The sequence below is a fragment of the Eschrichtius robustus genome, chromosome 17, assembly GCF_028021215.1.
Source record: "Eschrichtius robustus isolate mEscRob2 chromosome 17, mEscRob2.pri, whole genome shotgun sequence".
NCBI classification, from domain to species: domain Eukaryota; kingdom Metazoa; phylum Chordata; class Mammalia; order Artiodactyla; family Eschrichtiidae; genus Eschrichtius; species Eschrichtius robustus.
Genome location: NC_090840.1, coordinates 50,020,533 through 50,240,491, shown reverse-complemented (window position 1 = coordinate 50,240,491; position 219,959 = coordinate 50,020,533). Strand labels below are relative to the sequence as shown.

General features: G+C 37.6%; 2 protein-coding genes and 1 pseudogene across 2 annotated transcripts; all 3 read left to right on the top strand.

The window, feature by feature from the left end:
- Positions 1 to 6,961: 6,961 nt before the first annotated feature.
- Positions 6,962 to 15,454, top strand: FBXO43 (F-box protein 43). Its single transcript, XM_068526233.1, has 4 exons — positions 6,962 to 8,448; positions 10,685 to 10,787; positions 14,811 to 15,014; positions 15,120 to 15,454. Exons 1-4 carry the CDS (start codon positions 6,977 to 6,979, stop codon positions 15,366 to 15,368), a joined length of 2,028 nt encoding a protein of 675 aa, XP_068382334.1. The 5' UTR covers positions 6,962 to 6,976; the 3' UTR covers positions 15,369 to 15,454.
- Positions 15,455 to 38,244: 22,790 nt separating this feature from the next.
- On the top strand, positions 38,245 to 206,513 carry RGS22 (regulator of G protein signaling 22). Its single transcript, XM_068525488.1, has 27 exons — positions 38,245 to 38,269; positions 38,769 to 38,797; positions 52,690 to 52,752; positions 61,449 to 61,670; positions 93,675 to 93,760; positions 94,402 to 94,570; positions 97,771 to 97,900; positions 99,706 to 100,306; positions 101,703 to 101,864; positions 109,720 to 109,894; positions 113,512 to 113,645; positions 116,146 to 116,260; positions 117,712 to 117,834; positions 118,658 to 118,759; positions 144,976 to 145,170; positions 147,481 to 147,573; positions 149,374 to 149,546; positions 150,488 to 150,650; positions 153,674 to 153,832; positions 155,859 to 155,927; positions 158,348 to 158,509; positions 166,345 to 166,524; positions 170,670 to 170,828; positions 182,796 to 182,894; positions 205,013 to 205,106; positions 205,224 to 205,304; positions 206,459 to 206,513. Exons 1-27 carry the CDS (start codon positions 38,245 to 38,247, stop codon positions 206,467 to 206,469), a joined length of 3,774 nt encoding a protein of 1,257 aa, XP_068381589.1. The 3' UTR covers positions 206,470 to 206,513.
- LOC137751334 (growth hormone-inducible transmembrane protein pseudogene) lies at positions 66,544 to 67,593 on the top strand (annotated as a pseudogene).
- Positions 206,514 to 219,959: the final 13,446 nt, after the last annotated feature.

Sequence of the window (219,959 nt, the reverse complement as noted above, 5' to 3'; positions counted from 1 at the left end):
AACGTATTAGAATCGGCTCCACTGCTCATTTCCACGTAGAAAAGCACTTTTCAGATTATGCATTTCAAGTCGTTTGATACCTGTGCTGGGGCAGTGGAGCAGCCGCCCCTATCCTTCGCATAATTTCGTTTTTGCTTTTTGCCTCTTTCTCTTCTAGGCTCCCGTCATCCCTGTAACCCCCTCCTTTTACTCGTTTTAAAGCACAGGTGGGCTTGCGGGCAGCTACGTCAATTACTCCCACTTAAAGCTAAGGGATTTAGGTAGTGGTAGCTGTCCATCGACCCTCCTTTCATCCCATGTATTCATTCCTCCCCAGAAGAACAAAACGACTTGCCCAGTGGAGGCGTGTTCTTTCAAAGATCAAACTTTTAGTGAGACTAGTAACTGTTGGGTTCACAACACTTGCATTCGTTTGCTTCTTTCACAGCAGGTATTTTACTTATATCAAGAGGGAGAAGAAAATGAAGTCATTAAAATTTAGAGAATAACCAGTTGTTAATAACTATTTTAGTTAATCTGAGAAGCAGGTTTCTTTCTCCCCAACATGCACTACTTTGGTTTTTATTAAGCAGGCTATACTGCTTTTCGGTCTTCCATCCAGCCACTTGAGAACCTTGAGCCTCACCTTTCCCTTCCAGGAGGAATTCCAACTGGTTGCACCTCTACAGACCAGCCTGAGAGATTTAACTCGATTTTCTCAGTCTTCCTAGCTGCCGATTTTTAAATTTCCAGGAAACACAGTGGACCGTCCTGCTTCTTTCTCCACAGATAGGCTAAGATAGAACATAAATATTTTGATCATCAGCTCTCTTACGAAATGCCCCTCCTCTTAGCCAAAGGGAAGAGGTAATCCAATAGAACAGTCAAAATTAGCTTCACTCAAGAAATATTAGGTAAAACCATTGTCATGACAAGAGAAAGATTATGGAGTGATCCAGAAAGTGTAACTTTAATCATTGCAAACTGACCTGGGTTCTGACTGTGCAGCTTGAGGTTATCAAGATGATGCTGGCACATAACACAGTTTGTGGAGATCAGAATGGATCAACACATGTAGAATACAAATGGGTCCTGGGGCCCTACAGAGGGTTAGGGTAAAGACAAGTTATAGCAAGGAGATCCAGAATTTCAACAAGAGTTCATGTCAAGGCTAGTTCCCAATGCAACATTATCTTTCCTGTCAGCAGGAACCAGTAATTTTAGGATCATTTTGGAGCATGGTCTGTGGAAGCTGTTATCAATGGTGACAGCTAACTTCTCTTGAGCATTTGCTATGTGCCAGACATCATCGCATTGCCCTCTCTTAATGAGGACATTTGTTTTGCCAACTTGGATGCTAGTGTTTTTAAATGCTTACATTGCAATAATATGGTTATGGAGATGCAAGTTGCTATTTTTTCCCCTGAATATGTGTTTTCCTTTAGCTTGATCATACTCATTTAAGTATACCTGCATAGCTTGAATATCATGGTGATGGAAAACCCTTTCATTATGTGTTCCTGGATGGTCTCCAAAAGAAGCGTTAGGCCTGTGGAAAACATATGGGTTTTAGAATTCTGAGGTCAGTAATGAGATTACACCCAATCCAGAAAGGGAAGGGAAAAGGCCAAAGACTGTGATGTGTAAAGAATAGGAAAATATAGCTCAGTGGCTTAAACTTGCGGTATCTGAGTAAAGCTAGGGCAAGCTACATGTAACTAGGTGTCTTTTTGCCATTTTTTGGGTGGGGAGGGGTGTAAAATTATTCTTTGAGTGAATAGAAGAGAGTTATGATACATTCTTTTACTCTTCAGTTGTAACAAAATATCTAAAGAATTACTAGAGAAAGAGAAAAGGGCAATGTTTAATGGTGTTTTGGGGTCGTGTGGCTTTTATTTAACCATAGGCAAAATCCCCTGCCCTGTTTACATTACAGTGGAGTGGGGAGCAGACCTTACACAAAGTAAGTAAATAGTACGGTATTTTATAAGGTGATAAATTATATGGAGAAAATTCAGGAGAGGAGGATTGCAAGTGCTGGGCAGGGAGTGGCAAAATAGAGGCTTGATTGTAATAGAGACTGGTTTGAGGACCTAGAAAGGACACTACTCACTCTATCCAAACGTGTGAGGGAGGCTTCAGGGAGGTGCCATCTTGAAGAATGTGTAGTTCACCAATTCCTTACCTTAAGTCCTACGGGTACCACAAACGTAACAACCTCGCACTAAATTCATCTTATTTTCTCCCAAACCTGTACTCTTTGCTCCTCACCCACTGCTGCACGCAGTTGAATCTGCCAACTGAAGCAGGTGTAGGTTCTTCTCCACCCCCATTATCTTCCAGAGCAATGCAGTAGCTTCCTAAGCCACCCTCACCTCTCTTCCTTCTGTCTTCCATTCTGCCACCAGAGTGGTCCTTCTAAAATGTCCTACATTGCCTGGGACTTCCCTGGGGGCACAGCGGTTAAGAATCCGCTTGCCAATGGGGGACAGGGGTTCGAGCCCTGGTCCGGGGAGATCCCACATGTTGCAGAGCAGCTAAGCCCGTGTGCCACAACTACTGAGTCTGCGCTCTAGAGCCCACGAGCCACAACTACTGAGCACGCGTGCCACAACTACTGAAGCCCGCGTGTCTAGAGCCTGTGCTCTGCAACAAGAGAAGCCACCACAATGAGAAGCCTGTGCACTGCAACGAAAAGTAGCCCCCGCTCACTGCAACTAGAGAAAGCTCGTGCGTAGGATAAACTTCAGACTCTTAACATGCATCCAAAACTCTCCACGGCTTGGCTTCTTCCCCTTGTCAAGAATTTTCTTTGCCCTTTCCTCAAACCAGTCTTAGTTTCCAGCTGTAACAAATTATTTGTAGTTTCTCTAATGTGCCCAACTGTTTCAATTTTCCTGCTGGTACATTTTGTTTCAAGTTTAGAATCACCTGTTATCTGTCTTTAAAGATGCTACCCTTCCTTCAAAATCCACCTCATATCACAGTCTATATAAAGGTAGCTCTGCCCACTCTTCCGCTGTAGATTTAGTTGATCCCTTTTCTTTTGTGTTACTACCATTCCTCTACTATAGCACTTACACCAGTGAGCCCTTCAGGGCAGTAACTGCACCATTCCATCTTTGAATTCGCAGTACCTAGCCCAATAATTGGCACATAGTCAGAACTTAATCATTGTTAGTGAGTTTGATTTTGGATATATGGCATTTAGGATAACTGTGGGGCATCTGGATGGAGAAATGTTCTGTCGGAGGAGAGTGGTAGCAGTGGCTGTTACTGGCTTTAAAGTAATGCTTTTAACTCTGAATGAGAATTATGTAAGCACAGAATGGTAAAGTAAGAAAAATGTTGGGTAGGACGCCCATTTAGACAGTAAGCAGAGGAAAATAAGCCGGAAAAAAGAGATTAGGAAGAAGTTGCCAAGAGCACAAGGATGGAGCCTGGCACATAAAACATCCCTTTTTAGATGCCTAAATAAACAAGCATAATGATGTCTAGAGATGCTGTAACCAAGTTAGTCAAACCTTTCAGACCTTATCCTGTGTATAGCTGTACTTCTAACCTAAAATGAGTCATTCGGTTGGTAACCTGCTTTTCACGCTTGATTTCATCTCCGGAAACATTTGCAAGTGAAAGTTTTCCTACATTATTTTTAATAGCATCCCACCGTAGGACCTATTAACCTTTCTATACAGTGTTCCCCAAAGTTAAAATGGGGAGGGGAAGAGCCTATCAAATTAGGAAGCCCTCACGGAGCCTCGGAGGGGTGTGGGCATGGAGGGATGGGAAAGCGCGTACAGACTTCCTCGGGAGGAGGCTGGGCCGGGGGCCTGCGGGTCGCGGGGCCGCCGGCGGGGGCGCCGCGGAGCGAGAGGAAGGGGCGGCGCGGGGCGGCGCGCAGCGGTTACTCGGGGCGGGCCGTTCAAACCGAAGGAGGGAAACGCGGCGGCCCCACGCGAACCTGGCGTGGGGGTTGCCATAGCTTGGCGTGGCTGGAGGCGAGGCCGCGGCTCCTCCCCTGTGCTCCAGCGGCAGCCGCCTCGGTCCTCGCCCGCCCGTCGACCCCGGGGGGGGCGGCCGCCCCGGGTCTCCAGGTGGGCAGGAGCGGGGGACGCCAGGTGTGTGCGGGCTGGCCGGCCTCCGGGCGTCCCCGGCCCCGCGCCCGCTCTCGCTCTGCTCCCCGGGTTCCGGGACTAGAGAGGCGCCCTGACGCCGTTCACTTTCCCCTCGCTCTGCTCCAGGGGACGCCCACCCACCCTCAGCCCGTCGGTGGCTTCCTGGGCCCTGTGGCCAGGCCGGGCCTCCCTCCGACAGCCTGGCCTGGGGAGGGTCCGCGGAGGGACGAGAGGCCCAGTTGACGCCTTGCGGAGACCGTTAACCACCCACCCGCCGACTGCTCCTGGGGGAGGAGATGACCGCGCTGCAGCTTACACTGCATCTCAGAAATCCCAATTTAGGAAGTTTCCTCCGTTCCAAGGCTAGCTGGAGAAAACAAAGATATTAAAATTACTGTTGTCCGGAAAGCTGGAGGAAATTCAAAATGATTTAGGCCTTTTCAAGTGTTAGAACTAATCCCTGTAGCATGTACTTCACGTATCCAAATTTTAGCCGGTATCGTGCTACTGCAGGTTTCAATGAATTGTTCAAATTAAAATTTTCTCTTTAAGTGGTATTACTTTGGTACGAATTTTAAAGGCAAAGTGAGAAATTTCCTTTTTTGGAAGCCTACATAACGTTGACGTCTAAGAACTCAAGCTTTACTGATGGTAAGATTTTACACTTTAACAAATGAAGGAAATTTGGTTCTAATTTGTTATCATATTGTAAGTACTTCATTGAGTTAATCAGTGCTTTTTTTTTTTTTTTTTTTAAGAGCGCTATAGAGATAAGTGTTCTCAATCCTCATCAGGAGTCTGGTTTTAAAAAACGAATATTGAAGAGGCTTGTTTGATTCATCAGTGAACTGCTGAATCAGTAAAATTGAACAAGTCAACAGGCATTCCACGATTTTGCATAAATAATTTTAAATTTAAAGTTTGAATAACCACATCTTGTTTGAGACCAATGTCTTGGGTTGAAAATGATGAAAGATGAAAAAAAATGATGACATCAGAGAAAGCACGGTGGAAGCAACTTCAAATGTGTAGATGAACAGAAAAAATTAGGAAGTTTTTTGTATATTTAAAGCAACCAGTTTATGGTTTTTAGCAGGGAGAGGATGATCTCTGCACCCCTACTTTTGTTTCTAACAATTTGCCTCTCAGATTCCCAAATTCTAGCATGGTGAGACACCTAGTGGTGAAGTAGCAGAGTAGTTACATTTGTTGTAACTTTAAAAAAAGGCTCGGACCTAACTTTACCAAATGATATGAGTGAAAACTGTTACTTAATAGAGTGATTCTCAGAGAGGGGGAAATATTCGTGGATGGAAGTGTAATTTGAAAACACACTCTATCTTATTAACTTAATATTTTGAAAACAAAATTGTTTTAAAATATAATATGAATTATAGAAAGCAAAGTTTGATCAGTTTGGCTGGTAAGCATGTACAGAAGAGAGCAGTGATTGTCACAATCTGAGGGAATCTAAATCAGAAGAGAACATGTGTGAGATTTACCAAAACGGAATATAGGTTTTAAAGACTGAAAAACACCTAGATACTTTGCCCAGTAACAATGATCTCCTAATGATCATTACACCGTAAAGAAACTATTTAGTTTTGTGGTTATTGTAGCAATTTTTTTAAGCTCATTCATTTACATATTTAACTGATGTAACTTAAGCATAAATAAATTACTTTCCCATTATACTCAACTAAAATATATCTTCCCGAGATCTTTTTAATAGAAAAGAATCGTGTACTTGGTCTGGAGAAAACTTTGAACGAATGACAACTTTCTTAGTGTCCCTTGAATAGTCTGAAGAAATACATGCTATGATAACTTTCTTATCTTTTCTTCTTATACTTTGAGCTAAGATGTAATTCAAGTTTCCATAAAGAAGGAATGCAATGATAGCGTTGAAAAGGTGAAAGAGTAAAGTGTTTCCTTAAAAAAAAAAAAGAGTAAAGTATTTCCTAGTGTCATTCCTTACAAATATAATTACTGAATCACATTTCTTCTTTAATGAATGTACTTGAATTCTTTATTTGCAATTTCAAGAATATTATAAAGGGTGGGTGTCCCCCAGATAGAAAATATTTAGAAGATGAAGCCTGAATGAGTATAACTTGCCAGGTTTGAGATGGCCATGTATCTGTGGGGCAGGGGTTCATTTTCGCTAACTCAAGAATGTGTTAGTAATTTATTAGTGAGCCAAAGAGTCTTTGCAAAGGTGAAAGTCTGGGAATTTAGACCTTGTGAATGATGAGGAGGACTGAGTTTCTGAGACAGGCCCGTGTTACAAGTATAAATGACATTATCCTAGAGTTGTTTAGCCATATTGCAGTTTAGTCTAGTGGCAGCACTTACTTGACACATTTCCCAAAGACATGTTTAAAAATCAGCATATAGTTTTTTTTTTTAAGTAGCTTTATTTACATCGCAAAACCTCAGAAGGAAATATCCAACTGACTAAATATAGGTCAGCACAAATAAGCTAGAATATTAAAACTACAATAATGTACTTTAGCGCTGTAAAAGTCATAAAGTAATAAAATCATCTAAAAATGATGCCATGAGATTTTTTTTTTTCTCAAGTGTAGTTCAAGAAAATATTTGTGCATGGTGCCTAGACTATGCTTAGTCAGGTAATCTGTGAATATTTACTTCCTGGAAATTTTGGTCTTCATGATGTTAAAACATTGTTTTAAATAAGATACACATGAGTATAGTGTAGAGTAGATTTGTTTTTTAAAGTAACTTTTTTATTGCCATACAATTTTCCATTATTATTTGTGCTCATAACAAGTAATGTATTTTGGTGTAAGCTGCCAGACTGTTCATTTCAAAGGAAGAATAAAATTTGTTTTCACTTTGTAGAAACAGAGATTTTGAAGATGTCAGAAAGGCATTCAGGTCAAGCTGGCACTGGAGCAGGAAATGAGGTGGACTCTCCTATTGTCAATGTCAAGTCGTCCAGCTTTGGAGACTTTTGTTCCACGTCTTCATTTCAAGATAGTGGCTACAGTGAGCTGTTAAAATCGTGCAGCTTTGATAATACAGATAAAGAATCATTTGGAAAGAAAGAAAGAGGCTCAACATTAATCCATGAACATCCTGAAACTTCAAGTCTGGCCTTAACACATAGTTTAGAGTCTCCCACTCAAAGAAAGAGATTTGTCTTCCCCAGGAAGGAAAAGGATAAAACCCCAGACCTTTGTGAAACTCCTAAAGTCAGTGGAAAAAAATTTTTACTGCGTAGAAGATTGGACGTATCTTTCTCTCTTCTAAAGGGGGACTTTGAATCACAAAATAGTTCTCTTGAAAGTAGTACAAGCCAAGTTCCCAATTTAGAAAAAAATATTCCAAGCAGTGCTTTAGGTTTCCCAAGGCAAAATAATTTTAGTTCTTTAGTTACTAGCACTTTGAAAACAGAAGAAGCGACTTCCAGCAGTCAAAAATTGAGACTTAATTTTTCTCAACAGAAGACGTCCACAGTTGATGATTCCAAAGATAACTGTAGCCTATTTGAAGTTGAATGTATATCTCCAATTCAAGGCAGTAGTTTTAAAGACTCTATCACACATGACTTTAGCGACAGCAGTCTATGTATTAATGATGAGAATACATATCCTGAACTTCTGGGCTCTTCGGTCAGTGGAACAACTTGTGGAACAGATGAGGACATATTTGTGACTCCAATAAGTAATCTTGTAGCAAATGTTAAATTTAATGCAAGTCAAAGGCTTTCTCCTTTAGGTGAAGTGAGACGCAATATTTCAACACCTGAAGACAGTGGTTTTAACTCACTTTGCTTGGATAAATCAGAAGATTCCCTCGCTGACCAAGAGGGCTCTTTCCAAGAACTGCTTCAGAAACATAAGGGAACTCTCAAAGTCAGGGACACGGTAAAAAGATCAAGGCGTCTTGGAAGATTAAGAAGATTGTCCACCCTTAGGGAGCAAGGCTCACAATCCGAGACAGAAGAAGAAAAGCAGCCCAACCTCTCTGGCTCTGAATCAACACCAGTGGCCACTTCAGACATCTCAGAGAGTCAGCCAAGCAGTGACAATAAGAGTGGGGATTTGAGTTTAAGCTTTAAGAATTTATCAAAGACCCCAGCCTTGCAGTTAGTGCATGAGCTCTTTATGAAAAGCAAAAGGAAAAGATTCCAGCAAAGCGGTGCACGTGAATTGTTAGAAGAAAGGGACGGGGGGAAAATAGCTGTACTACAGCGTGTACTTGCCGGACTGATTGGCAAGAAAATGGGTATAGAAAAACTGGACATCTTAACAGAATTAAAATACAGAAATTTAAAGCATGTTCTTGCTATGGTTTTAGATTCCTTGGCTGCAGAAAGCCTATGCAGGTAAGAAATTTTTTTTTTTTCTGAAATAAAACTGCCTTTTATCACTTTTTTTTAAGTTGGAAAGCTTTTCTGTTAGTTGAGTACTTTTTAAAAATTTTGTTTTATCATCTCTATCTTGATTACTTTATATTTTATCAAAGGTGGTTTAGTGAAATTCTTCGGTGTCTCAGAAATTTCACAGAAATTTCAGTATATTGAATGTTGCTTCATAAGTAAAGAGAAACTAAGTCACATATATAGGAGTACTGAGGGTAGGAACTAGAGTTACAAGACTAAAGAGAGACTGTGTTTATACTGGCAATTTTGCAAAGTGCAGGACTATCAGAAGACAAGCCCCTTGGGAATGCCGTGACCAGGAAGTAGGGAAGCCATGTGGAACAGGATTTTTGCAAGATCATGGTTGGGGGAGGACATGCAAGAGAGTTAGTGAGCCTCTTTTTCCATAGGTATATGTGAAGAGTTGGGTTCATAGAATCCTTACTCTTTTATGGCCCCTGCTTCTATTAAAACCCTTCTTCACCTTTTCGCCATAAATTAAGTGTAGGCTATTGTAGAGAATTGTAGAATCTCATAGCTGGAAGTCTTCTGAAATGTCTAGTCCTATCATGTGTTTTGCAGATGAGAAAACTGAGCTCCAGAGAAGTGACCTGCCAATGGTCACTCAAGGAGACAGAAACAGATCCAGGTCTACAGCTGAGCCCTCTGATTTCTAAGCCCATATTTCCCCAAAACTCTTATTAAGGTTTAAGTCCTTTCAGAATAACCTTGATCAGGAATGTCTTTGGTGTAACCCAAATAGGATGATAAGCAGATTAATGACCTACATACATGTGTCTTTTAAAAATGTTCAAATGAGATAAATTATTTGTTTAAAAAAATAAGGAGATGGCTGCGATATAGGAATTTTATTTTTATATGCTGGAGTATTTGGATACAGACCAGTTAAAATTAAAACTTGGGTGACTCTTTTGGGTGCTCGCTTGTAGGAACAAATGATATTCAGTCATATTTCAATAATTGCCTTTGCTGCCATCCCTCTAGATTTATGGTATTTGTATTGCAGAGTGCATGTATAATCTTGGCAGTGCTTATTCTTGGTAATATGAGAAATTATGGTCAGTTGAAATAGCTGAGGCAAATACCCAAATGTGTATTTCATTTCTTCCCTGTTAATGAGTGACTTTCCGCCTATATCTCTCCATCTGTCTGATATAAGACACATGTATCGGCTTAAGGAGAGGCAATGGCAATCGAAGTGGCCACGGTAACTGGAAGAATAGTAGTGTTGACAACTCAACTATAACCTGGGGCCCTCCATAACCTTCTCCTGACCTCATTCACTTTGAGTGATTTGTTAAGTTAAAGTAATAAAAAAGACCATATTAACAGCTGCAGGATTAGCTTTTCTTTAATAATTAATATAGTCAAAGTTATTGATAAATAAGCAATCACTAGACATAAATTGTGTTTTTCTTTAGCTGCTTTAGTCTCATAAACTTTGGTTTATAAAATAGGAACTTTGTAGTGCTACCCATAATAATGTTTATTACAGCTGACCCTTGAACAGCCAGAGATTAGGGGCGCTGACCCTCCGCCATGCAGTCTAAAATCTTTATATAATTTATAGTCAGCTCTCCATATCCGAGTTTCCTCCGTATCCGCCGTTCGGCATCCCTGGATTCAACCAACCAGAGTCTGTGTAGTATTTACTATTGAAAAAATCCACCTGTAAGTGGATCCACAGAATTCAAACCCATGTTGTTCAGGGATCAACTGTATTTGGCACTTAGTACTTCCAATAAAGGATTGATTGCTTTTGTGTTTATTTAATCAAAGTGACAGAAATTTGTTAAATACAATAATAGGAGAAATTTATAGAATCTCTTGCACTACAGTTGATAATCATTTGCTGCATGTCATGTTCCAAATTTTTAATCTTAGTGTCATGTTTAAGTTAAATCCTCTTAATTAGTCTCGCAGTGGACTCATTTGGGTTTATATGAAACTTTGTTTTTTCCTTAACCATTTATGAGATAGTAATCTGTCAATATGATGCTGGCATATTTTAATAGGTATTCTTTCACAACTATGCAGATCAAGTCATATTTTTAATGTAAAATTTTAGCTTTAAATAAACTATCCAAAATCTTTAAAATGAATTTTTCTTATTGTCATGTGTGAAAAATATTAATTCTGTGGAATATATACAATATAAGGACTGATCTTTCTGTTACAGTGTTTGGAAAGTGAGCAGAAATTGGCGTGAAATTATTATTCAAGATAAAAAAGCAAATCAGAGGAGGAAATTTCATATCACACAATTGAAAACAGATTCTGAGGTAATGTATATAATACTGTTCTAAAATGGATTTGTATAAATATCTAATAATCCCATATGGCTGGACAACCTCATTTGGTTTTCCTGCTATCTTGCTATCTTTTAACCTTTCCATTTACCAACATTGACTCATAAACTCTTTTTTTTGTTGTTTTTGGCCATGCCGTGTGGCTTGTGGAATCTCAGGGATTGAGCCTGGGCCATGGCAGTGAAAGCCTGGAATCCTAACCACTAGGCCACCAGGGAACTCATGCACTCATAAACTCTTTATTTTTCCCAAACTCCGTCTCTACCCAGTGCATCAGTGGAGTAGACTAACTGACATCAAGAACACCTTACTGGGTTTTGTTGTTAAGTGTGTATGCTGTTAGCAGTATTTGAATACCATTTGAATAGGATATGCTGGACCCTATTCGTAGCTAGACATCCTTATAGCATTTTCCCATCCAGTCTTTTGAGTAGATACTACATGCAGTTGCTCAGATTACAATGGTGAACATTTGTGACATGATCCCTTGCTTTCTTGGCGCTCATACCCTGTGGGTGATACTGGTATAAACAGGTGATTACAGTACAGGTGTGTTAGAGGAAGCCCAGAGTTCTCTCTATTGAACACTTAAAAGGAGTGGGGATCAAGAGGAGGAAAAAATGCATCTCAGCTGAGAGCTGAATAATGAGTTAGACAGGGAAGGTGTTTCAGCAGAGGGAATAGCATATATGAAGGCCTGGAGGTGAGTGAGCATGGCAGATTAGTACGTGTAAAACATCATAAACTTGTGCTCTCTTGAAGATTTGAGGTCCAGCTTTGAAGTTACAAGAAAAGTTATACAGAAGCTGATTAATTCTTCCTGGGGATACTACTTTGTATAACAGCCATCTGATGACTCTGGCACCCATATTTACTGTATATTCAACTTTTAGACCTTTCTTAGGCATCAATACCAGAAGAAACTCTGAGAATTAACTTTCTTATTCTTATTCTAATAAAAAGTGTTTAATAACATAAGTAAATTTATAATTTGGCTAAATATAATAACTGATATGAAGCATGGCATAAACTAATATGAACACCTAGATACAGATTGGGGGGTTTCTCATTCCAAGGAAATATTAGGGACTGCTATTAACTAAAGTATTGACTTTCTATTTTATTTGAAGAAACGTTTTACCTTCTCACCTATGATAATCCTTCACGACTGACTCACAGCTCTTGGCTACTCCTGCAGCTGCTGGCTCTGGGAGCTTATAATACTGAAGATATAAATTTCCTTCTTAACATATCGTTTTAGAGTGGCTCCCTACATGCTAAGGACAGACCAAAAACACATTTTTAAGCAAGTACCCATTAATATTAAACTTACAGCTCCATGTACTCTTTACATCCTATGTGGAAGAAACATGTTGTTGTATTGGTAAGCCTTCGGGTAATTCTAGATAAAGCATTCTACCCTCATATCCTAGCCACCATTTTTTTTTTTTAACTTGGTTTCTTAAAGGACTATACTTTTTTCCTTACTTGAGTTTTTTCCTTTATTCTGATTTGCTTTAATTTTTTTTTCAGTAGACACAGGTATATGGTTTAAAACATCAAATTGCACTTTAAGGCTTATAAAAAAGCACATATTCTCCTGCCCTTCCTACTCTTGATTCTTGATCCCTTCCTACTCTTGATTCTTGCCCCATCGAGGCAATCACTTTTTAGTTGTTCCTTTTGATATTTACCTCCATATTTCTGAATGGCATGCCTTTACTGCTATTTCTTCTTTTGTTTTTTTCTATAGAGGGACTAGGTTAGTTCTCTAACCTCTCACCACTACCTATCTACCCACCTCTCCTTCTGAAGTCCTTTCTCTTGTCTTATGAATGTAACTACACCATCGTTTGGGAGCGAATTAGAATTAGGTGCTGACATTATTAAGACTGCGTTGAGATTCTTATGACTTTTTGACAGCTGTAACATGTAGTACAGTATGATTATACCTGTTATACCTTTTTTCTTATAACTTTTTTCCTCAGAGTTAATAATTGCCCAGTTTCTTTCTTTCTTTCTTTCTTTTCTTCTTTTTTTTTTGCTTAGTGTTTCTCTATACAGATCCCTGACTCATCTCCTGTTATCCACCAGAACTGGAAATCTCCTCTAACTCTGAATATATCAGGTATTCTACCTGTTCTCTCTTCTCCTCAGAGACGTCCTTCCAGAGATGCCTTTTGCCCTCCTATTCTGAAATGGACTGGTTGCTTTCTACCTGAACTATCCTAATGTATATCATTAACCAAAACAGAAAAATTATAAAACAAAGTTGTTTGGTGGTTTTCCTCATACTTGTATAGTGTCACTGAGAGCCCTTTATATGTAAAAATTAAAAGGCACACACCAGCTACGTGTGATAGGATCTCTATTTAATCTGTTTGCTTTGCAGCAGTGAGAATGACCATTAAAATCAGAATATCACACTCTTTCCATTGAATTTCTTAATTTACTGTAGTCTTCACTGTTCTCTTATGATCATGGAAATGAACATCAGTAAGATGACTCCCCTGTCACATTTAAATATTTTCTGGTAACGTGATGGTGACTATATTTTGAAAAATGTTGGTGCTCACGAATGCATGCCTTTGTTGACTACTTGACCTTATACTGTTCAGAGATAGTAGCACACATTTTAAGCTCCAAGAGGGCAGAGATTAGACTGTTTTATTCACTTGGCACCTAGTAGATGTTTTATGAATATTTGTTAAGTGAATGAATGACTTCTGTGGATGAAATTTGCTTCAACAACAAATCTCTATTCATTTTTTGGTGCATGCAGCATCACTGTGTTTGCCAACTGCATCGAAATCCAATGGGTGTCTTCTTTTAGTATGCTCTTGTGTCATACGCTTCTAGCTTAGGCTGCAAATCATTTATAAAGTGTAACATAAAGAGATGTATTGAGTCCTTGAATAAGTTCAATTGTACTCATTCTAATTTCTGAAAACCAATATTCATCCATTACACTTATGCATATGTTGTTAAACTGTTAATGGCATAAGTTTTCATGGCCAGCTAACTTCATTCCTATACTTATCCTACTGTCATTTCTCATGTTTTTAACTCTCCCCATTTAGGAGCCAACTCTGGCAAAAGGAGACTATCAAGGGAGAGGAAACACAATTATAGTTGGACACTTGAGGAAATTCACCTGTAGTACATTTTATTTTGATAATTGGTTATGAATGCCAATTTGTTAAAAAAAAAACTTACTATTTTTTCTCGTTCCCAACCTTAACAAAATAGAAGGCTATAAGGATTATTCATTGAAAATATTTCTTGGCTAAATATTTGAGTAATGTGGAAATCCAGTTCAAATAAGAGACATTTTTTTCTCCTTTTAAAATATCAAAGCTGTTTAAAACTCAAGTGTAAAAATTAATCAAGTATTGCAAGTATCTGGTATTTGTAAAAACCAGCCAAACAAATTGGGTTTCATGGTCTAACCAGGCCCATTATTTTTCTGACATGTGGCTAAGGTAAGAAACCTTCAAAGGATTCCATGATGTCCCGCTTTGATTCATCTCCTCTTACACCTTGGCCTAAAAGGGGACTTGGTAAACTCTGATCTGTGGGCCAAATCCTGTCCATCACCTGTGTTTTTAAAGTAAGTTTTATTGGAACACAGCCCTGCTTTTTCGTTTACATATCTCCATAGCTGTGTTCGCTAAAACAACAATTAAGTAGCTTGCAACTGTCTGGTCCTTTTCAGGAAACGTTTGCAAACCCATGCTCTAAACAGAAAAATAACCAAGCATGCAAACTTAAAGCTAGCATTTATGGTCTTAATTTTTTCTTTTTCTTTTTCTTTGACTTTTAAATGCTAGATGAGAGGGTTTTTTTTTTTTTTTCCTTTTTTCTAAAAAGGAAACGTTTAGGGAGAAAATTCCAGTAGTGTACAACCACTTCCAAACATTGAAATACATGTGCGTCAGAAAGCTGTCCTGGAACTTTTGACATTACAGTGTTGACCCCTCTTGTCTTTTACCACAGGGGGCTGTATTAAATGTTGATGATGCTGCCACTCGGCTCCATCTTTTAAATCGATCAGCTTTAAGATCTGTGCAAGCACAGGCTAGGACACCAGGTTTTCAGAAAGAACAAGTTTCAACATTTTCTCCTTGGGGAGAAGTTGTGACACCTATAGCGAGTTCTTCTGTTACTCACTTAAGTAGTAAACAGGAAGAATATGTTAAGGTGAGTATTGATCATAAGTTATTAGAAGTAAATATTTACAGAGTTTGAAATAAAGCAATTCTCTACGCGAAAATGGAAGATTTAGTTTGTGTGCTTTTACTGCAGGTTGCCAAAACACTTTTTATTGATGAAGCGTTAAAACCTTGCCCAAGGTGCCAATCCCCTGCTAAGTACCAGCCTTATAAGAAAAGGGGACTATGTAGCAGCACAGCCTGTGGTTTTGACTTTTGTGTGTTATGTTTGTGTGATTATCATGGGTCTGAAGAATGTAGCAGAGGAGCAGCAAAGCCAAGGAATAGAAAAGATGCTCTTCCAGGAAGTGCCCAGAGTAAGCGGAATTTAAAACGCCTCTAAAGAGACTTCACATATAAGAGAAGCATTCCCTCTAAGCAACATTTTGTTTGACTTAAAATTATGAATATTTTGAAAGCATGCAAGTCTTCCCATCAATGACAGATGATGATTTATTTCCTACTTTGTATATATTGTGATCCATGTCATTGTATGTTTTCTTTAAAGTAGTGAGCTTTGAAAAAATCTTATTTTACGATGTCATTTTTACTCATTTTAATAATTTAGTGTTTTTAAATAAAGAATTTTCAGTGTTATATATATGTATTTAACTGTTTCATGTAACATTTAAAAATTGTGCATTTCATCACTATGTGTTGAAATGTTCTTTGATTACTTTTCAAAAATAGTTTTCCAAATAGTATTAAAAATTCTGAACTTGAGATAGATGCCCTTCTAGATTTCAAAATCTTTGAATATTTGACTGAAATGAAATATAAATAAAATGTTTTCAGAAGTTCTGTTGAATTTACTCTATAATCTCAATCTTTCGCTTAATTTAGTGAGTGTCATATTTGGGCAGACTTCTGGTTAAATAAAATTTACTTAATATTGATAGCTAAGAAGATGTAAAAAGTAAATTATTAGATATATGTGGTTATTCACCATGAGAGTCTTAGGTAATAAACACCCATAAGTCACACGTAAGTTTCTTTTTTTTTTTTTTTTTTTTTTTTTTTAAGAAATTCACGTTCTTTTATTTATTTATTTATGACTGTGTTGAGTCTTCGTTTCTGTGCGAGGGCTTTCTCTAGTTGCGGCAAGTGGGGACCACTCTTCATCGCGGTGCGCGGGCCTCTCACCATCGCGGCCTCTCTTGTTGCGGAGCACAGGCTCCAGACGCGCAGGCTCAGTAATTGTGGCTCACGGGCCCAGTTGCTCCGTGGCATGTGGGATCTTCCCAGACCAGGGCTCGAACCCGTGTCCCCTGCATTGGCAGGCAGATTCTCAACCACTGCGCCACCAGGGAAGCCCCCACACGTAAGTTTCTTTTACCCTTGTTACACATGAAATTGTCAGTAGTGCAATGTAGAAATCTGGAATCCTATCTCTGGTCTATGAGGAGGCACTTTGTTATTGTTTTATGTATTGCAATCACATTGCCCTCTCAGTGTGTCACATTTGTCATCTTATGGTTACTCAGTCCATTAAGAATGTAGTATTTTATTTCACTCTGGTGGTGAAAAAAGAAGATTTTACCACATTTAGTTTTAGAAATCAGTAATCTACATGTGTTCCTCTCTACTGAAGGAACTGTTAAACGATGGAAGTTCAATTAAAAAAAAAAAATTTCTGGCTTTAAATCGGGATGAGTATTGTAATAAAGTCAATACGAGTGAAATAGTGTAAGGACTTAATACCACATATTTAAATGAGTTTATAATAAAAATAAAACTTTCTGAAGACAAAAGATCAGAGTAGAAATTCAAAAGGTAATGAATGAAGCTAAGTCCAAGCTTCTTATTGGTAGGTTTTACATTTGCGATGAGGTCAAGAGGTAGGTAGATTAACTGGAAGAAAATCATATGGAAAATCATAGGTCTACCTATGGAAAATCATAGGTCTGTGTAATCTAAAGATACAAGGCATGAAGACAAGAATAACTATTAACACATTCCATCCATATTCATGAATAACTTTATGAAAGTCTCCAGCTATTCAGAAAATAATCATCATTATCCTAATTGCTGTAAATTATTATGTATTATAGTAACTGGCTGGTGCAGCTACCCTAGCCATATGTTCCAATAGCGTCCTGTGTTTCCTCTGTCGTGGCACTTAGTTCACTTTGTTTAACTTGTTTCTTTAATTTTCTTTCCCCATGAGACTGTAAGCTCTGTGAAGGCCTGTCATATTTGATTTAAATACCATTGTATCCCTAACACCTAGCCTGGTACCAGGCAAGTAGCAGGTGCTCAGTAAATATTTATTGAATGAATGGATTTTCTTTAGTGCTACCAGTGTTAACTTTTTATCCAGGTAAACCATTATAACGCTATCCTAATAATTTGTTAATTTTTAATGCTTGATTTCATTGATTAATGCTTGATTACCAAAAAAAGTAGAATCTAAATGATTTCTTAAATTGATTTTAAACATATAATCTAATCAATAGATTTGTTTGGTCTACTCATTCTTTTAGCTGATTTTTCTATGATTAGTTAGGGTGTAATGCAAGGAATACTAGGCCAGGAATCAAAAAGCCTGGGTTGGTATCCTGAACTACTTACTAGCTGTGCCCTTATGCAAGTCACTTATTGATTCTGAGTATACTTCTTTAACTATAAATAAGGGAAGTTAAAAGAAATGATGTATTGTGAAATTACCCTGTTAACACCAATCAGTGTTACTACACGTTTGGCTGTATGTGCATACAATAAAGTGAAATAACATTTGTGGGGATAGAGCATATGATCTTGATATCATTAACACTATGCTGAATGAAACTGTAAAGTCAACCTCTAACCTGCTGTGAAAAATGTCTGGTTTGAAAAAAAATTCAACAAACCATTAATTGAGCATTTGCTATGTCCAGGCAATGTTTTAAGTCCTTTACATGAGTTAACTCATTTATTCCTCAAAGCGACTCTATAATGCAGTTACTATCATTCCTTTTTTATATCAGGAAACCAAGAATCAGGTTAAATAATCTAAAGTCACACAGATAGCAAGTGTGGGGAGCCAGGATTCTAGCAGAGGTAGTCTGCCACTTGTATGTGACAAAACTCTTTGCAGAACCCTTGTTGATAAATTCAAGATGCATATAATTACCATGTCTTTAATGGAAGACTGTTTTGCCACTTAAGAAAAATCTTTTGGTATACCAGGAAAAAAGATTCTAAGTTAGAACAATTCTGCCTGAATAGAGTAGTTCCTTAGCTCATGTGGCTTAAACAACTATCTCATTTGATAAACTAAATGAATTGCATGAATACAATTATCTTGAGAGCTCAGTTCCAGAAGAAGGCCACTGCTTCCATCCCAAGGTCTGTGTAATCTAAAGATACAAGGCATGAAGACAAGAATAAGTATTACCACATTCCAGTAATGACTACATTCTTATAGGTTCTGATTATTGGGTGAGAGTAAGTAATAAGAAGAAGCTCACTGATCATTTCTTGATGGGACTACTCAGTTCCCAAGAAGATTCCAAAACAAGACGGATGATTAAATTTGGCACTTTATTCTTCTGTTTCACTTCTTAATGAAGACATTAGGAAAAGAACTAGTATTAATTCTGGGGAAAACCAATAAATTCTTTACGTTCTACTGATTTAGGATAACAGTCTCTCTGTTGTTTCCCCCTATTGTGTGCCTCCCTTGCAGCCTTGCTAGCAAGTGGGCAAGAATATTCTTTCTATTTGACTTCTACTTGATTCCAGGAATGATGGATATTTTTTTATTTTGACCCCCTAGTTTGGAAAAAAATGGTGATAAACTTGTGATAAGTCATATAAAGTGAAACAACACTTTAAGAGCTATCTGATCATTTTATTATAACATTTCTATGGGCGAAAATAATAGATTTTAAAATCTATTCCAGCTATTTAAAAGGCTTAATAAGGTCTTATGGAATTCTTATCAATAATTTAATGGTAAAAGTACTACTGAGAAAACATTTTTGATACTTATGTAGCACTGCGTAAAGCTAAGTTTTTTGATTACCTTTCCTTAATTTATGACACAAAGCAAAACCGTCAAAAATTTATGACTCGGAAACTTACTGAACATTTCTACATTTGATCTCTTATGTTCCTGGTTTGCATTAAGTTACTTATATGGATTTATTTTAAATTGTGTCTCTTAAAAATAGTATAATATATTAAAAGAAGGAAATACCCATTATTGTTTCTGTGTGGAGGAGGGTAAATATTTCAAAGCTCACACTAAACATTCCACAAGGGGGCACCAAAGACTCATTTATGGTGATTTTGGCTACCCTTCAAAAAAAGTAAATTTCGCTTTTATATATTTGACATTGATGTGGTGTGACATTGCCAGATAGGGGAAATGTTCCTTGACTTAATTTTTAAAGGGTATATAGAATAAATTTTGGTAATAGTTATTACTAAGAGTTGGTAATTAAAATACTTGAGCTGACTTGCAAGAGTGTACTGTTTTCCGGGATGACTTTAGCAGAACACCTTGTTGGCGGCTGGGTCTGTAACATGGCCATCTGTGTTCCCTGGCCCAATGGCTCTGCCATGCTGGCTCCTTCATCACAGACTGTGGAGCCAGAGGAGTGGAAGGAGCAGTAGAAACATGGAGGTGAGTGCTGATCATGACTGGTGATGGCATGCTACCAATTTTTTCCCTCTGGAATTCTCATTTCTGCAGAAAGATGGTGCTGGTTCAGGTCCCAATCACATCCTGCCTAGATTCTGCTCAGTGCCTCCTAACAGGTCTCTTTGCTTCTACTTTCTCCCCATCTGACTCTGTCCTAAGTGTCCATTGCCAGGTTATTTGTACTAAAACATGGCTCCAATTACGTTGCTTCCTATTAAAGATGTGGCAGGATTTAGGATCTCCTAATGGTCCTAACCTTCTAGCAATCTCTCCCACTATTCCACTGTACATTTTGTTCCAGCCAAACCAGACTCCTTACTGTTTTCTAAACTCCCCCTGTGCTTTCTCCTGCTTCCTCTCTCTCTTGCCACTGTAAATCCCATCAAATCCAGGTAATCCTTAGTTTCTTTCCATGAATCATTTTCTTTTTTTTTTTTTTAACATCTTGTATAATTGGTTTATAGTGGTGTGTTAGTTTCTGCTTTCTAACAAAGTGAATCAGCTATACATATACATATATCCCCATATCTCTTAAACCAAACAAATAAGAAACCCACTCATTGTGGGTGGTGACATTGGTCTGCACCTTACTTTTTCCTTATCTCTTTTCCTTATCTATCACTGATACAGAGCTGCCTCATTCTTTTCACTAGCTGCCTGTGGTTGTACCATAATAGAACCCAAACCCCTCCTGATGGACAAATAGGTTGTTACTGAGCTTTTAGTCTTTGTTTTCTTTTTTTTTTTAATATTTAAATTTAATTTAATTTAATTTTTTATACAGCAGGTTCTTATTAGTCATCCATTTTATACACATCAATCCCAATCGCCCAATTCAGCACACCACCACCCCCACCCCCCACCACTTTCCCCCCTTGGTGTCCATACGTTTGTTTGTTCTCTACATCTGTGTCTCAATTTCTGCCCTGCAAACCGGTTCATCTGTACCATTTCTCTAGGTTCCACATACATGCGTTAATATATGATATTTGTTTTTCTCTTCTGACTTACTTCACTCTGTATGACAGTCTCTAGGTCCATCCACGTCTCAACAAATGACCCAGTTTCATTCCTTTTTATGGCTGAGTAATATTCCATTGTATATATGTACCACATCTTCTTTATCCAGTTGTCTGTCGATGGGCATTTAGGTTGCTTCCATGACCTGGCTATTGTAAATAGTGCTGCAATGAACATTGGGGTGCATGTGTCTTTTTGAATTATGGTTTTCTCTGGGTGTATGCCCAGTAGTGGGATTGCTGGATCATATGGTAATTCTATTTTTAGTTTTTTTGTTTATTTTTAAAATTAATTAATTAATTTATTTATTTTTGGCTGTGTTGGGTCTTCGTTTCTGTGCGAGGGCTTTCTCTAGTTGTGGCAAGCGGGGGCCAGTCTTCATCACGGTGCGCGGGCCTCTCACTATCACGGACCTCTCATTGTGGAGCACAGGCTCCAGACACGCAGGCTCATTAGTCGTGGCTCACGGGCCTAGTTGTGGTGGCCCCCAAGCTGTAAGCTTATTCAGCTTTCTGGAGAACTGCTTGTCTCTTTCTTGGTATGCACTCCTGACGCTGCGGTATTGAGCGTAAAGAAGGAAAATGGCTTGCGGCCAGTTTCGTTCCAGGTGCCTGCTCTGGATCTACGAGCCCCTGGTTGTTCCCCAGAAGAAGGACGTGCTGCCCTGAGGGGGAAGTCTGTATCTCCAAAGAATGGCCCGTAAAGCATGCTGACGCATAGATAGTGGCGACAGAATTATGTGGAAAAACAAGGTTTACTGATTTATTGTCTGCTATTCGTTCCGTACTAAACCTATATATATATTCATGCTCTTTGAATAAACTTGCCTTGCAACCATCAGTTGTCTTGGCCCTTCTGATCCCATACTGGTGCTTTTCAGTTCGTTACCCCTCACCGCCAGGAACTTCTAGCTTTCTGCAGCCGGTCTGCGGCACCTAGTTGCTCCACGGCATGTGGGATCTTCCCAGACCAGGGCTCGAACCCGTGTCCCCTGCACTGGCAGGCAGATTCTCAACCACTGCGCCACCAGGGGAGCCCCCTAGTTTTTTAAGGAGCCTCCATACTGTTCTCCATAGTGGCTGTATCAATTTACATTCCCACCAGCACTGCAAGAGGGTTCCCTTTTCTCCACACCCTCTCCAGCATTTGTTGTTTGTAGATTTTCTGATGATGCCCATTCTAACTGGTGTGAGGTGATACCTCATTGCAGTTTTGATTTGCATTTCTCTAATAATTAGTGATCTTGAGCAGCTTTTCATGTGCTTCTTGGCCATCTGTATGTCTTCTTTGGAGAAATGTCTATTTAGGTCTTCTGCCCATTTTTGGATTGGGTGGTTTTTTTAATATTGAGCTGCATGAGCTGTTTATATATTTTGGAGATTAATCCTTTGTCTGTTGATTCGTTTGCAAATATTTTCTCCCATTCTGAGGGTTGTCTTTTCGTCTTGTTTATGGTTTCCTTTGCTGTGCAAAATCTTTGAAGTTTCATTAGGTCCCATTTGTTTATCTTTGTTTTTATTTCCATTACTCTAGGAGGTGGATCAAAAAAGATCTTGCTGTGATTTATGTTAAAGAGTGTTCTTCCTACGTTTTCCTCTAAGAGTTTTATAGTGCCCGGTCTTAAATTTAGGTCTTTAATCCATTTTGAGTTTATTTTTGTGTATGGTGTTAGGGAGTGTTCTAATTTCATTCTTTTACATGTAGCTGTCCAGTTTTCCCAGCACCACTTATTGAAGAGACTGTCTTTACTCCATTGTATATCCTTGCCTCCTTTGTGATAGATTAGTTGACCATAGGTGCATGGGTTTACCTCTGGGCTTTCTATCTTGTTCCATTGATCTATGTTTCTGTTTTTGTGCCAGTACCATATTGTCTTGATTACTGTAGCTTTATAGTGTACGCTGAAGTCAGGGAGTCTGATTCCTCCAGCTCCGTTTTTTTCCCTCAAGACTGCTTTGGCTATTCGGGGTCGTTTGGGTCTCCATACAAATTTTAAGATTTTTTGTTCTAGTTCTGTAAGAAATGCCATTGGTAACTTGATAGGGATTGCACTGAATTTGTAGATTACTTTGGGGAGTATAGTCATTTTCACAATATTGATTCTTCCAGTCAATATTGGAAGAACATGGTATATCTCTCAATCTGTTGTATCATCTTTAATTTCTTTCATCAGTGTCTTATAGTTTTCTGCATACACATCTTTGGTCTCCCTAGGTAGGTTTATTCCTAGGTATTTTATTCTTTTTGTTGCAATGGTAAATTGGAGTGTTACCTTAACTTCTCTTTCGGATTTTGCATCATTAGTGTGTAGGAATGCAAGAGATTTCTGTGCATTAATTTTGTCTCCTGCAACTTTACCAAGTTCATTGATTAGTTCCAGTAGTTTTCTGGTGGCATCTTTAGGATTCTCTATGTATAGTGTCACGTCATCTGCAAACAGTGACAGTTTTACTTCTTCTTTTCCAATTTGTATTCCTTTTATTTCTTTTTCTTCTCTGATTGCCGTGGCTAGGACTTCCAAAACTATATCGAATAATAGTGGTGAGAGTGGACATCCTTGTTTTGTTCCTGATCTTAGAGGAAATGCTTTCAGTTTTCACCATTGAGAATGATGTTTGCTGTGGGTTTGTCGTATATGGCCTTTATTATGTTGAGGTAGGTTCCCTCTATGCCCACTTTCTGGAGAGTTTTTATCATAAATGGGTGTTGAATTTTGTCAAAAGCTTTTTCTGCATCTATTGAGATGATCATATGGTTTTTCTTCTTCAATTTGTTAATATGGTGTGTCACATTGATTGATTTGCATATATTGAAGAATCCTTGCATCCCTAGGATAAATCCCACTTGATCGTGGTGTATGATCCTTTTAATGTGTTGTTGGATTCTGTTTGCTAGTATTTTGTTGAGGATTTTTGCATCTATATTCATCAGTGATACTGGTCTGTAATTTTCTTTTTTTGTAGCATCTTTGTCTGGTTTTGGTATCAGGGTGATGGTGGCCTCATAGAATGAGTTTGGGAGTGTTCCTTCCTCTGCAATTTTTTGGAAGAGTTTGAGAAGGATGGGTGTTAGCTGTTCTCTAAATGTTTGATAGAATTCACCTATGAAGCCATCTGGTCCTGGACTTTTGTTTGTTGGAAGATTTTTAATCACAGTTTCAACTTCATTACTTGTGATTGGTCTGTTCATATTTTCTATTTCTTCCTGATTCAGTCTTGGAAGGTTATACCTTTCTAAGAATCTGTCCATTTCTTCCAGGTTGTCCATTTTATTGGCATAGAGTTGCTTGTCTCTTAGGATGCTTTGTATTTCTGAAGTGTCTGTTGTAACTTCTCCTTTTTCACTTCTAATTTTATTGATTTGAGTCCTCTCCCTCTTTTTCTTGATGAGTCTGGCTAATGGTTTATCAATTTTCTTTATCTTCTTAAAGAACCAGCTTTTAGTTTTATTGATCTTTGCTCTTGTTCTCTTTGTTTCTATTTCTTTTATTTCTGCTCTGATCTTTATGATTTCTTTCCTTCTGCTAACTTTGGGTTTTGTTTGTTCTTCTTTCTCTAGTTCCTTTAGGTGTAAAGTTTGATTGTTTATCTGAGATTTTTCTTGTTTCTAGAGGTAGGCTTGTATAGCTATAAACTTCTCTCTTAGAACTGCTTTTGCTGCCTCCCATAGGTTTTGGATCGTCGTGTTTTCATTGTCATTTGTCTCTAGGTATTTTTTGATTTTCTCTTTGATTTCTTCATTGATCTCTTGGTTATTTAATAATGTATTATTTAGCCTGCATGTATTTGTGTTTTTTACGTTTTTTCCCTGTAATTGATTTCTAATCTCATAGCGTTGTGGTCAGAAAAGATGCTTGATATGATTTCAATTTTCTTAAATTTACTGAGGCTTGATTTGTGACCCAAGACGTGATCTATCCTGGAGAATGTTCCGTGCGCACTTGAGAAGAAAGTGTAATCTGCTGTTTTTGGATGGAATGTCCTATAAATATCAATTAAATCTATCTGGTCTATTGTGTCATTTAAAGCTTCTGTTTCCTTATTTATTTTCATTTTGGATGATCTGTCCATTGGTGTAACTGAGGTGTAAAGGCCCTCACTATTATTGTGTTACTGTCAATTTCCTCTTTTATAGCTGTTAGCAGTTGCCTTATGTATTGAGGTGCTCCTATGTTGGGTGCATATATATTTATAGTTGTTATATCTTCTTCTTGGATTGATCCCTTGACCATTATGTAGTGTCCTTCCTTGTCTCTTGTAACATTCTTTATTTTAAAGTCTATTTTATCTGATATGAGTATTGCTACTCCAGCTTTCTTTTGATTTCCATTTGCATGGAATATCTTTTTCCGTCCCCTCACTTTCAGTCTGTATGTGTCCCTAGGTCTGAAGTGGGTCTCTTGTAGACAGCATATATATGGGTCTTGTTTTTGTATCCATTCAGCAAGCCTGTGTCTTTTGGTTGGAGCATTTAATCCATTCACGTTTAAGGTAATTATCGATATGTATGTTCCTATGACCATTTTCTTAATTGTTTTGGGTTTGTTTTTGTAGGTCCTTTGCTTCTCTTGTGTTTCCCACTTAGAGAAGTTCCTTTAGCATTTTTTGTAGTGCTGGTTTCATGGTGCTGAATTCTCTTAGCTTTTGCTTGTCTGTAAAGCTTTTGATTTCTCCATCGAATCTGAATGGGATCCTTGCCGGGTAGAGTAATCTTGGTTGTAGGTTCTTCCCTTTCATCACTTTAAGTATATCATGCCACTCCCTTCTGGCATGTAGAGTTTCTGCTGAGAAATCAGCTGTTAACCTTATGGGAGTTCCCTTGTACATTATTTGTCGTTTTTCCCTCGCTGCTTTCAATAATTTTTCTTTGTCTTTAATTTTTTCCAATTTGATTACTATGTGTCTCGGCGTGTTTCTCCTTGGGTTTATCCTGTATGGGACTCGCTGCGCTTCCTGGACTTGGGTGGCTATTTCCTTTCCCATGTTAGGGAAGTTTTCGACTATAATCTCTTCAAATATTTTCTCGGGTCCTTTCTCTCTCTCTTCTGCTTCTGGGACCCCTGTAATGCGAATGTTGTTGTGTTTAATATTGTCCCAGAGGTCTCTTAGGCTGTCTTCATTTCTTTTCATTCTTTTTTCTTTATTCTGTTCTGCAGCAGTGAATTCCACCGTTCTCTCTTCCAGGTCACTTATCCTTTCTTCTGCCTCAGTTATTCTGCTATTGATTCCTTCTAGTGTAGTTTTCATTTCAGTTATTGTATTGTTCATCTCTGTTTGTTCTTTAATTCTTCTAGGTCTTTGTTAAATATTTCTTGCATCTTCTCGATCTTTGCCTCCATTCTTATTCCGAGGTCCTGGATCATCTTCACTATCATTATTCTGAATTCTTTTTCTGGAAGGTTGCCTATCTCCACTTCATTTAGTTGTTTTTCTGGGGTTTTATCTTGTTCCTTCATCTGGTACATAGCCCTCTGCCTTTTCATCCTTTCTATCTTTCTGTGAATGTGGTTTTTGTTCCCCAGGCTGCAGGATTGTAGTTCTTGCTTCTGCTGTCTGCCCTCTGGTGGATGAGGCTATGTAAGAGGCTTGTGCAAGTTTCCTGATGGGAGGGACTGGTGGTGGGTAGAGCTGACTGTTGCTCTGGTGGGCAGAGCTCAGTAAAACTTTAACCCACTTGACTGGTGATGGGTAGGGCTGGGTTCCCTGCCTGTTGGTTGTTTGGCCTGAGGCAACCCAACACTGGAACCCACCTGGGCTCTTTGGTGGGGCTAATGGCAGACTCTGGGAGGGCTTACACCAAGGAGTACTTCCCAGAACTTCTGCTGCCAGTGTCCTTGTCCCCACGGTGAGCCACAGCCACCCCCCGCCTCTGCAGGAGACCCTCCAACACTAGTAGGTCGGTCTGGTTCAGTCTCCCCTGGGGTCACTGCTCCTTCCCCTGAGTCCCGGTGCACACACTACTTTGTGTGTGCCCTCCAAGAGTGGAGTCTTTGTTTCCCCCAGTCCTGTCGAAGTCTTGCAATCAAATCCCACTAGCCTTCAAAGTCTGATTCTCTAGGAATTCCTCCTCCCGTTGCCAGACCCCCAGGTTGGGAAGCCTGACGTGGGCCTCAGAACCTTCACTCCAGTGGGTGGACTTCTGTGGTATAAGTGTTCTCCAGTCTGTGAGTCACCCACCCAGCAGCTATGGGATTTGATTTTACTGTGATTGCCCCCCTCCTTCCATCTCATTGTGGCTCTCCTTTGTTTTTGGATGTGGGGTATCTTTTTTGGTGAGTTCCAGTGTCTTCCTGTCAATGATTGTCCAGCAGCTAGTTGTGATTCTGGTGTTCTTGCAAGAGGGAGTGAGAGCACGTACTTCTACTCCGCCATCTTGGTTCAGGGCTCCCATGAAGCATTTTCTGATCTCTCCAACAAGACAAAATTCTTACCTTCTTTGAATCTAGTGTTTATTCATACCTTTCTTATGGTATTTATGGCATGTTTTATTTGTATTAAATTCTTGTTTTCCACCATTAGCAAGTTCCTTAAGAGCAGAATTGTTTTATTCACCTCTCTGCCTCTTTTAGCAGAATGTCTTGTGCATGATAGATGTTGCAAGTATTAATTGAATTGCTGAATTAATAATGATTATCACATGATATATAATATAATAGTTATGATGAATGAGAATTAAGATATGCACGCATGGATGTGTATATACATACACATATGTTAGGTGTTTAAGGGCAGAGGATTTTGGCCTTTAGAGTTGAAATATGCATCACTTTATGATTAAGTGGTATATTACTACATGCAGAAAGTAAACAATATATTCCAATTTTTATGTGCTAGGGTGGCAAAGATATTTAATTTTTTTGTGTGTTGGTATTCAAGAGAGGGAAATATATGTTCAAAATATAGTACTTTAAAAAAAATTATTTATTTATTTTTGGCTGCATCGGGTCTTCGTTGCTGCACGCAGGCTTTCTTTACTTTTTATTTTTTATTATTTTTTTTCAGGCTTTCTTTAGTTGCAACGAGTGGGGGCTACTCTTCGTTGTGGTGCGTGGGCTTCTCATTGCAGTGGCTTCTCTTGTTGCGGAGCATGGGCTCTAGGCGCGCGGGCTTCAGTAGTTGTGGCACGTGGGCTCAGTAGTTGTGGCTCATGGGCCCTAGAGTGCAGCCTCAGTAGTTGTGGCACATGGGCTTAGTTGCTCCGTGGCATGTGGGATCTTCCCAGACCAGGGCTCAAACCTGTGTCCCCTGCATTGTCAGGTGGGTTCTTTTTTTTTTTTAAAGTAACACTTTTTTTTTTTTTTAAATTAATAAATTTATTTATCTATGGCTGTGTTGGGTCTTCGTTTCTGTGCGAGGGCTTTCTCTAGTTGTGGCAAGCGGGGGCCACTCTTCATCGCCGTGCGTGGGCCTCTCACTATCGCGGCCTCTCTTGTTGCGGAGCACAGGCTCCAGACGCGCAGGCTCAGTAATCGTGGCTCACGGGCCCAGCTGCTCCGCGGCATGTGGGATCTTCCCAGACCAGGGCTGGAACCCGTGTCCCCTGCATTGGCAGGCAGATTCTCAACCACTGCGCCACCAGGGAAGCCCATCAGGTGGGTTCTTAACCACTGCGCCACCAGGGAAGCCCTATAGTACTTATTTTAAAGGAAAAAAATATTTTATTTCTTTTTTTTCTCCAGCTTTATTGGGATACAATTGACATATAACATCATGTAAGTTTAAGTTGTACATGTTATTTTGATACACTTATATATTGCAAAATGATTACCACCGTACTCTTAGCTAACATCTCCATCCCATCACATAATTACTATTTCTTTTTTTGTTGGTGAGAACATTTAAGATTTACTCTCTTAGCAACTTTCTTTTTTTTTTAAATTAATTAATTTATGTTTTATTTTTGGCTGTGTTGGGTCTTCGTTGCTGCACACAGGCTTTCTCTAGTTGCGGCGAGCGGGGGCTACTCTTTGTTGCCATGCGTGGGCTTCTCATTGCGGTGCCTTCTCTTGTTGTGGAGCACGGGCTCTCGGCGCATGGGCTTCAGTAGTTGTGGCATGCAGGCTCGGTAGTTGTGGCTCATGAGATCTAGAGTGCAGGCTCAGTAGTTGTGGCACACGGACTTAGTTGCTCCGCGGCATGTGGGATCTTCCCGGACCAGGGCTCGAACCCATGTCCCCTGCATTGGCAGGTGGATTTTTAACCACTGAGCCACCAGGGAAGTCCCTCTTAGCAACTTTCAAGTGTATAATACAGTATTATTAGCTATAATCACCATGCTGTACATTAGATCCCCAGAACTTGTTAATCTTAGATTAACTGAATGTAATTTTATTTCTTGAATGTTTTCATGTGTTTTTGTAAATATTAATGACTTGAAGCTTATTTGGGTGTCACCTGAGAAGAGCTGAATGATCTTAAATGTTTAAAATAAATATTTTAATAATAATAATGTCATGGGTTAAGAATAAAACAATTATGATCTGGGTGATCTTATTGAAGTACACATCTTGAGTGTGTCTCTCATTTGTTTAAAATCTTAATTGAATTGATGAATTAATAATAATTGGTTACCATATAAGATAAATTTTATCCAAATCTGTTTTCTTTTTCAGCTGATATCAAATAAATTTATCGAAATCTCAGTTTACTCTTTAAGCTGATATGCTAGAGTACTTCGAATATAGTTGTTTGCTTTTGAGAGGGTTAAAACTGAGCCACTGCCCCTTTCATACTCTCTTTGCTCCAGCCCTCTAACCAGTATCCCTCTCCCATGGCAATGCTGCTTTCTCCTTCGGATTGTCATTCTCTCTCTTCCCCTCTGCCTCACTCCTGTTTGCCTTTTAAAACTCTGCTCAGTGGACACCAGGGCTGATCACCTTCCCCCCACTCCCTGGCTGGTTATGTCACTCTCTGGAGACCCTTTGTATCTGTGTTCTCACAGCATTTATCAGAACTTTTATGCTTTCTTTGTTAGCCAGTGAAGTCCTCTGACCTGTGTCTGAGTCCCCAGTACTTAGTCTAGTCCCTTAGCACCGAATAGAATTTCACTGCTTGCCAAAAGTCTTCCCCGCCACCTCCCCTATGCCTAGCCTGGGTTAGGTATACATGGGGTGCCCTGGGTGCCCTGGGGCGCAGAGAGCGGGAGCTCTGTGTCATTGTTGAAAACGAGGGGTTGTCAAGACTGCTGTCATGAAAGGCCTCTTTTTCCCTTATTCTCTGCTGCCAGGGAAATGTACACTGCTGCCTCTCTCCTTTTGTACTGATACAGAGGATAATCTGCACTCATTTTCAAGTTACTTTGTAAGTACTTTTGAATTGTTTCATGAGGAGTGTAAATGTGCCAAGGGCAGGGGCTGTTCTTTCTTACCACTCTCTAGTGCTCTAGAGTCTACTAGTATAATCAGAGACACAGTAAATGTTGACTAAATGGGCTGTGGAATCCTGAGACAGTGATCTCAGTTTAAAATATTTATAGATCTTTATTGTTGGTGGCTAATTTTTAATTTGGCCAGGAAGTGAATGATGTATATTACAGACACTATCTCATTATATTAAGAGCAATGCTATGAGAGTGGTACCATTATTTGCTTTTTTTTCCCTTTCAGATAAGGCTTAGAAGAGTTTAAAATTGTGTTCATCCCCACTAGTGAATTTAGGGCTGAGGTTAAAATGATGGCTGTTTGACTCCAGATATTTAGACTTGGCTTTCTGCCTGCTCATACAAACCTGAGTAGTATCCCTCTCCTATGGCAGCAAAACTTTGGTTCTCCTGCTCCCTGATTATTAGAGAATCACTTGCTGTTGGCTTGGCTTCAGGTAAGGAGATAGGAAATTCAAGCTAATGGACATTTTATTTTTCCTGATCACTGATGCCTGACTGGCAGATCAAAAATTAAGATCTTCCAGCAATCCCACTCCTGGGCATATATCCAGAAAAGATGAAAGCTCTAGTTTGAAAAGATAATGCACCCCAATGTTCATAGTGGCACTATTTACAATAGCCAAAACATGGAAGCAACCTAAGTATTCATCAACAGATGAATGTATAAAGAATATGTGGTATACACACACACACACACACACACACACACACACACACACACACACACTGGAATATTACTCAGCCATAAAAAAGAATGAAATAATGCCATTTGCAGCAACATGGATGGACCTAGAGATGATCATACTAAGTGAAGCAAGTCAGACAAAGACAAGTATTATATGATATGTGGAATCTAAAAAATAGTACAAATGAACTTATTTACAAAACAGAAACAGACTCACAGACATAGAAAACAAACTTTTGGTTACCAAAGGGGAAGGGGGGGAGGGATAAATTGGGAGTATGGGATGCACACTACCATATATAAGATAGATAAACAACAAGGATTTACTGTATAGCACAGGGAGCTATATTCAGTGTCTTGTAATAAACTATAATGGAAAAGAATAAAAAGTATATATATACACATAAATGTATAACTGAATCACTTTGCTGTACACCTGAAACTAATACAATACTGTAAATTAACTATACTTCAATTTTTAAAAATTAAGAGATCTTTTATTTTGACCAATCTTCTAATGTTCTTTATAACTTTTTTAAAAAGACTTTTTTAGAGCAGTTTTAGGTTCGCAGCAAAATTAAGAGGAAGTTACAGAGATTTCCCATAGACTCCCTGTCCCCACACTTGCATAGCCACCCCATTATCAACATCCCCACCAGAGCGGTACATTTGCCGTAACTGATGAATCTACATATACCATTATAATCACCCAAAGTCCATAGTTTACCTTAGGTAGGGTTCACTCTTGGTGGTGTACATTCTATGGGTTTGGACAAATGTATAATGACTTGTATCCACCATTATAATATCATACAGAGTAGTGCCACTGCCCTAAAAATCCTCCGTGCTCTGCCCATTCACCTCTCTCTCCACTAACCTCTGGCAACCACCGATCTTTTTACTGTCTCCATAGTTTTCCCTTTTCCAGAATGTCATGTAGTTGGAATCATACAGTATGTAACCTTTTTCAGGTTGGCTTTTTACTTAGTAATATGCATTTAAGGTACTTCCATGTTTTTTTGTGGCTTGATAGCTCATTTCTTTTTAGCACTGAGTAATAGTCCATTGTCTGCATGTACCAGAGTTTATCTATCTACCGAAGGGCATCTTAGTTGCTTCCAAGTTTTGCCAATTATGAATAAAGCTGCTATAAACATCCATGTGAAGGTTCTTGTGTGGACATAAGTTTTCAACTCCTTTGGGTAAATACCAAGGAGCACAACTGTTGGATTATATGGTAAGAGTATGTTTCGTTTTATAAGAAACCACCAAACTGTCTTCCAAAGTGGCTGTAACATTCTGCCATCTCACCAGCAATGTTGTGGTTAGTTCCTGTTGGTCCACATCCCCACCAGCGTTTGGTGTCGTCAGTGTTTGGATTTTGACCTTTTGAAAAGGTTTGTAGTGGTATCTTATTGTTGTTTTATTTTATAACTTCCAATAATAAAATCTTTATTTCTTCATTAAATATAATTCACTAATTTAACACACATTTATTGAGCATTTACTATATCATGGCAGGTTTTGTTCTAGGTGCTGGGCCTGCAGGAGAGACCCACACAGGTCAAAAAATCCCTTAGGGCTCAAATTCATTTTTTTAAAAAAAAAGTAGAGATGGGGCTTTCCTGGTGGCACAGTGGTTGAAAATCTGCCTGCCAATGCAGGGGACACGGGTTCGAGCCCTGGTCTGGGAAGATCCCACATGCCGCGGAGCAACTAGGCCCATGAGCCACAATTACTGAGCCTGCGCGTCTGGAGCCTGTGCTCCGCAACAAGAGAGGCCGCGATAGTGAGAGGCCCGCGCACGGCGATGAAGAGTGGCCCCCGCTTGCCACAACTAGAGAAAGCCCTCGCACAGAAACGAAGACCCAACACAGCCATAAATAAATAAATAAATAAATAAATAAATAAATAAATTAATTAATTAATTTAAAAAAAAAGTAGAGGAGGGGAGAAAAAAAAGGAGGAGAAAAAGAAAAAATAATGTATTCTCTATTTGTAAAAATTACAAAACCCTAGAGCAATATTAGAGTTTTAAAACTTTAGGGAAGCGTTAAAAAATTGAATTATCTCATCAGTTTGTGAAAGAAACAAAGTAATTGAATGGAATATATTGACAATTAGAATAAATCTAAACCAGCAGGTCCAGAGGGTAGTTATCTTGAATAAGTTAAGAAATTGCCTAATGAATGTATTAAACTAATTATGTTCCTTCTTCAAAAAATTATGAACTGTTAAGTGAAAAAATTAAAAAAAGAATGCCGTTTTCTAGTTAAGTGTGATACGGAGTGTATGTAGTTGTTATCCAGTATTGATACGTAATTTCACAAAAAGGAAAGAATCAGTGATTATCAAAAAGAAAATGTAAAGAAACAATATATAAATGTTATAACTGCCACAACTGCAGTTATTTTAGGGATTGGAATGGGGGATGGTATTGTATATCATCAGATGTTGAGTTGCCATCCAGCTCCTAGGAAAAACATTCTACTGCATTATCCTGTCATTTTGATTCATTTATTCATGAATAAAAATGATTCATGTAAAAATTAAGGATATAGTTTAGCTATGTGGAAATAAGTGAAAACAACCCAAATGAGAACAAGCAAAGGCTATTTATTCAGAGCTTGTTTTAGCAAAGGAGTCAGCCACCATCATTTGCATGTGGCAGTGGCTCAAAGGCAGGCAAGAGAGTGGGAAAGCTGTATAGTGAAAAAAGGGGAGAACTTCAGGTGTGCTCTGATTGGAGTTTGTTAGCAGGGGAAGCTGGAAGTGGGCTATCTAGAATCCTTTGTTACTAGTTGGGGAAGCATATTTGGTTTTCTCTGGTTGGTCCTGAGTTGGAAGTGAGGGCAAAAATGAGAGAATCTGGCAGTTATTGATGAAGTCCTGACCATTTGGGGCTTATTGCTGCAGAAGTTGTGGCTTGGCTTCCCAGGCTGGTTGCTACAGAGGTTATTAAAGTTCTCTTGTCATATATGGTCTGGCCATTGTCCATTTGTACAGTCAGACTTTCTATTAAATATCCCATTACTATCAAAAATTAAAATCACAATGGTAATATGAATTTCATCCCGTTGATGCTATTCCTGTTCACATTTAGAAAGGTTTGGAACTAGGCTTAAGTTTGACCCTACCACACCAAACCCAAGGAACGACCAATAAGTTTAAATCACTAAACAGGTAGGATGCCTGAAAAATCTGCTCTTGACTGTCAAGGAGATATATACACATACACTCCAGTCTCTCCAGCAGTACCTGTGAGAATTGTTGGATAAATCCCTGTAGCTTCTCACCCTGAGCAGGCTACAAAGAGTAGCCCTAATGCAAATTAATCCTTGCAATTCAGATCAGCCCTTGTGACTTTTGGTTTAGGATTCATATTTGGAGACCTGATCATTTTTCTTTGTCTACAGCACCTTTACATGATATCACTTCTGTCCTGTTCCGCAGTTTCATCACAGTTTTAGCTATTTTGCAGGGAGACTGTCTGAGATGCTCTCCAAGATTCCCCCCAATTGACTTTAGGTGTACTACAAAGTCTATGTTTTAGTAAGTCTATCCCAAATACATCCTTCAAATTCTCTAATAATATGTCCGGAATCAGAAGAGAATAAACAAAAACTTAATTCAATTTATGTAGATATAGGTCTTATTACAAACTTGTGGTTTTGAACTGCCTAGGTTTTCAACAATGGTATAGACTAGTAGTAAAAAAAAAAAAAAAAAGGCCTTTTTGGGAATACTAGCTAGTTTGGGGGGCAGAAACATAATAAAATGTGTTAAAAGTAAGTAAAATACAGTCATCAGGGAAATACAAATCAAAACCACAAAGAGATACCACTTCACACCCAGTAGGATGGCTAGAATCAAAAAGACAGATGGTAACAAGTGTGAGTGAAGCTGTGGTAAAATCAGAACCCTCATCCACTGCTGGTGGCAATATAAGATGGTACAGCCAATTTGGAAAATAGTCTTGTAGTTCCTTAAAAATTAAACAGGGCTGCCAAACAAACATAGAATTACCACATTACCTAGCAATTCCACTCCTAGGTATATATCCAAGAGAAATGAAAACATGTCCACACAAAAACCTGTACACAAATGCTCATAGCAGCATTATTCATAATAGCTAAAAAGTAGAAACAATCCAAATGACTATCAACTGATGAATGGACAAATTGTGGCATAGCCATACAATTGAATATTATTCAGCAACAAAAAGGAATGAAGAACTGATTCATGCCACAACATGGATGAATCTTAAAAACATTATGCTAAGTGAAAGAAACCAGTCACAAAAGACCAACATGTGGTGTGATTCCAGAATAGGCAAATATATAGAGACAGAAGGTAGGTTAGTGGGTGCATAGGGTTTGGGTGGGGACGGGATAATAGGGGTGACAGCTAAGAGTATGAGGTTTCTTTGAGGTGATGAAAATGTTCTAAAACTGATTGTGGTGATGGTTGCACAACTCTGAATATACTAAAACCCACTGAATCATACAGTTTAAATAGGTGAATTTTATGACATGTGAATTCCATCTCAATAAAACTGTTACCAAAAAAAATCATCAAAACATTAGAATAGCTTCTTATCTAAGCATTTGGGTTCAAGTAACTGCCTTTATGATTCTTATGCTGTTTTTTAAAATCTCTAAATGAGATTATTTTTAGCGAGAAAAGCTGCCTAGCCTGGTTGTTAGAGAAAAGGCTTTGGATGAGACAGGCCTGGATGAGTTGGTGGTTTCAACACTTTCAGGCTTTGCTTGTCTTTGAGCAAATTTTATAAGTCCAAGTCTCAGTTTCTTAAATTGTTGAGGATAATATCAATCTCCCATGGTTATGGTTATTGTTAGAGGCCCACAGCATGTGCAGTAAGTGTTAGCCACACTTAATGTGAAAACAAATTATTGTCTTCTCATCAGTATGGCTACCTAAAACAGGAATTAACGTATCTTGTCTGTGAGCAGGGCAGAATGACTGCAATGGAGAGAAGATGTTTCAACAAATATGTACTGAGCAGTGGCACTCAGTCCTGGGTGCTGGGTGGGGGGTTGTTAAAAGAACATGAATCTCCTTCACCCCCAGGAGTTTACTGTCTGGTGAGTGGCACTGAGAGTAGAGGGTATCCCTTTAAGACATGAGTTTGTACTAACTACATAGGAGCAAGAGGAGAGGTCAATGAAAGGAGCTCACATGAAGGTATTCTGGAGATGACACCCAAGCTGAGTATTGAAGAATGAGAAAATTTAGCCTGATAAAGAAAGGCCAGAAGGGCTTCCCTGGTGACAGAAAAACGGTGCAAGCAAATGCCTGAAAAGCCCGTTTGTCGACTCTCAAATTTATATCTCCCAAATTCCAGGCTTCTATATCAACTGCAAACTCAAAATCTTTGCTTTGCATGGCTAATAGGCTTCTTAACCTCTCTCCTACCTGTGTTCCTCTCACAGCTTTCTCCATCTCCAATGATTGCAACTCCATCCTCCTGGCTGCTCATGGCAAAAACCTTGGAATTATTCTCAACTACTTTCATTCCAACATCCACTTTGTCAGGGAATCATCTTGGCCCTACCTTTAAATATATGCGGGATTTGAGTCCATCTCAAACCTGTTACTCAAACCTGCTACTCCCCTGCTCTGAGCCACCCGCTCTTGCCTGCTACTACCTGGCCCATCTGCATTCGCTATACAGCACCCAGAGCGATCATTTTCAAATAAAAGTAAAATCGTGGTACTTCTTTGTTCAAACTCCTGTAGTTCGTGTTTCACTCAGAATGAAAGCCAGAGTCCGTATGAGGGCCGACAAAGCCATTGTTGATTTGTTCCCTCACCCATCCCCTTCCTGTTCTCCTCACTAGTCTCCCTTGACTTCATTTGGCCCGCTGATTCTGTTTGGCCAAGGTAGTGGTTTATTGCTTTATTTTTTTGTCTTTGCCTACGTACTGCTGAAGAGGAAATAAATATAACTAAGCAGGTGTTAGGGTTTCTTGCAGTACCAGCACCCCTTGTCTTACTCCTTGTTTGCTTAAGCACTCACACACCTGCAGGCCCTAGGAGGCAAATGTGGAGCCACTGAGGGTTTCAAGTAGGTCACATTTACATTTGGATAAGTTTGCTTTCAGCATGGAGAATGGACTTAAGGGGAACTCTACTGGAAGCAACGACCGAGGGACAAGTTAGGAAGTTTTTTACAACAGTCCAAATGGCAGCCTGTGCTAGGACTCTGGTTGTTAGTGGGAAAGGAGAGAAGGTTCCAGAAATACTTCAAGGTAGAATTGGCAGGACCTAGTGCTTGAGTGAATATGGTGTTTCTGGCTTGAGTCACTTGGTGGAAGAAGGTATCGCTTACTGAATATGGGATTTACGTAAGAAGATGAAATTTGAAAATAAGAAATGGGAAAAATTGTGAATTTCCCTTTGGACATTTTGATTTGAAAGCATCCAGGAAGAGCTACCACGGGTAGAAATTGGATTTAGGGTTCTCAGGTTCAGGGGGAGAGGTCTGGGCTGGAACTTTGAGTTAGCCACGACGTTGCTAGAAACGCTCACTTTTTCCTAATTAGAGGTATTGTTTTTCTTTTTTCAAATTTCACTCTTCACTTAAACTCCTCTATCATAACTTTTCCGGGAACATACACTATGGGCAACCTCAGTATATTGTCCCCTCTTCATGATTCCTTAGGTAATTTTAAAATCTTAGCTATCTTGAGAATTTGGCTGCCCTAACCGATTGGAGGAAAGGTGTGAGGACGATCTGGTTCCTAAAGCACGTGAATATTTAACTTTTTATACAGGCATTCATATAACTGAACGCGCTCAAGAGCTGTGTGTGGCGAGTACTCGCCCTCCTTCGGTACCTAGAAAACTCTTCCCTTCCTTCCTCGTCTTCTCAAGACGAGCCAGAGAGGCCTCCATCCCCGCACCCGCTCGGAGCCGGTCTTTTCTTACTGTGGACGGTGTGGGCGGAGCTTGTGCGGGAGCTTGTGCGGGGAGAACAGGCCTGAGCCGCAGTCACCGCAGTAACGAGACCCCAGCTAGTTCGGGCTCTAAGGGCGATGCGTCTCCAGGGCCCTAGCGGTGGCAGCGCCGGGGTCTGGGCGCGCGTCGTCCCACGGCCGTTGGCGGCGGGGCCGGCCCCTGACCCGAAGGGGGACGGGCTGGGACGGACGGCGTACCTTCCTCGGCCCGTGGGGGGCCCGAAAGGCGCGTGACTGCCCACTGCTCGGCGCGCGCCGTCCCGCAGCCGTTGGCGGCGGGGCCGCCCCCTGGCCCGAAGGAGGACGGGCTGGGGCGGACGGCGTACCTTCCTCGGCCCGGGGAGCCCGAAAGGCGCGTGACTGCCCGCTGCTCGGCGCCCGCATTGTCTCAGTTCCATAGCAACTCGGGCCGGGCGGGGCCGCAGCGGCCGGCGCAGTCCGGGGCCGCGCGCCGCTCCGCGTCGGCATCCGTTCCCGGGGCCTGACGGCCCGCACGGGTGCCGCGGGCGCGGGCAGCGGCGGCGGCATGCCCGAGAGGCGGCTCACCGCCGGTAGGTGGGGCGGCCGGGGTCGGTGTCGGGGCCGGGGCGCGCGGGCCGCTGCTCTCGCCCGCGGGGCGGCCCCACTGCGCACCGCCTCTGGGTTCCCGCGCGTCCCGTAGCACTGGCTCCAGAGTTCTCTCACCGCATTTTGTAAGGAATTTAACCCCTCACCCCTTTCCCAGTGCTTCGTTGGCCCCGTCCTATTTTATCTTGCTTAGTTCTCCGTTTTGCAGCGGGAGTAATGGAGGCCTCCGTCTATTAAGGTTAACTCCGGGGTCACAGTCAATAAGTGACCAAGCTGAATTCCAGAGGCCTTTCCTCCCCACTTCCACCTTGAATTCCAACTTAAAATTCAGTCCATGTGCAGAGAATGAACAGAGGGCCAAGAGTTTTACTGAGCTTGCCCACGTATAAAGCAGCAGGGCTAAGTGCGGTCTCAAATTATTTCATTTACTTTAAAAGGAAATCAGATTTGAGTGAGATAATGTAATATTTTATCTTGTTTCAGAGCCACCAACTATTACAGAAGAAGGATTTGTAAGTACAATTTAGAGGGCTACTTTTTTTTTTCTTGGCTTTTTTTTAAAATAGCAAATCATAGATCGTTAAAAAAAAAAGCTGTTTCTTTTCTTCTTTTTGCCAAATGAGTATAATAGAGGCTTCCGTTTCATAACGAGGGTGCTGAGTACAAGAATTGCTTATTTTTTAACGGGTACATTTTTAAGAAGGGGCCAACTGATTTTTATGGTGGATGCTATTCATTTTTAAAGTTCTTTTACATAAATGGCCTCATTTAATTTTGCTGAACTTGTTAATGACTCCATGAGTGGTAGACTTCATCTCCATGGTTTTGTTGTGATGGGGCTGTGCAGTTCCTGGTTACAGTAAACATTGGTAGGTGGCATTGATTGATAATAAGTGGTCTATTTACGGTTATAATTCCTTTAAAAATGCGCTAAATATGTTCTCAGGTCAGACTTCTGGAGAGTTGAGTAATAATAAGTACTTGGCCAAGTACATTGTAATTGTTGTCATTTAGGTGAGTGCTATATCTAGGGTGGTGGGCTCTGCTGTGGTTCCCACAGTGTATTTAAGGAACTTGCCCAAGGTTATACATTAGCTAGGAGGCCGTAGAGCCTCATTCCTACTACGGTTTGATTCCAGCAGTTCTAACCACTTCTCTAGATTATTTGCTTATGTCCTACAGCACTTATTTCTCTTATTGGTCAATTATCTTATTTGCTTTTGACGTTTTATTCAACAAATGTGAGCGCCTCTACATTCACAGTGCAGTGCTAGATGCTGAGGATAAGTCTCCAAAAGTTCACAGTCTAGTAGGGGCTATGAGAATGGAGGCTCTCTGCTAGCTTCATTTGCTAGTACTTTCCACTTTCACCCTTCCAGACCTTTGGTCCACCACTGAGAGAGGGAGACCAAACTAGAGGCACAAAGAGTGTGTCAGAAACTCCAACCATCTTCCTGTTGCCTTGGCATCTCTCTGTGTAGTGGCAAATTTCTTTAATCTGCTTCCTGAACTGTTCTTCACATCAGCAGGAGGTAGGTAAGCATTTCTGGAGATAACCCTTTCCCATACAACTCCAGCACAAACTCTGACAAGCACCCAGCGACATTACCCTTTGAGCTGTCTGCTAACCTCTCCAGGTCTTTTCCCAACTTATGGGAACTCATAACATCTTCAAGATTCTACTAGCCACTACACTTTCTCTTGGTTTCTTTGTACCACTGTCTCCCAGTTATCCCATCTCTCGTTTTTATGTCCCCCTTTCTGGCTTCTCTTTTTTCCTTACCCATGAAAGTGTTGACCTTCTTCAGGATTCTCTGGGAGGACTCCTCTTCTCCTCCTATGGCTTCAGCTACTCTTATTTCACAGGACTCCCAAATCTACACATCTCCAGCCCACACACCTCTTATGATGCTAGAACTCTGTATCTATTGGGTTATTGGACACTTACATCATCTGGATGTCCCTGCATCACTTCAATAGTCTAAACTGAATTAATCACCCCACCCCATTCTATCTTTCTTCCTCTTTTTCTTATTTTGGTTAATGGTGCCACTGGCCATTCAGTCACCCACATCAGAACCTTTCTTCCCTTTTCTTCACCTCCCACCTGCGGTCATTTAGCAGGTTCCTTTCATAGCCAGATCTTTTTCTCCATCCTCAGTGCTCTCTTATTCAGGCCCTCATCCCTGAGCATGGACTTTGGCAGTAGTCCTCCCTGATATCACTGCCTCCAATATTCCCTCTGCCAACTTCAATTTTCCTTTGCCTAAGGCTTAAAGAGCAGACTCCTGTGCGTCCGCTCTGCTGGATTACTTGCTATGGCTTTGCTCTGCCTTTATATTTTTCCTTCTCCCATCAGTCCTACCTTGGCTATCAGATTGCTGTTAACTCTTTAAAAAATTACCATGTTACTCAATTACTCAGAGCTTTATTAATCCTACTATTTACTGAATGCTGGCTGCATGTTAATATTTAACCTCAAAACAACTCTATTAGGTGGTTATTAACACCCACATTTCACAGATGGGGAAGTCAGTGTTCACAGAGGCTAACTAACTTGGCTTGGGGCCACACATCTAGTAACTGGCAGAGCCACAATGTCAAAAGCCTCCCTTTAGCATTCAAAATCTTTTCTACAACGTTTCAGCCTTCTTTAAACCTTACCTTCCAATACTTTCTATGTGATAAAGACAATGTTCATACCATTTTAGGTTTATAAAGTACTTCCACATGCCCTCTGCTCCAGCCAAACTGCCCTGCTTGCTTCCTTGCCTTTGCTGTTGAGTTTTGTCTCAGCTGCCCTTCCCCATCCATTTCACAGTCTTGCACATGCTTCAAGGTTCAGCTCATCTCCTCCGTGAAACCTTTCCAACCTAAAATCATCCAGATTGCCTTTGAGCCCTGTGCAGCTTTCAGCTGTGACCAGTTTGTGACCAGATCCTCAAATTCATGTGCTCACCAAGCATTATCTATAGGTTAATTAATTCATATGTCTTGCACATAATATTTATCTCTGTTTTTCAAAAGTATAAAAGTATTTTTTTCTCAATATTTTTAGAAGAAATTGTGTGACAGAGATCTCTGGTTTCCCAAAATCCATTCTACCATTTTCCATAATACATGCCAGACATATTACTCTCCAAAATAATTACAACATTTTCTAGCCTCCCTTGCAGCTAAATGTAACCAAATTCTGCTTACAATGGAATGTAAGCAGAAGTGTTGTGTCATACTTCTGAAAAGCTGATGTTTACAGAGATTAAATAACTCACCCCTGGGTCACACAGCTAGTAACTGGTCAGGCCACAATTAGAACCTGTGTCATTCTGACTGTAATACTCAGATAAATGTAAAGGGAGAGAACATGCCCTTCGTCTTGTTTCCTGCTGGCTGAAATGAGGATGTGATCCTGGAGCTGAAGCAGCCATCTTGGATTCTGAGATAGAAGTGGCATCTTGAGGATGGCGGAGTCACAAGATCAAAGGAGCCTGGGTTCCTGATATGTTGGGAAGCCAGTATGCCAGTTCTGAACTGCTTATAATTACATGAGAGAAATAAACTTTTGTGTTATTTAAATAGTGTTATCTTGGTTTTCCATTACTGGCAGCAGAGTCCTGTTCTAATATAAAGTGCTTCCATAGTCATAGGAACTTTTTGCTTATTTCATTTTCTCAACCAGTGATCTAAAAACTACAGTGCTATTAAGTATGTCTGCAAAATATTTTAACCCTACGTCTTCAAATGAGAGAATAACATTTAGAATAAATCATTTGTTGTCAGGGACACATTGCCTTGTATATATTTTAACTTTTTGTTTGTAAATTTTGCAATTTCTTAACAAAATTGTGAACTCCTGGAGGGTTAGTGTTGTGACTCAGTACACCTTAATATTCCCTATAGTTAATAGCACAATTCCCAGAATATGTTATTAGATGATTAATAAATTAGTGTAATTGCTTCACTTACAATTTTTTGCAAAGCTTCATTTGATATATATTCTATATTTTCTATTTTAGCATTTTTAAGTAGCATTTTTTCTACTTTAGTGTCTTTATTAACTTTGGTCATTGATAATTTTCTCAGGGAAAATATATACAAAAAACTTACATATCCAGTTTTCTCATTAGTTCCTTTAGGGGTATATTTTTAATTATATAAGCAATGTATAAATACATTCCTGTAAATAATTCAAATAATGAAAGTGATAAAGTGAATGCTTCTCTTCATTACTTCCCTCAATCCCATACTCTTTTTCATATTCCATAAAAATTGAAGTATAAATCTGTCATAGCAAGAATAGTAGAGTTCAGACCGCTTTATGATACATTGAGATTTGATTATGTGTTAGGTATACATTGAGAAAAGTTTAAATTTTAGAGTGACCCCTAAAATTGTTTTTGACTTTAAAATAGAAAATAAATTAGTATTAAAGACTTAAGTACTTGACTCTTTAAATTCAAAATAATATTTTTTTATTGTGCCTTAAAAATTGAAACTATGCAGATAGATATGTCATGCTTCAAAAATAGTCTTTGTAGAGTAAAAATTTTGTAGTATAATGATCTATTTTGTTGAAGGATTTCTGATATATAAAACTCAGTTTCAACTTTAAAAGCAGATGCCATTTAAAAAAGAAAAGTTTTTTTAAAAAAGCAGATGCTCTTTATTTATACCATAAAATTGAGACTGTAGTTTCAAGCAGTATTTTCTGTATTTTACTTGTTAAAAATGGTATTTATTTTTAGTTAATCTTTAGTCTGTTTAAATTCATATTCTGTTATTTGTATAGGGTGAATGAATTTATTATAAACACAGAGCATTTCCCAAGCATGAGGATATTCTCATTATTCTAATGTAATATGCAAAAAAATCCATATGTTCCAGTCCTCATGAACAAGACCGTCTAATTATATGAACATTAATGACCAACTGGTATTTGTCTTTTCAGATTGTAAATATGGCTGACTGCACATCAGTTGGTTGAATGAACCGTGAGAGCACACTCAGTTGACACGCTAGGTGGCGTTATGTGGAAGTGGTGGAGGGCAGGGGCAGGTGGATGGAGGTACCATCCTGCTTCCCTGCTCACTTTCTTTTAAGAGGGTGCAGAGCGAGGTGCGAGAAGTGTTTCCAACAAGTCATTTGGAAACTGAGACTGGTCCTAGAGGTCCTTTGGAAAGTGTAGGCTGTTTGGAATCCTTCCATCTCTGTGGAGTCCAGTTCTCTGGTTGGAATCAAATTCTCTAATGCTTTTTGGAACTGCAGAAAGTGCGTTAGAAGTTCCATCAATATGATAGTCAACAAGTATATTATTAAGCAACAACTTGCACTTCTCATTGTATTAGGCACTACTGGGGACACACACTGTCCGTCGCTATTCCCAAAAGTTGTATACCTTCTGATTGGCGAGGTGGCCTTTAATATGAAACAATGAGGACACACAGTTTATATTTAAGTGTGAATTTTGAGGTTTAAACCAAAAGCACATTTAGAGAAGCTTTCTATCCGTAGGTAAGGTGTGGCATGGGAGAAAAGGTGATAAAGAGTGTGAGATACTCTCTTTTAAATTAGGATATCAGATTGTAAGAACTTTTGTACAGGGAGAAAGCCTTAGGGTATTTCACCAAATGAATTGACTGAAGCCAAGTAGGTATAATTAGACAGTGTGATTGGATAAAAAGGGAATTGAGAGCTTCCTTTACCTTCTCCAGGCCTTTGAGAATTTCCTCCAGGAGAGAGCGTGAGAACAGAAACCAAATGGAAAAGTACCGCGGGGTAGATGCTGATTGTAATATGTGATGATAACCCTTGGTATCAAAGGAGATCCATACTTTTGTTCTTCATTGCTTGAGCCACTCTTATTTTCTCCTTCCTTCATAAACTATATTCATAATACAATATACAATTTTGCGATCCCGTGAGGATCTGATAAATGGGCTTTTGGCTCTTAAGTTTCCAAAGTGCCTTGGATCTATGCAAGATATACTTTCAACAAGCCACTTTGTGAAGTTTGTTTCCCCTTGTGTTCTCTTTTTGTTTTTCTTTTTTGGCAACATCTCTGCTTTTTATTTTATTGATGTTGCTTTATTAGAGTCTTTCTTAGGTTATCAGTCTCTTCTCTTTAGGTTTCATGTCCTCAGTATAATCATTCAAGCATTCACTCAACAAAAGTGTAAGCATCTATTATCTGAAGCATTGGGATTTTTTTTTTATTGAAGTATAGTTTATTTATAATGATATGTCAGTTTCAGGAGTACAGCAAAGTGATTCAGTTATACATATATATTCTTTTTCAGATTCTTTTAGCATTGGGAATTTTCAAAGTGAGTAAGAAACAGTCTTTTTCCTCCAGAAATTCACAGTCCAGAGAGTGAGATATCTAAACAGACAATTACAGTCTGAAGTATTAAAAGTTATGATAGGGTAAACATATCATAGGGGAAACATCACATTTCTTCTCTTCTTTTGGAGAAGAAAAAAGGATAGATGGGTAAATAAGAGGAGAAAAGATTTTCCAAGTAGAATAATCAGCATGCGCCAAGGTGCAGAACTATTAAAAAAATTGCTATGACTGCAGCATGGTAGTATGAGATGAGGCTAGACAGCTGGGCAGGAACTAAATTGCATTCATCGTAAGCCATTTGTTGTGTGTTAGAAAAGGATGGGGGATTGGGAGACAGGTGGAACTCTTGTATTGATTGTGGTGTTGTTAGGAAGATTGATCTATACTGTAATGGTGATACGGAGAGGTAGGAAGATGAGGTTTGGCATGTTATGGGCAGAAGGGTGAAGCAGAGGTCCCAGGGGTCTGACCATTAGTGCATGGGATCGCAGGGTAGTGGTCAGAAGATTGTCAGATAACCAGGGACTGATTCTAGATGTGATGATAATGATTTGGGATCTGTCATTTAGTACACAGGAGGCTAAGAAGGCTGTCCATAGGTGCAGAGAAACATGATACTGTTTCCTTGTACATAAGTCCCCCCATCCCAACATTTTTTTAATGAAAAAATTTAAACATATAAGAGAGTTAAAAGAACTGTATGGTGAATACCTATATACCCATCACCAAGGTTTCACAGTTATTAGCATTTTGCTACATTTGCTTTTTCATGTTTCTGTCCTTCTGTCCATCACACCATTTGTCCATCAATCCATTTTATTTTTTTATGCATTTCAGAGTATAAGCTGCAGACATTGATATGATACAGATCACCCTAAACATTTCAGCATTTTATATCATAAACTAGTGTTCAATATTAGTTTATGGTTCTTATGTTGAGGTAAAATTTATGCACAGTGAAATGCAAAACTTTTGAGTCCCATTTGACAAATTTTGACAAATGTATACACCGGTGTAATCCAAACCTCCATCAAATATAGAACATTTCCATAATCTTAGAAAGTCCTTTCACGCCTCCTTCCAGTTGATTCTTCCTCCATTCCCCAAAGACCACTGTCCTATTTTTTCACCATTGGATTATAGATTCAAATTCATATAAATGGAATCGTACAGTTAGTTTTCTTTTGCATAAAATTACTCTTGCTCAGCATAATGTTTTTGAGATTCTCCATGTTGTTGCATGATTCTGGCGTGTACATAATTTTTTATTGTGGTAAAACATACATAAAATTAAACTTAACATTTTAACCATTTTTAAGTGTATGATTTCAATGGCATTAAGCACATTCACATTGTGCAACCATCACCACTATCCATCTCTAGAACTTTTTCATCATCCCAAACTGAAACTCTGTACCCTTTAAACAATAACTTCCCATTACCCCTCCTCTAGCCTCCAGTTACCATTATTCTACTTTCTGTCTTTATGGATTTACCTAGTCTAGGTAACTCATATAAGTGGAATAATATAATATTTGTCCTTCTGTGTACGGCTTACGTCATTTAGCCTGACATTTTCAAGGATCATCCATGTCATTGCATGTATCAGAATTTCATTCCTTTTTAAGGCTGAGTAATATTCCATTATATATACATACCATATTTTGTTTATCCTTTCACACATCAGTGGGCATTTGGGTTATTTCCACCTTTTGGCTGTTGTGAATAATGGTGCTAGGAACACAGGTGTACAGATATCTGTATGAGACCCTGCTTTCAGTTCTTATACCCAGAAGTAGATTGCTGGATTAAATGGTAATTATATGTTTAACTTTTTGAGGAATGATGGCTGTACCATTTCACATTTCCTGTCAGCAATGCACAAGAGTTCCAATTTCTCCACATTCTCACCAGCACTTGTTATTTTCATTTTTAAAAAAAAATCGTCACCATCCTAGTAGATGTGAAGTGATATCTTGTTGTGGTTTTGATTTGCATTCTCTTGTTGCTATTGTTGTTGAGTATCTTTTCATGTGCTTATTGACCATTTGTATATCTTCTTTGGAGAAATGTCTATTCAAGTCCTTTTCCCGTTAAAAAATTTGGGGTTTTTTATCTTTTTCTAGTTTAGTTCTTTATATATTCTGGATATTAAACCCTTATCAGCTATATGATTTGCAAACATTTTCTCACATTCTGTAGTTTGTCTTTTTACTTTCCTAGTAGAGTCCTTTGATTCAAAAGTTTTAAATTTTCATGAAGTCCCATTTATTTATTTATTTTTTGCTCATGCTTTAGATGTCATATTTAAGAATCCATTGCCAAATCCAAGGTCATGAAGGTTTATCCTTATGTTTTCTTCTAAGTATTTGATAGTTTTAGCCCTTATTTTTAGGTTTTTGATCCATTTTGAGTTAATTTTTGTATATGGTATAAGGGAAAGGTCCAACTTCATTCTTTGGCTTGTGGCTATCCAGTTTTCCTAGCACCATTTGTTGAAAAGAATGTCCTTTCTCCACTGAATTGTCACGGCACCCTTGTTGAAAATTATTTGACCGTATATGAGAGGATTTATTTCTGGACTCTTTTCTATTCCAGTGGTCTGTATGTCTGTCTTTATGCCAGTACCACTTTATTTTGATAACTGTAGTTTTGTAGTAAGTATTGAAATCAGGATATATGAATCCTTCAGTTTTTGTTCTTTTTCAATATTATTTTGGATGTTTGCAGTCCCTTGAAATTCATTGTGAATTTTAGGATGGGTTTTTCATTTCTGCAAAAAAAAAAAAAAAAAGGCATTGGGATTTTGATGGACAGTGCATTAAATCTGTAGATTGCTTTGGGTAGTATTGTCAACTTAGCAATATGGTCTTTCAGTGCATGAACATGGCATGTCTTTCCATTTATTTATATCTTCTCTAATTTCTTTCAGCAATTTTTTAGTTCAGTGTACAAGTCTTTGCCTCCTTGGTTGTTATTCTTTTCTCTGCTACTGAAATGAATTATTTTCTTAATTTCCTTTTTTGATGCACATAACTTTTTTTTAAAACATGTATTTATTTATTTTTGGCTACATCAGGTCTTAGTTGCGGCACGTGGGATCATTTCGTTTTGGCACGTGGGCTCTTCGTTGTGGCGCACAGGCTCTTCGTTGTGGTGCACAGGGTCTTCGTTGCAGCGCACAGGCCTCTCTCTAGTTGTGGTGCATGGGCTTCTCTCTAGTTGTGGCACGTGGGCTCCAGACTGCTTGGGCTCTGTCGTTGTGGCACGTGGGGCTCTCTAGTTGTGGCACACGGGCTTAGTTGCCCCTCAGCATGTGGGATCTTAATTCCCTGACCAGGGCTCGAACCCACGTCCCCTGCATTGGAAGGCAGATTCTTAACCACTGGACCACCAGGGCAGTCCCCTGAGGTGCATAACTTTTTAATATTAGGTTTTATGCTTGAGATGACTGTATGTAATTTCTAATCAAGACTTTCAGTGTTGATCTTTTAATATTCTTGTATAGTCTCTCTTGGTGAGAAACTGTATCTCCTAATAGGTATTAACATTTTTTAGACTTTTTTACAACCATTCAAATCTGCAGGAGTTGAAATTAAATTTTAAATTTAACAGTACTCCCTCTTTTCATGACAAATATAATGTTAAAAATTCTTAGGAAATAGAAGTCAATAAAATGTTTCAGTTATTTCAAAATAATGATGAAACTCTATACTGCAGTATATGCATATATTTTTCAAGTGATTGCCTTGTATCTAGCTGGTATACTACTACAAGGATCCATCAGTTGCCAGCAGACAGAAATATCTGTTGTATGTGAAGGCCAGATTTGGGGCCATCATCCTTCCAGGGTCTCCCCTCCCCCTTTCCTTCAAGCTGTTAGCACCTTTTGGCTGTGAACTGTCTTCTTGGACATCTCAAACAGAAACTCCTCCAGCAGCTTCGTAGCACAGTGGTATGCTTTGCAGCTAGCTAATAAATCCATGTCCAGGGGCTTGAGCAGCTCTTTGGCTATGCTCAGTGTCTGTGTGTGGGATGTGGCTGATAAATCGCTGACTCCAGGGAAAGGAGTTGGATCTGAGGAGTCCCAAACAAGTTTGCTCACAACCAGAGGTCACCATCCTGGGAGCACCAGCCATCCCTGACTGTGCCTGGTAGCCTTGAGGTCTGAAGAGGTCCACTTTCACTTGACCCATTGAATTCCATTGTCTGCACACCACCACGTGTCATGGCCATACCGGGTGGGAGGCTCTGGTCTAGTGACTGGCCTGTTTAGAAAGGAGAAAAGAAAGAATTTATATGTACTTTAGGAAGAAGAAGTAAAAATAGGTCCATCCTGGTAGGCTTAGACCTTATTTCCAAAATTATACCTATCTCCTGGTCGATGATAGCATTCCCAGTCTAAAGTGTGTCAGTTTAGGATTCTGCATTGGAAATTAGATGAATGGCTTTGGCTAATGTGTGAATGGCTTAAAAGGAAGTTGGAAACTTGGATTATTTTTCTAGTTGTGCCATTAGCTAACTGATTACCTTTACTATGTTTTGCTTTCCAACCTCTCTTTCCTCATGCATTTCTCTCTTTACTCTGCATTATTGCCTCTCGTGTATACTTCTAAATATAGAATTTGAAGTTATTTGAAATATAATTCAAATGCCATTTTCCCCACTTGATTCTTTTCTGATTCCCCCTACCAAATAATATCTTTCCCTCCTTTGGGAGGAAACGTTTTATGTTGTAATTTTCTTATGGCATGTATTGTATTCTTTCTTGGACTATGGTTTTTGTCTGTATTTATCTCATTTCCTCTTCCTTGTTTAGAAGGTCTCTGTATATCTTGCATCTTTTAGAGTTGTGAAGAAGTTGTAGTTTATCTCATTTGAGAGTCCAGCAAAATGATTTTTTAAGCAATAAAATTTTTTACCTATTAGAATTAGCAAGCACATATAAACTATTTTGTTTAACCCTCTGTCAGGAAGAAATTTGAGAAGTTTGGACTAAAAATGGAAAAGCTGACTTCACTTCCACAGATGGCACACCTGTAATACATGAAAAAACAGGTTTCAAGAGTGCATTCAATTCTGAAAAAATGTTCCTGCCTTCCATTGCATCATTCTGCAGAGAATCTGTGTTGCAAATTTTGCAGCCAGGTTCATGGAATGATGTAATGGAGGAATTGATTGTAACTCAGTTTTCTTCTTGATTGTACCACTAACCATCACCAGTTTATTGGTTATTTGGAAGCTATTAAACCTGAATATGGAGACTTAGTTCATTGTGACTGGATTGTGGAAATTTATTGAGAGTAACTGAGCTGCTTCTCCAGATCAAGGCCTTAAAAAATTTTTTTTTTAAACTAAAGGGTTTGGAGAATAAAGGGTTTATCAGATTCTCATAGGTTCACAAGACTTTGTTACTGATGTGACAAGATATCAGAACACAGTGAACTAGAAACTGCAGTGGGAAAATATGCTCAGTTATTTAGAGAGGTGCAGGACTTCCCATTAACGTGTGACAAGAGGATTGAGCAGATGGCACTTGAAGGCTACACTTATTTGCATTGGGGAACTAACTGCCCTGATATCAGCAGAAACTCTTATGGTTAATATTGGTAGAAATTAAGATACAGTTTCAGAAAAGAAATACAGATTTTGATGTATTTGAATAATAACGTCCATGGTTGTAAGTGCAAACTGAGGATGTGACTGAACACCCAGGGAATGCCCTCTTGTGTGGTGCCTCAGGGGGACCTGAGGGAGCTGAGAGCACATTGCTTACCAAGGGTCAGGGCAGTGCTGCTGGAGTCAGGTGTGTGGGCTGGTACCGCCTGAGAACTCCTGTCCATCTATCCGGAGATGAGTTCACAAATTGAGAGTAAATGTTTAGAAACCTTACAGTAATTTGTCTGACAGAGTATGGAATTTAATAATAAAAATGTTGGGCTTGTATTATGTATATTTTTATTTCACTTTCTAATAATTCATTCTTATTGTATTTTACAAGAGTTATCTGTCTGAAATCGATTAGGGAGAAAACAAAACAAAACAGGTACTTCATCACAGGTGGCTTGGAAAGCATTGATTAGAGTCTCTTAGAAGTGTGAGGCATCTGTAAATGAATATATGAATCTGAGGATTCTGTAGAAATTTCTGGCAATGTGACTGACCAAATTCTAGGTGACATTTAGGTCTATGAGGATTTATGAAATACGCATTTTGTTTTATTGCTAAAAATTAAAAACGAAATGGCTCTTTTAGAAAAACTAACAGGGACTGTACTCCATTACAGTTACTAATTTAAAATACTCAACTTTCCCATCTGTGGATTTTTGATCATGAGCCCAGTAGTGTAAAATTTGGCCACCCTTATTGTAGTACAATGCCTTTACCTAGGAAATTTACCCAGGAAATCCTAAAAATATTTATTGAATTATTTATTAGTTTGCTAAATGAAAATTAAAGTAACTCTGAAAGGTGAAATTCAAAAGATGATTAGACTTTTAGCCTCCACCAAATGTTATCTGCCTTGTTCTGCTGTATTTGACCTGTGCCAATCAGAGTTTTTTTGAGCATGTATTACTAAAGCACCACTATGAGGGTAGTATGTTTGTGAGATCCTGAGATTGATATTGTTGTTTTAATCAGCTGAGATTTTTAGTAAACTAAATCCTTAGTTGTTCTAACCAGTTCATATTTTTACTAAGTTCTTTGATATAAATCCTATAAGTGATTGTTCATAACTCTATTCTGATACTGCAATTACTTAAAGAAATTACCCTGAAAATCTGTTTTCCAAAGTAGGTGTTAATATACTATAATATCTTCCTTATACTTTCACACTATACTTCAACAAATTTTTAAAACTTGGCCCGTATAAGAAGAAAATAATCAGCCATATGGAAATAATAGCATTGTGTCGTATTGTCAACTTTCATGTTAGATTTGTGAAACTGAAATATAATTATGAATAACAAAATAAACACACGTACTATACAACAGGGTATGTGATGATGTGCTTTTGACACAATGGAAACAATTACTAATAAAATAAGGTGTTTTATTTGGAAGAGAGACTTTGTTATTGGCAGTGGCTTTCCAATTTGCCAACTTTGAAAGTGACTATGTTGGTGGATGAGATAGTTATGGAAAAAAAATGTATACAATCCTTATTCTTAGAACACATGCATTGTCAAAGTTTCTTCATGCAAAAGTTACGCAGGACCCAGATTACTAAAACTGTCTCATTCTAAGGGGGAGGAAGTGGAATATTTTCTTCACTTAGTTTATCACTTCTTTTAGGCAATTCATGAAATTCTTCATTCTGAATTTCATCTTAACCCCAAACACTGGTTCTGTCTTTATCGACTCTGCCTTTATTCTTATGAAATAAGTATATTTAATAAGTCCATGGGAAATTTACTGTGTGTAGTATTTTGTACTTGTTGACGTTTCTTAGAGCATCGTGCTATATTTCTCATGTGCTCTGTTTTCCAGCTAAGTACAGTGGCAAGGCCTTTTTTTTTTTTTTTTTTTTAAGGCACAGGCTTTTTATTTTTTTTTTAAGATTTATTGATTGATTGATTACTATGTTGGGTCTTCGTTTCTGTGCCAGGACTCTCTCCAGTTGCGGCAAGCGGGGGCCACTCTTCATCGCGGTGCGCGGGCCTCTCACTATCGCGGCCTCTCTTGTTGCGGAGCACAGGCTCCAGACGCGCAGCCTCAGTAGTTGTGGCTCACGGGCCTAGTCGCTCCGCGGCATGTGGGATCCTCCCAGACCAGGGCTCGAACCCGTGTCCCCTGCATTGGCAGGCAGACTCTCAACCACTGCGCCACCAGGGAAGCCCTGGCAAGGCCTTTTAAGAGGACGCTCCATTCTATTTTCTTATTTCTTCCTTCCAGAGATTGTAACACTGTGTTCTATTTATAGTGAGGGTTCACTCTTGACTGACTGAAAATAATTTGAAGATCTACATTATAATCTGTTGGTATCAGAATTAGAGAATAATATTGGCATGTTTTAAGACATTTTAGTGTAAGCATAATATTGTTTCTGTATTTTTGCAGGAAGATTCTTTGGCAACAGATGATTTCCTTGTGGACTACTTTAATGAATTCCTAAGCCTTCCAGTGAGTGTATTATTATGTTCTGTGGAATACATTATCAAAGCAAAATATTGTAAACACTGGATTATCTTGTGAGACAAATTTATCAGGGGTAATATTTTTTTAAATACTAATTAAAGCATTTAGATAAAGTTTTGCCTTTTTATGGAGTTAATCATTTGGGTTTGAATCATATTTAGGAATTATTCTTATTGAAGAAGCTGGGTCAGTTATACTACAATAAAAGTAAATAAATAAAGAAAAGAAAAAAAGAAACCTGGGATTTTTCGAACAATCAAAAGCATTCTGTACAGAATTGGATACAGTTGTATTTGGGTATCATTTTACACTTTAAACTGAGGTGATGAGGAGAGAATATAAAAAAATTTAAGAAACTAAATTTCTTGCCTCTAGGCAATTATTGTCATCCTCTTGGACAGATATTAAAGTGGAATTTGTGTTTAAGGAAACTAGCGTTTTATGTCGATAGTAAATAAGACTCGAGACACTGTTGTTGGTGTAGCATAGGTAGATGCCAAATAAGAGATTTTTGGTCTTAGACAACAGTGACTGGTAGAGTAAGTATTGAGGGATTTAGGAAAAGTGAAATGGGGATGCATTAAAAACACTTATACTGTTGTATAGAAATAAAGTTCATCAGGAATGTCAGATGAAAGAAAGTTAGATAAGAAATGGTTTTTATTGTTGTTATGGAAACTTTTTTCATTCAAATACTTACTAGGCAAAATTTGAAATATAAAAAGTCACAAATAATTTTAAAGCGACTGGACCCTAAAATGAGTAATCTCTTAAATCCCAACCACTGAAAATGATTTTTGAAGGGAACGTATTAGATGTATTTTTTTGCCTAGATTAGCTTTTGTGTATATGTATGTATCTATGCATGCAAGTTTGTTTTGTTTCCTTTTTTCCAAAAAGAATTTGCGATTTCTCCTCCACCTGGCATGCTAGGTGTTTGGAACCATTATGGGGGTCAGGTTGAGACACCAAGCCACGCTCTCGCCTTCCAGCATCAGGCTTGAGCCACATTACAGGACACCCCTGGAGATTCTTTTGTGGTCTGACTCTTCAACTTTCTTTGTCTAATTGTATATTATAAAAAACCCAGCAGAGTCACAAAGTTGTCGGAATTTTGCTCTTCTGGATTATGTAGTCTTTCCTCTAGGCTCTGCATTCTCCATTCTTCCTCCAAAAAAAGTACATTTTTGTGAAGTTTTAAAAAGAAGAATCTTTATATTGGGTCTAATTTCAGTTTCTCAAGATTTACATTTCATTGTCTCAAGATTTATGATTATCTTGACTTTTACTTGCTTTAGAAAATAAATCCCCCTGCCTAACTTTCTTTTTAAAAATATTTTTTAATTCTAGAAGAAATATAACAATAGTATAGAAAATTAACTTCAAACGTAAGAAAAACTCGGCTGAAGTCCTGCCATCCAGTTAGAATAGATGTGACCTTTTTTTGTACATTTGCTTCAAGGCTTTAGTTGAATTGACTGAGTGTGGTTTCTGTTGAACTCTGTCTCTGCAATAATGTTTTTCATCCCTCCCCAGCAGTTTCGCCCTTTCATATGTCCCATGCAGCCCACCTGGGCCACTTCTCTCTCTTTTCTGTCTCTCCAAATTCTTCTGCTTTTACATTATCTGTCTCTCTGTCTCTCTCTCTTTCTGTCTCTCTCTGTCTCTGTTTCTCTTCCTCTCATTCCTTTGCATTTACATTTGGTACCACAAAATCTAATTATTAACTACCCATGCTTCATGCCATAAGATGGGAGGAGGGGAAATGTCACAGGTTTTCAAAAAGAATTTGGGGGCAGGGAGGAGAAGGAATAATGGATTCTCAAACCAAGTTCCTAGCAAGATTCTAGAACAGATTAGTAATGTTTGGTTTATGAGCACTTAGCTAAGAATTAGAAGCCAGCATGGGTTTACTGAGAATTAGTGAGCCAAACTAGTCTCTCTCTCGTTTTTTTGGATAGTTATGAACTGGCACTTTAGGGAACAATAAATTTAATGTATTAGGATTTCAGTAAATAATAATAATGATAATAAATTGAACCATGTTACTTCCTACTCAGAACTTTGTCTAGTGGCTTCTCATTACACTAAGAATAAAACCGAAAATTCTCTATGACCTGGCTCTTGCCATCTCTTGGTCTTTATTTCCTAAGCCTCTTCCCCTTGTTAATTCTTTTCCAGCCTAACTGGAAAACTTGGCCTTCTTTATGTTTCTCAAACATGAATATGCCAAAGGTACTCAGGGCCTTTCAGCCTGGAGGGCTCTTCCCTGAGATATCTGTATCACTTTCTCTCTGATTTATATCATTTCTGTTCAGGAAGCCTTCCCTCCCAACCTTGTCTAAAACAATACACGAAACACATGCTCCACTTCTGCTGCTGTATTTGTCTGCAAAGCCCTATCATGATCTGTGAAATTCGTTCTCAAATATTTGAAAGAGTTCACTAATCACAGCTAGAAGGGGTTGACTCTTAACAGACGACAGATTGAAATCCAGATTCCTTAATATGGACTCTTTGCAACATGGCCTCGGTAGAGCCTTTCTAGCTTTGTCTCTAGCTTCGTACTTCTTATGTCACCCTGTGCGCTCTTTCCTGCTTCCCGCAATCACCCTCCCTCACCTTAACCACACGTGCTCTTCCCGTGCTCATCTCCCAGTGCAGTGGCTAGGAAGGGGGGGCGGGCAGAACTGTTTGCGCTCAGCCCCTCCACTCATTACTCATGTGATCTTAGACACGTTCCTTAATTACCTAATTCTTCGATTCCTTTCCCTACCAAAACAATACAACTATCTTACAAGACTGTGATGAAACGAGGTAACGTGCATTAAGTGCCTGGCACAGAGTTAGTGCTTCTCTTTCCTTTCCCTTCACTAACTAGCCCATCTTGTCATCCATTCCTGAAACATGAGGAGTGGTCACTCTTTACTTGGATTGATGGATCATTGTCATTCTAGAGAATAGTCTGTCCCGTGCAAATCTGTCATTGGCTTTGACGTTTAAAAATTATTTTTTATCGGAGACTTGGATGAAACATTGCAAGAGAACCAGTGTTTTTCCAGCTTAAGGTCACTCAGCTAGTAAGTGACAGGGTCCACTCAGGTCCACATGGCTCAAGAACTTGTCTTACTGCACTGTAGTGACTATAGACATGTCAGCAGAGGGATAAACTAATAGTTTGGATAACAGAATCTGGTCTCATTTTTGTCATGGTAGTCTGAAAGGGGCTAAAACAAACAAAGCTAATGTGTTTTTAGGGTGCATTAATAGAAATGTAGTTAAGATCAAGAGAAATATTAGTCTGAAGCATAGCAGGCGCTCAGTAAATGGTTTTTTGAATCGGATTGAATTGTCAGACCGCATTTGGAATACTGTGTTGCATTCTTGGTGCTGTATGTTAAGAGTTGCTCTGCCAAACCAGACTCAGGAAGACTCAGTTAATGGATGCTCTGGAAACCATGTCTGATGAGTGAGGGTTGAAAGACGAGTCGGTGTTGAACCTGGCTTGGGAATGGGTAGAAGTGTTGTAATGAAGAGCTCTTTCCAAGTATTTGAAGATCTGATTGAGGAAGAAGGGTTAACATATTCTGTGAAGCTAGAGGGCAGAACCAGGGCCAGCATTTATGAGGAAATTGATTTTCACTCACTAGAAGAAAAATGTTTAAAGATTGTTTTCTAACAATAGAATGGCTGGCTTGTGCAGAACTAAACTCCCTGTGATTGAAGATATTCAGGTATAGGTAATCATTTGGGGCAATATTTTATAGGGGATATATGTACTGGGTGGGAGATAAGACTTTTTCAGCCAAAGAAAATTTGATTAATTTCTTCTCCTCTAACCGTGTATTTCTTAATCTCAGGAGTTACACCGTAAATTTCCTGGGGCCAGGATAGGTCCCTTTCTTCTGTGTCTCCCTAAACTTCTTGAGGACGATTTTCTTTTTATTTTTACGTCTTCCACGTAAGATCCTTGAAATAAATAAGTAAACCTTCTAATCTGCCTCCGCTTCTCTACCACCTGCACCCTCCAAAAAAAAAAGGCCCAACAACCTAAGCCCAAGAGTGTAGATACATGTTATAACATTCTCTCTCTAAAAGAGCTCTTAAGTCGTCTAGATTTCTGAGATTTCCTTCACATATGTAGTGCAATGCCCAAGGTCCCATAACTGGATTGTGGCACAAATGGGCCTAGGAATCAGGCTTTCTGTCTCCTACATCATTTCTTTCCATTACACCATTACACCCTTGGGACACATTGTAAGATCCAGAAATTGATGGCTGGTAGCCTGCCTCCATGTTATTTTTTGATGAGGGGAATCCAGGACAGTTGCTGCTATTATAAATGATTATGGCACTTTCCAAATCCTAGCTTTCATAACTTCATTCCGTTTGTTCTGGTGCCAGGTTCACTTTTAGATATTGTTTTCATTTGGTGTCTGGGAGGGTTTTTTTTTGCTGTCAACTCTTTATGGACAAGTGTTTGCTTATTAAATTTTCTTCTGTGCTATAGTGTGAAAACACTTTTTTTCCCTTTTGGTTTTGCTTTGTGTGTATTATGCTCAGTGACTATTGTGGGATTGAGTAGATGAGCCCACATACAGATTTAGGTTGGTCCTCTGTGGGTGGTTTAGAATGTTTGTGACATTTATGGTTTGCAGAAGCTGAAGGGGTGGCCTATTCTCTACCCTCCTTGCAAGGATAGGTATGTCATGTGTTTGCCAGACCATGCTTAGCTATGTGCCTTTGGAATTTTACCATAACTTCTCTTTTTGGAATGATTCTCCACACTTTTTAAAAATCTGTAAACTATTATAATTTCTTGCAGCTTTATGAAGGAGGTACATGTTAGATTGTTGGGTAAGGGGAGAGCGAGAGAGAAGGAGAGAGAGTATGGATTTGGGGAATGGGTGGGATGAAGTGGGGATGAAGGACTTGGGTCTTCCCCTGCCAAGATTTAAATACTCAGAGACTGATTTTTAAAGGTGTTGTTGGAGCCCTAGGTAGTACTGCTTAGTTCAGCATTTGTTCCTATGGGTGTTTTGATAAGCCTTGTAGCTCAAACATAAAGCACTCAAATTACCTAATGTAACTCATTTTATTAACTAATGATATTTTCTCTGCATTTTATGTGGCACATTATTCCTTCCATCCCACTGGTGAATATGTCCAGTAAATAGTTTATGGTTAAGCATCTAAAATGACAATAAAGCTTAGATTAAAAGAAGTTGTTATTGGTAACTGACTTGTTATATTCAAGTTGTCAGATGTTTCTCATTCGCTGACTAAGATGCATGTTTAAAATATAGCTTTGGAACTCAATTAGTAGAGACACAGTTGGAGCAGAGATGAACGTGTATTAAATTAACCTAGTCATTAGTTTTTAATTTAAATACTGTTCAGCTAAATAATTTGGCACCCGGTAAGTTTCAGTGGTGCTGGGCTGGCAGTTAAAGCACATCACTAATTATTCACAGGTTTTTTTTTCCTCCTCTTTTCAAAGAAATGTGGAACCAGCAATTTATTGTGGTAAAAATATTTTCATGCACTTGCTTTTTCTGTGAAAATATTTTTCGCACATGGATGACTGGTACTACAAAGTTAGCTTTCACCACCTTCAGGTCAATTCGTTTTAGAACATTTGGAAAATGATACCCTTGAAATAAGAAAATTAAGTAAGGGAAAGAGCAGTCTGTAACAGCTTGCAGAGGATTGGGTTTGAGGCTCACACTGAAGATTTTTCCTATCATATGATTAAAAGCTGAGTGTTCTCTAAATCAGCCTACTCAGCTTTCTGCGGGAAAGTCTTCCTCCATCGTTCATTTCTGTCTCCCCCACTTTACGTGTCTTTTATTGTCACGTACTAAACTAATTTGAGGAATTTTGTAGATGAGCTTAGAAACGGTAAAAACAAGAGGACATGACGTGTGAGAGAGATTCTTCTTAAGCAGACAACAGGACTTGGGAGAATAAAGCCCAGGGTTCTTTCTCCTATAGACCATAGATGGTATAGACCATAGATGGCCAGCCCCTCCATGTATGTGAACACGCATGAAAGTCAGCATGAAGTAGGAAACAGAATGTGGGCTTTGAAGTTTGCTTAACCTGGATTCTGTCTCCCCCCAGCTAAAAACTCTGCAGTGGCTCCCTGTCATTCTAAAGCAATGATTCTCAAACTTGAGCATGCATCAGAATCACCTGAGGGCTTGTTAAACACAGACTACTGGGACCCACCCTCAGAGTTTCTGATTATGGGGTGAGGCCCAAGAATCTGCATTTCTAACAGGTTCCTAGGTGATGCTGATGCAGCTGGTCCAGGGACACCCTCTGAGAGTCACTGATTTGAGAGAGTAAGTTGAGAGTTATGGCATCAATAGCAAGTCCTTGGTGAACTTGTCCTCTGCCTTTCTCTCCAGGCTTCCATCTCGTTATTCTCCCCTCGAATATTAAGCTTCAGCACCGTCAAACTGCTTCCAGGTCCTCAAAAGCGCCCTGCTGTCTGGTGCTCCTTGTCTATTGTCGGTGCATGTATCTCGATACACTTGCTATTTCTTTTGCTGAATTCCCTTCTCTCCCTCATCTGGCTGTTGAGACTGCCCGTTTATTCTTCCAGACTCAGCTTTCTCTATACAACTTCCTGAATTTCCTAAAGATAGTTAACAAATCCTTCTGTGCCATCACTCTAGTTTGTATATACTTCTATTGTAGTTACTGTGGGTTAAAGTGGACTTGCCTTATACACGGGTTGTTACTCAAAATGAATTATTCGTGCTCTGCAGAGTGAGCGAGGGTGATTTAAAGAGTGAGGGTGACTGTTTACCAGTCCACAAACACACATAGACCAGTCTGTGAACATCCTAGAGAGCGTGTGAGATGGAAGATGAGAATCTGCCACTCCCTCAGTGGCTCTTCTCCCTCTTGCCTCTTAGTGTAGTCATCTTCTCATGCTGAGGGTGATTCTCGTGGTAAACATACATATTTTTGTATAACATGAGCTTTAAACACAAGCCCACCACTTTATCTGGTCCCTAAATAAAGTAGTGACACATTTCAATGTCAGAGGAAAAATTGACTGTGATAAACTTCTTGAAAGATAGAACAACACGATACTAAGTGTTTTCAAGGATTTCAAGGGATAGTTTTGACTAAATATGATTTCACCTTATGTGCTGACTGTAGGACCCCTTTCCCTTGTCTCACATCTCAGTTCATGTCTTGGGATGTGAGCCCTGTTGATTTTCAAAATCAGGGGCTCGCCTCTCACGCGCAGGTCTTTAAAGTTGGGATGCCTGATGTGGGGTTCGAACCCTTTGCTACTCATGGAGAAGCTCTGGGTTTCGAGTTGCCTCGCAGGGTCACTGCACCAGGGGTGGGGTTTATGACGAGGTTGTATCCCAGCTTCTCCTACCTGTTTGATGTGGTTTGCATCTTGTTTGCCCAGTGTGTAGTCATCACTCAGCCAGCCTTTTGGCTTCTTTATGAGGAAATTGTTCCATATGTAGCTGTGGACTCAGTGTGTCCGTTGGAGGAGGCATATTCAGGATCTTCCTAAGACGCCATCTTACTGTAGGATGAGTCTTTATTAAAAAATATATGTGTGTGTATATATATATATACACACCCACATATACACACACAAACACATAATAGGTATTTATACATATACACATATATTTCTAACTCCAATTTTGTAACATCCTGCCATTTATTAAATTTTAACTATAGTACATCTAGCATATCTAGCAATCTGTTAGTAAAACTTGGAAGAATTGATGCTCTCCCTAGTACCCTTACTGATCCAAGGGGAAGGGCTTAATGTCTTCTACTACCTGGCTAAATATATATAAATTAATCCACATGAGTATGCAGTTTGCTGAAGGAATCCTAAAATAAATTAATATTCTGGAAAAGGGACCTGATTCTGAATTTGGAGGGCAAAATGAGAAAAGACACAGCCAATCTACCGTATACTTGCTATGGAGATAGAGGCCCCAAACATGTTAGTGATTTACCCAAAGTCACAGAGCTACTTACTGGCAAGCTGGTATTCAAACTCAAGACTCCTGACTGTTGTATATTAACTGACTGACTTTAAATAAAAGTTGGCAGCATTTAGTAATTACTGAGAAAAGCTCAGAAATACTGTCTTTCACTCTCTCTCCTTTTTTTGGTCACAGTGAATGGAACGGTGTTGAAATAGGCTTAAATGAAGAACACATTGTACTTAATTTTCTCCTTTTGGGCAAGGGAGACTTAGCTTTCATGGCTCCTGGGGATGAAAGAGACAACAGGAGTGTTATTTCTTCTTACTTTACTCATTCTTCCCTAGTAATCCACCCCCTTCTAAGAGAATAACATTGCTTCATAGAGACCAGGTGTGTATTTCTTTCCAGTTCCAAAGAAGCACAGAGATAAGAGGTTTATGCAAAAGGACTTTCTGCCATAATATACCTGACACTTATCTCATGGCTTAAGTACATTTGGAAAAGAAGGATTCAGTGGGTTCCCTTACCTGTAGTCAAGAGATTTCTAAGCTTCTAAAAGGAAAGAGGTAATGATTAAGAATACAAAACTTTGTGTAAGTATATATATATATGCATACATTAAGTATCAAGTCTTCTTGGAGACAGTGAGTTTCTGGTTTTTAAAATTGTAAGACGTATTTCCACAAATTTATTTTGCAGACCTTTTCAGAGGCAATTAGATTTAATGTGGACTATGGAGTTTTTGAAGTAGTTAACAATGCTCCACAACTTCTGGAAAAGCAACTGAAAAAAATTCTCTTAAACCAGCAACCTCGAAATCCCATCTATGATGTTGTAAGAAAAGGAAAGAGTGATGTTAAACCTGTTCAAGTGAATGCCCCTTATGAAGATGAGACCATTAATGTCAACTACAATATCATGGTAAGAAAGTATATTTGAGTTTATATCTTGCTAGATAGATAAAGCATTAAGTGAGATTAACATCAGGTTCCTTGGGCTTCCCTTTCTGAAGTGTAACTGTATCTATTAAATTTTATTGTACTTGCACAAAGTATTTGTTAGTTACTATATCATCTTATTCATATCAAATGGCCAGTTTAGTCTAGCAGTTTGTTGATATTTGATTATCAATATGAGAAGGTTCATGTAATTTACTTTGAATATTTAGAAAATAAGTTTAATTTGGGGCAGTATAAATGTATGTATGCTTTACAGTTTGGATGCATTCTAGAAAGTGTGGGTATACAGGCATACCTTGGAGATATTGCACGTTTGGCTCCAGACCACCACAACAAAGTGAATATCATGATAAAGCAAGTCATACAATTATTTTGGTTTCCCAGTGCATATAAAAATTATGTTTACACGACTTTGTAGTCTATTAAGTGTACCATAGCATTGTGTCTTAAAAAAACAATGTACATACCTTAATTTAAAAAATACTTTCTCGGTAAAAAACACTAACCATCATCTGAGCCTTCAGCAAGTCATAGTAGTAACATCAAAGATAACTGATCACAGATCACCATAACAAATGTAATAATAATGAAAATGTTTGAAATATTGCAAGAATTACCAAAATGTGACACAGAGACCTGAAGTGAGCAAATACTGTGGGAAGAATGGTGCTGATAGACTCGCCTGCCACAGGGATGCCACTAACCTTCAGTTTGTAAAAAACACAGTATCCGTGAGGCACAATAAAGCAAAGCACAATAAAACAAGTTATGCCTGTGCAGTGAATTTATTTCATTTGAGTTCTATCCTATCAAGCATTTGGGAATTGAGATTTCTGTCTTTTAATTATTATATTAGTTTCAGGTGTACAACACAGTGATTTGATATTTTTATACATTGTGAAATGAAAACCACAATAAGTCTAGTTACCATCTGTCACTATACAAAGTTATTACAATATTATTAAGTGTGTTCCCTATGCTATACTTTGCATCCCTGAGACTTATAATTGGAAGTTTGTATCGCTTAATTCCCTTTACCTATTTTGCCCATTCCCCCGCCCCTAGAGGTGGAACTGCTGGATCATATGGTAGTTCTAGTTTTAATCCTTTGAGGAAACTCCATCCTGTTTTCCATAGTGGTTGTACCAATTTACAGTGCACGAGAGTTCCTTTTTCTCCACATCCTCGCCAACACTTTATTTGTTGTCTTTTTTGATAATAGCTGTTCTGACAGGTGTGAGGTGATATCTCATTGTGGTTTTGATTTGCATTTCCCATCCAGTTAGTGATCTTGAGCATCTTTTCATGTGCCTGTTGGACATCTGTATGTCTTCTCTGGAAAAATGTCTATTAAGGTCCTTAGCCAATTTTTTCAATTGGATTTTTTTGTTGTTGAGTTTTATGAGTTCTTCATATAATTTGGATATTAATCCATTATCAGATGTATCATTTGCAGATATCTTCTCTCATTCAGTAAGTTGACTTTTTGCTTTGTTGATGGTTTCTTTTGCTGTGCAAAACTTTTCAGTTTGATGTAGTCCCATTTGTTTACTTTTGCTTTTGCTGCCCTTGCCTGAGGTGACAGATCCAAAAAAAATATATATTGCTAAGACCAGTTTCAGAGAGCATATTGCCTATGTTTTCTTTTATGAGTTTTATGCTTTTGGGTCTTACATTTAAGTCCTTAATCCATTTTGAGTTTATTTTTGTATATGGTGTAAGAAAGTGGTCTAGTTTCATTCTTTTGCATATAGTTGTCCAGTTTTCTCAACACCATTTATTGAAGGGACTGTCTTTTCCCCATGGTATAGTCTTGCCTCCTTTGTCATAGATTAATTGACCACATAAGTATGGGTTTATTTCTGGGCTCCCTATTCTGTTCCATTGATCTATATGTTTGTTTTTGTGACAATACCATCCTGTTTGGATTACTGTAGCTTTGTAGTATAGTTTGAAATCAGGGAACGTAATACCTCCTGCTTTGTTATTCTTTTTTTTTAAAATTTATTTATTTTATTATTTTATTTATTTATTTATTTTTTCTGGTTGCATTGGGTCTTCGTTGCTGCGTGCGGGTTTTTCTCTGGTTGTGTCGAGTGGGGGCTACTCTTTGTTGTGGTTTGCGGGCTTTTCATTCTGGTGGCTTCTCTTGTTGCGGAGCATGAGCTCTAGGCACGCGGCCTTCAGTAGTTGTGGCACGTGGGCTCAGTAGTTGTGGCTCGCGGGCTCTAGAGCGCAGGCTCAGTAGTTGTGGCACACAGGCTTAGTTGCTCCGCGGCATGCGGGATCTTCCTGGACCAGGGATCAAACCCATGTCCCCTGCACTGACAGGCGGATTCTCAACCACTGCACCACCAGGGAAGCCCTGTTCTTCTTTCTTAAGATTGCTTTCGATGTTTGGGGTCTTTTGTGGTTTCATACAAATTATAGGATTATTCTAGTTCTGGGGAAAGTGCCATGGGTGTTTTGCTAGGGATTACTTTGAATCTATAGAATGCTTTGGGTAGTATGTACATGTTAACAATATTAATTCTTCCCATCCACAAGCATGGTATATCTTTCCATTTATTTGTTCATCTTTAATTTCTTTCATCAATATCTTATAGTTTTCAGAGTACAGGTCTTTCACCTCCTTAGTTAAATTTATTCCTATGTATTTTATTCTTTTTGATGCAGTTATAAATGTGATTGTTTACTTAATTTTTCTTTCTGGTAGTTCATTATTAGAGTATAGAAATGCAACATATTTCTGTATATTAATTTTGTACCCTGCAACTTTACTGAATTTATTTGTTCTAATAATTTTTGGCAGAGTCTTTAGGGTCTTCTATATATAGTATCATGTCATCTGCAAATAGTGACCATTTTACTTCTTTTTTTCCAGTTTGGATGTCTTTTATTTCTTTTGCTTGTCTGGTTGCTGTGGCTAGGAGTTCCAATATTATGTTGAATAAAAGTGGCAAGAGTGGGTATCCTTGTCTTGTTCCTGATCTTAGAGGAAAAATTTCACCATTGAGTATGATGTTAGCTGTGGGTTTGTCATATGGCCTTTATTATGTTAAGGTATGTTCCCTCTGTGCCCACTTTGTTGAGAGTTTCCTTTTTTTTATCATAAATGGATGTTGAATTTTGTCAAATGCTTTTTCTGCATCTATTGAGATGATCATATGATTTTTATTCATTTGTTAATATGGTATATCACATTTATTTGTCGATATTGAACCATCCTTGCATCCCTGGGATAAATCCCACTTCATCTGATTTATGATTCTTTTAATGTGTTATTGAATTTACCCTCTATGTTTTATTGGGGATTTTTGCATCTTTGTTCATCAGCTATATTGGCCTGTAATTTTCTTTTCCTTTTTTTGTAGTGTCTTTGATTTTGGTATCAGGGTAATGCTGGCCTTGTTGGATGAGTTTGGAAGTGTTCCTTCCTCTTCAATTTTTTGTAATAGTTTGAGAAGGATAGGTGTTAACTCTTTTTAAAATGTTTGGTAGAATTCCCCTGTGAAGCCTTCTGGTGTTGGACTTTTGTTTGTTGGGAGGTGTTTTTTTTTTTATTACTAATTCAATTTCATTATTGGTAATTTGTCTGTTAAGATTTTCTATTTCTTCATGATGGAGTCTTAGAAGATTGTATGTTTTTAGGAATTTATCCATCTCTTCTAGGTTGTCCAGTTTACTGACAAATAATTGTTTGTACTAGTCTCTTATGATTCTTTGTATTTCTGTGATATTTGTTGTAACTTCTCTTTCATTTCTGATTTTATTTATTTGGGATCTCTCTTATTTCGTGATGAGTCTGGGTAAAGGTTTATCAATTTTGTTTATCTTTTCAAAGAACTAGCTCTTCATTGATCTTTTCTTTCTTTTAAGTCTCTATTTCATGTATTCCTGCTCTGATATTTATTATTTTCTTCCTTGTACTAACTTTGGGCATCATTTTTCTTCTTTATCTAGTTCCTTTAGCTGTAAAGATACATTGCTTATTTGAGATTTTTCTTATTTCTTGAGGAAGGCCTGTATCACCATGAACTTCCCTCTTAGAACTGCTTTTACTATGTCCCATAGACTTTGGAAAGCTGTGTTTTCATTTTCATTTGTTTCAGGGTATTTTTTATTTCCTCTTTGATTTCTTCACTGATCCATTGGTGGTTTAGTAGCATGTTATTTGGTCTCTCCATGTTTGTGTCTTTTCCAGTTTTCTTCTTGTACTTGATGTCTAGTTTCATACCATTGTGGTCAGAAAAGATGATTGATATGATTTCAGTCTTCTTAAATTTATTGAGACTTGTTTTGTGGCTTAACATGTGAGCTATCCTGAGTAATGTTCCATGTGTACTTGAAAAAAAATGTGTATTATGAAATTTTTGGGTGGAATGTTCTGTATCTGTCTATTAGGTGTATCAGGTCTACTGTGTCATTTAAAGCCAATGTTTTCTTACTGATTTTCTGTCTGCATGATCTGTCTGTTGATGTATGTTGGTCACAAAAGTCCCCTACTATTATTGTGTTACTGTCTATTTCTCCCTTTGTGTGTGTTAATATTTGCTTTATATACTTAGATGCTCCTATGTTGGTGCTTAAATATTTATGAATGTTATATCCTTTTCTTGGATTGACCTTTTTATCATTATGTAATGCCTTCCTTTGTCTTTTGTTACATTGTTTGTTTTAAAGTCTATTTTAGGCATGCGCAGTCAGTAAGAGGTGGGCGGAGGACGCGGGAGATGTGCGTGGCTGTGTTTCGCCGGCCCAGTAGGGGAACTGCATGCTTGAGGTGACAAGGGACTGAGCATTTCAGATCTGCTTGGTAAACCTGGTGCACCACCATGCTGGCCACAAGACTTCTGTGTCTCCAGAAACTACCTTCCAGGGTTTTCCACCAAGGTTTCACCAAGGCCTCCCCTACTGTGAAGAATTCCATCACAAAGAATCAGTGGCTCTTAACACCCAGCAGGGAATACGCCACCAAGACAAGAATTGGAATTCGGCATGGGAAAACTAGCCAAGAACTCAAGGAGACAGCTTTGGAACAATCATTGGAAAAAATATTTTATATTGATCAGATGGAAAGATGGTTTATTGCTGCAGTTGGTCTTGGAGCTTTGTGCTCCTATGGCTTGGGAATGCCATTGTCTAATGAGATTGGAGCTATTGAAAAAGCTGTAATTTGGCCTCAGTATGTGCAGGATAGAATTCATTCCACCTATATGTACTTAGCAGGAAGTATTGGCATAACAGCTTTGTCTGCCCTGGCAGTGAGCAGAACTCCTGCTCTCATGAACTTCATGATGAGAGGCTGTTGGGTGACAACTGTTGCAACCTTTGCACGCATGATTGAAGCTGGAATGCTGGTACGGAGCCCAGGCCCAAAGCATCTTGCTTGGTTACTACATTCTGGTGTGATGGGTGCAGTGGTGGCTCTTCTGATGATATTAGGGGGGCCTCTTGTCAGAGCTGTATGGTACACAGCTGGCATTGTGGGAGGCCTCTCCACCATGGCTATGTGTGTGCCCAATGAGAAGTTTTTGAACATGGCAGCACCCCTGGGTGTGGGCCTGGGTGTCGTCTTTGTGTCCTCACTAGGATCTATGTTTCTTCCACCTACCACTGTGGCTGGTGCCACTCTGTACTCAGTGGCAATTTATGGTGGATTAGTTATTTTCAGCACGTTTCTCCTGTATGATACACAGAAAGTAATCAAGCATGCAGAAGTAGTACCAGTGTATGGAGTTAAAAAATATGATCCCATCGATTCGATGCTGGGAATCTACATGGACATTTTAAACATATTTATGCAAGTTGCCAGTATTCTAGCAACTGGAGGCAACAGAAAGAAGTGAAGTGACTCAGCTTCTGACTTCCTTAATACATCAGATATCTGGCTTGTCTAATAGGGGCAGATATTCTTTAAATAGTTTGTGCAAGCAGCTTTCATGGAAATTTAGAAGATAAGAACTTGTCAGCATGTTTCAAGTGTTCCAGTAACGTGATGCTTCAGGTCTGCTTTTTCCTTTGGAGAATAAATTCAGTAGTTCTCTTCCAAATAGCACACACATTTTCAATTCTCATGTTTGAGTAATTCTAAAATGTTCTAATGAATGTGAAAACCAAGTTTTGTGTTGCAGGAATTTAAGTATTTTATCTATTATTAAATTTATTTGGTTAAGTGAAATTTAGCAAACTTGTGTACCTGCATTTTTCATTTGGAATGTGGAATATTAACAAGTAATGTCATAAGCGATGTAGGGGTTTGGTAAAGGGACCAGAGAGAAGTAAAGGGACACCTGCAGTCTTTCTTTGAATACTTAGAACTTAACAGTCGTGTAATTGCGGTGAGCCAGTGAAGGGGTCTGGATGTTTGGAAACAAGTCATGGCTGTACATCTGCTGAACTTGTCAGAAGTGTTGAGCAGAAAACAAAGACATAGGTGATTCTCCAGGCTCTCCTTATAGTATAGATGTGGTCATATTTGGCTTTTCATTGTTTGACACTGTTAGGAGAGTCCACAGTGCTAATCATATGGAGAATTCCTGTTATATATATTATGTGTGTGTGTGTAAGCCTTACTTTTGAATCGTCTAGAACAAAATATCCTTAAAACACTCAGGAAAAAATATTCAAAGCATGAAAATTGTTGCATTTTTAAGTGTACAAACAACATGTGCCTAGTTGCTGAATGTTTTTACAAATTTATTGAAATGCTTAAAAGAATACATGCTTGCCTTTCTCATCTCTTCAGGCTTTCAAGCTTTTATCAGAGAAGCCTGTTTGTGGTTTACACTTGAGATTATGAAAACAGTTTTTCCCCTCAGATTTGGTTTCTTGCATTCCCTCTCAGAGGGATCACTAAAAAAAGGAAGGCAAAGTGAGGCTTCTTTCATGAACTATATCAATCAAAAATGTAATGGAGAAAATGCTTCATTAGAGTTTCCCCTAGCAGAATTTTTCTTCTCTCCTCCACAGACCATTATTTAACTCTCTTGTGACATTTGTAAATTTTTTGATACGGAAGAGTTATTTTTGGAAGTTCTTATGAATGAAATAAGTGTATGATTATTGAGATAGTTGGTGTTTTGACAAATATTTATTACAGTAATCCATAAATAACTATTCTAACCACTTCAAGTTACATAGGATGCTTATTTCTGAAATAATAAAGGTTCTGGCCAGATTAAAAAAAATAAAGTCTATTTTATCTGATATGAGTATTGTTATCCCAGCTTTCTTTTGGTTTCCATTTGTATGGAATATCTTTTCCATCATTTTAACTTTCGGTCTGTGTGTGTCTTTAGATCTGAAGTGAATCTCTTGTAGGCAGCACATAGATGGGTCTTGTTTTTTTATCCATTCAGCCACCCCATGTCTTTTGATTGGAGCATGTAGTTTGTTTACATTTAAAGTCATTATTGATAGGTATGTACTTATTAATTTTTTTCTGGTTCTTTTTGTAGTTCTTCTTTGTTCCTTTCTTCTCTCTTGCTCTCTTCCTTTGTGACTTGATGGCTTTCTTTGGTGTTATGCTTGGGTTGTTTTATCTTTATTTTTTGTGTATTTATCATAGGTTTTTGTTTGTGATTCCCATGAGGTTCATGAATATAACCTATCTATACATGGCAGTTTATTTTAAGTTGATAGTTGCTTAAGTTCAAATGCATTCTAAAAGCATCACATTGTTCCTACTCCCCCATGTTTTATGTTTTTGACATCATATTTTACACCTTTTTATTTTATTGTAGTTATAGTTGATTTTACTACTTTTATCTTTTAGGCATCATACTAGCTTTTTAAGTAGCTGATATTGCCTTTACTATATATAATTTTTGCCTTTACCAGTGTAATTTTTTTCTTTCAAGTATTTTCTTATTTCTATTTATGGCCTTTTCTTTTCCACTTAAAGAAGATCCTTTAACATTTCTCGTAAGGGTGGTTTAGAAATGATGAACTCCTTTATCTTTTGCTTCTCTTAGAAACTTTATCTCTCCTTTAATTCTGAACGATAATCTTGCCAAGTAGAACATTTGTGTTTGTAAGTTTTTATTTTTTCAGCCTTTTAATATATTATGCCACTCTCTTCTGTCCTGAAAAGGTACTGCTGAAAAATAAGCTTGTAGTCTTATGGAAGTTCCCTTGTATGTGACTAGTTATTTTTCTCTTGCTGCCTTTAAAATTCTTCCTTTATCTTTAATATTGCCATTTTAATTATGATATGTTTTGCTGTGAATCTCTTTGGGTTCTTCTTCTTTGGGACTCTCTGTGCTTCCTGGTTCTGGATATCTATGTCCTTCTCCAGGTTAGGGAAGATTTCAGCCATTATTTCTTCAAATAAGTTTTTGCCCCTTTCTCTCTCTCTCTTCCTTCTGAGACATCTACAAATTTTAGTATGCCTGATGTTGTCTCAGAGGTCCCATAAACTATCCTCATTTAAAAAAAAAAAACACTTTTTTTCTCTTCTGATTGGGTGATATCCACCATTCTGTCTTCCAGATCGCTGATCTCTTCTTCCATATCATCTATTTTGCTATCAATCCCCTCTAGTGTATTTCTCATTTCAGTTATTGTATACTTCAGCTCTGATTGGTTCTTTCTTATATTTTCTAACTCTGTTAAAGTTCTCACTGTATTTCTCCATTCTTCTTCCAAGTTTAGCGAGCACCTTTATTATTATTACTTTGAACTATTTATCAGGTACCTTTCTTATCTCCATTTCATTAAGCTTTTTTTTTTTTTCCTGGAGTTTTAGCTTGTTCCCTTTTTTGGAACATATTCCTCTCTCGCCTCTGTTTGACTTTATGTTTTTTTTTTTTTTTTGAATTTTATTTAAGTTATTTTTTTATACAGCAGTTTCTTATTAGTCATCAGTTTTATACACATCAGTGTATACGTGTCAATCCCAATCGCCCAATTCGTCACACCACCACCACCACCCCGCCGCTTTCCCCCCTTGGTTTCCATACGTTTGTTCTCTACATCTGTGTCTCAGTTTCTGCCCTGCAACTGGTCCATCTGTACCATTTTTCTAGGTTCCACATATATGTGTTAATATACAATATATCGTTTTCTCTTTCTGACTTACTTCACTCTGTATGACAGTCTCTAGATCCATCCACGTCTCAACACATGACCCAATTTCGTTCCTTTTTATGGCTGAGTAATATTCCATTGTATATATAAACCACACCTTCTTTATCCATTCGTCTGTCGATGGGCATTTAGGTTGCTTCCATGACCTGCCTATTGTAAATAGCGCTGCAGTGAACATTGGGGTACATGTGTATTTTTCAATTATGGTTTTCTCTGAGTATATGCCCAGTAGTGGGATTGCTGGATCATATGGTGATTCTATTTTTAAGGAACCTCCATACTGTTCTCCATAGTGGCTGTATCAATTTACATTCCCACCAACAGTGCAAGAGGGTTCCCTTTTCTCCACACCCTCTCCAGCATTTATTGTTTGTAGATTTTCTGATGATGCCCATTCTAACTGGTGTGGGGTGATACCACATTGTAGTTTTGATTTGCATTTCTCTAATAATCAGTGATGTTGAGCAGCTTTTCATGTGCTTCTTGGACATCTGTATGTCTTCTTTGGAGAAATGTCTATTTAGGTCTTCTGCCCATTTTTGGATTGGGTTGTTTGTTTTTTTAATATTGAGCTGCATGAGCTGTTTATATATTTTGGAGATTAACCCTTTGTCCGTTGATTCATTTGCAAATATTTTCTCCCATTCTGAGGGTTGTCTTTTCGTCTTGTTAATGGTTTCCTTTGCTGTGCAAAAGCTTTCAAGTTTCATTAGGTCCCATTTGTTTATTTTTGTTTTTATTTCCATTACTCTAGGAGGTGGATCAAAAAAGATCTTGCTGTGATTTATGGCATAGAATGTTCTGCCTATGTTTTCCTCTAAGAGTTTTATAGTGTCCGATCTTACATTTAGGTCTTGAATCCATTTTGAGTTTACTTTTGTGTATGGTGTTAGGGAGTGTTCTAATTTCATTCTTTTACATGTAGCTGTCCAGTTTTCCTGGCACCACTTACTGAAGAGACTGTCTTTTCTCCATTGTATATCCTTGCCACCTTTGTCATAGATTAGTTGACCATAGGTGCGTGGGTTTATCCCTGGGCTTTCTATCTTGTTGCATTGATCTATGTCTCTGTTTTGGGGCCAGTACCATATTGTCTTGATGACTGTAGCTTTGTATTATACTCTGAAGTCAGGGAGTCTGATTCCTCCAGCTCCGTTTTTTTCCATCAAGACTGCTTTGGCTATTTGGGGTCTTTTGTGTCTCCATGCAAATTTTAAGACTGTTTGTTCTAGTTCTGTAAAAAATGCCATTGGTAATTTGATAGGGATTGCATTGAATCTGTAGATTGCTTTGGGTAGTATAGTCATTTTCAAAATATTGATTCTTCCAATCCAAGAACATGGTATATATCTCCATCTGTTGGTATCATCTTTAATTTCTTTCATCAGTGTCTTATACTTTTCTACATACAGGTCTTTTGTCTCCCTAGGTAGGTTTATCCCTAGGTATTTTATACGTTTTGTTGTAATGGTAAATGGGAGTGTTTCCTTAATTTCTCTTTCAGATTTTTCATCATTAGTGTATAGGAATGCAAGAGATTTCTGTGCATTAATTTTGTATCCTGCAACTTTACCAAATTCATTGATTAGCTCCAGTAGTTTTCTGGTGCCATCTTTAGGATTCTCTATGTATAGTATCATATCATCTGGAAACAGTGACAGTTTTACTAGTTCTTTTCCAATTTGTATTCCTTTTTATTTCTTTTTCTTCTCTGATTGCTGTGGCTAGGACTTCCAAAACTATGTAGAATAATAGTGGTGAGAGTGGACATCCTTGTCTCGTTCCTGATCTTAGAGGAAATGCTTTCAGTTTTTCACCATTGAGAACGATGTTTGCTGTGGGTTTGTCGTATATGGCCTTTATTATGTTGAGGTAGGTTCCCTCTATGCCCACTTTCTGGAGAGTTTTTGTCATAAATGGGTGTTGAATTTTGTCAAAAGCTTTTTCTGCATCTATTGAGATGATCGTATGGTTTTTATTCTTCAGTTTGTTAATATGGTGTATCACATTGATTGATTTGCATATATTGAAGAATCCTTGCATCCCTGGGATAAATCCCACTTGATCGTGGTGTATGATCCTTTTAATGTGTTGTTGGATTCTGTTTGCTAGTATTTTGTTGAGGATTTTTGCATCTACATTCATCAGTGATATTGGTCTGTAATTTTCTTTTTTTGTAGTATCTTTGTATGGTTTTGGTATCAGGGTGATGGCGGCCTCATAAAATGAGTTTGGGAGTGTTCCTTCCTCTGCAATTTTTTGTGGGAGTTTGAGAAGGATGGGTGTTAGCTCTTCTCTAAATGTTTGATAGAATTCATCTGTGAAGCCATCTGGTCCTGGACTTTTGTTTGTTGGAAGATTTTTAATCACAGTTTCAAATTCATTACTTGTGTTTGGTCTGTCCATATTTTCTATTTCTTCCTGCTTCAGTCTTGGAAGCTTATACCTTTCTAACAATTTGTCCACTTCTTCCAGGTTGTCCATTTTATTGGCATAGAGTTGCTTGTAGTAGTCTCTTAGGATGCTTTGTATTTCTGCAGTGTCTGTTGTAACTTCTCCTTTTCCATTTCTAATTTTATTGATTTGAGTCCTCTCCCTCTTTTTCTTGATGAGTCTGGCTAATGGTTTATCAATTTTGTTTATCTTCTCAAAGAACCAGCTTTTAGTTTTATTAATCTTTGCTATATTGTTTTCTTTGTTTCTATTTCATTTATTTCTGCTCTGATCTTTTTGATTTCTTTCCTTCTGCTAACTTTGGATTTTGTTGTTCTTCCTTCTCTAGTTCCTTTAAGTGTAAGGTTAGATTGTTTATTTGAGATTTTTCTTCTTTCTTCAGGTAGGCTTGTATAGCTATAAACTTCCCTCTTAGAACTGCCTTTGCTGCATCCCATAGGTTTTGGATTGTTGTGTTTTCATTGTCATTTGTCTCTAGGTATTTTTTGATTTCCTCTTTGATTTCTTCAGTGATCTCTTGGTTATTTAGTAACGTATTGTTTAGCCTCCATGTGTTTTTGTTTTTTACATTTTTTTCCCTGTAATTCATTTCTAATCTCATAGTGTTGTTTGTGGTCAGAAAAGATGCTTGGTGTGATTTCAATTTTCTTAAATTTACTGAGGCTTGATTTGTGACCCAAGATATGATCTATCCTGGAGAATGTTCCATGCGCACTTGAGAAGAAAGTGTAATCTCTTTTTGGATGGAATGTCCTATAAATATCAATTAAGTCTATCTGGTCTCTTGTGTCATTTAAAGCTTCTGTTTCGTTATTTATTTTCATTTTGGATGCTCTGTCCATTGGTGTCAGTGAGGTGTTAAAGTCCCCCACTATTACTGTGTTACTGTCGATTTCCTCTTTTATAGCTGTTAACAGTTGCCTTATGTATTGAGGTGCTCCTATGTTGGATGCATATGTATTTATAGTTGTTATATCTTCTTCTTGGATTGATCCCTTGATCATTATGTAGTGTCCTTCCTTGTCTCTTGTAACATTCTTTATTTTAAAGTCTATTTTATCTGATATGAGAATTGCTACTCCAGCTTTCTTTTGATTTCCATTTGCATGGAATATTTTTTTCCATCCCCTCACTTTCAGTCTGTATGTGTCCCTAGGTCTGAAGTGGGTCTCTTGTAGACAGCATATATATGGGTCTTGTTTTTGTATCCATTCAGCAAGCCTGTGTCTTTTGGTTGGAGCACTTAATCCATTCATGTTTAAGGTAATTATCGATATGTATGTTCCTATGACCATTTTCTTAATTTTTTGGGGTTTGTATTTGTAGGTCCTTTTCTTCTCTTGTGTTTCCCACTTAGAGAAGTTCCTTTAGCATTTGTTGTAGAGCTGATTTGATGGTGCTGAATTCTGTTAGCTTTTGCTTGTCTGTAAAGCTTTTGATTTCTCCATCTGATCTGAATGACATCCTTGCCGGGTAGAATAATCTTGGTTGTAGGTTCTTCCCTTTCATCACTTTAAGTATATCATGCCACTCCCTCTTGGCTTGTAGAGTTTCTGCTGAGAAATCAGCTGTTTACCTTATGGGAGTTCCCTTGTATGTTATTTGTCGTTTTTCCCTCGCTGCTTTCAATAATTTTTCTTTGTTTTTAATTTTTGCCATTTTGATTACTATGTGTCTTGGCGTGTTTCTCCTTGGGTTTATCCTGTATGGGACTCGCTGTGCTTCCTGGACTTGGGTGGCTGTTTCCTTTCCCATGTTAGTGAAGTTTTCGACTATAATCTCTTCAAATATTTTCTCTGGTCCTTTCTCTCTCTCTTCTCCTTCTGGGACCCCTATAATGTGAATGTTGTTGCATTTAATGTCCCAGAGGTCTCTTAGGCTGTCTTCATTTCTTTTCATTCTTTTTTCTTTATTCTGTTCCGCAGCAGTGAACTCCACCATTCTGTCTTCCAGGTCACTTATCCGTTCTTCTGCCTCAGTTATTCTGCTATTGATTCCTTCTAGTGTAGTTTTCATTTCAGTTGTTGTACTGTTCATCTCTGTTTGTTTGTTCTTTAATTCTTCTAGGTCTTTGTTAAACATTTTTTGCATCTTCTCGATCTTTGCCTCCATTCTTATTCCGAGGTCCTGGATCATCTTCATTATCATTATTCTGAATTCTTTTTCTGGAAGGTTGCCTATCTCCACTTCATTCAGTTGTTTTTCTGGAGTTTTATCTTGTTCCTTCATCTGGTACATAGCCCTCTGCCTTTTCATCCTTCTATGTTTCTGTGAATGTGGTTTATGTTCCACAGGCTGCAGGATTGTAGTTCTTCTTGCTTCTGCTGTCTGCCGTCTGGTGGATGAGGCTATGTAAGAGGCTTGTGCAAGTTTCCTGATGGGAGGGACTGGTAGTGGGTAGAGCTGACTGTTGCTCTGGTGGCAGAGCTCAGTAAAACTTTAATCTGCTTGACTGCTGATGGGTGGGGCTGCATTCCCTGCCTGTTGGTTGTTTGGCCTGAGGCAACCCAACACTGGAACCTACCTGGGCTCTTTGGTGGGGCTAATGGCAGACTCTGGGAGAGCTCACGCCAGGGAGTACTTCCCAGAACTTCTGCTGCCAGTTTCCTTTTCCTCACGGTGAGCCACAGCCACCCCCCGCCTCTGCAGGAAACACTCCAACACTAGTAGGTCGGTCTGGTTCAGTCTCCCCTGGGGTCACTGCTCCTTCCCCTGGGTCCTGATGCGCACACTACTTTGTGTGTGCCCTCCAAGAGTGGAGTCCCTGTTTCTCCTGGTCCTGTCGAAGTCCTGTAATCACACCCCGCTAGCCTTCAAAGTCTGATTCTCTAGGAATTCCTCCTCCTGTTGCCGTACCCCCAGGTTGGGAAGCCTGACGTGGGGCTCAGAACCTTCACTCCAGTGGGTGGACTTCTGTGGGCTTAGTGTTCTCCAGTCTGTGTGTCACCCACCCAGCAGTTATGAGATTTGATTTTACTGTGATTGCTCCCTTCCTACCGTCTCGTTGTGGCTTCTCCTTTGTCTTTAGATGGGGGGGTATCTTTTTTGGTGAGTTCCAGTGTCTTCCTGTCGATGACTGTTCAGCAGCTAGTTGTGATTCTGTGTTCTCGCAAGAGGGAGTGAGTGCACGTCCTTCTACTCCGCCATCTTGGTTCAGTGACTTTTTGTATTTGATTCTGTGAATTAGGCAAAACAGCTACCTCTCCTGATTTTGAAGATGTGGCCTTGTGTAGGAGTATTCCTTGTGTAAAGTGCTTGTGTCAGGCAGCTTTGGAATGCCAGCTGGAGCTGGAGAGGATGTGGACTGGGATGGGGGGGTCCCCAGGGCATACAGCATTGGGGCTGCCTTGGTAGGATGGTTGGAGTTGGAGTAGACCCATTCCAGGGTTTCCCCAGGCATGCCTCGCCAGGGCTGCTCTGGCAAGATAACTGTAGCTGGAGTGGGTGCAGGTTGAGTATTCCCAGGTTGCACTGCACGGGGTTGAGATTTCTGATCTTGAAATTACATTGTGTGGCTCTGACTCCCTGGCGTTAAATTCTCTCAGCTTCTGAATTTTGTCTCCCTAGCATGATGTAAAAAGACTTGGGTTCTAATATTGGCTCTTCACCTTCCTAGCACTGTGCTTTTATACAAGTCATTTTGATGAGCCTCATTTTCCTCATCTGTCAAATGATGCCTTCAATACCTACTACTTAGGTTTGTTGTGTGAATCAAATAAAAATAATAATGTTTAACAATACTGTTTTCTCTTGATTTAAAATGTCTGATGTACATTTTAAGCTAACATATATCTAATACTTAAAACATAGCTCTTCTCCGGCCTGGAAGGTCTTCAATTCTTCTTTTACTGAATTCAGATATATTTCTGTCTTTCTTGTTTACTTTCATCAAATTAAATGTATTAATAATAATAACAGTATTTATAAATAATGTTTATAAATACAAAAGTAAAAATAGTAATAACAACTATGTTACAACAATATTTTGAATTTAAAACAAGGAATCTATTATGGACAGTATAGCACTGTATAAACACTTAGTTAAAAACTTTTTTCCCTAGTTGGGACAGTGATATTTATTGGTTTATTCACTTTCTTCAGTGAACAGAAATTTTTTATTTCATGGAAGTCTTTATAACCTACTTCTTTATTGTTAAAAACTGTTTATTAGGAGCTTCTTATTTTTTTTATTGAGGTACAATTGACATATAACATTATATTAGTTTCAGGTGTACAACATAATGATTCGATATCTGTGTACAAAGAGCTTCTTAACTTGAGTTATGTATTTTGACACAGTCTGTCAAAAAGATCTAAAAGGTGATCTTATTCAATATATTTGAGATAGACTGTGATTCATTAAATATACATATTGTAAACAATAGGACAACAATTTTAAAATATTTTAAAGAGGTATAAATCATATAATAATAGTGGAGACCAAAAAGAATAAGAAAGTACTCAAACCAAAAATAGGCAGAGGGGCTTCCCCGGTGGCACAGTGGTTGAGAGTCTGCCTGCCAATGAAGGGGACACGGGTTCGAGCCCTGGTCTGGGAGGATCCCACATGCCACGGAGCAACTAAGCCCGTGTGCCACAACTACTGAGCCTGCGCGTCTGGAGCCTGTGCTCCGCAACAAGAGAGTCCGCGATAGTGAGAGGCCCGCGCACCGCGATGAAGAGTGGCCCCCGCTTGCCGCAACTAGGGAAAGCCCTCGCACAGAAACGAAGACCCAACACAGCCATAAATAAATAAATAAATAAATAAATAAATAAATAAATTTTAAGAAATAGGCAGAAAATGAGGAAAAAAGAAATAAAGGATATACGGAACAAGCAGAAAACAAGATGGTAGATTTTGAGCAAACCACATCAGTAATTAGCAGCAGCTTAATAATATACATGAATAATTACATTAAATTTAAATGACTTACACACCCCAGTTAAGAGTCAGAGTCAGATGGGTTAAAAAAAAGACCCACCACTATTTTCTGTCTTTAAGAGCATCACCTTAAATATAATACAAAATTTTGTTGAAAGTAAAAGAATGGAAAAAACTATACCATACAATTACTAATTTAAAGAAAGCTGGAGTTTCTGTATTAATATCAAAGTAGACTTCAGAACAAGGCATCTTGCTATGGATATAAAGAGACATCACGTAGTGATAAAGGAATCAATTCACCAAGAAAGCAGAACAACCCATAATTGTGCACCTTACAAAAGAGCTTCAGAATACATGAAATAAAAGCTGATAGCACTGAAAAGAGAAATAGACAATCCATAGTTATAGTTAAAGACTTAAACATTGTTCTCCCAGTAATCCAATAAAAAAAAGACAGAAGATCAGTAAGGATATAGGAAATCTGAACAACACTAGGAATCCAGTCAATCTAATTGATATTTCTAGAATAATTCACCTCACAACTGCAGAGTACACAGTCTTTTTCAAGTACACTTGGAATATTTACCAAAATAGACCAATTCTGGGCTGTAATACAAATTTCAACAAATTTGAAAGATTTGAAACCATGCAAAATTAGTTCTCTTACCATAACAAAATTAAACTATAAGTCATTAACAGAAAGACACCTGGAAAATCCCCAAATATGTAATTAAACAACAGACTTTTAAATAGCCCATAGCTCAAAGTAAGTCCCAAGGGAATTTAGAAATTATGGGGAATTGAATAAAGATTAAAATGCAACATAAAATTTGTGGGATGCAACTAAATAATTCTTTAGAGATAAATTTGTAGCATTAAGTGCTTATGTTAGAAAAGACTAAAGATCACAAATCAATGATCTAAGCTTCTACCTTAGGAAACAAGAAATAGAAAATTAAGCCCAAATTAAATAAGTAAATGACATAATCAGTTAAATGGAAAACAGAAAGACAAGAGAGGAAATCAATGAAAATAAAGGCTAGTTCTTTGAAAAAAAATCAATGAAATTGATAAACTTTTAGCCAGAATGATGAGGAAAAAATATGAGAAGAAATAACTGATCAGTATCACAAATGAAAGAGGGGACAGCAGTATGGATACTACAGACATTCAAAGGAAGATAAGGGAATACAAACAGCTTTATGTCCATAAACTCAGTAATTAAATGCAATAGACATATTCCTTGAAAGATACAAATTACCAGCGCTAACTCAAAAGGATATATGTAATCTGAATAGTTCTAAATCTATTAAAGAAATTGGATTCATAGTTTAAAATCTTCCTACATCATACTTAATGGTGAGACACTCAAGTTTTCTCACTAAGATCAGGCACAAGGCAAGGATGTCTCCTCCCACCAATCCTTTCCAACATTGTAATGGAAGTCCTTGCTAATACAGTAAGGCAAGAAAAGGAAATACAAGCTATACAGATTGAGAAGAAAGACATAAAAGTGTCTTTGTTCACAGATGACATGATCATCTATATAGAAAATCTGAAAGAATAAACAAAAAAAACTCCTGGAACTAATAAGCAGTTATAGCAACATTGCAGGATACAAGGTTAACATACAAATGACAATTGCTTTCCTATATACTAACAATGAACAAGTGGAATTTTAAAATAAAGCCACAATACCATTTATCATAATAATACCGTTTACCATAATAATAAACATAATACCACTAGCATCCCCCAAAATGAAATACTTAGGTATAAATCTAACAAAATATGTACAAGATCTATATGAGGAAAACTATAAAACTCTGATGAATGAAATTAAGGAACCAAATAGAGATATTCCATGTTCATGGATTGAAAGACTTGATACTGTCAAGATATCAGTTTTTCCCAACTTGATTTATAGATTCAATGCAATCTCAATTAAAATCCCAGCAAATTTTTTAATGGATATTAACAAACTGATTCTAAATTTTTTAGAGGGAGCCAAAAGAGTTGGAGGACTGATGCTAACCCTACTTCAAGACTTACTGTAAAGTTACACTAACCTATACAGTGTGATATCAGTGAAAGAAAACACAAATAGATCAATGGAACAGAATAGAGAGCCCCAAAATAGACTCCCGTAAATATAGTCAACTGATCTTTGACAAAGGAGCAAAGTTAATACAGTGGAGCAGAACAGTCTTTTTATTTTTAAGTGAAAGCAGGTTTATTTCAAAAAGCACTCCTTTCAACAAATGGTGCAGCAACAACTGGACATCCAATGCAAAAGAAATGCATCAAGACACAGACTTGACACCCTTCACAGAAATTAACTCAAAGTAGATCATAGTCCTAAATGCAAAACACAAAACTATAAAACTGCCAGATGATAATACAGCAGAAAACCTAGATAACCTTTGGTAAGGTGACTTTTTAGATACAATATCACAGACATGATCCATGAAAGAAATCATTGTTAAGCTGAATTGCATTAAATTTAAAAGTTTCTGCTCTGCATAAGACATTATCAAGAAAATTAAAAGACTAGCCAAAGACTTGAAGAAAATATTAGCAAAAGACACATCTGATAGAGGACTGTTATCCAAACTAACAATAAGAAAACAAACAACCTGATTTTATAATGGGCTAAAGAAGATATAGAAATGGCAAGTAAGTATATAAAAGATGGTCCACATTCTATGTCATCAGGAAAATGCAAATTAAAACAACAGTAAGATACTAGTACACACCTATTAGAATGGCGAAAATCCAGAACACTGACAACACCAAATGTTAATGAAGATGTGGAGCAGCAGGAAATCACATACGTTGCTGGTGGAAATGCAAAAGTGGTACAGCCACTTTGGAGGACATTTTGATGGTTTCTTACAAAACTAACATACTCTTAGCATACATTTCAGCAATCATACTCCCTGGTTATTTACCCAAAAGAGTTGAAAATATATGCCCACACAGAAACCTGCATATGGATGTTTATAGTAGCTTTATTCATAATTGTCAAAACTTGTAAGCAACTAAGATGCCCTTCATTAGGTGAGTGGATAACTAAACTGTGTACATCCAGACAATGGGATATTATAGAGTGGTAAGAAGAAATGAGCTTTCAATCCACAAAAAATACATGGAGGGACCTTAAATACATATTTCTAAGTGAAAGAAGTCAATCTGAAAAAGGCTACATACTGTATGATTCCAACTATATAATATTCTGGAAAAGGCACATCTATGTAGACAATGAAAAGATTAGAGGTTTTGTATAAAATGGATAACTAATAAGAACCTGGTGTATAAAAAAATAAATAAAATAAAATTCAAAAAAAATACAGAATAAAAACTAAAAATAGAACTACCATACGACCCAGCAACCCCACTACTGGGCATATACCCTGAGAAAACCATAATTCAAAAAGAGTCATGTACCAAAATGTTCATTGCAGCTCTATTTACAATAGCCAGGACATGGAAGCAACCTAAGTGTCCATCATCGGATGAATGGATAAAGAAGATGTGGCACATATATACAATGGAATATTACTCAGCCATGAAAAGAAATGAAATGGAGGTGTTTGTAATGAGGTGGATGGAGTTAGAGTCTGTCATACAGAGTGAAGTAAGTCAGAAAGAGAAAAACAAATACAGTATGCTAACACATATATATGGAATCTAAGGGAAAAAAAAAAAGGTCATGAAGAACCTAGTGGCAAGACGGGAATAAAGACACAGACCTACTAGAGAATGGACTTGAGGATATGGGGAGGGGGAGGGGTGAGATGTGACAGGGTGAGAGAGTGTCATGGACATATATACACTACCAAATGTAAAATAAATAGCTAGTGGGAAGCAGCCGCATAGCACAGGGAGATCAGCTCGGTGCTTTGTGACCACCTAGAGGGGAGGGATAGGGAGGGTGGGAGGGAGGGAGATGCAAGAGGGAAGAGATATGGGAACATATGTATATGTATAACTGATTCACTTTGTTATAAAGCAGAAACTAACACCATTGTAAAGCAATTATACTTCAATAAAGATGTTTAAAAAAATACAGAATAAAATCAAGCACGTCAAAATATTTAAAAAAAAAAATGATTAGTGATTACTAGGGGTTCCAGGGGCCAGAGATGAATAGGCAGAGCATAGAGGATTTTTAGGGTAGTGAAAATACTCTGTATGATATTACACTGATGGATATATGTCATTATACATGTGTCCAAACCCATAGAATGTACAACACCAAGAGTGAACCCTAAGGTAAACAATGGATTTTGGGTGATTATGATGTGTCAATGTAGGTTCATTCTTGGTAAAAAATGTACCATTCTGTGAGTGATGTTCATAAAGGGGGAGGCTATGCATGTGTGGATGCAGGAGATATGTAGGAAATCTTTATCTTCTCAATTTTGTTGTAAACCTAAAACTGCTCCAAAAAAATAAGTCTTGGGGGAAGAAGATTCCCACGAAGAAAACTCTAGGTCCAGATGACTTCACTGGTGAATTCTGTCAAACCTTTAGAGATGAAGTAATACTAAATTTATGAAAACTCTTCCAAAAAAAACAAAAGAAGAGGGATCAATTTCCAACTCATTTTATGATGCCAGCATTATCCTTATACCAACACTAGATAAAGAAATTTCAAAGAAAAGAAGAGCTTACAAACTAATATCCCTCATGAACATAGACACAAAAAAGTTCAAAAAAAGCAAACTGAATCTAGCAATGCAAAAAATACTAATAATGAAGCATATTTTAGAAGAAAACACAAATGTAAATCTTCATGATTACATGTGTCTTCATGATCAATAGGCATTGATATTTTAGATATCACACCAAAAGCATAAACAATAAAAGAAAAAAATAGATAAATAAAAATTTAAAACTTTTATGGTCTAAAGAAAGTGAAAAGACAACCCACGGAATGGGAGAAAATATTTGCCAGTCATATATCTGATAAGGACTGTGTATCTAGACTGTGTAAAGAGCTCTTACAACTCAACAATAAAGAGACAACCCAATTTAAAAATGGACAAAGGATCTGAATAGATATTTCTCCAAAGAAGATGTAAAAATGACCAATACACATATGAAAAGATGCTCAACATCTTTAGTCATAAGAGAAGTGCATTCAACATTGGGAGGTGAGGTGGAGGAGTTGGAATGAATGGAGAGTGATTGCTAACGGGTATGGGTTTTTTGGAGAGGGTGATGAAAATGTTCTAAATTTGTGGTGATGGTTTCTGAATATACTAAAATCATTGGCTTATACTTTAAATGGATGAGTTGTGTGAAACGTAAGCTATATCTCAAAGCTGTTATTAAAAACAAGTGTTCACACATACACACATCACAATGAACTATTTCTACACACCTATTATGATGTACAAAATAAACAACAAATATTGACAATACAAAATGCTAGCCAGGATGCAGAGCATCTAGAATTCTTACATTGTTGATGCAAATTGCATTTTGGAAAACAGTTTGGCAGTTCTTCCTAAGTTAAACATATACCATACTACCTATCTATCTTATTCCTATATATTAACCCAAGAGAAATAGACAGTTATGTTCACATAAAAACCTGTATGTGAATGTCTCTAGTTGTTTTATTATAATCACCAAAAGCTAGAAACAACCCAAATTTCCTTACTGGGAATGGATAAATAAAATGTGGTTCATCAGTACAGTGGAGTACTACTCAGCAATGAAGAGGAATGGACTAGTGATCCATGGAAGAACATAGATCAATCTCAAATGCATTATGCTAAATGAAAGAAGCCAGAGTCAAAGGCTACATACTATATTGATTCCATTTATATGACATTCTGGGAAAGGCAAAACTATATAGAGAACCTGTCAGTGGTTGCCAGGGCCTGGGGTTAGAGGGAGTCATTGACTGCAAAGTGTCATGAGGAAGTTTGGAGCTGTTGGAACTATTCTACATCTTGACTGTAGTCATGGTTACATGACTGTATGTAATTGTCAAAACTTGTAGCACTGTGTACTAAAAAGGATGGATTTTACTCTATGTAATTTATACCTCAATAAATGACTAGACAGAAAATCTAGTCCATTGGCAGATAGCCATGCTTTTATTTAGTTGTTTGTACATCTAAATATAATTTTTATTAATCTAATCCTGGTGACAGTTTAAAGAGCTTGTGTATGGCTAATTGGAAGTAGTTCTAGAATGATTTACCGACAGCCACTTTCCCCTAACCTTTTGGTTATCTGTTTTTCTTTCTTAACATTTTTTTTAGTTTTAAGGATTAAATAATTTTATTTTAGGTAAATTATTTTTGTGTTTCTTATAGTATTTATTAATTTATCCTTCTATGGTTGGCAGGGTTGTTTTGTATCTCTTTGGTCATTATATTTTAGTTACTTAAAAACACCTTGAAAGGATTTTTTAGCAGTTTGACTAAAGACTTTTCTTCAATTTTGATTTTATTGTTTTATACTTTTCACTTAATTTTTAGATCAAATAGATGCAAAACATACAAAAGGGAAAGAGTTATAGGTGAACTGTTCATTAGGTAAATATTATGCAAACTGATTTTGTATGAACTGACTAGTTCCACAGCCTTGTAGAATTCCTCAAGTGTTTATGTCGATTTTTATGTGCGGTCTGGTATCTTTCTGTGATACATTGAATGCATTGCTCATGAGAATTCAAGACTCCTGTGTGGTTGGTTGTCAGTGTGTAGCATATGTGGAATCCTTCTTACTCAAGATCCAAATGTCCTTCAGATCTCACTGATAAGCAGTGAGACAGTCAACAAGATGCTACTGTTCAGGTGCTGGCTGTTTCCAAAGTTTCTTCTATTCTTTCAGTACCCAGAAGATAGTCTTTGGTGAAGGCAAGTGGGTGTTTTTGGCTAAACAGGAGGAAACCATTGTTTGCTCAGTTTTCCAGTCCTGGGGAGCCTAATGACTTGGTGCCACATGTCAGCATTGCTGAGCACAGGTGCACCCTCAAGAACATTAGCTTCTCAGATGGTGGCAGCACTGCTTTGTGAGCCTGCGATTTCCTCAAAGGAGATAGCAGTGCTCTGCGTTGACTCTGACGTTAATATCACAGCAAAATTTTTGCTTTAGCAGACAGTCAATGGAAGCCACATAGTGCAGACACATTTGCCTCACTGAAATGCGTACTTTATTGGTTGTTTTACTTATTATTAGCATTTGTTTAGTGTCCGAGGTACTGGCATTGATTAGAATTCTGGGAAAAGTGAATATAAGACAAGATAGAAACAATAGTGTATAAATGTCTTAGGATGAATAGCAACTTAGTAACTCTTCCGTAAATTCATATGGCCCTCACAACCTCAAGGTAAAATCTAAACTCCATAATGTTATTTAAAAGACTACTCATAATCAGGGCCCTGCCTACTTCTCCAGCCTTCCTCCCTCCATCTCTCAAATCTTACCCTGTGATTTATTAAACTAAACTTATCTTTATTTCTTTCCTGCTTCCCTCTTCAACCTAGCTAATCATGCTTCCAGTCAACTATAGTTTTTAAAAATTTTTATTGGAGTATAGTTGATTAACAATGTTGTGTTAGTTTCAGGTGTACAGCAAAGTAATTCAGTTATACATATACAAGTATTCTTTTTCAAATTCTTTTCCCATATAGGTCATTACAGAGTATTGAGTAGAGTTCCCTGTGCTATGCAGTAGGTCCTTATTAGTTATCTATTTTATATATAATAGTAGTGTGTATATGTCAATCCCAATCTCTCAGTTTATCCTTTCCCCCTTCCCCCCATAACCCTAAGACTGTTTCTACGTCTATGACTCTATTTCGGTTTTGTAAATAAGTTCATTTGTACCATTTTTTTAGATTCCACATATAAGTGATATCATATGATGTTTGTCCTTCTCTGTCTGACTTACTTCACTCAGTATGACAATCTCTAGGTCCATACATGTGGCTGCAAATGGCATTGTTTCATTCTTTTTTAATGGCTGAGTAATATTCCATTGCATATATGTACCACATCTTCTTTATCTCTTCTTCAGTCAATGGGCATTTAGGTTGCTTCCAGTCCTAGATATTGTAAATAATGCTGCAGTGAACATTGGGATGCATGTATCTTTTTGAATTATGGTCTTCTCAGGGTTTATGCCCAGGAGTGGGATTGCTGGATAGTATGGTAGCTCTAATTTTAGTTTGTTAAGGAAACTCCATACTGTTCTCCATAGTGGCTGTACCAATTTTCATTCCCACCAACAGTGTAGAAGGGTTCCCTTTTCTCCACACCCTCCCCAGCATTTACTGTTTGTAGATGTTTTGTTGATGGCTATTCTGACCAGTGTGAGGTGATACCTCACTGTAGTTTTGATTTGCATTTCTCTGATAATTAGTGATGTTCAGCATCTTTTCATGTGCTTTTTTGGCCATCTGTATGTCTTCTTTGGAGAAATTTCTATTTAGATGTCCTCCCCATTTTTTGACTGGGATGTTTGTTTTTTGTTATTGAGCTGCGTGAGCTGTTTGTATATTCTGGAGGTTAATGCCGTGTCGGTCACTTAGGTTTGCAAATATTTTCTCCCACTCTGTTGGTTGTCTTTTCGTCTCATTTATGGTTTTCTTTGCTGTGCAAACGCTTTTAAGTTTAATTACGTTCATTTGTTTATTTTTGTTTTTATTTTCATTACTCTCGGAGGTGGATCCAAAAAGATATTTCTTCAATTTATGTCAGAGAGTGTTCTATGTTTTCCTCTAAGAGTTTTATAGTATCCAGCCTTACATTTAGGTCTTTAATCCATTTTGAGTTTATTTTTGTGTATGGTGTTAGGGAGTGTTCTAATTTCATTCTTTTACATGTGGCTGTCCACTTTTCCCAGCATCACTTATTGAAGAGACTGTCTTTTCTCCCTTGTGTATTCTTGCCTACTTTGTCATAGATTAGTTGACCATAGGTGTGTGGGTTTATCTCTGGACTTTCTATCCTGTTCCATTGATCTATATTTCAGTTTTTGTGCCAGTACCATACTGTTTTGATTACTGTAGCTTTATAGTATAGTCTCAAGTCAGGGAACTTGAGTTCTCCGGCTCCTTTTTTCTTTTTCAAGATTGCTTTGGCTCTCTGGGGTCTTTTGTGTTTCCATACAAATTTAAAAATTTTTTGTTCTAGTTCTGTGAAAAATGCCATTGGTAGTTTGATAGCGATTGCATTGAATCTGTAGATTGCTTTGGGTAGTATAGTCATTTTGATAATATTGATTCTTCCACTCCAAGAACATGGTATATCTCTCCATCTGTTTGTGTCATCTTTGATTTCTTTCATCAGTGTCTTATAGTCTTCTGAGTCTTTTACCTCCTTACGTAGGTTTATTCCTAGGTATTTTATTCTTTTTGTTGCAGTGGTGAATGGGATTGTTTGCTTAATTTCTCTTTCTGATCTTTCGTTGTTAGTGTACAGGAATGCAAGCGGTTTCTGCACATTAATTTTGTATCCTGAAACTTTACCAAATTCATTGATGAGCTCTAGCTGTTGTCTGGTAGCATCTTTAGGATTTTCTATGTATAGCATCATGTCATCTGCAAACAGTGACAGTTTTACTTCTTTTCGAATTTGGATTCCTTTAATTTCTTTTTCTTCCCTGATTGCCATGGCCAGGACTTCCAAAACTATGTTGAATAAAAGTGGTGAGAGTGGACATCCTTGTCTTGTTCCTGGTCTTAGAGGAGATGCTTTCAGTTTTTCACCATTGAGAATGGTGTTTGCTGTGGGTTTGTTGTATATGGCCCTTATTATGTTGAGGTAGGTTCTTTCTATGCCCATTTTCTGGAGAGTTTTTGTCATAAATGGGTGTTGAATTTTGTCGAAAGCTTTTTCTGAATCTATTGAGATGCTCGTATGGTTTTTATTCTTCAGTTTGTTAATGTGGTATATCACATTGATTGATTTGCATATATTGAAGAATCCTTGCATCCCTGGGATAAATTCCACTTGATCATGGTGTATGATCCTTTTACTGTGTTGTTGGATTTGGTTTGCTAGTATTTTGTTGAGGACTTTTGTGTCAATGTTCATCAGTGATATTGGCCTGTAATCTTCTCTTATTGTTGTATCTTTGTCTGGTTTTGGTATCAGGGTGATGGTGGCCTCATAGATGACCTTGGGAGTGTTCCTTCCTCTGCAATTTTTTGGAAGAGTTTCAGAAGGATAGGTGTTAGCTCTTCTCTAAATGTTTGATAGAATTCCCCTGTGAAGACATCCAGTCCTGGACCTCTGTGTGTTGGAAGTTTTTAAATTACCAGTTCAATTTCAGTACTTGCAATTGGTCTGTTCATATTTTCTATTTCCTCCTGGTTCAGTCTTGGAGGGTTGTACCTTTCTAAGAATTTGTCCATTTCTTCTAGGCTGTCCATTTTATTGGCATATAGTTGCTTGTAGTAGACTCTTATGATCCTTTGTATTTCTGTGATGTCAGTTATAGCTTCTCCTTGTTCATTTCTAATTTTATTGATTTGAGCCATCTTCCTTTTTTTTCTTGATGAGTTTGGCTAAAGGTTTATCAATTTGTTTATCTTTTCAAAGAACCAGCTTGTAGTTTCATTGATCTTATCTATTGTTTTCTTTGTCTCTATTTCATTTATTTCTGCTCTTATCTTTATGATTTCTTTCCTTCTGCTAACTTTGGGTTTTATTTGTTCTCTTTCTCTAGTTGCTTTAGGTGTAAGGTTAGGCTTTTTTTTTTTTAGGTTTTTCTTGTTTCTTGAGGTAGGCTTGTATAGCTATACACTTCCCTCTTAGAACTGCTTTTGCTGCATCCCATAGGTTTTGGATCATTGTGTTTTCATTGTCATTTGTCTCTAGGTATTTTTTATTTCTTTGGTGATCCATTGGTTGTTTAGTAACATATTATTTAGTCTCTACATGTTTGTGTTTATTACAGTTTTTTTTTTCCTGTAATTGATTTCTAATCCCATAGTGTTCAGTTTCCATTTGCATGGGATACCTTTTTCTATCCCCTCACTTTCCGTCTGTTTGTGTCCCTAGATCTGAAATGGGTTTCTTGTAGACAGCATATATATGGGTCTTGTTTTTGTATCCATTCAGCCAGTCTGTATCTTTTGTTTGGAGCATTTAATCCATTTACATTTAAGATAATTATTGATATGTATGTTCCTGTTGACATTTTCTTAATTGTTTTGGATTTTTTCTTGTAGGTCTTTTTTCTTCCCTTCCTCTTTTGTTCTCTTCTCTTGTGATTTGATGACTATCTTTGGTATTGTGTTTGGGTTGCCTTTTCTTTTTTGTTTGTGTATCTATTGCAGTTTTGGGGTTTGCTGTTCCCATGAGGTTTTGATACAGCAGTCTATATAGGTACAAGGTTGTTTTAAGTTGCTGGTCTCTTTCCCACGTAGAGAAGTTCCTTTAGCATTTGTTGTAAAGCTTGTTTGGTGGTGCTGAATTCTCTTAGCTTTTGCTTGTCTGTAAAGCTTTTGTTTTTTTTTTTTGTTGTTGAATCTGAAAGAGAAGCTTGCTGGGTAGAGTATTCTTTGTTGTAGGTTTTTCCCTTTCATCACTTGAAATATATTGTGCCACTCCCTTCTGGCCTGCAGAGTTTCTGGCTTAAAAATCAGCTGATAACCTCATGGAGATTCCCTTGTATGTTACTTGTTGCTTTTTCCTTGTTGCTCTTTATATTTTTTCTTTGTCTTTAATTTTTGTCAGTTTCATTAATATGTGTCTCGGCATTTTCCTCCTTGGGTTCATCCTGTATGGGACTCTCTGCACTTTCTGGACTTGAGTGTTTCCTTTCTCATGTTAGGGAAACTTTTGGCTATAATATCTTCAAAAATTTCCTCAGGTCCTTTTTCTTTCTCTTCTCCTTCTGGTACCATATAAAGTGAATGTTGGTGCATTTAATGTTGTCCCAGAGGTCTCTGAGACTGTCCTCATTTCTTTTCATTCTTTTTTCTTTATTCTGTTCTGTGGCAGTGATTTCCACCACTCTGTGTTCCAGCTCACTTATTCGTTCATTTGCCTCAGTTACTCTGCTACTGATTCCTTCTAGTGTGCTTTGTCATTTTAGTTATTGTATTGTTCATCTGTTTGTTTGTTCTTTATATCTTCTAGCTCCTTGTTAAACATTTCTTGTGTCTTCTAGATCTGTGCTTCCATTCTTTTTCTGAGATCTTGGATCATCTTTACTATCATTACTGTGAATTCTTTTTCAGGTAGATTGCCTACCTCCTCTTCATTTAGTTGTTCTTGTGGGGTTTTATCTTGTTCCTTTTTTTGCAACATATTTCTCTGTCATCTCATTTTGTTGAACTTTCTGTGTTTGTGGTCTCCTTTCCACAGGCTGCAGGACCATAGTTCTTATTGCTTCTGATGTCTGCCCCCTGGTGGGTGAGGTTGGTCCAGGGGCTTATGCAGGCTTCCTGGTGGGAGGGACTGGTGCTTGCCCTCTGGTGAGCAGAGCTGGGCCTTGTCCATCTGATGGGCAGGGTTGTGACAAGGAGTGTGTTTTAGGTAGCTATGAGCTCAGTATGACTTTAGGCAGCCTGTCTGCTGATGGGTGGGGCTGTGTTCCTGTCCTGCTGGTTGTTTGGTCTGAAGCATTCCAGCTCTGCAGCCTGTAGGCTGTTGGGTGTGGCCAGGTCTTAGTGCAAAATAGGGACCTCCAGGAGAGCTCACACTGATCAGTATTCTCTGGGGTCCAGTATTCTCTGGTGCCCACAAAGCCCCACCTCCGCCACCAGTGCCCCTGCCCCGACAGTGAGTTACAGCCAATCCCCGCCTCCCCAGGAAACCCTCTCAGACCCTAGTCAGGTCTAGCTGTGATTCCTATGGAGGTATTGCTTTGTGCTCTGTCCCAGCGCACACGAGGTCTTGTGTGCACCCTCCAAGAGTAGAGTGTCTGTTTCTTCCAGCCCTGTGGAGCTCCTGCACTCAGGGCTTCTTCCTCCTAATGCCTAACCGTGAGACTGTCTTGAAAGTCTATTTTTATGTGGGAATGTCCCTATGTAGTCTCTGTGTGTTTAATATTTTTTGGTGCAAGGGCTGTTTTTAGTATGGATGTCTGCTACCTCTTTCCTCAGTGTATGCTGGCCGTTATCCCTTGATAGGAGGTGTGACTGATGTTGTGGTGACCTAAGCCTGCACTGGATATTGAGCGTAGCCTCCTCTTTGCTCTGTGGTTGTTAATTCCCTGTCAGGGGCAGGGTCTGCTCCCTACTTGTTGTAGTAGAGACCCTCAGATCTGTTTCTGAGCTGTGTTTCTAATCTGCAGTAGGTGAGATTGGAGCACTCCCACTGGGAGAGAAGCCACTGAGTTTTCCTTCTCTGGAGCTGTTCACCTGTGAGTGAACTCTACTGTGTCACTTTTCACCCATTGTGTTGGCTCACAAATTACACTGTTGTTGGAACTGCTCTCAGCGCCCCCTTAACCGTGGGTATGCCGGCAATTGGCCCCGGCGTCTCTCAGGCGTTGTTTTCACCAGGCCACCAGTGCAGATCCACCGAAGTCATATCCCAGGACTGCAGTAGTCGTGTACCTGGACCCACTGTGGTAGCTGTGGAGGCAGCTCAGATTCTGGCCTGGTCCAATCCCCGTGTGTACGTGCCCACAAAGCCCACAGCTGCTAAAGCTAGACCCGTCTCAGCTACGGGAGCCCTCGTCCATTTGGACGTTCCTCAGTTGCTGAGTTTACAATGCCGACAGCGGGGGTGTAAATCCGTGGTTCCTGCAGCCTCGAGGAGAGATTTCAGCTCTTCTTCCTTAGTTGCATTGCCCTTGGGGCTCAGCTGTGGTTTCAGCCCCACCTCTGTATGTGTTCCTCCCACTGGCATCTGCTCTTCAGGCTGTCCCAGAGCACATGCAGCCACCCAGGTGGGCTGGTGTGGAGGCGGCGACGGGTGGGGCATGCGAGCCTGCTCAGGCAGGTGACCATACTAGTGCCCCCCGAGGCAGGGGCCAGTGCATGGGGAAGGGGGCTGCAATGGTGGCCTCACCCCTTGCGTGCCACTCAACAATGGCACTCCGCTTCTATGGCGGCCTGGGCTTCTTCCACGAACATTCCCAATCGTGAAGCTCCTTACTCCCGTCCCTTCAGGCTGTCCCTTCACAGCCAACAGCTGTCCCCTTCCTGAGTCCACTCTCCAGACCCCATGTTCCAGCTTGCAGCCCCGCTCCGTCCCAGCAGACACAGGACTCGGTCTGGGGAGCTCAGGGCTGCGGCACGGACCATCTGGACCATCCGTGGAGGTCTTACTCTGTCCTGTCTGCCACAGACTGGTTGCTGCCCTCTCCTCCGAGCCCCTGAAGCTCCCTCTCTGTCCCAGCTGGTCTCCCCACCGGTGAGAGGGCTTCCCTGAGTGTGGGAACCTCTCCTCTCCTTCAGCTCCCCTGCAGGGGTGCAGGTCCCGTCCTGTTTCCTCTTCTTTTTTTCTTTCTTAAGTCCTACCCGGTTGCGTGAGGATTTTTCTTGCCCTTTTAGGTGTCCAAGGTCCTCTGCTAGTGTTCAGCAGGTGCTCTGTGAGAATTGTTCCATTTGTAGATGTATTCTTTTTTTTTTTTTTTTTTAAAGATTTATTGATTGATTGCTATGTTGGGTCTTCGTTTCTGTGCTAGGGCTTCCTGTAGTTGCGGCAAGCGGGGGCTACTCTTCATCGCGGTGCGCGGGCCTCTCACTATTGTGGCCTCTCTTGTTGCGGAGCACAGGCTCCAGACGCGCAGGCTCAGTAGTTGTGGCTCACGGGCCTAGTTGCTCCACGGCATGTGGGATCTTCCCAGACCAGGGCGCGAACCCGTGTCCCCTGCATTAGCAGGCAGATTCTCAACCACTGCGCCACCAGGGAAGCCCAGTAGATGTATTCTTGATGTACTTGTGGGGAGAGGCGAACTCCACATCCTCCTATTCCTCCATGTTGACTCTGTGCCCCCGCCCCCCTAGTCATGTTCTGTGGGAAACCTTTGCTGGTTTTCGTGCCCATGTGGCCTCCCACAGAATCCTGAACTTCTGGTGCTTACAGCACTCTGTTATTATTGCTTATTGAATTATCTGCAAACTCCTTAAAGGAAGGGCCTTCTCTTTCTTGTTAACCTTGGTATCCTCGATGATCATGCCTGGTGATGTTAAATATTTAACATAATTTCCTAAAATTGGAAGGACAAAGGGCTTGCAGTTACTCTAGCAGTCTTACCAAGTTTTCTGGTTAGTTCTTTTTCTGTTTGTGATTATTTTTAACCCATTTTATGACTGTGAAAATACTGAGACTGAATTTTTTGTCACTCTTTCAGTAAGTTACTTAAGTTTTCTGGATTCAGCTTGTTAATCCGTAAAACGTAGATAATAGTTGATATAGGGTTGTTGAGAGAATTGAAGAAGTACTTGTGACTCAGGGTTCTTACTCTCTCCTGTCCAAATAGAAGGTACAGGCAGGCCTCCCTGTAAGAGCTAGAGGTAATATTGCTCTAGTGATTAAGCCATCATTATCCTGAATGGTGAATTTCTTTGACACACTTTTTCTTTTTCACTTGTCCTCTAATAGTGTCTCAATCGTGAACAAGGTATTCACTGGGTCAAAAAAGAAAGACTTCCAGCATTTCTGGAAAGTGATTGCTACTTTGAATACAGGTATTGTAATCCCATCAATATACATATTTTTAAATGATTTTTTTCACCAAAAATAATTTTTCTGTACTTTCTTAATAAAATTGTATACCTTTAAACTCATTTGAGTTTATATTCCACTTGCTATATAGTATAAGATAGAACATTGGTAAAAATCACTTAACTTTTGCAAAGAGATTTTGTAGAAACAGTACCTAATAAATGTATTTCAATTCTGCTTCTTTGATCATTATATTTAAAATTTTTTTCTACTTCTGTAAAGGTATTTATGTTCAGGGTGTTAAAAAATGAATATGAGTGTCATAAAAAAGACAGAATGTTGTAGTGCAGGGCCATGTTTTTCTTTTGTGCTCCCTGACTTCTAAAGTTTAAGTACCTAAACATTCTGAAGTTTTACTAAAATTTGACTTTTGCTTAGAACAACGTTTTTTTTAAATAAAAATAAAATAAATTAAAACAGAATAATTATTAATTAGTAATTCTATGAATAAGCCATTAATTTTAGCAAATCCTAAGAGAATCATCCTGCAGAGTTAGGACGGGAGATTGATTTGAATACATAAAACAAAATTTTAGGTTTTTTTTTTCCTGAATTCTACCATATTTGAAACTTATTTCTAGTTTGTATGATTTCTGAAATGCAGGTTAGCCAGATTGGTTTCACAAGTAAGATGGAGTGAATCAGGCATGAATATCACATTAGGTGCAGATTTTTCTCCCTGGGTCCTGAAAAAACCAACCACTCCACCACCTCCTCCTGTTGAAGAAGATGATGCTATAATTATGAAAAAGTTCTACATTTCTCTTGGCGAGGTAAAAGTGTGAGTGTTTCTTTGTGTCTTGCCGCTTCAGTGAAACTTCTCATTTTAGGGATATGAATTTCATTTGTACCACTTGAATAGGAAAATGATTTCAAATACTTCTAAAGTAGATTTAGCAAATATTCTTTTGGATTTATGCTGACTTATTTGCCCTACACTCTTTCATCTGAAATGTAATTAGAATTATTATCCTCATGTGTACAAAGGAAAAATGCAAAATTGAAGAACATCCCCAATGTCACCTGGGAAGCAAGGGTTTCATTGTTCATTCCAAATTTTTTATTATTTGGAATCTGTAATTTTTGTACAAAACAACAATAAATTGGGCCTTCTCTTCCCTATTGTCAAGATTATTCTTCAGTAATAAAATGCATAACTGTTTAGCTGTTATCAGATAAATTTGCCCTTCACAGTTGGAGAATGTTGGGTGGTATGGGTACATTTGAAGAGATCTAACCTAGAATCAGATGTCCTTTTGGGGAATCACAGTTTAGTGAAAACTGTTGTTTGATCTTTGCCTTTGCCAGGGCGGAAAAATTTTCCTTCTACCCTTCTAAGTTCTTTGCCTGGTCTATTAAAAAAAAAAAATGACATAAGACAGGGTAACAGGAAAAAAACAAATTAATTTAGTATGTACGGGACCCCTATAAGAATATAAGACCCAAGAGCAAGTTGGGCAGTTGAGGCATATATGCCATCCTGAGCTAAGGAATGTGGTAGGGGCCTGGGGCTTCAAAGTGGAGGAGGGTAATTCACAGGACTATAAGAAGACCAGATGTTTGGTAATTAGATGTTTACCTGCCATATACATAGGTCGGTCATTCAGATAAAAGTTATCTCTGGTACTGGCTGTCTCTCAGCCAGGTCCCCTATGTAAATTCTTTTAGGTAGTTAAAGGAGAGGTAAGTGTTTTTCTTGAGTCTTCTGGGTCATGATCTCCTTCAGCTCACAATAATCCACAGTGCCATGGCATATTTTGGGGTCACGTATTCTGCTTCTCTTTAGCCTCTATTTATCATATCTTCTCTCTGGGAACACATTTCTAATACACAGTTCTTGACAAAACCAGGAATTGCAAATATGTTACCCACGTGTTGCTATTCTCCTAGTTTGCATTCATGATGGAGATTGCTAATCAATTATGGCAATTTTCCTGCTGAGCTAGGACTTGGCTCCAAATTCTTTTTCAACACAGCATTCTAGGCAGGCACTTCCAAGTGATCAAAGATGTCATACAAGAGGAAAACTATTTGCCATCTCTGTTGGAATGGATATCCTTATCCTATCTTATGTGAACATTTTTTTCATGTGTAAGCTCCTATTTAATTTCATAGTTTGACAGTTCTATCAGCAATATTTGGCAAAAATGTTAAAAAATTATGCCAGTCCCATTATTCCCTCTGAATAATGCTCAGGGATTTACTGAAGGCACATTTTTCTTTTCTCTTATATTTATTTTTAGGTATTTATTTTTTATGTTAACCCATATGTTATAATAATGTTAGGGATGTCAAAAAATATACCGATAGTAGGGGTCAATAAACATACAAAGGAAAGAATCAATCTAGGGGAATAAGTTCTGATTCCTTACAGGTAAATTTAATCAAATATAAGAGAATAAAAATCCAAGCTAGTTTACTTTTACTATTTTCTGTGATGGAAAAAGCTCATTTCTGTCAACTTGAATAATACTTGAACTATATATTTTTTTAATAGCCTTTAAACTTTGAGGATTCAGTTTTCTTTGGGCCCTTAAATCACTAAACCATGACTATAGATAGGGATTAATCCATATAATTGGTAATATTTCTTTGAGTCTTCAGTTATACCATCTAAACACAAACAATTAACCCATCTTTTAAGAGTGTAAAGTAGGATAGTTAACTGCTTTTATGTCTGGCTAACTATTTCTTTCTCCCCTATCTTCTACTCTCTCTTCTTTTTTGTGCAGTTGAAATAGCAAGGACTCTTGTATGTTGGTCTCTCTCTATTCCTTGAAAGTTCCTTAATTATTTTGGTCTCTTCTCAGTGCTTAGGATACTACTTGTAATAGAGTAGTCATTCAATAACTATGTTGAATGAACATATAATTAGTAATAAATGACTTGGTTTTAGAGGAAGGAAAAGAGGAAACAAAAGGCAATTAGATTCAAAGCTTTTATCTACCAAGGAAACCTTACTTCTAAGAGGGGCAGTGAGTACACCGATGGCACCTGATATTTCTTTCTCTTGCTTTTGGTCTTATTGTGTGGCCTGACTTACCCTGCTAATTCTGCATAATAGTCAGGGAACAATTCTATTCCATTTGAGCCTTGCCTCCTCTGTGAGTGTTCCTTAGGCTAAGGGCCAACCAGGTTGGAGAAAGGAGAGGAGATGAGAGTAATGCTGGACACTCCCTTTTCTGCTTCTGTTGAACAAGCTGGATTATCCTAGAAGAGTAGGTGAGGACATGACTAAGAGAAGCAGGAAGAAGAATCTTCCCAGGAAATCTGAGATGGAGTTTCTTAGGACTGGGGTTCTAGAAGCCGTGTGTCAGGTTGAGAATTGGGTCAGCTGGCTCAGGAGTACATAAAAGAAAGGAAACATTGAAGGCTCCATCCAGGGGCAGGTGAGTCAGGAATCAGCCTTCAGGAAGCATCCAATCCAAGCAAAGTTATGAAAACTGAATCTAAGGTAAAGGGGAAGTTGAGCATGGAGAGGTTTCCAGTGCTACTGAGAGTTAAGTTTTTGTCATATTAGGGAGGAGTTGTTAAAAACACTGAGCCAGGCCAGACAGAATTGGGGGCATGAAATAATTGGGAAAGTTGTGAATGGGAGTAGCTGGCAAAAGATGCATCCAAAGACTGATGAGCCGCTGGTGACTGCCAAGTTAAAGTTAGATGGTGTGAATTTGTAGTGAATCCACGAAGTAGGATTGCATGCTTCTGGTGGAAGAGTGAAGAATTTGATGGGTAGTGAGCTCATTTCTTTCCTTTGATCATCTAATATGAAAATAATCTGAATTGAAATTTCCTTACCATTATTCTCAGTTAATGAGTTTTTCTGTGTACAACATTCTTTTCTTTCACGGCATAATTTTTCCTTTACATATTGCACTATGCAAATGAATATTATCATAATGACTTGTCCAGATCCATGACTGGAAGAATACTGCTAATCTTATGTTAAACAAATGTGCTCCTTTCTTCCTAGGCCTCCTATACTCAAACAAAAGATTGGTTTGCATTAGCAAAACAAAGTCAGCAAACAGTATCAACCTTTTCATTACCTTCTTGTGTATTCCACAACAAAATTGGATCACCAGTTATTTCATCTGTTTCTGGTAAGCAGAAAAGGACAAGAATGACCTCAGAACTCCTTTTTACATCTTCTGTTGTTATTCTAAACTTACAGTACAACACTTAGTGGGTGGGGAGAAAAAATTATCTCCCCTGCAACACCACTTTCTACTGTTTTTCAAGAGACAACCTGATATAGTGAAAAGAGGATGGGTTTAGAACCCAACTCTGATACTTATTAGTTTGTGACTTCTGCAAATAATTCCACTTCTGGGAGCTTTGCTTTTGTCATCTGTAAGATTAGACTAATGATACATACATACTGAATTTATAGAAAATGCTTAGTGCTTCGTACCTAATGGACAGTCAATAAATATTTGTCTTGTCATTATTTCCTGTCACAGTTTACAAATTCTTATTATTAAGCCTTTGAAATGAAGTGGGTGCAACCTTTCTCTTCTCCCCAAAGTAAATAGTGATTTATGGAACTTGAGTTTTCCTTCTGTTTTTAAGTTCAGACTGTTTCTCACCTTGAAAAGCAGATAAATTTCTACTGTGGGGAACTTTTGTGGGTGATACAAACTTTTCATAAATAAAGGGAACCTTCCAGAAATGGGAGTAATTAAATATGATGTTGCTAGAGGGAAAAAAAATCTTGCAATGTGATTCAGGAGGGGAACTCAGCAATTCACTAACAATTCTTACATAATTCCTTTGAAAAGTATAAGCAACCTCTGGAGGTGATAAGTCTGGATTCTCTAGGATTGAACCCAAATCTAGGTAAAGGGGGAAATCATCTTCCTAATTGGAAATTGCTGAATTTATAGATTTCTTGCTATTTTCCCCAAATAGTAAAGTAGAAAATTGGAGAGTGACGTTAGTAAGCAGGAAGAGAAAGGATAGCAGGAAGGCAGTAAGCAGAAGTGCCAGGCTTGCACTTTACCTCCAAGTCTGTGGGGTTGAGTGTATACCCAGTATCCTTTCACAGGTTTACAAAAGTCTAATCTCAATTTTGGGGAAGTTTAGTATATTTATTTTCAATTAAAATTGTAATGAAACATTTCCAGTTCATTGAGACTTGAAATCTTTTACTGAGAAAACTGAGAGTGGGACACATGGATCAGGGTTTTCCTGATCCACGGCTTTGCAAGGGGTAGATTTGCCATGTGAAATAAAGCACTGATATCAGATATTTCACTGATCTCTGAAAGACAGAAGAATAGGGGCTAGACTATATCTTTAGAAAAAGTGTAAAAGCAATCCATTTGTATTTGTAAGTCTTCACAAGGGCCTTATGCAATTTTGTAATTTTAATGATAGGTTGTAAGTATAGTAGTAATTGAATCTTTCTGATAAAATAGTGAATTTTTTAAATTGCTAGTATGACTCCAGTTCTGGTCTGTTCATCTATCATCTCATCACCTATGGCAGCTAATTTTATTTTACCATACAACATGAAATATTAAAGTACATACAGTTGTTTGATGTACACATTCTAATTCTTTAATAGATTTGGCCTTTGTATGTTGACATTTTCAGCCTGGAATATTACATTTTAAAAGTGTATAATGTCTTTTTGAAGATCCTCTTTATTAAGGATATCAAAGATTTAATTCATCTGCCACCAATATCCCCTTTCATGTCCAGGGAAGACATGGCTAATCCTTGTTGGCAGTTTTTTTCTCTACTGATCCCAAATGTAGCCTTAGACTCCTCATGACACAGGTCCCTGCAGTCACTACCGATGATAAACCCATTTGCCATCCTAGCTCTATAACATCTAGTTAATAATTAAAAGAAAACTTTTACATTCATATCTGATCTAATAGCCTTTTATGATTTAATGCAGAGAGTTTTATCTTTGATGATGGAGTTCACCCCAGGACGGAAAAGGGCCCATCTACAACCACTAGGTTAATTTCCAAATTTGAAGAAGATGGGCCTGTATCTCTACAAGACACTCCTTCTCAAGCTCTTCTGAGGACATACCTTGAAAAGCAACAGGATGTTGATGAAAGCCTGACATTGCATTTCTCAACATGTGAAGAGTTTTTAAGATCTTATATAAACTTTATTTTGAGAGTGGCAATTCATCAAATACTTGGAGCACCACTTAGAGAAAGCCCAGATTATATAAATTTCAGAAATGTAACAGAAGTGGTATTAGATGAGTGTTTGGGGACTACCTCTGGCAAGAATGTTTTGCTGAGTGAAACGCTAAAGGAAAAGTCAGAAGACATGTTAGCACAAGCAGTTTCAAAAACTGAGAGCGTTGGACTAGAAAGCAGGGCTAATTGGTGTATTTCTCACAAAACTTATGACATTGGCAATAGAAAGGAGTTTGAAAGATTTAAGAAATTTATAAAAGGTACATTAGGGGAGAGATATTGGTGGCTCTGGATGGATATTGAGAGGTTAAAAGTTCTTAAGGATCGTGGAAGACATCAAAGGTATTTCTACTTTTTTATTTTTCAAAACAGTTTTAAAACCAAATTATAGAATATTAGTTTGGGTCATCTAAGCACCGGCAGAAAGCCTGAAATAAATATTTAAATGTAATTTATACTTTTAGAGGAATGAATAATAATAAGATTTATTTTATTATAATAATATTGATTTACGTAAAAGATACCTTATGCCAGCGTAAGGGGCTGGCTGTTCCTAGCAGCCTGCTCAGTTAACAAATTCTATGGTCTTTAGTCAGGTGCCACTTAGACATTCATATCTGAATGTGATAGCGGCTAGATATGATGCGGGCTATCCTCTAGAGAGCCTCTTAAAAGTCTGATGGGGCACAGGTCTTTGGCCGCTCCATATGTTTTAGGTCACTATAAGTCTTAAGAACCTTAAGAGGACCCTGCTTTAGGAAAGTCCTTATCTTGTGTTTTCCTGATCTGCTCTGAACTCTGAAGCAGATCAACTATAGCAGACCGCAGTTCCCATTAAAGGTTTGACTGAGTAAGTACTAGTGACTGGATTATTCCAGTTATCTCAGTGGCATTCAGATCATAATGCCACTGTTGTTGATCATAATGATCATAACGTCATTGTTGTACACAGTTATAAGAGCAGGGATTACCAAATGGTTAATTATGAAGCATGACCTGATTGATCCCAGGGTAGAAGGACACTACCACTTGCCAAGACATGTTAGGGAAGGGATATGCAAGCAACCTACATAGATTCTTCAGAATTAATACTGTATTAGTTCCTATTGTTGCTATAATAAATTACCACAAACTAAGTGGCTTAAATCAACACGAATTAATTCTCTTACAGTTAAAAGGTTAGAAATCTAAAATGGGTATGCAGGGCTGCATTCCTTCTGAGCACTCTAGGGGAAAATCCATTTCCTTGCCTTTTCCAGCTTCTGAGGCCACCTACTTTCCTGGGCTTATGCCCCCTTCCTCCATCTCCAAAGCCGGCAGCATGACATCTTTTCTCCTCTCTGACCGCTGCTTCTATCCTCACTTCTTTTCTCTATGACTATTACCCTCCTGCCTCCATCTTAGAAGGACTGTTAAGATTACATTAGCACCAACTAGATAAGCCAGGATGATCTCCTCAAAATCCTAATCACATCTTCAGAGTGCCTTCTGTCATGTAAGGTAACATTCTTAGGTTCTGGAGATTAGGATATGGACATCTTTGTAAGGCCATTGTTTGGCCTACCAAAAATACCCTTCCCATTCCCATATCTGTGAGAAATATTTTTATCTCCCTGTAACTCACTTTTGGTTTTAAGATAGTTCATTACTTGCCTGCAACATTTTGGAAGTGAAAATATTTGGCTAGTTGAATATTGTGTCAGTGTGTGTGTATGTTTGTGTATGTGTTTTATTTCAGACATATTGAGAAGATGAAAAAATGCTATCTAGTGAGCAGTGGAGACTGCTACCTTTCTGCAGAAATCTTATCAAAATTTAAACTGCTAGATGGATCTCAGTGGAATGAAGAACACTTAAAAAATATTCAGACTGAGGTTGTAAAACCCTTACTTCTTTATTGGTAAGAAAAAATAATATGAATCAAAGTTATTTGCTTTCACTTTTCTTAAGCTAGTTGCAAGTTATACTTTTTTGTCTTAAGGCTGTAACATTTATGGAAATTTTAAATGGCAAGATTATTATATCTTTGGCCTTCTCTAAAGTACCTATCCTTTAGATAATTTTGATATTTGAGGGACTTTAAATCCATACTAGATTAAGTACTAGACAGTACTTAAGCTCCGTTTGAACTTTGTGAGCATATCCTTCTACCCCTGACCTTTTTACGCTCAGGACCTCATGAAATTGATGTGTGTGTGTGTGTGTGTGTGTGCATGTGTGCGCATGTGTACATGCAGCTTGAGTTAGATTTGTCTCAATAAACATTCCATGAGCACTTTCTATGGGCCAAGTGTTGTGCTAAGGATACAAGGGTAAAACACAGTCAAGTCTAGTGATCCTAGTCTAGTGGGAGGAACATACATATAAAATGAGTGTAATAAAAGAAAGTGTGGTGAATGCACAGGATACAGAGAAGAGGTAATATTTCACCCGCGACTCGAGGGACTCTAAACAAGAGAAAGAGAATGGACCTAGTGGAGAAAATGTGTGCCTTCTGAGGATCAGTGAGCTGTCCAGTGTGGCTGTGATGGATCTGATCATGTTACTTCTCTGCTTTAAGTCTTTAACTAGTTACCCCAAGGCTTTCAGTGTAAGGTTCAAATTCCTTAAGTTAACAAATAAGATTATCATGATTTTTTTTCAATGATATGTGTTTATTTCATTAGCTCAATCACATCCCCCCTTTTTTTTCTTAACATCTTTATTGGAGTATAATTGCTTTACAATGGTATGTTAGTTTCTGCTTTATAACAAAGTGAATCAGTTATACATATACTTATATCCCCATATCTCTTCCCTCTTGCGTCTCCCTCCCTCCCACCCTCCCTATCCCACCCCTCCAGGTGGTCACAAAGCACCGAGCTGATCTCTCTGTGCTATGCAGCTGCTTCCCACTAGCTATCGGTTTTACATTTGGTAGTGTATATATGTCCATGCCACTCTCTCACTTTGTCCCAGCTTACCCTTCCCCCTCCTTGTGTCCTCAAGTCCATTCTCTAGTGATCTGTGTCTTTATTCCCGTCTTGCCCTTAGGTTCTTCATGACCTTTTTTTTTTTTTTTTTTAGATTCCATATGTCTGTGTTAGCATACAGTATTTGTTTTTGTCTTTCTGACTTACTTCACTCTGTATGGCAGACTCTAGGTCCATCCACCTCGCTACAAATAACTCAATTTCGTTTCTTTTTATGGCTGAGTAATATTCCATTGTATATCTGTGCCACATCTTCTTTATCCATTCATCTGTTGATGGACACTTAGGTTGCTTCCAAGTCCTGGCTATTGTAAATAGAGCTGCAATGAACATTGTGGTACATGACTCTCTTTGAAGGAATAAACCTACCTAAGGAGACAAAAGACCTGTATGCACAAAATTATAAGACACTGATGAAAGAAATTAAAGATGATACAAATAGATGGAGAGATATACCATGTTCTTGGATTGGAAGAATCAACATTGTGAAAATGACTATACTACCCAAAGCAATCTACAGATTCAGTGCAATCCCTATCAAACTACCAATGGCATTTTTCACAGAACTGGAACAAAAATTTTCACAATTTGTATGGAAACACAAAAGACCCCGAATAGCCATAGCAATCTTGAGAAAGAAAAACGGAACTGGAGGAATCAGGCTCCCTGACTTTAGACTATACTACAAAGCTACAGTAATCAAGACAGTATGGTACTGGCACAAAAACAGAAATATAGATCAATGGAACAGGATAGAAAGCCCAGAGATAAATCCACGCACATATGGTCACCTTATTTTTGATAAAGGAGGCAAGAATATACAATGGAGAAAAGACAGCCTCTTCAATAAGTGGTGCTGGGAAAACTGGACAGCTACATGTAAAAGAATAAAATTAGAACACTCCCTAACACCATACACAAAAATAAACTCAAAATGGATTAAAGACCTAAATGTAAGGCCAGACACTATCAAACTCTTAGATGAAAACATAAGCAGAACACTCTATGACATAAATCACAGCAAGATCCTTTTTGACCCAGCTCCTAGAGAAATAGAAATAAAAACAAAAATAAACAAATAGGACCTAATGAAACTTAAAAGCTTTTGCACAACAAAGGAAACCATAAACAAGATGAAAAGGCAACCCTCAGAATGGGAGAAAGTATTTGCAAATGAAGCAACTGATAAAGAATTAGTCTCCAAAATTTACAAGCAGCTCATGCAGCTCAATATAAAAAAAACAAACAATCCAATCCAAAAATGGGCAGAAGACCTAAATAGACATTTCTCCAAAGAAGATGTACAGATTGCCAACAAACACATGAAAGAATGCTCAACATCACTAATCATTAGAGAAATGCAAAGCAAAACTACAATGAGGTATCATCTCACACCAGTCAGAATGGCCATCATCAAAAAATCTACAAACAATAAATGCTGGAGAGGGTTTGGAGAAAAGAGAACCCTCTTGCACTGTTGGTGGGAATGTAAATTGATACAGCCACTATGGAGAACAGTATGAGGTTCCTTAAAAAACTACAAATAGAACTACCATACGACCCAGCAGTCCCACTACTGGGCATATACCCTGAGATTGTCATGATTTGTCCCTGCCTATGTCTCTGGCATTATCTCCCATCTAGGTATTCCAGATTACTTGTAAACTTTTTATTTTTCCATATATAGAGAGAATGTTGTTTTTCTCTTTCTCTATAAACTTCTATTCTTAAATATTTAAGAAATGCAGAAAGGTGTAAATTATACTATAATAGGCACCTGTGTACACACCACCCAACTTAAAAAATCATTACTAATACAGTAGAAGCTTTCCTTTTTTAAATTTAACTTTTTGTTTTGAGAGAACTGTAGATTCATATGCAGCTGTAAGAAATAATACAGAGATTCTGTATACCTCACCCAATTTCTTTCAATGGTAACATCTTGCATAACTGCAGTGCAATATTGCAATGAGGAAATTTACATTGATGTAACTCTCCAATCTTTTTTCATATTTTGCCAGCTTTACAAGCATTTATTTCTCTGTGTATAGTTAGTTCTATATAGTTTTATCAGATGCATTTGCTGTTACAGTCAAGATACAGAGCAGTTACATTACCACATGCCTCCCTTTGTACTGCTCTCTCTTACAACCATACCTACCTCTTTCCTTCCCTCTTTCTCATAATTCCTAGAAACTACTAATCTATTATATAAATGAAATAATACAATATGTAATCTTCGGGGATTGGTTTTTTCATTCAGCATAATTCCTTTGCTATCCATCCAAGTTGTTTTGTTCTTTTTCATTGCTGAGTAGTATTCTGTTGTACGGATGTTATACATTCATTCACTAATTGAAGGACATTAGGGTTGTTTCCAGTCTTTCGATATTACTAATAAAGCTGCTATGAACATTGATGTACAGGTTTCTGCATGAACGTAAGTCTTCCTTTCTCTGGGATAAATGTCCTAGAGTGAGATTAGTGGGTCATATAGTCTGTTTTTAGTTTCAGTAGAAACTGCCAAACTATTTTCCAGGGTTGATGTACCCTTTTACATTCCCACCAGCAGTGTATGAATGATCCAGTTTTTCTGCATCCTTGCAATTGTTTGATGTTGCCACAGTTTTCTATTTTAGCCAGTAAATACTTATCTACTTATTTTTATAAGTGTGTAGTGATATCTCATTGTAGTTTTACTTTGAAACTCTCCCGTTGTTAATGATGCTGAATGTCTTTTATATGCTTATTTGTCATTTGCATATACACTTCATTGACATATCTGTGTGTTTTGTACATTTTCTGATTGTGTTCTTTCTTATTATTGAGTTTTAGAGTTATTTTTATATTCTAGATAGTAGCCATTAGTCAGATATATAGTTTGCAAATATTTTCTTCCAGTCTTTAGCTTGTCTTCTTAAAGACAAGCTTTCTGAAGTCTTCTTAAAAAGGTCTTTCATACCTTCTGGATGGGTGAACATGTAGAGGTGCACCCACATCCCTTGCCCTATGCTTCTCTTCCATCTGGCTATTTCTGAGTTATATCCTTTTATAGTAAGCCAGTCATCTAGATTAAGCAAACAAGTAAAAATATTGTGGATAATGGGAACCAGAATTCTCATCAATGTGGAAGAGAGTTACAAATATAGAAGAGAACAGAGTGAATCCTGTGGTGATGAACTGGAATTAGAGGTGCAAATGGAAAATGCAGCTTTCACAAACTCATGTTACCATACTAATTATGAAGACTTATTCACTGAAAAAAACAGGACAAATCAAACAACAGAAGACCATGCAGACAAGAAAGAAAACAACTTGCAAGGGAAAATCTGAAATTAAACATGTGTGGGATTTTCCCTGGGAGGGGGAGGGGAATATATTGGAGGACTCTCTAAATGAAGGGTTCCACTTAATTGTTACTACAAATGTTTCATTAGAGTAGAGGCAGTTATCCTCTTGAGCCAAGTTTATTCAACTAATGCAAACTTTCCTATGTCAAATACACCTACTATTAAGAATAAATGTAACCGTATCTGAAAAACCAAAAAAAATGAGTCTTTTATAGAGCAAAATTTTTGAATGCTGATGAGGCCTTCCTTTTATGGATTATACCTGTGGTGTCAAACCTGAGAACTCTTTGCCTAGTGCTATATTCTGAAGATTTTCTCCTATGTTTTTCCTAAAAACCTTATAATTTTATGTTTTACATTTAAGTCCATGGCCCATTTTGAGTTATTTTTTACATGTAGTGTGAGGTTTAGGTCAAGGTTCAATTTTGGTTTGTTTTTTTTCTTGCTTATGGATATCCAGTTGCTCATCTTCATTTATTGAAAAGGCTGTTTTTCCTCTTTCCTTCTTTTCTATGTTTTCCATTAATATACAGTGAAAGCAAACTGTATAGATTCACATAGCCACCATGACAATCAGTGTACAAACAATTCTATCATCTTAAGAAACTCTCACACCACCCTTTTGTCATTAGACTCTTCCTCCACTCCCAACCCCTGGCAGCCACTGATCTGTTCTTTGTCACTATAGTTTTGTCTTTTTAGAATGTCATATAATTATACAGTATTAACTTCTGTTGGTCAGCATAATGCCACTGAAGCATAATGCATCCCAATTGTTGCATGTACCGTAGTTCATACATTTTGTTATTTGGGCTTTCCAGTTGTTATTTGTTGGTAAGTAGAAATGTGATTGAATTTGTGTGTACTCACTCAGTGTTGGAGAGGGCAAAAGCCCTTCCAGGCTCAGTTGCTAACCTCAAACAGGCCTGCTGTGCTTTTCTGGCTCTTTTGGTGCTCTTCCGTTCTCAGATCCATCAGGCACTTCCTTCTTCTTCTCACCGACACACCAATGTCTTGCAGGTCTTATGGCTGATCTTTTGTACCCACCTGCCTGTATATTGGGGTTTGTGGGGATACCGTGTCACATTAACATTTTGTTCTAAATGTCGTCTGTGAGTTTTTGGTTTTGCCATCTAGCTGTTCTGTCTGTTTTTATGAAGGGATTCTGAGAGGTAGAAAAACAGTATTGCTGACTTTGCCATTTTCCCAGAATTCTTTCTTAACCTTTTTTCTTGATCTAGCTAAATCCTGTATATTCTTTAAAATTCAAACCTAAACACAGACAAACATTCATGTCACCACCATGTTGCTTGGGAAATAAAGCATTACCGAGACCCCTGAAGTTGCCTTCCTGATCATGCCATCCTTACTCCCACTTGGGGGTAACCAGTATCTTGACTTTTGTGATTATCGCCTTGCTTTTCTTTGTAGTTTTACCAACCATGTATGCAAATAAATCCCTAAGCATGTATTTTTATCTGCCTGTTCTACAACTTTATAAAAATGGAATCATGTTGTATGCCTTCTTTGCGTCTTCTATCAACAATATATTTGTAAGATTTGACTATAACTGTATTTAAGAGTTTTATTAATTTTCACTGTTGTATATGGTATTCCAGTGCATGAATATACCATAATTTATTTATTGTTTTAAAAAATTTGTGTCATTTTCTGTTTTCACAATTACAAGCAATGCTGTACACATATCCATTTTTCCAAAGTAGTTGTACCAATTTGCATTCCCACCAACCAGAATATGAGAGTATCCATTGCTACAAATCCATGGTAACATTTAATATTGTCAGATTCTTAAATTTTTGCCTATGTATTTGGTATGTCATTGGTGTTTTGTGCTTTTTCACTTACATTTCCCTGATTATTGGTGAGGTTGATAACCTTTTCAATATTGAGTGGTCATTTGGATTTCAACTTTCATGAATTGCCTGTTTATCTTCCTTGCCCATTTTTCTATTGCGAGATACATAGATAGATGGATAGATAAATAGATATAGATGGATATACATACATTCACATACACACACATGTATGTACCTATATATACGTGTTTACACACACATATATTGGATGCAGTTCCTTTGGTGGACTGCGTGGCAAATACCTTCTCCCGCTCTCTAGAGCTTCAGATTGAGGTGTACAATCAATGTACATGAGAACCTGTATGATGGAAGCGTGAAAAAGAATACAATACCTGTTTAGGATTGACTGTGAAATGTAGTCCACAATATTTGATGAATTCACGTAGTGGCTAATAAAAACTTAATGCAATGAATTAAATAAGAATGCAAGATTAAAATGGGGTCATGTGAATATACTGTAATGATGGGAATTAGAAAATTGATATACCCGGATTTCCTGTCCAGCACATGTATGATTTATTTGATAAGGGTCTTGTAAATATGCCCACTTACTAATTGGCATGAAAATAAGAGGTAATTTTAGATATTTCCAAGTCTGCAAGTAAAGGTTTTGAAATATGGTGTAAAATGACCACCCAGATCTTTACAGGGTGCTTTCTGATCCTAAACTAATTATGGACTTTGGGTTCTCTTCCACTCCTAACCTGTGTTTACATCAGGAAAGTATCTACCATCTTCCTGTTTTTAAAGGGAGGCAATTTTCTACCAGGACCTGAAATATGAAGTGGGAATTAGTCTTTGGGCCGTGGCACCAGGGGGAAAACCTAGTCCAAGAAGTAATTAACAACAGGCCCTGACTGCTGGAGTTAACCCCATAGGCAATATAGAGTTAGCCCACAGACTGAGTATGGGAATATCCATCCAGTTAAGTGGGGCCTTGATATTGTGCCAAACATTCTTTTTCCTAAATTTCTGGCAGTAGTGTAGGTCTTTCATTTATTATCTAAATTGTTATAAAATTAATTCTTACCTTTAAATTTAAGGCTTGAAAATAGATCATATGATTCATAATCCACTTTAGTAGTATACTTCAGCATTATAAAAATGTTTATATATTTTTAAATGTTAATTTCATCCACTAGTTTTTATTTGGTATTATAGATAAATTGTAAACTGCTTTAAAACAGATCACAGGTACATTTTATTTTTGTTTTACTAGAAACTGTAAATTATTTTTTAAAATTCCTTCATCGAATAGATATATAGGTTTCTTTTTCTTATCAAGCAGATAATAATTTGAATGCAATTTTATTAATTATTTTTTCTTCGTGTATATTGCCTCTTTATATTGTATAAGTGAATGTGATTTCAGGCAGTTGATATATCATAGAATAACATTGGAGGGAGGAGCTAGGCAGCAGAAAAAGAAGAAATTATTAGAAAAGGGATGTGGCAAGACTGATAATTGTGAGCACAGATATTATACATTTGGTAGCCTCTTGATTTTTGAGGCTTATTGTCTAGTTTAATCTTAAATTTGTTTTTCCTCCAACTAGGGCACCAAGATTCTGTGTTACTCATTCACCCTCAACAAAACATGCTAGTGCTGAACTGAAATTCTGGCACCTTCGTCAAGAGAAACCAAGGAAGGATGTCGACCCTTTTCCACAAATGGCAACCCTCTTGCCATTAAGACCTAAATCTTGCATTCCACAGATACCTGAGATGCAGGTAGGATGTACATCGATACTTTGATCTCTTAAGTTTGTAATAAAATATCCATGCTTGGGTTTTGTACACTAGTACTTAAGTTTCATCATAAACCTTTTGTTGTTGTTGTTAATGTACATGCTGCAACAATTAGGAAATAAGAAAACCTGTGGTTTGTTCTCCACCAATCAGCCAATGTGATCTTCTAAAGATGCGTGATCATGTACTCACTTGCTCAAAACTCTCTAGTGGCCTCCTCTCTCACTCAGAATACAAGCCAAAGTCTTTACACAGCTGTTCACACCCCTGCTAACTTCCTGACCTTATTTCCTAGCATTCTTCTCTAGCTTACACCACTCCACACTGGCCTCTTTGCTGTTCTTGGAACACACCAAGCAAAAACCTGGGAGGGTTGAACTTGCTGTTCCCTTCACTTGCAGCACCCTTCCTCCGGATATGTTGCCCCTCACTCACTTTGGTGTCTGCTCAGATATCCCTTAATCAGAGAGGCTATCCTTGACTCTTCCATGTAAGCACACTTGTGCGGGACAGCACAGATACCCTACCTCACTATCGGAGCCCTCTGCTCTGCTTTATTTTGCTTTATTGTACTTAAGACCACGTGATTTATGTTTATTGTCTTTCCGCTCCTACTAGAATATAAGGGATTTTTCTTTGTTAACTGCTTTTCCTCAGTGCCTAGAACAGTGCCTGGCGCTTAATAAATATAAACTGAACAAATGAGTGAAAAGTAGCAACAGCAAAATTAGAAATAGTGAGCATTTTTTCACAATGGGGAAGAATAAGATAGTACAAAAGATAGGGGGGAAAAGTCCACAAAGAGAAGAAAAGTTAACCAACTTTACAGAGAAGAAGTAAATAATCCTATATGCTTTGGCATAGAGATATAATAAATGTAGCTAACACCTGCATTTCAGAAGTAAGGAGCCTTATTAATCTTTCTAGCTTTAAAGGTGTCACAGAATGTTAAGTGTTATTGGCCATAGTCACACACAAGCCCTTCAAAAAAAAGATTACTTTATGATCAGGATATCTTATTTTTAAAAGTCAGGAAGATGTATAATTACAGTTTTTAAAATTCTGCTTCTACAAGTAGTGCTTTAGAGCTGGAAATACCTTACAGTTTTTCTGTTAGTGGTTTCTTAATCCTATATACATACTAGAATCACATAGAGAGCTTTTAAACATACTGGTGCCTGGGTCCCACCTTCAGAGAGTCTGATTTAATTGATATAGACTGGGTGAGAGTCACTGTAAAATCAGGAGGTTGGCTTAGAATTGAAGTTCTCATCCTGCCTGAACATTAGAATCACATTTTAGAACCTACATTTTAATAAGATTCCTAGGTGATGCGTAGGCAAAGCATTGCTACAGGCTGGTGGTTCTCAAGCTTCAGCATGCGTGAGTCACCTGAGTCAGAATAGAGACTTCAGGGCTGCACCTAAAGATCAATATTCAGTTGGTCTGGGATGGGGCCCAAGGATTTGCATATCTAACAGGCTCCCTCCCACGTGATGTTTTTGCTGCTGGTCTGGGGACCACACTTTGAGTTAGTGTCACTGTAGTGAACTAATGGTTTCTTATCCATTGTTTAGACATTTTTCTGACCTCCTTTGCACTTGTGGCCTTTTTGTATGCCACTCTACTGATAAATCTGAGCTTCCTTGTTAGCTCATGTGACTTTGTGACCCAGTCACCAAGTTAATACAAATCTTAGAGGTGTGGTGTAGGGAGCACATCATCTGATAACATTTGGCTTTCTGAGTACCATCACCATATGTGGTCATCGGTGTTTTCTAGTTGGATAACTAATTCTGATCTCATTCTGTTTCCCCCGCAGAAAACAGTGTAAGGAATGGAACTCGATTCTATTTTCTTTATTTTTCCTGTTTTAAAAGTTGAGATATCATTTATGTAGAGTAAAATTCACCCTTTTTAGTGTACTGTTCTGTAATTTTTGACAAATATATACATTGTGTAGCTACCATCACAATCATGATATAGAGCAGCTCCTTAACCCACCCCCCAATTCTACTGTGCCCTTTTGTCAGTTTTTTCTCTATCAGTTTCTTTCTGGCTACTTTTCTTGCTTTCTCCCAAGCCAGAAAGCTCAAAAATTCTAATTTAGGCCATCCTCTCATTTTAAGTATAATACACTTAAAAAATTTTTTTATAGTAAGAAAACTTTTTTATTGTGGTAAAAAGCACATAACAAAATTTACCGTCTTAACCATTTTCAAGTGTACACTGAGGTAGTAAGTATATTTGCATTGCTGTGAAACAGATCTTCAGAACTATTTTACCTTGCAAATTTGAAACTATATACCCATTAACCAACCCCTCCTGCATCCCCTGGTAACCACCATTCTACTTTGTGTCTATGAATTTGCCACTTCTGTATGATACACTTTTCATAAGCCCAGTCCCCTGTGGTCCCACTCATTTAGTGAGTATTGGTTAATGTCATGCTTTGTTCCAAATTACTAAAACAGATGTGAGCCCTGATACCTAGAATGTTATAAGTAAAACATACTTAAGTAATTAATTTTGTTTAGAGAATTCTTAAAAAAATATTAGTAGCTGTTAGGCACCTAGAGTGTATATAAGATTTTATTGTTTGTTCTGGATAATAAAGCATCACAAATAAATTTCTTGCTCTCCAGCAGCACATATTACATTCTAATTGAAGTTGACATATAAGAAAAGTTTGTTTCTTTTTCAAATTATAAAAATAATAAAACTACTGTAAATTTGGAAACTGAAGAGACAAATCACTCTGATCTCACCAACTTGTAGACAACTATTAACCTATTTTCTCTTAGGCTTTTTGTGAATTTTTAATTGTAATATACTTATATTTTTCGATTCTGATAATTTCTTTTAACATCTTCATCAGTATTTTTCCATAATTTTCATAATCCTTACTTTTAAGTATTATATAATGTTACATTTATATATAATATATATATATATAAATACATGTATAAGTATATATAATTGCTTCTTTCTCCTCTCTTTGGACATTTAGGTGTTTGTATTTTTTTGATTCATGTATGTAGCATCTCATGTTCTAGATTTAAATAATTAACTTTTACCGTAAAGAACATTTAAGAATGAGAAGAATACCCATGAAAATAAAATGTCCAAAAATGGAAGGAAATAGTTCTGTTAAGATATAAGTCTCTTATGGACCAGTGGTGTCCACACATCTTTTCCCGCCCTGCTACCTGCATTCCCTACCCCACCACACACACATACACATACACACACAGAGCACTAAAACTTATTCAGTTACAGAATAAAGTTTTTACAAAGTTCTTCCTCCAGGAAAGAGTCTTTTTTCATAATAATGTAAAGCCTTTGGCCTTGTTTTTTTAATACTCTAAATAGGTATAGGGATTTCAGCCTGCTGGTTGCATGAAAGTCGGAGTTTGAGAAGGAGAATAAAAAATATCCTCCTTCTCAAACATAGCATAGTAAGTGGTAGAGTGAGGAAAGAAATCCTCTAATGATCAAAACAATTTTGAGGTATTTTTGGAGAGCTATGCTTTATTCTCTGTCCTTTTTTCCCCATTTTGCCCATTTTTCACTTTGTTCATTATCTTACTGCTTTTTAGAAAGAAGAATCCAGATTATCACAACTTTCTAAATCTCCCAAGAAACCACCTAGAGTAAAAACAGCAATTCAAAAACCTTGGAAGAGTGAGTCTTTGAATCCAGTTTCTTCTAAGGATGATGTGATTAAGAAAGGGTAGGTGCAGCTTTTTGTGTCCCAAGTGCTTTTCTGCAATGGTAAGATTTTTTTTTTTTTTTAACTTTTTTATTTTTGGCTGCGTTGGGTCTTTGTTGCTGCACGCGGGCTTTCCTCTAGTTGGGACGAGCAGGGGCTACTCTTCATTGCAGTGCGCGGGCTTCTCACTGCGGTGGCTTCTCTTGTTGCGGAGCACGGGCTCTAGGCGCGCAGGCTTCAGTAGTTGTGGTGCGCGGGCTCAGTAGTTGTGGCTCCCGGGCTCCAGAGCTCAGGCTCAGTAGTTGTGGTGCACGGGCTTAGTTGCTCCGCGGCATGTGGGATCTTCCCGGATCAGGGCTGGAACTGCAATGGTAAGATTTTTGAAGAATTTAAAAATTAAATAGAAATTGAAAACTAATACTTTTATTTTTTTACATGAGTTCTTATATTTCAGGGATAGATATTAGAGGGTTGTATTTCCCATGCATACTCTAATTAATTGTAGAACGCCTAAGATTGGTAATTTTAAAGATGTGGTAGTTATGATCTCTAGCTTCTCATGAGCTGTACAATCAAAAGACGTCTCTGAGATTGCCCTTCAATTCTTTTCCCTGCTCAGTAATATTTCTCAAGCTTGAGAACTCAAAATACCCTCAATAATATTGTACTTATTTAATACAGTATATTTTAAAAATTCGTTTAGATTTGCCCACCTATTTACCCTTTTCATTGTTCTTTATTTCAAATGGAGTTATTTTCCTTCAGCCTGAAGAAATACCCTTTGGTGTTAACTTTGGTGTGGAGTCTGCTGGTGGATAATTATTTGTTTAAGGATTTATTACTTCACTTTTATTCTTCTTTATTGAGATAAAATTTACCTATCATAAAATTCACTATTTTAATCATGTTCAGGTATACGATTCAGTGACTTTTAGTATATTCACAAAGTTGTAAAACCATCACCGCTATATAATTCCAAAACAACTCATCACCCAAAAAAGAAGCTCCATCTCATTAACAATCACTCCTCACTCTTCCCTCCCCCAACCCCCGGTAACCACCCATCTACTCTCTGTACCTTTCCCTTCAAAGGAGAAGAGAGGGAAGGGTTCAGTAACCAAGGCAATGAGGCTACCTTGGACAGGAAATAGGACACTTCTTCCTGAGACAGGATGGAAGGACGTAAGGATGGGTGTAGGTGAATATATTTGTTGATAGATAAATTTGAAATGCTTTCAGCTGCAAATAACAGAAAAGTTGACTAACAATGGCCTAGACAAATGGAATTATTTTTTTCACAGAACAAGAAATCTGAGTGTAGGCAACTGCCAGTATTGGTTCACCAGATCAGGAGTATTGTGGCCTAAGTCTTTGTAATGCTCTCGGCCATTCCTTTATAGTCAGTGGTGTTACAGCGCCTGACATCAGGCTTTCAAATCATAAAGAAGGAGGAGGGGCAATATCCATTAATTCTCTCCCTGTAGTCAGGAAAGCAGGCTTTCATAGAAGCTCCCCAGCAGACTTCATTTTATATCTCAATCATAACTGTGTTACATGACAACCCCTGCCTACCTGGAGTCTTGATAAGTGAATAGTCAGCTTTTTTAGTATTTTAGTGATGCTGGTGATAGAATCATGTTGTCAGAAATGGGTGTTGAGTTAGCCAGTCAATTAATAGTGTCTGCTACATGGCGCAGGGGAAACTGAAACATGTTGTACCTACATTTTGTCTGAGAAGAACCTGCAGAGTAATCTGCTGGTGGATTGGAGTGGAGGAAGGCTGGTGAGTTGGAACAGGCGTGTGTTATGGAGCTGGAAAATGAAGTTTGGAATAATTGCAGTGGTCTGTGGGAGAGGGAGCTGGATGAGAAAATATAGAAAGATAATGTCGAAAGCTATTAGTCTAACTCCAGAGTCTTCCATCATCTCATCTCAAACTACCACATATAAACCCCTGTGAATCCCACCTGTTGTGAGGATTAAATATGATCATATGAATTATATTTGGCACAATGTTTGGTATGTAGTTTAGCTGTTAGTGTTCTCTTGACCTAAGAAAATTGGTTAACTTGCTGCATTTTAAACAAGACTTTGCCTACTTACCTTCATACATTGTTCACTCTTCTCCCCATCTGAAGAACCCCTCTAAACACACCCCCCCCCACACACACAGAATTTATCTTCCACCCATTATTCAGGAAAAAGCTCATTTCTTTAATTACTAATATAGCTCCAAGGGACTTCTCATTCTTACACGCCCGTAGTTTTATTATCCGTCCCAGACATTTGGCATCTGTGGTATGTTCACGAATTCATTCAACCAGCAGTTATTTTATTGAGTTGTCTTTATGTATGACTGTACCTCATTTTCTCAACTGCCTCTTGAGGGCTGGACTTGATGCTGATACTTTTTTTTCTAATTCTCTCACAATGCTTAGGAGCACGCCTAAGATTCGGTGAATGTATACCAAAGGTGCTCAAAATATTTGTTGATCAATTAGTTCTCATCCCTATAATTTAGGTCAAGGCACATGTCAGAAAGCAGCAAAGTTATTCGTTTAACATCTTTTACTGACATTTCTGAATGTCTGAAGCCCCAGCTGGGTAGAAGATATACTTATACAGAAGAACCTGTGGTAAGTATTTTGAGAACTGAGTAATTTGATTCCTCATTTAACCTATTCAATGTCCCCTGAATTTAGAGAATTTTTATTGATTTACCATAATGACTTTTTTCTTTACTGAACAAAAAATTTATTTTTTCCTTGCAAAAGGATTTTTATGCAAAAACTTTCTATTTCCTTTTGTAGTACCATGTTGCTGTATACTCTGTTGATTACTGTTTTCAAAAACAGCTATGTTCTTGTTTTGGTATGATCACACCTCAGACACAAAATAAAACCCTCTAGGATTTTTATTAAATTTTTAACATTTTATAAAACATAATATTCGATGTTATGTTTTGGAAATATGTTTAGAACTTTTATAAAGCAGAGTATTTCCAGTGTGTGGTTACCTTGATAATGTGGATTTAATACACCAGTTCTAAATGAAAATTTCACATTCTTTAGCAATTATACTTTAGGTAGAAACCTTCGTAGTCCTAGTATGGGCTGAACATTTACATATAATTTTGGACTATTTATTTTATTCTAAGCAAACAGTTCTCCTTTTCTTCTATTTAGTATTATTTCCTACCCAAATAATGATTTTTTAGCTTTGGAATGCTAATGGTTAAACATCATAAAAACATTAAATTTTTACCTCATAATTTGTTTAGTAGGGGGATAAAGGGAGAGGCAGAGAGACACTATAACAGAGATAGCAAGAACCTGACTTAAACCCTAAATCGTCCATTCCACAGTTATCTTAAGATTACAGAGAAGAAGTCTGAATTCCACACAACAAATAGCAAAGAACTCATGTGAATAGTGGACGCCCTTTCTTATTCTAGAGTTACCCTTGTGCTTGGAGAAATAGCCAGCTCTCTGTGTTTCAGAAACGGTGTTAGGCTTGCCAGCACTGTTGGCAGAGAAGCCCATAAATAGCAAAGTTTTATGAGAACTTATACTGCAATTTACACTCTGAAGGCCATGACCTGTATGGAGTGAGACTGTCCAAAGAGGGACCCCGTAAGGACAGTTAATGAGCATGACTGAGAGGCCTTGAAGATATTTCTTTCTATAACTCTTGTAGCTGTTATAGCAGCAGTTCAAGGCTAAAATAACAGTAAATACGTAGGAAAGAGGCCACCAACAGAGATTTGGAAGACTCCTAAAATGGTGTCACGGTGCCTGAAATGTGAAAATAGTTGAGGTTGGGAAGTCAGTTTAATATTAAGTTTGAAATCAGATTGGTTTATAATAGAATGAACTCTGCTGCTATAGTTGGCTCCATAAATGAATCTTGTGCGACAGGCAGATGCAAACATACTGCATTAATTACATATATGGTACAAAAATAAAATAAAATAGTCCAGTGGGGAAATGACAGCTTGGTAGAATTTATGAAACCCTGTTGTTGTACAATGCCATAAAAAAATAACAATGTTTCTGGGTGGATAATGTACTTCTGTTTTGTTATCTAGATTAAAACCATGGCAGATGGTGCCTTGGGAGGATTTCACATGGAAAATTTGTTGCAATCTTTGTATGTAGAAAATAGAGCTGGATTCTTCTTTACTAAATTCTGTGAGAACTCAGGGAACAAGGTAGAAGATAATTATTTTAAATCTAATTTTATACTTTTATTTCATTTAAAATGAGAGATTGAAATAATTTAATGCTCAAGTAGTCATATTTGATGTTAAAATTCCCATCTCCTCTGGTAAGAAATCTCATGCTAAGTATTTAGTAACATTTTAAATATCTTAATTATAATTCTCTTTGGTTCATTTTCCTACTAAAATTACAAAGAAAAGTAAAATACAGATAGACAAGAATTGACTTGCATTATTAACAATAGATTATTTTCATATAACTTTGTTTCAGTGTAATGTATATTAACTTCAGTGCTGATTTCTATCAATCCTTTACTTTTTATTTTTAATAAGTCTAACAATGACAGTTGCAATGAATAGTGACAAACTTATTTCTAGGTTTTTTGTTTGCTTGTTTTTTAGTTGTCACAAACAGTCTTTATTTTGCTCAAATGAAAAGTATTTCACTAGCTCAATTATTAGAGTAGTGTTTGCTTCTGGTATAACACACATTTGCCCATATATATCCAAATACCTTCAGATTTTGGTTTCATGCCAGAGATAGCGTGATTACTTTTTAATTATTAACTAGAACACTTACTATTTTGATGACCAATTATGTGAGAAACATATATGCAAAAATATAACGATCCAGTGACAATACCAATAAATAATTTGTATGTTGCCAGTTTGTGATACAAGATAAAACCACCTTAAATTGAACCTGATTTATAGTAACACCGAGGAGCTAAACAATTATTTTTATTTGAAATTAGAGCTTTGTAGAGCTTTAATAATTGGGTGGTAGTAATTTATGTACTTTTTCCGTCTGCAGTTGTGGAAGAACAGTGTGTACTTTTGGTTTGACCTACAAGCTTATCATCAGCTTTTCTACCAAGAAACAATTCACCCTTTTAAAGTATGCAAGCAAGCTCAAGTAAGTAGTAAATAATGTTGGTTCAATGTGAAGCACTAAGTACACAGAAATGAAAAGTTGTGTCCAGCCTCAAACAAGAGAAATCTGGGAGTGTGGGCAAAAAGGCAGCAGGTAAATTGTTGCCATTGAATTACTTTATTTAAATGTCAGCAGAATATTGTTTTATAATCTGATTTGTGGGTTCTCAGTTTTATCTATTTTATTTGGTATGCCTTATTTTCTCTTTGCTGCCGATTAATTGTTTTCCAACAAAGGACATCTTATCTTTTTTTCTAATTTATGCCTTTTTAGTTTGGTTGTGAGTAATTTAAAAGAGAACCCTGAGAGAGGACTTGTAATGAATCATTGAAGTGATTGGGAGCAGGGGCATTGACCAAAGATGTTCTCTGAGCTTCCTGCAGCAATCAGCTGTTGGAGATACTTAGGCTGTTGGCCTGTCTAAAGATGGGGAAAGAATGTTGACTGATTCCGTGTGGCATAGGCCTTGTGTCATCACCTGACCTTCTGTGCTACATGCTATGCAAGACAGATACTCAGAGTTGGAGGAAAGAACATCTTAAGACCTCTCCAAAGCAAAATAGAGGACGAAGAACAGAGGATTCTCTGCAAAGAGAAAGAGAGAGTAGCCATTTTTTGAGGGGAGAAGGAAAGGGAATAGAATTATGACTCAAGCTAACTTACCTTTTCAGTTTTTATTCTTAGGCTCTCCTAATCTTTTATGGAGAGAGGTCATCAAGCCTAGGAAACTGCTAATCACTTCTATATCTGTTGACCACTTAAGTGGTTCTTATAATCTGAAATAACCCCATTCCAGGGGACCTTTCCTCGAGCAATGCTGAGGAGATTAGCTTCGTCATATTGTTTATTATCTTATTCAGGACATCAGAGAGTACTGCCGGGTGTTTGCTGTTACCTCCACCACCCTGACTTTGGCATTAATAACTATGTTTTATAAATCAGCTGACAGAGCTTTGTACTTTTTACCATGAGAATTAGGGCTTCGGTTCCTACAGAACCCAGATCTGGCTCCATGAAATCATGAAACTGTATCTCTAATTTGCCAGTACCATTTTCTGAGACCACACAGTTGGCTCTTCTGCTTGTTAATCCTTTACCTGTAATTCTCTACTTATCCTTCTTTCCCTAACCTATTGTCTCTGACTGCTAAAGTGCCACCATTATTTTTATTATGTTTTCACCACTGCAAGGCTTACTCCTCTAAAAATCTTCAGCAGCTCACTCAGTTAAGTAGGTTTTTTTGTTGCTGTTGTAATCACAATACTTCCATACACTTGTAAAAGTGGAAATTCTGTTTGAGCTTGGCAGATGTTAATTCTTTGTAATGGTATTCAACTAGCTATAAATGATCGTGAAACAGGATACACTCACGTTTTGGTTATTCTGAGATATTCTGTTTTGGGGTTATCGAGGCCTATAAGCTTTTTATCCTTCCCTAGCTTCTCTTTTGAAGAGTCAAAACAGTCTGGGGGGAGGGGAGTGATGGAGACATTGGTTTTAGTTTAACTGGGGGAAATAAAAAGAGCAAATCATGTAATCTTTTTGACTTGCTTGCTTTTTGCATCCGTGGTTATTTTATTTTTTGGTTAGTGGAGCAATTGTCTAAATTGGTTTAGGTTTTAATTATCCAAGATTTCTGCCTCCAGATATAAGAATTGCTTCTAATACCATGATCCTATAGATTTGTTTCACAATATGAAATACCATTGGTTTCTTTATAACAGAAATGCTGTATAACTTCCTTCAAGGGTACATGTACAATACAGATCTTTGGACTGATCAAGCCAATGGCAGAATATAATCAGCTGGCACTGTGTTAAAGTTGCCATTAACTTGATTTTTATTTTGTTTTTATACATCTGATGAGCTGCGTGGTAGGAGACCAAGAGTTGATTACAAAAGACTTACATGCTTTTCTGTATGCTGATCGACACATTACATACCTTGAAGTTTTACTACTTCAAGAAGTATTGCAGAAATATCTGTAGGCAGAGTAGATGGGAGGTCAGTGATAGTGATTTAGCATGACTAACTGTGGTCCAAGAGTTTGAACGACAGTCTTGGGCACATCCTGAAGGTTTCATTGCACAGCTTCCAGATAGAATCGTTCAGTTAGAAACCAAATGAAATGGTCTTGGCAAGGAGGAAGAGAAACACCACCAGAGTGCAGAGATACAGTCTTTGATCCTCGCAACAACTTGCCAGTGGACCATCTATCACTGCCAAGATTTGGAACTAGGATTTCTGCCGATAGTCCTACTGTTTTTTTAACATTACATACTTGCTTCAGTGATAGACCATTACAGTAGAATGAAGTGGATCTGGGTACCACAGTCTTTTGTAAGTTCTTCCATCTTTGTAGAAATCTTTCAAACTGTATCCCAACAAAAACTACACATTTAGAATTTACCACTCTCCAAAGCATATACATTGGGATTTTTAAAAAATTAGTAAATGTATTATACATGCATAAGTATTATACATGTTTACACATATGTATACACAAACATGTTCAAAATAAAAAATCAGTGGGAAGGAGGAAGAGAGAAAAGAAGAGTATAAATTAGAGCCTAGGAGAAAAATTATGTGGAGAATGTAGGAATTAATGAGTAGAGAGGGTAGATAAGAATGAAATGGAAGTGAGGAATAAGAGGATTACTAGGTAAATCCACAGCACTTTTACCACAGAGTGCTATTTAATATAAAGATATTCTTGCAGCAGTGTGAGATTTTTGCCTTATTGAATTGAACATCAGGGTAACACATTTTTTAATTGAAGTATAGTTTATTTACAATGTTTCGGGTGTACAGCAAAGTGATTCAGAATATATATATATTAATTTTGTTTTATACCCAGTAAGTAGTCTTAACTCTTTTTTTTATTACCATCAATGCTGTGTAGATTTATTTATTTATTTATTTATTTAACATCTTTATTGGAGTATAACTGCTTTACAGTGGTGTGTTAGTTTTTGCTTTATAACAAAGTGAATCAGCTATACATATCACGCACAAATTTCTTGCTTACCATTGGTTTTTGCATCACATTCCTTCCTTTGGGTTTGATTTCTGAAGAATAGCTTTTAGTAGGTTTTTCATTAGGATTTACTAGTGGTAAAAATCAGATTTTTTTTGTCTGAAAATGTGTATTTTATTCTCTCATTGATCATTCAGTTGAATATAGAATTCTAGGTGGACAATTTTCTCTCAGCACTTTGCAGATATTATTCTACTGTCTTCTGGTTTCCATTGCTATTGTTGAAGAGTCTGCTGTTGCTCCCTTGAGGGAGGATGTTTTTTCTCATTCCTTTTACAATCTTCCCTTTGACTTTGGGGTTCTGTATGTCACCTCAATGTGTTTACTACAATTATCTTTCTTGGGTCTAAGTTGCTTCTAGAATCTGAGGAGTCATGTCTTTCATCAATTCTGGAAAATTCTCAGCCATTAGTTCTTTCAGTCTTTCTACTTCTCTTTTCTGGATTCTCTGGTCAGTGTTGGTGCTTTTCAGTCTATCCCATATCTCTCTTAATCTCTCAAGTTTCTCCATCTTGTAATATCTGTGTTATATGTTTTAAAACTGAACAAGATCAGTTTGTTTGATCTGTTTTCCAGTTCATATTTTGTTTCTTCAGCAGATTTCAATCTGCTGTTTAACACATCCATTGAGTTAAATCATTTAAGGAATTACTTTTTTTTATCATTAGACATTCTACTTGTGTTTTTTAAATCTTCTTGGTGATTTATCTTTTTGTCTTATTTTTCTTCATGTTTTTAGTTCTCCTTTTATGTCTCTAAGCATTTTAAACATATTTTATAGTCTGTAGCTGTGTTAAGTATCTATTCCTACACAAGGGTATTATCATAACTTTGTAGCTTAAACAACACACCTTTATTACCTCACAGTTTATACGGATAAGGAGTCTGGGCACAGCTTTGCTGGGTCCTCCACAAGGCTGTAAATCAGGATATTGACCAGGGCTGGTTTCTCATCTGGGTCTCACCTGGAAAACAGTCTGCTTCAGTGCTCACCTGGTTGTTAGCAGCATTCAGTTCCTTGCAGGCCACCAGAATAAGAACTCATTTTTTGTTAGCTGTCAGCTAGCAGCCACTTCGGCTCTCTGCCATGTGGCCCTCTCCACATGGTAGCTCACAACATGGCAGCTTGCTTCTCCAAAACCAGCAAGGGAGGGAGTTTCTTAGTAAGACTGGCATTACCATCTTATGTAACATAATCATGTACACGTAGTCACATAAATCTCATCACTGTTGCTGTATTCTGTTGGTTAGAAGCAAGCCATACGTTATGCCCACGCTTAGAGGGAGAAGGTTATGAAAGGGAATGAACACTAGGAGACACTGTTCATGGGTGCCACCCTAGAGTCTGGCTGCTACAATATCCAATAATTCCATGATTTGTAGTTCTTGGGAGAACTAATTCTGCTATTTATTATTTCTGCTGACATGGTGGATTCTTTCCTTGTGTGCTTTGTAATTTTGAATTATGAGCTCTTATAGTGAAGTTTTTATCTGTGGTGCTTCTGTTAGGCACATTTTTAATGCTAATTTGTCATCTTGGGGTTTCCTCATTTGCCAAGTGTAATCTTGAAAAACACACCCAAATGATGGTAAACTCATGATAGTGCATCCTCAGGAGATATTTTTCTTTTACATAGAGTATAAGCCAAGACAAGCAAGCTTCTTTTTTGTTTCCTAGGTTTGGTAGGTGTATATATGTACATTTTTTCCCACTCTATGTTTCACTTTGTGTGTACCCCTTCAAGGACCATGGTGTACGTATGGGTCTCAGTGTTACATTTTCACTTTGTGAGGGTCCAAGGCCTTATCTCCTGTACCCTGTGGCTCTTATAACCCACATCCTTGATTCACCCCATGGTAGTGTCATCATCAGCTCATGCTTAGCACCCTGGTTTTCAGTACACTCCTTAATTTTTACCCATGGTAATTTTCCTTACTACCACAGCTATGCATTTAAAAGGATATTAGTTATACTTTATCCAGTACTTCTAGGCAGTTTATAGAGAAAAAGGTTCAAGTAATCTAGCCTGCCAACATACCAAAAAAGGGTGTCTCTGCAAGAAGCAGTCATATATTTTCTAATTTAATACCCATAGTAAGAATGGGAGGTATTTTTATCCTATGTTTTATAGATAAAAAAGAATCTAGATCTCTGAAATGTTAACTTTGCCAAGGTTTCGTAGCTGAGAACAAACTTAAGCTCAAACTTGAGGTGCAAAACCTACTTCAGTGCTGTACTTTGCCTTCTCTGCTCTACGTATAAAAGTTCATCACGTCTACCTCAGAGGACTTTGTAAAGTCTGCATAAGATAATGTAGGTGGAAATATTTTGTAGTTTAATGTAGGGCACTCTATGAAATAAGTAGGTATTATTATTATTAGAGTCAATACTTAAGGTTCTATCAATTGCCTGGTTAATGGAGAAAGAAGATAGGAATTTGAAGAAAATAGGATAGAAGAACAGCAACTCCTAAACCAACAGCTATTCATTCAACCAATACTATAACTTATTCTGAGATTAAAAATACCACTTAAATCAAAATATGCTTCATATAATTACAACCTTTTAAGCTATATTTTATAATATTTTGTTACTCACTTCTTAATTAACATTCACAGAGAGCCTGGTATGTGCCAAGTAATGTTCTGTGAATGCAAAGATAATTAGGAGAAAGTTCTTGGCTTAAAGAGCTCACTTTCTAGTGGGGGAGAGAGAGAATTATGGAGGTACTTCAGTCACATTTAAAATAAAACCAGATAATAGCATCTTAACTGGAAATTAAATAAGTTCTTCCTTTACTGGCAGATAAAAGTTGGTTATCGTTTTTTTTTTTTTAATCAACTTCTTTTCAAATACCTGTAGAAGGGAGAAATCTATTTCCTTTTTTTTTTTTTTTTTTTTTTTCCATTTTTTGAGCCAAAAACTTTTCTCCTTTGGTCTTATTCCTGCTCTGTGAAGCAATACAAAATAAATCTCTGTCTTCTGGGTGACAACTCTTCAAACAAAAATATTATACCGTCCAGTTTTATTCATCTCAACAACTTTAGACTAAATCTCAAATCTTTTACATTTGAGATTTAGGTCTTTAATCTTAGCTAGATGAAATCTTGACATTTGGAAGTCCCATTCCTGACATCTCCACCCAGTAATTTGACAGCTTGTAAATATTCTGACCTAATGCTCTAGTGAGCGACTCCTGTGCATCTATATCCCTACAAAGAAATCAGTTGATGGGTCCCATGGCAAACAAGTCAGTGTAAGTGATTACCCCTATTTGCCCAGGATCTCTAAGGGTTTACTCTATTTTTTTTTTGGAATTTTATTTTATTTTATTTTATTTATACAGCAGGTTCTTATTACTTATCTATTTTATACATATTAGTGTATATACGTCAATCCCAATCTCCCAATTCATCCCACCACCAACTGCCCCCCCCCGCCCCGCTTTCCCCGCTTGGTGTCCATACGTTTGTTCTCTACATCAGTGTCTCTATTTCTGCCTTGCAAACGGGTTCATCTGTACCGTTTTTCTAGATTCCACATATATGTGTTAATATACGATATCTGTTTTTCTCTTTCGGATTTACTTCACTCTGTATGACAGTCTATGTCCATCCATGTCTCTACAAATGACCCAATTTCATTCCTTTTTATGGCTGAGTGATGTTCCATTGTATATGTATATACCACATCTTCTTTATCCATTCGTCTGTCAATGGGCATTTAGGTTGCTTCCATGACCTGGCTATTGTAAATAGTGCTGCAATGAACATTGTGGTACATGTCTCTTTTTGAATTACAGTTTTCTCAGGGTATATGCCCAGTAGTGGGATTGCTGGGTCATATGGTAGTTCTATTTTTAGTTTTTTTTTAATTTAAATAGCGGTATGTGTATGTGTATTTAGCATTGTCAGCTATTCTCTTCTAGAATTTCACTTATTTATTTATTTATTTATTTATTTATTTATTTTTGGCTGCGCTGGGTCTTCGTTTCTGTGCGAGGGCTTTCTCCAGCTGCAGCAAACGGGGGCCACTCCTCATCGCGGTGCGCAGGCCGCAGCCTCTCTTGTTACGGAGCACAGACTCCAGACGCGCAGGCTCAGTAGCTGTGGCACACGGACTTAGCCGCTCCGCGGCATGTGGGATCTTCCCAGACCAGGGCTCGAACCCGTGTCCCCTGCACTGGCAGGCAGACTCTCAACCACTGCGCCACCAGAGAAGCCCTATTTTTAGTTTTTTAAGGAACCTCCATACTGTTCTCCATAGTGGCTGTATCAATTTACATTCCCACCAACAATCTAGTAGGGTTCCCTTTTCTCCACACCCTCTCCAGCATTTGTTGTTTGTAGATTTTCTGATGATGCCCATTCTAACTGGTGTGAGGTGATACCTCATTGTAGTTTTGATTTACTTTTCTCTAATAATTAGTGATGTTGACCAGCTTTTCATGTGCCTCATGGTCATCTGTATGTCTTCTTTGGAGAGATGACTGTTTAGGTCTTCTGCCCATTTTTTGACTGTGTTGTTTGCTTTTTAATATTGAGCTGCATGAGCTGTTTATGTATATCAGGCATTAATCCTTTGTCTATTGATTCGTTTGGAAATATTTTCTCCCATTCTGAGGGTTGTCTTTTTGTCTTGTTTAGAGTTTCCTTTGCTGTGCAAAAGCTTTTAAGTTTCATTATGTCCCATTTGTTTATTTTTGTTTTTATTTCCATTACTCTGGGAGGTGGGTCAAAAAAGATCTTGCTGTGATTTACGTCAAAGAGTGTTTTCCTGTAAGAGTTTTATAGTGTCTGGCCTTACATTTAGGTCTTTAATCCACTTTGAGTTTATTTTTGTGTATGGTGTTGGGGAGTGTTCTAATTTCATTCTTTTACATGTAGCTGTCCAGTTTTCCCAGCACCACTTATTGAAGAGACTGTCTTTTCTCCCTTGTATATTCTTGCCTCCTTTGTCATAGATTAGTTGACCATAGGTGCGTGAGTTTATCTCTGGGCTTTCTATCCTGTTCCATTGATTTATATTTCTGTTTTTGTGCCAGTACCATATTGTCTTGATTACTGTAGCTTTGTAGTATAGTCTGAAGTCAGGGAGTCTGACTCCTCCAGCTCCGTTTTTCTCCCTCAAGATTGCTTTGGCTCTTCGGGGTCATTTGTGTCTCCATACAAATTTTAAGATTTTTTGTTCTAGTTCTATAAAACATGCCATTGGTAATTTCATAGGAATTGCATTGAATCTGTAGATTGCTTTGGGTAGTATAGTCATTTTCACAATATTGATTCTTCCAATCCAAAAACATGGTATATCTCTCCATCTGTTTGTGTCATCTTTGATTTCTTTCATCAGTATCTTATAGTCTTCTGAGTCTTTCACCTCCTTAGTTAGGCTTATTCCTAGGTATTTTATTCTTTCTGTTGCAATGGTGGATGGGATTGTTTCCTTAATTTCTCTTTCTGTTAGTGTATAGGAATGCAAGAGATTTCTGTGCATTAATTTTGTATCCTGCAACTTTACCAAATTCATCGATTAGCTCTAGTAGTTTTCTGGTGGCATCTTTAGGATTCTCTATGTGTAGTACCATGTCATCTGCAAACAGTGACAGTTTTACTTCTTTTCCAATTTGTATTCCTTTTATTTCTTTTTCCTCTCTGATTGCTGTGCCTAGGACTTCCACATCCTTGTCTTGTTCCTGATCTTAGAGGAAATGCTTTCAGTTTTTCACCACTGAGAATGGTGTTTGCTGTGGGTTTGTTGTATATGGCCTTTATCATGTTGAGGTAGGTTCCCTCTATGCCCACTTTCTGGAGAGTTTTTATCTTAAATCGGTGTTGAATTTTGTCAAAAGCTTTTTCTGCTTCTATTGAGATGATCATATGGTTTTTATTCTTCAATTTGTTAATATGAGGTATCACATGGATTGCTTTGCATATATTGAAGAATCCTTGAATTCCTGGGATAAACCCCACTTGATCATGGTGTATGATCCTTTTAATGTGTTGTTGGATTCTGTTTGCTAGTATTTTGTTGAGGATTTTTACATCTATATTCATCAGTGATATTGGTCTGTAATTTTCTTTCTTTGTATTATCTTTGTCTGGTTTTGGTATCAGGGTGATGGTGGACTCATAGAATGAGTTTGGGAGTGTTCCTTCCTCTGCAATTTTTTGGAAGAGTTTGAGAAGGATGGGTGTTAGCTGTTCTCTAAATGTTTGATAGAATTCACCTGTGAAGCCATCTGGTCCTGGACTTTTGTTTGTTGGAAGATTTTTAGTCACAATTTCAACTTCATTACTTGTGATTGGTCTGTTCGTATTTTCTATTTCTTCCTGGTTCAGTCTTGGAAGGTTATACCTTTCTAAGAATCTGTCCATTTCTTCCAGGTTGTCCATTTTATTGGCATAGAGTTGCTTGTAGTAGTCTCTTAGGATGCTTTGTATTTCTGCAGTGTCTGTTGTAACTTCTCCTTTTTCATTTCTAATTTTATTGATTTGAGTCCTCTCCCTCTTTTTCTTGATGAGTCTGGCTAATGGTTTATCAATTTTGTTTATCTTCTCAAAGAACCAGCTTTTAGTTTTATTGATCTTTGCTATTGTTTTCTTTGTTTCTATTTCACTTATGTCTGCTCTGATCTTTATGATTTCTTTCCTTCTGCTAACTTTGGGTTTTGTTTGTTCTTCTTTCTCTAGTTCCTTTAGGTGTAAGGTTAGATTGTTTACTTGAGATTTTTCTTGTTTCTTGAGGTAGGCTTGTATAGCTATAAACTTCCCTCTTAGAACTGCTTTTGCTGCATCCCATAGGTTTTGGATCGTCGTGTTTTATTGTCATTTGTCTCTAGGTATTTCTTGATTTCCTCTTTGATTTCTTCAGTGATCTCTTGGTTATTTAGTAACGTATTGTTTAGGCTCCATGTGTTTGTGTTTTTCATGTTTTTTTCCCTGTAATTTATTTCTAATCTCATAGCGTTATGTTCGGAATAGATGCTTGATATGATTTCAGTTTTCTTAAATTTAGTGAGGCTTGATAGGATTTACTCTTACGTCTGCAAAATTTCACAAGGGAGAAAGGAAACTAAAAAACCAAGTCAATTAATGTCATCAGGCCTATACCATCTCTTGGTGTTTTTAGGAAGTTGTAAGTTGTGATATAATAATAATGTAGAATTCATTTATGTATTCATTCAACAATGTTTTATTGCTGTCCTTCTCAACCTCTCTGGCCCCAAATCATTTAAATTTTCCATTAGGTGATCTTAGGCACAGTGTGGATCCAAATGAAGTTCATTCCAAGTTGTGCCCTACCTCAGGCTTCTACAGTAATGTCGATGTATTTGGCCCCTTTGCTCCTGCTCCATTTTCTATTACTGTAGAAACAGGAAATAAACATAACCTGGGTAGCACTTAGACCAGCAGTTACAAGCACATTTGCCCTTGCCTAAAAATGTTGCAGATATTTCCACAAACATTTATCAAACATCTAGTACATGAGGCTCTGATCCATGCTGGAAGCACTTTGAGGAACAAAGCACATACAGGTGCTACCACCTAAATACTATCAAAGTTCAAGAATATGCTCTTGGGCTTCTCTGGTGGCGCAGTGGTTGAGAATCTGCCTGCCAATGCAGGGGACACGGGTTCGAGCCCTGGTCTGGGAAGATCCCACATGCCGTGGAGCGACTAGGCCCGTGAGCCACAATTGCTGAGCCTGCGCATCTGGAGCCTGTGCTCCGCAACAAGAGAGGCCGCGATAGTGAAATGCCCACGCATCGCGATGAAGAGTGGCCCCCACTTGCCGCAACTAGAGAAAGCCCTCGCACAGAAACGAAGACCCAACACAGCCATAAATAAATAAATTAATTAAATTAAATAAAAAAAAGAATATGCTCTTTTTTTTGCCTCCTTTTCCAGAGAGTCCTAGAAAGATTGAGAAAGAAGAGACCGTGTAGCTCTTTCTCTATGAAATTTGCATTGTCCTGACAATGTTTTCCAATGAAGTCTGAGCTAATTTTAGGTAACCAAAACGTTGGGTGTTAACCACAAATTCCTTTGAAAAAATTTTATGGCATAAGAGGGGCAGTGTTGAAGATTTTTTTGATAATCAGCTTAGCTTTTTCTTTGCTTGCTGTCATCCATTACGTTAATTGTTTAGCTCCTCTCTTTACTTGGCATTTACAGGACTTAAATACTTCAGGGTGGTCCTGACATTTTCATTAAAGTGGTATGAGCTAAATGCTCCTTCTCTAGGCTGATGGTGTATTTTCAGGTGCACTAACAAAGATCATTATTTCTTCATACAGCAGTAGTATTAAGAATCAAGCTGTGTTTCCTAAAAGATGAATGGGCATGGGTGAGGGGTCAGGTTGGGGTGATGATTAAATGTGGAAAATCATGTACCTCTTTATAGCTTAATGGTAAATTTCAGAATCTTCATAATTAGGTTGTTTCTGAGTATCAGGCCTGTTATTATTCAGGCTTTGTTACATTATTTGTTTTTGTTACCAGAGAGATGGTGTCTCAAGTACCAGTCGGGCTTGGACTGTCGAACACTATGAATCACTGAGCACGGAATCCACAGGGTTCTTGTCCTGCATCCCATTTTGTGGCACTTGCTGGTGAACTGGACTAAGGAAGAACACATGTAGCAGCCAGCTCTCTGGCTTACAGTTATTCATTCGTTTTCCCTGTTCCTGATGTTCATACCAGCTACCCATGTTCAATCCTAAGATTTTGAATATTATAGGATTCTGGACCAAAAGAGATCCTTTTTTAATCCTTTTGTTTCCAGAAAAATCAACATCTGAACTTCTCTAAACCATAATTATCATTATACCTGACCTTTATTTAATGTTTACTATCTGTCAGGTTCTGTGGAAATCACTTTACATGGATAATTTTATTTAATTCTTGACAATTCTAAGAGGTAGATATTGGTGTCCTCTCCATTTTACAGATTAGGAAACTGAGACTTAGAGAAGTTGAGTAATTACCTAAGGCAATACTTTCCATTTAGCAATTAGCGAGCTTGGAATTAGAACCAAGTATTCTGACTGCAGACTCTGTAGTCTTAACTTCTAAGTCATTGCTTTCTGATTAATTGTCTCTAGAAAAAAAGGAGTATCTGTTTATCACCTTGTTTAATTTTTCACTTTGGTATCTTAAAATATCTTTATGAACATTGAATATCAAATTTCACCCTTAATAGTTTCCCCCACTGGACTATAAGTTCCAAGAAGACAGTCTGCTTTGTTTACCTCATATATTCAGAACTGGAGCTGGCATATAAAAAGTGTTGTAATATTTTTTGAATGACTGAATGAACTCATTGGCATGCTTATATTCTTAGCAACATATTGTAAGCCTAATTATAGATAATAATTGATTATTTATAAATGACTGCCAGCTGGGTGCTTTTAATTGTTAAAAAAATTTTAAATAAAATAGCTTCATGAGCCCCCATATACCGTCACCCAGCTTCAACAATGATCAAAATTCTGTCTTTACAGACATACTGTGTTTGTAGTCCAAGATTGCTCTTAGTAAGGAGCCCTTTACAAGCTTCACTGGAGCAACAGTGAAATCTCCCTGTCTCCTCCCACCTCACTCAAGGAACTTAAAAGTAAGGTTGTTTTCTGAAACTTAAACTATGAAATCAGTGTGTAATAATTCAGAATGGATATGAGCAGTTGTCTAGAGACAGAATGGCTTCACAGGCCTCAAGACTTCTAATGAACATGCCAGTACATCTAAAAAAAAGAGTGTTCCGGGCAAGAAGAGGCATTGATCAGCAGCAGCATCCAGAAAGAGAGGTGTTACAGAGGCAGTCCTTGACCATGCCCTTGAAGCGCTATCCTCAGCCAGCTGCTCCTGTGAGCAGCTGGGCAGCCTGATAGATCCGGAAGGAAAGAACATTCATAGGATCATAGTTAACTTCCCTTATTTTGACTCCAAGCAACCTGCTACATTTGAGCTTGCTTTCCAAGGTGCATGCTGGTGAAATGTAAATATCCCATCTGTTTGGTGGTTGATTTTCTCATTGTAAAGTAATTCTTCAACGCCCTGGTTTTAGTATCAATTTCTTGTGCTTTGTTGGCCTGGGTTAGCTTCTCTGTGAGGCAGGTTTTTTAGGCCCAAAATGTTAATATAGTCATGCTTTTCTTACTGAATTATTCTTTGTTCACTGATTTTCAAGGAATTATTTTTATTAGAGGTTAAATAATTCCATTAGTTTAAATATATATTTTGCTTTTGTCTGTTAAAATGTTTTTTAAATTGAATCCAAAAATTATAAAAATAAAATCCTTGTTTTTTGCTTAGGTTGCCTAAACTGCTTAATAATAACTCTTTTTTTAAAAAATTTTATTCTATCATATACTGAGTTGATTTTGCTTAAAATACCTTAAGCAATGGCCCGAGTCAGTCTTAAGCCTAGTCTGTTTTGTCCCTTCAGTTTGTGGTTTGTTTTTGGCTTTACTTAACATGTTGTTTTCCCTTTTGATTTTTCATTCTGTCCAAAATGATTCAAGTTTGTTTTACTCTTTTATCCTATTGGCATTTTCTTAGGTTCTCTTTTGCACTGAATTCTGCTTAGTAGAGTCTGAGTAATGGCCAGAAATTCTGTTTGATTGTCATCACATTATCTTTTTTGTGCAACTCCATCTTGTGTTGATCTCTGCAGTAGTTTGCCTCTCAGTATCAGGATGTTGCAATCTCTAGATCCCATCTTTAAGATTCCTACTTGAAAAACCCCAAGGTCCTTCACATGAAAATCCATTTGTGGAAAGCTCCATCTGTAATTTATTCCCTCTCGGCATAGCTCCTCAGTAAAGTTTTTGAGTTCCTTGTGGGGTATGAGAGGTCGTTAAAAATCATCATTTTTTCCTCCTTTTGCAGAAAAAAACAACAACATTGGATTGCTTGAACTTGCTCATTATTTTTCTTCTTCCTCATATGAACTCAGATAATGATGTTCTATGTCTGCTAGAGCTGTGAAGTTATGAAAACAGACTTCTCTTTTTGCTGAAGTAAATATTTTGTGATTTCTGAAAGTATCCCATATCACGGCATTTACATTCCTTTTGTAAACTCCTCTAGGGACTCTTTGCCTTAGCTTTTTGGAGCACAGTTTCATTTCATTTTTTTATATGAACTCCAAGGATGGAATTATTGAGCTCAGTTGAGAAGATCCCACGTTACTTGCTATTTGCCTTCAAGTACAGTAATATGTTTTTGTTGTTGTTGTTACAGCGTAGTGGACATCTGCTCTGCTGTGTTCAAGATTATCAGTGAAGTGATTTTGGTCTCTTTGGGGTCCAGACACTGCGTCAAGATCCATTAGTACCAGTTAGTTTTATTTCTCATGATGCTTTAATGTTTCTCCTTCGTAGCTTCTCCTTATACTTTCTCATGAGAACAAGTTAACAAGCTTTTCCCAACTAAACTCTTACTTCTTCTGGTTTCCTAATCCGACTGAAGTTAAATTTAACATTTGAAGTTTAACTTTGCCCTTTTCCAAATAAAGACTATTCAGGATGTAAACAAACAATTTTAAAGAAAAACTTACTTGCCCTGCTCCTGTAGTTTGACTTTAACTATTAAAAAGAACTTTACTGTAGCCGTATTTTTAAAAATGGATGCCAGTTAAACAGTATTGAAGTAAACTGTGTTATAAACTGGCATATTCTGGCCCGAATTAGTTTATTCTGGTATGTGGCTTTGCCTCCAGTGAGTATATGAATTAGTTGGTGTCATTTGCTTTTTTCCTACTTTATTTCTCTTTCTTTGGTAATCATGATAGGAAAAGAGAATTATCTTTGCCTTATGCTCAGTGGTATGGTGATAAATGTTTAATAACCACCTCTCTGGGCGGTGGATAAACAGCCCTGATTTGTAGCTTTTGCTGATCTCTGGTTGTAAATACTCTCACCGTGGACGATTACAAGCTGCCAACATGGCGTTACTGAGCACAGAGTTGAGAGGAGAGGCGCAGCAGCCCACCATTATACAGTATTTCCACCAGACAGATAGAATAGAGGTAAATAACCTCAAGAGCATGGACAGTCGTAAAACAGTAAAATCATTAGGATGTAATCGGTTTTGAGTATTCATCATCTTTGTTTTTGATATAATTTGCTTAATTGTAAGTTTATATAATTTTTGATAGTGACTGAATTTAACAACCCACTCACCAAGTTCCTGAAAATTCGTGAATTAGCTCTTGTAAGCTGGCTTCAGTTTACAGTGGAGGAAGAGATAATGACAAGGGTAAAGGATCAGTCTGATCCTCTCAATCTTATATTTCTCTAATGTTATCGCTGGAGATCCTGACCCTCCACCTTCAAATTTTTCCTCTACCCTTTAGAGACTGCCAATGAACTCCTCGCTTGTACCTACCAAAGAAAGCATATTATCTTTGCTCCAGAATCTCCAGAGCCTGCACAGTTTGTTTAGTATAAACTGAAAATAAAAGGAGTTTAAGAAAAATCTTTGTATATTTCAGTAGCCAAAGTTGTTTTCGTCTTTTATCTTTCGAGTGTATGAAATAGTGTCATGGGTTTTATGGGATATTTCTTCTTCTCAGGGGCCAGCGAGGTCTTTGTTGATACTACCCTGTCAGTCCATCTGGCAGGACCCTAATGCTACCTCCCAATAAGTAGAAGGAAATAGCAACAGCAGACAGCTTTATATTTCCTCTACGCTCTTGGTGGGCATGTTGGACAGTTACTAGAAGATGGTGAAAGATACATATCTTTGTGTAGCCTTACATGATTAGAGTTACTTCTTTTACTGTTGCAGTGGAGTAATGGGTCTAAGAAAAAAGGATTTGCTAAAGACACCAAATGCTGAAGCATGAATGTTTTCTCCTAATCTCTGGAATACTTTAATAAGTTATTTTGAAAATCTTCTTTTTAAATGTCCCCAGTTTTATTAACCTGGTGATATGCTCTGCTACTTGTCCTGTAATCCGGTATTAAGATCTCACAGCATATAGGTTTTTACACATCTCGTACCTAGTTTACTGAGGGACTCATTTTACGTCATACAGTTCTGCAGTTGGCCTGGAGGTGACAGCAGAACATCATGCAATCAGTGTTACCAGGCAATCATAGAAAGATACATACACATGATCATTAAAATAAATACATCAAGACAAATTATGTGAAACTGTTCCATTAACATAACTAACAGCTGAAATGTAACATAGCAGATCAACACATGTGCTACAGCATTTGGTGTTATTCTTGACTTTGCCTTTTAAGGCTACACAGAAATTGTTCTTATTTTCGTTGGAACACAGATGAGTATCAAGCTGCAGCTCATCAAATGGCCCCTACTTATGGAAAAGATGCTTTCCCAAAGACTGTGCTCACCTTTGGCACAGCGAAAGTACTTCGTTGGGTGCTTCTACAGCATGATAATTGGAATCTAACCCCATAGCTGGCATCATTTAGTCCTTGCTACAAAGAGAAACCCAAATAGCACAGAAAGTTTTGGAGGCTATTTCACTATTTTTTTGCTTTTTACACTGTTAAAAACAAGAATAAACTCAATAAACCCCAAATTCTCCTTCCTCAGGTATGTTCATAAAGACTTTATGATGCAGTAAGAAAACATCAATACATTTCAGGGTCTATGAAAATCAATAAAATGTCGGAAAACCAAGCCTGGAATGCATTATGATATATTTGAAAGGAGATTGGTATCCACTTTCTTCCAAGAATATGCTCATCACATACACTTTCAAAGTGAATTTGAAAGCTATTAAGTGGCAATGCTGAAACCTTGCATGGAAAGTATCTTAGCATTGGAAAAAATATAAATTGCAATGGGAAGTATCATATTTTAATTTGAGCCGTCTCCTATGTAGTGCAATACAGTTGTTGTGTTCAGGATATTAGCTCTAAGTAATGAAGCATCTGAGATTTCCTTGAAAGGCAAGCAGACACATTTTTGTATTTTTCCCTATAATTCCAACAAGGTCATGTGTATTAAAAATAATTTAAATTAAATATTGTTTGTCATCTTACTGTCCTTTAGAAGGCAAATGTTTATCAAAATCTCTCTCTCTCTCTCTGTCTTCATTTCTCCCAGTTTGTTTCTCCATTCCACTTTCCAGTTCCATTCTTCCTCCTGTCTCCAAGGTATCTATCCTACACCTTTTTTTCTTCATAGTCTTGAGAGTTTAGCTAAACAAGAAAATTAACTCCCAGCATTTCAAGACTGTAAGAGATGTTTCAGGGGGAGGCATGGCTTTTTATTTGCATATCTGATACAGATGCCAAGAAAGTGAGTCACAGGCACAGGTATAGAGCAGGGCCGGGCAAGCCGCCCATCGTGCATTTCCTGCTTACATAACCTTTGAGTGTCTCCAGGAGAGATGGGGTTTAGAGAGAGCCATGCTGAGTGCAGTGCCAGGCAGTCTGATCACAGACAGGCTTGTATCCCTTCTCAGAAACTTCCCTGCTGGGTTGTTAAAGAATCATAGGTTAATGTTTAAACTGGAATCATGTCGGCCACAGCTGTTTGTGAGTGAATCTCCACTTTAATGTGAATCTGAGTAGCTGACTAGGATACGAAGGGAGCATTGTCCCCTCCAACATTAGCTACATTGTTATGTAGTCAGTGGCTGAAAAGGAAGAACTGGGTGGCCAATAAGAAAGCAAATGATGCAGGATACTTAAATGATGTTTCTAACCTGTGATTAGACTATATTACTTAGCTATAATAAAGCATGATCTTTATGTTTCATTATAAAGTCAATTTACATCAACGTACAAATGATTTTCACCATCTTTATATAGATCTTAAATGTGTTGTTTAGCTTTTTAATTTTGTTTCATATATATGATTACATCCCTTATGTTTGTTATATATAGTCAGTTGGTCAGTTATCCACTTAAAGATGATCTCTGGATTATTAGAATCACATATTAGAAAGACATTCTCAGATGTAATGGCAAAATTAAGTTGAATATACTATAATTTTACTGTGTGGCCTAATTAAGGATTGATAAATCAGTTTTCTCCTCCTTACCCCTGTAACCACCTTTGTCCCCACCCTCCTGGAGAGGGGAGGAAGAGGGAGAGACCAGAGACCAAGCCTCAAAGGAAGCCAATAAATGCGCACAACGTGGGCTTTCAAGACCCTTTCTAATGCTTCCAGTTCTGTGATTTTATAATAAAACTGGTAAAGAGTCAAGAAGGCGAGGGGAGTATATTACTCTTAAGGATTATGCTAGTTATCATAGCGGGGGTTGATATTTGAACAAAGAGAAGTTACTTAGGTGATAACGAACAATGTTCTGATAAACTGGCTTCGAGAAAGCAAAAAAAAAAAAAAAAAGTCGGAGGGCGAACAAATACCTACATTTAGGTACAATCAGAGAGAGGAAATATTTTAAAATTTCTTTTAAGATTTTGATTTAGAACATTTATTCTTAACAGGGAAGTCTGTGAAACTTCAATCCAAGTTCTAAATAAAATATTCCTGCTTTGGGATTTTTGGCTTTTGATATCAGGTATTCAATTCATATGATTTCAAATTAGACAAATGTGTGTTCCTTAGAAAGGAGTTCCTCTGCCTTTCTTTCCTTTATTTTTAGCTTTAAATATGTGTCGAGCACTTCCAGGTGTCTTGTTTTAGAGAAACTTTCATTTTGTCTAACTGGTGGCAGTTAAATATAGAGAGACCATATAATTTATCATCTAAACCAGGATTCTTTCAAAAATAAAGGGGGAAATATTAATAATTATGCCAGGATGGTAGGCTTAAAGCAGAATGAAGTCACATGGCTACCCTAATTGTAGCTCCTTGAGGTTATGGGATATGCAGTTAAATCATTTGTGGAAAAAAAACAGACTCAGAGAAAAAGAGATCAGATTTGTGGTTACCAGAGGTGGGCGGTGTGGGGAGGGAAAATTGGATGAAGGTGGTCAAAAAGTACAAACTTCCAGTTAACGAGATAAATAAGTACGAGGGATGTAATGTACAACATGATGACTATAGTTAGCATTGCTATATGGTATATATGAAAGTTGAGAGTAGATCCTAATAGCTCTCATCACAAGGAAAAAATTCTTTGTCTTTTCTTTTTGTTTCTATATGAGATGACGGATGTTAACTTATTGTGGTAATTATTTCATGATGTATGTAAGTCAAATCATTATGCTGTACACCTTAAACTTTTACAGTGCTATATGTCAATTATATCTCAATAAAACTGGAACAAAAAAAAAAACTGGAACAAAATAGTCGAACAACAACAAAAAGTGTACATGGAGCCCTGTGACTTTATAGAGCACAGTAAGAGTGTGAGGTCAGGAAGTAGGGAGTAGCCTGGAAAGGGTCTGATCTAGCTTGGAGAGAAAACTGTGTTTTATTATGGTTTTTGTTGGGATGGAACTGCTGCCCCTTATTTCCTCCTCATATTTTTATATTTGTCAGTTTTTTCTTGTTTTATTGTAGAGAGTTAAATTCACAGGACTTGCATTTGAGGAAGAAGGAAAGTGAGGAAGAGTCAAAGACTGTGCTGTGAATCGTATGAAAACTGGAAAAGGAAAAGATAATGTGTTATATTACTGAGTCATTGAGTTGGAGGGTCCATAGGCTATCCATGTAGCTATAATAAGTAGGCAGCTAGAAGCAAAGATTTTCAGTTCAGGAAGGAAATCAGGTCTAAAGCTGTGTATATTTGTGTTTCTTCCACATATAGTTGATTGTTAAGTCTCTGAGAATGGATGAAGTCTTTAATTCATTCATTCACCCATTCATTCATTCTAAATGTATCATTATGCTAGATGCTAGGGATACAGTAATAAACAAAGTAGACCAAATCTGTCTTCATAGAGCTTATAGTCCAGTGGGAGAAACATACAAATACAGGGTCCTATGGGCACACATAAGAAAGACACCTAAGCCAGACTTCAGGAGTCAAGGAAGACTCAGTCCTTTAGGATGAATAGAAGCCCAGCAAAGGGGAAAAGAGGAGGAGGGTGGAGTATAGAGAGGGCATAGAGCACATACTGTGAAAGTCTTGTGAGAGAGTGCCTGGCATGTGTGTGAAACTGAAAGAGTATGAATTAAGAAGAAAATATAGTTGAACATAGAACTTTAATGAATGCCTTCCTTTAAGGGGAGGATATGGAGGAAGAGGAATCAACAAAGGAGCCTAAGAATGGAAATAGGCAGCGAATCAGGAGAAAGTGTTGAAGGCAGAAGAGAGAGTCAACAGTGTTAAAGCTGCATAAGGGGACTTCCCTGGTGGTGCAGTGGTTAAGAATCCGCCTGCCAATGTAGGGGACATGGGTTCGAGCCCTGGTCCGGGAAGATCCCATATGCTGTGGAGCAACTAAGCCCATGCGCCACAACTACTGAGCCTGCGCTCTAGAGCCCGCGAGCCACAACTACTGAGCCCACGTGCCACAACTACTGAAACCCACACGCTCTAGGGCCTGTGTACCACAACTACTGAGCCCATGTACTGCAACTGCTGAAGCCCCATGCCTAGAGCCCGTGCTCCACAACAAGAGAAGCCACTGCAATGAGAAGCCCGTGCACCTCAACAAAGAGTAGCCCCTGCTCACCACAACTAGAGAAGGCCTGCACGCAGCAACGAAGACCCAACGCAGCCAAGAATTAAAAGCAAAACAAAACAAAAAAGGCTGCGTAAGGAATCAAGTAGGAAGAAGATTAAGGAGAGAAACCATTGAATTGGCAATTACGTGGTTCTTAGTAATCTGCGACATCAGCTTCTTTGGCATGAGAACCAGATTGCAATAGATTGAGGAATGATAGAAAAGTGAGTATGAAGATTTGTTGGGAAGGGAAAGAGAGAAAGGGTGATAGTTTGTGGACAAAATGGTGACAATTAGAATAGGAGAGATGCTTTGTTAGAACACCTTTGAAGCATTAGAAAGGAGATGAAATCAAAGGAAAGGTGGATTAAGGGTGTAATTGGTGTTGCACGTTTCTGGGGAAATGGAGTCAACAGCATGCATGAATCATTTAGCCTTGGGAAGGAAAATTTTGAAACATCAGAGAAAGAGAAAGATTTAGAAGAAAGCTCTTGAGGGGACAGTTGAGGGCATCCATACCAGTGGTTTCTCCCAGTTGAGTGGAAGATAAAGTCCACTGAATGTGGAGAAGCATAAGGGTACAGTTGGGAGCTCTAAGGAGCATGGCAAAGTTTAGAAATAAGCAAAATCTTGCCAAGTTTTGTGATCACAGCTGAGGTGGGGGTTTTTTTTTGTTTTTTTGTCGTTGTTTGTATTTTAAAGAGTATTTATAATTGAACCAACTATCATAGCTTTTATTGGGAGCTTGAGTATAGAATTGGAAAAATGAACGAATGATTAAGGTGACCCAGAATTTGGCCTCAACAAGGTAGCAGATTGAGGTGGGAGGAATTAAGGATGTTTTAAGAGTGTAGTTGAAATGATGGGCAGTTTTCAGTCCAAATTGTGTGAGAAAGTAAGACAAAGTAGGTGGTGCATGATTTATTTAGAGGACAGGAAGAAACCGCAGATTGTGCTGAAAGTAAAGCAAAGCTTGGTGAGAGGTACAAAAAGATGAAGAGTAATGGTCAGAGCGAGAAAGCTGTGCTATTAATATAGTAAATGGTAAAGTGAAGTGAAGGTCATTCTGAAGAAAATCATAAAGCAAAATTCCAGAAGGTATGATGGAGTATATAAATGGCATCTAGGGTCTCATAAGACTGTGGGTAGCAGTAGATTTTAAAAGACATGAGGGAGTGAAGGCAAGACTGGGAGTCGAAAGGAAAGGAATAGATTTGGGTGTCCACCAGAAGCTGACAGTCACTTCTATCACTGTTATTCTAGTCACCATTTCAGCTTCTTTTGTACTTTACCCTCTTCACTGTTATGCTTTTAAATCAAAGGAATCACCTTGATGTCTATACAAAGAGTTTGGTATGTGGCACACCAAGTCTCCTTAAACTACAGTTTTGAATGTAGCTGACTCAGTGATAAAACAGTTGCTTTATTTTGCCATTAGAGGATATTCCTGCCCCAATAAAACCTGAATACTGATTTTTTTTTCTTTTCTTTTCTTTTTTGCTAAATAGGAACTGATTTTAAGTGATTTGGGGGGTCAAATTTACTTTCCTTTGGGGTAAATTTGAAATTACTGAAACAAATTCTAGAGACATTTTTTAATGTTGTTAATTTGATGATGTTAGTTTTTAGTTTCTTAATTTACCTTAGTATAGACACTATTTTAATTAGTGCACTTTTTAAAACTTGCAGTTTAGAAAATGTTTAAGAGTAGATTTTAATCTGATACAATCTTAGCTTGTTAAACAGGTTAGATTTAGGTCATTCTTCTAAATAACTCCCAAGGTTAGGAAAAATTGCCATGTGTGTCTGAAGCAAATTTCGTTTAAAATATTTTAGAATCATTTGGTAAGAGTATGGTTCACTTTGGGCTATTAAATCCAGCAGGCTATGTACCTATATTTTAGGGAAGGGACTTTCCAGACTTGCAGATTATCTAATTAAATAGAACATCTAGAATGGCTTTTAAATACGCCCCTTCTCCCGTATTTCACAACCCTTAGGAAGAAAGAGATGTTCTTTGCTGCTGTTCAGGACTCATCTTTTAATAGCTTCAGAAATGCTGGAGTCTGCTCCATCTGCTCCTTTCCCCCCTCCTTAACCTCACTAATGTTATCTAAAGACCTTTTCAGTTCTCTTTTATCTTCCTAGAAAATTTCAATACATGACTCATGAAATTTCTCCCTACTTTTTCTTTTTTATCACCTTGAAGCTTTTTCAATACCCAAACTAATAATCCTTATAACATATGTGCTAGAGTGTTTCTTAATTTACCCAATTCCAATGTCTTTCATCTCCATTTCTCCTAAGTTAGCTATAGGGATGGCCATATATCAGAATTCATCATAATTTGGAACTACTCCAGCGTAAAATTTTTGAACTCTGAAATTTCCCTTTCAGATCGTAATTTCAGATTAGGCCACTAATCTTCCATTCATTGATTTAGCAAATATTTATTGAGTGCCTATTATACACTGAACTTTATAGTCCTTCCTTTTAACTATGCTACATGGGCTTCTCCTTTATCTTCACTTCTACTTCTTTGATACTCTGCCCTGCTTGTTATTGTATTACTACCCTGACTGTAACCTCATGTGCTTTTCTACCTATAATGGGCCTCATGGTTGGTCATTTCAACTGCACTTTAAATCTGAACCTTCAATTCTGACTTCTTTTTCTTAGGCTCTTTTACGATTTCCTCTGACCTTATTCATTATTATTATATTTTACAATCAATATGTATTGATATTTCCCTACATATTTATGCTTTATATTGTTCTATATTCCATCCTGCTTTTGTCTAGGGCTTCCCTTTAATTAATTAATTAATTTAGTGTAGGTCTGCTGGTGATGAATTCTGGTTTTGTTTATTGACTTATGACATCTTTATTTCCTTTTTATTTTAGAAGAGTATTTTTTTTACCAGGTATAGAATTATAGGTTAGCAGTTATTTTCTTTTGGCCCTTTAAAGACTCAAGGCAAGAGTCTGTATCAGGTCCACCCCTGCTCTTAGAGTGTTTTGAGAGCCTGGGGTTTATAGGGGCTTCCCTGCTGACAGGTCCTGAACTATAATCCTTGTCCTCTCAGTGCTGAGAAACGTCCAAATACTCCAATTACAGGTAATTATAAGGACTTTGGCTATTATTCTGTGTGAGATGGGAAGTCACTGGAGAGTTTGAATGGAGGAGTAATACACAAAAGAATTTCTCTGTTTGCTGTGGTTTAAAAAAAAAAAGACCATGAAGAAGCAAAGAAGAACCTGAGAAGACCAGTTAGGAGGCTATTGCAGAAAAGCAAACAAGAGATGAGGGTGGCCTGTAATTTTTTGTCTGGCTATTAAAATAACTTCCAAACTGCCTCAAATCTTGATCTGCTCAAACCGTTTCTTCCATATGATGCCACAGTGATTTATTTCTAAAATTCATATCTAAAGATGTCACTCCTCAGAGATTCCCCATTTTATATCTTTAGGTAAAAATTCAAATTCCTTACCAAAGGAAAACAGATCATATCCATGCTCTGGAGCCTTCCTCCCTTTATATCCTCCTTTCTTATTCTACCTCTTTCCTTTAGCCAGTGTTTATCTACTTGGAGCCTAGACTCTCTCTATAGGTTATAAAACCCCCTTAGGCCTCCATGCCTTGGGCCATGTTTTCCTTCTTCTTGGACTATCCTTCTCATCAACTCCCCTCTCTTGTCTGACTTACTCCAACTCATCTTTAAAGATTCAGATTAAAGACTAAGGAAGAAGCTTATCTTTCTCTTGGAAGAGTTTCTGAACCTTTTCCTTCCCCATTCCAAGACAAAAATGAGTCTTTTCTGTGGATTCAGTACAAATCAATAAACATTTATAACATCTACTCTCTACCAAAACAGTTTTTAGGAGTTGGAGAATCAGAGAGGACTAAGCTGCATTATTTGCCCTCAAGATCCTTGTTCTAGAAGAGAAGACACATAAATACATGATTGCATTATAGTGTGATAAGTGTAGTAGTAAAAAGCATGATCTTGGGAGGAGGGTATGAGTGAAGGGCTCCGAGAAGAGGAGAAATCCATATCGGTTTTTAAGAATAAATCAGAGTTTATCAGGCAGACAAGGTGCATGGGGTAGGGCATATATACAAGATTGAAGGAACAATATGTGCAATGGTATAGAATGGCAAAACATCAAGGTTTAGGGAATTACAGAAAAATGCGTATCTGAGTGTAAAGTTTAAAAGGTGATTAATGGAGGTGAGCTTAAAAAGAAAGACAATTATTGAAGATCTTATTTTCAATACATACCTTTATTGTAATACTTAGCATACTGTGTTGTAACCACTGGATTTCATCTCTATATCACACCAAATGGCTCCTTCAGGGCAGGCATTCATTAATCTTTACATACGTAGCACCTATCCAAGTGTCTAAGATGTAGTGGATACACAGTAAATGCTTATGTTGTTAATGTGAACCCTTTAAAACTTTTAAAAGATTATTTTACATAGGACTATTATTCGGTATTTGGTACAAATATCTATCTATCCGTCTACCTATCTATCTTATCGCCTGGGTCGAATCTAGGCATTATCAGTTCCAAAGTCTAAGTATAAAAGTAAAATTGAAATAAAATGCAATTAATTAGAGATTCTTTTTTTTTAGATAACTATTTATTTTGATATAGTGATGTAAATAGAACAGAATGAAGAAAAAATTATGACAGAAATCAGATAATCTTTAAAACGGAGGAGTGTGTCGCTTTTGGGAGAAATCACCAATAGTCTTTCTTTTTTTAATTTTTATTTTTAACAGCTTTATTGAGGTTTAATTTACATGCCATAAAATTCATTAATTTTAAGTATGAAGCAATAAGAAAAACTTCAGTTAAATGTGATGTGCAAGGCATGACATATCCAGTATGTAACATTTTAAAAATTAAATGTTATTAAATTGCTTCTCAGATTTAAATAGCTGTTATTGAGAGACAAGACAAATGAGTAGAACGGAAGAGACATTTATGCAGCTTTGTCTAGGAAGCTAGAAGTTCCATGTACATCTTTCCATCCACTCTTATTTCCTTCTTGTATCTCTTCCACTGCATTGGACACCAGATGGAGACAATTAAGAACTCTGGAACTCAGTTGGGTAGGGGAGGTAGTCTGTTGGGTCTCTAGATTGATAGTCAGTTTTCAGCCCTGGTGAATTCTTGCCTCTTTTTCCCAAAAGGGCATTTCAAACCACTTTGGAAAGTAACACAAATATGTTAGAAATGTCATGAACATAAGGAAAAGAGACGTATAACCTGGAATCAATCATAATAATACATAGTAGTAATCTGAGAAAAAATGGAATACCCAAATCACGTACACTTATACAAGATCCAGTGACTAGTTGACTAATAACCAACAGAGAAATAGGAAAAGAAAATGAAAAGCAAAGGTTTTGAATAAACACATTGCTTTGTCTTAAGTAGTTTTACACATCTTTTCAAGAAAAAAAATCACTTGAGCTTGTTTGCCTTCTCTTAACTTTTTAAAAATGGCTTTGCTGAGGAATCTACTAACCATTATGGTTTCTTCCAATATCCTCTCCTTTCTCCCCCTTCTCCCTTAGCATCTTTTTGCCACATACATTGCTCCTTCAGCCACTCTTGACATTGGACTCCAACAGGAAAAGAAGAAAGAAATTTATATGAAAATACAGCCGCCATTTGAAGACCTTTTCGACACAGCAGAAGAATATATCCTTCTCCTCCTTCTTGAGCCTTGGACAAAGATGGCAAAATCAGACCAAGTTGCTTACAGAAAGGTATTGTGGCACTGATGAATTGTGTGTGAACAATTCAGGTTTACTCCAAAACTGATGATGGCCAACATTGTTAACTCACAAGAGAGAAAAGCTGGAAAAGATTTCATGTGGGCCAGGGACTCAGAGTTAAGATTTGGGCAGACACAAAATTGGGGCAGGGAAAGTATTTATTAACTTAGTTTTTGCCAGTTTCCCTGTTGTGTCCTAACAAAAGGCTAAAATTGATGTCATTTTTAAGTCTGTCTACAAATATGTCAGCAGAGAAAAATCTGAGTTTTGGTTTCCTGTGAACCAATAAAATATGCCATGATAATATACTGGCTTTGTCACTTCTTGCCATTTCTCAGCAGTGACTTTAATTTTGATTAATGGAAGGAGGCTGTTTATTTTTATTCTGGATGAATTACAGTAAATATTACACCCATGGAAAATATAAACGTTTCATATATACTGTGGAAAGCACATTCTCTGACTTAAAGCACCCTCAGATGTTCATCAGGTCAGACTGCTTGATTTGATAAAAGTATCAACACATCTTTTTTCATTCCAAAAGAGGTCATTTTAAGTCTCAGTGCTTGAATATTTTCACTATTCTTATTGATGGGTGGAGGAAATTTCTTTAAATGTTTATTTTGAATCACAAATTAAAACCATTTGTGGGTATTTTTAATATTAAGTTAATGCATGTACCCTGTACATGAGGTCATTTCAGATGGATCCCTGCTGTCTCTGTATTGCTCTTCTTCATTCAGATCTCCTGAACAACTTCTTGGTCATGTCTTCTCCCAGAAAGGATGGGTGAGGTAATTAAGATGAAATTAATACCAAGCACCTCGGATAGAGTCACCTTATTGGATAGTGACCAACACAACTCTACGGCTCACTAAATTCATTGACCAAACTAATGAATTTTTCAGTCCTGATTTCGTTTTGTCCTGAAAAATTAGCATTTGTATCCTTTCTACTACAAAAATACTTATTTTACACTAGGAAAATTGGGATATTATATGAAATTTTTAAAAAATTCTCTCCAGGGACTTCCCTGGTGGTCCAGTGGTTAAGACACTGTGCTCCCAATGCAGGGGGCCCAGGTTCCATCCCGTCAGGGAACTAGATCCCGCATGCCACAATGAAGATCCTACATGTGGCAGCAGATATCCTGCGTGCTGCAACTAAGACCTGATGCAGCCAAATAAATAAATAATTTTTTTTTTTAAGAAAAGAAAAATTCTCTCCAGTCATGATTTTATTATTTTTTAAACTAATTAAATTTTTTTTGGCCACGCCTCGCAGCTTGCGGGATCTTAGTTACCCAACCAGGGATCGAACCCATGCCCCCGCAGTGAAAGCGCAGAGTACTAAGCACTGGACAGCCAGGGAAGTCCCCAGTCATGATTTTAAATACAGTATATGGTACAGAGGAAAATGGATATAAGATATGGTCCTAGGATGACAAAACAGATTCAGAATTATAACTGACTTCCCTAAACCAAGAAGTTTTAGCATTAGCAGTGATTCTTATGAAATGCCTGGGACAAATTATACACTCTTTTTAATAAGAGGAAAAATAAATTTCTCTTAATTCTATAAACTTCTTAAGTTCAGCCCAGAGGACTCCTCTAAAAGTCCAGCTGACTGGATTATGTAGACTCTTTCCCAAAAGGGATAAACAAGAAGATTTAACCAAAATGAATTATTAAATACAGGAGTTCTCAGTCGGACAAACTGATTTTTCTCAATAGAGAAATGGAAAATGATCTTGTTCTCCTGACTGTATGAAGCAGTGCAATACGCACTCTGAAGGCTAAGTCCTACTGTGAGGTTTACTTTGATGATTGACTCTCCCGTCTCTTGCTATAGCAGTAAAACCTTTGCTCACAGACTGATAACAATAGAGTCCAGTCATTTTTTTGTTCTACTGTGGATTATTTGGTCCCTAAAGCTAACAGTGCCTATCTTCATGACTCTTATCCTGTTATAAAGAATAGAAGATGGAAAAGTGATCCACCCAACATGTTTGCATTGTCTGCTGGTTCACATGGGGTGTCCAGAAAGGAGGAATGATCTTTGGTGGCATTATATCATTACATAGAAATGTATACATTTTTTATCATTTGAAGCCTGACTTTGCTGTAGCTAATGTTTTTCACTATGTGGGTCTTCCTGCTTCTGCCTCCAAACTAACTTACTCTATTGTCAAGTGTATTTATTTTTTAGCCCACTGTTATTGGCAAATGGTGCATTCCTTCCCCACTTTTTCATAATGCACATTGTTTTGATGTTACAAACTTTATTATTGTGTTATTATAGGTGGAGCTGGTGGAGGAAACTCGACAGCTAGATTCCACGTACTTCAGAAAGCTACAGGCTTTGCATAAAGAGACAGTTTCCAAGAAAGCTGAGGTAAGAAACTCTCTACTTAGAAAAACACAGATTTTAACCTAGGCAGGATTATCACTGCATATATTGGGGGGGAGCGGGGGAGGGAGTAGGGATCCTATATTGAGGAAATCATGTATTGATAAAGTAGGGGACAGGCAGTTTCAATTTCTGCTGCTTCTTTGCCCAACATGCTGCATTTGACAGGTGTCACATTTTATTGACACATTTAACAACAAAGCCAGAAAAATAAAGCAGATGAAGTAGCATAGGGAGCCAAGATACACGTTTGCCTTAGCTAAGAGCCTTCAAGCCACATTATATTCCTTTGAATGTTACTGGTTATTTTCTGTATGGCAGCAGCGCTATTTGTTGTCAAGTCACAAAAGAATTAAATTGAGTTTTCCAAACAGAAAAGGAAGTGTTGTGTGACAGCAATAAGCAAAATAATAAAGAAAAAATATGGAAAGGCTTTAACAGAGTCAATAAAAAGATCATAGGATTGACTAGGATATTAAAGTGTTAATTTTGATTTATAAATTTGCAAATTTGTGATTGGCTAAGTAAACCATGATAGATCCATAAGGCCATAAGATTAAATGTGCGTATCTACATAAAAATGACAGTTTAGATTCATACTTATTGACATGGAAAATGCCCCCGACATATTATTATATAAAAATGTGGGGAACAAAAACACTGGTATCGTGTAATCCTATTCACCTAAAATTATACATGCATTCCTAGGTGTATACATATATGCAAAGAGGGCTATCTGGAAAAATGTTCATCCAAATATTAAAAAGTTAGCTCTGAGTGGTAAGGTTTCAGGTGATTTTTTAATTTTCTACTTTGTACCTATCTGAAATCTTTATTCTTTTGCAATAAAGTTTTACACAAACAGTAAAGCTATTTTTTAAATGTAACCTTCATGTTACTGCCTTATAAACACAGAAATTCTTTATTTGAAATTCTATTAATATCTGGAAAGGATACATAAAAATTCATAAAGTTGTATCTTTAAAATTTTTTTTAATTTATAATACTATTCATAATACTTATACCTATCAAAAATTGATTTTTTTAAATATAGGTAGTTTATCTCATGGTCTGATGCTTTTCAAAAACAAATAGGGAGGTGAATTAATTATATAGGGAGTTACATAGGAAGGATTTCTGAAGAATAAGCCTCTCTAGCTCTTTGCCCGGAAGGACTTGTAAACTGTTCGCAAAACATCAGAGGTGTTAAAAATACCTGACAATTAACTGTTATATGAAGGAGGTTACATCTAAAGTATCTTGTACTACTCTATAACATAAAAAACTTTTATACACAAACTAATGTTTTATGTTCATGATATATCGTTAAGAAAAAGAACCAAGTTACAAAACCATACATAGTTGTATAGTCCTATTTCCATTTGTAATAAACCACATGTGTGTACAAAAAAGACTAAAAGGATACACATAAAAATGTTTGTGGTGGTTATCTCTGAATGGTAGTACAATGTATGCTTTTTGTTTTCTTTTTATTACAAAAGACATATTACTTCTGTACCAACAAAAATAATAAAATTAATATTTTATGAGCAAGTGTATAGTAAATATTTACTAATGTTCCTGAAAAGAAGGGAATGGAATGGAAAGGAACAGAACAGAATTTGATGTGAGTTAGAACCAGATTCTAGATTCTTTACCCAGTTCTACCATTGGGCTGATAAATGCCATTGGCCTAATAGTTAATTTTTATTTCAGTTTCTCTTTAAATTTGGAAAATAATTTGTTATATTTAAGAGATTTTTATGAAAAGTATTATTTCATTAGGACACTACTTGTGAAATTGGATCTGGTATTTCAGTACTTCCTCATGTCTCTAAACAAACAGAATACTGGAATAATGTTCCTGCAGAATATAGGCATTTTAATTTTAATGATCTGCTTAACAACAAACTGGAGTTTGAACATTTCCATCAGTTTCTTGAGGCTCATTCTTCAAGGTAAGGAACATAACCATTTTAAAATTTATTTCTCTCTTAAAATATTTTTCTAAACTGCTATTTCTTTAAGATACTTGTTTTGATTCAACATATGATAAAAATGGTTTGGTGCTAGATTTTACCCATTTCAGTAAAAATTAATGAAACCTGTATGGATAACTTTTTGTTGCGAATTGCATTTTGATAATAGCAGCCTCCAAAATGTTATTTTAAGTGGTCAAACAATATCTGTTGATACTTTTACCATTGGCTAAATTAAAACACCAGTACGTTTTATTTTTGCCTATTCTGATGTTTCTTTCTTTTGCATTTTTCTAAACAGGTACTCTAATGACTCTTTCTGAGAATGTCTCTTTTATATTTCACTAAGCTATTGAAATTACTGTACTATTTTGTGATTTTCATTAGTTAATACATAAATGAAACATTATAGTTTTGCATAGAATCTTGGTACCTTATGACACATTTATCTAATATAAACTGAAGTATTAATCATATTTTTTCCAATAATTTTCTCCCAAGTTAACAAAAACTGGTTAGACCTGGGAGCCAAGTTTCACATATATAGTTTCCCTTCTTTGTGATGATAATTATTCTAAATTTAGCAGGTTGCCAAATAGACATGCAATAGGTGGAAATTTTTCCATATTTGAAATTGATAATACTAGTTCATCATTAATGGAAGAACTCTGAGACCCTACCAGTATGGTGGTAGAGTCTTCTCTGATCCCAGCACTCCTTGTATTCATTCATATATTTAGCCAGGATAAGACAATATTAATAATAATATTAATAATATTGTACTCATTAGTTCCGTGGTCTAATCGGTTGTGCTAACTACTCAATACAGCACTTTCTAAATTCTGTCAAAACAGCAACTTGTTTGGTGTTTAATAGAATTGAAAGAAATAAATAAGAAGGGCTGTACTTTTTCATTTTAGCATGGACCTTATGTGCTGGACAGACATTGAACAGTTCCGAAGAATAACTTACGGAGATCGAAAGCAAAGGGAGGCAAAATCTATGTACATTAAAAACAAGTACTTTAATAAAAAATATTTCTTTGGACCCAACAGTCCAGCTTCTCTATATCAACAGGACCAGGTATCAACATGGAGACATATTTTCTACATTTAAGTATGAAAACTAGTAATTTATTTCTTTTTGCCAACAATCTGAACGTCTTCTTTTTTTCTTTTGCTTTTATGACTTATATGTTAGACACTTCTGATATCTTTTTTTTAGGTATTCATAATTATCTACAAATGTCTTTTTTTTAAATAAAGGCTACCTTCCTTTGTTTACTTATTTTTTTCCATAATTTAAATTATTTATTTATTTATTTATTTGGCTGCACCGAGTCTCAGTTGCGGCATGTGGGGTCTTTAGTTGCGGCATGTGGGATCTTTAGTTGAGCCATGCAAACTCCTAGTTGCAGCATGTGGGCTGTAGTTCCCTGACCAGGGGTCGAACCCTGGCCCCCTGCATTGGGAGCGTGGAGTTTTAACCACTGGACCACCAGGGAAGTCCCTCTACAGATGCCTTAAAATTCACTCAAGTATTATATATTATTAAAACTGTGTTATTTTTAAAGTAATTTATGGAATAAAAATAACTTTCATTCATCCACTCACCCATTCATTCAGCAAATATGGGTGCCTGTGATATGCCAGACGCTGTTCTAGGTGCTCAGGATAAGTGGTAAACAAGGAGGACAAAGTCCTTGCACCTTTCAAAAGCAGAAAACAGCCATTATCAGCCATTAAGCCCCATCTCTACCCCTTTTCTGTTCTTCTCTTACTTGAAATTACTCCAAACATAACTGATCTTTGAAAAATCCTGTTTGCCATTGTACTGTCTCCCAAAACAATTTTTATTGACCAGGAACAAAGATTTTCCATTTTGTTGAGCCAAGATCATATGGCTTTAATCACAACTTATTAATAACTAGATGGTGTCATTACTTACAGCAAAAATGTCAGACTGGGATTCAGCAGTGGTTTTGAGTGTTCATGTAACTGATCACATGAGATATGGCTCAATTTTAATGCCTTTGAAATATAAAATTAAGTGTTATAATTTATTTAACCTGAAGTTTGCTAATACTAGAAGTTTGCTAGATCAAATGTGTAGCATTTGATTTCTTTATTTTCGTAGTTTAAAAGGATGTGTACCCTAATGGCATACATTTGTAAAATACAAATCTCAGATTAATTCAGTAAATGAAAGAAAAATTCAGAGCTATTCACAAGTAGGGCATACCAAATTAAAAATCTAGATCTTTGGGGGGAAAATAAACAAAAGTCCTTGGGAGTAAGAGGGAGAAGAAATTCTAGAATTAAGCAACCTTAACAAAAATGTCTTGCCATTAGTTCCCTGAGATACAAATCTGGGATGTATTAGCAAAAGTGGCTGGGAGTATCTCAATAAGCATAAATATGAAATAAACACATGGAAAGCATTTGTTTTCTGTTTGGCTTGTGCTACATTGTGTGAGGTTTCATGGTATCTGATGCTACTGTGTGAACCTTCCATAGTAAAACTTGCTGAGAATTAAAAATTCAGTGGAAAAAGTCACCCATTGCTGTCATAGCAAATGATTGTACTTACTACAGAGGAGTTTTCCAAATGACCCTTCTTCCTCATCTTTGTCTTTACTTTTATTTATTTTTTATTTTTTTAATTAATTTATTAATTTTTTTATTTTTTGGCTGTGTTGGGTCTTCATTTCTGTGGGAGGGCTTTCTCTAGTTGCGGCGAGCGGGGGCCCCTCTTCATCGCGGTGCGCGGGCCTCTCACTGTCGCGGCCTCTCTTGTTGCGGAGCACAGGCTCCAGACGCGCAGGCTCAGTAGTTGTGGCTCACGGGCCTAGTTGCTCTGCGGCATGTGGGATCTTCCCAGACCAGGGCTCGAACCCGTGTCCCCTGCATTGGCAAGCAGATTCCCAACCACTGCACCACCAGGGAAGCCCCCTTTTACTTTTATTTACATATTTTATACTTAAGGATTTCTGCATCACCTTATGTTTTATATAGACCATGCTAGTTCTAATCCTAGTTGTGTGGCCAATTTGCAGTTTGATTAGCAAAGTAGTCTTTTCTCTTATTCTCTTTTCTTCTTATTTTTATATAGAAACCATATTATTGTTAATATTATTTGATTAATATTATTAAAGGATGGCTAAGAGAGTCCCTTTTTTATATAAAACAATATTATTATTAGGATTAAGTTAATCTTATTAATCAAAGGAGAGCTAAGACTCCAACGAGGAGCCCAGTTTTTTTCTGTGTACAAAAAACTCACCAATTTTGAGTGGTATATACACAGAAACAGGATGATTTATAGTAGGAATTGGCCATTAGTATTGTTTTTTAATTAATTAATTTTTATGGCCATTAGTATCGTGGAAGCCAGTAATTATATAGAAGGAAGATTTTGGCCACAGAGAAATTGTCTTATAAAAGGGCTACTTGTGCAAGTCAGAGACTATTGTCTGTATAACCTGGCCTTTTTCTACTTCCTGCTATCTGTTTTCTTCTTTGAAGTTGTTGGAACAGCCCTACATTGCTACCACCACCATCATTCCACCATCTCCAACCCAATGTTTATTGGTAATATGCATATTTATAATGTCTGAGTCAAGGTTGTTTCTTAACTAATTAATGCCTTATTTTTCTCAGACACAAAAGAAAATGCCTTCTCAAACAAGTCCATTTGAGTAGAATCAGAGATTCCTAGAATATTAGACCTAGAAGAGAACTTAGAAAACTAAAAGTCTAATGCCCTTATTTTACAGTCGAAGAAACTGTAGCCATGGAGAAAAAAATGGCATTGCAGTTGTCACACAGGATAGAAATCCCTGTGTTCTTTGAAATATATTATCATAAGCAAAATCATACATCTAAAACAACCATCACATAAACCACAATTCTCTGTTTGATGTTAGGGGAGTTATCTGTCTTTACTATACACAGTAAAGCCAGGAGCTATTTTACAGAAAATGAAAATTCTGGCACCCATCAGGTGCTCAGCAAATAGTCTTGGGGTGAATGAATAAATGAATGACGATTAGCATTTCTTTACCTAAACAGAAGTTTGTTGTTTCTGTTTCATTTTTATTTTCTTAGATAATGCATTTAAGTGGTGGCTGGGGAAAGATTCTCCATGAGCAGCTTGATGCAGCTGTTCTAATTGAAATTCAGAAGCATGTCCTAAATAGGCTAGAAAATGTGTGGTTGCCATTGTTTCTTGCAAGTGAACAGTTTGCAGCACGTCAAAAGATAAAGGTATGTAAATTAGTATAATCTTGGGATAGCAACGGACAGCACCTCTCAAAGCCTCAAATGTGAAAGCCTGTTGACTCAGCCATTGTATTTCTATGGCATAGTGGTTAAGAGCAGGAAGTCAGACTTCCCAAGTTTTAATCTCAACACTGCCACATATTAATTTTACAACACCAAGTTTTATAACCTTAGTTTTCTCATTTGGAAAAGAAATAGAGTTAATAAGAGTAATAGCTTCATAAGATTGTTATGAAGAGGAAATGAAATGATATATGTGTAGTTTCTTAGCGTGGTGCCTGGTACACAGCAAACACTCACATACTGTCTATTAATATAGTTATTATTTTTTACATTATTATTATTGAGTCTTCATATAAATGGGCAAGGATGTACAAAGGGGAATAGTTAAATGAATAAGAATTCCATACTATGGAAAACTATGCAGTTTTCCATATAAAATGAGATTATAAAAATGAGATTTCCACATATACTGATAATGAAAGATGTTAGTTATTGAGTGAAACAAGCAGGATGCAGAACAATACATAGAAGATAATCCTGTTATATGTACTTATATCTCTATGTCTGTCTATTTATGCATTTCTCTTTCTCCTCTCTGTCTATCTATATTTATGTTTATGAACAAAGATCAAAGAAAAGATCTGCCTCCTGGGAATGGGTATGGGGAGTGTGAAGGAATTTTACTTTGTAAAGTAGGGTTTTTGTTGTTGTTGTTTTGCTTTGTTTAGTTTTTATTTTATAAGAAGCATGTATTGCTTCAATAATTTTAAAGTCATTATCACACCTAGAAACAGGCAAACCTGATCTTTACAAAAAGAACACAAGGAGTAGAGAGCATGTAATTTTGGACTTTAGTGTGCAGAGCACATGCCATTAGTATTGATCAGGAAGAATGTAGAAAAGCTGCCCTCCATATTTAATTTATCAAACACTTTGAGTCTTACTTATCTGGAAATATCCTTAGTCTTCTTAGCACCTTAAGTTATGGAAAACACAGTACAGCTGGGAACATAGAACTTATAGTATGGGGAAGAAGACCTGACTTGTTTTAGGCAAAAAGTTCCTGGAAGTAAGCTTTGGGACAACTCAGATTTCCTCATTTCCTTTCTTCAGGCTAACTCTAATTGTCTATCCAAAGCCAAGTAAAAAGATATTTGGCTCATTAATATGGTTTACCGTGTTTTCTCACTATGTTTACCACAATAATTTTATTGTAATTTACAGCTCCCTCCTAACTTAGCAATTCTTTGGGTGGCCAACAACATTCACTGATTCTGGCAACCTTAAGCCAAAGACAAAAGGGAAGGAAGATCAAGAATTTTTAATAAAATGATGCTGGAGCATCTCACGCATTTAGGGGAAGAGTTGACACCCAAGCTTTACAAAGGCCAGGGGCCAGGACAGCCCTGGGAACCCAGCAAGAAGAATTCTCAGATCTTTTGTCCAGGCTGTGGCTACCAAAAGACTCAGCAGCAGTGATTCTAGTCCCTGTCTGTCTGGGTCAGCTCCTGGATCTACCTGCTATAGACAGGGAGGTAGAGTCACATAGCACAGACTTGGCAGGAGTGGTTCCCAAAAAAGGGAAAATATTTTGAATAGGCAATAACCTCAAGAAGTATCTACTGTATTACCTCCTTGTGTTGAGTAACTTTTGTACTCTTCTCAAATTAGTTGTGGCTAGAGAATACACAAAAATGTGGGGAGTCCTAATTATCCTTCCAGCTTCAGTTTCTATGGGGCCCAAGTGAAACTGTTGTCTACCTTTGGGGCAATACACTCAGGTACTATTATCTGCATTTTGCAGATGAGGAGACTGCTAAGAGAATTTGAGTGACTTGCCCGGGGAACTGGACAGGGCTTCCGTTTCTAAGTCTTATCCTCTTCCTCCTGTTCTTTCTCTTATTCACACTGACCTTCACCTCATTTTTTAAAGCTGTTAAATCAGTAAATGATTTCAATACTGTAGACATTCTGAATAACTCGGATAAAATCATTGGTTTGCTTCTAGGTACAGATGAAAGACATAGCTGAAGAGCTTTTACTACAGAAGCGTGAAAGGAAAATTGGAGTCTGGAAGGCAAGTAATATTTGTTATGTTCTTCCTCTTGTAAGTTCCACTGTCAGAGTATTGTTTTTCTTCCTCTTCTTGTACAGAGACCCTCATTGTAGATAATGCTTTCTAAGCCACCAGATGCTGACACTGTTCTTAATTGGCTGGTGGAATCGGCAGGAAAGTGTGATTCTACTAGAGCCCTCTTCTTAAAGAGTTCCTTGACCTGCTCAACCCTAGAAGTGTGCGATTGGACTTTAAATGTGTATTTTTAGTTGTTTTGCTTGTGATGAATTTATTGAGACAGGCTGATCATTCCAGCATATGGTAGTTTATTTATTACTGGGAGTGGATTACACAAAAAGAATGAGGAGTATGCAGCAAAATCAGCAACTTAAATTATCTTATATTATCCTCTTTATTTAGAATTACATTTTAACTTTAAAAGAATTAAGATAGCTATCATTTTGGTGATTATTTAAACCACTACAATATGATACCTTCCTAGAAATTGCCTATTTTGCTTCTTAACAAGCATGATAAACACAGTCTTCTTTTTGAGCCTACAAATGTATGTGTATTCGTCCTTCTATAGGTCTTGATAAAATGTCAAACTAGACCCAGGTGACCCCCTACAACCTAACAAAGATAAAAATCTATTTGACTGTTAGAGGAGCGTATGTATCTGTTAGGATGCTTTTTTCCTGTATTTTCCTCTTGAAAGGAAACAAACTGTTCTTATATTTGTCCTTTGCTATGTATTTTTTAAAAATACTAAATAGAATGGGCTTATATGTCATATTATCGTACGTTATATATTATGTTATTTTCTGTTTAGTTAAATTAAGGGTTTTAGTTAAATTACTAAGTTTTAGTATCTTAAGAAGCAGGTCTTAAAACATTATTTGTTGAGTGGGTTTTAAATAAACATCCCAGTCTAATACATAGTTGTTCCTATTTATAGGGCTATAATTTTAATATGGACCATCTGGTGATGGTCTTAACTTTTTGTCCTTGGAACACCACATGTGCCTCACTAAAATAGTGATAGACATCTATTCACTTTATCTGGGGTAAAGGCACCACCATTCGTCTAGACTGCCTGGAGTTGCCTTCGCTTTTCCGTTTCCAACTCAGATGTCATCCTCAAAGCCCTTCTCTGTAAAGCTCTTACTCCTCCAGGCAGAATTAGTTACTCCTTCCTTTGCATTCCCATAGACTTTTTTACATAACTCTCTTAAAACACTTTTATTGTTGGTCACATATGATTTGTTTCAAGAAACTTATTTTATGCATTGTCAGTAATGGATATTTATCATGTGCAATGGATATTTGTCATTGATTGTTACTATAATTCCTAAGTTCATCTAAAATATTGCCTTTAAAGTGATGCTTCCTTGCATGGTTGTAGGCTAAACTCAGATTTGGGGCACTTCAATAAATTTACCAAATGAAACAAAATCTATTCAGTAAATTCTATAAAATCTATTATTTTTTTAAATCCGAGAGTCTAAAGGAGGATGAATATGTGATCTAAAATGGTCAAGGTAAAAAAAGTAGACATCATATACTTCAGAATTGTGAAGATAAAATAAGTAATACCTTTAAGCATTAGTAAAACAACATGGCTTTTTTGTTGCATAAAGTAAATCCTGGGTCAGAGAAAGTTTATTATTAAAAATATACACTGATAATTATTTCCTCTGGTTATGAATTATTAATAGTAATTTATTATTAAAATAATATAAAGATGTCTCGCCTAAAAACATGATCTTTCGGGAATTCCGTGGCGGTCCAGTGGTTAGGACTCAGCACTTTCACTGCTGTGGCCCAGGTTCGATCCCTGGTTAGGAAACTAAAACCCCACAAGCGGCACAGTGTGGCCAAAAAAAAAAAAAAAAAACATGATCTTTCTAGGATAGAATTATAGTGAAGCTCCACAGTAAATTTCCTATTTAAATTAATAAGATTAATTGGTAATTTTTTCTAAAATTTTTGAAAAATATCTTAAATGTTCAACTGTTTTTACTTTTTAAAAGGCAGGAAAGTTATATATTAATATATAACATATAATATATATAATTATAACATTATGATTACTTTGTTGTGTTTAAGCACAGAACTCATACTGTACATACACCAAAGTGTAGTTTTTCACCATAGTCCCAAACTGTAATGATTGTTAACATTCTTAATGTAGTCATATGTTCTAAGTCATCCAATCATTTCTTTTTCTCTCCACCTCTTAAGAAACTGATGCCATAAAAATACAAAAGAGACAAAAGGGAGAACAGAGGGGGAAAGCTGCCAAATTCTATTTATCCATGCCATAAATTTCAACAGACAAAAATAAAGGAGATAGAAGTTGGTAATTTTTAGCCTAATAAATGACTTTATTATTAACTTCTGGAACACAGCTAATTTTCTGTATTCTCTGATTTGGACAGCCTGTGGAGAATAAGTGGATATCGTCATCTTGTGAAATCATTGCTTTCCGTAAAGCATTATTGAATCCAATTACCGCAAGGCAGTTTCAACGGTTTGTGGCTCTAAAAGGAGATTTATTGGAAAATGGGGTGCTCTTTTGGCAAGAAGTACAAAAATATAAGGTATTGTATTAGAAGCTGGAGAAAAGCACCTCTTTTTAAGGAGGAGATGCATTAACATATCAGTTTCCTAACTTTCTGGGCAAGATTTATATAAGATATCCCAACTTCGATGTTTTCATACCAATGTGTAAATATTGAGGTATCTATTGTTCTGTGTTAGATACATTTATTATTATACAGTGAAAAGTAAGAGTTAACCCTGAAATGATAGTATTAGGTTTTTCAAGGTTTCACGTATATTATGATCTAACAAGAATCTTCCTGAAAAGTTTTAACTATATTTTTGCATATTGCTTATCTATAAATGTACTATACACATTTTTGCTGAAGATATTCATATTCAGTACTTTAACCAAGACCTGTTTACAAGAATTCCTCCTAACCATATCTGCAGCAATAGTAATAAGAGATAGTGGATTACAGATAAATAAACCAACAGAGATGAGAGAGGCTTTACTATTAGAATGGCCAAATTCTTAACAAAATAAATAAGTGAAAGAACAAGTTATTAGGTGCAAAAGCAGTTTATTGTCAGGTTTAAGTGTTTGATGGAATCATATAGAATCTCTGCACTGAAGAGGAGGAAAGGACTTCCTAGGTTGTGTAATCTAGACTTGAATACAGGAATGTTGTCTAGAAATACCTAAGAGTAGGCATCCCTGCTCCCAGGGTTAGCAGGCTCATTTCCTTGCAAGCAGCCTATTTAATCCCATTATAAAAATAGGGAGTAAAAATAAAGCTGGAATTTAAGAGGATAATGCTTTCAATTGGCCTACAATCTACGTATGTATAATATTATGCAGTACTAATACTCTGCAGCATATTTATTCTATATAGTTAGTAGTTGCTCAATACAATCTTATTTCCAGACTTTCTCCAGCATTCCATGAAACTGTTTTCTACCCTTTTCTGTTATCACCAGTTTTTGTACCTTTGTTAACATAGAAATTTCCTCAGGAAAAAAAAAAAAAGGATTTTGAGATAAGTTTTTTAAAAATCTATCACAAGATAAGTAATATTAAGATAATTTTTTTGAAAATTAAAAAGGAGGTAGAGTCTGTTTTCCATAACAGGAAATTATTATGAGTGAGCAGAACAGTCTTTAAGCTAAAATGAACATGAGTAAGTCCAGCCCTGCTAGGATAAGAGGTAAGGAGATAAACTGTGCAAAATAAGCATTTAAGAAAACATAGACTCATACATAGTCAACCCTTAACTTTGTGACTGTTTCTCCTTCAAGACTTCCCTTGGTCTTCATTTAAGTATCTTTTCTGTGGTATAGAACAGAGGACATATAATACTAGGTAGTTATTAAAAATCATGCTTTAAGGGTGAATTTGTTTATTCAGTAAGCATTTACTAAATCACTAATGTGCCAACTATTATGCTAGATTGTAGGAATAAAAAAAATGGATAAACTACACTGCCCTCCTTCAAGGAGGGACTCATCCATGAAAACAAAATATCATGAAGTAACATTGATTATGATCCCTGTTCTAACTAGTTATAATTTGGGCACAGAGGGGAAAATGATTCAGGGAGGGTGGTAGCTCAGGGAGATCTCAACAGAAGTGACGATACTTATAGGGAACTCTACTCAATACTCTGTAATGACCTATATGGGAAAAGAATCTGAAAAAGAGTGGTTATGTGTATATGCATAACTGATTCACTTCGCTGTACAGCAGAAACTAACACAACATTGTAAATCAACTATACTCCAACAAAAATTTAATGAAAAAGAAGTGGGACTTCCCTGGTGGCGCAGTGGTTAAGAATCCGCCTGCCAGTACAGGGGAAACGGGCCTGAGCCCTGGTCCGGGAAGATCCCACATGCCGCGGAGCAGCTAAGCCCGTGCACCACAACTACTGAGCCTGCACTCTAGAGCCCGTGAGCCACAACTACTGAGCCCATGTGCCACAACTCCTAAAGCCCACGTGCCTAGAGCCCGTGCTCCGCAACAAAGAGAAGCCCCTGCTCGCTGCAACTAGAGAAAGCCCACGCGCAGCAACGAAGACCCAAACAGCCAAAAATAAATAAATAAATTAATTAATTAATTAAAAATAAATAAATAAAAAAGAAGTGATGATACTTGAATTGGGTCTTGAAGAAGTTTGCCAGGGGGAAAGCATTCCACCTAGCAAGTCTTACTGTGCTCACTTCTCTATGGCTTACTCATATTAAGTGTTTACATCTGTCAGATATTTCCTTAATGCTTTTCATGTAATAACGACTTTATTCTTTATAAGAATCCTAGGTCAAAGCTGTTAATTCTCACCATTTTACAGATGAAGAAGCTAAGGCACAGAAAAGTTAAGAAACTTCTGACATCCTTCAGCTAATTAAGTAGTAGAGCTGGAATTTGAACCAAGACATTCTATTGCTAAAATTTGTGCCCTTAATCACTAAGTTATGCTCCCTCCCAGTGATGACTGTAGTAATATTTAAAAGATGGCTACACTGATCTTAGTCAAACATTATTCTGAATTGTGAAAAATTGGAAAGAACCCTGATGTACAACAACAGGACATGGGTTATTTTAATTATGATACATCTATACAGTAGAATACTCTGCAGCCATTAAAAATTATGCTCTAGGAGATTAATCAATGAGAAAAGATAATCATCTTACTGATTTTTTTAAAACCTAGCTACTAGAAAGCAGTATGATTTAATATAAAGTGTGTGTGTGTGTGTGTGTGTGTGTGTGTGTGTGTCCATCCCCACAGAGAAAAAACCTGAAGGAAATATACATCCAAGAAATACTTTTTCAGCACCTATCAAGGGCCAGGCTAAATCCTGAGGATACAACTGTGATCAAAACAGTCTTTCCTGTCAGGGCTTACAGTGTTAGGGGAGGGACAGACAAGTGATAGATAAGATGATTATAAGAGTGTGATTAGTGTAGTGGTGGGAGAAGCACGGGGTAAAATGGAAGTACCTAGGATGTCCATCTCCTGGACTGGGGGAGACACAGAAAGTTTACTAGAGGACAGTACAGTTGACCCTTGAACAACACAGGTTTGAACTGCAAGGTCCGCTTATACCTGAATTTTTTTCAGTAAATTCAGACTACAGTACTTCACAATCCACTGTTGGTTGAATCCAAGGATGTGGAACTACAGATACAGACGGCCAACTGTAAAGTTATACGTGGATTTCCAAGTGCGAGGCAGGGTTGGTGCCCCTAACCCCCACGTTGTTCAAGGGTCAACTATGTGCTTAACACATAGGCCTTAACGATAGGTAAAAGTGAACTCTGCTACAGGTATAATAGGGCAGAACAACTAGAAAAAATACCAATCCTGATTCTATCTAAATTCTATCTCTATACTCTCAAAGTTAAAACCATATAATTTCACAAATTTGTTTTTATTTCATAATCCTTATATTCCATAATAATAAGCCAGGCTTACCAAATATATGATCATTTCCCTAGTAATGGCAAAAAATTTAGTTTTTGGTAACATACCAAACATATGTGTTATAAATAGGCATTTTCAGAGGGAATACTAAATTGAGTAAAAAATGCTGTTATCTCAGTGTAACATTTATATCAAGATTTTTCACATATAACAATGCCAAATTTATATATGTAAAGTTTTATATGGCAAGCACTAGAAATTTTCTTTCTTTAATACTGTCTGTAAGATAGTTATTACAATGCCTGTCATATAGTAACTACTTAATAAATGTTGGCTTATTTCTGGCCTAGAATTACAAGTTTCCAAATCTGTGTGCTTTCTAGGGATTTAGAGAACAATGTCTTTGATAAAAAATGTCATAATTCAAGCTAAGCTACCTCTTTATTTTAAAAAGTGATAGCCTTACATCTGTGACAAAAAACTGGGTCTTTTTAATGTACAATTACTGTTTTTAAATTCTTTAGCTATAAAGATGATAATGTAATAGGTTATCTGAAAAAATATAGCTCCTAAGAGATGCATAATAATACACCTGTAACCACCAGCATTCCCGCTTGTGTTGCTAGCCTTTTTGAGCCTAAATCACCTTGCTGTAGAAACAGTTATGTAGAAAAAGCTTTTGCATCCACCTGTAAGTTGAGTAAGGTGCCTATTCTCAGTGCTCTCCTAGGGCCCTGTTTATACCTTTATCATGCCACTTATTAACTATCTCAGATTGGAAAAACGTTTTTCATGCTTCACTTGCAGTAGATATTTTTCTGAACATCTTTATTGGAGTATAATTGCTTTACAATGGTATGTTAGTTTCTGCTGTATAACAAAGTGAATCAGCTATATGTATACATATATCCCCATATGCCCTCCCTCTTGAGTCTCCCTCCTACCCTCCCTATCCCACACCTCTAGGTGGTCACAAAACACCGAGCTGATCTCCCTGTGCTATGTGGCTGCTTCCCACTAGCTATCGGTTTTACACTTGGTAGTGTATATATGTCCATGCCACTCTCTCACTTCATCCCAGCTTACCAATCCCCCTCCCCATGTCCTCAAGTCCATTCTCTACGTCTGCGTCTTTATTCCTGTCCTGCCCCTAGGTTTGTCAGAACCACTTTTTTTTTACATTCCATATATATGTGTTAGCATACGGTATTTGTTTTTCTCTTTCTGACTTACTTCACTCTGTATGACAGACTCTAGGTCCATCCACCTCACTACATGTAACTCAATTTCGTTTCTTTTTATGGCTGAGTAATATTCCATTGTATATATGTGTCACATCTTCTTTAACCATTCATCTGTCGATGGACACTTAGGTTGCTTCCATGTCCTGGCTGTTGTAAATAGAGCTGCAGTGAACATTGTGGTACATGACTCTTTTTGAATTATGGTTTTCTCAGGGTATATGCCCAGTAGTGGGATTGCTGCGTCGTGTGGTAGTTCTATTTGTAGTTTTTTAAGGAACCTCCATACTGTTCTTCATAGTGGCTGTATCAATTTACATTCCCACCAACAGTGCAAGAGGGTTCCCTTTTCTCCACACCCTCTCCAGCTTTTATTGTTTGTAGACTTTTTGACGATGGCCATTCTGACTGGTGTGAGGTGATACCTCACTGTAGTTTTGATTTGCATTTCTCTAATGATTAGTGATGTTGAACATCCTTTCATGTGTTTGTTGGCAATTTGTATATCTTCTTTGGAGAAATGTTTATTTAGGTCTTCTGCCCATTTTTGGATTGGGTTGTTTGTTTTTTTGATATTGAACTGCATGAGCTGTTTATATATTTTGGAGACTAATCCTTTGTCGGTTGCTTCATTTGCAAATATTTTCTCCCATTTTGAGGGTTGTCTTTTCATCTTGTTCATGGTTTCCTTTGCTGTGCAAAAGCTTTTAAGTTTCATTAGGTCCCATTTGTTTATTTTTGGTTTTATTTCCATTTCTCTAGGAGGTGGGTCAAAAAGGATCTTGCTGTGATTTATGTCATAGAGTGTTCTGCCTATGTTTTCCTCTAAGAGTTTTATAGTGTCTAGCCTTACATTTAGGTCTTCAATCCATTTTGAGTTTATTTTTGTGTATGGTGTTAGGGAGTGCTCTAATATTCTTTTACACTCAGCTGTCCAGTTTTCCCAGTACCACTTACTGAAGAAGCTGTCTTTTCTCCATTGTATATTCTTGCTTCCTTCATCAAAGATAAGGTGACCATATGTGCTTGGGTTTATCCCTGGGCTTTCCATCCTGTTCCATTGATCTATATTTCTGTTTTTGTGCCAGTACCATAGTGTCTTGATTACTGTAGCTTTGTAGTAAAGTCTGAAGTCAAGGAGCCTGATTCCTCCAGCTCCGTTTTTCGTTCTCAAGATTGCTTTGGCTATTCGGGGTCTTTTGTGTTTCCATACAAATTGTGAAATTTTTTGTTCTAGTTCTTTGAAAAATGCCATTGGTAGTTTGATAGGGATTTTTTGGAATCTGTAGATTGCTTTGGGTCATTTTCACAATGTTGGTTCTTCCAATCCGAGAACATGGTATATCTCTCCATCTGTTTCTATTGTCTTTAATTTCTTTCATCAGTGTCTTGTAGTTTTGTGCATGCAGGTCTTTTGTCTCCTTAGGTAGGTTTATTCCAGCTATTTTATTCTTTTTGTTGTAATGATAATTGGGAGTGTTTCCTTAATTTCTCTTTCAGATTTTTCATCATTAGTGTATAGGAATGCAAGAGATTTCTGTGCATTAATTTTGTATCCTGCTACTTTACCAAATTCATTGAGTAGCTCTAGTAGCTTTCTGGTAGCATCTTTAGGATTCTCTATATATAGTATGTCATCTGCAAACAGTGACAGCTTTACTTCTTCTTTTCTGATTTGGATTCCTTTTATTTCTTTTTCTTCTCTGATTGCTGTGGCTAAAACTTCCAAAACTGTGTTGAATAATAGTGGTGAGAGTGGGCAACCTTGTCTTGTTCCTGATCTTAGAGGAAATGGTTTCAGTTTTTCACCATTGAGAACAATGTTGGCTGTGGGTTTGTCATATATGGCCTTTATTATGTTGAGGTGGGTTCCCTCTATGCCTACTTTCTGGAGGGTTTTTATCATAAATGGGTGTTGAATTTTGTCAAAAGCTTTTTCTGCATCTATTGAGATTGTCATATGGTTTTTATCCTTCAATTTGTTGATACGGTATATCACATTGATTGATTTGTGTATATTGAAGGATCCTTGCATTCCTGGGATAAACCCCACTTGATCATAGTGTATGATCCTTTTAATGTGCTGTTGGGTTCTGTTTGCTGGTATTTTGTTGAGGATTTTTGCATCTATGTTCATCAGTGATATTGGCCTGTAGTTTTCTTTTTTTGTGACATCTTTTGTCTAGTTTTGGTATCAGGGTGATAGGGGCCTCATAGAATGAGTTTGGGAGTGTTCCTCCCTCTGCTATATTTTGGAAGAGTTTGAGAAGGATAGGTGTTAGCTTTTCTCTAAATGTGTGATAGAATTCGCCTGTGAAGCCATCTGGTCTTGGGCTTTTGTTTGTTGGAAGATTTTTAATCACAGTTTCAATTTCAGTGCTTGTGATTGGTCTGTTCATATTTTCTATTTCTTCCTGGTTCAGTCTCGGAAGGTTGTGCTTTTCTAAGAATTTGTCCATTTCTTCCAGGTTGTCCATTTTATTGGCATATAGTTGCTTGTAGTAATCTCTCATGATCCTTTGTATTTCTGCAGTGTCAGTGGTTACTTCTCCTTTTTCATTTCTAATTCTATTGATTTGAGTCTTCTCCCTTTTTTCTTAATGAGTCTGGCTAATGGTTTATCAATTTTGTTTATCTTCTCAAAGAACCAGCTTTTAGTTTTATTGATCTTTGCTATTGTTCCCTTCATTTCTTTTTCATTAATTTCTGATCTGATATTTATGATGCCAGTAGATATTGAGGCTTTAAAGGACAGGTGCTGTGTCTTGGGGCTCAGCTCAGTGTCTGGCATGTAGCAGGAACTTAATATGAATTTGTTAAATGAGTCAAAGTAGACACTAAAGCTGCTCCTTTGCCAGGAGAAGAAAGAATCAGGATTAAATGAAACCCGTATTTACGTAAAGTATGTGCATCAAAGTCTTAGGTTCCTTTAAAAGGCAGAGATTGACAGAATGGGTGGGAAAAACATGGAACTAGATGCTATCCATGAGACACACATAGATATGAAGACACAGGCTAGGAGCAAAAAAGAAAAAAATTTCTTATGTTCTTCAAACCCAAGAGAAATAAAAGCTATGATTTTTTAAGATAGTCTTGAACATGTCCCAGTAACCTCTTGATCTGAAATTAAAATATATATATATTAACTGACAGACATATTGACACATTCTATAAAGTATTCTATTAATGTATTAATCATATATTGTTCTATCTTTCCTCCTTGTTTAGGACTTGTGCCATTCTCATTGTGATGAGTCCCTCATCCACAAGAAGATCATGACTATTATCAACTGCTTTATTAATTCCAGTATTCCACCAGCTTTACAAATTGACATTCCATTAGAGCAAGCCCAGAAGATTATTGAACACAGAAAGGAGTTGGGACCATATGTATTTAGAGAGGCACAGGTAAGAAATCAGGGCATGTAGTAAGCATACTTTAAAATAGATTAACAATCTAGATATTCTTTAAAAGTTTTTGCATTATTCGTATTTGGCAAAGCTCTAATCCTCCTAATCCTGGGATTTATTCTGTTTAATTTAAAAGATGTTGCGTATGCCACAGAACATAGAAACTAGTAACTTACTATTTTGTTGATGATAATATACAGCAAATACAATTATTTAAATTCTGTACTTTGACTTTGCATGGTTATCATTTTATTTCTAACTTATAAAACTCCAGCTAATTCCTCCTTCCTTTCCCACCATTCATATTTCCTTTTAAAATATCTGCTACCACAAAAATGTGTAAAGTATGTGTGTCCCAAGATTTGTGTATTTTTAAAGGTTGGAATATTCACATAGCTCATAAAATAAGTGAGAGGAGATTTAAGTACCCAACCAACATAAAGTACACAAGCTCATGAAAGGAAAATCATGGCTGTTAACCTGCTCAAGTTACTTCTTTTTAAGACAAATAATAGAAAACAGTGAGTTGCTGAACATACTTTATTTGCATTTTGAAAAGCCTTTTAGTGATGTTCCTGAAAAATGATTAAGAAAAATAAATTATAATAGGGGTAATAGGGAAGGCCATGTCACTATTTAAGTGATATGAAACAGAGATTTAGGGTATGATTGCCCTTGAGCATGGAAAACGACCATTATTCCTTAATATTCATTTGCAAGCCAGCTGTGTTCTAAGTCCTAAAAGGAACTGAAAGTGGACTCACCATCCAATTATGCATTGAAATAGGTAAAAATAAAGAAGAATGATTGAGGATGTGCTAGAGAGAAATAGAAAAAACATGGTGTCAGAATTGTAGCATCTGTTAATGAAAAGATCACTTAGCCTAGCCTAGGTCTCCTGATAGCCAGGAGACCATCTAGCCTCAAGTCTGATGGTGAATGTCTGGAGCTGCTTACGTAGGTTGGTTCCACCGCACTGTCCAGGGATTACAGCCAGTGAACTTTATTGGAGTCCTCTAGTTTATGCCTCCTACCTGATTTCCCAAATCAAAGTCCCAAACATATCTTAAATATGGACTTTGGAGTATCAGAACACAAGAGAATATTTAGGGGCCTCACCTCACCAAATCTATTGTTTCTGTTTTCTGTAAGGAAGCTCAGAGAATGGCATATCTCCTACCCAGGTATACAAGCCAGAGATCTGGTTGCCATCTTCATGTCTTCCCTATCCTTCATTCCTTACCTTTGGGGATCTTCAGTCACTTATATGTATCCATTTGTCTCCTTCTTATCTGTTATTCTATCTACTTTTCTCCAACTCCGTGCCGCTACCTCAGTTCACATCTGCAATGTCTCACATTGATTACCAGAATTCCCTGCCTCTAGGCTCTCTCAAAACCATTTAACTCACTGCAGACAGATCCATCTTTTCAAAATGTATATTTGATCATGTCATTTCTCTGCTTTCAATTTCAATTACTCCCCATTGTCTTCAGACTGAAGACCAAGCTCCTTACTACATATTTCTCTAACCACATGTCTTCCCACTCCCTGCCATCTGTCTCCCAGTCTTACTGAAATATTTGTACTTCCATAAAGAGGGCTTACTTTCTTGCTTCCAGAGCTTTTTACAGTATCATCTTCTCTCTCTTATGCTTCTATGATATCTTGTATTTGTCCCTGTCAGAACACTTATCACACAGAACTGAAAATGGCTATTCTCATGCCTCACTTTCCCATCGGACTGTAAGGTCTTTGGGCGTAGGGAATGTTTCTTATTTGCCTTTGCGGCCTGAGTGCCTGGCATAGAATAGACACTCAGTAACATTTTTGAACATATGAATGAATGATGTGAGAATAGATGGATCATGACAGGAATAGATCAAACTGGACATGAGAGCAAAGTTGAGCAAAAGGGCTGAATAGTAAATATAAAAATTGCCTCTTTTAGTATTTATTTCACTATAGCAGTGGTCCCCAACCTTTTTGGCACCAGGGACCGGTTTCGTGGAAGACAGTTTTTCCACGGACTGGGGGCGGGAGTGTGGGTGGATGGTTTTGGGATGATTCAAGCACATTACATTTATTGTGCAATTTATTTCTATTATTATTACATTGTAATATATAATGAAATAATTATACAGCTCACTATAGTGCAGAATCAGTGGGAGCCCTGAGCTTGTTTTCACTTGCCACTCACTGATAGGGTTTCGATATGAATCTGCAAGCAGTTGATTTATTATGGTCTCTGTGCAGTCTAACCTCTCTGCTAATGATAATCTGTATTTGCAGCCGCTCCCCAGTGCTAGCATCACCGCCTAAGCTTCACCTCAGATCATCAGGCATTAGATTCTCATAAAGAGCACGCAACCTAGATCCCTCACATGTGCAGTTCACAGTAAGGTTCACGCTCCTTTGAGAATCTAATGACGCAGCTGATCTGACAGTAGGCGGAGCTCAAGCAGTACTGTGAATGATGGGGAACAGCTGTAAATACAGATGAAGCTTTGCTGGCTCACCCACCGCTCACCTCCTGCTGTGCAGTCCTGTCCGTGGCCCGGGGATTGGGGACCCCTGCACTATAGCGTCTGCCTGTCCCCCACCTGCATTCCTAATAGCTTGAAAGTTTTCATCACCCAGCCATATTTTCACTGGCCCTTCTCACTCATACTAGAGCATTGCCCATCTGCTGGCAGTGAGCAAAGTAGCTCTGTATTTATTAAAACATACCCACAGTTTGGTTATCTTTTAAGGTTTTGGAGGTATAGGACAATTTTCATGAATAACATGTATGTTATTAACCTTAATTGCAACTTCTAGAAATAGAGCAATTTTATGTCTACCTTGAAAAATTGTGTCCTAATAGGGTGACTTTTACTGGAAAGCCTTCTAGATGAAAATAAATATATTTGAGAGCTGGGAATGACTTAGGTTTTGGAGGGGTAACTGAGAAGTAGGGTCAATAGTTGGTAAATAGAGGTGGAGGAGGAGTATTTAAGTTTAAAAAGTGCATATAAAAACTACCATGATCGTTTAACTTTGGAGAAGGGGATTACTTAATCAAATGCATGACAGATAAATGTAAATGAAAATTTTTTAAAAGCCTGCACTTCATCAAATAAAGTATGTTTAGCTTTTGTGTTCACAATCCCAAGAGGCTATAGCATTCAATGACAAGATAGTATTGTAAAGGGAGTAAATAGTTTTACTAATGATACTCATGTACAGAAACGAGGAGTCATGAAATATATCAATTCAGGACGCTGTTGATCACTGCAGCATTTACTTTGTAAAAATTCCACTTTCCCCCTGAAGAGTTGGCTTAGAGCCTAATGGGATAGTTCATTTTTCTCCAGGGCATTAGGTATAGGCCATTCCCAGCAACAAAACGTTGGACTTGATCTGATGTGGCAAGTCCTACCTTCTTGGAAGTAATGTATGCCTCTGGAACTAATGGAAAAACTTGGCATGGGAATTTGAGCAACAATTCTTATCTCTATAAATATCACAATTAATCACTTAATGTAGAGTGTCCTAAGAAAGCATTTGTGCAGGATACCACTCTGCTTTTTAAATGTTACTTTTCTTGCTCTCACATAAAAGAGAGATTATATCATTTAAAAGTTACTCAAGATTTATTCTTAGATCTGCAGCTTTGTTTAAGAGCTTTTCCAGAGGCAAAATGGTATTTCCTTTCTCTAAAAGAAAGGAAAGGGGACCGGAGAGGAGTTCCCCTTGATGAACTGAATATTTGGAATACTTGCATAAAACAGCAGAGTGTATGGCAGATCAACTGGTATATGTTTTCAAAGAAAACATAAATTTCTTATTTTAAAAGACCTAATGGATTCTTTATTAATACAATCAACTGGATAGGGAAACATAAAGCATAAAGTGACTTTTAACTGTATTTAAGAGTATGTTTTTTTTAAAAGAAAGACTTCTCCTTGGTAGTAAAAAAACATTGATGATAAGCATGTGCTGAACTAAACTATACCAAGATGTCTGGAGACAATAAGTTGGAGGAAACATGCTGTATATTAAAGAATAGAATAGTTAATCCATTATTATTGTGAATTAGAGTTTAAATTGGTACATTTGTATAAAACTGTAACCTGAGACATACTTTGTTTTATATACAGATGACAATTTTTGGAGTTCTGTTTAAATTTTGGCCTCAGTTTTGTGAGTTTAGGAAGAACTTAACTGATGAAAAAATTATGAGTGTTTTGGAGAGAAGACAAGAATATAGTAAGCAGAAAAAAAAATTGGTAGTCACAGAAGACGAAAAATTTGCAAAGGTGAGACAAGAATCATTTTGGGTTTAATCAAACTTTTAAAAGTTATGTGATACATGTAGAAGAATTTGGGCTGAGCAAAAATACAGAGAAGTTATAGAATACAGATTTTAGTGATTTTTAAAGCCTTCATTCAGAGGTTTCAGACTTGTTTTTGAATTTTAAAAAATTTATCTCAAATGTCATCTCTTCTATGTACCTCTCTTGGAGAACACTTTATATTGTCTTGTGAATAAGTTTTTGTATCTGTCTTTCTCACTGGACTGAGATCCTCAATTATACCATCTGTCTTATTAAAAACACTTCTACCACTATCCAGCACATGCTCAATTATAAATTATTGTTTACCAAATAAATATGGGAATGAATGAATGAATGAAAAAATATTATGTACTGGGAGCAGCATTTTCAATATTAAAATTAGAGAATGATATATTGACTGTGAAATTTACAAATATAAGTCATAAATTGTCCAGCCTGCCTATTTGTCTTTTAGTCTGTCCATTCATTTATCAATTCCTCTATCTTTATATTTACCTATTTTCCTTGACTTGAAAAGGGATAACAAGTAATGTATTTCATCTTATTTGTAAGTTTATCCCTATTCTGTTTTTTAAAAGAAATTTAAAAGATAATCTAAAGATATAAAAGTAATATAATTATAACACCCATATTTGCACAGGTCAAAATAAACAGTTAACATTTTCCTCATTTGCTTTTCATTTTTCCTTAAGAAGTGAAATACTGCAGAACAGTAAACTCTCTTAACTCCAGCCTTGAGTTCTATTACCCTCCCCATCTCCAAGAGCAACCATTAAGTTTGGGGTATGTTCTCCCAGCTCCTTTTTAAGATAGTGTTTTATATGGGTATATGGATTCATAAAAAATCCAGAGGACTATTTTGTATGTATTTTAACTTACGTAATGGTACCATATTTTATTAGTCTTCTCAGGCTACCATAGCAAAATATCAGAGACTGGATGGCTTAAACAACAGAAATTAATTTCCTCATAGTTCTGGAGACTAGAAGTCCCAGATCAAGGTGCCAGCTAATACGATTCTTGGTGAGACCTCTCCTCCTGGCTTGAAAATGGCCACCTTCTTGTTGTGTCCTCACAAGTTGGGGAGAAAAAGAGTTCTCTCTCTCTTCCTCTTCTTATAAAGCCACAATTTCTTTGGATTAGGACCCTACCCTTATGACCTCATTTAACCTTAAGTACCTCTTAAAGACCCTATCTCATGATACAGACACAGTGGAAGTTAGAACATCAACATATGAATTTGGGGAGACACAATTCGTTCCATAGCACATATTGTGCTTTCTACATCTTGCATTTTAAATTCAGTTTTGTCTTTTAATTCTACCCACACTGCTCTACTTAGATCTCATTTAATCAGTTTAATTGCTGCATTTCCATCATATGAATAAATATACTATTTTTATTTAACTATTTCTTTTTTTTTTTTTTTTAAGTTTTGGCTGCGTTGGGTCTTCATTGCTGCATACGGCCTTCCTCTAGTTGTGGTGAGTGGGGGCTGCTCTTCCTTGCTGTGCGTGGGCTTCTCATTGCGGTGGCTTCTCTTGTTGCCGAGCACGGGCTCTAGGTGCGAGGACTTCAGTAGTTGTGGCTCGCGGGCTCTAGAGCGCAGGCTCAGTAGTTGTGGCACACAGACTTAGTTGCTCCGCGGCATGTGGGATCTTACTGGACCAGGGATCGAACCTGTGTCCCCAGCATTGGCAGGAGGATTCTTAACCACTGCACCACCAGGGAAGTTCCTAACTATTTCTTTATTGTTGGATTTTTTTCAATTTTTACCATTACAAACAGCACTGCAGACAACATTCCTGTAAACGTCTTCACATTCACATGTATAAAAATGTTTTTGGAATGGCTGAGTAAGAGAGTATGAGCGTGTGTCAATCTATATATTCCTACTTCTCCCCATTTGGTTTGTTCAGACTTTGAAATTTTTGTCAGTCTGTTGATGACAAGTGGTATGTCATCATGCTGATGCATTTATTTACGTTCACCTAATTATTAGTAAGGTGGAACAACTTTTCACATGTTAACTATTCGGATATTTTGATCAGGATTGTAATGAACCTATAGGTCAGTTTGAGAATTGATGTCATAACAATACTGTGTCTTCTACTCCATGAACACAGTTTATCTCTGTTTAGTTATTCTTTCATTTCTCTCATCGATGATTTGTCATTTTCAGTGACAGGTCTTGAGTATATTTTGTGAAATTTATTCCAAAGTATTTCATATTCAAAATAATGCTATTGCTATTATATTTTTAAATTTCAAATTCCAAATTATTTTTTAGAAAAATTTTTATTTTGAAATAATTAACATTCACAGGAAGTTGCAAAGATAGTAGAGAAGTCCCATGTACCCATCACCCAGTTTTCCCCAGTGGCTACACCTTACATTAACTATATACAATAGTAAAATCAGGAAATTGATATTGATACAAGGTGTGTGTATAGTTCTATGCCATTTTGTCACATGTGTAGATTCAAGTAACCAACACTATATTCAAGATGCACCACAAAGATGTCCCTCATGACTATAAGTCATATCCATCCAATTACCCATTATAATGTCTGTTAGCCATGAATCTGTTCCCCATTTAGAAAATTTTGTCGTTTTGAGAATGTTATATAAATAGAATCATACAATATGTGACTCTTTGAGACTGGCAGTTTTCACTCTACATAAATACCCTTGAGATCCATCCACGTTGTTGTGTATATCCATAGTTCATCCTCTTTAATTGCCGGGTAGTGCTCTGTGGTACATTGTACCACATTTTAACCATTCACTCATTAGAGGACATTTGAGTTTGTTCCTGTTTTGGGCTATTACAATAAAATGCTAATGTAGTCACTCTTGCCTTCTTCTTCTCCTCCTTCTCCTCCTTCTTCTTATTCTTTTATTTGAGTGCTTTTATTTAATAATAGCTTTATTGAAATTTAATTCACATACCATAAAATTCACACTGTTAAAGTGTACAATTTTGTGGTTTTAGTATATTTACAGAGTTGTGCAACCATCACTACTACTTAATTTTAGAACATTTTCATCACCTCAAAAAGAAACTCTGTACCCATTAGCAGTCACTCCCCTTTACTCCTTCCCTCTCAGCCTCTGGAAGCCACTAATCTACTTTCTATATCTGGACATTTCATGTAAATTAAATCATATAGCATGTGGTCTTTTATGGCTGGCTTCTTTCACTTAGCATGATATTTTCAAGGTTCATCCATTTTGTAGCATGTTTCACTACTTTATTCTTCTTATGGCCGACTAATATTACACTATATGGCTGTACTACAGCTTGCTTATCCATTCATCAGTTAATGTACTTTTTGGCTATTATTAATAATGCTGCTATGAACATTCTGTACAACCTTAAGTATAGACATGTTTTAATTTTTCTTGGGACCTAGAAATTGAATTGATGGCTCCTTTTGAGGAACTGCCAAACTTCTCCCAAGCTACAGAACCATCTTGCTCTCTTGATTTTCACATAGTATATTTTTCCATTCCTTTACTTTACTGCCTACATCATTATATTTTAATTAAGTTTCCTGTAAACAGCATATAGTTGGGTCGTGGTGGTGTTTGATTTTTGTTTTTAGTCTACTCTACGAATCTCTGTTTATTAATTGGTGTATTTAGTCTGTGTATCTTTAATGTAATTATTGATACGTTAGTTCTTAAATCTGCCATTTTATTTTTTGTTTTATTTGTTCCCTGTTTCTTTTTTTCTGTTTCCTTTGTCTCGCATTCCTGTGGATTTACTTGAACATTTCTTAGAATATCATTTTGCTGTATCTCTGTTTGGATGTTTCAGTGGTTGCTTTAGATATCACATTATACATGCATAACTTATCGCAGTCTATTGGTGTTGACATTTTACCAGTTTGAGTCTAGAAACTACCTCCCTTTAAGTCTCTTTCCCCTCACCTGTTTATAATTATCCTAAATATTTCTCAACATATATTGAGAACCACATCAGACAATTGTATAATTTTTGCTTCAACCATCAAACATTAACCAGGAAGCTCAAGGTGAAAAGTCTACTGTATTTACCCTTGCTTTTGCTCTTGCTATTTTTCTTCCTTTTTGATGTTCCAAGATTATTATTTTCTTCTTTCTTTTTTCCCTGTAAGTAAGGTATTGTTTCTCACTTACTGCTTTCAAGATTCTTTTCTTTGTCTTTAGTTTTCAGAATTTTGATTATGATGTGTCTTGTGCAGATTTCTTGGGGTTGATTCTGTTTGAGCGTTACTCAAGTTCTTGAGTCTGTATGTTTATATCTTTTGCCAACTTTGGAAGAGGTGAATTTATATTCATATTATATATATGTGTGTATATATGTATATATACACTTTCTTTATGATCGATATTCGTGAACCCTTGGGTACCTTACAGCTTCATTTCTGAGAGATTTTTATTTTTTACAGTCTTTTTTTAAGCTCAGTAAACTGTCAATTTACACTGCCTTTTAAAATGTCTTTATGTTTCTGTTCTGAGTTCCTTTTTTTTTAACATCTTTATTGGAGTATAATTGCTTTACAATGGTGTGTTAATTTCTGCTTTATAACAAAGCGAATCAGCTATACATAAACATATATCCCCATACCGCCTCCCTCTTGTGTCTCCCTTCCACCCTCCCTATCCCACCCCTCTAGGTGGTCACAAAACACCGAGCTGATCTCCCTTGCTATGTGGCTGCTTCCCACTAGCTATCTATTTTACATTTGGTAGTGTATATATGTCAATGCCACTCTCTTACTTCATCCCAGCTTACCCTTTCCCCTCCCAGTGTCCTCAAGTCCATTCTCTACTTCTGCATCTTTATTCCTGTCCTGCCCCTAGGTCCTTCAGAATCCTTTTTTTTTTCTCTAATTAGATTCCATATATATGTTTAGCATATGGTATTTGTTTTTCTCTTTCTGACTTACTTCACTCTGTATGACAGACTCTAGGTCCATCCACCTAACTACAAGTAACTCAATTTCGTTTCTTTTTATGGCTGAGTAATATTCCATTGTATGTATGTGCCACATCTTCTTTATCCATTCATCTGTCGATGGACACTTAGGTTGCTTCCATGTCCTGGCTATTGTAAATAGAGCTGCAATGAACACTGTGGTACATGACTCTTTGAATTGTGGTTTTCTCAGGGTATATGCCCAGTAGTGGGATTGCTGCGTCGTATGGTAGTTCTATTTTTAGTTTTCTAAGGAACCTCCATACTGTTCTCCATAGTGGCTGTGTCAATTTACATTCCCACCAACAGTGCAAGAGGGTTCCCTTTTCTCCACACCCTCTCCAGCATTTATTGTTTGTAGATTTTTTGATGATGGCCATTCTGACCGGTGTGAGGTGATACCTCATTGTAGTTTTGATTTGCATTTCTCTAATGATTAGTGATGTTGAACATCCTTTCATGTGTTTGTTGGCAATCTGTATTATCTTCTTTGGAGAAATGTCTATTTAGGTCTTCTGCCCATTTTTGGATTGGGTTGTTTGGTTTTTTTGATATTGAGCTGCATAAGCTGCTTGTAAATTTTGGAGACTAATCCTTTGTCAGTTGCTTCATTTGCACATATTTTCTCCCATTCTGAGGGTTGTCTTTTCATCCTGTTTATGGTTTCCTTTGCTGTGCAAAAGCTTTTAAGTTTCATTAGGTCCCATTTGTTTATTTTTGGTTTTATTTCCATTTCTCTAGGAGGTGGGTCAAAAAGGATCTTGCTCTGATTTATGTCATAGAATGTTCTGCCTATGTTTTCCTCTAAGAGTTTTATAGTGTCTGGCCTTACATTTAGGTCTTCAATCCATTTTGAGTTTATTTTTGTGTGTGGTGTTAGAGAGTGTTCTGATTTCATTCTTTCACATGAAACTGTCCAGTTTTCCCAGCACCACTTATTGAAGAGGCTGTCTTTTCTCCATTGTATATTCTTGCCTCCTTTATCAAAGATAAGGTGACCATATGTGCATGGGTTTATCTCTGGGCTTTCTATCCTGTTCTTTTGATCTGTATTTCTGTTTTTGTGCCAGTACCATACTGTCTTGATTACTGTGGCTTTGTAGTATAGCCTGAAGTTAGGGAGCCTGATTCCTCCAGCTCCATTTTTCTTTCTCAAGATTGCTTTGGGGGCTTCCCTGCTGGCGCGGTGGTTAAGAATCCGCCTGCCAATGCAGGGTACACGGGTTTGAGCTCTGGTCCGGGAAGATCCCACATGCTGCGGAGCAGCTAAGCCTGTGTGCCACAACTACTGAGCCTGCACTCTAGAGCCCACGAGCCACAACTACTGAAGCCCACGAGCCACAACTACTGAAAGCCCACATGCCTAGAGCCCGTGCTCTGCAACAGGAGAAGCCACTGCAATGAGAAGCCCATGCACTGCAATGAAGAGTAGCCACCACTCGCTGCAAGTAGAGAAAGCCTGCGCACAGCAATGAAGACCCAACTCAGCCAAAAATAATAAATATATTAAAAATAAATAAAGTACAAAAAAAAGATTGCTTTGGCGATTCGGTGTTCTGAGTTTCTGCATTTATGATTTGGAGTATTTCATATATGAAAATGTTTGTGTAGGGATATTTTATCCACTTTGGGCTCCTATGTTAGAGTTTTCCTCTGATTCATGATTAGATTTCTTGGAGAGTAGTGTCATCAGCTAAAATATTGGAGTTCTCATTTTCTGTTTTATTCTTGTAATGGTTTTATATGCATATAACCTGCCACTTTCTGCTCATTTTGAGATGTCTTATATTTTCATCAACCACCAATAATAGGGAGCAGTCAGAACTCTTATACACTGTGGATGGGAGTGTACACTGATAGTCACTTTAGAAAACAATTTGACTTTATCCAGTAAATTAAAAGATGCACTTAGCCTTCAACTTATCAAATCTACTTGAATAATTCATGGACACAAATATCAGGAGATATATCCTAGAATAATTCATGGACACAAATATCAGGAGACATGCACATGGTTTATAGCACCCATGCTTTCTATAGCAAAAAATCAGAAGCTGTTCAAATGTCTATTAACAGGGGATTGGAAAAACAAATTCATGTAGTAGAACACTGTGCTGTGATGGAAAACAAATTAACTATAACCACAATAATAAACATAGATATATAGCGGGAGTATAATGTTGAGTGAAAAAGTTGCAAATGAATAGAACCAGTCAATTCTGCTTATATAAAGTTAAAATTCATATAAAACTAATCAATACAAATGTGGGAAACTATAAATAAGAAAAAGGGGGCTTCCCTGGTGACGCAGTGGTTGAGAATCTGCCTGCCAATGCAGGGGACACGGGTTCGAGCCCTGGTCTGGGAAGATCCCACATGCCGTGGAGCAACTGGACCCGTGAGGCACAGTTGCTGAGCCTGCGCGTCTGGAGCCTGTGCTCCGCAGCAAGAGAGGCCGCGATAATGAGAGGCCCATGCATCACGATGAAGAGTGGCCCCCACTTGCCGCAACTAGAGAAAGCCCTCGCACAGAAAAGAAGACCCAACACAGCCATAGATAGATAAATAGATAAATAAATAAATAAATAAATAAATAAATAAACCCAAAGTTAAAAAAAAAAAAGGAATGATAAACATACAAAATTCAGTATAGCGGTTACCTTCATGGGTTGGGTGGAGATAGATGATGGGATTGGAGAGTGACACAAAGGGGAACAGAGGTACTGGTGATAACTGCATTTCTTAAGCTTTGGTGGTATTGTTGTTATTCATATCTTATGTGAGTGTTATAAATGTTTTTATAAGTATTTAATATATAATAACATTTTCATATGAATGATGCTACAAAAAATTATCACATTTTCAGAAGCTTATCTTTGGTTGATGTATTCTATCATCTGGAGGTTGAGGGTATTTCCAGTACCCTCAGGGAATGAGAATCAGGGAAGACATAAGAGCGAGAAAATAGGAAGAGGTGTCTGCAAAATCTTGCTTCTACTGAATCAGTTCTTCACAATGTGGCTTCACATATTTTTGTTGATGTATTGTGAGTTATTTAACCATGGAGCCAATATATACACATATATATCCCATGTATGGAAATGAAATGTTATTAAACTTAAATATAATTATTGTTGGATTATTTATTTTAACAATTTCTGCAATTATTTCCCTTCCAGTGGTTTAGGTGATAAATGATAGATCAAATAATACAAAAGCTGATTTCCCCCTCAAACCAACTATGCATCTGGCCCAATCTATGTAATCTGACTAAAAACAGAGTTCACTAAATAAAAATCCTCTCATTTACCTTCTCCAGTCCCTTGAGGCAAGTCCATGTCTGACTGAGCTGCATGAATGTGATGCTAAGTTGGTAGGCTCAGGAAGGAAATATATTTGAAGGGTTGATGTAGGGAGAAAAAATAGAATGTTGTCTAACATGTATGCTTGGAGCTCTTTCCTGATTCCACCTGTGGCACATGAATAACTTCACCAATCAGATGAGTCTCACGTGAGTCTGCTGCATTTTCTACTAATGTGGCCTAAATAGTCTCTCAAAAGAGCCTCCCCTCCTCATCCTTTTCTTCCTTCTTTCACCAGACTTTTCCTGATCATCTACTACATAGAGTTTTATTGATCATCTATTCATATTGATCCCTACTACATATGCTAGGGATATGAATATAATTTACATATAGTGTAAGGATAGATAGATACACACATACACTTAACTGAAAAGAATATAAACAAAAACTGAAATCCCAGAAAATGAGGAATTAATTATTTGTGGGGGAAAGGTAAAGGATCTCAAAGAAAAGGTAAATTTGAGTTAGTCTTAAATAGTAGGATTTTAACAAATGGTTCTAAATATATACTTATTGAATAAAGAATATAGAAGTAAGGAGGATATAAAGATCTCTTACTGTATCCTAAACACTTATGAAGAACTTCACAGTTCTCTCAGTGTCATCCCAGGTATTTTCAGTTTGCTTAGATATATGGTAAACATATTGTCTGAAACAAAAGTTGAAACATACAGTGTGATGAGGGTAGAGAAAATCTGCAATTGCTGCTTCTCCAGAAAATCCAGAATGTATGTTTATATCGTCCATATTATACTTCAGTTATGGAAATGCAAATGTCCTTAAGTGATCTTCTGATCTGTCCATATCTGTCAACTGGTAACTGCTAACAGGGTTAGGTACAAATATTGACGTTCATTTTGTAGGGTGAATAATCCTAAAGAAAACATAGGAATTCTACTTTTGAATATTCTTATTTTACACAATAAACATATTGCCATCATTTATTAGTAACTACAAATTTCGCACATGCACTTATTTTAACACGGAAAGTGTAAGCTAAGGAAGACCAGTAGAGTCGACATTTGTTCCAGGATTTCATTGTCAATGAAGACGTATGAGGAAATGTTGGAAAAAGTGAATATGGGAAACTCATAAATTTTTTTTGTAATGTAAAAATGTATCCTCTGGGCTTCCTTGGTGGCGCAGTGGTTGAGAATCTGCCTGCCAATGCAGGGGACACGGGTTCGAGCCTTGGCCTGGGCAGATCCCACATGCCGCGGAGCAACTAAATCCCGTGAGCCACAACTACTGAGCCTGCGCATTTGGAGCCTGTGCTCTGCAACGGGAGAGGCCGCGACAGTGAGAGGCCCACGCACCGCGATGAAGAGTGACCCCCGCTTGCCGCAACTAGAGAAAGCCCTCGCACAGAATCGAAGACCCAACACAGCCCAAAAAATAAATTAATTAATTAATTTTTAAAAAAATGTATCCTCTGAAAAAAACCACTCACTATGAAAAACATTGGATTTCCCTAGGTAACCATGGGCATGACTCGTAACCCTCTTAACCTCAAATTCATCTATCAACTAATGGTGATAATATTAATCTCATATGATTTGAAAGGGATTCATTGAAATGATATGAATAAAAGAACATGTAAGGTATTTCACTATACAATTGTAAGGTATCATTTGATCTGAGACAATATAGTATAGTGATTAGGAGTGCAGTTTCTAGAGTCAGACTGCCTGGTTTTGAATCCTAGCCTTATCATTGATCAGTTCTAATATCTCAGGGAAACCACTTCACTTCCCAAAACCTCATTTTTTTTTTTCAGGAAAATGGAAATAGTAATAGAACTCACATCACAGGGTAGAATTAAATATAGTATGTGGAGAATAATACATGTCATACAGTAAATGTTAGTTATTATCTTTTTAATATTGTAGCAGTAATTGGCCTTCTTTATAATAAAAATACTAATATCAATTATATCCTTCATTTCTCATTCTTATAAAGGAATCAAATGAAACTAGGTAATCTGAAGAAAGTTATGACAGGAGAAACAATCTCATGGAAAACTTTCATGTAGTTTAATATCAAGTACTTAAAATGAACAGTGGCAAATTCATTAACAAAGGATCAATAAAAATTTTTACATTTTAAATGGCAAAAAACAAGGTTAAAAGACAAATTGGGAAAACATAAAGTGTATGATATGTTATAAAAATAAATCATAAATACTCAACAAAAAAATAGGGCAAAGGGCATCAACAGGCAATTCTCAAAAGAAATACAAATGATTAAAAGCATTAAAAGGTGTTCAACCTCACTAGTAACCAAAGACATGCAGACTGGCAAAGAAGAAAATATCCAGTGTTGGTTGAGGGTATGAGGAAGAGGCCTGCAAATTCATGCGTTATTGGAGAAAGTGTAAAATGGTGCTTTGTTTCTGAAGGGCAGTTTGACAACTTTTATTGTTTAAAATGTTCATTCTTTTTAATCCGGCAGATAGACTTCTAAACATTTATTCTAAAGGAGAGAATTTTTAAAAAGCAGAAAGATGTTTGTATACAGCATTGTTTATAATAGTAAAAATTTTAAATGACTTAAATTTCAGGTATTGGTTAAATCATCTATGGTACATTCCTTTACTAGAATATTATTCACCTGCTGAACTGATAATGTAGTTTATTCTTTAATCATTCAACAAATATTTGAGTGTATAAGACCATTCAGGGCTTCTCTGGTGGCACAGTGCTTAAGAATCCACCTGCCAATGCAAGGGACACTGGTTCAAGCCCTGGTCTGGGAAGATCCCACATGCTGTGGAGCAACTAAGCCCGTGTGCCACAACTACTGAGCCCACGTGCCACAACTACTGAAGCTCGCGTGCCTAGAGCCCATGCTCCGCAACAAGAGAAGCCACCGCAATGAAAAGCCCGTGCACAGCAAGGAAGAGTAGCCCCCGCTCGCTGCAACTGGAGAAAGCCCATGCGCAGCAATGAAGACCCAACACAGCCAAAAATAAAATTAAATAAATAAAATTTTTTAAAAAGACCATTCATCCAGTGAAAATGATGATGTAATTTATGCATTCCATCATCCAACAAATATTTAAGTATATACTCTGTGTTCTGCAGTAGGCATACTTGGTGAATGATACAAAGACCCTGCCCTTATATTCCTGTTCTTTCTTTATTCACAGAGAAATGTTTTCATGATATTTTTCATGAAAAAGCAGATTTTAAAAGAGCTTGTATAGGGTGATTCCATTTATATGAAATTTAGGTAATAAAATATCAATATTCAAGTTATAGATTATATCTAAGCATTTGTCTACTGAGAAGTTTGGATGGATGTTCATGAAAATGTTTGTAGTGGTTTTTCTTGGAAGCCAGAATTTGGGGGTGATGATTACATTCTACTTTGTAATTTCTCTCATTTATTTTTTAATATTTTTATATTAGTATGAAAGAAATTAAAGATCATAACAATAGAATATGTCATATTCATGACATTGACTTGATGAAACCTTGTGGTGTGGTGCTTACCACAAAATATTTTTTCATATAATGTTATGACTTCTGAACTGTAAGATTATGTTAATATAGTGTTACCCCTTTTTTGGAATAATTTAATTTAATATAATTACAGGATGGAATCAAACAATATCCAAGTACTTCAGGATCTGCTATCAAAACAGCCACTTTAATCAGTGACCCAGGTTTAGGCCTGCAAGCATACGGCCGACAGGTAAGCAGGAAAGATATCACTTCTTCTGTAGAGCATTGGATAGCAGAATGCAATAACTGAGTCATTTTATAGTAGTAAAGTTGTGTTTGTTTGAAAATGAGGCTAAAATTATATCACCAAGAGAGATTGGAAGAGAATTTTCTTAGCCTTCAGAGAACATTAAAATTTCAGCTGATCCTGGACAACATAATCAGGGGAAATGATTTCTTGATACATATGAAGAATATTTTAGTGGCAGAAGTTGAAATAACTATCTTATTGGAAAAGAGATAATGATATAGAATAAGAGAATATATATAGGTTGATATCTTCTTGGGTCAAGAAAAGAAAGCATGTCACATTCTAGTTTCAGTTTTTTAAATCTTTAAAGTGGTCATAAAATTGACTAATACATCATCATCAACTAATACATGTAGAGTTTTTTTTTTTTTTTATGGCTGTGTTGGGTCTTCGTTTCTGTGCGAGGGCTTTCTCTAGTTGTGGCAAGCGGGGGCCACTCCTCATCGCGGTGCGCGGGCCCCTCACTATCGTGGCCTCTCGTTGCGGAGCACAGGCTCCAGACGCGCAGGCTCAGTAATTGTGGCTCACGGGCCCAGTTGCTCCGCGGCATGTGGGATCTTCCCAGACCAGGGCTCGAACCCGTGTCCCCTGCATTGGCAGGCAGATTCTCAACCACTGCGCCACCAGGGAAGCGCACATGTAGAGTTTTTATGTTTATACTTACATGTATAACATACATTAATATTATGTCCCAGTAATTTCATAAGTTTATGTCCATTTTTAAAGACTGGTATTGAAATTGTTTGTATCATAGGATAATACTAGCTTAAGAAACAATCTTTTTGATACTTGAGAATGTCAAATGTGTTCGGCTACCCAGCTAAGATAACCAATAGACTACAAAGCTATTATTAAGAGAAATGTCCAATTTTGTGGAACCGTATATTGAAAAAGACATGTCTAAAAGTGTGTGATACCTAATAATGCCATTTGGAAGTACATTTATTAGCAAACAACTAGCATTAAGTTTCAGAAACACTGTGTAAAAATAAAGGGAGGAGATGTGGAATTAGAGATACTAGGCTTCTAATTTTTACTCTGTCACTCACAAGTCAGTATTACTTTGAAGCCTAAAAAAAAAATCACTTCTCCTTTGAGCCTGTTTCCTTATCTGTTAAAGAGAAAGAGAGAGAAAGGAATGATGATGATGATGATGATGATGATGATTATGATGGTGATATCCTGTCATATATCTCAAGACTTTTGTAAGAAACTAAAAAGCTTTTGGAAACCAAAAGCATTTTATAAATATAAATTATTATTATTATTATTGCTATTAAGGTACACATGTTGAATTACTCTAGTAATTGGTAAAATAATAATACACTATGATTTTGCAAGTGTGGCTGCTCTGTATATGCATCTGTTTCAGGTAGATTTTGCACACTGAAGAATGGTAATTGATCCAAAAGCATAACTACCCCCCCAAAAAAAACTTGGATCTTTCCTAAGCACCTAAATTCATAGTCAAATTGACTGTATAAATGTGACTGAATAGCTGTCAAGAAAGCTATAAAACTTTTTCAACATTGATTCACTGAGAAATAGTACACGAAAACACTCACATCCCTGCCCCACCAACCTAGGGCCAGGGAGTTTAAAAATTTACATCAAGGGCCTAGACAGCCCCAAGACCACAGCAGCCCCACAGCCAGCTGTAAGACCTAACCCACCAACTGGTAGACCAGCACCATCCTGGGATGCCCTGGGTCATAGCCCCACCAATCAGCAAGCCTACATTAGCTCCAAAACCAGTCTCATGACCCAGTCCTGCCAACCGGTGGACCAAGACCAGGACTTCCCTGACCTTGCAGCCAGCTGTGCCAGGACCTAGCCCCCCTACCAGTGGCTGACAGCCCCTACACAAGGCAGGTCCTGGCAACCAACCAGACGGGGCCAGCCACACCTACCAGCACACCTGTAGCAGTCAGCCTGTCACAACAGAAGGACCCAGGCAGTCCACAGAGAGAGCATCCCTAAATCATATAGGTCTGGTGACCAGACAGGAGTGCACTTCTGACCCCATAGTATGTTTCCTACATAAGACCACTTCTCTAATATCAGGAAACATAACCAACCTACAAAATGCATAGAAATAAAACTGAATAGGCAAAATGAGGTGACAAAGAAATATGTTCCAAACAGAGGAATAAGATAAAACTCCAGAAGAAGAACTAGTGGAGATAAGCAATCTACTCAATAAAGAGTTTAAGATAATGATCATGAAGATGCTCAAAGAACTTGGGAGAAGAATGGATGAACAGAGTTAGAAGTTTTTAACAGAGTTAGAAAATATAAAGATGAACCAAACAGAGCTGAAGAATGCAATAACTGAAATTAAAAATACTCTAGAAGAAATCAACAAAATGATACAGAGGAACAGATCAGTGAACTGAAAGACAGAATAGTGGAAATCACTGAAGTGGAAAAGAAAAAAGAAAAAAAATGTGTTAATGAGGACAGTTTAAGAAACTTCTGGGACAACATCAACCACACTAACATTCACATTATAGGGGTCCCAGAAGGAGAAGAAAGAGAGAGAAAGGGGTGGAGAACTTATTTGAACACATAATAGCTGAAAATTTCCCAACCTGGGAAAGGAAACAGACATCCAGGTCTGGGAAGCACAGAGAGTCCCAAACAGGATCAAATCAAAGAGGACTGTAACAAGACACATTCTATTTAAAATGGCAAAAATTAGGCCTTTCCCACCTTCTGAGATGGCTTGCGCTCTGTCTGTGGAATGTGTTTCTCCCAAGGCCACTCTCACCTTCTGAGATGGCCCACATTCTGTCTGTGGAGTGTGTTTCTCTCTAAATAAACCCACTTCTTACCTAAAATAAAATAAAATAAAATGGCAAAAATTAAACATAAAAAGAGACTATTAAAAGCATCAAGGAAAAAGCAACAAGTTATGTACAAGTGAACTCGCATTAGGCTATCAGCTGACTTTTCAGCAGCAACTCTACAGGCCAGATGGGAATGGCATGATATATTTAAAGTGATGAAAGGGAAAACCTACAACCTACCCAACAAGGCTTTCATTCAGATTTGAAGGAGATATCAAAAGTTTTACAGAAAAGCAAAAGTTAAAAGAGTTTAGCACCACGAAACCAACCTTACGAGAAATGTTAAAGGGACTCCTCTACATGGAAAAGAAAAGGCCACAGCTAGAAATGTGAAAATTACAAAAGGAAAAATACCATTGTTAAAGGCAAATATATAGTAAAGGTAGTGTATTAACCACTTATAAAGCTAGTAGGAAAGTTAAAAAATAAAAGTCATAAAATCATCTATAGCCATAATATGTAGTTAAGGGATACAAAAAACAAAATGATGTAAAATATGGAGTCATAACTAGTAAATTTGGAGGGAGCAGTAAAAAAATGAAGGGTCATTAAAATGCATTTGATCTTAAGAGATCAGCAACATAAGATAAACATATATAGAGAGAGATTGCTATATATAAACTTCATGGTAACCACAAACCAAAAATCTATAACAGGTACACACTCAAAGAGAAAAAGAAATACAAACATAACATTAAGGTAGTCATAAAATAAAAAGGGAAGAGAACAAAAGAAGAAGAAAGGAAAGAAAATGAACTACAAAACAACCCCAAAACAAATAATAAAATGGCAATAAAAACATACCAATCAAAAATTACTTTTGATTGGGAGATCAAGATGGCAGAGTAGGAGGATGCTGAACTCAGGTCCTCCACGAACACATCAAAAATACATCTACTTGTGAGAACAAACTAGATTTGCAGAAAGACAGTTCTACAACCAAGGCTGTAAGAAAAGATCTACAGAGTCAGGTAGGAAGTGAGGGGAAGCTATCAGGTCAGGACCTGCACCCCTAGAAGGAGACACAGAAGAGGAGGGGGATATCATGGGCTCAGAGATCCTCCCTGGGGAGTAAGGGGTTCAACTTACATATTGGGAACCCCAGCTCTGAGACCCAACATCAGGAAGACAAGTCCCCTTAGCTGGTTTGAAAACCAGCAGGACTTACTGGAGGGCTGTAAGAAACCTAGACTCCACTCATGCTTGCTTACTCACAAAACAAGGTGGAGGAAGCAGATTGAAACTACCCAGGGCTCTGGCCAGTTTCCCATGGCCATCCCAGCACATGCCCCAGCCTGCACTAGGAACCTGCTCTGGCCCCTCTTTGTTTGGTGCTCTTTCCCTCTAAGGTGAAGGTGCCATTGTCAGGAGGGAGGAGACTGCACACTTAGAGGGAAAGGAACCAGCTCAGACCTGATCCTCAGTGCTTCTGCTCCAGCAACTTTGGACCCACCCCCACCCCTGACAGGGTGGTGATGGACACTGAGCATAGGAGAGGCCCTTGCTTATACCTGGTGCTGGCTGCAGTCCACAAAGGTGATAGCTGCCACAGCAACCTGGGGGAAGACGTGACCTGTGCTCACTTCATATCCAGCTCTCCCACCAAACCACTGGGCACATGATGACTGCATAGGGACACTCCCGTAAAAGGACACACCTTCAAGACCAGGATAGGTAAACTGTTTCACCTAATTTCATAGAGATATAAAAAGTTAAAATGAGAAGACAGAGGAATTTGTCTCAAATGAAAGAACAAGAAAAAACTCTGAAAAAAAAATGAAACAGATAAATAATTTACCACATAGAGAGTTTATAGCATTAGTAATAAGAATGTTCACTGAACTTGTGAAAATAATGGAAAACACAGTGAACATTTTAACAAGGGACTAGAAAATGTAAAAAAGGACCAGTCAGAGCTGAAGAATACAGTGCCTAAAATGAAAAACACACTAGAAGTGATTAACAGGAGACTATGTGATACAAAAGAATGCATAAGTGACCTGGAAGAGAGAAAAATGAAAATCACCCAATAAGAACAAGAAAAAGAAAACCACAATTTTTAAATGAGGACAGTTTAAGGGACCTCTAAGACAACATCAAGTGTACTAACATTCACATTATATGGGTCCCAAAACGAGAAGAGAGAAAGGGATTGAAAATGTGTATCATGAAATTATGGCTCAAAATTTCCCAAACCTGAAGAATGAAATAGATATACAGATATAGGAAACACAGAGGGTCCCAAACAAGATGAACCCCAAGAGACCCACACCAAGACATCATAATTAAATTGGCAAAAGTTAACAATAAGGAGAAAATTTTAAAGGCAGCAAGAGAAAAAAACGTCACATACAACCCCATAAGGCAATCAACTAATTTTTCTGCAGGAAGTTTGCTGGCCAAAAGGGAAATACATGATATATTTAAAGTGCTGAAAGGGAAACACCTACAACCTGGGATAATCTGCCCAGAAAGTTTATCATTCAGAACTGAAGGAGAGATAAAGAACTTATCAAACAAACAAAAACTGAAAGAGTTTCTCAATACGAAACTGGCCCTAAAAGGAGTGTTTAAGGGTCTTCTCTAAGAGGAAATAAAAGGCTACAACAAGAAGAGTTTATAGAAAAGGAAAAATCCCACTAATAAAGTCAAATATATAGTAATGGCTGTGGATCAACCACCTAAATAAGCTAGTATGAAGATTAAAAGACAAAACTTGTAAAATCAACTATAACTAAATAAACGGGATAATCATGAAGATGTTAACTATGAAATCAAAAACACAAAACGTGGGGGAGGGGAGTAAAAAATGTAGAGCTTTTAGAATATGTTTGAACTTAAATGACTATCAGTTTAAGACAAATAGATATAGTTTTACATCAACATATATGAACCCCATTAAAACCACAAATCAAAAACCCACAATTGATACACAGAAATTGGAGAGAAAGGAACACAAGCATACCACTAAAGAAAATCATCAAACCACAAGAGAATAAACTAAAAGAAGAAGAAATGAAAAGATAAGAACTACAGAAACAATCAGAAAACAAGTAACAAAATAAGTACATACTTATCAATAATCACTTTAAATGTCAATGGACTAGATACTCCAATGAAAAGTCATAGGGTGGCTGATTGGATTAAAAAAAAATCCAGCTACATGTTGCTTACAAGAGATTCATATCAGAGCTCAAGACACACAGATTGAAAGTGAGGGTATGGAAAAAGAAATTTCATGCAAATGGAAATGACAAATTTCCAGTAACAATACTCAGACAAAATAAACTTTAAAATAAAGACTATAACAAAAGAAAGAGCATTATATAATGATAAAAGAATCAATACAAGAAGAGAACAGTATACGCGTTAACATATATGCACCCAATACAGGAGCACCTAAATATATAAAGCAAATATTAACAGACCTAAAGGGAGAAATTGACAATAATATAATAATAGTAGGAGTAGTCCACTTACATCAATGGACGGATCATCCAGAAAGAAAATCAGTATGGCATAAGTGGTCTTAAATAACACAATAGACCAGTTGGACTTAATAGATATCTACAGGACATTACATCCTAAAACAGTAGAATACACATTCTTTTTGAGCGCACATGGAACATTCTCAAGGATAGATCACATGTTAGGCCACAAAACAAGTCTCAACAAATTTAAGAGGATAGAAATTATATCAAGCATTTTCTCCAACAAATGTTATGAAACGAGACTAAACAACAATCTACTAAACAACAATCTACTAAAAAACCAATGGGTCAATGAAGAAATCAAAGAAGAAACTAGAAAATACCTCCAGATAAATGAAAATGGAAATGCAACACTCAAAACTGTATGGGATGCAAAGACACATTAATCAAAACAGCGTGGTATTGGCACAAAAACAGACATATGGATGGATGGAACAGAATAGAGAGCTCAGAAATAAACCCACACACCTATGGTCAATTAATCTTTGACAAAGGAGGCAAGGATATACAATGGGAAAAAGACAGTCTCTTCAGCAGGTGCTGTTGGGAAAGTTGGACAGTCACATGTGAACCAATGAAGTTAGAACACACCCTCACACCGTACACAAAAATAAACTCAAAATGGCTTAAAGACTTAAACATAAGACACCATAAAACTCCTAGAAGAGATCATAGGCAAAACATTCTCTGACATAAATCATAGCAATGTTTTCTTAGGTCAGTCTCCCAAGACAATAGAAATAAAAGCAAAAATAAACAAATTGGAGTGAATCAAACTGACAAGCTTTTGTATGGCAAAGGAAACCACAAACAAAAGGAAAAGACAACCTATGGAATGGGAGAAAATATTTGCAAATGATGCAACCAACAAAGGCTTAACTTCTAAAATATACAAACAGCTCATACAACTCAACAACAAAAAAACAAACAACCCAATTGAAAAATGGGCAGAAAACCTAAACAGACATTTCTCCAAAGAAGACATACAGATGACCAACAGGCACATGAAAAGATGCTCAACATCTCTAATTATTAGAGAAATGCAAATCAAAACGGCAATGAGGTACCACCTCGCACGAGTCAGAATGGCCATCATTTTAAAAAATCTACAAATAACAAATGCTGGAGAGGGTGTGGAGAAAAGGGAACCCTCCTACACTGTTGGGGGGAATGTAAATTGGTACAACCACTATGGAAAACAGTATGGGGTTTCCTCAAAAAACTAAAAATAGAGTTGCCATGTGATCCAGCAATCCCACCTCTGGGCATATATGCAGACAATAATTCAAAAAGATACATGCACCTCTATGTTCATAGCAGTACTATTTACAATAGCCAATACCTGGAAACAACCTAAATGTCCATCAACAGTTGAGTAAAGAAGATGTGGTACATATATACAATGTAATACTACTCAGCCATAAAAAAGAATGAAATAATGCTATTTGCAGCAACATGGATAGACCTAGAGATTATGATACTAAGTGAAGTAAGTCAGAAGAAGAAAGACAAATACCATATGATATCACTTATGTGTGGAATCTAAAATATGACACAAATGAACTTATCTACAAAAGAGAAACAGACTCACAGACATAGAGAACAGACTTGTGGTTGCCAAGGAAGTGGGGGTGGGGGAGGAATGGAGTGGAAGTTTGGGGCTAGCAAATGCAAACTAGTATATATAGAATGGATAAGCAATAAGGTCCTACTGTATAGCACAGGGAACTATGTTCAATATCTTGTAATAAGCCATAATGGAAAACAATATTTAAAAGATTGTATGTATGTGTGTATATGTATAATATATATATAACTGAATCACTTTGCTGTACAGCAGAAATTAACACAGCATTGTAAATCAGCTATACTTCAATTTTTAAAAACTATATGGGATGCAGCAAAAGCAATTCTAAGAGGGAAGTTTATAGCCATATAGGCCTTCCTCAAGAAAGAAGAAAAATCTCGAATAAACAACCTAACCTATCATGTAACAGAATTAGATAAAGAAGAACAAATGAAGCCCAAAGTCACAGAAGGAAGGAAATAATAAAGATCAGAGAGGAAATAAATAAGATAGAGACCAAAAAAGTAAATAAAAGATCAATGAAACCAAATGCTGGTTTTTGAAAAGATAAACAAAATTGATAAACCTTTAGCAAGACTCACCAAGAAAAAATGAGAAAGGACTCGAATCAATAAAATCAGAAATGAAAAAGGAGAAGTTACATTGGCACCATAGAAATACAAAGGAGTATAAGAGATTACTACAAACAATTATATGTCATTAAAATGGACAACCCACATGAAATGGACAAATTCCTAGAAATGTACAATCTCTCAAGACCGAATCAGAAAGAAATAGGAAATACGAACAGGCCAATTAACAGTAAAGAAGTTGATTCAGTAATCAAACAGTTCCAGGACCAAATGGGACCTAATGAAACTTAAAAGCTTTTGCACAGCAAAGGAAACCATAAACAAGACCAAAAGACAACCATCAGAATGGGAGAAAATATTTGCAAATGAAGCAACTGACAAAGGATTAATCTCCAAGATTTACAAGCAGCTCATGCAGCTCAATAACAAAAAAACAAACAACCCAATCCAAAAATGGGCATAAGACCTAAATCGACATTTCTACAAAGAAGATATACAGATTGCCAACAAACACATGAAAGAATGCTCAACATCATTAATCATTAGAGAAATGCAAATCAAAACTACAATGAGATATCATCTCACACCGGTCAGAATGGCCATCATCAAAAAATCTAGAAACAATAAATGCTGGAGAGGGTGTGGAGGAAAGGGAACCCTCTTGCACTGTTGGTGGGAATGTAAATTGATACAGCCACTATGGAGAACAGTATGGAGGTTCCTGAAAAAACTACAAATAGAACTACCATACGACCCAGCAATCCCAATACTGGGCATATACCCTGAGAAAACCATAGGTCAAAAAGAGTCATGTACCAAAATGTTCATTGCAGCTCTATTTACAATAGCCAGGACATGGAAGCAACCTAAATGTCCATCGACAGATGAATGGATAAAGAAGATGTGGCACATATATACAATGGAATATTACTCAGCCATAAAAAGAAATGAAATGGAGGTATTTGTAATGAGGTGGATGGAGTTAGAGTCTGTCATACAGAGTGAAGTAAGTCAGAAAGAGAAAAACAAATACAGTATGCTAACACATATATACGGAATCTAAGGAAAAAAAAAAAAAAAAGGCCATGAAGAACCTAGTGGCAAGACGGGAATAAAGACACAGACCTACTAGAGAATGGACTTGAGGATATGGGGAGGGGGTGGGGTGAGATGTGACAGGGTAAGAGAGTGTCATGGACATATATACACTACCAAATGTAAAATAGATAACTAGTGGGAAGCAGCCGCATAGCACAGGGAGATCAGCTCGGTGCTTTTTGACCACCTAGAGGGGTGGGATGGGGAGGGTGGGAGGGAGGGAGATGCAAGAGGGAAGAGAAATGGGAACATATTGTATATGTATAACTGATTCACTTTGTTATAAAGCAGAAGCTAACACACCATTGTAAGGCAATTATACTTCAATAAAGATGTTTAAAAAAAAAAAAAAAAAAAAAAAAAAAACTACAATGAGATATCATCTCACACCGGTCAGAATGGCCATCATCAAAAAATCTAGAAACAATAAATGCTGGAGAGGGTGTGGAGAAAAGGGAACACTCTTGCACTGTTGGTGGGAATGTAAATTGATACAGCCACTATGGAGAACAGTATGGAGGTTCCTTAAAAAACTAAAACTAGAACTACCAAATGACCCAGCAATCCCAGTACTGGGCATATACCCTGAGAAAACCATAATTCAAAAAGAGTCATGTACCAAAATGTTCATTGCAGCTCTATTTACAATAGCCAGGACATGGAAGCAACCTAAGTGTCCATCATCGGATGAATGGATAAAGAAGATGTGGCACATATATACAATGGAATATTACTCAGCCATAAAAAGAAAGGAAATGGAGTTATTTGTAGTGAGGTGGATGGAGTTAGAGTCTGTCATACAGAGTGAAGTAAGTCAGAAAGAGAAAAACAAATACAGTATGCTAACACATATATATGGAATCTAAGGGAAAAAAAAAAAGGTCATGAAGAACCTAGTGGCAAGATGAGAATAAAGACACAGACCTACTAGAGAATGGACTTGAGGATATGAGGGGGAAGGGTAAGATGTGACAAAGAGAGAGAGTGGCATGGACATATATACACTACCAAATGTAAAATAGATAGCTAGTGGGAAGCAACCGCATAGCACAGGGAGATCAGCTCTGTGCTTTGTGACCACCTAGAGGTGTGGGATAGGGAGGGCGGGAGGGAGGGAGATGCAAGAGGGAAGAGATATGGGAACATATGTATATGTATAACTGATTCACTTTGTTATAAAGCAGAAAGTAACACACCATTGTAAAGCAATTATAGTCCAATACAGATGTTAAAAAAAAAAAAGTTCCAGGACCAGATGGTTTCACATTTAAATTCTATCAAACATTTAGAGAACAGTTAACACCTATCCTTCTCAAACTATTTCAAAAAATTGCAGAGGAAGGAATACTTCCCAACTCAATCTATGAGGCCAGCATCACCCTGATACCAAAACTGGACAAAGATATCACACATGAAAATATTACAGGCCAATATTACTGATGAGCATAGCTGTGAAAATCCTCAACAAAATATTAGGAAACCAAATTCAACAATACATTAAAAGGATCTTACACCATGATCATGTGGCATTTACCCCACTGATACAAGGATGGTTCAGTATTTGCAAATCAATCCATGTGATACACCACATTAACAAACTGAAGAATAAAAATCATATAATCATCTCAATAGATGAAGAAAAAGCTTTTAACAAAATTCACATTTACGATAAAAGTACTCAACAAAGTGGGTATAAAGGAACATATCTCAACATAATAAGGCTATATATAACAGGTGCACAGCTAATATCATACTCAGTGTTGGAAAGCTAAAAGCATTTCCTCTGAGATCAGGACAAAGACAAATATACCCACTCTGGTCACTTTTATTCAATATAGTATTGGAAGTCCTAGCCACAGCAATTAGGCAAGAAAAAGAACTAAATAGAATCCAAATTGGGAAGGAAGAAGTAAAACTGTCACTGTTTATAGATGGAATGATACTATATGTAGAAAATCCTATAAACACCACCAAATAACTACTAGAACTCATCAGTGAATTCAGTAAAGTTGCAGGATACAAAATTAATCTATAGAAATCTGTTGCATTTCTGCACAATAACAACAAACTACCAGAAAGAGAAATGAAAACCTATTCACAGTCACATTCAAAAGAATAAAATATCTCGGAATAAATCTAACAAAGGAGATAAAAGATCAGTACTCAGAAAACTAGAAGGTACCTGTGAAAGTAATTGAAGATGACACAAACAGATGGAAAGATATACTGTGCTCATGGATTGAAAGAATTAATATTGTTAAAATGACCACATACCTAGGCAATCTACAGATTCAGTGCAATGCTTATCAAAATACCAATGGCATTCATCACAGAAATAGAACAAATAATTCTAAAATTTGTGAGAAACACAGAAGACCTCGAATAGCCAAAACACTTTTAAGAAAGAACAAAAACAGGAGATATCACACATCCCTCATTTCAAACTATACTACAAAGCTACAGTTTTCAAAACAGTATGGTACTGGCACAAAATCAGACACGTATATTAATGGAACCAAATAAAGAGCCCAGAAATGATTCCACACTGATATGGGCAATTAATCTATAACAAAGGAGGCAAAAATATGTAATGTGGAAAAGACAGCCTCTTCAGCAAATTGTGCTGGGACTTCCCTGGTGGTCCAGTGGGTAAGACTCTGCTCCCAATGCAGGGGGCCCACGTTCAATCCCTCATTGGGGAACTAGATCCCTCATGCATGCCACAACTAAGAGTTCGCATGCCACAACTAAGAGTTTGCATGCTGCAACTAAGACCCGGTGCAGCCTAAATCAATAAATAAATAAATATTTTTTTTAAATGTTGTTGGGAAAACTGAACAGCTACATGCAAAAGAATCGAACTGGACCACTTTCTCACACCATATACATAAATAATCTCAAAATAGATTAAAGGCTTAAATATAAGACCTGAAACCATAAAACTTCTAGAAGAAAACATAAGCAGTACATTCTTTGACATCTGTCTTAGTAAAATTTTTGCAGTCAAATGCTCTACCACTGAGCTCTACCCCCTGTCTTTGTAAAATTTTTGGATATGTCTCCTTAGGCAAAGGAAACAAAAGCAAAAATAAACAAATGGCAGTACATCAAACTAAGAAGCTTTTCCACAGTGAGGGAAACTATCAACAAAACAAAAAGGTCACCTACTGAATTGGAGAAGATATGTGCAAACAATATATCCAAAGGGTTAATATCCAAACTATACAAAGAACTCATACAACTCTGTATTGAAAAAGCAAACAACCCAAGTAAAAAATGGGACAGAGGGGGCTTCCCTGGTGGTGCTATGGTTGAGAATCTGCCTGCCAATGCAGGGCACATGGGTTCGAGCCCTGGTCTGGGAAGATCCCACATGCCGTGGAGCAACTGGACCCGTGAGGCACAATTGCTGAGCCTGAGCGTCTGGAGCCTGTGCTCCGCAACAAGAGAGGCCGCCATAGTGAGAGGCCCGTGCACCGCGATGAAGAGCGGCCCCCACTTGCCGCAACTAGAGAAAGCCCTCGCACAGAAACGAAGACCCAACACAGCCATAGATAAATAAATAAATTTTTTAAAAAAATGGGACAGAGGTCCTGAATAGACATTTTTTCAAAGAACACATACAGGTGGCCAACAGGCACATGAAAAGATGCTCAACATCACTAACCATTGGAAAATGCAAATCTAAGTCACAATGAGGGACCTTCAATATGGCAGAGGAGTTAGACGTGGAGATCACCTTCCTTCCCACAAATACATCAAAAATACATCTACATGTGGAACAACTCCTACATAACACCTACTGAACGCTGGCAGAAGACCGCAGACTTCCCAAAAGGCAAGAAACTCCCCAGGTACCTGGGTAGGGCAAAAGAGAAAAGGAAAAACACAGAGAAAAGAATAAGGACAGGACCTGCTCCTCTGGGAGGGAGCTGTGAAGGAGGAAAAGTTTCCACACAGTAGGAAGCCCCTTCACTGGCAGACAGGGATGGGTGGAGGGAAAGCTTCAGAGCCATGAGGAGAGTGCAGCAACAGGGGTGCAGAGGGCAAAGCGGAGAGATTCCCGCACAGAGGATTGGTGCCAATCAGCACTCACCAGCCTGAGAGGCTTGTCTGCTCACTTGCTGGGGCACGTGGGGGCTGGGAGCTGAGGCTCGGGCTTCAGAGGTCAGACCCCAGAGAGAGGACTGGGGTTGGCTGTGTGAACACTGCCTGAAGGGGGCTAGTGCACCACAGCTAGCCGGGAGGGAGTACAGGAAAAAGGCTGGAACTGCCTCAGGGGCAAGGGACCATTGTTTCGGAGTGCGTGAAGAGAGGGGATTCAGAGCACTGCCTAAACAATCTCCAGAGACGGGCACGAGCCACGGCTATCAGCACAGACACCAGAGACGGGCATGAAACACTAAGGCTGCTACTGCAGCCACCAAGAAGCCTGTGTGCAAGCGCAGGTCACTATCCACACCACCCCTCCCAGGAACCTGTGGAGCCCGCCACTGCCAGTGTCCCGTGATCCAGGGACAACTTCCCTGGGAGAACACATGGCATGCCTTAGGCTGTTGCAGCATCACACCGGCCTCTGCCACCACAGGCTCACCCCACATTCCGTACCTTCCCTCCCCCCGGCCTGAGTGAGCCAGAGCCCCCTAATCAGCCGCTCCTCTAACCCCGTCCTGTCTGGGTGGGGAATAGACACCCTCAGGTGACCAACACGCAGAGCTGGGGCCAATTCCAAAGCTGAACCCCAGGAGCTGTGCGAACAAAGAAGAGAAAGGGAAATCTCTCGCAGCAGCCTCAGGAGCAGCGGATTAAATCTCCACAATCAACTTGATGTACCCTGCATCTGTGGAATACCTGAATGGACAACGAATCATCCCAAAATTGAGGCGGTTGACTTTGGGAGCAACTGTAGACTTGGGGTTTGCTTTCTGCATCTAATTTGTTTCTGGTTTTATGTTTACTTTAGTTTAGTATTTAGAGCTTATTATCATTGGTAGATGTGTTTATTAATTTGGTTGCTCTCTTCCTTTTTTATTTTTATATATGTATTTTTTCCTTTTTCTCTTTTTGCGAGTATGTATGTGCATGTTTGTTTGTGTGATTTTGTCTATATAGGTTTGCTTTTACCATTTGTCTTACAGGTCTGTCTGTCGTTTTTTTTTTTTTGGTATAGTTTTTAGTGCTTGTTATCATTGGTGGATTTGTTTTTTGGTTTGGTTGTTCTCTTCCTGCTTTTTCTTAATTACTTTTTAATTTTTAATAATTTTAAAAAATTTTTTATTTTAATAACATTATTTATTTTATTATATTTTTTCCTTTCTTTCTTTCTTTTTTTTCCTCCCTTTACTTCTGAGCCGAGTGGCTGACAGGGTCTTTGTTCTCCAGCCGGGTGTCAGTCCTGAGCCTCTGAAGTGGGAGAGCCGAGTTCAGGATATTGGTCCACCAGACACCTCCCAGCCCCACATAATATCAAACGGCGAAAGCTTTCACAGAGATCTCCACCTCAATGCTAAGACCCAGCTCCACTCAACAACTAGCAAGCTATAGTGCTGGACACCCTATGCCAAACAACTAGCAAGACAGGAACACAACCCCACCCATTAGCAGAGAGGCTGCCTAAAATCATAATAAGTTCACAGACACCCCAAAACACACCACAGGACGCGGTCCTGCCCACAAGAAAGACAAGATCCAGCCTCATCCACCAGAACACAGGCACCAGTCCCCTCCACCAGGAAGCCTACAGAGCCCACTGTACCGACCTTACCCCTGGGGGCAGACACCAAAAATAACGGGAACTATGAACCTGCAGCCTGCGAAAAGGAGGCACCAAACACAGTAAGTTAAGCAAAATGAAAAGACAAAGAAATACACAGCAGACAAAGGAGCAGGGTAAAAACCCACCAGACCAAACAAATGAAGAGGATATAGGCAGTCCACCTGAAAAAGAATTCAGAGTAATGATAGTAAAGATGATCCAAAATCTTGGAAATAGAGTGGAGAAAATACAAGAAACGTTTAACAAGGACCTAGAAGAACTAAAGAGCAAACAAACAATGATGAACAACACAATAAATGAAATTTAAAATTCTCTAGAAGGAATCAATAGCTGAATAACTGAGACAGAAGAATGAATAAATGACCTGGAAGATAAAATAGGGGAAATAACTACCACAGAGCAGAATAAAGAAAAAAGAATGAAAAGAATTGAGGACAGCCTCAGAGACCTCTGGGACAACATTAAAGGCACCAACATTCTAATTATAGGGGTCCCAGAAGAAGAAAAACAAAAGGGACTGAGAAAATATTCGAAGAGATTATAGATGAAAACTTCCCTAATATGGAATAGGAAATAGTCAATCAACTCCAGGAAGCACAAAGAATCCCATACAAGATAAATCCAAGGAGAAACAAGCCAAAACACATATTAATCAAACTATCAAAAATTATATACAAAGAAAAAATATTAAAAGGAGCAAGGAAAAAGCAACAAATAACATACAAGGGAATCCCCATAAAGTTAACAGCTGATCTTTCAGCAGAAACTCTGCAAGTCAGAAGGGAGTGGCAGGACATATTTAAAGTGATGAAGGGGAAAAACCTACAACCAAGGTTACTCTACCCACCAAGAATCTCATTCAGATTTGACGGAAAACCAAAACCTTTACAGACAAGGAAAAGCTAAGAGAATTCAGCACCACCAAACCACCTTTACAACAAATGCTAAAGGAACTTCTCTAGGCAGGAAACACAAGAAAAGGATAAGACCTACAATAACAAACCCAAAACAATTTAGAAAATGGTAATAGGAACATACATATCGATAACTACCTTAAATGTAAATGGATTAAATGCTCCAACCAAAAGACATAGACTGCCTGAATGGATACAAAAACAAGACCCGTATATATGCTGTCTACAAGAGACCCACCTCAGACCTAGGGACACATACAGACTGAAAGTGAGGGGATGGAGAAAGATATCCCATGCAAATGGAAATCAAAAGAAAGCAGAGTGGCAATACTCATATCAGACAAAATCGACTTTAAAGATTATTATAAGAGAAAAGAAGGACACTGCATAATGATCACGGGATCAATCCAAGAAAAAGATATAACAATTGTAAATATTTATGCACCCAACATAGGAGCACCTTAATACATAAGACAAATGCTAACAGCCATAAGAGGGGAAATGGACAGTAACACAATCATAGTAGGGGACTTTAACACCCCACTTTCACCAATGGACAGATCATCCAAAATGAAAATAAATAAGGAAACACAAACTTTAAATGATACATTAAACAAGAGGGGCTTAATTGATATTCATAGGACATTCCATCCAAAAACAACAGAATACACTGTTTTTCCCAAGTGCTCATGGGACATTCTCCAGGATAGATATCTTGGGTCACAAATCAAGCCTTGGTAAATTTAAGAAAATTGAAATCATATCAAGTATCTTTTCCGTCCACAAAGCTATGAGACTAGATATCAATTACAGGAAAAAATCTGTAAAAAAATACAAACACATGGAGGCTAAACTATACACTACTAAATAACCAATAGATCACTGAAGAAATCGAAGAGGAAATCAAAAAATACCTAGAAACAAATGAAAATGAAACCACAACGACCCAAAACCTATGGGATGCAGCAAAAGCAGTTCTAAGAGGGAAGTTTATAGCTATACAATCCTACCTTAAGAAACAAGAAACATCTCAAATAAACAACCTAACCTTACACCTAAAGCGATTAGAGAAAGAAGAACAAAAACCCCCCAAAGTTTGCAGAAGGAAAGAAACCATAAAGATCATATCAGAAATAAATGAAAAATGAAGGAAAAAATAGCAAAGATCAATAAAACTAAAAGCTGGTTCTTTGAGAAGATAAACAAAATTGATAAACCATTAGCCAGACTCATCGAGAAAAAAAGGGAGAAGACTCAAATCAATAGAATTAGAAATGAAAAAGAAGTAACAACTGACACTGCAGAAATACAAAGGATCATGAGAGATTACTACAAGCAACTATATGCCAATAAAATGGACAACCTGGAAGAAATGGACAAATTCTTAGAAAGCACAGCCTTCTGAGACTGAACCAGGAAGAAATAGAAAATATAAACAGACCAATCACAAGCACTGAAATTGAAACTGTGATTAAAAATCTTCCAACAAACAAAAACCCAGGACCAGATGGCTTCACAGGCGAATTCTATCAAACATTTAGTGAAGCGCTAACACCTCTCCTTCTCAAGCTCTTTCAAAATATGGCAGAGTGAGGAATACTCTGAAACTCATTCTATTAGGTCACCATCACCCTGATACCAAAACCAGACAAAGATTTCACCAAAAAAGAAAACTACAGGCCAATGTCACTGATGAACATAGATGCAAAAATCCTCAACAAAATACTAGCAAAGAGAATCCAACAGCACATTAAAGGGATCATACACCATGATCGAGCAGGGTTTATCCCAGAAGTGCAAGGATTCATCAATATACACAAATCAATCAATGTGATGCACCATATTAGCAAACTGAAGGATGAAAACCATATGATCATCTCAATAGATGCAGAAAAAGCTTTAGAGAAAATTCAGCACCCATTTATGATAAAAAACCATCCAGAAAGTAGGCGTAGAGGGAACTTACCTCAACATAATAAAGGCCATATATGACAAACCAAGAGCCAGCATCGTTCTCAATGGTGAAAAACTGAAACCATTTCCACTGAGATCAGGAACAAGATAAGGTTGCCCACTTTCGCCACTGTTATTCAACATAGATTTGGAAGTTTTAGCCACAGCAATCAGAGAAGAAAAAGAAATAAAAGGAATACAAATTAGAAAAGAAGAAGTAAAACTGACACTTGTATGCAGATGACAAGATACTATACATAGAGAATCCTAAAGATGCCATCAGAAAACTACTAGAGCTAATCAATGAATTTGGTAAAGTAGCAGGATACAAAATTAATGCACAGAAATCTCTTGAATTCCTATACACTAATGATGAAAAATCTGAAAGAGAAATTAAGTAAACACTCCCATTTACCATTGCAACAAAAAGAATAAAATACCTAGGAGTAATCCTACGTAAGGAGACAAAGACCTGTATGCAGAAAACTATGAGACATTGATGAAAGAAATTAAAGATGATAGAAACAGATGGAGAGATATACCATGTTCTTGGATTGGAAGAACCAACATTGTGAAGATGACTATACTACCCAAACAATCTACAGATTCAATGCAATCCTTATCAAACTACCAATGGCATTTTTCACAGAACTAGAACAAAAAAGTTCACAATTTGTATGGAAACACAAAAGTCCCCGAATAGCCAAAGCAATTTTGAGAAAGAAAAACGGAGCTGGAGAAATCAGGCTCCTTGACTTCAGACTTTACTACAAAGCTACAGTAATCAAGACAGTATGGTACTGGCACAAAAACAGAAATATAGATCAATGGAACAGGATGGAAAGCCCAGAGATAAACCCAAGCACATATGGTCGGTCACCTTATCTTTGATGAAGGAAGCAAGAATATACAATGGAGAAAAGACAGCTTCTTCAGTAAGTGGTACTGGGAAAACTGGACAGCTAAGTGTAAAAGAATATTAGAACACTCCCTAACACCATACACAAAAATAAACTCAAAATGGATTGAAGACCTAAATGTAGGGCCAGACACTATAAAACTCTTAGAGGAAAACATAGGCAGAACACTCTATGATATAAATCACAGCAAGATCCTTTTTGACCCACCTCCTAGAGAAATGGAAATAAAACCAAAAATAAACAAGTGGGACCTAATGAAACTTAAAAGCTTTTGCACAGCAAAGGAAACCATGAACAAGATGAAAAGACAACCCTCAGAATGGGAGAAAACATTTGCAAACCAAGCAACTGACAAAGGATTAATCTCCAAAATATACAAGCAGCTCACGCAGCTCAATATAAAAAAAAAAAACCAACCCAATCCAAAAATGGGCAGAAGGCCTAAATCAACATTTCTCCAAAGAAGATATACAGATTGCCAACAAACACATGACAGGATGCTCAACATCACTAATCATTAGAGAAATGCAAATCAGAACTACAATGAGATATCACCTCACATCAGGCAGAATGGCCATCATCAAAAAATCTACAAACAATAAATGCTGGAGAAGGTGTGGAGAAAAGGGAACCCTCTTGCACTGTTGGTGGGAATGTAAATTGATACAGCCACTATGGAGAACAGTATGGAGGTTCCTTAAAAAACTAAAAATAGAACTACCATACAACGCAGCAATCCCAGTACTGGGCATATACCCTGAGAAAACCATAATTCAAAAAGAGTCATGTACCACAATGTTCATTGCAGCACTATTTACAATAGCCAGGACATGGAAACAACCTAAGTGTCCATCGACAAATAAATGGATAAAGAAGATGTGGCACATATATACACTGGAATATTGCTCAGCCATAAAAAGAAACGAAATTGAGTCATTTGCAGTGAGTTGGATGGACCGAGAGACTGTCATACAGAGGGAAGTAAGTCAGAATGAGAAATACAAATACCATATGTTAACACATATATATGGATTCTAAAAAAAAAAAAAGAAAAGAAAAAAAATGGTTCTGAAGAACCTAGGGTCAGGACAGGAATAAAGACGCAGAAATAGAGAATGGACTTGAGGACATGGAGAGGGGGAAGTGTAAGCTGGGACGAAGTGAGAGAGTGGCATGGACATATATACACTACCAAATGTAAAACAGTTAGCTAGTGGGAAGCAGCTGCATAGCACAGGGATATTAGCTAGGTGCTTTGTGTCCCCCTAGAAGGGTGGGATAGGGAGGGTGGGAGGGAGACGCAAGTGGGAGGAGATATGGGGATATATGTATACATCTAGCTGATTCACTTTGTTATACAGCAGAAACTAACACACCATTGTAAAGCAATTATACTCCAATAAAGATGTTAGAAAATAAGTAAATAAAAATAAAAATAAAACAAAACAAGAAACAACAAATAACAAGTGTTGGCAAGGATGTGGAGAAAATGTAACACTTGTACACTGTTGGTGGGAATGTAAATTTGTGTAACCACTATGGGAAACAGTACAGAGAGTCCTCAAAAACTTAAAACTAGAACTACCATAAGATCCAGCAGTTCCACTACTGAGTATTTGTGAAGAAAACAAAAACACTGATTCTAAAAGATACATTCACCCCTATGTTCATTGCAAGACTATTTACAGTAGCCAAGATATGGAAGCAACCTAAGTGCCAATCAATATATGAATGGATAAAGAAGAAGTGGTACACACACACACACACACACACACACACACACACACACACACACACACCGGAATATTACTCAGCCATAAAAAAGAATGAAATCCTGCCATTTGTGATAACATGATGGACCTATAGGGTATTATGCTAAGTGAAATAAGTCAGAGATAGACAAATGAACAAACAGAACCAAACAGAAACCGAGTCTTAGACACAGATAACAAACAGGTGCCAGAGGGGAGGGTATTGGTAGGAGGAGAGAAATACGTAAGTGGTAGTGAGAGGTACAAACTTTCAGCTACAAAATAAATGAGTCAGAGGTATGAAATGTATAGTGTGGGAATATAGTCAATAATTATGTAATATCTTTATTGTGACAGATGACAACTAGACTTATCATGGTGATCATTTTTAACGTATAGAAATATCGAATCACTGTGTTGTGCACCAGGAACTAGCGTGGTGTTGTAGGTCAATTATACTTCCAAAACAAACAAACTCATAGAAAAAGAGATCAGATTTGTGGCTACCAGAGGTGGAGAGTGGAGGGAGGGTGAATTAGATGAACGTAATCTAAAGTACAAATTTTCAGTTATAAGATAAATAAGTACTAAGTAGGTAACGTACAACATGATAAAAATAATGAACACTGCTGTATGTTACAAATGAAAGCTGTTAAGAGAGTAAATCCTAAGACTTCTCATCATAAGGAAAAAATTCTTTTTTCTATTTCTTCAGTGTTATGTCTATGTGAGATGATAGGTGTTTTCCAAACCTCTTGTGATCATTTCATGATGTGTGTAAGTCAAATCATTATTGTTGTACACCTTTAACTTAAACAGTGCTATATGTCAATTACATCTCAATAAAACTAGAAGAAAAATTAAATTATTAAAAATTTAGGTCAAGGCTATAGAAAAATCCCTTTACTTCATCATAAATATATCTACATAAATGTAGATCCATAATAATTTTTGGTACCCAGTTAAAAGTTTTAATCAGTAAGTTCTGTTTGTGAAAATTCATATAAATTTTTGAAATGTGCATGTTACTTTATATGTGTTCTTCTAGAGTAAACGGTTTAAATGAGGGAGCTGATACTATCTTACCTTCAGTTTATTTCCTGGGGCAAATATTTCCAAAATTAATTTTGAAAATTGTTTTTTTAGCCAACCTGGTGCTACTCAAAGTACATAGAAGCCTTAGAACAGGAAAGGATTCTTCTTAAAATTCAAGAAGAACTAGAAACAAAGTTGTTTGCAGGTAATTTTTGCTTTTTGCTTACAGGGTTGCTTTGTTATCTTCTATTACAGATTAATATTAACGGACTTTGTTAATGATTACTTCACTGTTTCCCTTATTTCTCTTATTTTTGTGCAGCCACACCATCTTTTACAAATTTCAAGTCTACTGCTTCCGCTATGTCTTTGAAAAAGACCATATCTTCCCACAACATCCAGAGTGAGTTTCATGTGATAGTCTGTCTTCAGTTCTTTCTTCCTTATTGTTAGAACTCTACCTCTCACCTGGCCATCTGGAGAGGGTAGGAAGGGATGAGGACTGATTCCTTCCCAACTGCTCTGACCCCCAAGTTAGGAGAATTTCAGAGTGTGTGTGTGTTCCGTCTGTCTCTGTTTTTTTCTCCTCTGCTGAGGAGGAAAGACTATGACATATACCCAACACTACATTATACTTCCAGAGTGACAGCACTCATGGAAGTGTATACGCTGCTGCTGATAGGTACAAGATAAGTCATAGACTGAACTGATCAGTCCCATCCATGTCCCTCTGACTCACACACTAATGCACATGCACACCTGCACAGTGCACACATAAAACACACACACATACACTTACACTGTCCAGTAGCAAATTGATGGCTAGGAGCACCTTGCCTCCCTTCTGAATGGCACAGTCTCCTGAATAGGAAGACCCCTGGGGAATGATAATTTATTCCTTCTGTCTACTCCTTATCTAGTCTTCTCTTCCACAAAGAACATTTATGGAAGAGTGGGCTCAGTTTCCCAAGGTTTCCCAAGCTGAATTTTTCTAAGTTCCACTTTCCCAAGATGGGAATATAAGAAGGAACTGAAAATAAAGAACTGAAAATCAAGCTGGGGTCCTTCTCTCATACAGATACTGATGTGATTATACAGTTTTGATACTAGCGTTAGAGTTTAACAATGCCCTTACAAAGTAGTATACTAGTATAATGTAATGTGTGTAACCCATTGACCTAATACTTAAAGAACCCAGTAAAAGCCCCTTTTCTCTTATCTTCCGTCTTGTAGCTTAGATTTTTGTTTCTGAAAATCCTTAGTTTTCTGGTTCTTGGGAGGGTTTGACGAGCAGGCCTTTATGCTCTTAGCCTGCTCATCTCTTTTCTCTTCTGATTTATTCTACCCACTGTGCCCTCTGTCAGTTCCCCCACCCCTTAGACCAACCTCACAGTCCCTCCAACATTTAGGGTGTGCTGACACATTTGTTAACTTTTTTGATCCTTCTTACAACTCTGTGTACGTTTCTGTTTTTGTTGGTTGGGATTTAAATTTTCTCTAGCAGCTTATGTTTCAATCATTTCTTCTTCTTCTTTTTTTTTTTTTTTTTTTTTGCAGGAATTCTTTAAACCTAATTTAACTAACATGGAAGCTCAAGTGAGTTTTTGACGGTCTGCTTTAGAGCAAGCCTATCATCTAAATAAAGTTTAGCTTGTTTTACTTCCACAGTTTGAAAACGAAGTCTCTTCTGTACACACGACATACAAGACTATAAAAAAATTTTTAACTTATTTAGGATAAAATGACTTCTATCTAGGTTAGAAGAATCAAAATGTTTTGCTTATCGCCCACGTTAAGGAACTATGTTTTGCTCCTCAAGTAGTCTTTCAACAAATATTCCTTGAGCACTCACTATACAGTTGACCCTTGCACGACACAGGTTTGAACTGCACAGATCCACTTATACGCAGATATTTTTCAATAGTAAACATTACATTACTACAAGATCTGTGGTTGGTTGAATCCACAGATGCAGAACTGCACATACAGAGGACCTGTGGATACAGGGGCCTACTATAAGTTATACACAGATTTTCAACTTTGTGAAGGGTTCAGTACCCCTACCCTCTGTGTTGTTCAAGGGTTAGCTGTACTTGGTTAGCAGATATATTCGGCAAGTGGTTAGGGGACTAATATTCCTAGCAATAAATTGACCCAAAACATAGAGGGAAGAGCCTTCCCCACCTTATCCCTATCCCACTCTAAAGAAACCGTGTATTAAAGCAGTGGTTCTCAGACTTTAGTGTGCATAAGACTCACCATAACATTTGCTAGCAATGCCGATTCCTGGGCTCACTCTCTGAGAGTCTGATTCAGTAGTTCTTGAGCAGAACCCAGGAATCTCCCTCTTTAATGGACATCCTAGTTGTCTTTGTGATACGGGCATTCCACAGACCACTCTTTGAGATAAACTGTTAGGGTAGCAAGAGAAGACCTTTAAAAGGCAAAAGCCCTCTTATTAACTGGAGTTACACTTATAGCAGAGAGAACCCAGACATACATCCTCCTATCCTCTTTCCTGGAGGGAAAGGAGAATCTGAAATAAATGATCTGGGAGGATGAACCTTCACCATCTGTTGGCCTCAGGACTCAGAAGCTCCAAGGACTGTGACCTGGCTTAGCAGGTTGGAAGCCTTAGACTTTCACCTTATTATGATCCCAGAAAGTATATTCAAAATAGGAACTACCATTCCTAATTCTCTAAAGAGTTAGACATTGTAAAGGGGGGAAGCATCAGGAGGCACACTTCAAAGATCATTTTTCTTCTAAAGCAGTGGTTTTTTGGACACTTTTTTTTAAAGCATTGGAACCCTGTAGTTTCCTCTGCTCCCACACTCCTCTATACCCCATATTGGCCAAGAAGTTTGTATCTCTTTGCCATTCATTGCCCTTGTTTTTTTTTTTTTTTAATTCCATTCCTTTTCTGCCTTCTTTTGATTTTAACTGAGCATTTTATGTGATTCCATTTTCTCTCTTAGCGTATCAGTTATACTTCTTTTTAAAATTTTCTTGTTGGTTGCCCTAGAGTTTGCAATATACATTTACAGCTAATAAAAATCCACTTTCAAATAATACTCTGCTGCTTCATGGGTAATGCAAGTATGTTTTAACAGAATTTTCCAGTTTCTCCCTCCTGTCCCTTATCATATTGCTGTCAATGAATTCACTTATCCATAAGCTATAATCACTGAATGCATTATTGCTGTTATTATTTTGAGCAAACTGTTTTCTCCTAGGTCAATAAAGAATAAGAAAAATAAAAGGTATTATTTTACCTTCATTTATTCCTTCTCTAATGGTCTTTCCTTCTTTGTGTAGATCTGAGTTTCTAACATACCATTTTCCTTCTCTCTGAAGAACTTCTCTTAAAATTTCTTTCAAGGAAGGTCTGTTGTTTGCCTTAGAACATCTTTATTTCTCCTTTACTTTTTTTTTTTTTAAACATTTTATTGAAGTATAATTGCCTTACAATGGTGTGTTAGCTTCTGCTTTATAACAAAGTGAATCAGTTATACATATACAATATGTTCCCATTTCTCTTCCCTCTTGCATCTCCCTCCCTCCCACCCTCCCCATCCCACCCCTCTAGGTGGTCACAAAGTACTGAGCTGATCTCCCTGTGCTATGCGGCTGCTTCCCACTAGCTATCTATTTTACATTTGATAGTGTATATATGTCCATGACACTATCTTACCCTGTCACATCTCACCCCACCCCCTCCCCATATCCTCAAGTCCATTCTCTAGTAGGTCTGTGTCTTTATTCCCGTCTTGCCACTAGGTTCTTCATGGCCTTTTTTTTTTTTTTTCCTTAGATTCCGTATATATGTGTTAGCATACTGTATTTGTTTTTCTCTTTCTGACTTACTTCACTCTGTATGACAGGCCCTAACTCCATCCACCTCATTACAAATACCTCCATTTCATTTCTTTTTATGGCTGAGTAATATTCCATTGTATATATGTGCCACATCTTCTTTATCCATTCATCCGATGATGGACACTTAGGTTGCTTCCATGTCCTGGCTGTTGTAAATAGAGCTGCAATGAACATTTTGGTACATGACTCTTTTTGACCTATGGTTTTCTCAGGGTATATGCCCAGTAGTGGGATTGCTGGGTCGTATGGTAGTTCTATTTGTAGTTTTTTAAGGAACCTCCATACTGTTCTCCATAGTGGCTGTATCAATTTACATTCCCACCAACAGTGCAAGAGTGTTCCCTTTCCTCCACACCCTCTCCAGCATTTATTGTTTCTAGATTTTTTGATGATGGCCATTCTGACCGGTGTGAGATGATATCTCATTGTAGTTTTGATTTGCATTTCTCTAATGATTAATGATGTTGAGCATTCTTTCATGTGTCTGTAGGCCATCTGTATATCTTCTTTGGAGAAATGTCTATTTAAGTCTTCGGCCCATTTTTGGATTGGGTTGTTCGTTTTTTTGTTATTGAGCTGCATGAGCTGCTTGTAAATCTTGGAGATTAATCCTTTGTCAGTTGCTTCATTTGCAAATATTTTCTCCCATTCTGATGGTTGTCTTTTGGTCTTGTTCATGGTTTCCTTTGCTGTGCAAAAGCTTTTAAGTTTCATTAGGTCCCATTTGTTTATTTGTGTTCTTATTTCCATTTCTCTGGGAGCTGGGTCAAAAAGAATCTTGCTGTGATGTATGTCATAGAGTGTTCTGCCTATGTTTTCCTCTAAGAGTTTGATAGTGTCTGCCCTTACACTTAGGTCTTTAATCCATTTTGAGTTTATTTTTGTGCATGGTGTCAGGGAGTGTTCTAATTTCATACTTTTACATGTACCTGTCCAATTTTCCCAGCACCACTTATTGAAGAGGCTGTCTTTTCTCCACTGTATATTCTTGCCTCCTTTATCAAAGATAAGGTGACCATATGTGTGTGGGTTTATCTCTGGGCTTTCTATCCTGTTCCATTGATCTATATTTCTGTTTTTGTGCCAGTACCAAACTGTCTTGATTACTGAAGCTTTGTAATATAGTCTGAAGTCAGGGAGCCTGATTCCCCCAGCTCCATTTTTGGTTCTCAAGATTGCTTTGGCTATTCGGGGTCTTTTGTGTTTCCATACAAATTGTGAAATTTTTTGTTCTAGTTCTGTGAAAAATGCCAGTGGTAGTTTGATAGGGATTGCATTGAATCTGTAGATTGCTTTGGGTAGTAGAGTCATTTTCACAATGTTGATTCTTCCAATCCATGAACATGGTATATCTCTCCATCTATTTGTATCATCTTTAATTTCTTTCATCAGTGTCTTATAATTTTCTGCATACAGGTCTTTTGTCTCCTTAGGTAGGTTTATTCCTAGATATTTTATTCTTTTTGTTGCAATGGTAAACGGGAGTGTTTTCTTAATTTCACTTTCAGATTTTTCGTCATTAGTGTATAGAAATGCAAGAGATTTCTGTGCATTAATTTTGTATCCTCCTACTTTACCAAATTCATTGATTAGCTCTAGTAGTTTTCTGGTAGCATCTTTAGGATTCTCTATGTATAGTATCATGTCATCTGCAAATAGTGACAGCTTTACTTCTTCTTTTCCGATTTGGATTCCTTTTATTTCTTTGTCTTCTCTGATTGCTGTGGCTAACACTTCCAAAACTATGTTGAATAATAGTGGTGAGAGTGGGCAACCTTGTCTTGTTCCTGATCTTAGTGGAAATGGTTTCAGTTTTTCACCATTGAGGACAATGTTGGCTGTGGGTTTGTCATATATGGCCTTTATTATGTTGAGGAAAGTTCCCTCTATGCCAACTTTCTGCAGGGCTTTTATCATAAATGGGTGTTGAATTTTGTCGAAAGCTTTCTCTGCATCTATTGAGATGATCATATGGTTTTTCTCTTTCAATTTGTTAATATGGTGTATCACATTGATTGATTTGCGTATATTGAAGAATCCTTGCATTCCTGGGATAAACCCCACTTGATCATGGTGTATGATCCTTTTAATGTGCTGTTGGATTCTGTTTGCTAGTATTTTGTTGAGGATTTTGGCATCTATGTCCATCAGTGATATTGGCCTGTAGTTTTCTTTCTTTGTGACATCTTTGTCTGGTTTTGGTATCAGGGTGATGGTGGCCTCATAGAATGAGTTTGGGAGTGTTCCTCCCTCTGCAATATTTTGGAAGAGTTTGAGAAGGATAGGTGTTAGCTCTTCTCTAAATGTTTGATAGAATTCGCCTGTGAAGCCATCTGGTCCTGGGCTTTTGTTTGTTGGAAGGTTTTTAATCACAGTTTCAATTTCAGTGCTTGTGATTGGTCTGTTCATATTTTCTATTTCTTCCTGGTTCAGTCTCGGAAGGTTGTGCTTTTCTAAGAATCTGTCCATTTCTTCCAGGTTGTCCATTTTATTGGCATAGAGTTGCTTGTAGTAATCTCTCATGATCTTTTGTATTTCTGCAGTGTCAGTGGTTACTTCTCCTTTTTCATTTCTAATTCTATTGATTTGAGTCTTCTCCCTTTTTCTCTTGATGAGTCTGGCTAATGGTTTATCAATTTTGTTTATCTTCTCAAAGAACCAGCTTTTAGTTTCATTGATTTTTGCTATTGTTTCCTTCATTTCTTTTTCATTTATATCTGACCTAATCTTTATGATTTCTTTCCTTCTGCTGGCTTTGGGGTTTTTTTGTTCTTCTTTCTCTAATAGCTTTAGGTGCAAGGTTAGGTTGTTTATTCGAGATGTTTCCTGTTTCTTGAGGTAGGCTTTCATTGCTATAAACTTCCCTCTTAGCACTGCTTTTGCTGCGTCCCATAGGTTTTGGGTCGTCGTATCTCCATTGTCATTTGTTTCTAGGTATTTTTTGATTTCCCCTTTGATTTCTTCAGTGATCACTTCATTATTAAGTAGTGTATTGTGTAGCCTCCATGTGTTTGTATTTTTTACAGATCTTTTCCTGTAATTGATATCTAGTCTCATAGCGTTGTGGTTGGAAAAGATACTTGATAACGATTTCAATTTTCTTAAATTTACCAAGGCTTGATTTGTGACCCAAGATATGATCTATCCTGGAGAATGTTCCATGAGCACTTGAGAAAAATGTGTATTCTGTTGTTTTTGGGTGGAATGTCCTATAAATATCAATTAAGTCCATCTTGTTTAATGTATCATTTAAAGCTTGTGTTTCCTTATTTAGTTTCATTTTGGATGATCTGTCCATTGGTGAAAGTGGGGTGTTAAAGTCCCCTACTATGATTGTGTTGCTGTCGATTTCCCCTTTTATGGCTGTTAGTATTTGCCTTATGTATTGAGGTGCTCCTATGTTGGGTGCATAAATATTTACAATCGTTATACCTTCCTCTTGGATCGATCCCTTGATCATTATATAGTGTCCTTCTTTGTCTCTTGTAATAGTCTTTATTTTAAAGTCTATTTTGTCTGATATGAGAATTGCTACTCCAGCTTTCTTTTGATTTCCATTTGCATGGAATATCTTTTTCCATCCCCTCACTTTCAGTCTGTATGTGTCTCTAGGTCTGAAGTGGGTCTCTTGTAGACAGCATATATATGGGTCTCGTTTTTGTATCCATTCAGCCAGCCTGTGTCTTTTGGTGGGAGCATTTAATCCATTTACATTCAAGGTAATTATCGATATGTATGTTCCTATTCCCATTTTCTTAAATGTTTTGGGTTTGTTATTGTAGGTGTTTTCCTTCTCTTGTGTTTCTTGCCTATAGAAGTTCCTTTAGCATTTGTTGTAAAGCTGGTTTGGTGGTGCTGAACTCTCTCAGCTTTTGCTTGTCTGTAAAGGTTTTAATTTCTCCATCACATCTGAATGAGATCCTTGCTGGGTAGAGTAATCTTGGTTGTAGGTTTTTCTCCTTCATCACTTTAAGTATATCCTGCCACTCCCTTCTGGCTTGCAGAGTTTCTGCTGAAAGATCAGATGTTAACCTTATGAGGATTCCCTTGTGTGTTATTTGTTGTTTTTCCCTTGCTGCCTTTAATATGTTTTCCTTATATTTAATTTTTGACAGTTTGATTAATATGTGTCTTGGCGTGTTTCTCCTTGGGTTTATCCTGTATGGGACTCTCTGTGCTTCCAGGACTTGATTAACTATTTCCTTTCCCATATTAGGGAAGTTTTCAACTATAATCTCTTCAAATATTTTCTCAGTCCCTTTCTTTTTCTCTTCTTCTTCTGGGACCCCTGTAATTCGAATGTTGGTGCGTTTAATGTTGTCCCAGAGGTCTCTGAGACTGTCCTCAGTTCTTTTCATTCTTTTTTCTTTATCCTGCTCTGCAGTAGTTATTTCCACCATTTTATCTTCCAGGTCACTTATCCTTTCTTCTGCCTCAGTTATTCTGCTATTGATCCCATCTAGAGTATTTTTAATTTCATTTATTGTGTTTTTCATCGTTGCTTGGTTCCTCTTTAGTTCTTCTACGTCCTTGTTAAATGTTTCTTGCATTTTGTCTATTCTATTTCCCAGATTTTGGATCATCCTTACTATCATTATTCTGAATTCTTTTTCAGGTAGACTACCTATTTCCTCTTCATTTGTTAAGTCTGGTGTGTTTTGACCCTGCTCCTTCATCTGCTGTGTGTTTTTCTGTCATCTCATTTTGCTTATCTTACTGTGTTTGGGGTCTCCTTTTCACAGGCTGCAGTTTCGTAGTTCCCGTTGTATTTGGTATCTGTCCCCAGTGGCTAAGGTTGGTTCAGTGGGTTGTGTAGGCTTCCTGGTGTAGGGAACTAGTGCCTGAGTTCTGGTGGATGAGGCTGGATCTTGTCTTTCTGGTGGGCACGTCCACGTCTGGTGGTGTATTTTGGGGTGTCTGTGGCCTTATTATGATTTTAGGCAGCCTCTCTGCTAATGGATGGGGCTGTGTTCCTGTCTTGCTAGTTGTTTGGCATAGGGTGTTCAGCACTGTAGCTTGCTGGTCATTGAGTGATGCTGGGTCTTGATGTTGGGATGGAGATCTCTGAGAGATATTTGCCGTTTGGTATTACGTGGAGCAGGGAGGTCTCTTGTGGACCAGTGTCCTGAAGTTGGCTCTCCCACCTCAGAGGTACGGCCCTGATGCCTGGCTGGAGCACCAAGAGCCTTTCGTCCACACGGCTCAGAGTAAAAGGGAGAAAAAATAGAAAGAAAGAAAGAAAGAGGCTATAATATAGTGAAGTAAAATAAAGCTATTGTAAAGCAAAGCTATACAGACAAAATCTCACCCAGAAGCATATACATATACACTCACAAAAAAAGGAAAAGGGGAAAAATTAATATATCCTGCTCCCAAAGTCCACCTCCTGAATTTGGGATGATTCGTTGTCTATTCAGGTATTCAACAGATGCATCACATCAAGTTGTTTGTGGAGTTTTAATCCGCTGCTTCTGAGGCTGCTGGGGGAGATTTCCCCTTCTCTTCTCTGTTCGCACAGCTCCTGGGGTTCAGCTTTGGATTTGGACCCGCCTCTGCGTGTAGGTCGCCTGAGGGCGTCTGTTCCCCGCCCAGACAGGACGGGGTTAAAGGAGCAGCTGCTTCGGGGGCTCTGGCTCACCCAGGCCGCGGAGAGGGAGGGGTACGGAGGAGGCGGGGTGAGCCTGCGGCGTCAGAGGCCGGCGTAATGTTGCACCAGCCCGAGGCGCGCAGTGCATTCTCCTGGGGAAGTTGTCCCTGGATCATGGGACCCTGGCAGTGGCGGGCTGCACCGGCTCCCGGGAGGGGCGGTGTGGAGAGTGACCTGTGCTCGCACACAGGATTTTTGGAGGCGGCAGCAGCAGCCCCAGCGTCTCACGCCCGTCTCTGGGGTCCGCGCTGATGGCCGCGGCTTGCGCCCGTCTCTGAAGTTCATTTAGGCGGCGCTCTGAATCCCCTCTCCTCACACACCAGGAAACAAAGAGGGAAGAAAAAGTCTCTTGCCTCTTCGGCAGCTGCAGACTTTTTCCCGGACTCCCTCCTGGCTAGCTGTGGTGCACTAACCCCTTCAGGCTGTGTTCACGCCGCCAACCCCAGTCCTCTCCCTGTGATCCGACCACAGCCCGAGCCTCAGCTCCCAGCCGCGCCCGCCCCGGCGGCTGAGCAGACAAGCCTCTCGGGCTGGTGAGTGCTGGTCGGCACTGATCCTCCGTGCGGGAATCTCTCCGCTTTGCCCTCCGCACCCCTGTGGCTGCGCTCTCCTCCGTGGCTCCGAAGCTTCCCCCCTCTGCCACCCGCAGTCTCTGCCCACGAAGGGGCTTCCTAGTGTGTGGAAACCTTTCCTCCTTCACAGCTCCCTCCCACTGGTGCAGGTGCCGTCCCTATTCTTTTGTCTCTGTTATTTCTTTTTTCTTTTGCCCTACCCAAGTACGGGGGGAGTTTCTTGCCTTTTGGGAGGTCTGACGTTTTCTGCCAGCGTTCAGTGGGTGTTCTGTTGGAGCAGTTCCACGTGTAGATGTATTTCTACTGTATCTGTGGGAAGGAAGGTGATCTCCGCGTCTTACTCTTCCGCCATCTTCTCTCCCTATCTCCAGTAGCTACTTTTTTGATCTCTCCTTTACTTTTGAAGTATAATTTCACCAGATAAAGAATTCTAGGTTAGTGGGTTTTTTTCTTTCAACCCTTCAAATACTTCACTCTCTTCTTGCTTGCATGGTTTCTGAAGAGAAGGCAAATGCAATTCTTTTCTTATCCCTCGGCTTCTTTCAAGATTTTCTCTTCATCTTTGATTTTCCACAATTCAAATGTGATATGTCTAGGTGTAGATTTTTTAGTATATGTCCTGCTTGTGATCTCTGAGCTTTCTGGATCAGTAGTTTCATGTCTGTCATAAATTTTGGAAAATTCTGTCATTATTACTTCAAATACTTCCTCTGTTCCTTTTTTTTTCTTCCGCTATTTCTATTACATATATGTTGCACCTTTTGTAATTGTCCCATAGTTCTTGGATATTCTATTCTGTCTTTTTCATTGCTTTTTTCCTCTTTGCATTTCAGTTTTGGAATTTTCTACTGACCTCTTTTCAAGCTCACTGATTCTTCCCACAGCTGTATCTAGTCTATTGATGAACCCATCCAAGGCGTTCTTCATTTCTGTTTCAGTGTTTTCAATTACTAGCATTTCCTTTTGATTCTCTGTTTGAATTTCCATCTCTCTGCTTACATTACTCAGATGTTCTTACATATTGTTCACTTTTTTATTAGATCTGTTAGCATATTAATCATAGTCATTATAAATTTCTGGTCTGACAATTCCAAAATTTCTGCCATATCTGAGTCTGATTCTGATGCTTACTTTTTGTCTCTTCAGACTGTGTTTTTTTTGCCTTTTAGCATGCTTTGTAACATTTTGTTGAAAGTAACATATGATGCATCAGGTAAAAGGAACTGAGGCATATGGGCACTTAGTGTGTGAGGTTTTATGTTTTTCTGGCTAGGAGTTAGGCTGTATTTAATGTTTGCTATAGCTGTGGTGTTAATGGCTGAAATTTATTCTATGTCCTTATTTTTTATCTCCTCTGTTGTTTTGGGTTTTCCTAGAGATTCCTTCATAGGGTCTGAGGCTTGCAGTTCTTTTATCTGTAATCCCTGTTATTATACAGGAGCACTATTAATGTGGTAGTAGAATGTGAGAGAAAAAGTGTTTTATAGTCCCCTGAGTAGATCTCAGTCCGTTAGTGAGCCTGAGTTGGGTATTTCCCTTCTCCCATGTCAGTTAGGCTATGGAAAAACCACAGTCTGTTAGGCTGTGGCAGGATAGTTTCCCTTGAGGGCTGGCCTTGTTAGGAAGACCAGAGAACTCTGGGTGTATTCCAGTATGGTTCCTCCATCCTTCCCCATACCAGAAGCAGGAGGGGATTTTTCTCTGATCTTTACAATGAGAACCTGGTGGAGCTCCTGTAAGTAAAATTCAAGAATGTGGTGGAGGGGCAGGGAGGAGGGTATGGAAGCTAAGGGCCCCCCTTGGATTTCTAACTCTCAAGCTATTCTACACTGAGCCTTGAGAAATTCATCAATTACCATTTAAAGTTTTCCTACTGAGGAGATTGGTTCAAGATGGCAGAGTAGAAGGACGTGCTCTCACTCCCTCTTGTGAGAACATCAGAATCACAACTAACTGCTGAACAATCATCAACAGGAAGACACTGGAACTCACCAAAAAACATACCCCACATGCAAAGACAAAGGAGAAGCCACAATGAGATGGTAGGAGGGGTGCAATCACAATAAAATCAAATCCCATAACTGCTGGGTGGGTGACTTACAAACTGGAGAACACTTATGCCACAGAAGTCCACCCACTGAAGTGAAGGTTCTGAGCCCCACCTCAGGCTTCTGAACCTGGGGGTCCAGCAATGGGAGGAGGAATTCCTAGAGAATCAGACTTTGAAGGCTAGCGGGATCTGATTGTAGGACTTTGACAGGACTGGGGGAAACAGAGACTCCACTCTTGGAGGACGCACACAAAGTACTGTGCACATTGGGATGCAGGGGAAGGAGCAGTGACCCCAGGAGAGACTGAACCAGACCTACCTGCTAGTGTTGGAGGGTCTCCTGCAGAGGCGGGGGGTGGCTGTGCCTCACTGTGATGACAAGGACACTGGCAGCAGAAGCTCTGGGAAGTACTCCTTGGCACGAGCCCTCCCAGAGTCCACCATTAGCCCCACCAAAGAGCCCGGGTAGGCTCGTGGTGGGTCGCCTCAGGCCAAAAAACCAACAAGGAGGGAACACATTCCCACCCATCTGCAGACAAGCGGATTAAAGTTTTACTGAGCTCTGCCCACCAGAGCAACAGCCAGCTCTATCCACCACCAGTCCCTCCCATCAGGAAAATTGCACAAGCCCCTTAGATAGCCTCATCCACCAGAGAGCAGACAGCAGAAGCAAGAGGAACAACAATCCTGCAGCCTGTGGAACAAAAACCACATTCACAGAAAGATAGACAAGATGAAAAGGCAAAGGGCTATGTACCAGATGAAGGAAAAAGATAAAACCCCAGAAAAACAACTAAATGAAGTGGAGATAAGCAGCCTTCCAGAAAAAGAATTCAGAATAATGATAGTGAAGATGATCCAGGACCTCAGGAAAACAATGGAGGCAAAGATCGAGAAGATGAAAGACATGCTTAAAAAAGACCTAGAAGAATTAAGGAACAAACAAACAGAGAAGAACAGTACAATAACTGAAATGAAAACTACACTAGAAGGAATCAAGAGCAGAATAACTGAGGCAGAAGAACGGATAAGTGACCTGGAAGACAGAATGGTGGAATTCACTGCTGCGGAACAGAATAAAGAAAAAAGAATGAAAAGAAATGAAGACAGCCTAAGAGACCTCTGGGACAACATTAAATGCAACAACATTCGCATTATAGGGGTCCCAGAAGGAGAAGAGAGACAGAAAGGACCAGTGAAAATATTTGAAGAGATTATAATTTAAAACTTCCCTAACATGGGAAAGGAAATAGCCACCCAAGTCCAGGAAGCGCAGGGAGTCCCATACAGGATAAACCCAAGGAGAAACATGCTGCCACACATAGTAATCAAATTGGTAAAAATTAAAGAAAAAGAAAAATTATTGAAAGCAGCAAGGGAAAAACGATAAATAACATACAAGGGTGGCTTCCCTGGTGGTGCAGTGGTTGAGAATCTGCCTGCTAATGCAGGGGACATGGGTTTGAGCCCTGGTCTGGGAGGATCCCACATGCCGCGGAGCAACTAGGCCTGTGAGCCACAACTATTGAGCCTGCGCGTCTGGAGCCTGTGCTCCGCAACAAGAGAGGCCGCGATACAGAAGAGGCCCGCGCACTGCAATGAAGAGTGGCCCCCGCTTGCCGCAACTGGAGAAAGCCCTCGCACAGAAACGAAGACCCAACACAGCCAAAAATAAATATAAAAATAAATAAATTTTAAAGAAAAGATTACTATAAAACATACAAGGGAACTCCCATAAGGTTAACAGCTGATTTCTCAGCAGAAACTCTACAAGCCAGAAGGGAGTGGCATGATATACTTAAAGTGATGAAAGGGAAGAACCTACAACCAAGATTACTCTACCCGGCAAGGATCTCATTCAGATTCGATGGAGAAATCAAAAGCTTTACAGACAAGCAAAAGCTAACAGAATTCAGCACCACCAAACCAGCTCTACAACAAATGCTAAAGGAACTTCTCTAAGTGGGAAAAACAAGAGAAGAAAAGCACCTAAAAAAGCAAACCCAGAACAATTAAGAAAAAGGTCATAGGAACATAGATATCAATAATTACCTCAAACGTGAATGGATAAAATGCTCCAACCAAAAGACAAAGGCTTGCTGAATGGATACAAAAACAAGACCCATATATATGCTGTCTACAAGAGACCCACTTCAGACCTAGGGACACATACAGACTGAAAGTGAGGGGATGGAAAAAGATATTCCATGCAAATGGAAATCAAAAGAAAGCTGGAGTAGCAATACTCATATTAGAAAAAATAGACTTTAAAATAAAGAATTTTACAAGAGACAAAGAAGGATACTACATAATGATCAAGGGATCAATCCAAGAAGATATAACAATTATAAATATATATGCACCCAACATAGGAGCACCTCAATACATAAGGCATCTGCTAACAGCTATAAAAGAGGAAATTGACAGTAACACAATAGTGGGGGACTTGAACACCTCACTTACACCAATGGACAGATCATCCAAACAGAAAATTAATGAGGAAACATAAGCTTTAAATGACACAAAAGACCAGATAGATTTAATTGATATTTATAGGACATTCCATCGAAAAACAGCAGATTACACTTTCTTCTTTTTTTTTTTTTAGTTATTTCTGAGATATACATTTTAAAGTAATAACTAGAATTATGACTTATAACATTATACCAGAACATATAACATTTTTAGAAATTTCATGTAATGTCTGAAACGTTTATATTAACATATTTCCATACAAATAACCCAAAGAAAGTTTAGTACTAGTTGTTTTTTTGTTTGTATGTTTTTTTGTACTGCCGGTTCTTATTAGTCATCAGTTTTATACACATCAGTGTATACATGTCATTCCCAATTGCCCAATTCAGCACACAACCATCCCCACCCCACCGCGGTTTTCCCCCATTGGTGTCC

Coding starts and splice junctions, on each gene's coding strand:
- FBXO43 (XM_068526233.1), top strand. CDS start 6,977: ATGTCAGAAAGGCATTCAGGTCAAGCTGGCACTGGAGCAGGAAATGAG. Junction 8,449..10,684: donor GCTGCAGAAAGCCTATGCAG/GTAAGAAATTTT, acceptor TTTCTGTTACAG/TGTTTGGAAAGTGAGCAGAA. Junction 15,015..15,119: donor AACAGGAAGAATATGTTAAG/GTGAGTATTGAT, acceptor CTTTTACTGCAG/GTTGCCAAAACACTTTTTAT.
- RGS22 (XM_068525488.1), top strand. CDS start 38,245: ATGCCCGAGAGGCGGCTCACCGCCG. Junction 38,798..52,689: donor CTATTACAGAAGAAGGATTT/GTAAGTACAATT, acceptor GTATTTTTGCAG/GAAGATTCTTTGGCAACAGA. Junction 155,928..158,347: donor GGAAAATTGGAGTCTGGAAG/GCAAGTAATATT, acceptor TGATTTGGACAG/CCTGTGGAGAATAAGTGGAT.